Below are 288,358 nucleotides of genomic sequence, written 5' to 3'. Positions count from 1 at the left end.
TAACAGGTGAGTAAATTGGAATTCGTAGTTCGGCTGATTTTAGAGGAATATTTGTACGTTTCAAAAATGGACACTTAGAAACTTTTCTGGTGAAATCCACACAATGGATTCCTATGGAAGGAAATACAAGTTACTGGTAAGTACGATTAGGATTACTTTTCAGGGTCAGTGCTGGGCTAAAAGATGCAGACTTGAGTTCATTCCTGATAACAGGTGAGTAAATCAAATTTCATAGTTCGGCTGATTTTAGAGGAATAGTTGTACGTTTCAAAAATGGACACTTGGAAACTTTTCTGGTGAAAACCACACAATGGATTCCTATGGAAGGAAATACAAGTTACTGGTAAGTACGCTTAGAATTACTTTTCAGGGTCAGTGCTGGGCTAAAAGATGCAGCGCTGGGTTCTCTCCTGATAACAGGTGAGTAAATCGGAATTCGTATTTCGGCTGATTTTAGAGGAATATTTGTACGTTTCAAAAAGTGGACACTTAGAAACTTTTCTGGTGAAAATCACACAATGGATTCCTGTGGAAGGAAGTACAAGTTACTGGTAAGTATGCTGAGAATTACTTTTCATAGTTAGTGCTGGTCTAAAAGATGCAGCACTGGGTTCTCTCCTGATAACAGGTGAATAAATCGGAATTCGTAGTTCGGCTGATTTTAAAGGAATATTTGTAAGTCTAAAAAATGGACACTTGGAAACTCTTCTGGTGAAAACCACACAATGGATTCCTATGGAAGGAAATACAAGTTACTGGTAAATACGCTTAGAATTACTTTTCAGGGTCAGTGCTGCTCTAAAAGATGCAGCACTGGGTTCTCTCCTGATAACAGGTGAGTAAATCGGTATTCGTAGTTCGGCTGATTTTACAGGAATATTTGTACGTTTCATAAATGGACACTTGGAATCTTTTCTGGTGAAAACCACACAATGGATTCCTAAGGAAGGAAATACAAGTTACTGGTAAGTACGCTTAGAATTACTTTTCAGGGTCAGTGCTGGTCTAAAAGATGCAGCACTGGGTTTTCTCCTGATAACAGGTGAGTAAATCAGAATTCGCAGTTCGGGTGATTTTAGAGGAATATTTGTACGCTTCAAAAATGGACACTTGGAAACTTTTCTGGTGCAAACCACACAATGGATTCCTATGGAAGGAAATACAAGTTACTGGTAAATACACTTAGAATTACTTTTCAGGGTCAGTGCTGCTCTAAAAGATGCAGCACTGGGTTCTCTCCTGATAACAGGTGAGTAAATCGGAATTCGTAGTTCAACTGATTTTAGAGGAATATTTGTAAGTCTAAAAAATTGACACTTGGAAACTTTTCTGGTGAAAACCACACAATGGATTCCTATGGAAGGAAATACAAGTTACTGGTAAATACACTTAGAATTACTTTTCATGGTCAGTGCTGGTCTAAAAGATGCAGCACTGGGTTCTCTCCTGATAACAGGTGAGTAAATCGGAATTCGTAGTTCAACTGATTTTAGAGGAATATTTGTAAGTCTAAAAAATTGACACTTGGAAACTTTTCTGGTGAAAACCACACAATGGATTCCTATGGAAGGAAATACAAGTTACTGGTAAATACGCTTAGAATTACTTTTCAGGGTCAGTGCTGCTCTAAAAAAAGCAGCTCTGGGTTCTCTCCTGATAACAGGTGAGTAAATCGGAATTCGTAGTTCGGCTGATTTTAGAGGAATATTTGTATGTTTCATAAATGGACACTTGGAAACTTTTCTGGTGAAAACCACACAATGGATTCCTAAGGAAGGAAATACAAGTTACTGGTAAGTACGCTTAGAATTACTTTTCAGGGTCAGTGCTGCTCTAAAAGATGCAGCACTGGGTTTTCTCCTGATAACAGGTGAGTAAATCAGAATTCGCAGTTCGGGTGATTTTAGTGGAATATTTGTACGCTTCAAAAATGGACACTTGGAAACTTTTCTGGTGAAAACCACACAATGGATTCCTATGGAAGGAAATACAAGTTACTGGTAAATACACTTAGAATTACTTTTCTGGTCAGTGCTGGTCTAAAAGCTGCAGCACTGGGTTCTCTCCTGATAACAGGTGAGTAAATCGGAATTCGTAGTTCAACTGATTTTAGAGGAATATTTGTAAGTCTAAAAAATTGACACTTGGAAACTTTTCTGGTGAAAACCACACAATGGATTCCTATGGAAGGAAATACAAGTTACTGGTAAATACGCTTAGAATTACTTTTCAGGGTCAGTGCTGCTCTAAAAAAAGCAGCTCTGGGTTCTCTCCTAATAACAGGTGAGTAAATCGGAATTCGTAGTTCGGCTGATTTTAGAGGAATATTTGTATGTTTCATAAATGGACACTTGGAAACTTTTCTGGTGAAAACCACACAATGGATTCCTAAGGAAGGAAATACAAGTTACTGGTAAGTACGCTTAGACTTACTTTTCAGGGTCAGTGCTGCTCTAAAAGATGCAGCACTGGGTTCTCTCCTGATAACAGGTGAGTAAATTGGAATTCGTAGTTCGGCTGATTTTAGAGGAATATTTGTACGTTTCAAAAATGGACACTTAGAAACTTTTCTGGTGAAATCCACACAATGGATTCCTATGGAAGGAAATACAAGTTACTGGTAAGTACGATTAGGATTACTTTTCAGGGTCAGTGCTGGGCTAAAAGATGCAGACTTGAGTTCATTCCTGATAACAGGTGAGTAAATCAAATTTCATAGTTCGGCTGATTTTAGAGGAATAGTTGTACGTTTCAAAAATGGACACTTGGAAACTTTTCTGGTGAAAACCACACAATGGATTCCTATGGAAGGAAATACAAGTTACTGGTAAGTACGCTTAGAATTACTTTTCAGGGTCAGTGCTGGGCTAAAAGATGCAGCGCTGGGTTCTCTCCTGATAACAGGTGAGTAAATCAGAATTCGTATTTCGGCTGATTTTAGAGGAATATTTGTACGTTTCAAAAAGTGGACACTTAGAAACTTTTCTGGTGAAAATCACACAATGGATTCCTGTGGAAGGAAGTACAAGTTACTGGTAAGTATGCTGAGAATTACTTTTCATAGTCAGTGCTGGTCTAAAAGATGCAGCACTGGGTCTTCTCCTGATAACAGGTGAGTAAATCAGAATTCGTAGTTCAGCTGATTTTAGAGGAATATTTGTACGCTTCAAAAATGGACACTTGGAAACTTTTCTGGTGAAAACCACACAATGGATTCCTATGGAAGGAAATACAAGTTACTGGTAAATACACTTAGAATTACTTTTCAGGGTCAGTGCTGCTCTAAAAGATGCAGCACTGGGTTCTCTCCTAATAACAGGTGAGTAAATCTGAATTCGTAATTCGGCTGATTTTAAAGGAATATTTGTAAGTCTAAAAAATGGACGCTTGGAAACTCTTCTGGTGAAAACCACACAATGGATTCCTATGGAAGGAAATACAAGTTACTGGTAAATACTCTTAGAATTACTTTTCAGGGTCAGTGCTGCCCTAAAAGATGCAGCACTGGGTTCTCTCCTGATAACAGGTGAGTAAATCGGTATTCGTAGTTCGGCTGATTTTAGAGGAATATTTGTACGTTTCATAAATGGACACTTGGAATCTTTTCTGGTGAAAACCACACAATGGATTCCTAAGGAAGGAAATACAAGTTACTGGTAAGTACGCTTAGAATTACTTTTCAGGGTCAGTGCTGGTCTAAAAGATGCAGCACTGGGTTTTCTCCTGATAACAGGTGAGTAAATCAGAATTCGCAGTTCGGGTGATTTTAGAGGAATATTTGTACGCTTCAAAAATGGACACTTGGAAACTTTTCTGGTGAAAACCACACAATGGACTCCTATGGAAGGAAATACAAGTTACTGGTAAATACACTTAGAATTACTTTTCAGGGTCAGTGCTGCTCTAAAAGATGCAGCACTGGGTTCTCTCCCGATAACAGGTGAGTAAATCGGAATTCGTAGTTCAACTGATTTTAGAGGAATATTTGTAAGTCTAAAAAATTGACACTTGGAAACTTTTCTGGTGAAAACCACACAATGGATTCCTATGGAAGGAAATACAAGTTACTGGTAAATACACTTAGAATTACTTTTCATGGTCAGTGCTGGTCTAAAAGATGCAGCACTGGGTTCTCTCCTGATAACAGGTGAGTAAATCGGAATTTGTAGTTCAACTGATTTTAGAGGAATATTTGTAATTCTAAAAAATTGACACTTGGAAACTTTTCTGGTGAAAACCACACAATGGATTCCTATGGAAGGAAATACAAGTTACTGGTAAATACGCTTAGAATTACTTTTCAGGGTCAGTGCTGCTCTAAAAAAAGCAGCTCTGGGTTCTCTCCTGATAACAGGTGAGTAAATCGGAATTCGTAGTTCGGCTGATTTTAGAGGAATATTTGTATGTTTCATAAATGGACACTTAGAAACTTTTCTGGTGAAATCCACACAATGGATTCCTATGGAAGGAAATACAAGTTACTGGTAAGTACGATTAGGATTACTTTTCAGGGTCAGTGCTGGGCTAAAAGATGCAGCCTTGAGTTCATTCCTGATAACAGGTGAGTAAATCAAAATTCATAGTTCGGCTGATTTTAGAGGAATAGTTGTACGTTTCAAAAATGGACACTTGGAAACTTTTCTGGTGAAAACCACACAATGGATTCCTATGGAAGGAAATACAAGTTACTGGTAAGTACGCTTAGAATTACTTTTCAGGGTCAGTGCTGGGCTAAAAGATGCAGCCCTGGGTTCTCTCCTGATAACAGGTGAGTAAATCGGAATTCGTATTTCGCCTGATTTTAGAGGAATATTTGTACGTTTCAAAAATGGACACTTAGAAACTTTTCTGGTGAAAACCACACAATGGATTCCTATGGAAGGAAATACAAGTTACTGGTAAGTACGCTTAGAATTACTTTTCAGGGTCAGTGCTGGGCTAAAAGATGCAGCCCTGGGTTCTCTCCTGATAACAGGTGAGTAAATCGGAATTCATATTTCGGCTGATTTTAGCGGAATATTTGTACGTTTCATAAATGGACACTTGGAAACTTTTCTGGTGAAAACCACACAATGGATTCCTAAGGAAGGAAATACAAGTTACTGGTAAGTACGCTTAGAATTACTTTTCAGGGTCAGTGCTGCTCTAAAAGATGCAGCATTGGGTTCTCTCCTGATAACAGGTGAGTAAATCGGAATTCGTAGTTCGGCTGATTTTAGAGGAATATTTGTACGTTTCATAAATGGACACTTGGAAACTTTTCTGGTGAAAATCACACAATGGATTCCTATGGAAGGAAATACAAGTTACTGGTAAATACGCTTAGAATTACTTTTCAGGGTCAGTGCTGCTCTAAAAGATGCAGCACTGGGTTCTCTCCTGATAACACGTGAGTAAATCGGAATTCGTAGTTCAACTGATTTTAGAGGAATATTTGTATGTTTCAAAAATGGACAGTTGGAAACTTTTCTGGTGAAAACCACACAATGGATTCCTTTAGAAGGAAATACAAGTTACTGGTAAATACGCTTAGAATAACTTTTCAGGGTCAGTGCTGCTCTAAAAGATGCAGCACTGGGTTCTCTCCTGATAACAGGTGAGAAAATCGGAATTCGTATTTCGGCTGATTTTAGAGGAATATTTGTACGTTTCAAAAATGGACACTTAGAAAGTTTTCTGGTGAAAGTCACACAATGGATTCCTATGGAAGGAAGTACAAGTTACTGGTAAGTACGCTTAGAATTACTTTTCATAGTCAGTGCTGGTCTAAAAGATGCAGCACTGGGTTTTCTCCTGATAACAGGTGAGTAAATCAGAATTCAAAGTTCGGCTGATTTTAGAGGAATATTTGTACGCTTCAAAAATGGACACTTGGAAACTTTTCTGGTGAAAACCACACAATGGATTCCTATGGAAGGAAATACAAGTTACTGGTAAATACGCTTAGAATTACTTTTCAGGGTCAGTGCTGCTCTAAAAGATGCAGCTCTGGGTTCTCTCCTGATAACAGGTGAGTAAATCGGAATTCGTAGTTCGGCTGATTTTAGAGAAATATTTGTACGTTTCATAAATGGACACTTAGAAACTTTTCTGGTGAAATCCACACAATGGATTCCTATGGAAGGAAATACAAGTTACTGGTAAGTACGATTAGGATTACTTTTCAGGGTCAGTGCTGGGCTAAAAGATGCAGCCTTGAGTTTATTCCTGATAACAGGTGAGTAAATCAAATTTCATAGTTCGGCTGATTTTAGAGGAATAGTTGTACGTTTCAAAAATGGACACTTGGAAACTTTTCTGGTGAAAACCACACAATGGATTCCTATGGAAGGAAATACAAGTTACTGGTAAGTACGCTTAGAATTACTTTTCAGGGTCAGTGCTGGGCTAAAAGATGCAGCGCTGGGTTCTCTCCTGATAACAGGTGAGTAAATCGGAATTCGTATTTCGGCTGATTTTAGAGGAATATTTGTACGTTTCAAAAAGTGGACACTTAGAAACTTTTCTGGTGAAAATCACACAATGGATTCCTGTGGATGGAAGTACAAGTTACTGGTAAGTATGCTGAGAATTACTTTTCATAGTCAGTGCTGGTCTAAAAGATGCAGCACTGGGTCTTCTCCTGATAACAGGTGAGTAAATCAGAATTCGTAGTTCAGCTGATTTTAGAGGAATATTTGTACGCTTCAAAAATGGACACTTGGAAACTTTTCTGGTGAAAACCACACAATGGATTCCTATGGAAGGAAATACAAGTTACTGGTAAATACGCTTAGAATTACTTTTCAGGGTCAGTGCTGCTCTAAAAGATGCAGCACTGGGTTCTCTCCTGATAACAGGTGAGTAAATCGGTATTCGTAGTTCGGCTGATTTTACAGGAATATTTGTACGTTTCATAAATGGACACTTGGAATCTTTTCTGGTGAAAACCACACAATGGATTCCTAAGGAAGGAAATACAAGTTACTGGTAAGTACGCTTAGAATTACTTTTCAGGGTCAGTGCTGGTCTAAAAGATGCAGCACTGGGTTTTCTCCTGATAACAGGTGAGTAAATCAGAATTCGCAGTTCGGGTGATTTTAGAGGAATATTTGTACGCTTCAAAAATGGACACTTGGAAACTTTTCTGGTGAAAACCACACAATGGATTCCTATGGAAGGAAATACAAGTTACTGGTAAATACACTTAGAATTACTTTTCAGGGTCAGTGCTGCTCTAAAAGATGCAGCACTGGGTTCTCTCCTGATAACAGGTGAGTAAATCGGAATTCGTAGTTCAACTGATTTTAGAGGAATATTTGTAAGTCTAAAAAATTGACACTTGGAAACTTTTCTGGTGAAAACCACACAATGGATTCCTATGGAAGGAAATACAAGTTACTGGTACATACACTTAGAATTACTTTTCATGGTCAGTGCTGGTCTAAAAGATGCAGCACTAGGTTCTCTCCTGATAACAGGTGAGTAAATCGGAATTCGTAGTTCAACTGATTTTAGAGGAATATTTGTAAGTCTAAAAAATTGACACTTGGAAACTTTTCTGGTGAAAACCACACAATGGATTCCTATGGAAGGAAATACAAGTTACTGGTAAATACGCTTAGAATTACTTTTCAGGGTCTGTGCTGCTCTAAAAAAAGCAGCTCTGGGTTCTCTCCTGATAACAGGTGAGTAAATCGGAATTCGTAGTTCGGCTGATTTTAGAGGAATATTTGTATGTTTCATAAATGGACACTTGGAAACTTTTCTGGTGAAAACCACACAATGGATTCCTAAGGAAGGAAATACAAGTTACTGGTAAGTACGCTTAGAATTACTTTTCAGGGTCAGTGCTGCTCTAAAAGATGCAGCACTGGGTTCTCTCCTGATAACAGGTGAGTAAATTGGAATTCGTAGTTCGGCTGATTTTAGAGGAATATTTGTACGTTTCAAAAATGGACACTTAGAAACTTTTCTGGTGAAATCCACACCATGGATTCCTATGGAAGGAAATACAAGTTACTGGTAAGTACGATTAGGATTACTTTTCAGGGTCAGTGCTGGGCTAAAAGATGCAGCGCTGGGTTCTCTCCTGATAACAGGTGAGTAAATCGGAATTCGTATTTCGGCTGATTTTAGAGGAATATTTGTACGTTTCAAAAAGTGGACACTTAGAAACTTTTCTGGTGAAAATCACACAATGGATTCCTGTGGAAGGAAGTACAAGTTACTGGTAAGTATGCTGAGAATTACTTTTCATAGTCAGTGCTGGTCTAAAAGATGCAGCACTGGGTCTTCTCCTGATAACAGGTGAGTAAATCAGAATTCGTATTTCGGCTGATTTTAGAGGAATATTTGTACGTTTCAAAAAGTGGACACTTAGAAACTTTTCTGGTGAAAATCACACAATGGATTCCTGTGGAAGGAAGTACAAGTTACTGGTAAGTATGCTGAGAATTACTTTTCATAGTCAGTGCTGGTCTAAAAGATGCAGCACTGGGTCTTCTCCTGATAACAGGTGAGTAAATCAGAATTCGTAGTTCGGCTGATTTTAAAGGAATATTTGTAAGTCTAAAAAATGGACACTTGGAAACTTTTCTGGTGAAAACCACACAATGGATTCCTATGGAAGGACATACAAGTTACTGGTAAATACGCTTAGAATTACTTTTCAGGGTCAGTGCTGCTCTAAAAGATGCAGCACTGGGTTCTCTCCTGATAACAGGTGAGTAAATCGGTATTCGTAGTTCGGCTGATTTTAGAGGAATATTTGTAAGTTTAAAAAAGTGGACACTTGGAAACTTTTCTGGTGAAAACCACACAATGGATTCCTATGGAAGGAAATACAAGTTACTGGTAAGTACGCTTAGAATTACTTTTCAGGGTCAGTGCTGGTCTAAAAGATGCAGCACTGGGTTTTCTCCTGATAACAGGTGAGTAAATCAGAATTCGCAGTTCGGGTGATTTTAGAGGAATATTTGTACGCTTCAAAAATGGACACTTGGAAACTTTTCTGGTGAAAACCACACAATGGATTCCTATGGAAGAAAATACAAGTTACTGGTAAAACGCTTAGAATTACTTTTCAGGGTCAGTGCTGCTCTAAAAGATGCAGCACTGGGTTCTCTCCTGATAACAGGTGAGTAAATCGGAATTCGTAGTTCAACTGATTTTAGATGAATATTTGTAAGTCTAAAAAATTGATACTTGGAAACTTTTCTGGTGAAAACCACACAATGGATTCCTATGGAAGGAAATACAAGTTACTGGTAAATACACTTAGAATTACTTTTCAGGGTCAGTGCTGCTCCAAAAGATGCAGCACTGGGTTCTCTCCTGATAACAGGTGAGTAAATCGGAATTCGTAGTTCAACTGATTTTAGAGGAATATTTGTAAGTCTAAAAAATTGACAGTTGGAAACTTTTCTGGTGAAAACCACACAATGGATTCCTATGGAAGGAAATACAAGTTACTGGTAAATACGCTTAGAATTACTTTTCAGGGTCAGTGCTGCTCTAAAAAAAGCAGCTCTGGGTTCTCTCCTGATAACAGGTGAGTAAATCGGAATTCGTAGTTCGGCTGATTTTAGAGGAATATTTGTATGTTTCATAAATGGACAGTTGGAAACTTTTCTGGTGAAAACCACACAATGGATTCCTATGGAAGGAAATACAATTTACTGGTAAGTACGCTTAGAATTACTTTTCAGGGTCAGTGCTGCTCTAAAAGATGCAGCACTGGGTTCTCTCCTGATAACAGGTGAGTAAATTGGAATTCGTAGTTCGGCTGATTTTAGAGGAATATTTGTACGTTTCAAAAATGGACACTTAGAAACTTTTCTGGTCAAATCCACACAATGGATTCCTATGGAAGGAAATACAAGTTACTGGTAAGTACGATTAGGATTACTTTTCAGGGTCAGTGCTGGGCTAAAAGATGCAGCCTTGAGTTCATTCCTGATAACAGGTGAGTAAATCAAAATTCATAGTTCGGCTGATTTTAGAGGAATAGTTGTACGTTTCAAAAATGGACACTTGGAAACTTTTCTGGTAAAACCACACAATGGATTCCTATGGAAGGAAATACAAGTTACTGGTAAGTACGCTTAGAATTACTTTTCAGGGTCAGTGCTGGGCTAAAAGTTGCAGCCCTGGGTTCTCTCCTGATAACAGGTGAGTAAATCGCAATTCGTATTTCGCCTGATTTTAGAGGAATATTTGTACGTTTCAAAAATGGACACTTAGAAACTTTTCTGGTGAAAACCACACAATGGATTCCTATGGAAGGAAATACAAGTTACTGATAAGTACGCTTAGAATTACTTTTCAGGGTCAGTGCTGGGCTAAAAGATGCAGCCCTGGGTTCTCTCCTGATAACAGGTGAGTAAATCGGAATTCATATTTCGGCTGATTTTAGCGGAATATTTGTACGTTTCATAAATGGACACTTGGAAACTTTTCTGGTGAAAACCACACAATGGATTCCTAAGGAAGGAAATACAAGTTACTGGTAAGTACGCTTAGAATTACTTTTCAGGGTCAGTGCTGCTCTAAAAGATGCAGCATTGGGTTCTCTCCTGATAACAGGTGAGTAAATCGGAATTCATAGTTCGGCTGATTTTAGAGGAATATTTGTACGTTTCATAAATGGACACTTGGAAACTTTTCTGGTGAAAATCACACAATGGATTCCTATGGAAGGAAATACAAGTTACTGGTAAATACATTTAGAATTACTTTTCAGGGTCAGTGCTGCTCTAAAAGATGCAGCACTGGGTTCTCTCCTGATAACAGGTGAGTAAATCGGAATTCGTAGTTCGGCTGATTTTAGTAGAATATTTGTAAGTCTAAAAAATGGACACTTGGAAACTTTTCTGGTGAAAAGCAAACAATGGATTCCTAAGGAAGGAAATACAAGTTACTGGTAAATACGCTTAGAATTACTTTTCAGGGTCAGTGCTGCTCTAAAAGATGCAGCACTGGGTTCTCTCCTGATAACAGGTGAGTAAATCGGAATTCGTAGTTCGGCTGATTTTAGAGGAATATTTGTACGTTTCATAAATGGACACTTGGAAACTTTTCTGGTGAAAACCACACAATGGATTCCTAAGGAAGGAAATACAAGTTACTGGTAAGTACGCTTAGAATTACTTTTAAGGGTCAGTGCTGCTCTAAAAGATGCAGCACTGGGTTCTCTCCTGATAACACGTGAGTAAATCGGAATTCGTAGTTCAACTGATTTTAGAGGAATATTTGTACGTTTCAAAAATGGACACTTGGAAACTTTTCTGGTGAAAACCACACAATGGATTCCTTTGGAAGGAAATACAAGTTACTGGTAAATACGCTTAGAATTACTTTTCAGGGTCAGTGCTGCTCTAAAAGATGCAGCACTGGGTTCTCTCCTGATAACAGGTGAGTAAATCGGAATTCGTAGTTCGGCTGATTTCAGAGGAATATTTGTACGTTTCATAAATGGACACTTGGAAACTCTTCTGGTGAAAACCACACAATGGATTCCTAAGGAAGGAAATACATGTTACTGGTAAGTACGCTTAGAATTACTTTTCAGGGTCAGTGCTGCTCTAAAAGATGCAGCACTTGGTTCTCTCCTGATAACAGGTGAGTAAATCGGAATTCGTAGTTCGGCTGATTTTAGAGGAATATTTGTACGTTTCATAAATGGACACTTGGAAACTTTTCTGGTGAAAACCACACAATGGATTCCTAAGGAAGGAAATACAAGTTACTGGTAAGTACGCTTAGAATTACATTTCAGGGTCAGTGCTGCTCTAAAAGATGCACCACTGTGTTCTCTCCTGATAACAGGTGAGTAAATCGGAATTCGTAGTTCGGCTGATTTTAGAGGAATATTTGTACATTTCAAAAATGGACACTTGGAAACTTTTCTGGTGAAAACCACACAATGGATTCCTTTGGAAGGAAATACAAGTTACTGGTAAATACACTTAGAATTACTTTTAAGGGTCAGTGCTGCTCTAAAAGATGCAGCACTGGGTTCTCTCCTGATAACACGTGAGTAAATCGGAATTCGTAGTTCAACTGATTTTAGAGGAATATTTGTACGTTTCAAAAATGGACACTTGGAAACTTTTCTGGTGAAAACCACACAATGGATTCCTTTAGAAGGAAATACAGGTTACTGGTAAATACGCTTAGAATTACTTTTCAGGGTCAGTGCTGCTCTAAAAGATGCAGCACTGGGTTCTCTCCTGATAACAGGTGAGTAAATCGGAATTCGTAGTTCGGCTGATTTTAGAGGAATATTTGTACGTTTCATAAATGGACACTTGAAAACTTTTCTGGTGAAAACCACACAATGGATTCCTAAGGAAGGAAATACAAGTTACTGGTAAGTACGCATAGAATTACTTTTCAGGGTCAGTGCTGCTCTAAAAGATGCAGCGCTGGGTTCTCTCCTGATAACAGGTGAGTAAATTGGAATTCGTAGTTCGGCTGATTTTGGAGGAATATTTGTACGTTTCAAAAATGGACATTTGGAAACTTTTGTGGTGAAAACCACACAATGGATTCCTATGGAAGGAAATACAAGTTACTGGTAAATACGCTTAGAATTACTTTTCAGGGTCAGTGCTGCTCTAAAAGATGCAGCACTGGGTTCTCTCCTGATAACAGGTGAGTAAATCGGAATTCGTAGTTCGGCTGATTTTAGAGGAATATTTGTACGTTTCAAAAATGGACACTTGGAAACTTTTCTGGTGAAAACCACACAATGGATTCCTTTAGAAGGAAATACAAGTTACTGGTAAATACGCTTAGAATTACTTTTCAGGGTCAGTGCTGCTCTAAAAGATGCAGCACTGGGTTCTCTCCTGATAACACGTGAGTAAATCGGAATTCGTAGTTCAACTGATTTTAGAGGAATATTTGTATGTTTCAAAAATGGACACTTGGAAACTTTTCAGGTGAAAACCACACAATGGATTCCTTTAGAAGGAAATACAAGTTACTGGTAAATACGCTTAGAATTACTTTTCATAGTCAGTGCTGGTCTAAAAGATGCAGCACTGGGTTCTCTCCTGATAACAGGTGAGTAAATCAGAATTCAAAGTTCGGCTGATTTTAGAGGAATATTTGTACGCTTCAAAAATGGACACTTGGAAAGTTTTCTGGTGAAAACCACACAATGGATTCCTATGGAAGGAAATACAAGTTACTGGTAAATACGCTTAGAATTACTTTTCAGGGTCAGTGCTGCTCTAAAAGATGCAGCTCTGGGTTCTCTCCTGATAACAGGTGAGTAAATCGGAATTCTTAGTTCGGCTGATTTTAGAGAAATATTTGTACGTTTCATAAATGGACACTTGGAAACTTTTCTGGTGAAAACCACACAATGGATTCCTAAGGAAGGAAATACAAGTTACGGGTAAGTACGATTAGGATTACTTTTCAGGGTCAGTGCTGGGCTAAAAGATGCAGCCTTGAGTTCATTCCTGATAACAGGTGAGTAAATCAAATTTCATAGTTCGGCTGATTTTAGAGGAATAGTTGTACGTTTCAAAAATGGACACTTGGAAACTTTTCTGGTGAAAACCACACAATGGATTCCTATGGAAGGAAATACAAGTTACTGGTAAGTACGCTTAGAATTACTTTTCAGGGTCAGTGCTGGGCTAAAGGATGCAGCGCTGGGTTCTCTCCTGATAACAGGTGAGTAAATCGGAATTCGTATTTCGGCTGATTTTAGAGGAATATTTGTACGTTTCAAAAAGTGGACACTTAGAAACTTTTCTGGTGAAAATCACACAATGGATTCCTGTGGAAGGAAGTACAAGTTACTGGTAAGTATGCTGAGAATTACTTTTCATAGTCAGTGCTGGTCTAAAAGATGCAGCACTGGGTCTTCTCCTGATAACAGGTGAGTAAATCAGAATTCGTAGTTCAGCTGATTTTAGAGGAATATTTGTACGCTTCAAAAATGGACACTTGGAAACTTTTCTGGTGAAAACCACACAATGGATTCCTATGGAAGGAAATACAAGTTACTGGTCAATACACTTAGAATTACTTTTCAGGGTCAGTGCTGCTCTAAAAGATGCAGTGCTGGGTTCTCTCCTGATAACAGGTGAGTAAATTGGAATTCGTAGTTCGGCTGATTTTGGAGGAATATTTGTACGTTTCAAAAATGGACATTTGGAAACTTTTGTGGTGAAAACCACACAATGGATTCCTATGGAAGGAAATACAAGTTACTGGTAAATACGCTTAGAATTACTTTTCAGGGTCAGTGCTGCTCTAAAAGATGCAGCACTGGGTTCTCTCCTGATAACAGGTGAGTAAATCGGAATTCGTAGTTCGGCTGATTTTAGAGGAATATTTGTACGTTTCAAAAATGGATACTTGGAAACTTTTCTGGTGAAAACCACACAATGGATTCCTTTAGAAGGAAATACAAGTTACTGGTAAATACGCTTAGAATTACTTTTCAGGGTCAGTGCTGCTCTAAAAGATGCAGCACTGGGTTCTCTCCTGATAACACGTGAGTAAATCGGAATTCGTAGTTCAACTGATTTTAGAGGAATATTTGTACGTTTTAAAAATGGACACTTGGAAACTTTTCTGGTGAAAACCACACAATGGATTCCTTTAGAAGGAAACACAAGTTACTGGTAAATATGCTTAGAATTACTTTTCAGGGTTAGTGCTGCTCTAAAAGATGCAGCACTGTGCTCTCCTGATAACAGGTGAGTAAATCGGAATTCGTATTTCGGCTGATTTTAGAGGAATATTTGTACGTTTCAAAAAGTGGACACTTAGAAACTTTTCTGGTGAAAATCAAACAATGGATTCCTATGGAAGGAAGTACAAGTTACTGGTAAGTACGCTGAGAATTACTTTTCATAGTCAGTGCTGGTCTAAAAGATGCAGCACTGGGTCTTCTCCTGATAACAGGTGAGTAAATCAGAATTCGTAGTTCAGCTGATTTTAAAGGAATATTTGTACGCTTCAAAAATGGACACTTGGAAACTTTTCTGGTGAAAACCACACAATGGATTCCTATGGAAGGAAATACAAGTTACTGGTAAATACACTTAGAATTACTTTTCAGGGTCAGTGCTGCTCTAAAAGATGCAGCACTGGGTTCTGTCCTGATAACAGGTGAGTAAATCGGTATTCGTAGTTCGGCTGATTTTAGAGGAATATTTGTACGTTTCATAAATGGACAGTTGGAATCTTTTCTGGTGAAAACCACACAATGGATTCCTAAGGAGGAAAATACAAGTTACTGGTAAGTACGCTTAGAATTACTCTTCAGGGTCAGTGCTGGTCTAAAAGATGCAGCACTGGGTTTTCTCCTGATAACAGGTGAGTAAATCAGAATTCGCAGTTCGGGTGATTTTAGAGGAATATTTGTACGCTTCAAAAATGGACACTTGGAAACTTTTCTGGTGAAAACCACACAATGGATTCCTATGGAAGGAAATACAAGTTACTGGTAAATACACTTAGAATTACTTTTCAGGGTCAGTGCTGCTCTAAAAGATGCAGAACTGGGTTCTCTCCTGATAACAGGTGAGTAAATCGTAATTCGTAGTTCAACTGATTTTAGAGGAATATTTGTAAGTCTAAAAAATTGACACTTGGAAACTTTTCTGGTGAAAACCACACAATGGATTCCTATGGAAGGAAATACAAGTTACTGGTAAATACGCTTAGAATTACTTTTCAGGGTCAGTGCTGCTCTTAAAAAAGCAGCTCTGGGTTCTCTCCTGATAACAGGTGAGTAAATCGGAATTCGTAGTTCGGCTGATTTTAGAGGAATATTTGTACGTTTCAAAAATGGACACTTAGAAACTTTTCTGGTGAAATCCACACAATGGATTCCTATGGAAGGAAATACAAGTTACTGGTAAGTACGCTTAGAATTACTTTTCAGGGTCAGTGCTGGGCTAAAAGATGCAGCTCTGGGTTCTCTCCTGATAACAGGTGAGTAAATCGGAATTCGTAGTTCGGCTGATTTTAGAGGAATATTTGTACGTTTCAAAAAGTGGACACTTAGAAACTTTTCTGGTGAAAATCACACAATGGATTCCTGTGGAAGGAAGTACAAGTTACTGGTAAGTATGCTGAGAATTACTTTTCATAGTCAGTGCTGGTCTAAAAGATGCAGCACTGGGTCTTCTCCTGATAACAGGTGAGTAAATCAGAATTCGTAGTTCAGCTGATTTTAGAGGAATATTTGTACGCTTCAAAAATGGACACTTGGAAACTTTTCTGGTGAAAACCACACAATGGATTCCTATGGAAGGAAATACAAGTTACTGGTCAATACACTTAGAATTACTTTTCAGGGTCAGTGCTGCTCTAAAAGATGCAGTGCTGGGTTCTCTCCTGATAACAGGTGAGTAAATTGGAATTCGTAGTTCGGCTGATTTTGGAGGAATATTTGTACGTTTCAAAAATGGACATTTGGAAACTTTTGTGGTGAAAACCACACAATGGATTCCTATGGAAGGAAATACAAGTTACTGGTAAATACGCTTAGAATTACTTTTCAGGGTCAGTGCTGCTCTAAAAGATGCAGCACTGGGTTCTCTCCTGATAACAGGTGAGTAAATCGGAATTCGTAGTTCGGCTGATTTTAGAGGAATATTTGTACGTTTCAAAAATGGATACTTGGAAACTTTTCTGGTGAAAACCACACAATGGATTCCTTTAGAAGGAAATACAAGTTACTGGTAAATACGCTTAGAATTACTTTTCAGGGTCAGTGCTGCTCTAAAAGATGCAGCACTGGGTTCTCTCCTGATAACACGTGAGTAAATCGGAATTCGTAGTTCAACTGATTTTAGAGGAATATTTGTACGTTTTAAAAATGGACACTTGGAAACTTTTCTGGTGAAAACCACACAATGGATTCCTTTAGAAGGAAACACAAGTTACTGGTAAATATGCTTAGAATTACTTTTCAGGGTCAGTGCTGCTCTAAAAGATGCAGCACTGGGCTCTCCTGATAACAGGTGAGTAAATCGGAATTCGTATTTCGGCTGATTTTAGAGGAATATTTGTACGTTTCAAAAATGGACACTTAGAAAGTTTTCTGGTGAAAGTCACACAATGGATTCCTATGGAAGGAAATACAAGTTACTGGTAAATACGCTTAGAATTACTTTTTAGGGTCAGTGCTGCTCTAAAAGATGCAGCACTGGGTTCTCTCCTGATAACAGGTGAGTAAATCGGAATTCGTAGTTTGGCTGATTTTAGAGAAATATTTGTACGTTTCATAAATGGACACTTGGAAACTTTTCTGGTGAAAACCACACAATGGATTCCTATGGAAGGAAGTACACGTTACTGGTAAGTACGCTTAGAATTACTTTTCATAGTCAGTGCTGGTCTAAAAGATGCAGCACTGGGTTTTCTCCTGATAACAGGTGAGTAAATCAGAATTCAAAGTTCGGCTGATTTTAGAGGAATATTTGTACGCTTCAAAAATGGACACTTAGAAACTTTTCGGGTGAAATCCACACAATGGATTCCTATGGAAGGAAATACAAGTTACTGGTAAGTATGCTTAGAATTACTTTTCAGGGTCAGTGCTGCTCTAAAAGATGCAGCCTTGAGTTCATTCCTGATAACAGGTGAGTAAATCAAATTTCATAGTTCGGCTGATTTTAGAGGAATAGTTGTACGTTTCAAAAATGGATACTTGGAAACTTTTCTGGTGAAAACCACACAATGTATTCCTATGGAAGGAAATACAAGTTACTGGTAAGTACGCTTAGAATTACTTTTCAGGGTCAGTGCTGGGCTAAAAGATGCAGCGCTGGGTTCTCTCCTGATAACAGGTGAGTAAATCGGAATTCGTATTTCGGCTGATTTTAGAGGAATATTTGTACGTTTCAAAAAGTGGACACTTAGAAACTTTTCTGGTGAAAATCAAACAATGGATTCCTATGGAAGGAAGTACAAGTTACTGGTAAGTACGCTGAGAATTACTTTTCATAGTCAGTGCTGGTCTAAAAGATGCAGCACTGGGTCTTCTCCTGATAACAGGTGAGTAAATCAGAATTCGTATTTCAGCTGATTTTAAAGGAATATTTGTACGCTTCAAAAATGGACACTTGGAAACTTTTCTGGTGAAAACCACACAATGGATTCCTATGGAAGGAAATACAAGTTACTGGTAAATACACTTCGAATTACTTTTCAGGGTCAGTGCTGCTCTAAAAGATGCAGCACTGGGTTCTCTCCTGATAACAGGTGAGTAAATCGGTATTCGTAGTTCGGCTGATTTTAGAGGAATATTTGTACGTTTCATAAATGGACAGTTGGAATCTTTTCTGGTGAAAACCACACAATGGATTCCTAAGGAGGAAAATACAAGTTACTGGTAAGTACGCTTAGAATTACTCTTCAGGGTCAGTGCTGGTCTAAAAGATGCAGCACTGGGTTTTCTCCTGATAACAGGTGAGTAAATCAGAATTCGCAGTTCGGGTGATTTTAGAGGAATATTTGTACGCTTCAAAAATGGACACTTGGAAACTTTTCTGGTGAAAACCACACAATGGATTCCTATGGAAGGAAATACAAGTTACTGGTAAATACACTTAGAATTACTTTTCAGGGTCAGTGCTGCTCTAAAAGATGCAGCACTGGGTTCTCTCCTGATAACAGGTGAGTAAATCGGAATTCGTAGTTCAACTGATTTTAGAGGAATATTTGTAAGTCTAAAAAATTGACACTTGGAAACTTTTCTGGTGAAAACCACACAATGGATTCCTATGGAAGGAAATACAAGTTACTGGTAAATACACTTAGAATTACTTTTCAGGGTCAGTGCTGCTCTTAAAAAAGCAGCTCTGGGTTCTTTCCTGATAACAGGTGAGTAAATCGGAATTCGTAGTTCGGCTGATTTTAGAGGAATATTTGTACGTTTCAAAAATGGACAGTTGGAATCTTTTCTGGTGAAAACCACACAATGGATTCCTAAGGAGGAAAATACAAGTTACTGGTAAGTACGCTTAGAATTACTCTTCAGGGTCAGTGCTGGTCTAAAAGATGCAGCACTGGGTTTTCTCCTGATAACAGGTGAGTAAATCAGAATTCGCAGTTCGGGTGATTTTAGAGGAATCTTTGTACGCTTCAAAAATGGACACTTGGAAACTTTTCTGGTGAAAACCACACAATGGATTCCTATGGAAGGAAATACAAGTTACTGGTAAGTACGATTAGGATTACTTTTCAGGGTCAGTGCTGGGCTAAAAGATGCAGCCTTGAGTTCATTCCTGATAACAGGTGAGTAAATCAAAATTCATAGTTCGGCTGATTTTAGAGGAATAGTTGTACGTTTCAAAAATGGACACTTGGAAACTTTTCTGGTGAAAACCACACAATGGATTCCTATGGAAGGAAATACAAGTTACTGGTAAGTACGCTTAGAATTACTTTTCAGGGTCAGTGCTGGGCTAAAAGATGCAGCCCTGGGTTCTCTACTGATAACAGGTGAGTAAATCGGAATTCGTATTTCGGCTGATTTTAGAGGAATATTTGTATGTTTCAAAAATTGACACTTGGAAACTTTTCTGGTGAAAACCACACAATGGATTCCTATGGAAGGAAATACAAGTTACTGGTAAATACACTTAGAATTACTTTTCAGGGTCAGTGCTGCTCTTAAAAAAGCAGCTCTGGGTTCTTTCCTGATAACAGGTGAGTAAATCGGAATTCGTAGTTCGGCTGATTTTAGAGGAATATTTGTACGTTTCAAAAATGGACACTTAGAAACTTTTCTGGTGAAATCCACACAATGGATTCCTATGGAAGGAAATACAAGTTACTGGTAAGTACGATTAGGATTACTTTTCAGGGTCAGTGCTGGGCTAAAAGATGCAGCCTTGAGTTCATTCCTGATAACAGGTGAGTAAATCAAAATTCATAGTTCGGCTGATTTTAGAGGAATAGTTGTACGTTTCAAAAATGGACACTTGGAAACTTTTCTGGTGAAAACCACACAATGGATTCCTATGGAAGGAAATACAAGTTACTGGTAAGTACGCTTAGAATTACTTTTCAGGGTCAGTGCTGGGCTAAAAGATGCAGCCCTGGGTTCTCTACTGATAACAGGTGAGTAAATCGGAATTCGTATTTCGGCTGATTTTAGAGGAATATTTGTATGTTTCAAAAATGGACACTTAGAAACTTTTCTGGTGAAAACCACACAATGGATTCCTATGGAAGGAAATACAAGTTACTGGTAAGTACGATTAGGATTACTTTTCAGGGTCAGTGCTTGGCTAAAAGATGCAGCCTTGAGTTCATTCCTGATAACAGGTGAGTAAATCAAAATTCATAGTTCGGCTGATTTTAGAGGAATAGTTCTATGTTTCAAAAATGGACACTTGGAAACTTTTCTGGTGAAAACCACACAATGGATTCCTATGGAAGGAAGTACAAGTTACTGGGAAGTACGCTTAGAATTACTTTTCATAGTCAGTGCTGGTCTAAAAGATGCAGCACTGGGTTTTCTCCTGATAACAGGTGAGTAAATCAGAATTCGTAGTTCGGCTGATTTTAGAGGAATATTTCTACGATTCAAAAATGGACACTTGGAAACTTTTCTGGTGAAAACCACACAATGGATTCCTATGGAAGGAAATACAAGTTACTGGTAAATACGCTTAGAATTACTTTTCAGGGTCAGTGCTGCTCTAAAAGATGCTGCACTGGGTTCTCTCCTGATAACAGGTGAGTAAATGGGAATTCGTAGTTTGGCTGATTTTAGAGGAATATTTGTACCTTTAAAAAATGGACACTTAGTAACTTTTCTGGTGAAAACCACACAATGGATTCCTATGGAAGGAAATACAAGTTACTGGTAAGTACGCTTAGAATTACTTTTCAGGGTCAGTGCTGCTCTAAAAGATGCAGCACTGGGTTCTCTCCTGATAACAGGTGAGTAAATCGGAATTCGTAGTTCGGCTGATTTTAGAGGAATATTTGTAAGTCTAAAAAATGGACACTTGGAAACTTTTCTGGTGAAAACCACACAATGGATTCCTATGGAAGGAAATACAAGTTACTGGTAAATACACTTAGAATTACTTTTCAGGGTCAGTGCTGCTCTAAAAGATGCAGCACTGGGTTCTCTCCTGATAACAGGTGAGTAAATCGGAATTCGTAGTTCGGCTGATTTTAGAGGAATGTTTGTACGTTTCATAAATGGACACTTGGAAACTTTTCTGGTGAAAACCACACAATGGATTCCTAAGGAAGGAAATACAAGTTACTGGTAAATACGCTTAGAATTACTTTTTAGGGTCAGTGCTGCTCTAAAAGATGCAGCACTGGGTTCTCTCCTGATAACAGGTGAGTAAATCGGTATTCGTAGTTCGGCTGATTTTAGAGGAATATTTGTACGTTTCATAAATGGACACTTGGAATCTTTTCTGGTGAAAACCACACAATGGATTCCTAAGGAAGGAAATACAAGTTACTGGTAAGTATGCTTAGAATTACTTTTCAGGGTCAGTGCTGCTCTAAAAGATGCTGCACTGGGTTCTCTCCTGATAACAGGTGAGTAAATCGGAATTTGTAGTTCGGCTGATTTTAGAGTAATATTTGTACGTTTCAAAAATGGACACTTAGAAACTTTTCTGGTGAAAACCACACAATGGATTCCTATGGAAGGAAGTACAAGTTACTGGTAAGTACGCTTAGAATTACACTTCATGGTCAGTGCTGGTCTAAAAGATGCAGCACTGGGTCTTCTCCTGATAACAGGTGACTAAACCAGAATTCGAAGTTCGGGTGATTTTAGAGGAATATTTGTACGCTTCAAAAATGGACACTTGGAAACTTTTCTGGTGAAAACCACACAATGGATTCCTATGGAAGGAAATACAAGTTACTGGTAAATACACTTAGAATTACTTTTCAGGGTCAGTGCTGCTCTAAAAGATGCAGCACTGGGTTCTCTCCTGATAACAGGTGAGTAAATCGGAATTCGTAGTTCGGCTGATTTTAGAGGAATGTTTGTATGTTTCATACATGGACACTTGGAAACTTTTCTGGTGAAAACCACACAATGGATTCCAAAGGAAGGAAATACAAGTTACTGGTAAGTACGCTTAGAATTACTTTTCAGGGTCAGTGCTGCTCTAAAAGATGCAGCACTGGGTTCTCTCCTGATAACAGGTAAGTAAATCGGAATTCGTAGTTCGGCTGAGGTTAGAGGAATATTTGTACATTTCAAAAATGGACACTTAGAAACTTTTCTGGTGAAAACCACACAATGGATTCCTATGGAAGGAAGTACTAGTTACTGGTAAGTACGCTTAGAATTACTTTTCATGGTCAGTGCTGGTCTAAAAGATACAGCACTGGGTTTTCTCCTGATAACAGGTGAGTAAATCAGAATTCGCAGTTCGGGTGATTTTAGAGGAATATTTGTACGCTTCAAAAATGGACACTTGGAAACTTTTCTGGTGAAAACCACACAATGGATTCCTAAGGAAGGAAATACAAGTTACTGGTAAGTACGCTTAGAATTACTTTTCAGGGTCAGTGCTGGGCTAAAAGATGCAGCCCTGGGTTCTCTCCTGATAACAGGTGAGTACATCGGAATTCGTATTTCGGCTGATTTTAGAGGAATATTTGTACGTTTCAAAAATGGACACTTAGAAACTTTTCTGGTGAAAACCACACAATGGATTCCTATGGAAGGAAATACAAGTTACTGGTAAGTACGCTTAGAATTACTTTTCAGGGTCAGTGCTGGGCTAAAAGATGCAGCCTTGAGTTCATTCCTGATAACAGGTGAGTAAATCAAAATTCATAGTTCGGCTGATTTTAGAGGAATAGTTGTACGTTTCAAAAATGGACACTTGGAAACTTTTCTGGTGAAAACCACACAATGGATTCCTATGGAAGGAAATACAAGTTACTGGTAAATATGCTTAGAATTACTTTTCAGGGTCAGTGCTGCTCTAAAAGATGCAGCACTGGGTTCTCTCCTGATAACAGGTGAGTAAATCGGAATTCGTAGTTCGGCTGATTTTAGAGGAATATTTGTACGTTTCAAAAATGGACACTTAGAAACTTTTCTGGTGAATACCACACAATGGATTCCTATGGAAGGAAATACAAGTTACTGGTAAGTACGCTTAGAATTACTTTTCAGGGTCAGTGCTGGGCTAAAAGATGCAGCCCTGGCTTCTCTCCTGATAACAGGTGAGTAAATCGGAATTCGTATTTCGGCTGATTTTAGAGGAATATTTGTACGTTTCAAAAATGGACACTTAGAAACTTTTCTGGTAAAAATCACACAATGGATTCCTATGGAAGGAAGTACAAGTTACTGGTAAGTACGCTTAGAATTACTTTTCAGGGTCAGTGCTGCTCTAAAAGATGCAGCACTGGGTTCTCTCCTGATAACAGGTGAGTAAATCGCAATTCGTAGTTCGGCTGATTTTAGAGGAATGTTTGTACGTTTCATAAATGGACACTTGGAAACTTTTCTGGTGAAAACCACACAATGGATTCCTAAGGAAGGAAATACAAGTTACTGGTAAATACGCTTAGAATTACTTTTTAGGGTCAGTGCTGCTCTAAAAGATGCAGCACTGGGTTCTCTCCTGATAACAGGTGAGTAAATCGGTATTCGTAGTTCGGCTGATTTTAGAGGAATATTTGTACGTTTCATAAATGGACACTTGGAATCTTTTCTGGTGAAAACCACACAATGGATTCCTAAGGAAGGAAATACAAGTTACTGGTAAGTATGCTTAGAATTACTTTTCAGGGTCAGTGCTGCTCTAAAAGATGCTGCACTGGGTTCTCTCCTGATAACAGGTGAGTAAATCGGAATTTGTAGTTCGGCTGATTTTAGAGGAATATTTGTATGTTTCAAAAATGGACACTTAGAAACTTTTCTGGTGAAAACCACACAATGGATTCCTATGGAAGGAAGTACAAGTTACTGGTAAGTACGCTTAGAATTACACTTCATGGTCAGTGCTGGTCTAAAAGATGCAGCACTGGGTCTTCTCCTGATAACAGGTGACTAAACCAGAATTCGAAGTTCGGGTGATTTTAGAGGAATATTTGTACGCTTCAAAAATGGACACTTGGAAACTTTTCTGGTGAAAACCACACAATGGATTCCTATGGAAGGAAATACAAGTTACTGGTAAATACACTTAGAATTACTTTTCAGGGTCAGTGCTGCTCTAAAAGATGCAGCACTGGGTTCTCTCCTGATAACAGGTGAGTAAATCGGAATTCGTAGTTCGGCTGATTTTAGAGGAATGTTTGTATGTTTCATACATGGACACTTGGAAACTTTTCTGGTGAAAACCACACAATGGATTCCTAAGGAAGGAAATACAAGTTACTGGTAAGTACGCTTAGAATTACTTTTCAGGGTCAGTGCTGCTCTAAAAGATGCAGCACTGGGTTCTCTCCTGATAACAGGTAAGTAAATCGGAATTCGTAGTTCGGCTGAGGTTAGAGGAATATTTGTACATTTCAAAAATGGACACTTAGAAACTTTTCTGGTGAAAACCACACAATGGATTCCTATGGAAGGAAGTACTAGTTACTGGTAAGTAAGCTTAGAATTACTTTTCATGGTCAGTGCTGGTCTAAAAGATACAGCACTGGGTTTTCTCCTGATAACAGGTGAGTAAATCAGAATTCGCAGTTCGGGTGATTTTAGAGGAATATTTGTATGCTTCAAAAATGGACACTTGGAAACTTTTCTGGTGAAAACCACACAATGGATTCCTATGGAAGGAAATACAAGTTACTGGTAAGTACGCTTAGAATTACTTTTCAGGGTCAGTGCTGGGCTAAAAGATGCAGCCCTGGGTTCTCTCCTGATAACAGGTGAGTACATCGGAATTCGTATTTCGGCTGATTTTAGAGGAATATTTGTACGTTTCAAAAATGGACACTTAGAAACTTTTCTGGTGAAAACCACACAATGGATTCCTATGGAAGGAAATACAAGTTACTGTTAAGTACGCTTAGAATTACTTTTCAGGGTCAGTGCTGGGCTAAAAGATGCAGCCTTGAGTTCATTCCTGATAACAGGTGAGTAAATCAAAATTCATAGTTCGGCTGATTTTAGAGGAATAGTTGTACGTTTCAAAAATGGACACTTGGAAACTTTTCTGGTGAATACCACACAATGGATTCCTATGGAAGGAAATACAAGTTACTGGTAAGTACGCTTAGAATTACTTTTCAGGGTCAGTGCTGGGCTAAAAGATGCAGCCCTGGCTTCTCTCCTGATAACAGATGAGTAAATTGGAATTCGTATTTCGGCTGATTTTAGAGGAATATTTGTATGTTTCAAAAATGGACAGAAACTTTTCTGGTGAAAATCACACAATGGATTCCTATGGAAGGAAGTACAAGTTACTGGTAAGTACGCTTAGAATTACTTTTCATAGTCAGTGCTGGTCTAAAAGATGCAGCACTGGGTTTTCTCCTGATAACAGGTGAGTAAATCAGAATTCGTAGTTCGGCTGATTTTAGAGGAATATTTGTACGCTTCAAAAATGGACACTTGGAAACTTTTCTGGTGAAAACCACACAATGGATTCCTATGGAAGGAAATACAAGTTACTGGTAAATACGCTTAGAATTACTTTTCAGGGTCAGTGCTGCTCTAAAAGATGCAGCACTGGGTTCTCTCCTGATAACAGGTGAGTAAATCAGAATTCGTAATTCGGCTGATTTTAGAGGAATATTTGTAAGTCTAAAAAATGGACACTTGGAAACTTTTCTGGTGAAAACCACACAATGGATTCCTATGGAAGGAAATACAAGTTACTGGTAAATACACTTAGAATTACTTTTCAGGGTCAGTGCTGCTCTAAAAGATGCAGCACTGGGTTCTCTTCTGATAACAGGTGAGTAAATCGGAATTCGTAGTTCGGCTGATTTTAGGGGAATGTTTGTACGTTTCATACATGGACACTTGGAAACTTTTCTGGGGAAAACCACACAATGGATTCCTAAGGAAGGAAATACAAGTTACTGGTAAGTACGCTTAGAATTACTTTTCAGGGTCAGTGCTGCTCTAAAAGATGCAGCACTGGGTTCTCTCCTGATAACAGGTGAGTAAATCGGAATTCGAAGTTCGGCTGATTTTAGAGGAATGTTTGTTCGTTTCATACATGGACACTTGGAAACTTTTCTGGTGAAAACCACACAATGGATTCCTAAGGAAGGAAATACAAGTTACTGGTAAGTACGCTTAGAATTACTTTTCAGGGTCAGTGCTGCTCTAAAAGATGCAGCACTGGGTTCTCTCCTGATAACAGGTAAGTAAATCGGAATTCGTAGTTCGGCTGAGGTTAGAGGAATATTTGTACATTTCAAAAATGGACACTTAGAAACTTTTCTGGTGAAAACCACACAATGGATTCCTATGGAAGGAAGTACTAGTTACTGGTAAGTACGCTTAGAATTACTTTTCATGGTCAGTGCTGGTCTAAAAGATACAGCACTGGGTTTTCTCCTGAAACAGGTGAGTAAATCAGAATTCGCAGTTCGGGTGATTTTAGAGGAATATTTGTACGCTTCAAAAATGGACACTTGGAAACTTTTCTTGTGAAAACCACACAATGGATTCCTATGGAAGGAAATACAAGTTACTGGTAAGTACGCTTAGAATTACTTTTCAGGGTCAGTGCTGGGCTAAAAGATGCAGCCCTGGGTTCTCTCCTGATAACAGGTGAGTACATCGGAATTCGTATTTCGGCTGATTTTAGAGGAATATTTGTACGTTTCAAAAATGGACACTTAGAAACTTTTCTGGTGAAAACCACACAATGGATTCCTAAGGAAGGAAATACAAGTTACTGGTAAGTACGCTTAGAATTACTTTTCAGGGTCAGTGCTGCTCTAAAAGATGCAGCACTGGGTTCTCTCCTGATAACAGGTAAGTAAATCGGAATTCGTAGTTCGGCTGAGGTTAGAGGAATATTTGTACATTTCAAAAATGGACACTTAGAAACTTTTCTGGTGAAAACCACACAATGGATTCCTATGGAAGGAAATACAAGTTACTGGTAAATACACTTAGAATTACTTTTCAGGGTCAGTGCTGCTCTAAAAGATGCAGCACTGGGTTCTGTCCTGATAACAGGTGAGTAAATCGGTATTCGTAGTTCGGCTGATTTTAGAGGAATATTTGTACGTTTCATAAATGGACAGTTGGAATCTTTTCTGGTGAAAACCACACAATGGATTCCTAAGGAGGAAAATACAAGTTACTGGTAAGTACGCTTAGAATTACTCTTCAGGGTCAGTGCTGGTCTAAAAGATGCAGCACTGGGTTTTCTCCTGATAACAGGTGAGTAAATCAGAATTCGCAGTTCGGGTGATTTTAGAGGAATATTTGTACGCTTCAAAAATGGACACTTGGAAACTTTTCTGGTGAAAACCACACAATGGATTCCTATGGAAGGAAATACAAGTTACTGGTAAATACACTTAGAATTACTTTTCAGGGTCAGTGCTGCTCTAAAAGATGCAGCACTGGGTTCTCTACTGATAACAGGTGAGTAAATCGTAATTCGTAGTTCAACTGATTTTAGAGGAATATTTGTAAGTCTAAAAAATTGACACTTGGAAACTTTTCTGGTGAAAACCACACAATGGATTCCTATGGAAGGAAATACAAGTTACTGGTAAATACGCTTAGAATTACTTTTCAGGGTCAGTGCTGCTCTTAAAAAAGCAGCTCTGGGTTCTCTCCTGATAACAGGTGAGTAAATCGGAATTCGTAGTTCGGCTGATTTTAGAGGAATATTTGTACGTTTCAAAAATGGACACTTAGAAACTTTTCTGGTGAAATCCACACAATGGATTCCTATGGAAGGAAATACAAGTTACTGGTAAGTACGCTTAGAATTACTTTTCAGGGTCTGTGCTGGGCTAAAAGATGCAGCTCTGGGTTCTCTCCTGATAACAGGTGAGTAAATCGGAATTCGTAGTTCGGCTGATTTTAGAGGAATATTTGTACGTTTCAAAAAGTGGACACTTAGAAACTTTTCTGGTGAAAATCACACAATGGATTCCTGTGGAAGGAAGTACAAGTTACTGGTAAGTATGCTGAGAATTACTTTTCATAGTCAGTGCTGGTCTAAAAGATGCAGCACTGGGTCTTCTCCTGATAACAGGTGAGTAAATCAGAATTCGTAGTTCAGCTGATTTTAGAGGAATATTTGTACGCTTCAAAAATGGACACTTGGAAACTTTTCTGGTGAAAACCACACAATGGATTCCTATGGAAGGAAATACAAGTTACTGGTCAATACACTTAGAATTACTTTTCAGGGTCAGTGCTGCTCTAAAAGATGCAGTGCTGGGTTCTCTCCTGATAACAGGTGAGTAAATTGGAATTCGTAGTTCGGCTGATTTTGGAGGAATATTTGTACGTTTCAAAAATGGACATTTGGAAACTTTTGTGGTGAAAACCACACAATGGATTCCTATGGAAGGAAATACAAGTTACTGGTAAATACGCTTAGAATTACTTTTCAGGGTCAGTGCTGCTCTAAAAGATGCAGCACTGGGTTCTCTCCTGATAACAGGTGAGTAAATCGGAATTCGTAGTTCGGCTGATTTTAGAGGAATATTTGTACGTTTCAAAAATGGATACTTGGAAACTTTTCTGGTGAAAACCACACAATGGATTCCTTTAGAAGGAAATACAAGTTACTGGTAAATACGCTTAGAATTACTTTTCAGGGTCAGTGCTGCTCTAAAAGATGCAGCACTGGGTTCTCTCCTGATAACACGTGAGTAAATCGGAATTCGTAGTTCAACTGATTTTAGAGGAATATTTGTACGTTTTAAAAATGGACACTTGGAAACTTTTCTGGTGAAAACCACACAATGGATTCCTTTAGAAGGAAACACAAGTTACTGGTAAATATGCTTAGAATTACTTTTCAGGGTCAGTGCTGCTCTAAAAGATGCAGCACTGGGCTCTCCTGATAACAGGTGAGTAAATCGGAATTCGTATTTCGGCTGATTTTAGAGGAATATTTGTACGTTTCAAAAATGGACACTTAGAAAGTTTTCTGGTGAAAGTCACACAATGGATTCCTATGGAAGGAAGTACAAGTTACTGGTAAATACGCTTAGAATTACTTTTTAGGGTCAGTGCTGCTCTAAAAGATGCAGCACTGGGTTCTCTCCTGATAACAGGTGAGTAAATCGGAATTCGTAGTTTGGCTGATTTTAGAGAAATATTTGTACGTTTCATAAATGGACACTTGGAAACTTTTCTGGTGAAAACCACACAATGGATTCCTATGGAAGGAAGTACACGTTACTGGTAAGTACGCTTAGAATTACTTTTCATAGTCAGTGCTGGTCTAAAAGATGCAGCACTGGGTTTTCTCCTGATAACAGGTGAGTAAATCAGAATTCAAAGTTCGGCTGATTTTAGAGGAATATTTGTACGCTTCAAAAATGGACACTTAGAAACTTTTCGGGTGAAATCCACACAATGGATTCCTATGGAAGGAAATACAAGTTACTGGTAAGTATGCTTAGAATTACTTTTCAGGGTCAGTGCTGCTCTAAAAGATGCAGCCTTGAGTTCATTCCTGATAACAGGTGAGTAAATCAAATTTCATAGTTCGGCTGATTTTAGAGGAATAGTTGTACGTTTCAAAAATGGATACTTGGAAACTTTTCTGGTGAAAACCACACAATGTATTCCTATGGAAGGAAATACAAGTTACTGGTAAGTACGCTTAGAATTACTTTTCAGGGTCAGTGCTGGGCTAAAAGATGCAGCGCTGGGTTCTCTCCTGATAACAGGTGAGTAAATCGGAATTCGTATTTCGGCTGATTTTAGAGGAATATTTGTACGTTTCAAAAAGTGGACACTTAGAAACTTTTCTGGTGAAAATCAAACAATGGATTCCTATGGAAGGAAGTACAAGTTACTGGTAAGTACGCTGAGAATTACTTTTCATAGTCAGTGCTGGTCTAAAAGATGCAGCACTGGGTCTTCTCCTGATAACAGGTGAGTAAATCAGAATTCGTATTTCAGCTGATTTTAAAGGAATATTTGTACGCTTCAAAAATGGACACTTGGAAACTTTTCTGGTGAAAACCACACAATGGATTCCTATGGAAGGAAATACAAGTTACTGGTAAATACACTTAGAATTACTTTTCAGGGTCAGTGCTGCTCTAAAAGATGCAGCACTGGGTTCTCTCCTGATAACAGGTGAGTAAATCGGTATTCGTAGTTCGGCTGATTTTAGAGGAATATTTGTACGTTTCATAAATGGACAGTTGGAATCTTTTCTGGTGAAAACCACACAATGGATTCCTAAGGAGGAAAATACAAGTTACTGGTAAGTACGCTTAGAATTACTCTTCAGGGTCAGTGCTGGTCTAAAAGATGCAGCACTGGGTTTTCTCCTGATAACAGGTGAGTAAATCAGAATTCGCAGTTCGGGTGATTTTAGAGGAATATTTGTACGCTTCAAAAATGGACACTTGGAAACTTTTCTGGTGAAAACCACACAATGGATTCCTATGGAAGGAAATACAAGTTACTGGTAAATACACTTAGAATTACTTTTCAGGGTCAGTGCTGCTCTAAAAGATGCAGCACTGGGTTCTCTCCTGATAACAGGTGAGTAAATCTGAATTCGTAGTTCAACTGATTTTAGAGGAATATTTGTAAGTCTAAAAAATTGACACTTGGAAACTTTTCTGGTGAAAACCACACAATGGATTCCTATGGAAGGAAATACAAGTTACTGGTAAATACACTTAGAATTACTTTTCAGGGTCAGTGCTGCTCTTAAAAAAGCAGCTCTGGGTTCTTTCCTGATAACAGGTGAGTAAATCGGAATTCGTAGTTCGGCTGATTTTAGAGGAATATTTGTACGTTTCAAAAATGGACACTTAGAAACTTTTCTGGTGAAATCCACACAATGGATTCCTATGGAAGGAAATACAAGTTACTGGTAAGTACGATTAGGATTACTTTTCAGGGTCAGTGCTGGGCTAAAAGATGCAGCCTTGAGTTCATTCCTGATAACAGGTGAGTAAATCAAAATTCATAGTTCGGCTGATTTTAGAGGAATAGTTGTACGTTTCAAAAATGGACACTTGGAAACTTTTCTGGTGAAAACCACACAATGGATTCCTATGGAAGGAAATACAAGTTACTGGTAAGTACGCTTAGAATTACTTTTCAGGGTCAGTGCTGGGCTAAAAGATGCAGCCCTGGGTTCTCTACTGATAACAGGTGAGTAAATCGGAATTCGTATTTCGGCTGATTTTAGAGGAATATTTGTATGTTTCAAAAATGGACACTTAGAAACTTTTCTGGTGAAAACCACACAATGGATTCCTATGGAAGGAAATACAAGTTACTGGTAAGTACGATTAGGATTACTTTTCAGGGTCAGTGCTTGGCTAAAAGATGCAGCCTTGAGTTCATTCCTGATAACAGGTGAGTAAATCAAAATTCATAGTTCGGCTGATTTTAGAGGAATAGTTCTATGTTTCAAAAATGGACACTTGGAAACTTTTCTGGTGAAAACCACACAATGGATTCCTATGGAAGGAAGTACAAGTTACTGGGAAGTACGCTTAGAATTACTTTTCATAGTCAGTGCTGGTCTAAAAGATGCAGCACTGGGTTTTCTCCTGATAACAGGTGAGTAAATCAGAATTCGTAGTTCGGCTGATTTTAGAGGAATATTTCTACGATTCAAAAATGGACACTTGGAAACTTTTCTGGTGAAAACCACACAATGGATTCCTATGGAAGGAAATACAAGTTACTGGTAAATACGCTTAGAATTACTTTTCAGGGTCAGTGCTGCTCTAAAAGATGCTGCACTGGGTTCTCTCCTGATAACAGGTGAGTAAATCGGAATTCGTAGTTTGGCTGATTTTAGAGGAATATTTGTACATTTAAAAAATGGACACTTAGAAACTTTTCTGGTGAAAACCACACAATGGATTCCTATGGAAGGAAATACAAGTTACTGGTAAGTACGCTTAGAATTACTTTTCAGGGTCAGTGCTGCTCCAAAAGATGCAGCACTGGGTTCTCTCCTGATAACAGGTGAGTAAATCGGAATTCGTAGTTCGGCTGATTTTAGAGGAATATTTGTAAGTCTAAAAAATGGACACTTGGAAACTTTTCTGGTGAAAACCACACAATGGATTCCTATGGAAGGAAATACAAGTTACTGGTAAATACACTTAGAATTACTTTTCAGGGTCAGTGCTGCTCTAAAAGATGCAGCACTGGGTTCTCTCCTGATAACAGGTGAGTAAATCGGAATTCGTAGTTCGGCTGATTTTAGAGGAATGTTTGTACGTTTCATAAATGGACACTTGGAAACTTTTCTGGTGAAAACCACACAATGGATTCCTAAGGAAGGAAATACAAGTTACTGGTAAATACGCTTAGAATTACTTTTTAGGGTCAGTGCTGCTCTAAAAGATGCAGCACTGGGTTCTCTCCTGATAACAGGTGAGTAAATCGGTATTCGTAGTTCGGCTGATTTTAGAGGAATATTTGTACGTTTCATAAATGGACACTTGGAATCTTTTCTGGTGAAAACCACACAATGGATTCCTAAGGAAGGAAATACAAGTTACTGGTAAGTATGCTTAGAATTACTTTTCAGGGTCAGTGCTGCTCTAAAAGATGCTGCACTGGGTTCTCTCCTGATAACAGGTGAGTAAATCGGAATTTGTAGTTCGGCTGATTTTAGAGTAATATTTGTACGTTTCAAAAATGGACACTTAGAAACTTTTCTGGTGAAAACCACACAATGGATTCCTATGGAAGGAAGTACAAGTTACTGGTAAGTACGCTTAGAATTACACTTCATGGTCAGTGCTGGTCTAAAAGATGCAGCACTGGGTCTTCTCCTGATAACAGGTGACTAAACCAGAATTCGAAGTTCGGGTGATTTTAGAGGAATATTTGTACGCTTCAAAAATGGACACTTGGAAACTTTTCTGGTGAAAACCACACAATGGATTCCTATGGAAGGAAATACAAGTTACTGGTAAATACACTTAGAATTACTTTTCAGGGTCAGTGCTGCTCTAAAAGATGCAGCACTGGGTTGTCTCCTGATAACAGGTGAGTAAATCGGAATTCGTAGTTCGGCTGATTTTAGAGGAATGTTTGTATGTTTCATACATGGACACTTGGAAACTTTTCTGGTGAAAACCACACAATGGATTCCAAAGGAAGGAAATACAAGTTACTGGTAAGTACGCTTAGAATTACTTTTCAGGGTCAGTGCTGCTCTAAAAGATGCAGCCCTGGGTTCTCTCCTGATAACAGGTGAGTAAATCGGAAGTCGTATTTCGGCTGATTTTAGAGGAATACTTGTACGTTTCAAAAATGGACTCTTAGAAACTTTTCTGGTGAAAATCACACAATGGATTCCTATGGAAGGAAGTACAAGTTACTGGTAAGTACGCTTAGAATTACTTTCCATAGTCAGTGCTGGTCAAAAAGATGCAGCACTGGGTTTTCTCCTGATAATAGGTGAGTAAATCGGATGTAGCAGTTCGGGTGATTTTAGAGGAATATTTGTACGCTTCAAAAATGGACACTTGGAAACTTTTCTGGTGAAAACCACACAATGGATTCCTATGGAAGGAAATACAAGTTACTGGTAAATACACTTAGAATTACTTTTCAGGGTCAGTGCTGCTCTAAAAGATGCAGCACTGGGTTCTCTCCTGATAACAGGTGAGTAAATCGGAATTCATAGTTCAACTGATTTTATAGGAATATTTGTATGTTTCAAAAATGGACACTTAGAAACTTTTCTGGTGAAAATCACACAATGGATTCCTATGGAAGAAAATACAAGTTACTGGTAAGTACGCTTAGAATTACTTTTCATAGTCAGTGCTGGTCTAAAAGATGCAGCACTGGGTCTTCTCCTGATAACAGGTGAGTAAATCAGAATTCGTAGTTCGGCTGATTTTAGAGGAGTATTTGTACATTTCATAAATGGACACTTGGAAACTTTTCATGTGAAAACCACACAATGGATTCCTATGGAAGGAAATACAAGTTACTGGTAAATACGCTTAGAATTACTTTTAAGGGTCAGTGCTGCTCTACAGATGCAGCACTGGGTTCTCTCCTGATAACAGGTGAGTAAATCGGAAGTCGTATTTCGGCTGATTTTAGAGGAATACTTGTACGTTTCAAATATGGACTCTTAGAAACTTTTCTGGTGAAAATCACACAATGGATTCCTATGGAAGGAAGTACAAGTTACTGGTAAGTACGCTTAGAATTACTTTTCATAGTCAGTGCTGGTCTAAAAGATGCAGCACTGGGTTCTCTCCTGATAACAGGTGAGTAAATCAGAATTCGTAGTTCGGCTGATTTTAGAGGAATATTTGTAAGTCTAAAAAATGGACACTTGGAAACTTTTCTGGTGAAAACCACACAATGGATTCCTATGGAAGGAAATACAAGTTACTGGTAAATACACTTAGAATTACTTTTCAGGGTCAGTGCTGCTCTAAAAGATGCAGCACTGGGTTCTCTTCTGATAACAGGTGAGTAAATCGGAATTCGTAGTTCGGCTGATTTTAGAGGAATGTTTGTACGTTTCAAAAATGGACACTTAGAAACTTTTCTGGTGAAAACCACACAATGGATTCCTATGGAAGGAAGTACTAGTTACTGGTAAGTACGCTTAGAATTACTTTTCATGGTCAGTGCTGGTCTAAAAGATGCAGCACTGGGTTTTCTCCTGATAACAGGTGAGTAAATTCAGAATTCGCAGTTCGGGTGATTTTAGAGGAATATTTGTACGCTTCAAAAATGGACACTTGGAAACTTTTCTGGTGAAAACCACACAATGGATTCCTATGGAAGGAAATACAAGTTACTGGTAAGTACGCTTAGAATTACTTTTCAGGGTCAGTGCTGGGCTAAAAGATGCAGCCCTGGGTTCTCTCCTGATAACAGGTGAGTACATCGGAATTCGTATTTCGGCTGATTTTAGAGGAATATTTGTACGTTTCAAAAATGGACACTTAGAAACTTTTCTGGTGAAAATCACACAATGGATTCCTATGGAAGGAAGTACAAGTTACTGGTAAGTACGCTTAGAATTACTTTTCATAGTCAGTGCTGGTCTAAAAGATGCAGCACTGGGTTGTCTCCTGATAACAGGTGAGTAAATCAGAAGTCGTAGTTCGGCTGATTTTAGAGGAATATTTGTACGCTTCAAAAATGGACACTAGGAAACTTTTCTGGTGAAAACCACACAATGGATTCCTATGGGAGGAAATACGTTACTGGTAAATACGATTGGAATTACTTTTCAGGGTCAGTGCTGCTCTAAAAGATGCAGCACTGGGTTCTCTCCTGATAACAGGTGAGTAAATCGGAATTCGTAGTTCGGCTGATTTTAAAGGAATATTTGTAAGTCTAAAAAATGGACACTTGGAAACTTTTCTGGTGAAAACCACACAATGGATTCCTATGGAAGGAAATACAAGTTACTGGTAAATACGCTTAGAATTACTTTTCAGGGTCAGTGCTGCTCTAAAAGATGCAGCACTGGGTTCTCTCCTGATAACAGGTGAGTAAATCGGTATTCGTAGTTCGGCTGATTTTAGAGGAATATTTGTACGTTTCATAAATGGACACTTGGAATCTTTTCTGGTGAAAACCACACAATGGATTCCTAAGGAAGGAAATACAAGTTACTGGTAAGTATGCTTAGAATTACTTTTCAGGGTCAGTGCTGGTCTAAAAGATGCAGCACTGGGTTTTCTCCTGATAACAGGTGAGTAAATCAGAATTCGCAGTTCGGGTGATTTTAGAGGAATATTTGTACGCTTCAAAAATGGACACTTGGAAACTTTTCTGGTGAAAACCACACAATGGATTCCTATGGAAGGAAATACAAGTTACTGGTAAATACGCTTAGAATTACTTTTCAGGGTCAGTGCTGCTCTAAAAGATGCAGCACTGGGTTCTCTCCTGATAACAGGTGAGTAAATCAGAATTCGTAATTCGGCTGATTTTAGAGGAATATTTGTATGTTTCATAAATGGACACTTGGAAACTTTTCTGGTGAAAACCACACAATAGATTCCTATGGAAGGAAATACAAGTTACTGGTAAGTACGCTTAGAATTACTTTTCAGGGTCAGTGCTGGGCTAAAAGATGCAGCCCTGGGTTCTCTCCTGATAACAGGTGAGTACATCGGAATTCGTATTTCGGCTGATTTTATAGGAATATTTGTATGTTTCAAAAATGGACACTTAGAAACTTTTCTGGTGAAAATCACACAATGGATTCCTATGGAAGAAAATACAAGTTACTGGTAAGTACGCTTAGAATTACATTTCATAGTCAGTGCTGGTCTAAAAGATGCAGCACTGGGTCTTCTCCTGATAACAGGTGAGTAAATCAGAATTCGTAGTTCGGCTGATTTTAGAGGAATATTTGTACGTTTCATAAATGGACACTTGGAAACTTTTCATGTGAAAACCACACAATGGATTCCTATGGAAGGAAATACAAGTTACTGGTAAATACGCTTAGAATTACTTTTAAGGGTCAGTGCTGCTCTACAGATGCAACACTGGGTTCTCTCCTGATAACAGGTGAGTAAATCAGAATTCATAGTTCGGTTGATTTTAGAGGAATATTTGTACCTTTCAAAAATGGACACTTAGAAACTTTTCTTGTGAAAACCACACAATGGATTCCTATGGAAGGAAATACGTTACTGGTAAATACGCTTAGAATTACTTTTCAGGGTCAGTGCTGCTCTAAAAGATGCAGCACTGGGTTCTCTCCTGATAACAGGTGAGTAAATCGGAATTCGTAGTTCGGCTGATTTTAGAGGAATATTTGTACGTTTCATAAATGGACACTTGGAAACTTTTCTGGTGAAAACCACACAATGGATTCCTATGGAAGGAAATACAAGTTACTGGTAAATACGCTTAGAATTACTTTTCAGGGTCAGTGCTTGGCTAAAAGATGCAGCCCTGGGTTCTCTCCTGATAACAGGTGAGTAAATCGGAAGTCGTATTTCAGCTGATTTTAGAGGAATACTTGTACGTTTCAAAAGTGGACTCTTAGAAACTTTTCTGGTGAAAATCACACAATGGATTCCTATGGAAGGAAGTACAAGTTACTGGTAAGTACGCTTAGAATTACTTTTCATAGTCAGTGCTGGTCTAAAAGATGCAGCACTGGGTTCTCTCCTGATAACAGGTGAGTAAATCAGAATTCGTAGTTCGGCTGATTTTAGAGGAATATTTGTAAGTCTAAAAAATGGACACTTGGAAACTTTTCTGGTGAAAACCACACAATGGATTCCTATGGAAGGAAATACAAGTTACTGGTAAATACACTTAGAATTACTTTTCAGGGTCAGTGCTGCTCTAAAAGATGCAGCACTGGGTTCTCTTCTGAAAACAGGTGAGTAAATCGGAATTCGTAGTTCGGCTGATTTTAGAGGAATGTTTGTACGTTTCAAAAATGGACACTTAGAAACTTTTCTGGTGAAAACCACACAATGGATTCCTATGGAAGGAAGTACTAGTTACTGGTAAGTACGCTTAGAATTACTTTTCATGGTCAGTGCTGGTCTAAAAGATGCAGCACTGGGTTTTCTCCTGATAACAGGTGAGTAAATTCAGAATTCGCAGTTCGGGTGATTTTAGAGGAATATTTGTACGCTTCAAAAATGGACACTTGGAAACTTTTCCGGTGAAAACCACACAATGGATTCCTATGGAAGGAAATACAAGTTACTGGTAAGTACGCTTAGAATTACTTTTCAGGGTCAGTGCTGAACTAAAAGATGCAGCCCTGGGTTCTCTCCTGATAACAGGTGAGTACATCGGAATTCGTATTTCGGCTGATTTTAGAGGAATATTTGTACGTTTCAAAAATGGACACTTAGAAACTTTTCTGGTGAAAATCACACAATGGATTCCTATGGAAGGAAGTACAAGTTACTGGTAAGTATGCTTAGAATTACTTTTCATAGTCAGTGCTGGTCTAAAAGATGCAGCACTGGGTTGTCTCCTGATAACAGGTGAGTAAATCAGAAGTCGTAGTTCGGCTGATTTTAGAGGAATATTTGTACGCTTCAAAAATGGACACTTGGAAACTTTTCTGGTGAAAACCACACAATGGATTCCTATGGAAGGAAATACGTTACTGGAAAGTACGCTTAGAATTACTTTTCAGGGTCAGTGCTGCTCTAAAAGATGCAGCCCTGGGTTCTCTCCTGATAACAGGTGAGTAAATCGGAAGTCGTATTTCGGCTGATTTTAGAGGAATACTTGTACGTTTCAAAAATGGACTCTTAGAAACTTTTCTGGTGAAAATCACACAATGGATTCCTATGGAAGGAAATACAAGTTACTGGTAAATACGCTTAGAATTACTTTTAAGGGTCAGTGCTGCTCTACAGATGCAACACTGGGTTCTCTCCTGATAACAGGTGAGTAAATCAGAATTCATAGTTCGGTTGATTTTAGAGGAATATTTGTACCTTTCAAAAATGGACACTTAGAAACTTTTCTTGTGAAAACCACACAATGGATTCCTATGGAAGGAAATACGTTACTGGTAAATACGCTTAGAATTACTTTTCAGGGTCAGTGCTGCTCTAAAAGATGCAGCACTGGGTTCTCTCCTGATAACAGGTGAGTAAATCGGAATTCGTAGTTCGGCTGATTTTAGAGGAATATTTGTACGTTTCATAAATGGACACTTGGAAACTTTTCTGGTGAAAACCACACAATGGATTCCTATGGAAGGAAATACAAGTTACTGGTAAATACGCTTAGAATTACTTTTCAGGGTCAGTGCTTGGCTAAAAGATGCAGCCCTGGGTTCTCTCCTGATAACAGGTGAGTAAATCGGAAGTCGTATTTCAGCTGATTTTAGAGGAATACTTGTACGTTTCAAAAGTGGACTCTTAGAAACTTTTCTGGTGAAAATCACACAATGGATTCCTATGGAAGGAAGTACAAGTTACTGGTAAGTACGCTTAGAATTACTTTTCATAGTCAGTGCTGGTCTAAAAGATGCAGCACTGGGTTCTCTCCTGATAACAGGTGAGTAAATCAGAATTCGTAGTTCGGCTGATTTTAGAGGAATATTTGTAAGTCTAAAAAATGGACACTTGGAAACTTTTCTGGTGAAAACCACACAATGGATTCCTATGGAAGGAAATACAAGTTACTGGTAAATACACTTAGAATTACTTTTCAGGGTCAGTGCTGCTCTAAAAGATGCAGCACTGGGTTCTCTTCTGAAAACAGGTGAGTAAATCGGAATTCGTAGTTCGGCTGATTTTAGAGGAATGTTTGTACGTTTCAAAAATGGACACTTAGAAACTTTTCTGGTGAAAACCACACAATGGATTCCTATGGAAGGAAGTACTAGTTACTGGTAAGTACGCTTAGAATTACTTTTCATGGTCAGTGCTGGTCTAAAAGATGCAGCACTGGGTTTTCTCCTGATAACAGGTGAGTAAATTCAGAATTCGCAGTTCGGGTGATTTTAGAGGAATATTTGTACGCTTCAAAAATGGACACTTGGAACCTTTTCTGGTGAAAACCACACAATGGATTCCTATGGAAGGAAATACAAGTTACTGGTAAGTACGCTTAGAATTACTTTTCAGGGTCAGTGCTGGGCTAAAAGATGCAGCCCTGGGTTCTCTCCTGATAACAGGTGAGTACATCGGAATTCGTATTTCGGCTGATTTTAGAGGAATATTTGTACGTTTCAAAAATGGACACTTAGAAACTTTTCTGGTGAAAATCACACAATGGATTCCTATGGAAGGAAGTACAAGTTACTGGTAAGTACGCTTAGAATTACTTTTCATAGTCAGTGCTGGTCTAAAAGATGCAGCACTGGGTTTTCTCCTGATAACAGGTGAGTAAATCGGATGTAGCAGTTCGGGTGATTTTAGAGGAATATTTGTACGCTTCAAAAATGGACACTAGGAAACTTTTCTGGTGAAAACCACACAATGGATTCCTATGGGAGGAAATACGTTACTGGTAAATACGGTTGGAATTACTTTTCAGGGTCAGTGCTGCTCTAAAAGATGCAGCACTGGGTTCTCTCCTGATAACAGGTGAGTAAATCAGAATTCGTAGTTCAGCTGATTTTAGAGGAATATTTGTACGTTTCAAAAATGGACACTTAGAAACTTTTCTGGTGAAAACCACACAATGGATTCCTATGGAAGGAAATACGTTACTGGTAAATACGCTTAGAATTACTTTTCAGGGTCAGTGCTGCTCTAAAAGATGCAGCACTGGGTTCTCTCCTGATAACAGGTGAGTAAATCGGAATTCGTAGTTCGGCTGATTTTAGAGGAATATTTGTATGTTTCATAAATGGACACTTGGAAACTTTTCTGGTGAAAACCACACAATGGATTCCTATGGAAGGAAATACAAGTTACTGCTAAATACGCTTAGAATTACTTTTCAGGGTCAGTGCTTGGCTAAAAGATGCAGCCCTGGGTTCTCTCCTGATAACAGGTGAGTAAATCGGAAGTCGTATTTCGGCTGATTTTAGAGGAATACTTGTACGTTTCAAAAGTGGACTCTTAGAAACTTTTCTGGTGAAAATCACACAATGGATTCCTATGGAAGGAAGTACAAGTTACTGGTAAGTACGCTTAGAATTACTTTTCATAGTCAGTGCTGGTCTAAAAGATGCAGCACTGGGTTCTCTCCTGATAACAGGTGAGTAAATCAGAATTCGTAGTTCGGCTGATTTTAGAGGAATATTTGTAAGTCTAAAAAATGGACACTTGGAAACTTTTCTGGTGAAAACCATACAATGGATTCCTATGGAAGGAAATACAAGTTACTGGTAAATACGCTGAGAATTACTTTTCAGGGTCAGTGCTGCTCTAAAAAAAGCAGCTCTGGGTTCTCTCCTGATAACAGGTGAGTAAATCGGAATTCGTAGTTCGGCTGATTTTAGAGGAATATTTGTATGTTTCATAAATGGACACTTGGAAACTTTTCTGGTGAAAACCACACAATGGATTCCTAAGGAAGGAAATACAAGTTACTGGTAAGTACGCTTAGAATTACTTTTCAGGGTCAGTGCTGCTCTAAAAGATGCAGCACTGGGTTCTCTCCTGATAACAGGTGAGTAAATTGGAATTCGTAGTTCGGCTGATTTTAGAGGAATATTTGTACGTTTCAAAAATGGACACTTAGAAACTTTTCTGGTGAAAATCACACAATGGATTCCTGTGGAAGGAAGTACAAGTTACTGGTAAGTATGCGGAGAATTACTTTTCATAGTCAGTGCTGGTCTAAAAGATGCAGCACTGGGTCTTCTCCTGATAACAGGTGAGTAAATCAGAATTCGTAGTTCAGCTGATTTTAGAGGAATATTTGTACGCTTCAAAAATGGACACTTGGAAACTTTTCTGGTGAAAACCACACAATGGATTCCTATGGAAGGAAATACAAGTTACTGGTAATTACACTTAGAATTACTTTTCAGGGTCAGTGCTGCTCTAAAAGATGCAGCACTGGGTTCTCTCCTGATAACAGGTGAGTAAATCGGAATTCGTAGTTCGGCTGATTTTAAAGGAATATTTGTAAGTCTAAAAAATGGACACTTGGAAACTCTTCTGGTGAAAACCACACAATGGATTCCTATGGAAGGAAATACAAGTTACTGGTAAATACGCTTAGAATTACTTTTCAGGGTCAGTGCTGCTCTAAAAGATGCAGCACTGGGTTCTCTCCTGATAACAGGTGAGTAAATCGGTATTCGTAGTTCGGCTGAGTTTAGAGGAATATTTGTACGTTTCATAAATGGACACTTGGAATCTTTTCTGGTGAAAACCACACAATGGATTCCTAAGGAAGGAAATACAAGTTACTGGTAAGTACGCTTAGAATTACTTTTCAGGGTCAGTGCTGGTCTAAAAGATGCAGCACTGGGTTTTCTCCTGATAACAGGTGAGTAAATCAGAATTCGCAGTTCGGGTGATTTTAGAGGAATATTTGTACGCTTCAAAAATGGAAACTTGGAAACTTTTCTGGTGAAAACCACACAATGGATTCCTATGGAAGGAAATACAAGTTACTGGTAAATACACTTAGAATTACTTTTCAGGGTCAGTGCTGCTCTAAAAGATGCAGCACTGGGTTCTCTCCTGATAACAGGTGAGTAAATCGGAATTCGTAGTTCAACTGATTTTAGAGGAATATTTGTAAGTCTAAAAAATTGACACTTGGAAACTTTTCTGGTGAAAACCACACAATGGATTCCTATGGAAGGAAATACAAGTTACTGGTAAATACACTTAGAATTACTTTTCATGGTCAGTGCTGGTCTAAAAGATGCAGCACTGGGTTCTCTCCTGATAACAGGTGAGTAAATCGGAATTCGTAGTTCAACTGATTTTAGAGGAATATTTGTAAGTCTAAAAAATTGACATTTGGAAACTTTTCTGGTGAAAACCACACAATGGATTCCTATGGAAGGAAATGCAAGTTACTGGTAAATACGCTTAGAATTACTTTTCAGGGTCAGTGCTGCTCTAAAAAAAGCAGCTCTGGGTTCTCTCCTGATAACAGGTGAGTAAATCGGAATTCGTAGTTCGGCTGATTTTAGAGGAATATTTGTATGTTTCATAAATGGACACTTGGAAACTTTTCTGGTGAAAACCACACAATGGATTCCTAAGGAAGGAAATACAAGTTACTGGTAAGTACGCTTAGAATTACTTTTCAGGGTCAGTGCTGCTCTAAAAGATGCAGCACTGGGTTCTCTCCTGATAACAGGTGAGTAAATTGGAATTCGTAGTTCGGCTGATTTTAGAGGAATATTTGTACGTTTCAAAAATGGACACTTAGAAACTTTTCTGGTGAAATCCACTCCATGGATTCCTATGGAAGGAAATACAAGTTACTGGTAAGTACGATTAGGATTACTTTTCAGGGTCAGTGCTGGGCTAAAAGATGCAGCCTTGAGTTCATTCCTGATAACAGGTGAGTAAATCAAATTTCATAGTTCCGCTGATTTTAGAGGAATAGTTGTACGTTTCAAAAATGGACACTTGGAAACTTTTCTGGTGAAAACCACACAATGGATTCCTATGGAAGGAAATACAAGTTACTGGTAAATACGCTTAGCATTACTTTTCAGGGTCAGTGCTGCTCTAAAAGATGCAGCTCTGGGTTCTCTCCTGATAACAGGTGAGTAAATCGGAATTCGTAGTTCGGCTGATTTTAGAGAAATATTTGTACGTTTCATAAATGGACACTTGGAAACTTTTCTGGTGAAAACCACACAATGGATTCCTAAGGAAGGAAATACAAGTTACTGGTAAGTACGCTTAGAATTACTTTTCAGGGTCAGTGCTGCTCTAAACGATGCAGCACTGGGTTCTCTCCTGATAACAGGTGAGTAAATTGGAATTCGTAGTTCGGCTGATTTTAGAGGAATATTTGTACGTTTCAAAAATGGACACTTAGAAACTTTTCTGGTGAAATCCACACAATGGATTCCTATGGAAGGAAATACAAGTTACTGGTAAGTACGATTAGGATTACTTTTCAGGGTCAGTGCTGGGCTAAAAGATGCAGCCTTGAGTTTATTCCTGATAACAGGTGAGTAAATCAAATTTCATAGTTCGGCTGATTTTAGAGGAATAGTTGTACGTTTCAAAAATGGACACTTGGAAACTTTTCTGGTGAAAACCACACAATGGATTCCTATGGAAGGAAATACAAGTTACTGGTAAGTATGCGGAGAATTACTTTTCATAGTCAGTGCTGGTCTAAAAGATGCAGCACTGGGTCTTCTCCTGATAACAGGTGAGTAAATCAGAATTCGTAGTTCAGCTGATTTTAGAGGAATATTTGTACGCTTCAAAAATGGACACTTGGAAACTTTTCTGGTGAAAACCACACAATGGATTCCTATGGAAGGAAATACAAGTTACTGGTAATTACACTTAGAATTACTTTTCAGGGTCAGTGCTGCTCTAAAAGATGCAGCACTGGGTTCTCTCCTGATAACAGGTGAGTAAATCGGAATTCGTAGTTCGGCTGATTTTAAAGGAATATTTGTAAGTCTAAAAAATGGACACTTGGAAACTCTTCTGGTGAAAACCACACAATGGATTCCTATGGAAGGAAATACAAGTTACTGGTAAATACGCTTAGAATTACTTTTCAGGGTCAGTGCTGCTCTAAAAGATGCAGCACTGGGTTCTCTCCTGATAACAGGTGAGTAAATCGGTATTCGTAGTTCGGCTGAGTTTAGAGGAATATTTGTACGTTTCATAAATGGACACTTGGAATCTTTTCTGGTGAAAACCACACAATGGATTCCTAAGGAAGGAAATACAAGTTACTGGTAAGTACGCTTAGAATTACTTTTCAGGGTCAGTGCTGGTCTAAAAGATGCAGCACTGGGTTTTCTCCTGATAACAGGTGAGTAAATCAGAATTCGCAGTTCGGGTGATTTTAGAGGAATATTTGTACGCTTCAAAAATGGAAACTTGGAAACTTTTCTGGTGAAAACCACACAATGGATTCCTATGGAAGGAAATACAAGTTACTGGTAAATACACTTAGAATTACTTTTCAGGGTCAGTGCTGCTCTAAAAGATGCAGCACTGGGTTCTCTCCTGATAACAGGTGAGTAAATCGGAATTCGTAGTTCAACTGATTTTAGAGGAATATTTGTAAGTCTAAAAAATTGACACTTGGAAACTTTTCTGGTGAAAACCACACAATGGATTCCTATGGAAGGAAATACAAGTTACTGGTAAATACACTTAGAATTACTTTTCATGGTCAGTGCTGGTCTAAAAGATGCAGCACTGGGTTCTCTCCTGATAACAGGTGAGTAAATCGGAATTCGTAGTTCAACTGATTTTAGAGGAATATTTGTAAGTCTAAAAAATTGACATTTGGAAACTTTTCTGGTGAAAACCACACAATGGATTCCTATGGAAGGAAATGCAAGTTACTGGTAAATACGCTTAGAATTACTTTTCAGGGTCAGTGCTGCTCTAAAAAAAGCAGCTCTGGGTTCTCTCCTGATAACAGGTGAGTAAATCGGAATTCGTAGTTCGGCTGATTTTAGAGGAATATTTGTATGTTTCATAAATGGACACTTGGAAACTTTTCTGGTGAAAACCACACAATGGATTCCTAAGGAAGGAAATACAAGTTACTGGTAAGTACGCTTAGAATTACTTTTCAGGGTCAGTGCTGCTCTAAAAGATGCAGCACTGGGTTCTCTCCTGATAACAGGTGAGTAAATTGGAATTCGTAGTTCGGCTGATTTTAGAGGAATATTTGTACGTTTCAAAAATGGACACTTAGAAACTTTTCTGGTGAAATCCACTCCATGGATTCCTATGGAAGGAAATATAAGTTACTGGTAAGTACGATTAGGATTACTTTTCAGGGTCAGTGCTGGGCTAAAAGATGCAGCCTTGAGTTCATTCCTGATAACAGGTGAGTAAATCAAATTTCATAGTTCCGCTGATTTTAGAGGAATAGTTGTACGTTTCAAAAATGGACACTTGGAAACTTTTCTGGTGAAAACCACACAATGGATTCCTATGGAAGGAAATACAAGTTACTGGTAAATACGCTTAGCATTACTTTTCAGGGTCAGTGCTGCTCTAAAAGATGCAGCTCTGGGTTCTCTCCTGATAACAGGTGAGTAAATCGGAATTCGTAGTTCGGCTGATTTTAGAGAAATATTTGTACGTTTCATAAATGGACACTTGGAAACTTTTCTGGTGAAAACCACACAATGGATTCCTAAGGAAGGAAATACAAGTTACTGGTAAGTACGCTTAGAATTACTTTTCAGGGTCAGTGCTGCTCTAAACGATGCAGCACTGGGTTCTCTCCTGATAACAGGTGAGTAAATTGGAATTCGTAGTTCGGCTGATTTTAGAGGAATATTTGTACGTTTCAAAAATGGACACTTAGAAACTTTTCTGGTGAAATCCACACAATGGATTCCTATGGAAGGAAATACAAGTTACTGGTAAGTACGATTAGGATTACTTTTCAGGGTCAGTGCTGGGCTAAAAGATGCAGCCTTGAGTTTATTCCTGATAACAGGTGAGTAAATCAAATTTCATAGTTCGGCTGATTTTAGAGGAATAGTTGTACGTTTCAAAAATGGACACTTGGAAACTTTTCTGGTGAAAACCACACAATGGATTCCTATGGAAGGAAATACAAGTTACTGGTAAATACGCTTAGAATTACTTTTCAGGGTCAGTGCTGCTCTAAAAGATGCAGCACTGGGTTCTCTCCTGATAACAGGTGAGTAAATCGGTATTCGTAGTTCGGCTGATTTTAGAGGAGTATTTGTACGTTTCATAAATGGACACTTGGAATCTTTTCTGGTGAAAACCACACAATGGATTCCTAAGGAAGGAAATACAAGTTACTGGTAAGTACGCTTAGAATTACTTTTCAGGGTCAGTGCTGGTCTAAAAGATGCAGCACTGGGTTTTCTCCTGATAACAGGTGAGTAAATCAGAATTCGCAGTTCGGGTGATTTTAGAGGAATATTTGTACGCTTCAAAAATGGACACTTGGAAACTTTTCTGGTGAAAACCACACAATGGATTCCTATGGAAGGAAATACAAGTTACTGGTAAATACACTTAGAATTACTTTTCAGGGTCAGTGCTGCTCTAAAAGATGCAGCACTGGGTTCTCTCCTGATAACAGGTGAGTAAATCGGAATTCGTAGTTCAACTGATTTTAGAGGAATATTTGTAAGTCTAAAAAATTGACACTTGGAAACTTTTCTGGTGAAAACCATACAATGGATTCCTATGGAAGGAAATACAAGTTACTGGTAAATACACTTAGAATTACTTTTCATGGTCAGTGCTGGTCTAAAAGATGCAGCACTGGGTTCTCTCCTGATAACAGGTGAGTAAATCGGAATTCGTAGTTCAGCTGATTTTAGAGGAATATTTGTACGCTTCAAAAATGGACACTTGGAAACTTTTCTGGTGAAAACCACACAATGGATTCCTATGGAAGGAAATACAAGTTACTGGTAAATACACTTAGAATTACTTTTCAGGGTCAGTGCTGCTCTAAAAGATGCAGCACTGGGTTCTCTCCTGATAACAGGTGAGTAAATCGGAATTCGTAGTTCGGCTGATTTTAAAGGAATATTTGTAAGTCTAAAAAATGGACACTTGGAAACTTTTCCGGTGAAAACCACACAATGGATTCCTATGGAAGGAAATACAAGTTACTGGTAAATACGCTTAGAATTACTTTTCAGGGTCAGTGCTGCTCTAAAAGATGCAGCACTGGGTTCTCTCCTGATAACAGGTGAGTAAATCGGTATTCGTAGTAGTTCGGCTGATTTTAGAGGAATATTTGTACGTTTCATAAATGGACACTTGGAATCTTTTCTGGTGAAAACCACACAATGGATTCCTAAGGAAGGAAATTCAAGTTACTGGTAAGTACGCTTAGAATTACTTTTCAGGGTCAGTGCTGGTCTAAAAGATGCAGCACTGGGTTTTCTCCTGATAACAGGTGAGCAAAATCAGAATTCGCAGTTCGGGTGATTTTAGAGGAATATTTGTACGCTTCAAAAATGGACACTTGGAAACTTTTCTGGTGAAAACCACACAATGGATTCCTATGGAAGGAAATACAAGTTACTGGTAAATACACTTAGAATTACTTTTCAGGGTCAGTGCTGCTCTAAAAGATGCAGCACTGGGTTCTCTCCTGATAACAGGTGAGTAAATCGGAATTCGTAGTTCAACTGATTTTAGAGGAATATTTGTAAGTCTAAAAAATTGACACTTGGAAACTTTTCTGGTGAAAACCATACAATGGATTCCTATGGAAGGAAATACAAGTTACTGGTAAATACACTTAGAATTACTTTTCATGGTCAGTGCTGGTCTAAAAGATGCAGCACTGGGTTCTCTCCTGATAACAGGTGAGTAAATCGGAATTCGTAGTTCAACTGATTTTAGAGGAATATTTGTAAGTCTAAAAAATTGACACTTGGAAACTTTTCTGGTGAAAACCACACAATGGATTCCTATGGAAGGAAATACAAGTTACTGGTAAATACGCTTAGAATTACTTTTCAGGGTCAGTGCTGCTCTAAAAAAAGCAGCTCTGGGTTCTCTCCTGATAACAGGTGAGTAAATCGGAATTCATAGTTCGGCTGATTTTAGAGGAATATTTGTATGTTTTATAAATGGACACTTGGAAACTTTTCTGGTGAAAACCACACAATGGATTCCTAAGGAAGGAAATACAAGTTACTGGTAAGTACGCTTAGAATTACTTTTCAGGGTCAGTTCTGCTCTAAAAGATGCAACACTGGGTTCTCTCCTGATAACAGGTGAGTAAATTGGAATTCGTAGTTCGGCTGATTTTAGAGGAATACTTGTACGTTTCAAAAATGGACACTTAGAAACTTTTCTGGTGAAATCCACACCATGGATTCCTATGGAAGGAAATACAAGTTACTGGTAAGTACGATTAGGATTACTTTTCAGGGTCAGTGCTGGGCTAAAAGATGCAGCCTTGAGTTCATTCCTGATAACAGGTGAGTAAATCAAATTTCTTAGTTCCGCTGATTTTAGAGGAATAGTTGTACGTTTCAAAAATGGACACTTGGAAACTTTTCTGGTGAAAACCACACAATGGATTCCTATGGAAGAAAATACAAGTTACTGGTAAGTACGCTTAGAATTACTTTTCAGGGTCAGTGCTGGGCTAAAAGATGCAGCGCTGGGTTCTCTCCTGATAACAGGTGAGTAAATCAGAATTCGTATTTCGGCTGATTTTAGAGGAATATTTGTACGTTTCATAAATGGACACTTGGAATCTTTTCTGGTGAAAACCACACAATGGATTCCTAAGGAAGGAAATACAAGTTACTGGTAAGTACGCTTAGAATTACTTTTCAGGGTCAGTGCTGGTCTAAAAGATGCAGCACTGGGTTTTCTCCTGATAACAGGTGAGTAAATCAGAATTCGCAGTTCGGGTGATTTTAGAGGAATATTTGTACGCTTCAAAAATGGACACTTGGAAACTTTTCTGGTGAAAACCACACAATGGATTCCTATGGAAGGAAATACAAGTTACTGGTAAATACACTTAGAATTACTTTTCAGGGTCAGTGCTGCTCTAAAAGATGCAGCACTGGGTTCTCTCCTGATAACAGGTGAGTAAATCGGAATTCGTAGTTCAACTGATTTTAGAGGAATATTTGTAAGTCTAAAAAATTGACACTTGGAAACTTTTCTGGTGAAAACCATACAATGGATTCCTATGGAAGGAAATACAAGTTACTGGTAAATACACTTAGAATTACTTTTCATGGTCAGTGCTGGTCTAAAAGATGCAGCACTGGGTTCTCTCCTGATAACAGGTGAGTAAATCGGAATTCGTAGTTCAACTGATTTTAGAGGAATATTTGTAAGTCTAAAAAATTGACACTTGGAAACTTTTCTGGTGAAAACCACACAATGGATTCCTATGGAAGGAAATACAAGTTACTGGTAAATACGCTTAGAATTACTTTTCAGGGTCAGTGCTGCTCTAAAAAATGCAGCTCTGGGTTCTCTCCTGATAACAGGTGAGTAAATCGGAATTCATAGTTCGGCTGATTTTAGAGGAATATTTGTATGTTTCATAAATGGACACTTGGAAACTTTTCTGGTGAAAACCACACAATGGATTCCTAAGGAAGGAAATACAAGTTACTGGTAAGTACGCTTAGAATTACTTTTCAGGGTCAGTTCTGCTCTAAAAGATGCAGCACTGGGTTCTCTCCTGATAACAGGTGAGTAAATTGGAATTCGTAGTTCGGCTGATTTTAGAGGAATATTTGTACGTTTCAAAAATGGACACTTAGAAACTTTTCTGGTGAAATCCACACCATGGATTCCTATGGAAGGAAATACAAGTTACTGGTAAGTACGATTAGGATTACTTTTCAGGGTCAGTGCTGGGCTAAAAGATGCAGCCTTGAGTTCATTCCTGATAACAGGTGAGTAAATCAAATTTCTTAGTTCCGCTGATTTTAGAGAAATAGTTGTACGTTTCAAAAATGGACAATTGGAAACTTTTCTGGTGAAAACCACACAATGGATTCCTATGGAAGAAAATACAAGTTACTGGTAAGTACGCTTAGAATTACTTTTCAGGGTCAGTGCTGGGCTAAAAGATGCAGCGCTGGGTTCTCTCCTGATAACAGGTGAGTAAATCAGAATTCGTATTTCGGCTGATTTTAGAGGAATATTTGTACGTTTCATAAATGGACACTTGGAATCTTTTCTGGTGAAAACCACACAATGGATTCCTAAGGAAGGAAATACAAGTTACTGGTAAGTACGCTTAGAATTACTTTTCAGGGTCAGTGCTGGTCTAAAAGATGCAGCACTGGGTTTTCTCCTGATAACAGGTGAGTAAATCAGAATTCGCAGTTCGGGTGATTTTAGAGGGATATTTGTACGCTTCAAAAATGGACACTTGGAAACTTTTCTGGTGAAAACCACACAATGGATTCCTATGGAAGGAAATACAAGTTACTGGTAAATACACTTAGAATTACTTTTCAGGGTCAGTGCTGCTCTAAAAGATGCAGCACTGGGTTCTCTCCTGATAACAGGTGAGTAAATCGGAATTCGTAGTTCAACTGATTTTAGAGGAATATTTGTAAGTCTAAAAAATTGACACTTGGAAACTTTTTTGGTGAAAACCACACAATGGATTCCTATGGAAGGAAATACAAGTTACTGGTAAATACGCTTAGAATTACTTTTCAGGGTCAGTGCTGCTCTAAAAAAAGCAGCTCTGGGTTCTCTCCTGATAACAGGTGAGTAAATCGGAATTCGTAGTTCGGCTGATTTTAGAGGAATATTTGTATGTTTCATAAATGGACACTTGGAAACTTTTCTGGTGAAAACCACACAATGGATTCCTAAGGAAGGAAATACAAGTTACTGGTAAGTACGCTTAGAATTACTTTTCAGGGTCAGTTCTGCTCTAAAAGATGCAGCACTGGGTTCTCTCCTGATAACAGGTGAGTAAATTGGAATTCGTAGTTCGGCTGATTTTAGAGGAATATTTGTACGTTTCAAAAATGAACACTTAGAAACTTTTCTGGTGAAATCCACACCATGGATTCCTATGGAAGGAAATACAAGTTACTGGTAAGTACGATTAGGATTACTTTCCAGGGTCAGTGCTGGGCTAAAAGATGCAGCCTTGAGTTCATTCCTGATAACAGGTGAGTAAATCAGAATTCGTATTTCGGCTGATTTTAGAGGAATATTTGTACGTTTCATAAATGGACACTTGGAATCTTTTCTGGTGAAAACCACACAATGGATTCCTAAGGAAGGAAATACAAGTTACTGGTAAGTACGCTTAGAATTACTTTTCAGGGTCAGTGCTGGTCTAAAAGATGCAGCACTGGGTTTTCTCCTGATAACAGGTGAGTAAATCAGAATTCGCAGTTCGGGTGATTTTAGAGGGATATTTGTACGCTTCAAAAATGGACACTTGGAAACTTTTCTGGTGAAAACCACACAATGGATTCCTATGGAAGGAAATACAAGTTACTGGTAAATACACTTAGAATTACTTTTCAGGGTCAGTGCTGCTCTAAAAGATGCAGCACTGGGTTCTCTCCTGATAACAGGTGAGTAAATCGGAATTCGTAGTTCAACTGATTTTAGAGGAATATTTGTAAGTCTAAAAAATTGACACTTGGAAACTTTTTTGGTGAAAACCACACAATGGATTCCTATGGAAGGAAATACAAGTTACTGGTAAATACGCTTAGAATTACTTTTCAGGGTCAGTGCTGCTCTAAAAAAAGCAGCTCTGGGTTCTCTCCTGATAACAGGTGAGTAAATCGGAATTCGTAGTTCGGCTGATTTTAGAGGAATATTTGTATGTTTCATAAATGGACACTTGGAAACTTTTCTGGTGAAAACCACACAATGGATTCCTAAGGAAGGAAATACAAGTTACTGGTAAGTACGCTTAGAATTACTTTTCAGGGTCAGTTCTGCTCTAAAAGATGCAGCACTGGGTTCTCTCCTGATAACAGGTGAGTAAATTGGAATTCGTAGTTCGGCTGATTTTAGAGGAATATTTGTACGTTTCAAAAATGAACACTTAGAAACTTTTCTGGTGAAATCCACACCATGGATTCCTATGGAAGGAAATACAAGTTACTGGTAAGTACGATTAGGATTACTTTCCAGGGTCAGTGCTGGGCTAAAAGATGCAGCCTTGAGTTCATTCCTGATAACAGGTGAGTAAATCAGAATTCGTATTTCGGCTGATTTTAGAGGAATATTTGTACGTTTCATAAATGGACACTTGGAATCTTTTCTGGTGAAAACCACACAATGGATTCCTAAGGAAGGAAATACAAGTTACTGGTAAGTACGCTTAGAATTACTTTTCAGGGTCAGTGCTGGTCTAAAAGATGCAGCACTGGGTTTTCTCCTGATAACAGGTGAGTAAATCAGAATTCGCAGTTCGGGTGATTTTAGAGGAATATTTGTACGCTTCAAAAATGGACACTTGGAAACTTTTCTGGTGAAAACCACACAATGGATTCCTATGGAAGGAAATACAAGTTACTGGTAAATACACTTAGAATTACTTTTCAGGGTCAGTGCTGCTCTAAAAGATGCAGCACTGGGTTCTCTCCTGATAACAGGTGAGTAAATCGGAATTCGTAGTTCAACTGATTTTAGAGGAATATTTGTAAGTCTAAAAAATTGACACTTGGAAACTTTTCTGGTGAAAACCATACAATGGATTCCTATGGAAGGAAATACAAGTTACTGGTAAATACACTTAGAATTACTTTTCATGGTCAGTGCTGGTCTAAAAGATGCAGCACTGGGTTCTCTCCTGATAACAGGTGAGTAAATCGGAATTCGTAGTTCAACTGATTTTAGAGGAATATTTGTAAGTCTAAAAAATTGACACTTGGAAACTTTTCTGGTGAAAACCACACAATGGATTCCTATGGAAGGAAATACAAGTTACTGGTAAATACGCTTAGAATTACTTTTCAGGGTCAGTGCTGCTCTAAAAAAAGCAGCTCTGGGTTCTCTCCTGATAACAGGTGAGTAAATCGGAATTCATAGTTCGGCTGATTTTAGAGGAATATTTGTATGTTTCATAAATGGACACTTGGAAACTTTTCTGGTGAAAACCACACAATGGATTCCTAAGGAAGGAAATACAAGTTACTGGTAAGTACGCTTAGAATTACTTTTCAGGGTCAGTTCTGCTCTAAAAGATGCAGCACTGGGTTCTCTCCTGATAACAGGTGAGTAAATTGGAATTCGTAGTTCGGCTGATTTTAGAGGAATATTTGTACGTTTCAAAAATGAACACTTAGAAACTTTTCTGGTGAAATCCACACCATTGATTCCTATGGAAGGAAATACAAGTTACTGGTAAGTACGATTAGGATTACTTTCCAGGGTCAGTGCTGGGCTAAAAGATGCAGCCTTGAGTTCATTCCTGATAACAGGTGAGTAAATCAAATTTCTTAGTTCCGCTGATTTTAGAGGAATAGTTGTACGTTTCAAAAATGGACACTTGGAAACTTTTCTGGTGAAAACCACACAATGGATTCCTATGGAAGAAAATACAAGTTACTGGTAAGTACGCTTAGAATTACTTTTCAGGGTCAGTGCTGGGCTAAAAGATGCAGCGCTGGGTTCTCTCCTGATAACAGGTGAGTAAATCAGAATTCGTATTTCGGCTGATTTTAGAGGAATATTTGTACGTTTCAAAAAGTGGACACTTAGAAACTTTTCTGGTGAAAATCACACAATGGATTCCTGTGGAAGGAAGTACAAGTTACTGGTAAGTATGCTGAGAATTACTTTTCATAGTCAGTGCTGGTCTAAAAGATGCAGCACTGGGTCTTCTCCTGATAACAGGTGAGTAAATCAGAATTCGTAGTTCAGCTGATTTTAGAGGAATATTTGTACGCTTCAAAAATGGACACTTGGAAACTTTTCTGGTGAAAACCACACAATGGATTCCTATGGAAGGAAATACAAGTTACTGGTAAATACACTTAGAATTACTTTTCAGGGTCAGTGCTGCTCTAAAAGATGCAGCACTGGGTTCTCTCCTGATAACAGGTGAGTAAATCGGAATTCGTAGTTCGGCTGATTTTAAAGGAATATTTGTAAGTCTAAAAAATGGACACTTGGAAACTCTTCTGGTGAAAACCACACAATGGATTCCTATGGAAGGAAATACAAGTTACTGGTAAATACGCTTAGAATTACTTTTCAGGGTCAGTGCTGCTCTAAAAGAGGCAGCACTGGGTTCTCTCCTGATAACAGGTGAGTAAATCGGTATTCGTAGTTCGGCTGATTTTAGAGGAATATTTGCACGTTTCATAAATGGACACTTGGAATCTTTTCTGGTGAAAACCACACAATGGATTCCTAAGGAAGGAAATACAAGTTACTGGTAAGTACGCTTAGAATTACTTTTCAGGGTCAGTGCTGGTCTAAAAGATGCAGCACTGGGTTTTCTCCTGATAACAGGTGAGTAAATCAGAATTCGCAGTTCGGGTGATTTTAGAGGAATATTTGTATGCTTCAAAAATGGACACTTGGAAACTTTTCTGGTGAAAACCACACAATGGATTCCTATGGAAGGAAATACAAGTTACTGGTAAATACACTTAGAATTACTTTTCAGGGTCAGTGCTGCTCTAAAAGATGCAGCACTGGGTTCTCTCCTGATAACAGGTGAGTAATTCGGAATTCGTAGTTCAACTGATTTTAGAGGAATATTTGTACTTTTCAAAAATGGACACTTGGAAACTTTTCTGGTGAAAACCACACAATGGATTCCTATGGAAGGAAATACAAGTTACTGGTAAATACACTTAGAATTACTTTTCATGGTCAGTGCTGGTCTAAAAGATGCAGCACTGGGTTCTCTCCTGATAACAGGTGAGTAAATCGGAATTCGTAGTTCAACTGATTTTAGAGGAATATTTGTATGTCTAAAAAATTGACACTTGGAAACTTTTCTGGTGAAAACCACACAATGGATTCCTATGGAAGGAAATACAAGTTACTGGTAAATACGCTTAGAATTACTTTTCAGGGTCAGTGCTGCTCTAAAAAAAGCAGCTCTGGGTTCTCTCCTGATAACAGGTGAGTAAATCGGAATTCATAGTTCGGCTGATTTTAGAGGAATATTTGTATGTTTCATAAATGGACACTTGGAAACTTTTCTGGTGAAAACCACACAATGGATTTCTAAGGAAGGAAATACAAGTTACTGGTAAGTACGCTTAGAATTACTTTTCAGGGTCAGTGCTGCTCTAAAAGATGCAGCACTGGGTTCTCTCCTGATAACAGGTGAGTAAATTGGAATTCGTAGTTCGGCTGATTTTAGAGGAATATTTGTACGTTTCAAAAATGGACACTTAGAAACTTTTCTGGTGAAATCCACACCATGGATTCCTATGGAAGGAAATACAAGTTACTGGTAAGTACGATTAGGATTACTTTTCAGGGTCAGTGCTGGGCTAAAAGATGCAGCCTTGAGTTCATTCCTGATAACAGGTGAGTAAATCAAATTTCATAGTTCCGCTGATTTTAGAGGAATAGTTGTATGTTTCAAAAATGGACACTTGGAAACTTTTCTGGTGAAAACCACACAATGGATTCCTATGGAAGGAAATACAAGTTACTGGTAAGTACGCTTAGAATTACTTTTCAGGGTCAGTGCTGGGCTAAAAGATGCAGCGCTGGGTTCTCTCCTGATAACAGGTGAGTAAATCAGAATTTGTATTTCGGCTGATTTTAGAGGAATATTTGTACGTTTCAAAAAGTGGACACTTAGAAACTTTTCTGGTGAAAATCACACAATGGATTCCTGTGGAAGGAAGTACAAGTTACTGGTAAGTATGCTGAGAATTACTTTTCATAGTCAGTGCTGGTCTAAAAGATGCAGCACTGGGTCTTCTCCTGATAACATGTGAGTAAATCAGAATTCGTAGTTCAGCTGATTTTAGAGGAATATTTGTACGCTTCAAAAATGGACACTTGGAAACTTTTCTGGTGAAAACCACACAATGGATTCCTATGGAAGGAAATACAAGTTACTGGTAAATACACTTAGAATTACTTTTCAGGGTCAGTGCTGCTCTAAAAGATGCAGCACTGGGTTCTCTCCTGATAACAGGTGAGTAAATTGGAATTCGTAGTTCGGCTGATTTTAAAGGAATATTTGTAAGTCTAAAAAATGGACACTTGGAAACTCTTCTGGTGAAAACCACACAATGGATTCCTATGGAAGGAAATACAAGTTACTGGTAAATACGCTTAGAATTACTTTTCAGGGTCAGTGCTGCTCTAAAAGATGCAGCACTGGGTTCTCTCCTGATAACAGGTGAGTAAATCGGTATTCGTAGTTCGGCTGATTTTAGAGGAATATTTGTACGTTTCATAAATGGACACTTGGAATCTTTTCTGGTGAAAACCACACAATGGATTCCTAAGGAAGGAAATACAAGTTACTGGTAAGTACGCTTAGAATTACTTTTCAGGGTCAGTGCTGGTCTAAAAGATGCAGCACTGGGTTTTCTCCTGATAACAGGTGAGTAAATCAGAATTCGCAGTTCGGGTGATTTTAGAGGAATATTTGTACGCTTCAAAAATGGACACTTGGAAACTTTTCTGGTGAAAACCACACAATGGATTCCTATGGAAGGAAATACAAGTTACTGGTAAATACACTTAGAATTACTTTTCAGGGTCAGTGCTGCTCTAAAAGATGCAGCACTGGGTTCTCTCCTGATAACAGGTGAGTAATTCGGAATTCGTAGTTCAACTGATTTTAGAGGAATATTTGTAAGTCTAAAAAATTGACACTTGGAAACTTTTCTGGTGAAAACCACACAATGGATTCCTATGGAAGGAAATACAAGTTACTGGTAAATACACTTAGAATTACTTTTCATGGTCAGTGCTGGTCTAAAAGATGCAGCACTGGGTTCTCTCCTGATAACAGGTGAGTAAATCGGAATTCGTAGTTCAACTGATTTTAGAGGAATATTTGTAAGTCTAAAAAATTGACATTTGGAAACTTTTCTGGTGAAAACCACACAATGGATTCCTATGGAAGGAAATACAAGTTACTGGTAAATACGCTTAGAATTACTTTTCAGGGTCAGTGCTGCTCTAAAAAAAGCAGCTCTGGGTTCTCTCCTGATAACAGGTGAGTAAATCGGAATTCGTAGTTGGGCTGATTTTAGAGGAATATTTGTATGTTTCATAAATGGACACTTGGAAACTTTTCTGGTGAAAACCACACAATGGATTCCTAAGGAAGGAAATACAAGTTACTGGTAAGTACGCTTAGAATTACTTTTCAGGGTCAGTGCTGCTCTAAAAGATGCAGCACTGGGTTCTCTCCTGATGACAGGTGAGTAAATTGGAATTCGTAGTTCGGCTGATTTTAGAGGAAACTTGTACGTTTCAAAAATGGACTCTTAGAAACTTTTCTGGTGAAAACCACACAATGGATTCCTATGGAAGGAAATACAAGTTACTGGTAAATACACTTAGAATTACTTTTCAGGGTCAGTGCTGCTCTAAAAGATGCAGCACTGGGTTCTCTCCTGATAACAGGTGAGTAAATCGGAATTCGTAGTTCAACTGATTTTAGAGGAATATTTGTAAGTCTAAAAAATGGACACTTGGAAACTTTTCTGGTGAAAACCACACAATGGATTCCTATGGAAGGAAATACAAGTTACTGGTAAATACGCTTAGAATTACTTTTCAGGGTCAGTGCTGCTCTAAAAGATGCAGCACTGGGTTCTCTCCTGATAACAGGTGAGTAAATCGGAATTCGTAGTTCGGCTGATTTTAGAGGAATATTTGTACGTTTCATAAATGGACACTTGGAAACTTTTCTGGTGAAAACCACACAATGGATTCCTATGGAAGGAAATACAAGTTACTGGTAAATACGCTTAGAATTACTTTTCAGGATCAGTGCTGGGCTAAAAGATGCAGCCCTGGGTTCTCTCCTGATAACAGGTGAGTAAATCGGAAGTCGTATTTCGGCTGATTTTAGAGGAATACTTGTACGTTTCAAAAATGGACTCTTAGAAACTTTTCTGGTGAACATCACACAATGGATTCCTATGGAAGGAAATACAAGTTACTGGTAAGTACGCTTAGAATTACTTTTCATAGTCAGTGCTGGTCTAAAAGATGCAGCACTGGGTTCTCTCCTGATAACAGGTGAGTAAATCAGAATTCGTAGTTCGGCTGATTTTAGAGGAATATTTGTAAGTCTAAAAAATGGACACTTGGAAACTTTTCTGGTGAAAACCACACAATGGATTCCTATGGAAGGAAATACAAGTTACTGGTAAATACACTTAGAATTACTTTTCAGGGTCAGTGCTGCTCTAAAAGATGCAGCACTGGGTTCTCTCCTGATAACAGGTGAGTAAATCGGAATTCGTAGTTCAACTGATTTTAGAGGAATATTTGTAAGTCTAAAAAATTGACACTTGGAAACTTTTCTGGTGAAAACCACACAATGGATTCCTATGGAAGGAAATACAAGTTACTGGTAAATACGCTTAGAATTACTTTTCAGGGTCAGTGCTGCTCTAAAAAAAGCAGCTCTGGGTTCTCTCCTGATAACAGGTGAGTAAATCGGAATTCGTAGTTGGGCTGATTTTAGAGGAATATTTGTATGTTTCATAAATGGACACTTGGAAACTTTTCTGGTGAAAACCACACAATGGATTCCTAAGGAAGGAAATACAAGTTACTGGTAAGTACGCTTAGAATTACTTTTCAGGGTCAGTGCTGCTCTAAAAGATGCAGCACTGGGTTCTCTCCTGATAACAGGTGAATAAATTGGAATTCGTAGTTCGGTTGATTTTAGAGGAATACTTGTACGTTTCAAAAATGGACTCTTAGAAACTTTTCTGGTGAAAACCACACAATGGATTCCTATGGAAGGAAATACAAGTTACTGGTAAATACACTTAGAATTACTTTTCAGGGTCAGTGCTGCTCTAAAAGATGCAGCACTGGGTTCTCTCCTGATAACAGGTGAGTAAATCGGAATTCGTAGTTCAACTGATTTTAGAGGAATATTTGTAAGTCTAAAAAATGGACACTTGGAAACTTTTCTGGTGAAAACCACACAATGGATTCCTATGGAAGGAAATACAAGTTACTGGTAAATATGCTTAGAATTACTTTTCAGGGTCAGTGCTGCTCTAAAAGATGCAGCACTGGGTTCTCTCCTGATAACAGGTGAGTAAATCGGAATTCATAGTTCGGCTGATTTTAGAGGAATATTTGTACGTTTCATAAATGGACACTTGGAAACTTTTCTGGTGAAAACCACACAATGGATTCCTATGGAAGGAAATACAAGTTACTGGTAAATACGCTTAGAATTACTTTTCAGGGTCAGTGCTGGGCTAAAAGATGCAGCCCTGGGTTCTCTCCTGATAACAGGTGAGTAAATCGGAAGTCGTATTTCGGCTGATTTTAGAGGAATACTTGTACGTTTCAAAAATGGACTCTTAGAAACTTTTCTGGTGAAAATCACATAATGGATTCCTATGGAAGGAAGTACAAGTTACTGGTAAGTACGCTTAGAATTACTTTTCATAGTCAGTGCTGGTCTAAAAGATGCAGCACTGGGTTCTCTCCTGATAACAGGTGAGTAAATCAGAATTCGTAGTTCGGCTGATTTTAGAGGAATATTTGTAAGTCTAAAAAATGGACACTTGGAAACTTTTCTGGTGAAAACCACACAATGGATTCCTATGGAAGGAAATACAAGTTACTGGTAAATACACTTAGAATTACTTTTCAGGGTCAGTGCTGCTCTAAAAGATGCAGCACTGGGTTCTCTTCTGATAACAGGTGAGTAAATGGGAATTCGTAGTTCGGCTGATTTTAGAGGAATGTTTGTACATTTCATACATGGACACTTGGAAACTTTTCTGGTGAAAACCACACAATGGATTCCTAAGGAAGGAAATACAAGTTACTGGTAAGTACACTTAGAATTACTTTTCAGGGTCAGTGCTGCTCTAAAAGATGCAGCACTGGGTTCTCTCCTGATAACAGGTGAGTAAATCGGAATTCGTAGTTCGGCTGAGGTTAGAGGAATATTTGTACATTTCAAAAATGGACACTTAGAAACTTTTCTGGTGAAAACCACACAATGGATTCCTATGGAAGGAAGTACTAGTTACTGGTAAATACACTTAGAATTACTTTTCAGGGTCAGTGCTGCTCTAAAAGATGCAGCACTGGGTTCTCTCCTGATAACAGGTGAGTAAATCTGAATTCGTAGTTCAACTGATTTTAGAGGAATATTTGTAAGTCTAAAAAATTGACACTTGGAAACTTTTCTGGTGAAAACCACACAATGGATTCCTATGGAAGGAAATACAAGTTACTGGTAAATACGCTTAGAATTACTTTTCAGGGTCAGTGCTGCTCTAAAAAAAGCAGCTCTGGGTTCTCTCCTGATAACAGGTGAGTAAATCGGAATTCGTAGTTCGGCTGATTTTAGAGGAATATTTGTAAGTCTAAAAAATGTACACTTGGAAACTTTTCTGGTGAAAACCACACAATGGATTCCTATGGAAGGAAATACAAGTTACTGGTAAATACACTTAGAATTACTTTTCAGGGTCAGTGCTGCTCTAAAAGATGCAGCACTGGGTTCTCTCCTGATAACAGGTGAGTAAATCGGAATTCGTAGTTCAACTGATTTTAGAGGAATATTTGTAAGTCTAAAAAATTGACAAGTGAAAACTTTTCTGGTGAAAACCACACAATGGATTCCTATGGAAGGAAATACAAGTTACTGGTAAATACGCTTAGAATTACTTTTCAGGGTCAGTGCTGCTCTAAAAAAAGCAGCTCTGGGTTCTCTCCTGATAACAGGTGAGTAAATCGGAATTCGTAGTTGGGCTGATTTTAGAGGAATATTTGTATGTTTCATAAATGGACACTTGGAAACTTTTCTGGTGAAAACCACACAATGGATTCCTATGGAAGGAAATACAAGTTACTGGTAAATACGCTTAGAATTAATTTTCAGGGTCAGTGCTGGGCTAAAAGATGCAGCCCTGGGTTCTCTCCTGATAACAGGTGAGTAAAACGGAAGTCGTATTTCGGCTGATTTTAGAGGAATACTTGTATGTTTCAAAAATGGACTCTTAGAAACTTTTCTGGTGAAAATCACACAATGGATTCCTATGGAAGGAAGTACAAGTTACTGGTAAGTACGCTTAGAATTACTTTTCATAGTCAGTGCTGGTCTAAAAGATGCAGCACTGGGTTCTCTCCTGATAACAGGTGAGTAAATCAGAATTCGTAGTTCGGCTGATTTTAGAGGAATATTTGTAAGTCTAAAAAATGGACACTTGGAAACTTTTCTGGTGAAAACCACACAATGGATTCCTATGGAAGGAAATACAAGTTACTGGTAAATACACTTAGAATTACTTTTCAGGGTCAGTGCTGCTCTAAAAGATGCAGCACTGGGTTCTCTTCTGATAACAGGTGAGTAAATGGGAATTCGTAGTTCGGCTGATTTTAGAGGAATGTTTGTACATTTCATACATGGACACTTGGAAACTTTTCTGGTGAAAACCACACAATGGATTCCTAAGGAAGGAAATACAAGTTACTGGTAAGTACGCTTAGAATTACTTTTCAGGGTCAGTGCTGCTCTAAAAGATGCAGCACTGGGTTCTCTCCTGATAACAGGTGAGTAAATCGGAATTCGTAGTTCGGCTGAGGTTAGAGGAATATTTGTACATTTCAAAAATGGACACTTAGAAACTTTTCTGGTGAAAACCACACAATGGATTCCTATGGAAGGAAGTACTAGTTACTGGTAAGTACGCTTAGAATTACTTTTCATGGTCAGTGCTGGTCTAAAAGATGCAGCACTGGGTTTTCTCCTGATAACAGGTGAGTAAATTCAGAATTCGCAGTTCGGGTGATTTTAGAGGAATATTTGTACGCTTCAAAAATGGACACTTGGAAACTTTTCTGGTGAAAACCACACAATGGATTCCTATGGAAGGAAATACAAGTTACTGGTAAGTACGCTTAGAATTACTTTTCAGGGTCAGTGCTGGGCTAAAAGATGCAGCCCTGGGTTCTCTCCTGATAACAGGTGAGTACATCGGAATTCGTATTTCGGCTGATTTTAGAGGAATATTTGTACGTTTCAAAAATGGACACTTAGAAACTTTTCTGGTGAAAATCACACAATGGATTCCTATGGAAGGAAATACAAGTTACTGGTAAATACGCTTAGAATTACTTTTCAGGGTCAGTGCTGCTCTAAAAGATGCAGCTCTGGGTTCTCTCCTGATAACAGGTGAGTAAATCGGAATTCGTAGTTCGGCTGATTTTAGAGAAATATTTGTACGTTTCATAAATGGACACTTGGAAACTTTTCTGGTGAAAACCACGCAATGGATTCCTAAGGAAGGAAATACAAGTTACTGGTAAGTACGCTTAGAATTACTTTTCAGGGTCAGTGCTGCTCTAAAAGATGCAGCACTGGGTTCTCTCCTGATAACAGGTGAGTAAATTGGAATTCGTATTTCGGCTGATTTTAGAGGAATATTTGTACGTTTCAAAAATGGACACTTAGAAACTTTTCTGGTGAAATCCACACAATGGATTCCTATGGAAGGAAATACAAGTTACTGGTAAGTACGATTAGGATTACTTTTCAGGGTCAGTGCTGGGCTAAAAGATGCAGCCTTGAGTTTATTCCTGATAACAGGTGAGTAAATCAAATTTCATAGTTCGGCTGATTTTAGAGGAATAGTTGTACGTTTCAAAAATGGACACTTGGAAACTTTTCTGGTGAAAACCACACAATGGATTCCTATGGAAGGAAATACAAGTTACTGGTAAGTACGCTTAGAATTACTTTTCAGGGTCAGTGCTGGGCTAAAAGATGCAGTGCTGGGTTCTCTCCTGATAACAGGTGAGTAAATCGGAATTCATATTTCGGCTGATTTTAGAGGAATATTTGTACGTTTCAAAAAGTGGACACTTAGAAACTTTTCTGGTGAAAATCACACAATGGATTCCTGTGGAAGGAAGTACAAGTTACTGGTAAGTATGCTGAGAATTACTTTTCATAGTCAGTGCTGGTCTAAAAGATGCAGCACTGGGTCTTCTCCTGATAACAGGTGAGTAAATCAGAATTCGTAGTTCAGCTGATTTTAGAGGAATATTTGTACGCTTCAAAAATGGACACTTGGAAACTTTTCTGGTGAAAACCACACAATGGATTCCTATGGAAGGAAATACAAGTTACTGGTAAATACACTTAGAATTACTTTTCAGGGTCAGTGCTGCTCTAAAAGATGCAGCACTGGGTTCTCTCCTGATAACAGGTGAGTAAATCGGAATTCGTAGTTCGGCTGATTTTAAAGGAATATTTGTAAGTCTAAAAAATGGACACTTGGAAACTTTTCTGGTGAAAACCACACAATGGATTCCTATGGAAGGAAATACAAGTTACTGGTAAATACGCTTAGAATTACTTTTCAGGGTCAGTGCTGCTCTAAAAGATGCAGCACTGGGTTCTCTCCTGATAACAGGTGAGTAAATCGGTATTCGTAGTTCGGCTGATTTTAGAGGAATATTTGTACGTTTCATAAATGGACACTTGGAATCTTTTCTGGTGAAAACCCACACAATGGATTCTTAAGGAAGGAAATACAAGTTACTGGTAAGTACCCTTAGAATTACTTTTCAGGGTCAGTGCTGGTCTAAAAGATGCAGCACTGGGTTTTCTCCTGATAACAGGTGAGTAAATCAGAATTCGCAGTTCGGGTGATTTTAGAGGAATATTTGTACGCTTCAAAAATGGACACTTGGAAACTTTTCTGGTGAAAACCACACAATGGATTCCTATGGAAGGAAATACAAGTTACTGGTAAATACACTTAGAATTACTTTTCAGGGTCAGTGCTGCTCTAAAAGATGCAGCACTGGGTTCTCTCCTGATAACAGATGAGTAAATCGGAATTCGTAGTTCAACTGATTTTAGAGGAATATTTGTAAGTCTAAAAAATTGACACTTGGAAACTTTTCTGGTGAAAACCACACAATGGATTCCTATGGAAGGAAATACAAGTTACTGGTAAATACACTTAGAATTACTTTTCATGGTCAGTGCTGGTCTAAAAGATGCAGCACTGGGTTCTCTCCTGATAACAGGTGAGTAAATCGGAATTCGTAGTTCAACTGATTTTAGAGGAATATTTGTAAGTCTAAAAAATTGACACTTGGAAACTTTTCTGGTGAAAACCACACAATGGATTCCTATGTAAGGAAATACAAGTTACTGGTAAATACGCTTAGAATTACTTTTCAGGGTCAGTGCTGCTCTAAAAGATGCAGCACTGGGTTCTCTCCTGATAACAGGTGAGTAAATCGGAATTCGTAGTTCGGCTGATTTTAGAGGAATATTTGTATGTTTCATAAATGGACACTTGGAAACTTTTCTGGTGAAAACCACACAATGGATTCCTAAGGAAGGAAATACAAGTTACTGGTAAGTACGCTTAGAATTACTTTTCAGGGTCAGTGCTGCTCTAAAAGATGCAGCACTGGGTTCTCTCCTGATAACAGGTGAGTAAATTGGAATTCGTAGTTCGGCTGATTTTAGAGGAATATTTGTACGTTTCAAAAATGGACACTTAGAAACTTTTCTGGTGAAATCCACACCATGGATTCCTATGGAAGGAAATACAAGTTACTGGTAAGTACGATTAGGATTACTTTTCAGGGTCAGTGCTGGGCTAAAAGATGCAGCCTTGAGTTCATTCCTGATAACAGGTGAGTAAATCAAATTTCATAGTTCCGCTGATTTTAGAGGAATAGTTGTACGTTTCAAAAATGGACACTTGGAAACTTTTCTGGTGAAAACCACACAATGGATTCCTATGGAAGGAAATACAAGTTACTGGTAAGTACGCTTAGAATTACTTTTCAGGGTCAGTGCTGGGCTAAAAGATGCAGCGCTGGGTTCTCTCCTGATAACAGGTGAGTAAATCGGAATTCGTATTTCGGCTGATTTTAGAGGAATATTTGTACGTTTCAAAAAGTGGACACTTAGAAACTTTTCTGGTGAAAATCACACAATGGATTCCTGTGGAAGGAAGTACAAGTTACTGGTAAGTATGCTGAGAATTACTTTTCATAGTCAGTGCTGGTCTAAAAGATGCAGCACTGGGTCTTCTCCTGATAACAGGTGAGTAAATCAGAATTCGTAGTTCAGCTGATTTTAGAGGAATATTTGTACGCTTCAAAAATGGACACTTGGAAACTTTTCTGGTGAAAACCACACAACGGATTCCTATGGAAGGAAATACAAGTTACTGGTAAATACACTTAGAATTACTTTTCAGGGTCAGTGCTGCTCTAAAAGATGCAGCACTGGGTTCTCTCCTGATAACAGGTGAGTAAATCGGAATTCGTAGTTCGGCTGATTTTAAAGGAATATTTGTAAGTCTAAAAAATGGACACTTGGAAACTCTTCTGGTGAAAACCACACAATGGATTCCTATGGAAGGAAATACAAGTTACTGGTAAATACGCTTAGAATTACTTTTCAGGGTCAGTGCTGCTCTAAAAGATGCAGCACTGGGTTCTCTCCTGATAACAGGTGAGTAAATCGGTATTCGTAGTTCGGCTGATTTTAGAGGAATATTTGTACGTTTCATAAATGGACACTTGGAATCTTTTCTGGTGAAAACCACACAATGGATTCCTAAGGAAGGAAATACAAGTTACTGGTAATTACGCTTAGAATTACTTTTCAGGGTCAATGCTGGTCTAAAAGATGCAGCACTGGGTTTTCTCCTGATAACAGGTGAGTAAATCAGAATTCGCAGTTCGGGTGATTTTAGAGGAATATTTGTACGCTTCAAAAATGGACACTTGGAAACTTTTCTGGTGAAAACCACACAATGGATTCCTATGGAAGGAAATACAAGTTACTGGTAAATACACTTAGAATTACTTTTCAGGGTCAGTGCTGCTCTAAAAGATGCAGCACTGGGTTCTCTCCTGATAACAGGTGAGTAAATCGGAATTCGTAGTTCAACTGATTTTAGAGGAATATTTGTAAGTCTAAAAAATTGACACTTGGAAACTTTTCTGGTGAAAACCACACAATGGATTCCTATGGAAGGAAATACAAGTTACTGGTAAATACACTTAGAATTACATTTCATGGTCAGTGCTGGTCTAAAAGATGCAGCACTGGGTTCTCTCCTGATAACAGGTGAGTAAATCGGAATTCGTAGTTCAACTGATTTTAGAGGAATATTTGTAAGTCTAAAAAATTGACACTTGGAAACTTTTTTGGTGAAAACCACACAATGGATTCCTATGGAAGGAAATACAAGTTACTGGTAAATACGCTTAGAATTACTTTTCAGGGTCAGTGCTGCTCTAAAAAAAGCAGCTCTGGGTTCTCTCCTGATAACAGGTGAGTAAATCGGAATTCGTAGTTCGGCTGATTTTAGAGGAATATTTGTATGTTTCATAAATGGACACTTGGAAACTTTTCTGGTGAAAACCACACAATGGATTCCTAAGGAAGGAAATACAAGTTACTGGTAAGTACGCTTAGAATTACTTTTCAGGGTCAGTGCTGCTCTAAAAGATGCAGCACTGGGTTCTCTCCTGATAACAGGTGAGTAAATCGGAATTCGTAGTTCGGCTGATTTTAGAGGAATATTTGTACGTTTCATAAATGGACACTTGGAAACTTTTCTGGTGAAAACCACACAATGGATTCCTAAGGAAGGAAATACAAGTTACTGGTAATTACGGTTAGAATTACTTTTCAGGGTCAGTGCTGCTCTAAAAGATGCAGCACTGGGTTCTCTCCTGATAACAGGTGAGTAAATTGGAATTCGTAGTTTGGCTGATTTTAGAGGAATATATGTACGTTTCAAAAATGGACACTTAGAAACTTTTCTGGTGAAATCCACACAATGGATTCCTATGGAAGGAAATACAAGTTACTGGTAAGTACGATTAGGATTACTTTTCAGGGTCAGTGCTGGGCTAAAAGATGCAGCCTTGAGTTTATTCCTGATAACAGGTGAGTAAATCAAATTTCATAGTTCGGCTGATTTTAGAGGAATAGTTGTACGTTTCAAAAATGGACACTTGGAAACTTTTCTGGTGAAAACCACACAATGGATTCCTATGGAAGGAAATACAAGTTACTGGTAAGTACGCTTAGAATTACTTTTCAGGGTCAGTGCTGGGCTAAAAGATGCAGTGCTGGGTTCTCTCCTGATAACAGGTGAGTAAATCGGAATTCATATTTCGGCTGATTTTAGAGGAATATTTGTACGTTTCAAAAAGTGGACACTTAGAAACTTTTCTGGTGAAAATCACACAATGGATTCCTGTGGAAGGAAGTACAAGTTACTGGTAAGTATGCTGAGAATTACTTTTCATAGTCAGTGCTGGTCTAAAAGATGCAGCACTGGGTCTTCTCCTGATAACAGGTGAGTAAATCAGAATTCGTAGTTCAGCTGATTTTAGAGGAATATTTGTACGCTTCAAAAATGGACACTTGGAAACTTTTCTGGTGAAAACCACACAATGGATTCCTATGGAAGGAAATACAAGTTACTGGTAAATACACTTAGAATTACTTTTCAGGGTCAGTGCTGCTCTAAAAGATGCAGCACTGGGTTCTCTCCTGATAACAGGTGAGTAAATCGGAATTCGTAGTTCGGCTGATTTTAAAGGAATATTTGTAAGTCTAAAAAATGGACACTTGGAAACTTTTCTGGTGAAAACCACACAATGGATTCCTATGGAAGGAAATACAAGTTACTGGTAAATACGCTTAGAATTACTTTTCAGGGTCAGTGCTGCTCTAAAAGATGCAGCACTGGGTTCTCTCCTGATAACAGGTGAGTAAATCGGTATTCGTAGTTCGGCTGATTTTAGAGGAATATTTGTACGTTTCATAAATGGACACTTGGAATCTTTTCTGGTGAAAACCCACACAATGGATTCTTAAGGAAGGAAATACAAGTTACTGGTAAGTACCCTTAGAATTACTTTTCAGGGTCAGTGCTGGTCTAAAAGATGCAGCACTGGGTTTTCTCCTGATAACAGGTGAGTAAATCAGAATTCGCAGTTCGGGTGATTTTAGAGGAATATTTGTACGCTTCAAAAATGGACACTTGGAAACTTTTCTGGTGAAAACCACACAATGGATTCCTATGGAAGGAAATACAAGTTACTGGTAAATACACTTAGAATTACTTTTCAGGGTCAGTGCTGCTCTAAAAGATGCAGCACTGGGTTCTCTCCTGATAACAGATGAGTAAATCGGAATTCGTAGTTCAACTGATTTTAGAGGAATATTTGTAAGTCTAAAAAATTGACACTTGGAAACTTTTCTGGTGAAAACCACACAATGGATTCCTATGGAAGGAAATACAAGTTACTGGTAAATACACTTAGAATTACTTTTCATGGTCAGTGCTGGTCTAAAAGATGCAGCACTGGGTTCTCTCCTGATAACAGGTGAGTAAATCGGAATTCGTAGTTCAACTGATTTTAGAGGAATATTTGTAAGTCTAAAAAATTGACACTTGGAAACTTTTCTGGTGAAAACCACACAATGGATTCCTATGTAAGGAAATACAAGTTACTGGTAAATACGCTTAGAATTACTTTTCAGGGTCAGTGCTGCTCTAAAAGATGCAGCACTGGGTTCTCTCCTGATAACAGGTGAGTAAATCGGAATTCGTAGTTCGGCTGATTTTAGAGGAATATTTGTATGTTTCATAAATGGACACTTGGAAACTTTTCTGGTGAAAACCACACAATGGATTCCTAAGGAAGGAAATACAAGTTACTGGTAAGTACGCTTAGAATTACTTTTCAGGGTCAGTGCTGCTCTAAAAGATGCAGCACTGGGTTCTCTCCTGATAACAGGTGAGTAAATTGGAATTCGTAGTTCGGCTGATTTTAGAGGAATATTTGTACGTTTCAAAAATGGACACTTAGAAACTTTTCTGGTGAAATCCACACCATGGATTCCTATGGAAGGAAATACAAGTTACTGGTAAGTACGATTAGGATTACTTTTCAGGGTCAGTGCTGGGCTAAAAGATGCAGCCTTGAGTTCATTCCTGATAACAGGTGAGTAAATCAAATTTCATAGTTCCGCTGATTTTAGAGGAATAGTTGTACGTTTCAAAAATGGACACTTGGAAACTTTTCTGGTGAAAACCACACAATGGATTCCTATGGAAGGAAATACAAGTTACTGGTAAGTACGCTTAGAATTACTTTTCAGGGTCAGTGCTGGGCTAAAAGATGCAGCGCTGGGTTCTCTCCTGATAACAGGTGAGTAAATCGGAATTCGTATTTCGGCTGATTTTAGAGGAATATTTGTACGTTTCAAAAAGTGGACACTTAGAAACTTTTCTGGTGAAAATCACACAATGGATTCCTGTGGAAGGAAGTACAAGTTACTGGTAAGTATGCTGAGAATTACTTTTCATAGTCAGTGCTGGTCTAAAAGATGCAGCACTGGGTCTTCTCCTGATAACAGGTGAGTAAATCAGAATTCGTAGTTCAGCTGATTTTAGAGGAATATTTGTACGCTTCAAAAATGGACACTTGGAAACTTTTCTGGTGAAAACCACACAACGGATTCCTATGGAAGGAAATACAAGTTACTGGTAAATACACTTAGAATTACTTTTCAGGGTCAGTGCTGCTCTAAAAGATGCAGCACTGGGTTCTCTCCTGATAACAGGTGAGTAAATCGGAATTCGTAGTTCGGCTGATTTTAAAGGAATATTTGTAAGTCTAAAAAATGGACACTTGGAAACTCTTCTGGTGAAAACCACACAATGGATTCCTATGGAAGGAAATACAAGTTACTGGTAAATACGCTTAGAATTACTTTTCAGGGTCAGTGCTGCTCTAAAAGATGCAGCACTGGGTTCTCTCCTGATAACAGGTGAGTAAATCGGTATTCGTAGTTCGGCTGATTTTAGAGGAATATTTGTACGTTTCATAAATGGACACTTGGAATCTTTTCTGGTGAAAACCACACAATGGATTCCTAAGGAAGGAAATACAAGTTACTGGTAATTACGCTTAGAATTACTTTTCAGGGTCAATGCTGGTCTAAAAGATGCAGCACTGGGTTTTCTCCTGATAACAGGTGAGTAAATCAGAATTCGCAGTTCGGGTGATTTTAGAGGAATATTTGTACGCTTCAAAAATGGACACTTGGAAACTTTTCTGGTGAAAACCACACAATGGATTCCTATGGAAGGAAATACAAGTTACTGGTAAATACACTTAGAATTACTTTTCAGGGTCAGTGCTGCTCTAAAAGATGCAGCACTGGGTTCTCTCCTGATAACAGGTGAGTAAATCGGAATTCGTAGTTCAACTGATTTTAGAGGAATATTTGTAAGTCTAAAAAATTGACACTTGGAAACTTTTCTGGTGAAAACCACACAATGGATTCCTATGGAAGGAAATACAAGTTACTGGTAAATACACTTAGAATTACATTTCATGGTCAGTGCTGGTCTAAAAGATGCAGCACTGGGTTCTCTCCTGATAACAGGTGAGTAAATCGGAATTCGTAGTTCAACTGATTTTAGAGGAATATTTGTAAGTCTAAAAAATTGACACTTGGAAACTTTTTTGGTGAAAACCACACAATGGATTCCTATGGAAGGAAATACAAGTTACTGGTAAATACGCTTAGAATTACTTTTCAGGGTCAGTGCTGCTCTAAAAAAAGCAGCTCTGGGTTCTCTCCTGATAACAGGTGAGTAAATCGGAATTCGTAGTTCGGCTGATTTTAGAGGAATATTTGTATGTTTCATAAATGGACACTTGGAAACTTTTCTGGTGAAAACCACACAATGGATTCCTAAGGAAGGAAATACAAGTTACTGGTAAGTACGCTTAGAATTACTTTTCAGGGTCAGTGCTGCTCTAAAAGATGCAGCACTGGGTTCTCTCCTGATAACAGGTGAGTAAATCGGAATTCGTAGTTCGGCTGATTTTAGAGGAATATTTGTACGTTTCATAAATGGACACTTGGAAACTTTTCTGGTGAAAACCACACAATGGATTCCTAAGGAAGGAAATACAAGTTACTGGTAATTACGGTTAGAATTACTTTTCAGGGTCAGTGCTGCTCTAAAAGATGCAGCACTGGGTTCTCTCCTGATAACAGGTGAGTAAATTGGAATTCGTAGTTTGGCTGATTTTAGAGGAATATATGTACGTTTCAAAAATGGACACTTAGAAACTTTTCTGGTGAAATCCACACAATGGATTCCTATGGAAGGAAATACAAGTTACTGGTAAGTACGATTAGGATTACTTTTCAGGGTCAGTGCTGGGCTAAAAGATGCAGCCTTGAGTTCATTCCTGATAACAGGTGAGTAAATCAAATTTCATAGTTCAGCTGATTTTAGAGGAATAGTTGTACGTTTCAAAAATGGACACTTGGAAACTTTTCTGGTGAAAACCACACAATGGATTCCTATGGAAGGAAATACAAGTTACTGGTAAGTACGCTTAGAATTACTTTTCAGGGTCAGTGCTGGGCTAAAAGATGCAGCGCTGGGTTCTCTCCTGATAACAGGTGAGTAAATCGGAATTTGTATTTTGGCTGATTTTAGAGGAATATTTGTACGTTTCAAAAAGTGGACCCTTAGAAACTTTTCTGGTGAAAATCACACAATGGATTCCTGTGGAAGGAAGTACAAGTTACTGGTAAGTATGCTGAGAACTACTTTTCATAGTCAGTGCTGGTCTAAAAGATGCAGCACTGGGTCTTCTCCTGATAACAGGTGAGTAAATCAGAATTCGTAGTTCAGCTGATTTTAGAGGAATATTTGTATGCTTCAAAAATGGACACTTGGAAACTTTTCTGGTGAAAACCACACAATGGATTCCTATGGAAGGAAATACAAGTTACTGGTAAATACACTTAGAATTACTTTTCAGGGTCAGTGCTGCTCTAAAAGATGCAGCACTGGGTTCTCTCCTGATAACAGGTGAGTAAATCGGAATTCGTAGTTCGGCTGATTTTAAAGGAATATTTGTAAGTCTAAAAAATGGACACTTGGAAACTTTTCTGGTGAAAACCACACAATGGATTCCTATGGAAGGAAATACAAGTTACTGGTAAATACGCTTAGAATTACTTTTCAGGGTCAGTGCTGCTCTAAAAGATGCAGCACTGGGTTCTCTCCTGATAACAGGTGAGTAAATCGGTATTCGTAGTTCGGCTGATTTTAGAGGAATATTTGTACGTTTCATAAATGGACACTTGGAATCTTTTCTGGTGAAAACCACACAATGGATTCCTAAGGAAGGAAATACAAGTTACTGGTAAGTACGCTTAGAATTACTTTTCAGGGTCAGTGCTGGTCTAAAAGATGCAGCACTGGGTTTTCTCCTGATAACAGGTGAGTAAATCAGAATTCGCAGTTCGGGTGATTTTAGAGGAATATTTGTACGCTTCAAAAATGGACACTTGGAAACTTTTCTGGTGAAAACCACACAATGGATTCCTATAGAAGGAAATACAAGTTACTGGTAAATACACTTAGAATTACTTTTCAGGGTCAGTGCTGCTCTAAAAGATGCAGCACTGGGTTCTCTCCTGATAACAGGTGAGTAAATCGGAATTCGTAGTTCAACTGATTTTAGAGGAATATTTGTAAGTCTAAAAAATTGACACTTGGAAACTTTTCTGGTGAAAACCACACAATGGATTCCTATGGAAGGAAATACAAGTTACTGGTAAATACACTTAGAATTACATTTCATGGTCAGTGCTGGTCTAAAAGATGCAGCACTGGGTTCTCTCCTGATAACAGGTGAGTAAATTGGAATTCGTAGTTCAACTGATTTTAGAGGAATATTTGTAAGTCTAAAAAATTGACACTTGGAAACTTTTCTGGTGAAAACCACACAATGGATTCCTATGGAAGGAAATACAAGTTACTGGTAAATACGCTTAGAATTACTTTTCAGGGTCAGTGCTGCTCTAAAAAAAGCAGCTCTGGGTTCTCTCCTGATAACAGGTGAGTAAATCGGAATTCGTAGTTCGGCTGATTTTAGAGGAATATTTGTATGTTTCATAAATGGACACTTGGAAACTTTTCTGGTGAAAACCACACAATGGATTCCTAAGGAAGGAAATACAAGTTACTGGTAAGTACGCTTAGAATTACTTTTCAGGGTCAGTGCTGCTCTAAAAGATGCAGCACTGGGTTCTCTCCTGATAACAGGTGAGTAAATCGGAATTCGTAGTTCGGCTGATTTTAGAGGAATATTTGTACGTTTCATAAATGGACACTTGGAAACTTTTCTGGTGAAAACCACACAATGGATTCCTAAGGAAGGAAATACAAGTTACTGGTAATTACGGTTAGAATTACTTTTCAGGGTCAGTGCTGCTCTAAAAGATGCAGCACTGGGTTCTCTCCTGATAACAGGTGAGTAAATTGGAATTCGTAGTTTGGCTGATTTTAGAGGAATATATGTACGTTTCAAAAATGGACACTTAGAAACTTTTCTGGTGAAATCCACACAATGGATTCCTATGGAAGGAAATACAAGTTACTGGTAAGTACGATTAGGATTACTTTTCAGGGTCAGTGCTGGGCTAAAAGATGCAGCCTTGAGTTCATTCCTGATAACAGGTGAGTAAATCAAATTTCATAGTTCGGCTGATTTTAGAGGAATAGTTGTACGTTTCAAAAATGGACACTTGGAAACTTTTCTGGTGAAAACCACACAATGGATTCCTATGGAAGGAAATACAAGTTACTGGTAAGTACGCTTAGAATTACTTTTCAGGGTCAGTGCTGGGCTAAAAGATGCAGCGCTGGGTTCTCTCCTGATAACAGGTGAGTAAATCGGAATTTGTATTTCTGCTGATTTTAGAGGAATATTTGTACGTTTCAAAAAGTGGACCCTTAGAAACTTTTCTGGTGAAAATCACACAATGGATTCCTGTGGAAGGAAGTACAAGTTACTGGTAAGTATGCTGAGAACTACTTTTCATAGTCAGTGCTGGTCTAAAAGATGCAGCACTGGGTCTTCTCCTGATAACAGGTGAGTAAATCAGAATTCGTAGTTCAGCTGATTTTAGAGGAATATTTGTACGCTTCAAAAATGGACACTTGGAAACTTTTCTGGTGAAAACCACACAATGGATTCCTATGGAAGGAAATACAAGTTACTGGTAAATACACTTAGAATTACTTTTCAGGGTCAGTGCTGCTCTAAAAGATGCAGCACTGGGTTCTCTCCTGATAACAGGTGAGTAAATCGGAATTCGTAGTTCGGCTGATTTTAAAGGAATATTTGTAAGTCTAAAAAATGGACACTTGGAAACTTTTCTGGTGAAAACCACACAATGGATTCCTATGGAAGGAAATACAAGTTACTGGTAAATACGCTTAGAATTACTTTTCAGGGTCAGTGCTGCTCTAAAAGATGCAGCACTGGGTTCTCTCCTGATAACAGGTGAGTAAATCGGTATTCGTAGTTCGGCTGATTTTAGAGGAATATTTGTACGTTTCATAAATGGACACTTGGAATCTTTTCTGGTGAAAACCACACAATGGATTCCTAAGTAAGGAAATACAAGTTACTGGTAAGTACGCTTAGAATTACTTTTCAGGGTCAGTGCTGGTCTAAAAGATGCAGCACTGGGTTTTCTCCTGATAACAGGTGAGTAAATCAGAATTCGCAGTTCGGGTGATTTTAGAGGAATATTTGTACGCTTCAAAAATGGACACTTGGAAACTTTTCTGGTGAAAACCACACAATGGATTCCTATGGAAGGAAATACAAGTTACTGGTAAATACGCTTAGAATTACTTTTCAGGGTCAGTGCTGCTCTAAAAGATGCAGCACTGGGTTCTCTCCTGATAACAGGTGAGTAAATCGGTATTCGTAGTTCGGCTGATTTTAGAGGAATATTTGTACGTTTCATAAATGGACACTTGGAATCTTTTCTGGTGAAAACCACACAATGGATTCCTAAGTAAGGAAATACAAGTTACTGGTAAGTACGCTTAGAATTACTTTTCAGGGTCAGTGCTGGTCTAAAAGATGCAGCTCTGGGTTCTCTCCTGATAACAGGTGAGTAAATCGGAATTCGTAGTTCGGCTGATTTTAGAGGAATATTTGTATGTTTCATAAATGGACACTTGGAAACTTTTCTGGTGAAAACCACACAATGGATTCCTAAGGAAGGAAATACAAGTTACTGGTAAGTACGCTTAGAATTACTTTTCAGGGTCAGTGCTGCTCTAAAAGATGCAGCACTGGGTTCTCTCCTGATAACAGGTGAGTAAATTGGAATTCGTAGTTCGGCTGATTTTAGAGGAATATTTGTACGTTTCAAAAATGGACACTTAGAAACTTTTCTGGTGAAATCCACACAATGTATTCCTATGGAAGGAAATACAAGTTACTGGTAAGTACGATTAGGATTACTTTTCAGGGTCAGTGCTGGGCTAAAAGATGCAGCCTTGAGTTCATTCCTGATAACAGGTGAGTAAATCAAAATTCATAGTTCGGCTGATTTTAGAGGAATAGTTGTACGTTTCAAAAATGGACACTTGGAAACTTTTCTGGTGAAAACCACACAATGGATTCCTATGGAAGGAAATACAAGTTACTGGTAAGTACGCTTAGAATTACTTTTCAGGGTCAGTGCTGGGCTAAAAGATGCAGCCCTGGGTTCTCTCCTGATAACAGGTGAGTAAATCGGAATTCATATTTCGGCTGATTTTAGCGGAATATTTGTACGTTTCATAAATGGACACTTGGAAACTTTTCTGGTGAAAACCACACAATGGATTCCTAAGGAAGGAAATACAAGTTACTGGTAAGTACACTTAGAATTACTTTTCAGGGTCAGTGCTGCTCTAAAAGATGCAGCATTGGGTTCTCTCCTGATAACAGGTGAGTAAATCGGAATTCGTAGTTCGGCTGATTTTAGAGGAATATTTGTACGTTTCATAAATGGACACTTGGAAACTTTTCTGGTGAAAATCACACAATGGATTCCTATGGAAGGAAATACAAGTTACTGGTAAATACACTTAGAATTACTTTTCAGGGTCAGTGCTGCTCTAAAAGATGCAGAACTGGGTTCTCTCCTGATAACAGGTGAGTAAATCGGAATTCGTAGTTTGGCTGATTTTAGAGGAATATTTGTAAGTCTAAAAAATGGACACTTGGAAACTTTTCTGGTGAAAAGCAAACAATGGATTCCTAAGGAAGGAAATACAAGTTACTGGTAAATACGCTTAGAATTACTTTTCAGGGTCAGTGCTGCTCTAAAAGATGCAGCACTGGGTTCTCTCCTGATAACAGGTGAGTAAATCGGAATTCGTAGTTCGGCTGATTTTAGAGGAATATTTGTACGTTTAAAAAAGTGGACACTTGGAAACTTTTCGGGTGAAAACCACACAATGGATTCCTATGGAAGGAAATACAAGTTACTGGCAAGTACGCTTAGAATTACTTTTCAGGGTCAGTGCTGGTCTAAAAGATGCAGCACTGGGTTTTCTCCTGATAACAGGTGAGTAAATCAGAATTCGCAGTTCGGGTGATTTTAGAGGAATATTTGTACGCTTCAAAAATGGACACTTGGAAACTTTTCTGGTGAAAACCACACAATGGATTCCTATGGAAGGAAATACAAGTTACTGGTAAATACGCTTAGAATTACTTTTCAGGGTCAGTGCTGCTCTAAAAGATGCAGCACTGGGTTCTCTCCTGATAACAGGTGAGTAAATCGGAATTCGTAGTTCAACTGATTTTAGATGAATATTTGTAAGTCTAAAAAATTGACACTTGGAAACTTTTCTGGTGAAAACCTCACAATGGATTCCTATGGAAGGAAATACAAGTTACTGGTAAATACACTTAGAATTACTTTTCAGGGTCAGTGCTGCTCCAAAAGATGCAGCACTGGGTTCTCTCCTGATAACAGGTGAGTAAATCAGAATTCGTAGTTCAACTGATTTTAGAGGAATATTTGTAAGTCTAAAAAATTGACACTTGGAAACTTTTCTGGTGAAAACCACACAATGGATTCCTATGGAAGGAAATACAAGTTACTGGTAAATACGCTTAGAATTACTTTTCAGGGTCAGTGCTGCTCTAAAAAAAGCAGCTCTGGGTTCTCTCCTGATAACAGGTGAGTAAATCGGAATTCGTAGTTCGGCTGATTTTAGAGGAATATTTGTATGTTTCATAAATGGACACTTGGAAACTTTTCTGGTGAAAACCACACAATGGATTCCTAAGGAAGGAAATACAAGTTACTGGTAAGTACGCTTAGAATTACTTTTCAGGGTCAGTGCTGCTCTAAAAGATGCAGCACTGGGTTCTCTCCTGATAACAGGTGAGTAAATCGGAATTCGTAGTTCGGCTGATTTTAGAGGAATATTTGTAAGTCTAAAAAATGGACACTTGGAAACTTTTCTGGTGAAAAGCAAACAATGGATTCCTAAGGAAGGAAATACAAGTTACTGGTAAATACGCTTAGAATTACTTTTCAGGGTCAGTGCTGCTCTATAAGATGCAGCACTGGGTTCTCTCCTGATAACAGGTGAGTAAATCGGAATTCGTAGTTCGGCTGATTTTAGAGGAATATTTGTACATTTCATAAATGGACACTTGGAAACTTTTCTGGTGAAAACCACACAATGGATTCCTAAGGAAGGAAATACAAGTTACTGGTAAGTACGCTTAGAATTACTTTTAAGGGTCAGTGCTGCTCTAAAAGATGCAGCACTGGGTTCTCTCCTGATAACACGTGAGTAAATCGGAATTCGTAGTTCAACTGATTTTAGAGGAATATTTGTACTTTTCAAAAATGGACACTTGGAAACTTTTCTGGTGAAAACCACACAATGGATTCCTATGGAAGGAAATACAAGTTACTGGTAAATACGCTTAGAATTACTTTTCAGGGTCAGTGCTGCTCTAAAAGATGCAGCACTGGGTTCTCTCCTGATAACAGGTGAGTAAATCGGAATTCGTAGTTCAACTGATTTTAGATGAATATTTGTAAGTCTAAAAAATTGACACTTGGAAACTTTTCTGGTGAAAACCTCACAATGGATTCCTATGGAAGGAAATACAAGTTACTGGTAAATACACTTAGAATTACTTTTCAGGGTCAGTGCTGCTCCAAAAGATGCAGCACTGGGTTCTCTCCTGATAACAGGTGAGTAAATCGGAATTCGTAGTTCAACTGATTTTAGAGGAATATTTGTAAGTCTAAAAAATTGACACTTGGAAACTTTTCTGGTGAAAACCACACAATGGATTCCTAAGGAAGGAAATACAAGTTACTGGTAAATACGCTTAGAATTACTTTTCAGGGTCAGTGCTGCTCTAAAAGATGCAGCACTGGGTTCTCTCCTGATAACAGGTGAGTAAATTGGAATTCGTAGTTCGGCTGATTTTAGAGGAATATTTGCACGTTTCAAAAATGGACACTTAGAAACTTTTCTGGTGAAATCCACACAATGGATTCCTATGGAAGGAAATACAAGTTACTGGTAAGTACGATTAGGATTACTTTTCAGGGTCAGTGCTGGGCTAAAAGATGCAGCCTTGAGTTCATTCCTGATAACAGGTGAGTAAATCAAAATTCATAGTTCGGCTGATTTTAGAGGAATAGTTGTACGTTTCAAAAATGGACACTTGGAAACTTTTCTGGTGAAAACCACACAATGGATTCCTATGGAAGGAAATACAAGTTACTGGTAAGTACGCTTAGAATTACTTTTCAGGGTCAGTGCTGGGCTAAAAGATGCAGCCCTGGGTTCTCTCCTGATAACAGGTGAGTAAATCGGAATTCATATTTTGGCTGATTTTAGCGGAATATTTGTACGTTTCATAAATGGACACTTGGAAACTTTTCTGGTGAAAACCACACAATGGATTCCTAAGGAAGGAAATACAAGTTACTGGTAAGTACGCTTAGAATTACTTTTCAGGGTCAGTGCTGCTCTAAAAGATGCAGCACTGGGTTCTCTCCTGATAACAGGTGAGTAAATCGGAATTCGTAGTTCGGCTGATTTTAGAGGAATATTTGTAAGTCTAAAAAATGGACACTTGGAAACTTTTCTGGTGAAAAGCAAACAATGGATTCCTAAGGAAGGAAATACAAGTTACTGGTAAATACGCTTAGAATTACTTTTCAGGGTCAGTGCTGCTCTAAAAGATGCAGCACTGGGTTCTCTCCTGATAACAGGTGAGTAAATCGGAATTCGTAGTTCGGCTGATTTTAGAGGAATATTTGTACATTTCATAAATGGACACTTGGAAACTTTTCTGGTGAAAACCACACAATGGATTCCTAAGGAAGGAAATACAAGTTACTGGTAAGTACGCTTAGAATTACTTTTAAGGGTCAGTGCTGCTCTAAAAGATGCAGCACTGGGTTCTCTCCTGATAACACGTGAGTAAATCGGAATTCGTAGTTCAACTGATTTTAGAGGAATATTTGTACTTTTCAAAAATGGACACTTGGAAACTTTTCTGGTGAAAACCACACAATGGATTCCTTTGGAAGGAAATACAAGTTACTGGTAAATACGCTTAGAATTACTTTTCAGGGTCAGTGCTGCTCTAAAAGATGCAGCACTGGGTTCTCTCCTGATAACAGGTGAGTAAATCGGAATTCGTAGTTCGGCTGATTTTAGAGGAATATTTGTACGTTTCATAAATGGATACTTGGAAACTCTTCTGGTGAAAACCACACAATGGATTCCTAAGGAAGGAAATACAAGTTACTGGTAAGTACGCTTAGAATTACTTTTCAGGGTCAGTGCTGCTCTAAAAGATGCAGCACTGGGTTCTCTCCTGATAACAGGTGAGTAAATCGGAATTCGTAGTTCGGCTGATTTTAGAGGAATATTTGTACATTTCAAAAATGGACACTTGGAAACTTTTCTGGTGAAAACCACACAATGGATTCCTTTGGAAGGAATTACAAGTTACTGGTAAATACACTTAGAATTACTTTTAAGGGTCAGTGCTGCTCTAAAAGATGCAGCACTGGGTTCTCTCCTGATAACACGTGAGTAAATCGGAATTCGTAGTTCAACTGATTTTAGAGGAATATTTGTACGTTTCAAAAATGGACACTTGGAAACTTTTCTGGTGAAAACCACACAATGGATTCCTTTAGAAGGAAATACAGGTTACTGGTAAATACGCTTAGAATTACTTTTCAGGGTCAGTGCTGCTCTAAAGATGCAGCACTGGGTTCTCTCCTGATAACAGGTGAGTAAATCGGAATTCGTAGTTCGGCTGATTTTAAAGGAATATTTGTACGTTTCAAAAATGGACATTTGGAAACTTTTGTGGTGAAAACCAAACAATGGATTCCTATGGAAGGAAATACAAGTTACTGGTAAATACGCTTAGAATTACTTTTCAGGGTCAGTGCTGCTCAAAAAGATGCAGCACTGGGTTCTCTCCTGATAACAGGTGAGTAAATCGGAATTCGTAGTTCGGCTGATTTTAGAGGAATATTTGTACGTTTCAAAAATGGACACTTGGAAACTTTTCTGGTGAAAACCACACAATGGATTCCTTTAGAAGGAAATACAAGTTACTGGTAAATACGCTTAGAATTACTTTTCAGGGTCAGTGCTGCTCTAAAAGATGCAGCACTGGGTTCTCTCCTGATAACAGGTGAGTAAATCGGAATTCGTATTTCGGCTGATTTTAGAGGAATATTTGTACGTTTCAAAAATGGACACTTAGAAAGTTTTCTGGTGAAAGTCACACAATGGATTCCTATGGAAGGAAGTACAAGTTACTGGTAAGTACGCTTAGAATTACTTTTCATAGTCAGTGCTGGTCTAAAAGATGCAGCACTGGGTTTTCTCCTGATAACAGGTGAGTAAATCAGAATTCAAAGTTCGGCTGATTTTAGAGGAATATTTGTACGCTTCAAAAATGGACACTTGGAAAGTTTTCTGGTGAAAACCACACAATGGATTCCTATGGAAGGAAATACAAGTTACTGGTAAATACGCTTAGAATTACTTTTCAGGGTCAGTGCTGCTCTAAAAGATGCAGCTCTGGGTTCTCTCCTGATAACAGGTGAGTAAATCGGAATTCGTAGTTCGGCTGATTTTAGAGAAATATTTGTACGTTTCATAAATGGACACTTGGAAACTTTTCTGGTGAAAAAAACACAATGGATTCCTAAGGAAGGAAATACAAGTTACTGGTAAGTACGATTAGGATTACTTTTCAGGGTCAGTGCTGGGCTAAAAGATGCAGCCTTGAGTTCATTCCTGATAACAGGTGAGTAAATCAAATTTCATAGTTCGGCTGATTTTAGAGGAATAGTTGTACGTTTCAAAAATGGACACTTGGAAACTTTTCTGGTGAAAACCACACAATGGATTCCTATGGAAGGAAATACCAGTTACTGGTAAGTACGCTTAGAATTACTTTTCAGGGTCAGTGCTGGGCTAAAGGATGCAGCGCTGGGTTCTCTCCTGATAACAGGTGAGTAAATCGGAATTCGTATTTCGGCTGATTTTAGAGGAATATTTGTACGTTTCAAAAAGTGGACACTTAGAAACTTTTCTGGTGAAAATCACACAATGGATTCCTGTGGAAGGAAGTACAAGTTACTGGTAAGTATGCTGAGAATTACTTTTCATAGTCAGTGCTGGTCTAAAAGATGCAGCACTGGGTCTTCTCCTGATAACAGGTGAGTAAATCAGAATTCGTAGTTCAGCTGATTTTAGAGGAATATTTGTACGCTTCAAAAATGGACACTTGGAAACTTTTCTGGTGAAAACCACACAATGGATTCCTATGGAAGGAAATACAAGTTACTGGTCAATACACTTAGAATTACTTTTCAGGGTCAGTGCTGCTCTAAAAGATGCAGCACTGGGTTCTCTCCTGATAACAGGTGAGTAAATCGGAATTCGTAGTTCGGCTGATTTTAAAGGAATATTTGTAAGTCTAAAAAATGGACACTTGGAAACTTTTCTGGTGAAAACTACACAATGGATTCCTATGGAAGGAAATACAAGTTACTGGTAAATACGCTTAGAATTACTTTTCAGGGTCAGTGCTGCTCTAAAAGATGCAGCACTGGGTTCTCTCCTGATAACAGGTGAGTAAATCGGTATTCGTAGTTCGGCTGATTTTAGAGGAATATTTGTACGTTTCATAAATGGACACTTGGAATCTTTTCTGGTGAAAACCACACAATGGATTCCTAAGGAAGCAAATACAAGTTACTGGTAAGTACGCTTAGAATTACTTTTCAGGGTCAGTGCTGGTCTAAAAGATGCAGCACTGGGTTTTCTCCTGATAACAGGTGAGTAAATCAGAATTCGCAGTTCGGGTGATTTTAGAGGAATATTTGTACGCTTCAAAAATGGACACTTGGAAACTTTTCTGGTGAAAACCACACAATGGATTCCTATGGAAGGAAATACAAGTTACTGGTAAATACACTTAGAATTACTTTTCAGGGTCAGTGCTGCTCTAAAAGATGCAGCACTGGGTTCTCTCCTGATAACAGGTGAGTAAATCGGAATTCGTAGTTCAACTGATTTTAGAGGAATATTTGTAAGTCTAAAAAATTGACACTTGGAAACTTTTCTGGTGAAAACCACACAATGGATTCCTATGGAAGGAAATACAAGTTACTGGTAAATACACTTAGAATTACATTTCATGGTCAGTGTGGTCTAAAAGATGCAGCACTGGGTTCTCTCCTGATAACAGGTGAGTAAATCGGAATTCGTAGTTCAACTGATTTTAGAGGAATATTTGTAAGTCTAAAAAATTGACACTTGGAAACTTTTCTGGTGAAAACCACACAATGGATTCCTATGGAAGGAAATACAAGTTACTGGTAAATACGCTTAGAATTACTTTTCAGGGTCAGTGCTGCTCTAAAAAAAGCAGCTCTGGGTTCTCTCCTGATAACAGGTGAGTAAATCGGAATTCGTAGTTCGGCTGATTTTAGAGGAATATTTGTATGTTTCATAAATGGACACTTGGAAACTTTTCTGGTGAAAACCACACAATGGATTCCTAAGGAAGGAAATACAAGTTACTGGTAAGTACGCTTAGAATTACTTTTCAGGGTCAGTGCTGCTCTAAAAGATGCAGCACTGGGTTCTCTCCTGATAACAGGTGAGTAAATTGGAATTCGTAGTTCGGCTGATTTTAGAGGAATATTTGTACGTTTCAAAAATGGACACTTAGAAACTTTTCTGGTGAAATCCACACAATGTATTCCTATGGAAGGAAATACAAGTTACTGGTAAGTACGATTAGGATTACTTTTCAGGGTCAGTGCTGGGCTAAAAGATGCAGCCTTGAGTTCATTCCTGATAACAGGTGAGTAAATCAAAATTCATAGTTCGGCTGATTTTAGAGGAATAGTTGTACGTTTCAAAAATGGACACTTGGAAACTTTTCTGGTGAAAACCACACAATGGATTCCTATGGAAGGAAATACAAGTTACTGGTAAGTACGCTTAGAATTACTTTTCAGGGTCAGTGCTGGGCTAAAAGATGCAGCCCTGGGTTCTCTCCTGATAACAGGTGAGTAAATCGGAATTCATATTTCGGCTGATTTTAGCGGAATATTTGTACGTTTCATAAATGGACACTTGGAAACTTTTATGGTGAAAACCACACAATGGATTCCTAAGGAAGGAAATACAAGTTACTGGTAAGTACGCTTAGAATTACTTTTCAGGGTCAGTGCTGGGCTAAAAGATGCAGCCTTGAGTTCATTCCTGATAACAGGTGAGTAAATCAAAATTCATAGTTCGGCTGATTTTAGAGGAATAGTTGTACGTTTCAAAAATGGACACTTGAAAACTTTTCTGGTGAAAACCACACAATGGATTCCTATGGAAGGAAATACAAGTTACTGGTAAATATGCTTAGAATTACTTTTCAGGGTCAGTGCTGCTCTAAAAGATGCAGCACGGGGTTCTCTCCTGATAACAGGTGAGTAAATCGGATTTCGTAGTTCGGCTGATTTTAGAGGAATATTTGTACGTTTCAAAAATGGACACTTAGAAACTTTTCTGGTGAATACCACACAATGGATTCCTATGGAAGGAAATACAAGTTACTGGTAAGTACGCTTAGAATTACTTTTCAGGGTCAGTGCTGGGCTAAAAGATGCAGCCCTGGGTTCTCTCCTGATAACAGGTGAGTAAATCGGAATTCGTATTTCGGCTGATTTTAGAGGAATATTTGTACATTTCAAAAATGGACACTTAGAAACTTTTCTGGTGAAAATCACACAATGGATTCCTATGGAAGGAAATACAAGTTACTGGTAAATACACTTAGAATTACTTTTCAGGGTCAGTGCTGCTCTAAAAGATGCAGCACTGGGTTCTCTCCTGATAACAGGTGAGTAAATCGGAATTCGTAGTTTGGCTGATTTTAGAGGAATATTTGTAAGTCTAAAAAATGGACACTTGGAAACTTTTCTGGTGAAAAGCAAACAATGGATTCCTAAGGAAGGAAATACAAGTTACTGGTAAATACGCTTAGAATTACTTTTCAGGGTCAGTGCTGCTCTAAAAGATGCAGCACTGGGTTCTCTCCTGATAACAGGTGAGTAAATCGGAATTCGTAGTTCGGCTGATTTTAGAGGAATATTTGTACGTTTAAAAAAGTGGACACTTGGAAACTTTTCTGGTGAAAACCACACAATGGATTCCTATGGAAGGAAATACAAGTTACTGGCAAGTACGCTTAGAATTACTTTTCAGGGTCAGTGCTGGTCTAAAAGATGCAGCACTGGGTTTTCTCCTGATAACAGGTGAGTAAATCAGAATTCGCAGTTCGGGTGATTTTAGAGGAATATTTGTACGCTTCAAAAATGGACACTTGGAAACTTTTCTGGTGAAAACCACACAATGGATTCCTATGGAAGGAAATACAAGTTACTGGTAAATACGCTTAGAATTACTTTTCAGGGTCAGTGCTGCTCTAAAAGATGCAGCACTGGGTTCTCTCCTGATAACAGGTGAGTAAATTGGAATTCGTAGTTCAACTGATTTTAGATGAATATTTGTAAGTCTAAAAAATTGACACTTGGAAACTTTTCTGGTGAAAACCTCACAATGGATTCCTATGGAAGGAAATACAAGTTACTGGTAAATACACTTAGAATTACTTTTCAGGGTCAGTGCTGCTCCAAAAGATGCAGCACTGGGTTCTCTCCTGATAACAGGTGAGTAAATCGGAATTCGTAGTTCAACTGATTTTAGAGGAATATTTGTAAGTCTAAAAAATTGACACTTGGAAACTTTTCTGGTGAAAACCACACAATGGATTCCTATGGAAGGAAATACAAGTTACTGGTAAATACGCTTAGAATTACTTTTCAGGGTCAGTGCTGCTCTAAAAAAAGCAGCTCTGGGTTCTCTCCTGATAACAGGTGAGTAAATCGGAATTCGTAGTTCGGCTGATTTTAGAGGAATATTTGTATGTTTCATAAATGGACACTTGGAAACTTTTCTGGTGAAAACCACACAATGGATTCCTAAGGAAGGAAATACAAGTTACTGGTAAGTACGCTTAGAATTACTTTTCAGGGTCAGTGCTGCTCTAAAAGATGCAGCACTGGGTTCTCTCCTGATAACAGGTGAGTAAATTGGAATTCGTAGTTCGGCTGATTTTAGAGGAATATTTGTATGTTTCATAAATGGACACTTGGAAACTTTTCTGGTGAAAACCACACAATGGATTCCTAAGGAAGGAAATACAAGTTACTGGTAAGTACGCTTAGAATTACTTTTCAGGGTCAGTGCTGCTCTAAAAGATGCAGCACTGGGTTCTCTCCTGATAACAGGTGAGTAAATTGGAATTCGTAGTTCGGCTGATTTTAGAGGAATATTTGTACGTTTCAAAAATGGACACTTAGAAACTTTTCTGGTGAAATCCACACAATGTATTCCTATGGAAGGAAATACAAGTTACTGGTAAGTACGATTAGGATTACTTTTCAGGGTCAGTGCTGGGCTAAAAGATGCAGCCTTGAGTTCATTCCTGATAACAGGTGAGTAAATCAAAATTCATAGTTCGGCTGATTTTAGAGGAATAGTTGTACGTTTCAAAAATGGACACTTGGAAACTTTTCTGGTGAAAACCACACAATGGATTCCTATGGAAGGAAATACAAGTTACTGGTAAGTACGCCTAGAATTACTTTTCAGGGTCAGTGCTGGGCTAAAAGATGCAGCCCTGGGTTCTCTCCTGATAACAGGTGAGTAAATCGGAATTCATATTTCGGCTGATTTTAGCGGAATATTTGTACGTTTCATAAATGGACACTTGGAAACTTTTATGGTGAAAACCACACAATGGATTCCTAAGGAAGGAAATACAAGTTACTGGTAAGTACGCTTAGAATTACTTTTCAGGGTCAGTGCTGGGCTAAAAGATGCAGCCTTGAGTTCATTCCTGATAACAGGTGAGTAAATCAAAATTCATAGTTCGGCTGATTTTAGAGGAATAGTTGTACGTTTCAAAAATGGACACTTGGAAACTTTTCTGGTGAAAACCACACAATGGATTCCTATGGAAGGAAATACAAGTTACTGGTAAATATGCTTAGAATTACTTTTCAGGGTCAGTGCTGCTCTAAAAGATGCAGCACTGGGTTCTCTCCTGATAACAGGTGAGTAAATCGGATTTCGTAGTTCGGCTGATTTTAGAGGAATATTTGTACGTTTCAAAAATGGACACTTAGAAACTTTTCTGGTGAATACCACACAATGGATTCCTATGGAAGGAAATACAAGTTACTGGTAAGTACGCTTAGAATTACTTTTCAGGGTCAGTGCTGGGCTAAAAGATGCAGCCCTGGGTTCTCTCCTGATAACAGGTGAGTAAATCGGAATTCGTATTTCGGCTGATTTTAGAGGAATATTTGTACATTTCAAAAATGGACACTTAGAAACTTTTCTGGTGAAAATCACACAATGGATTCCTATGGAAGGAAATACAAGTTACTGGTAAATACACTTAGAATTACTTTTCAGGGTCAGTGCTGCTCTAAAAGATGCAGCACTGGGTTCTCTCCTGATAACAGGTCAGTAAATCGGAATTCGTAGTTTGGCTGATTTTAGAGGAATATTTGTAAGTCTAAAAAATGGACACTTGGAAACTTTTCTGGTGAAAAGCAAACAATGGATTCCTAAGGAAGGAAATACAAGTTACTGGTAAATACGCTTAGAATTACTTTTCAGGGTCAGTGCTGCTCTAAAAGATGCAGCACTGGGTTCTCTCCTGATAACAGGTGAGTAAATCGGAATTCGTAGTTCGGCTGATTTTAGAGGAATATTTGTACGTTTAAAAAAGTGGACACTTGGAAACTTTTCTGGTGAAAACCACACAATGGATTCCTATGGAAGGAAATACAAGTTACTGGCAAGTACGCTTAGAATTACTTTTCAGGGTCAGTGCTGGTCTAAAAGATGCAGCACTGGGTTTTCTCCTGATAACAGGTGAGTAAATCAGAATTCGCAGTTCGGGTGATTTTAGAGGAATATTTGTAAGTCTAAAAAATTGACACTTGGAAACTTTTCTGGTGAAAACCTCACAATGGATTCCTATGGAAGGAAATACAAGTTACTGGTAAATACACTTAGAATTACTTTTCAGGGTCAGTGCTGCTCCAAAAGATGCAGCACTGGGTTCTCTCCTGATAACAGGTGAGTAAATCGGAATTCGTAGTTCAACTGATTTTAGAGGAATATTTGTAAGTCTAAAAAATTGACACTTGGAAACTTTTCTGGTGAAAACCACACAATGGATTCCTATGGAAGGAAATACAAGTTACTGGTAAATACGCTTAGAATTACTTTTCAGGGTCAGTGCTGCTCTAAAAAAAGCAGCTCTGGGTTCTCTCCTGATAACAGGTGAGTAAATCGGAATTCGTAGTTCGGCTGATTTTAGAGGAATATTTGTATGTTTCATAAATGGACACTTGGAAACTTTTCTGGTGAAAACCACACAATGGATTCCTAAGGAAGGAAATACAAGTTACTGGTAAGTACGCTTAGAATTACTTTTCAGGGTCAGTGCTGCTCTAAAAGATGCAGCACTGGGTTCTCTCCTGATAACAGGTGAGTAAATTGGAATTCGTAGTTCGGCTGATTTTAGAGGAATATTTGTACGTTTCAAAAATGGACACTTAGAAACTTTTCTGGTGAAATCCACACAATGGATTCCTATGGAAGGAAATACAAGTTACTGGTAAGTACGATTAGGATTACTTTTCAGGGTCAGTGCTGGGCTAAAAGATGCAGCCTTGAGTTCATTCCTGATAACAGGTGAGTAAATCAAAATTCATAGTTCGGCTGATTTTAGAGGAATAGTTGTACGTTTCAAAAATGGACACTTGGAAACTTTTCTGGTGAAAACCACACAATGGATTCCTATGGAAGGAAATACAAGTTACTGGTAAGTACGCTTAGAATTACTTTTCAGGGTCAGTGCTGGGCTAAAAGATGCAGCCCTGGGTTCTCTCCTGATAACAGGTGAGTAAATCGGAATTCATATTTTGGCTGATTTTAGCGGAATATTTGTACGTTTCATAAATGGACACTTGGAAACTTTTCTGGTGAAAACCACACAATGGATTCCTAAGGAAGGAAATACAAGTTATTGGTAAGTACGCTTAGAATTACTTTTCAGGGTCAGTGCTGCTCTAAAAGATGCAGCACTGGGTTCTCTCCTGATAACAGGTGAGTAAATCGGAATTCGTAGTTCGGCTGATTTTAGAGGAATATTTGTAAGTCTAAAAAATGGACACTTGGAAACTTTTCTGGTGAAAAGCAAACAATGGATTCCTAAGGAAGGAAATACAAGTTACTGGTAAATACGCTTAGAATTACTTTTCAGGGTCAGTGCTGCTCTAAAAGATGCAGCACTGGGTTCTCTCCTGATAACAGGTGAGTAAATCGGAATTCGTAGTTCGGCTGATTTTAGAGGAATATTTGTACATTTCATAAATGGACACTTGGAAACTTTTCTGGTGAAAACCACACAATGGATTCCTATGGAAGGAAATACAAGTTACTGGTAAATACGCTTAGAATTACTTTTCAGGGTCAGTGCTGCTCTAAAAGATGCAGCACTGGGTTCTCTCCTGATAACAGGTGAGTAAATCGGAATTCGTAGTTCAACTGATTTTAGATGAATATTTGTAAGTCTAAAAAATTGACACTTGGAAACTTTTCTGGTGAAAACCTCACAATGGATTCCTATGGAAGGAAATACAAGTTACTGGTAAATAAACTTAGAATTACTTTTCAGGGTCAGTGCTGCTCCAAAAGATGCAGCACTGGGTTCTCTCCTGATAACAGGTGAGTAAATCGGAATTCGTAGTTCAACTGATTTTAGAGGAATATTTGTAAGTCTAAAAAATTGACACTTGGAAACTTTTTCGGTGAAAACCACACAATGGATTCCTATGGAAGGAAATACAAGTTACTGGTAAATACGCTTAGAATTACTTTTCAGGGTCAGTGCTGCTCTAAAAAAAGCAGCTCTGGGTTCTCTCCTGATAACAGGTGAGTAAATCGGAATTCGTAGTTCGGCTGATTTTAGAGGAATATTTGTATGTTTCATAAATGGACACTTGGAAACTTTTCTGGTGAAAACCACACAATGGATTCCTAAGGAAGGAAATACAAGTTACTGGTAAGTACGCTTAGAATTACTTTTCAGGGTCAGTGCTGCTCTAAAAGATGCAGCACTGGGTTCTCTCCTGATAACAGGTGAGTAAATTGGAATTCGTAGTTCGGCTGATTTTAGAGGAATATTTGTACGTTTCAAAAATGGACACTTAGAAACTTTTCTGGTGAAATCCACACAATGGATTCCTATGGAAGGAAATACAAGTTACTGGTAAGTACGATTAGGATTACTTTTCAGGGTCAGTGCTGGGCTAAAAGATGCAGCCTTGAGTTCATTCCTGATAACAGGTGAGTAAATCAAAATTCATAGTTCGGCTGATTTTAGAGGAATAGTTGTACGTTTCAAAAATGGACACTTGGAAACTTTTCTGGTGAAAACCACACAATGGATTCCTATGGAAGGAAATACAAGTTACTGGTAAGTGCGCTTAGAATTACTTTTCAGGGTCAGTGCTGGGCTAAAAGATGCAGCCCTGGGTTCTCTCCTGATAACAGGTGAGTAAATCGGAATTCGTAGTTCGGCTGATTTTAGAGGAATATTTGTAAGTCTAAAAAATGGACACTTGGAAACTTTTCTGGTGAAAAGCAAACAATGGATTCCTAAGGAAGGAAATACAAGTTACTGGTAAATACGCTTAGAATTACTTTTCAGGGTCAGTGCTGCTCTAAAAGATGCAGCACTGGGTTCTCTCCTGATAACAGGTGAGTAAATCGGAATTCGTAGTTCGGCTGATTTTAGAGGAATATTTGTACATTTCATAAATGGACACTTGGAAACTTTTCTGGTGAAAACCACACAATGGATTCCTAAGGAAGGAAATACAAGTTACTGGTAAGTACGCTTAGAATTACTTTTAAGGGTCAGTGCTGCTCTAAAAGATGCAGCACTGGGTTCTCTCCTGATAACACGTGAGTAAATCGGAATTCGTAGTTCAACTGATTTTAGAGGAATATTTGTACTTTTCAAAAATGGACACTTGGAAACTTTTCTGGTGAAAACCACACAATGGATTCCTTTGGAAGGAAATACAAGTTACTGGTAAATACGCTTAGAATTACTTTTCAGGGTCAGTGCTGCTCTAAAAGATGCAGCACTGGGTTCTCTCCTGATAACAGGTGAGTAAATCGGAATTCGTAGTTCGGCTGATTTTAGAGGAATATTTGTACGTTTCATAAATGGACACTTGGAAACTCTTCTGGTGAAAACCACACAATGGATTCCTAAGGAAGGAAATACAAGTTACTGGTAAGTACGCTTAGAATTACTTTTCAGGGTCAGTGCTGCTCTAAAAGATGCAGCACTGGGTTCTCTCCTGATAACAGGTGAGTAAATCGGAATTCGTAGTTCGGCTGATTTTAGAGGAATATTTGTACATTTCAAAAATGGACACTTGGAAACTTTTCTGGTGAAAACCACACAATGGATTCCTTTAGAAGGAAATACAGGTTACTGGTAAATACGCTTAGAATTACTTTTCAGGGTCAGTGCTGCTCTAAAGATGCAGCACTGGGTTCTCTCCTGATTACAGGTGAGTAAATCGGAATTCGTAGTTCGGCTGATTTTAGAGGAATATTTGTACGTTTCAAAAATGGACATTTGGAAACTTTTGTGGTGAAAACCACACAATGGATTCCTATGGAAGGAAATACAAGTTACTGGTAAATACGCTTAGAATTACTTTTCAGGGTCAGTGCTGCTCTAAAAGATGCAGCGCTGGGTTCTCTCCTGATAACAGGTGAGTAAATTGGAATTCGTAGTTCGGCTGATTTTGGAGGAATATTTGTACGTTTCAAAAATGGACATTTGGAAACTTTTGTGGTGAAAACCACACAATGGATTCCTATGGAAGGAAATACAAGTTACTGGTAAATACGCTTAGAATTACTTTTCAGGGTCAGTGCTGCTCTAAAAGATGCAGCACTGGGTTCTCTCCTGATAACATGTGAGTAAATCGGAATTCGTAGTTCGGCTGATTTTAGAGGAATATTTGTACGTTTCAAAAATGGACACTTGGAAACTTTTCTGGTGAAAACCACACAATGGATTCCTTTAGAAGGAAATACAAGTTACTGGTAAATACGCTTAGAATTACTTTTCAGGGTCAGTGCTGCTCTAAAAGATGCAGCACTGGGTTCTCTCCTGATAACACGTGAGTAAATCGGAATTCGTAGTTCAACTGATTTTAGAGGAATATTTGTATGTTTCAAAAATGGACACTTGGAAACTTTTCTGGTGAAAACCACACAATGGATTCCTTTAGAAGGAAATACAAGTTACTGGTAAATACGCTTAGAATTACTTTTCAGGGTCAGTGCTGCTCTAAAAGATGCAGCACTGGGTTCTCTCCTGATAACAGGTGAGTAAATCGGAATTCGTATTTCGGCTGATTTTAGAGGAATATTTGTACGTTTCAAAAATGGACACTTAGAAAGTTTTCTGGTGAAAGTCACACAATGGATTCCTATGGAAGGAAGTACAAGTTACTGGTAAGTACGCTTAGAATTACTTTTCATAGTCAGTGCTGGTCTAAAAGATGCAGCACTGGGTTTTCTCCTGATAACAGGTGAGTAAATCAGAATTCAAAGTTCGGCTGATTTTAGAGGAATATTTGTACGCTTCAAAAATGGACACTTGGAAAGTTTTCTGGTGAAAACCACACAATGGATTCCTATGGAAGGAAATACAAGTTACTGGTAAATACGCTTAGAATTACTTTTCAGGGTCAGTGCTGCTCTAAAAGATGCAGCTCTGGGTTCTCTCCTGATAACAGGTGAGTAAATCGGAATTCGTAGTTCGGCTGATTTTAGAGAAATATTTGTACGTTTCATAAATGGACACTTGGAAACTTTTCTGGTGAAAAAAACACAATGGATTCCTAAGGAAGGAAATACAAGTTACTGGTAAGTACGATTAGGATTAGTTTTCAGGGTCAGTGCTGGGCTAAAAGATGCAGCCTTGAGTTCATTCCTGATAACAGGTGAGTAAATCAAATTTCATAGTTCGGCTGATTTTAGAGGAATAGTTGTACGTTTCAAAAATGGACACTTGGAAACTTTTCTGGTGAAAACCACACAATGGATTCCTATGGAAGGAAATACAAGTTACTGGTAAGTACGCTTAGAATTACTTTTCAGGGTCAGTGCTGCTCTAAAAGATGCAGCACTGGGTTCTCTCCTGATAACAGGTGAGTAAATCGGAATTCGTAGTTCGGCTGATTTTAGAGGAATATTTGTACGTTTCAAAAATGGACACTTGGAAACTTTTCTGGTGAAAACCACACAATGGATTCCTTTAGAAGGAAATACAAGTTACTGGTAAATACGCTTAGAATTACTTTTCAGGGTCAGTGCTGCTCTAAAAGATGCAGCACTGGGTTCTCTCCTGATAACACGTGAGTAAATCGGAATTCGTAGTTCAACTGATTTTAGAGGAATATTTGTATGTTTCAAAAATGGACACTTGGAAACTTTTCTGGTGAAAACCACACAATGGATTCCTTTAGAAGGAAATACAAGTTACTGGTAAATACGCTTAGAATTACTTTTCAGGGTCAGTGCTGCTCTAAAAGATGCAGCACTGGGTTCTCTCCTGATAACAGGTGAGTAAATCGGAATTCGTATTTCGGCTGATTTTAGAGGAATATTTGTACGTTTCAAAAATGGACACTTAGAAAGTTTTCTGGTGAAAGTCACACAATGGATTCCTATGGAAGGAAGTACAAGTTACTGGTAAGTACGCTTAGAATTACTTTTCATAGTCAGTGCTGGTCTAAAAGATGCAGCACTGGGTTTTCTCCTGATAACAGGTGAGTAAATCAGAATTCAAAGTTCGGCTGATTTTAGAGGAATATTTGTACGCTTCAAAAATGGACACTTGGAAAGTTTTCTGGTGAAAACCACACAATGGATTCCTAAGGAAGGAAATACAAGTTACTGGTAAGTACGCTTAGAATTACTTTTCATAGTCAGTGCTGGTCTAAAAGATGCAGCACTGGGTTTTCTCCTGATAACAGGTGAGTAAATCAGAATTCAAAGTTCGGCTGATTTTAGAGGAATATTTGTACGCTTCAAAAATGGACACTTGGAAAGTTTTCTGGTGAAAACCACACAATGGATTCCTATGGAAGGAAATACAAGTTACTGGTAAATACGCTTAGAATTACTTTTCAGGGTCAGTGCTGCTCTAAAAGATGCAGCTCTGGGTTCTCTCCTGATAACAGGTGAGTAAATCGGAATTCGTAGTTCGGCTGATTTTAGAGAAATATTTGTACGTTTCATAAATGGACACTTGGAAACTTTTCTGGTGAAAAAAACACAATGGATTCCTAAGGAAGGAAATACAAGTTACTGGTAAGTACGATTAGGATTACTTTTCAGGGTCAGTGCTGGGCTAAAAGATGCAGCCTTGAGTTCATTCCTGATAACAGGTGAGTAAATCAAATTTCATAGTTCGGCTGATTTTAGAGGAATAGTTGTACGTTTCAAAAATGGACACTTGGAAACTTTTCTGGTGAAAACCACACAATGGATTCCTATGGAAGGAAATACAAGTTACTGGTAAGTACGCTTAGAATTACTTTTCAGGGTCAGTGCTGGGCTAAAGGATGCAGCGCTGGGTTCTCTCCTGATAACAGGTGAGTAAATCGGAATTCGTATTTCGGCTGATTTTAGAGGAATATTTGTACGTTTCAAAAAGTGGACACTTAGAAACTTTTCTGGTGAAAATCACACAATGGATTCCTGTGGAAGGAAGTACAAGTTACTGGTAAGTATGCTGAGAATTACTTTTCATAGTCAGTGCTGGTCTAAAAGATGCAGCACTGGGTCTTCTCCTGATAACAGGTGAGTAAATCAGAATTCGTAGTTCAGCTGATTTTAGAGGAATATTTGTACGCTTCAAAAATGGACACTTGGAAACTTTTCTGGTGAAAACCACACAATGGATTCCTATGGAAGGAAATACAAGTTACTGGTCAATACACTTAGAATTACTTTTCAGGGTCAGTGCTGCTCTAAAAGATGCAGCACTGGGTTCTCTCCTGATAACAGGTGAGTAAATCGGAATTCGTAGTTCGGCTGATTTTAAAGGAATATTTGTAAGTCTAAAAAATGGACACTTGGAAACTTTTCTGGTGAAAACTACACAATGGATTCCTATGGAAGGAAATACAAGTTACTGGTAAATACGCTTAGAATTACTTTTCAGGGTCAGTGCTGCTCTAAAAGATGCAGCACTGGGTTCTCTCCTGATAACAGGTGAGTAAATCGGTATTCGTAGTTCGGCTGATTTTAGAGGAATATTTGTACGTTTCATAAATGGACACTTGGAATCTTTTCTGGTGAAAACCACACAATGGATTCCTAAGGAAGCAAATACAAGTTACTGGTAAGTACGCTTAGAATTACTTTTCAGGGTCAGTGCTGGTCTAAAAGATGCAGCACTGGGTTTTCTCCTGATAACAGGTGAGTAAATCAGAATTCGCAGTTCAGGTGATTTTAGAGGAATATTTGTACGCTTCAAAAATGGACACTTGGAAACTTTTCTGGTGAAAACCACACAATGGATTCCTATGGAAGGAAATACAAGTTACTGGTAAATACACTTAGAATTACTTTTCAGGGTCAGTGCTGCTCTAAAAGATGCAGCACTGGGTTCTCTCCTGATAACAGGTGAGTAAATTGGAATTCGTAGTTCAACTGATTTTAGAGGAATATTTGTATGTTTCATAAATGGACACTTGGAAACTTTTCTGGTGAAAACCACACAATGGATTCCTAAGGAAGGAAATACAAGTTACTGGTAAGTACGCTTAGAATTACTTTTCAGGGTCAGTGCTGCTCTAAAAGATGCAGCACTGGGTTCTCTCCTGATAACAGGTGAGTAAATTGGAATTCGTAGTTCGGCTGATTTTAGAGGAATATTTGTACGTTTCAAAAATGGACACTTAGAAACTTTTCTGGTGAAATCCACACAATGGATTCCTATGGAAGGAAATACAAGTTACTGGTAAGTACGATTAGGATTACTTTTCAGGGTCAGTGCTGGGCTAAAAGATGCAGCCTTGAGTTCATTCCTGATAACAGGTGAGTAAATCAAAATTGATAGTTCGGCTGATTTTAGAGGAATAGTTGTACGTTTCAAAAATGGACACTTGGAAACTTTTCTGGTGAAAACCACACAATGGATTCCTATGGAAGGAAATACAAGTTACTGGTACGTACGCTTAGAATTACTTTTCAGGGTCAGTGCTGGGCTAAAAGATGCAGCCCTGGGTTCTCTCCTGATAACAGGTGAGTAAATCGGAATTCGTATTTCGGCTGATTTTAGAGGAATATTTGTACGTTTCAAAAATGGACACTTAGAATCTTTTCTGGTGAAAATCACACAATGGATTCCTATGGAAGGAAGTACAAGTTACTGGTAAGTACGCTTAGAATTGCTTTTCATAGTCAGTGCTGCTCTAAAAGATGCAGCACTGGGTTTTCTCCTGATAACAGGTGAGTAAATCAGAATTCGTAGTTTGGCTGATTTTAGAGGAATATTTGTACGCTTCAAAAATGGACACTTGGAAACTTTTCTGGTGAAAACCACACAATGGATTCCTATGGAAGGAAATACAAGTTACTGGTAAATACACTTAGAATTACTTTTCAGGGTCAGTGCTGCTCTAAAAGATGCAGCACTGGGTTCTCTCCTGATAACAGGTGAGTAAATCGGAATTCGTAGTTCGGCTGATTTTAGAGGAATATTTGTACGTTTCATAAATGGACACTTGGAAACTTTTCTGGTGAAAACCACACAATGGATTCCTAAGGAAGGAAATACAAGTTACTGGTAAGTACGCTTAGAATTACTTTTCAGAGTCAGTGCTGCTCTAAAAGATGCAGCACTGGGTTCTCTCCTGATAACAGGTGAGTAAATTGGAATTCGTAGTTTGGCTGATTTTAGAGGAATATTTGTACGTTTCATAAATGGACACTTGGAAACTTTTCTGGTGAAAACCACACAATGGATTCCTAAGGAAGGAAATATAAGTTACTGGTAAGTACGCTTAGAATTACTTTTCAGGGTCAGTGCTGCTCTAAAAGATGCAGCACTGGGTTCTATCCTGATAACACGTTAGTAAATCGGAATTCGTAGTTCAACTGATTTTAGAGGAATATTTGTACGTTTCAAAAATGGACACTTGGAAACTTTTCTGGTGAAAACCACACAATGGATTCCTTTGGAAGGAAATACAAGTTACTGGTAAATACGCTTAGAATTACTTTTCAGGGTCAGTGCTGCTCTAAAAGATGCAGCACTGGGTTCTCTCCTGATAACAGGTGAGTAAATCGGAATTCGTAGTTCGGCTGATTTTAGAGGAATATTTGTACGTTTCATAAATGGACACTTGGAAAGTCTTCTGGTGAAAACCACACAATGGATTCCTAAGGAAGGAAATACAAATTACTGGTAAGTACGCTTAGAATTACTTTTCAGGGTCAGTGCTGCTCTAAAAGATGCAGCACTGGGTTCTCTCCTGATAACAGGTGAGTAAATCGGAATTCGTAGTTCGGCTGATTTTAGAGGAATATTTGTACGTTTCATAAATGGACACTTGGAAACTTTTCTGGTGAAAACCACACAATGGATTCCTAAGGAAGGAAATACAAGTTACTGGTAAGTACGCTTAGAATTACATTTCAGGGTCAGTGCTGCTCTAAAAGATGCACCACTGGGTTCTCTCCTGATAACAGGTGAGTAAATCGGAATTCGTAGTTCGGCTGATTTTAGAGGAATATTTGTACATTTCAAAAATGGACACTTGGAAACTTTTCTGGTGAAAACCACACAATGGATTCCTTTGGAAGGAAATACAAGTTACTGGTAAATACACTTATAATTACTTTTAAGGGTCAGTGCTGCTCTAAAAGATGCAGCACTGGGTTCTCTCCTGATAACACGTGAGTAAATCGGAATTCGTGGTTCAACTGATTTTAGAGGAATATTTGTACGTTTCAAAAATGGACACTTGGAAACTTTTCTGGTGAAAACCACACAATGGATTCCTTTAGAAGGAAATACAAGTTACTGGTAAATACGCTTAGAATTACTTTTCAGGGTCAGTGCTGCTATAAAAGATGCAGCACTGGGTTCTCTCCTGATAACAGGTGAGTAAATCGGAATTCGTAGTTCGGCTGATTTTAGAGGAATATTTGTACGTTTCATAAATGGACACTTGGAAACTTTTCTGGTGAAAACCACACAATGGATTCCTAAGGAAGGAAATACAAGTTACTGGTAAGTACGCTTAGAATTACTTTTCAGGGTCAGTGCTGCTCTAAAAGATGCAGCGCTGGGTTCTCTCCTGATAACAGGTGAGTAAATTGGAATTCGTAGTTCGGCTGATTTTGGAGGAATATTTGTACGTTTCAAAAATGGACATTTGGAAACTTTTGTGGTGAAAACCACACAATGGATTCCTATGGAAGGAAATACAAGTTACTGGTAAATACGCTTAGAATTACTTTTCAGGGTCAGTGCTGCTCTAAAAGATGCAGCACTGGGTTCTCTCCTGATAAGAGGTGAGTAAATCGGAATTCGTAGTTCGGCTGATTTTAGAGGAATATTTGTACGTTTAAAAAATGGACACTTGGAAACTTTTCTGGTGAAAACCACACAATGGATTCCTTTAGAAGGAAATACAAGTTACTGGTAAATACGCTTAGAATTACTTTTCAGGGTCAGTGCTGCTCTAAAAGATGCAGCACTGGGTTCTCTCCTGATAACACGTGAGTAAATCGGAATTCGTAGTTCAACTGATTTTAGAGGAATATTTGTACGTTTTAAAAATGGACACTTGGAAACTTTTCTGGTGAAAACCACACAATGGATTCCTTTAGAAGGAAACACAAGTTACTGGTAAATACGCTTAGGATTACTTTTCAGGGTCAGTGCTGCTCTAAAAGATGCATCACTGGGTTCTCTCCTGATAACAGGTGAGTAAATCGGAATTCGTATTTCGGCTGATTTTAGAGGAATATTTGTACGTTTCAAAAATGGACACTTAGAAAGTTTTCTGGTGAAAGTCACACAATGGATTCCTATGGAAGGAAGTACAAGTTACTGGTAAGTATGCTTAGAATTACTTTTCATAGTCAGTGCTGGTCTAAAAGATGCAGCACTGGGTTTTCTCCTGATAACAGGTGAGTAAATCAGAATTCAAAGTTCGGCTGATTTTAGAGGATTATTTGTACGCTTCAAAAATGGACACTTGGAAAGTTTTCTGGTGAAAACCACACAATGGATTCCTATGGAAGGAAATACAAGTTACTGGTAAATACGCTTAGAATTACTTTTTAGGGTCAGTGCTGCTGTAAAAGATGCAGCTCTGGGTTCTCTCCTGATAACAGGTGAGTAAATCGGAATTCGTAGTTTGACTGATTTTAGAGAAATATTTGTACGTTTCATAAATGGACACTTGGAAACTTTTCTGGTGAAAACCACACAATGGATTCCTATGGAAGGAAGTACAAGTTACTGGTAAGTATGCTTAGAATTACTGTTCATAGTCAGTGCTGGTCTAAAAGATGCAGCACTGGGTTTTCTCCTGATAACAGGTGAGTAAATCAGAATTCAAAGTTCGGCTGATTTTAGAGGAATATTTGTACGCTTCAAAAATGGACACTTAGAAACTTTTCGGGTGAAATCCACACAATGGATTCCTATGGAAGGAAATACAAGTTACTGGTAAGTACGCTTAGAATTACTTTTCAGGGTCAGTGCTGGGCTAAAAGATGCAGCCTTGAGTTCATTCCTGATAACAGGTGAGTAAATCAAAATTCATAGTTCGGCTGATTTTAGAGGAATAGTTCTATGTTTCAAAAATGGACACTTGGAAACTTTTCTGGTGAAAATCACACAATGGATTCCTATGGAAGGAAGTACAAGTTACTGGGAAGTACGCTTAGAATTACTTTTCATAGTCAGTGCTGGTCTAAAAGATGCAGCACTGGGTTTTCTCCTGATAACAGGTGAGTAAATCAGAATTAGTAGTTCGGCTGATTTTAGAGGAATATTTGTACGCTTCAAAAATGGACACTTGGAAACTTTTCTGGTGAAAACCACACAATGGATTCCTATGGAAGGAAATACAAGTTACTGGTAAGTACGCTTAGAATTACTTTTCAGGGTCAGTGCTGCTCTAAAAGATGCAGCACTGGGTTCTCTCCTGATAACAGATGAGTAAATCGGAATTCGTAGTTCGGCTGATTTTAGAGGAATATTTGTAAGTCTAAAAAATGGACACTTGGAAACTTTTCTGGTGAAAACCACACAATGGATTCCTATGGAAGGAAATACAAGTTACTGGTAAATACACTTAGAATTACTTTTCAGGGTCAGTGCTGCTCTAAAAGATGCAGCACTGGGTTCTCTCCTGATAACAGGTGAGTAAATCGGAATTCGTAGTTCGGCTGATTTTAGAGGAATGTTTGTACGTTTCATAAATGGACACTTGGAAACTTTTCTGGTGAAAACCACACAATGGATTCCTAAGGAAGGAAATACAAGTTACTGGTAAATACGCTTAGAATTACTTTTTAGGGTCAGTGCTGCTCTAAAAGATGCAGCACTGGGTTCTCTCCTGATAACAGGTGAGTAAATCGGTATTCGTAGTTCGGCTGATTTTAGAGGAATATTTGTACGTTTCATAAATGGACACTTGGAATCTTTTCTGGTGAAAACCACACAATGGATTCCTAAGGAAGGAAATACAAGTTACTGGTAAGTATGCTTAGAATTACTTTTCAGGGTCAGTGCTGCTCTAAAAGATGCAGCACTGGGTTCTCTCCTGATAACAGGTGAGTAAATCGGAATTTGTAGTTCGGCTGATTTTAGAGGAATATTTGTACGTTTCAAAAATGGACACTTAGAAACTTTTCTGGTGAAAACCACACAATGGATTCCTATGGAAGGAAGTACAAGTTACTGGTAAGTACGCTTAGAATTACTCTTCATGGTCAGTGCTGGTCTAAAAGATGCAGCACTGGGTCTTCTCCTGATAACAGGTGACTAAACCAGAATTCGAAGTTCGGGTGATTTTAGAGGAATATTTGTACGCTTCAAAAATGGACACTTGGAAACTTTTCTGGTGAAAACCACACAATGGATTCCTATGTAAGGAAATACAAGTTACTGGTAAATACACTTAGAATTACTTTTCAGGGTCAGTGCTGCTCGAAAAGATGCAGCACTGGGTTCTCTCCTGATAACAGGTGAGTAAATCGGAATTCGTAGTTCGGCTGATTTTAGAGGAATGTTTGTACGTTTCATACATGGACACTTGGAAACTTTTCTGGTGAAAACCACACAATGGATTCCTAAGGAAGGAAATACAAGTTACTGGTAAGTACGCTTAGAATTACTTTTCAGGGTCAGTGCTGCTCTAAAAGATGCAGCACTGGGTTCTCTCCTGATAACAGGTAAGTAAATCGGAATTCGTAGTTCGGCTGAGGTTAGAGGAATATTTGTACATTTCAAAAATGGACACTTAGAAACTTTTCTGGTGAAAACCACACAATGGATTCCTATGGAAGGAAGTACTAGTTACTGGTAAGTACGCTTAGAATTACTTTTCATGGTCAGTGCTGGTCTAAAAGATACAGCACTGGGTTTTCTCCTGATAACAGGTGAGTAAATCAGAATTCGCAGTTCGGGTGATTTTAGAGGAATATTTGTACGCTTCAAAAATGGACACTTGGAAACTTTTCTGGTGAAAACCACACAATGGATTCGTATGGAAGGAAATACAAGTTACTGGTAAGTACGCTTAGAATTACTTTTCAGGGTCAGTGCTGGGCTAAAAGATGCAGCCCTGGGTTCTCTCCTGATAACAGGTGAGTACATCGGAATTCGTATTTTGGCTGATTTTAGAGGAATATTTGTACGTTTCAAAAATGGACACTTAGAAACTTTTCTGGTGAAAACCACACAATGGATTCCTATGGAAGGAAATACAAGTTACTGGTAAGTACGCTTAGAATTACTTTTCAGGGTCAGTGCTGGGCTAAAAGATGCAGCCTTGAGTTCATTCCTGATAACAGGTGAGTAAATCAAAATTCATAGTTCGGCTGATTTTAGAGGAATAGTTGTACGTTTCAAAAATGGACACTTGGAAACTTTTCTGGTGAAAACCACACAATGGATTCCTATGGAAGGAAATACAAGTTACTGGTAAATATGCTTAGAATTACTTTTCAGGGTCAGTGCTGCTCTAAAAGATGCAGCACTGGGTTCTCTCCTGATAACAGGTGAGTAAATCGGATTTCGTAGTTCGGCTGATTTTAGAGGAATATTTGTACGTTTCAAAAATGGACACTTAGAAACTTTTCTGGTGAATACCACACAATGGATTCCTATGGAAGGAAATACAAGTTACTGGTAAGTACGCTTAGAATTACTTTTCAGGGTCAGTGCTGGGCTAAAAGATGCAGCCCTGGGTTCTCTCCTGATAACAGGTGAGTAAATCAGAATTCGTAGTTCGGCTGATTTTAGAGGAATATTTGTATGCTTCAAAAATGGACACTTGGAAACTTTTCTGGCGAAAACCACACAATGGATTCCTATGGAAGGAAATACAAGTTACTGGTAAATACGCTTAGAATTACTTTTCAGGGTCTTTGCTGCTCTAAAAGATGCAGCACTGGGTTCTCTCCTGATAACAGGTGAGTAAATCGGAATTCGTAGTTCGGCTGATTTTAGAGGAATATTTGTACGTTTCATAAATGGACACTTGGAAAGTCTTCTGGTGAAAACCACACAATGGATTCATAAGGAAGGAAATACAAATTACTGGTAAGTACGCTTAGAATTACTTTTCAGGGTCAGTGCTGCTCTAAAAGATGCAGCACTGGGTTCTCTCCTGATAACAGGTGAGTAAATCGGAATTCGTAGTTCGGCTGATTTTAGAGGAATATTTGTACGTTTCATAAATGGACACTTGGAAACTTTTCTGGTGAAAACCACACAATGGATTCCTAAGGAAGGAAATACAAGTTACTGGTAAGTACGCTTAGAATTACATTTCAGGGTCAGTGCTGCTCTAAAAGATGCACCACTGGGTTCTCTCCTGATAACAGGTGAGTAAATCGGAATTCGTAGTTCGGCTGATTTTAGAGGAATATTTGGACATTTCAAAAATGGACACTTGGAAACTTTTCTGGTGAAAACCACACAATGGATTCCTTTGGAAGGAAATACAAGTTACTGGTAAGTACGCTTAGAATTACTTTTCAGGGTCAGTGCTGCTCTAAAAGATGCAGCGCTGTGTTCTCTCCTGATAACAGGTGAGTAAATTGGAATTCGTAGTTCGGCTGATTTTGGAGGAATATTTGTACGTTTCAAAAATGGACATTTGGAATCTTTTGTGGTGAAAACCACACAATGGATTCCTATGGAAGGAAATACAAGTTACTGGTAAATACGCTTAGAATTACTTTTCAGGGTCAGTGCTGCTCTAAAAGATGCAGCACTGGGTTCTCTCCTGATAACAGGTGAGTAAATCGGAATTCGTAGTTCGGCTGATTTTAGAGGAATATTTGTACGTTTCAAAAATGGACACTTGGAAACTTTTCTGGTGAAAACCACACAATGGATTCCTTTAGAAGGAAATACAAGTTACTGGTAAATACGCTTAGAATTACTTTTCAGGGTCAGTGCTGCTCTAAAAGATGCAGCACTGGGTTCTCTCCTGATAACACGTGAGTAAATCGGAATTCGTAGTTCAACTGATTTTAGAGGAATATTTGTACGTTTTAAAAATGGACACTTGGAAACTTTTCTGGTAAAAACCACACTATGGATTCCTTTAGACGGAAACACAAGTTACTGGTAAATACGCTTAGAATTACTTTTCAGGGTCAGTGCTGCTCTAAAAGATGCAGCACTGGGTTCTCTCCTGATAACAGGTGAGTAAATCGGAATTCGTATTTCGGCTGATTTTAGAGGAATATTTGAACGTTTCAAAAATGGACACTTAGAAAGTTTTCTGGTGAAAGTCACACAATGGATTCCTATGGAAGGAAGTACAAGTTACTGGTAAGTATGCTTAGAATTACTTTTCATAGTCAGTGCTGGTCTAAAAGATGCAGCACTGGGTTTTCTCCTGATAACAGGTGAGTAAGTCAGAATTCAAAGTTCGGCTGATTTTAGAGGAATATTTGTACGCTTCAAAAATGGACACTTGGAAAGTTTTCTGGTGAAAACCACACAATGGATTCCTATGGAAGGAAATACAAGTTACTGGTAAATACGCTTAGAATTACTTTTTAGGGTCAGTGCTGCTCTAAAAGATGCAGCTCTGGGTTCTCTCCTGATAACAGGTGAGTAAATCGGAATTCGTAGTTTGGCTGATTTTAGAGAAATATTTGTACGTTTCATAAATGGACACTTGGAAACTTTTCTGGTGAAAACCACACAATGGATTCCTATTGAAGGAAGTACAAGTTACTGGTAAGTACGCTTAGAATTACTTTTCATAGTCAGTGCTGGTCTAAAAGATGCAGCACTGGGTTTTCTCCTGATAACAGGTGAGTAAATCAGAATTCAAAGTTCGGCTGATTTTAGAGGAATATTTGTACGCTTCAAAAATGGACACTTAGAAACTTTTCGGGTGAAATCCACACAATGGATTCCTATGGAAGGAAATACAAGTTACTGGTAAGTACGCTTAGAATTACTTTTCAGGGTCAGTGCTGCTCTAAAAGATGCAGCCTTGAGTTCATTCCTGATAACAGGTGAGTAAATCAAATTTCATAGTTCAGCTGATTTTAGAGGAATAGTTGCACGTTTCAAAAATGGACACTTGGAAACTTTTCTGGTGAAAACCACACAATGGATTCCTATGGAAGGAAATACAAGTTACTGGTAAGTACGCTTAGAATTACTTTTCAGGGTCAGTGCTGGGCTAAAAGATGCAGCACTGGGTTCTCTCCTGATAACAGGTGAGTAAATCGGAATTCGTATTTCGGCTGATTTTAGAGGAATATTTGTACGTTTCAAAAAGTGGACACTTAGAAACTTTACTGGTGAAAATCAAACAATGGATTCCTATGGAAGGAAGTACAAGTTACTGGTAAGTACGCTGAGAATTACTTTTCATAGTCAGTGCTGCTCTAAAAGATGCAGCGCTGGGTTCTCTCCTGATAACAGGTGAGTAAATCGGAATTCGTAGTTCGGCTGATTTTAAAGGAATATTTGTAAGTCTAAAAAATGGACACTTGGAAACTTTTCTGGTGAAAACCACACAATGGATTCCTATGGAAGGAAATACAAGTTACTGGTAAATACGCTTAGAATTACTTTTCAGGGTCAGTGCTGCTCTAAAAGATGCAGCACTGGGTTCTCTCCTGATAACAGGTGAGTAAATCGGTATTCGTAGTTCGGCTGATTTTAGAGGAATATTTGTACGTTTCAAAAATGGTCACTTGGAATCTTTTCTGGTGAAAACCACACAATGGATTCCTAAGGAAGGAAATACAAGTTACTGGTAAGTACGCTTAGAATTACTTTTCAGGGTCAGTGCTGATCTAAAAGATGCAGCACTGGGTTCTCTCCTGATAACAGGTGAGTAAATTGGAATTCGTAGTTCGGCTGATTTTAGAGGAATATTTGTACGTTTCAAAAATGTAAACTTAGAAACTTTTCTGGTGAAAACCACACAATGGATTCCTATGGAAGGAAATACAAGTTACTGGTAAGTATGCTTAGAATTACTTTTCAGGGTCAGTGCTGGGCTAAAAGATGCAGCACTGGGTCCTCTCCTGACAACAGGTGATTAAATCGGAATTCGTTGTTCGGCTGATTTTAGAGGAATATTTGTACGTTTCAAAAATGGACACTTGGAAACTCTTCTGGTGAAAACCACACAATGGATTCCTATGGAAGGAAATACAAGTTACTGGTAAGTACACTTAGAATTACTTTTCAGGGTCAGTGCTGGGCTAAAAGATGCAGCACTGGGTCCTCTCCTGACAACAGGTGAGTAAATTGGAATTCGTTGTTCGGCTGATTTTAGAGGAATATTTGTACGTTTCAAAAATGGACACTCAGAAACTTTTCTGGTGAAAACCACACAATGATTCCTATTGAAGGAAAAACAAGTTACTGGTAAGTACGATTTGAATTACTTTTCAGGGTCAGTGCAGGGCTTAAAGATGCAGCCCTGGTTTCTCTTCTGAGCACAGGTGAGTAAATCGGAATTCGTAGTTCGGCATATTTTAGAAGAATATTTGTACATTTCAAAAATGGGCACTTGGAAACTTTTCTGGTGAAAACCACACAATGGATTCCTATTAAAGGAAATACAAGTTACTGGTAAGTATGATTAGGATGACATTTCAGGGTCAGTGCTGGGCTAAAAGATGCAGCCTTGAGTTCATTCCTGATAACAGTTGATTAAATCGGAATTCATAGTTCGGCTGATTTTAAAGGAATATTTGTACGTTTCAAAAATGGGCACTTGGAAACTTTTCTGGTGAAAACCACACAATGGATTCCTATGGAAGGAAGTACAAGTTACTGGTAAGTACGCTTAGGATTACTTTTCATGGTCAGTGCTGGTCTAAAAGATGCAGCACTGGGTTTACACCTGATAACAGGTGAGTAAATCGGAATTCGTAGTTTGGCTGATTTTAGAGGAATATTTGTACATTTCAAAAATGGACACTTGGAAACTTTTCTGGTCAAAACCACACAATGGATTCCTAAGAAAGGAAATACAATTTACTGGTAAGTACGCTTAGAATTACTTTTCAGGGTCATTGCTGCTCTAAAAGATGCAGCACTGGGTTCTCTCCTGATAACAGGTGAGTAAATCGGATTTCGTAGTTCAACTGATTTTAGAGGAATATTTGTACGTTTCAAAAATGGACACTTGGAAACTTTTCTGGTGAAAACCACACAATGGATTCCTATGGAAGGAAATACAAGTTACTGGTAAGTACGCTTAGAATTACTTTTCAGGGTCAGTGCTGCTCTAAAAGATGCAGCACTGGGTTCTCTCCTGATAACAGGTGAGTAAATCGGAATTCGTAGTTCGGCTGATTTTAGAGGAATATTTGTACGTTTCAAAAATGAACACTTAGAAACTTTTCTGGTGAAAACCACAAAATGGATTCCTGTGGAAGGAAATACAAGTTACTGGTAAGTACGATTAGGATTATGTTTCAGGGTCAGTGCTGGGCTAAAAGATGCAGCCTTGGGTTCATTCCTGATAACAGGTGAGTAAATCGAAATTCATAGTTCGGCTGATTTTAAAGGAATATTTGTAAGTTTCAAAAATGGACAATCAGAAACTTTTCTGGTGAAAACCACACAATGGATTCCTATGGAAGGAAATACAAGTTACTGGTAAGTATGCTTAGAATTACTTTTCAGGGTCAGTGCTGGGCTAAAAGATGCAGCACTGGGTCCTCTCCTGATAACAGGTGAGTAAATCAGAATTCGTTGTTCGGCTGATTTTAGAGGAATATTTGTACGTTTCAAAAATGGACACTTGGAAACTTTTCTGGTGAAAACCACACAATGGATTCCTATGGAAGGAAATACAAGTTACTGGTAAGTACGATTTGAACTACTTTTCAGGGTCAGTGCAGGGCTTAAAGATGCAGCCCTGGTTTCTCTCCTGATCACAGGTGAGTAAATCGGAATTCGTAGTTCGGCCTATTTTAGAAGATTATTTGTACATTTCAAAAATGGGCACTTGGAAACTTTTCTGGTGAAAACCACACAATGGATTCCTATGGAAGGAAATACAAGTTACTGGTAAGTACGATTAGGATTACATTTCAGGGTCAGTGCTGGGCTAAAAGATGCAGCCTTGAGTTCATTCCTGATGACAGGTGAGTAAATCAGAATTCATAGTTCGGCTGATTTTAGAGAAATATTTGTACGTTTCAAAAATGGACACTTGGAAACTTTTCTGGTGAAAACCACACAATGGATTCCTATGGAAGGAAATACAAGTTACTGGTAAGTACGCTTAGAATTACTTTTCAGGGTCAGTGCTGCTCTAAAAGATGCAGCTCTAAAAGATGCAGCACTGGGTTCTCTCCTGATAACAGGTGAGTAAATTGGAATTCGTAGTTTGGCTGATTTTAGAGGAATATTTGTACGTTTCAAAAATGGACACTTAGAAACTTTTCTGGTGAAAACCACACAATGGATTCCCATGGAAGGAAATACAAGTTACTGATAAGTATGCTTAGAATTACTTTTCAGGGTCAGTGCTGGGTTAAAAGATGCAGCCCTGGGTTCTCTCCTGATAACAGGTGAGTAAATCGGAATTCGTAGTTCAACTGATTTTAGAGGAATATTTGTATGTTTCAAAAATGGACACTTGGAAACTCTTCTGGTGAAAACCACACAATGGATTCCTATGGAAGGAAATACAAGTTACTGGTAAGTACGCTTAGAATGACTTTTCAGGGGCAGTGCTGGGCTATAAGATGGAGCACTGGGTTCTCTCCTGATAACAGGTGAGTAAATTGAAATTCGTAGTTCGGCTGATTTTAGAGGAATATGTGTATGTTTCAAAAATGGACACTTAAAAACTTTTCTGGTGAAAACCACACAATTGATTCCTATGGAAGGAAATACAAGTTACTGGTAAGTATGCTTGGAATTACTTTTAAGGGTCAGTGCTGGGCTAAAAGATGCAGCCCTGGGTTCTCTCCTGATAACTGGTCAGTAAATCGGAATTCGTATTTCGGCTGATTTTAGAGGACTATTTGTACGTTTCAAAATTGGACACTTAGAAACTTTGCTGGTGAAAAACACACAATGGATTCCTATGGAAGGAAGTACAAGTTACAGGTATGTACGCTTAGAATTACTTTTCACGGTCAGTGCTGCTCTAAAAGATGCAGCACTGGGTTCTCTACTGATAACAGGTGAGTAAATCGGAATTCGTAGTTCAACTGATTTTAGAGGAATATGTCTAAGTTTCAAAAATTGACTCATGGAAACTTTTCTGGTGAAAACCATACAATGGATTCCTATGGAAGGAAATACAAGTTACTGGTGAGTACACTTAGAATTACTTTTCAGGGTCAGTGCTGGGCTAAAATTTGCAGCACTGGATTCTCTCCTGATAACAGGTGAGTAAATCGGAATTCAGAGTTCCGCTGATTTTAGAGGAATATTTGTACATTTCAAAAATGGACACTTAGAAACTTTTCTGGTGAAAACCACACAATTGATTACTATGGAAGGAACTACAAGTTACTGGTAAGTACGCTTAGAATTACTTTTCAGGGTCAGCGCTGCTCTAAAAGATGCAGCACTGGGTTCTCTCCTGATAACAGGTGAGTAAATCGGAATTCGTAGTTCGGCTGATTCTAGAGGAATATTTGTACGTTTCAAAAATGGACACTTGGAAACTCTTCTGGTGAAAACCACACAATGGATTCCTATGGAAGGAAATACAAGTTACTGGTAAGTACGCTTAGAATGACTTTTCAGGGGCAGTGCTGGGCTAAAAGATGGAGCACTGGGTTCTCTCCTGATAACAGGTGAGTAAATTGAAATTCGTAGTTCGGCTGATTTTAGAGGAATATGTGTATGTTTCAAAAATGGACACTTAAAAACTTTTCTGGTGAAAACCACACAATTGATTTCTATGGAAGGAAATACAAGTTACTGGTAAGTATGCTTGGAATTACTTTTAAGGGTCAGTGCTGGGCTAAAAGATGCAGCCCTGGGTTCTCTCCTGATAACAGGTCAGTAAATCGGAATTCGTATTTCGGCTGATTTTAGAGGACTATTTGTACGTTTCAAAATTGGACACTTAGAAACTTTGCTGGTGAAAAACACACAATGGATTCCTATGGAAGGAAGTACAAGTTACAGGTATGTACGCTTAGAATTACTTTTCACGGTCAGTGCTGCTCTAAAAGATGCAGCACTGGGTTCTCTACTGATAACAGGTGAGTAAATCGGAATTCGTAGTTCAACTGATTTTAGAGGAATATGTGTAAGTTTCAAAAATTGACTCATGGAAACTTTTCTGGTGAAAACCATACAATGGATTCCTATGGAAGGAAATACAAGTTACTGGTGAGTACACTTAGAATTACTTTTCAGGGTCAGTGCTGGGCTAAAATTTGCAGCACTGGATTCTCTCCTGATAACAGGTGAGTAAATCGGAATTCAGAGTTCCGCTGATTTTAGAGGAATATTTGTACATTTCAAAAATGGACACTTAGAAACTTTTCTGGTGAAAACCACACAATTGATTACTATGGAAGGAACTACAAGTTACTGGTAAGTACGCTTAGAATTACTTTTCAGGGTCAGCGCTGCTCTAAAAGATGCAGCACTGGGTTCTCTCCTGATAACAGGTGAGTAAATTCAGAATTCGCAGTTCGGGTGATTTTAGAGGAATATTTGTACGCTTCAAAAATGGACACTTGGAAACTTTTCTGGTGAAAACCACACAATGGATTCCTATGGAAGGAAATACAAGTTACTGGTAAGTACGCTTAGAATTACTTTTTAGGGTCAGTGCTGGGCTAAAAGATGCAGCCCTGGGTTCTCTCCTGATAACAGGTGAGTACATCGGAATTCGTATTTCGGCTGATTTTAGAGGAATATTTGTACGTTTCAAAAATGGACACTTAGAAACTTTTCTGGTGAAAATTATACAATGGATTCCTATGGAAGGAAGTACAAGTTACTGGTAAGTACGCTTAGAATTACTTTTCATAGTCAGTGCTGGTCTAAAAGATGCAGCACTGGGTTTTTTCCTGATAACAGGTGAGTAAATCAGAAGTCGTAGTTCGGCTGATTTTAGAGGAATATTTGTACGCTTCAAAAATGGACACTTGGAAACTTTTCTGGTGAAAACCACACAATGGATTCCTATGGAAGGAAATACGTTACTGGTAAATACGCTTAGAATTACTTTTCAGGGTCAGTGCTGCTCTAAAAGATGCAGCACTGGGTTCTCTCCTGATAACAGGTGACTAAATCGGAATTCGTAGTTCGGCTGATTTTAGGGGAATATTTGTACGTTTCATAAATGGACACTTGGAAACTTTTCTGGTGAAAACCACACAATGGATTCCTATGGAAGGAAATACAAGTTACTGGTAAATACGCTTAGAATTACTTTTCAGGGTCAGTGCTTGGCTAAAAGATGCAGCCCTGGGTTCTCTCCTGATAACAGGTGAGTAAATCGGAAGTCGTATTTTGGCTGATTTTAGAGGAATACTTGTACGTTTCAAAAATGGACTCTTAGAAACTTTTCTGGTGAAAATCACACAATGGATTCCTATGGAAGGAAGTACAAGTTACTGGTAAGTACGCTTAGAATTACTTTTCATAGTCAGTGCTGGTCTAAAAGATGCAGCACTGGGTTTTCTCCTGATAACAGGTGAGTAAATCGGATGTAGCAGTTCGGGTGATTTTAGAGGAATATTTGTACGCTTCAAAAATTGACACTAGGAAACTTTTCTGGTGAAAACCACACAATGGATTCCTATGGGAGGAAATACGTTACTGGTAAATACGATTGGAATTACTTTTCAGGGTCAGTGCTGGGCTAAAAGATGCAGCCCTGGGTTCTCTCCTGATAACAGGTGAGTAAATCGGAATTCGTATTTCGGCTGATTTTGGAGGAATATTTGTACGTTTCAAAAATGGACACTTAGAAAGTTTTCTGGTGAAAGTCACACAATGGATTCCTATGGAAGGAAGTACAAGTTACTGGTAAGTACGCTTAGAATTACTTTTCATAGTCAGTGCTGGTCTAAAAGATGCAGCACTGGGTTTTCTCCTGATAACAGGTGAGTAAATCAGAATTCGCAGTTCGGGTGATTTTAGAGGAATATTTGTACGCTTCAAAAATGGACACTTGGAAACTTTTCTGGTGAAAACCACACAATGGATTCCTATGGAAGGAAATACAAGTTACTGGTAAATACACTTAGAATTACTTTTCAGGGTCAGTGCTGCTCTAAAAGATGCAGCACTGGGTTCTCTCCTGATAACAGGTGAGTAAATCGGAATTCGAAGTTCAACTGATTTTAGAGGAATATTTGTAAGTCTAAAAAATGGACACTTGGAAACTTTTCTAGTGAAAATCACACAATGGATTCCTATGGAAGGAAGTACAAGTTACTGGTAAGTACGCTTAGAATTACTTTTCATAGTCAGTGCTGGTCTAAAAGATGCAGCACTGGGTTCTCTCCTGATAACAGTTGAGTAAATCGGAATTCGTAGTTCAACTGATTTTAGAGGAATATTTGTAAGTCTAAAAAATGGACACTTGGAAACTTTTCTGGTGAAAACCACACAATGGATTCCTATGGAAGGAAATACAAGTTACTGGTAAATACGCTTAGAATTTTTTTTCAGGGTCAGTGCTGCTCTAAAAGATGCAGCACTGGGTTCTCGCCTGATAACAGGTGAGTAAATCGGAATTCGTAATTCGGCTGATTTTAGAGGAATATTTGTATGTTTCATAAATGGACACTTGGAAACTTTTCTGGTGAAAACCACACAATAGATTCCTATGGAAGGAAATACAAGTTACTGGTAAGTACGCTTAGAATTACTTTTCAGGGTCAGTGCTGGGCTAAAAGATGCAGCCCTGGGTTCTCTCCTGATAACAGGTGAGTACATCGGAATTCGTATTTCGGCTGATTTTATAGGAGTATTTGTATGTTTCAAAAATGGGCACTTAGAAACTTTTCTGGTGAAAACCACACAATGGATTCCTATGGAAGAAAATACAAGTTACTGGTAAGTACGCTTAGAATTACTTTTCATAGTCAGTGCTGGTCTAAAAGATGCAGCACTGGGTCTTCTCCTGATAACAGGTGAGTAAATCAGAATTCGTAGTTCGGCTGATTTTAGAGGAATATTTGTACGTTTCATAAATGGACACTTGGAATCTTTTCTGGTGAAAACCACACAATGGATTCCTATGGAAGGAAATACAAGTTACTGGTAAATACGCTTAGAATTACTTTTCAGGGTCAGTGCTGCTCTACAGATGCAGCACTGGGTTCTCTCCTGATAACAGGTGAGTAAATCAGAATTCGTAGTTCGGCTGATTTTAGAGGAATATTTGTACGTTTCAAAAATGGACACTTAGAAACTTTTCTGGTGAAAACCACACAATGGATTCCTATGGAAGGAAATACGTTACTGGTAAATACGCTTAGAATTACTTTTCAGGGTCAGTGCTGCTCTAAAAGATGCAGCACTGGGTTCTCTCCTGATAACAGGTGAGTAAATCGGAATTCGTAGTTCGGCTGATTTTAGAGGAATATTTGTACATTTCATAAATGGACACTTGGAATCTTTTCTGGTGAAAACCACACAATGGATTCCTATGGAAGGAAATACAAGCTACTGGTAAATACGCTTAGAATTACTTTTCAGGGTCAGTGCTTGGCTAAAAGATGCAGCCCTGGGTTCTCTCCTGATAACAGGTGAGTAAATAGGAAGTCGTATTTCAGCTGATTTTAGAGGAATACTTGTACGTTTCAAAAATGGACTCTTAGAAACTTTTCTGGTGAAAATCACACAATGGATTCCTATGGAAGGAAGTACAAGTTACTGGTAAGTACGCTTAGAATTACTTTTCATAGTCAGTGCTGGTCTAAAAGATGCAGCACTGGGTTTTCTCCTGATAACAGGTGAGTAAATCGGATGTAGCAGTTCGGGTGATTTTAGAGGAATATTTGTACGCTTCAAAAATGGACACTAGGAAACTTTTCTGGTGAAAACCACACAATGGATTCCTATGGAAGGAAATACGTTACTGGTAAACACGATTGGAATTACTTTTCAGGGTCAGTGCTGGGCTAAAAGATGCAGCCCTGGGTTCTCTCCTGATAACAGGTGAGTACATCGGAATTCGTATTTCGGCTGATTTTAGAGGAATATTTGTATGTTTCAAAAATGGACACTTAGAAACTTTTCTGGTGAAAATCACACATTGGATTCCTATGGAAGAAAATACAAGTTACTGGTAAGTACGCTTAGAATTACTTTTCATAGTCAGTGCTGGTCTAAAAGATGCAGCACTGGGTCTTCTCCTGATAACAGGTGAGTAAATCAGCATTCGTAGTTCGGCTGATTTTAGAGGAATATTTGTACGTTTCATAAATGGACACTTGGAAACTTTTCTGGTGAAAATCACACAATGGATTCCTATGGAAGGAAATACAAGTTACTGGTAAATATGCTTAGAATTACTTTTCAGGGTCAGTGCTGCTCTAAAAAGATGCAGCACTGGGTCTTCTCCTGATAACAGGTGAGTAAATCAGAATTCGTAGTTCGGCTGATTTTAGAGGAATATTTGTACGTTTCATAAATGGACACTTGGAAACTTTTCTGGTGAAAACGACACAATGGATTCCTATGGAAGGAAATACAAGTTACTGGTAAATACGCTTAGAATTACTTTTCAGGGTCAGTGCTGCTCTATAAGATGCAGCACTGGGTTCTCTCCTGATAACAGGTGAGTAAATCAGTATTCGTAGTTCAGCTGATTTTAGAGGAATATTTGTACGTTTCAAACATGGACACTTAGAAACTTTTCTGGTGAAAACCACACAATGGATTCCTATGGAAGGAAATACAAGTTACTGGTAAGTACGCTTAGAATTACTTTTCAGGGTCAGTGCTGGGCTAAAAGATGCAGCCCTGGGTTCTCTCCTGATAACAGGTGAGTAAATCGGAATTCGTATTTCGGCTGATTTTGGAGGAATATTTGTACGTTTCAAAAATGGACACTTAGAAACTTTTCTGGTGAAAGTCACACAATGGATTCCTATGGAAGGAAGTACAAGTTACTGGTAAGTACGCTTATAATTACTTTTCATAGTCAGTGCTGGTCTAAAAGATGCAGCACTGGCTTTTCTCCTGATAACAGGTGAGTAAATCAGAATTCATAGTTAGGCTGATTTTAGAGGAATATTTGGACGCTTCAAAAATGGACACTTGGAAACTTTTCTGGTGAAAACCACACAATGGATTCCTATGGAAGGAAATACAAGTTACTGGTAAATACGCTTAGAATTACTTTTCAGGGTCAGTGCTGCTCTAAAAGATGCAGCACTGGGTTTTCTCCTGATAACAGGTGAGTAAATCGGAATTCGTAGTTTGGCTGATTTTAAAGGAATATTTGTACATTTAAAAAATGGACACTTAGAAACTTTTCTGGTGAAAACCACACAATGGATTCCTATGGAAGGAAATACAAGTTACTGGTAAGTACGCTTAAAATTACTTTTCAGGGTCAGTGCTGGGCTAAAAGATGCAACCCTGGGTTCTCTCCTGATGACAGGTGAGTAAATCAGAATTCGCAGTTCGGGTGAATTTAGAGGAATATTTGTACGCTTCAAAAATGGACACTTGGAAACTTTTCTGGTGTAAACCACACAATGGATTCCTATGGAAGGAAATACAAGTTACTGGTAAATACACTTAGAATTACTTTTCAGGGTCAGTGCTGCTCTAAAAGATGCAGCACTGGGTTCTCTCCTGATAACAGGTGAGTAAATCGGAATTCGTAGTTTAACTGATTTTAGAGGAATATTTGTAAGTCTAAAAAATGGACACTTGGAAACTTTTCTGGTGAAAACCACACAATGGATTCCTATGGAAGGAAATACAAGTTACTGGTAAATACGCTTAGAATTACTTTTCAGGGTCAGTGCTGCTCTAAAAGATGCAGCACTGGGTTCTCTCCTGATAACAGGTGAGTAAATCGGAATTCGTAGTTCGGCTGATTTTAGAGGAATATTTGTACGTTTCATAAATGGACACTTGGAAACTTTTCTGGTGAAAACCACACAATGGATTCCTATGGAAGGAAATACAAGCTACTGGTAAATAGGCTTAGAATTACTTTTCAGGGTCAGTGCTTGGCTAAAAGATGCAGCCCTGGGTTCTCTCCTGATAACAGGTGAGTAAATCGGAAGTCGCATTTCAGCTGATTTTAGAGGAATACTTGTACGTTTCAAAAATGGACTCTTAGAAACTTTTCTGGTGAAAATCACACAATGGATTCCTATGGAAGGAAGTACAAGTTACTGGTAAGTACGCTTAGAATTACTTTTCATAGTCAGTGCTGGTCTAAAAGATGCAGCACTGGGTTTTCTCCTGATAACAGGTGAGTAAATCGGATGTAGCAGTTCGGGTGATTTTAGAGGAATATTTGTACGCTTCAAAAATGGAAACTAGGAAACTTTTCTGGTGAAAACCACACAATGGATTCCTATGGAAGGAAATACGTTACTGGTAAATACGATTGGAATTACTTTTCATAGTCAGTGCTGGTCTAAAAGATGCAGCACTGGGTTCTCTCCTGATAACAGGTGAGTAAATCGGAATTCTTAGATCGGCTGATTCTAGAGGAATATTTGTACATTTCAAAAATGGACACTTGGAAACTTTTCTGGTGAAAACCACACAATGGATTCCTATGGAAGGAAATAAAAGTTACTGGTAAGTACGCTTAGAATTACTTTTCAGGGTCAGTGCTGGGCTAAAAGATGCAGCCCTGGGTTCTCTCCTGATAACAGGTGAGTACATCGGAATTCGTATTTCGGCTGATTTTAGAGGAATATTTGTATGTTTCAAAAATGGACACTTAGAAACTTTTCTGGTGAAAATCACACATTGGATTCCTATGGAAGAAAATAAAAGTTACTGGTAAGTACGCTTAGAATTACTTTTCATAGTCAGTGCTGGTCTAAAAGATGCAGCACTGGGTCTTCTCCTGATAACAGGTGAGTAAATCAGAATTCGTAGTTCGGCTGATTTTAGAGGAATATTTGTACGTTTCATAAATGGACACTTGGAAACTTTTCTGGTGAAAATCACACAATGGATTCCTATGGAAGGAAATACAAGTTACTGGTAAATACGCTTAGAATTACTTTTCAGGGTCAGTGCTGCTCTAAAAAGATGCAGCACTGGGTCTTCTCCTGATAACAGGTGAGTAAATCAGAATTCGTAGTTCGGCTGATTTTAGAGGAATATTTGTACGTTTCATAAATGGACACTTGGAAACTTTTCTGGTGAAAACGACACAATGGATTCCTATGGAAGGAAATACAAGTTACTGGTAAATACGCTTAGAATTACTTTTCAGGGTCAGTGCTGCTCTATAAGATGCAGCACTGGGTTCTCTCCTGATAACAGGTGAGTAAATCAGTATTCGTAGTTCAGCTGATTTTAGAGGAATATTTGTACGTTTCAAACATGGACACTTAGAAACTTTTCTGGTGAAAACCACACAATGGATTCCTATGGAAGGAAATACAAGTTACTGGTAAGTACGCTTAGAATTACTTTTCAGGGTCAGTGCTGGGCTAAAAGATGCAGCCCTGGGTTCTCTCCTGATAACAGGTGAGTAAATCGGAATTCGTATTTCGGCTGATTTTGGAGGAATATTTGTACGTTTCAAAAATGGACACTTAGAAACTTTTCTGGTGAAAGTCACACAATGGATTCCTATGGAAGGAAGTACAAGTTACTGGTAAGTACGCTTATAATTACTTTTCATAGTCAGTGCTGGTCTAAAAGATGCAGCACTGGCTTTTCTCCTGATAACAGGTGAGTAAATCAGAATTCATAGTTAGGCTGATTTTAGAGGAATATTTGGACGCTTTAAAAATGGACACTTGGAAACTTTTCTGGTGAAAACCACACAATGGATTCCTATGGAAGGAAATACAAGTTACTGGTAAATACGCTTAGAATTACTTTTCAGGGTCAGTGCTGCTCTAAAAGATGCAGCATTGGGTCTTCTCCTGATAACAGGTGAGTAAATCAGAATTCGTAGTTCGGCTGATTTTAGAGGAGTATTTGTACGTTTCATAAATGGACACTTGGAAACTTTTCTGGTGAAAACGACACAATGGATTCCTTTGGAAGGAAATACAAGTTACTGGTAAATACGCTTAGAATTACTTTTCAGGGTCAGTGCTGCTCTAAAAGATGCAGCACTGGGTTCTCTCCTGATAACAGGTGAGTAAATCAGTATTCGTAGTTCAGCTGATTTTAGAGGAATATTTGTACGTTTCAAAAATGGACACATAAACTTTTCTGGTGAAAACCACACAATGGAATCCTATGGAAGGAAATACAAGTTACTGGTAAGTACGCTTAGAATTACTTTTCAGGGTCAGTGCTGGGCTAAAAGATGCAGCCCTGGGTTCTCTCCTGATAACAGGTGAGTAAATCGGAATTCGTATTTCAGCTGATTTTGGAGGAATATTTGTACGTTTCAAAAATGGACTAGGCCTGGGCGGTAAATTCCGTTCCGTTCGCGGAATTTGCGGAATTTGGGTAATTTCGCGTTCCGCGGAGAACGCAAAATTGCCCAAAAATCTGCGTTCCGCGATTTCGCGAATTTTTTTGCTTGTTCGCGTTCTAAATATGCGCGTTCGCGAGATATTTCACCCCGAGCACGCAAACAGCGATCGCGAACAGGAAAAAAGTATCGCGAACAAGCAATTCCGCGTGTTCGCGGAATTTTTGCGTGTTCGCGGAGATTTTTTACCGTTTCGCGGAGATTTGCGTAACGCGATTACGCAAATTCCGCCCACCCCTAAAATGGACACTTAGAAACTTTTCTGGTGAAAGTCACACAATGGATTCCTATGGAAGGAAGTACAAGTTACTGGTAAGTACACTTAGAATTACTTTTCATAGTCAGTGCTGGTCTAAAAGATGCAGCACTGGCTTTTCTCCTGATAACAGGTGAGTAAATCAGAATTCATAGTTCGGCTGATTTTAGAGGAATATTTGTACGCTTCAAAAATGGACACTTGAAAACTTTTCTGGTGAAAACCACACAATGGATTCCTATGAAAGGAAATACAAGTTACTGGTAAATACGCTTAGAATTACTTTTCAGGGTCAGTGCTGCTCTAAAAGATGCAGCACTGGGTTCTCTCCTGATAACAGGTGAGTAAATCGGAATTCGTAGTTTGGCTGATTTTAAAGGAATATTTGTACATTTAAAAAATGGACACTTGGAAACTTTTCTGGTGAAAACCACACAATGGATTCCTATGGAAGGAAATACAAGTTACTGGTAAGTACGCTTAGAATTACTTTTCAGGGTCAGTGCTGGGCTAAAAGATGCAACCCTGGGTTCTCTCCTGATAACAGGTGAGTAAATCAGAATTCGCAGTTCGGGTGATTTTAGAGGAATATTTGTATGCTTCAAAAATGGACACTTGGAAACTTTTCTGGTGTAAACCACACAATGGATTCCTATGGAAGGAAATACAAGTTACTGGTAAATACACTTAGAATTACTTTTCAGGGTCAGTGCTGCTCTAAAAGATGCAGCACTGGGTTCTCTCCTGATAACAGGTGAGTAAATCGGAATTCGTAGTTCAACTGATTTTAGAGGAATATTTGTAAGTCTAAAAAATGGACACTTGGAAACTTTTCTGGTGAAAACCACACAATGGATTCCTATGGAAGGAAATACAAGTTACTGGTAAATACGCTTAGAATTACTTTTCAGGGTCAGTGCTGCTCTAAAAGATGCAGCACTGGGTTCTCTCCTGATAACAGGTGAGTAAATCGGAATTCGTAATTCGGCTGATTTTAGAGGAATATTTCTACGTTTCATAAATGGACACTTGGAATCTTTTCTGGTGAAAACCACACAATGGATTCCTATGGAAGGAAATACAAGTTACTGGTAAATACGCTTAGAATTACTTTTCAGGGTCAGTGCTGCTCTAAAAGATGCAGCACTGGGTTCTCTCCTGATAACAGGTGAGTAAATCGGAATTCGTAGTTTGGCTGATTTTAAAGGAATATTTGTACATTTAAAAAATGGACACTTGGAAACTTTTCTGGTGAAAACCACACAATGGATTCCTATGGAAGGAAATACAAGTTACTGGTAAGTACGCTTAGAATTACTTTTCAGGGTCAGTGCTGGGCTAAAAGATGCAACCCTGGGTTCTCTCCTGATAACAGGTGAGTAAATCAGAATTCGCAGTTCGGGTGATTTTAGAGGAATATTTGTATGCTTCAAAAATGGACACTTGGAAACTTTTCTGGTGTAAACCACACAATGGATTCCTATGGAAGGAAATACAAGTTACTGGTAAATTCACTTAGAATTACTTTTCAGGGTCAGTGCTGCTCTAAAAGATGCAGCACTGGGTTCTCTCCTGATAACAGGTGAGTAAATCGGAATTCGTAGTTCAACTGATTTTAGAGGAATATTTGTAAGTCTAAAAAATGGACACTTGGAAACTTTTCTGGTGAAAACCACACAATGGATTCCTATGGAAGGAAATACAAGTTACTGGTAAATACGCTTAGAATTACTTTTCAGGGTCAGTGCTGCTCTAAAAGATGCAGCACTGGGTTCTCTCCTGATAACAGGTGAGTAAATCGGAATTCGTAATTCGGCTGATTTTAGAGGAATATTTCTACGTTTCATAAATGGACACTTGGAAACTTTTCTGGTGAAAACCACACAATGGATTCCTATGGAAGGAAATACAAGTTACTGGTAAATACGCTTAGAATTACTTTTCAGGGTCAGTGCTGCTCTAAAAGATGCAGCACTGGGTTCTCTCCTGATAACAGGTGAGTAAATCAGTATTCGTAGTTCAGCTGATTTTAGAGGAATATTTGTACGTTTCAAACATGGACACTTAGAAACTTTTCTGGTGAAAACCACACAATGGATTCCTATGGAAGGAAATACAAGTTACTGGTAAGTACGCTTAGAATTACTTTTCAGGGTCAGTGCTGGGCTAAAAGATGCAGCCCTGGGTTCTCTCCTGATAACAGGTGAGTAAATCGGAATTCGTATTTCGGCTGATTTTGGAGGAATATTTGTACGTTTCAAAAATGGACACTTAGAAACTTTTCTGGTGAAAGTCACACAATGGATTCCTATGGAAGGAAGTACAAGTTACTGGTAAGTACGCTTAGAATTACTTTTCATAGTCAGTGCTGGTCTAAAAGATGCAGCACTGGCTTTTCTCCTGATAACAGGTGAGTAAATCAGAATTCATAGTTCGGCTGATTTTAGAGGAATATTTGGACGCTTCAAAAATGGACACTTGGAAACTTTTCTGGTGAAAACCACACAATGGATTCCTATGGAAGGAAATACAAGTTACTGGTAAATACGCTTAGAATTACTTTTCAGGGTCAGTGCTGCTCTAAAAGATGCAGCACTGGGTTCTCTCCTGATAACAGGTGAGTAAATCGGAATTCGTAGTTTGGCTGATTTTAAAGGAATATTTGTACATTTAAAAAATGGACACTTAGAAACTTTTCTGGTGAAAACCACACAATGGATTCCTATGGAAGGAAATACAAGTTACTGGTAAGTACGCTTAGAATTACTTTTCAGGGTCAGTGCTGGGCTAAAAGATGCAACCCTGGGTTCTCTCCTGATAACAGGTGAGTAAATCAGAATTCGCAGTTCGGGTGATTTTACAGGAATATTTGTACGCTTCAAAAATGGACACTTGGAAACTTTTCTGGTGTAAACCACACAATGGATTCCTATGGAAGGAAATACAAGTTACTGGTAAATACACTTAGAATTACTTCTCAGGGTCAGTGCTGCTCTAAAAGATGCAGCACTGGGTTCTCTCCTGATAACAGGTGAGTAAATCGGAATTCGTAGTTCAACTGATTTTAGAGGAATATTTGTACGTCTAAAAAATGGACACTTGGAAACTTTTCTGGTGAAAACCACACAATGGATTCCTATGGAAGGAAATACAAGTTACTGGTAAATACGCTTAGAATTACTTTTTAGGGTCAGTGCTGCTCTAAAAGATGCAGCACTGGGTTCTCTCCTGATAACAGGTGAGTAAATCGGAATTCGTAATTCGGCTGATTTTAGAGGAATATTTGTACGTTTCATAAATGGACACTTAGAAACTTTTCTGGTGAAAGTCACACAATGGATTCCTATGGAAGGAAGTACAAGTTACTGGTAAGTACGCTTAGAATTACTTTTCATAGTCAGTGCTGGTCTAAAAGATGCAGCACTGGGTTTTCTCCTGATAACAGGTGAGTAAATCAGAATTCATAGTTCGGCTCATTTTAGAGGAATATTTGTACGCTTTAAAAATGGACACTTGGAGACTTTTCTGGTGGAAACCACACAATGGATTCCTATGGAAGGAAATACAAGTTACTGGTAAATACGCTTAGAATTACTTTTCAGGGTCAGTGCTGCTCTAAAAGATGCAGCACTGGGTCTTCTCCTGATAACAGGTGAGTAAATCAGAATTCGTAGTTCGGCTGATTTTAGAGGAATATTTGTACGTTTCATAAATGGACACTTGGAAACTTTTCTGGTGAAAACCACACAATGGATTCCTATGGAAGGAAATACAAGTTACTGGTAAATACGCTTAGAATTACTTTTCAGGGTCAGTGCTGCTCTAAAAGATGCAGCACTGGGTTCTCTCCTGATAACAGGTGAGTAAATCAGTATTCGTAGTTCAGCTGATTTTAGAGGAATATTTGTACGTTTCAAACATGGACACTTAGAAACTTTTCTGGTGAAAACCACACAATGGATTCCTATGGAAGGAAGTACAAGTTACTGGTAAGTACGCTTAGAATTACTTTTCATAGTCAGTGCTGGTCTAAAAGATGCAGCACTGGCTTTTCTCCTGATAACAGGTGAGTAAATCAGAATTCATAGTTCGGCTGATTTTAGAGGAATATTTGGACGCTTCAAAAATGGACACTTGGAAACTTTTCTGGTGAAAACCACACAATGGATTCCTATGGAAGGAAATACAAGTTACTGGTAAATACGCTTAGAATTACTTTTCAGGGTCAGTGCTTCTCTAAAAGATGCAGCACTGGGTTCTCTCCTGATAACAGGTGAGTAAATCGGAATTCGTAGTTTGGCTGATTTTAAAGGAATATTTGTACGCTTCAAAAATGGACACTTGGAAACTTTTCTGGTGTAAACCACACAATGGATTCCTATGGAAGGAAATACAAGTTACTGGTAAATACACTTAGAATTACTTTTCAGGGTCAGTGCTGCTCTAAAAGATGCAGCACTGGGTTCTCTCCTGATAACAGGTGAGTAAATCGGAATTCGTAGTTCAACTGATTTTAGAGGAATATTTGTACGTCTAAAAAATGGACACTTGGAAACTTTTCTGGTGAAAACCACACAATGGATTCCTATGGAAGGAAATACAAGTTACTGGTAAATACGCTTAGAATTACTTTTTAGGGTCAGTGCTGCTCTAAAAGATGCAGCACTGGGTTCTCTCCTGATAACAGGTGAGTAAATCGGAATTCGTAATTCGGCTGATTTTAGAGGAATATTTGTACGTTTCATAAATGGACACTTAGAAACTTTTCTGGTGAAAGTCACACAATGGATTCCTATGGAAGGAAGTACAAGTTACTGGTAAGTACGCTTAGAATTACTTTTCATAGTCAGTGCTGGTCTAAAAGATGCAGCACTGGGTTTTCTCCTGATAACAGGTGAGTAAATCAGAATTCATAGTTCGGCTCATTTTAGAGGAATATTTGTACGCTTTAAAAATGGACACTTGGAAACTTTTCTGGTGAAAACCACACAATGGATTCCTATGGAAGGAAATACAAGTTACTGGTAAATACGCTTAGAATTACTTTTCAGGGTCAGTGCTGCTCTAAAAGATGCAGCACTGGGTCTTCTCCTGATAACAGTTGAGTAAATCAGAATTCGTAGTTCGGCTGATTTTAGAGGAATATTTGTACGTTTCATAAATGGACACTTGGAAACTTTTCTGGTGAAAACCACACAATGGATTCCTATGGAAGGAAATACAAGTTACTGGTAAATACGCTTAGAATTACTTTTCAGGGTCAGTGCTGCTCTAAAAGATGCAGCACTGGGTTCTCTCCTGATAACAGGTGAGTAAATCAGTATTCGTAGTTCAGCTGATTTTAGAGGAATATTTGTACGTTTCAAACATGGACACTTAGAAACTTTTCTGGTGAAAACCACACAATGGATTCCTATGGAAGGAAATACAAGTTACTGGTAAGTACGCTTAGAATTACTTTTCAGGGTCAGTGCTGGGCTAAAAGATGCAGCCCTGGGTTCTCTCCTGATAACAGGTGAGTAAATCGGAATTCGTATTTCGGCTGATTTTGGAGGAATATTTGTACGTTTCAAAAATGGACACTTAGAAACTTTTCTGGTGAAAGTCACACAATGGATTCCTATGGAAGGAAGTACAAGTTACTGGTAAGTATGCTTAGAATTACTTTTCATAGTCAGTGCTGGTCTAAAAGATGCAGCACTGGCTTTTCTCCTGATAACAGGTGAGTAAATCAGAATTCATAGTTTGGCTGATTTTAGAGGAATATTTGGACGCTTCAAAAATGGACACTTGGAAACTTTTCTGGTGAAAACCACACAATGGATTCCTATGGAAGGAAATACAAGTTACTGGTAAATACGCTTAGAATTACTTTTCAGGGTCAGTGCTGCTCTAAAAGATGCAGCACTGGGTTCTCTCCTGATAACAGGTGAGTAAATCGGAATTCGTAGTTTGGCTGATTTTAAAGGAATATTTGTACATTTAAAAAATGGACACTTAGAAACTTTTCTGGTGAAAAACACACAATGGATTCCTATGGAAGGAAATACAAGTTACTGGTAAGTACGCTTAAAATTACTTTTCAGGGTCAGTGCTCGGCTAAAAGATGCAACCCTGGGTTCTCTCCTGATAACAGGTGAGTAAATCAGAATTCGCAGTTCGGGTGATTTTAGAGGAATATTTGTACGCTTCAAAAATGGACACTTGGAAACTTTTCTGGTGTAAACCACACAATGGATTCCTATGGAAGGAAATACAAGTTACTGGTAAATACACTTAGAATTACTTTTCAGGGTCAGTGCTGCTCTAAAAGATGCAGCACTGGGTTCTCTCCTGATAACAGGTGAGTAAATCGGAATTCGTAGTTCAACTGATTTTAGAGGAATATTTGTAAGTCTAAAAAATGGACACTTGGAAACTTTTCTGGTGAAAACCACACAATGGATTCCTATGGAAGGAAATACAAGTTACTGGTAAATACGCTTAGAATTACTTTTCAGGGTCAGTGCTGCTCTAAAAGATGCAGCACTGGGTTCTCTCCTGATAACAGGTGAGTAAATCGGAATTCGTAATTTGGCTGATGTTAGAGGAATATTTGTACGTTTCATAAATGGACACTTAGAAACTTTTCTGGTGAAAACCACACAATGGATTCCTATGGAAGGAAATACAAGTTACTGGTAAGTACGCTTAGAATTACTTTTCAGGGTCAGTGCTGGGCTAAAAGATGCAACCCTGGGTTCTCTCCTGATAACAGGTGAGTAAATCAGAATTCGCAGTTCGGGTGATTTTACAGGAATATTTGTACGCTTCAAAAATGGACACTTGGAAACTTTTCTGGTGTAAACCACACAATGGATTCCTATGAAAGGAAATACAAGTTACTGGTAAATACACTTAGAATTACGTTTCAGGGTCAGTGCTGCTCTAAAAGATGCAGCACTGGGTTCTCTCCTGATAACAGGTGAGTAAATCGGAATTCGTAGTTCAACTGATTTTAGAGGAATATTTGTACGTCTAAAAAATGGACACTTGGAAACTTTTCTGGTGAAAACCACACAATGGATTCCTATGGAAGGAAATACAAGTTACTGGTAAATACGCTTAGAATTTCTTTTTAGGGTCAGTGCTGCTCTAAAAGATGCAGCACTGGGTTCTCTCCTGATAACAGGTGAGTAAATCGGAATTCGTAGTTCAACTGATTTTAGAGGAATATTTGTACGTCTAAAAAATGGACACTTGGAAACTTTTCTGGTGAAAACCACACAATGGATTCCTATGGAAGGAAGTACAAGTTACTGGTAAGTACGCTTAGAATTACTTTTCATAGTCAGTGCTGGTCTAAAAGATGCAGCACTGGGTTTTCTCCTGATAACAGGTGAGTAAATCAGAATTTAGTTCGGCTCATTTTAGAGGAATATTTGTACGCTTTAAAAATGGACACTTGGAAACTTTTCTGGTGAAAACCATACAATGGATTCCTATGGAAGGAAATACAAGTTACTGGTAAATACGCTTAGAATTACTTTTCAGGGTCAGTGCTGCTCTAAAAGATGCAGCACTGGGTTCTCTCCTGATAACAGGTGAGTAAATCGGAATTCGTAGTTTGGCTGATTTTAAAGGAATATTTGTACATTTAAAAAATGGACACTTAGAAACTTTTCTGGTGAAAACCACACAATGGATTCCTATGGAAGGAAATACAAGTTACTGGTAAGTACGCTTAAAATTACTTTTCAGGGTCAGTGCTGGGCTAAAAGATGCAACCCTGGGTTCTCTCCTGATAACAGGTGAGTAAATCGGAATTCGTATTTCAGCTGATTTTGGAGGAATATTTGTACGTTTCAAAAATGGACACTTAGAAACTTTTCTGTTGAAAGTCACACAATGGATTCCTATGGAAGGAAGTACAAGTTACTGGTAAGTACACTTAGAATTACTTTTCATAGTCAGTGCTGGTCTAAAAGATGCAGCACTGGCTTTTCTCCTGATAACAGGTGAGTAAATCAGAATTCGCAGTTCGGGTGATTTTAGAGGAATATTTGTACGCTTCAAAAATGGACACTTGGAAACTTTTCTGGTGTAAACCACACAATGGATTCCTATGGAAGGAAATACAAGTTACTGGTAAATACACTTAGAATTACTTTTCAGGGTCAGTGCTGCTCTAAAAGATGCAGCACTGGGTTCTCTCCTGATAACAGGTGAGTAAATCGGAATTCGTAGTTCAACTGATTTTAGAGGAATATTTGTAAGTCTAAAAAATGGACACTTGGAAACTTTTCTGGTGAAAACCACACAATGGATTCCTATGGAAGGAAATACAAGTTACTGGTAAATACGCTTAGAATTACTTTTCAGGGTCAGTGCTGCTCTAAAAGATGCAGCACTGGGTCTTCTCCTGATAACAGGTGAGTAAATCAGAATTCGTAGTTCGGCTGATTTTAGAGGAATATTTGTACGTTTCATAAATGGACACTTGGAAACTTTTCTGGTGAAAACGACACAATGGATTCCTATGGAAGGAAATACAAGTTACTGGTAAATACCCTTAGAATTACTTTTCAGGGTCAGTGCTGCTCTAAAAGATGCAGCACTGGGTTCTCTCCTGATAAAAGGTGAGTAAATCAGTATTCGTAGTTCAGCTGATTTTAGAGGAATATTTGTACGTTTCAAAAATGGACACTTATAAACTTTTCTGGTGAAAACCACACAATGGATTCCTATGGAAGGAAATACAAGTTACTGGTAAATACGCTTAGAATTACTTTTCAGGGTCAGTGCTGCTCTAAAAGATGCAGCACTGGGTTCTCTCCTGATAACAGGTGAGTAAATCGGAATTCGTAGTTTGGCTGATTTTAAAGGAATATTTGTACATTTAAAAAATGGACACTTAGAAACTTTTCTGGTGAAAAACACACAATGGATTCCTATGGAAGGAAATACAAGTTACTGGTAAGTACGCTTAAAATTACTTTTCAGGGTCAGTGCTGGGCTAAAAGATGCAACCCTGGGTTCTCTCCTGATAACAGGTGAGTAAATCAGAATTCGCAGTTCGGGTGATTTTAGAGGAATATTTGTACGCTTCAAAAATGGACACTTGGAAACTTTTCTGGTGTAAACCACACAATGGATTCCTATGGAAGGAAATACAAGTTACTGGTAAATACACTTAGAATTACTTTTCAGGGTCAGTGCTGCTCTAAAAGATGCAGCACTGGGTTCTCTCCTGATAACAGGTGAGTAAATCGGAATTCGTAGTTCAACTGATTTTAGAGGAATATTTGTAAGTCTAAAAAATGGACACTTGGAAACTTTTCTGGTGAAAACCACACAATGGATTCCTATGGAAGGAAATACAAGTTACTGGTAAATACGCTTAGAATTACTTTTCAGGGTCAGTGCTGCTCTAAAAGATGCAGCACTGGGTTCTCTCCTGATAACAGGTGAGTAAATCGGAATTCGTAATTCGGCTGATGTTAGAGGAATATTTGTACGTTTCATAAATGGACACTTAGAAACTTTTCTGGTGAAAACCACACAATGGATTCCTATGGAAGGAAATACAAGTTACTGGTAAGTACGCTTAGAATTACTTTTCAGGGTCAGTGCTGGGCTAAAAGATGCAACCCTGGGTTCTCTCCTGATAACAGGTGAGTAAATCAGAATTCGCAGTTCGGGTGATTTTACAGGAATATTTGTACGCTTCAAAAATGGACACTTGGAAACTTTTCTGGTGTAAACCACACAATGGATTCCTATGGAAGGAAATACAAGTTACTGGTAAATACACTTAGAATTACTTTTCAGGGTCAGTGCTGCTCTAAAAGATGCAGCACTGGGTTCTCTCCTGATAACAGGTGAGTAAATCGGAATTCGTAGTTCAACTGATTTTAGAGGAATATTTGTACGTCTAAAAAATGGACACTTGGAAACTTTTCTGGTGAAAACCACACAATGGATTCCTATGGAAGGAAATACAAGTTACTGGTAAATACGCTTAGAATTACTTTTTAGGGTCAGTGCTGCTCTAAAAGATGCAGCACTGGGTTCTCTCCTGATAACAGGTGAGTAAATCAGAATTCGTAATTCGGCTGATTTTAGAGGAATATTTGTACGTTTCATAAATGGACACTTAGAAACTTTTCTGGTGAAAGTCACACAATGGATTCCTATGGAAGGAAGTACAAGTTACTGGTAAGTACGCTTAGAATTACTTTTCATAGTCAGTGCTGGTCTAAAAGATGCAGCACTGGGTTTTCTCCTGATAACAGGTGAGTAAATCAGAATTTAGTTCGGCTCATTTTAGAGGAATATTTGTACGCTTTAAAAATGGACACTTGGAAACTTTTCTGGTGAAAACCATACAATGGATTCCTATGGAAGGAAATACAAGTTACTGGTAAATACGCTTAGAATTACTTTTCAGGGTCAGTGCTGCTCTAAAAGATGCAGCACTGGGTTCTCTCCTGATAACAGGTGAGTAAATCGGAATTCGTAGTTTGGCTGATTTTAAAGGAATATTTGTACATTTAAAAAATGGACACTTAGAAACTTTTCTGGTGAAAACCACACAATGGATTCCTATGGAAGGAAATACAAGTTACTGGTAAGTACGCTTAAAATTACTTTTCAGGGTCAGTGCTGGGCTAAAAGATGCAACCCTGGGTTCTCTCCTGATAACAGGTGAGTAAATCGGAATTCGTATTTCAGCTGATTTTGGAGGAATATTTGTACGTTTCAAAAATGGACACTTAGAAACTTTTCTGTTGAAAGTCACACAATGGATTCCTATGGAAGGAAGTACAAGTTACTGGTAAGTACACTTAGAATTACTTTTCATAGTCAGTGCTGGTCTAAAAGATGCAGCACTGGCTTTTCTCCTGATAACAGGTGAGTAAATCAGAATTCGCAGTTCGGGTGATTTTAGAGGAATATTTGTACGCTTCAAAAATGGACACTTGGAAACTTTTCTGGTGTAAACCACACAATGGATTCCTATGGAAGGAAATACAAGTTACTGGTAAATACACTTAGAATTACTTTTCAGGGTCAGTGCTGCTCTAAAAGATGCAGCACTGGGTTCTCTCCTGATAACAGGTGAGTAAATCGGAATTCGTAGTTCAACTGATTTTAGAGGAATATTTGTAAGTCTAAAAAATGGACACTTGGAAACTTTTCTGGTGAAAACCACACAATGGATTCCTATGGAAGGAAATACAAGTTACTGGTAAATACGCTTAGAATTACTTTTCAGGGTCAGTGCTGCTCTAAAAGATGCAGCACTGGGTCTTCTCCTGATAACAGGTGAGTAAATCAGAATTCGTAGTTCGGCTGATTTTAGAGGAATATTTGTACGTTTCATAAATGGACACTTGGAAACTTTTCTGGTGAAAACGACACAATGGATTCCTATGGAAGGAAATACAAGTTACTGGTAAATACCCTTAGAATTACTTTTCAGGGTCAGTGCTGCTCTAAAAGATGCAGCACTGGGTTCTCTCCTGATAAAAGGTGAGTAAATCAGTATTCGTAGTTCAGCTGATTTTAGAGGAATATTTGTACGTTTCAAAAATGGACACTTATAAACTTTTCTGGTGAAAACCACACAATGGAATCCTATGGAAGGAAATACAAGTTACTGGTAAGTACGCTTAGAATTACTTTTCAGGGTCAGTGCTGGGCTAAAAGATGCAGCCCTGGGTTCTCTCCTGATAACAGGTGAGTAAATCGGAATTCGTATTTCAGCTGATTTTGGAGGAATATTTGTACGTTTCAAAAATGGACACTTAGAAACTTTTCTGTTGAAAGTCACACAATGGATTCCTATGGAAGGAAGTACAAGTTACTGGTAAGTACACTTAGAATTACTTTTCATAGTCAGTGCTGGTCTAAAAGATGCAGCACTGGCTTTTCTCCTGATAACAGGTGAGTAAATCAGAATTCGCAGTTCGGGTGATTTTAGAGGAATATTTGTACGCTTCAAAAATGGACAATTGGAAACTTTTCTGGTGTAAACCACACAATGGATTCCTATGGAAGGAAATACAAGTTACTGGTAAATACACTTAGAATTACTTTTCAGGGTCAGTGCTGCTCTAAAAGATGCAGCACTGGGTTCTCTCCTGATAACAGGTGAGTAAATCGGAATTTGTAGTTCAACTGATTTTAGAGGAATATTTGTAAGTCTAAAAAATGGACACTTGGAAACTTTTCTGGTGAAAACCACCCAATGGATTCCTATGGAAGGAAATACAAGTTACTGGTAAATACGCTTAGAATTACTTTTCAGGGTCAGTGCTGCTCTAAAAGATGCAGCACTGGGTTCTCTCCTGATAACAGGTGAGTAAATCGGAATTCATAATTCGGCTGATTTTAGAGGAATATTTGTACGTTTCATAAATGGACACTTGGAAACTTTTCTGGTGAAAACCACACAATGGATTCCTAAGGAAGGAAATACAAGTTACTGGTAAATATGCTTAGAATTACTTTTCAGGGTCAGTGCTGCTCTAAAAGATGCAGCACTGGGTTCTCTCCTGACAACAGGTGAGTAAATTGGAATTCGTAGTTCGGCTGATTTTAGAGGAATATTTGTACATTTCAAAAATGGACACTTAGAAACTTTTCTAGTGAAAACCACACAATGGATTCCTATGGAAGGAAATACCAGTTACTGGTAAGTACGATTAGGATTCCTTTTCAGGGTCAGTGCTGGGCTAAAAGATGCAGCCTTGAGTTCATTCCTGATAACAGGTGAGTAAATCAAAATTCATAGTTTGGCTGATTTTAGAGGAATAGTTGTACGTTTCAAAAATGGACACTTGCAAATATTTCTGGTGAAACCCACACAATGGATTCCTATGGAAGGAAATACAAGTTACTGGTAAATACGCTTAGAATTACTTTTCAGGGTCAGTGCTGCTCTAAAAGATGCAGCACTGGGTTCTCTCCTGATAACAGGTGAGTAAATCGCAATTTGTAGTTCGGCTGATTTTTGAGGAATATTTGTACGTTTCAAAAATGGACATTTGGAAACTTTTCTGGTGAAAACCACACAATGGATTCCTATGGAAGGTAATACAAGTTACTGGTAAGTACGCTTAGAATTACTTTTCAGGGTCAGTGCTGGGCTAAAAGATGCAGCCCTGGGTTCTCTCCTGATAACAGGTGAGTAAATCGGAAGTCGTATTTCGGCTGATTTTAGAGGAATATTTGTACGTTTCAAAAATGGACACTTAGAAACTATTCTGGTGAAAACCACACAATGGATTCCTATGGAAGGAAGTACAAGTTACTGGTAAATACGCTTAGAATTACTTTTCAGGGTCAGTGCTGCTCTAAAAGATGCAGCACTGGGTTCTCTCCTGATAACAGGTGAGTAAATCGGAATTTGTAGTTCGGCTGATTTTTGAGGAATATTTGTACGTTTCAAAAATGGACATTTGGAAACTTTTCTGGTGAAAACCACACAATGGATTCCTATGGAAGGTAATACAAGTTACTGGTAAGTACGCTTAGAATTACTTTTCAGGGTCAGTGCTGGGCTAAAAGATGCAGCCCTGGGTTCTCTCCTGATAACAGGTGAGTAAATCGGAATTCGTATTTCGGCTGATTTTAGAGGAATATTTGTACGTTTCAAAAATGGACACTTAGAAACTATTCTGGTGAAAACCACACAATGGATTCCTATGGAAGGAAGTACAAGTTACTGGTAAATACACTTAGAATTACTTTTCAGGGTCAGTGCTGCTCTAAAAGATGCAGCACTGGGTTCTCTCCTGATAACAGGTGAGTAAATCGGAATTCGTAGTTCAACTGATTTTAGAGGAATATTTGTAAGTCTAAAAAATGGACACTTGGAAACTTTTCTGGTGAAAACCACACAATGGATTCCTATGGAAGGAAATACAAGTTACTGGTAAATACGCTTAGAATTACTTTTCAGGGTCAGTGCTGCTCTAAAAGATGCAGCACTGGGTTCTCTCCTGATAACAGGTGAGTAAATCGGAATTCGTAATTCGGCTGATTTTAGAGGAATATTTGTACGTTTCATAAATGGACACTTGGAAACTTTTCCGGTGAAAACCACACAATGGATTCCTATGGAAGGTAATACAAGTTACTGGTAAGTACGCTTAGAATTACTTTTCAGGGTCAGTGCTGGGCTAAAAGATGCAGCCCTGGGTTCTCTCCTGATAACAGGTGAGTAAATCGGAAGTCGTATTTCGGCTTATTTTAGAGGAATATTTGTACGTTTCAAAAATGGACACTTGGAAACTATTCTGGTGAAAACCACACAATGGATTCCTATGGAAGGAAGTACAAGTTACTGGTAAATACACTTAGAATTACTTTTCAGGGTCAGTGCTGATCAAAAAGATGCAGCACTGCGTTCTCTCCTGATAACAGGTGACTAAATCGGAATTCGTAGTTCAACTGATTTTAGAGGAATATTTGTAAGTCTAAAAAATGGACACTTGGAAAGTTTTCTGGTGAAAACCACACAATGGAATCCTATGGAAGGAAATACAAGTTACTGGTAAGTACGCTTAGAATTACTTTTCAGGGTCAGTGCTGGGCTAAAAGATGCAGCCCTGGGTTCTCTCCTGATAACAGGTGAGTAAATCGGAATTCGTATTTCAGCTGATTTTGGAGGAATATTTGTACGTTTCAAAAATGGACACTTAGAAACTTTTCTGGTGAAAGTCACACAATGGATTCCTATGGAAGGAAGTACAAGTTACTGGTAAGTACACTTAGAATTACTTTTCATAGTCAGTGCTGGTCTAAAAGATGCAGCACTGGCTTTTCTCCTGATAACAGGTGAGTAAATCGGAATTCGTAGTTTGGCTGATTTTAAAGGAATATTTGTACATTTAAAAAATGGACACTTAGAAACTTTTCTGGTGAAAACCACACAATGGATTCCTATGGAAGGAAATACAAGTTACTGGTAAATACGCTTAGAATTACTTTTCAGGGTCAGTGCTGCTCTAAAATATGCAGCACTGGGTTCTCTCCTGATAACAGGTGAGTAAATCGGAATTCGTAGTTTGGCTGATTTTAAAGGAATATTTGTACATTTAAAAAATGGACACTTAGAAACTTTTCTGGTGAAAACCACACAATGGATTCCTATGGAAGGAAATACAAGTTACTGGTAAGTACGCTTAAAATTACTTTTCAGGGTCAGTGCTGGGCTAAAAGATGCAACCCTGGGTTCTCTCCTGATAACAGGTGAGTAAATCAGAATTCGCAGTTCGGGTGATTTTAGAGGAATATTTGTACGCTTCAAAAATGGACACTTGGAAACTTTTCTGGTGTAAACCACACAATGGATTCCTATGGAAGGAAATACAAGTTACTGGTAAATACACTTAGAATTACTTTTCAGGGTCAGTGCTGCTCTAAAAGATGCAGCACTGGGTTCTCTCCTGATAACAGGTGAGTAAATCGGAATTCGTAGTTCAACTGATTTTAGAGGAATATTTGTAAGTCTAAAAAATGGACACTTGGAAACTTTTCTGGTGAAAACCACACAATGGATTCCTATGGAAGGAAATACAAGTTACTGGTAAATACGCTTAGAATTACTTTTCAGGGTCAGTGCTGCTCTAAAAGATGCAGCACTGGGTTCTCTCCTGATAACAGGTGAGTAAATCGGAATTCGTAATTCGGCTGATTTTAGAGGAATATTTGTACGTTTCATAAAAGGACACTTAGAAACTTTTCTGGTGAAAGTCACACAATGGATTCCTATGGAAGGAAGTACAAGTTACTGGTAAGTACGCTTAGAATTACTTTTCATAGTCAGTGCTGGTCTAAAAGATGCAGCACTGGGTTTTCTCCTGATAACAGGTGAGTAAATCAGAATTCATAGTTCGGCTCATTTTAGAGGAATATTTGTACGCTTTAAAAATGGACACTTGGAAACTTTTCTGGTGAAAACCACACAATGGATTCCTATGGAAGGAAATACAAGTCACTGGTAAATACGCTTAGAATTACTTTTCAGGGTCAGTGCTGCTCTAAAAGATGCAGCACTGGGTCTTCTCCTGATAACAGGTGAGTAAATCAGAATTCGTAGTTCGGCTGATTTTAGAGGAATATTTGTACGTTTCATAAATGGACACTTGGAAACTTTTCTGGTGAAAACGACACAATGGATTCCTATGGAAGGAAATACAAGTTACTGGTAAATACGCTTAGAATTACTTTTCAGGGTCAGTGCTGCTCTAAAAGATGCAGCACTGGGTTCTCTCCTGATAACAGGTGAGTAAATCAGTATTCGTAGTTCAGCTGATTTTAGAGGAATATTTGTACGCTTTAAAAATGGACACTTGGAAAGTTTTCTGGTGAAAACCACACAATGGAATCCTATGGAAGGAAATACAAGTTACTGGTAAGTACGCTTAGAATTACTTTTCAGGGTCAGTGCTGGGCTAAAAGATGCAGCCCTGGGTTCTCTCCTGATAACAGGTGAGTAAATCGGAATTCGTATTTCAGCTGATTTTGGAGGAATATTTGTACGTTTCAAAAATGGACACTTAGAAACTTTTCTGGTGAAAGTCACACAATGGATTCCTATGGAAGGAAGTACAAGTTACTGGTAAGTACACTTAGAATTACTTTTCATAGTCAGTGCTGGTCTAAAAGATGCAGCACTGGCTTTTCTCCTGATAACAGGTGAGTAAATCGGAATTCGTAGTTTGGCTGATTTTAAAGGAATATTTGTACATTTAAAAAATGGACACTTAGAAACTTTTCTGGTGAAAACCACACAATGGATTCCTATGGAAGGAAATACAAGTTACTGGTAAATACGCTTAGAATTACTTTTCAGGGTCAGTGCTGCTCTAAAATATGCAGCACTGGGTTCTCTCCTGATAACAGGTGAGTAAATCGGAATTCGTAGTTTGGCTGATTTTAAAGGAATATTTGTACATTTAAAAAATGGACACTTAGAAACTTTTCTGGTGAAAACCACACAATGGATTCCTATGGAAGGAAATACAAGTTACTGGTAAGTACGCTTAAAATTACTTTTCAGGGTCAGTGCTGGGCTAAAAGATGCAACCCTGGGTTCTCTCCTGATAACAGGTGAGTAAATCAGAATTCGCAGTTCGGGTGATTTTAGAGGAATATTTGTACGCTTCAAAAATGGACACTTGGAAACTTTTCTGGTGTAAACCACACAATGGATTCCTATGGAAGGAAATACAAGTTACTGGTAAATACACTTAGAATTACTTTTCAGGGTCAGTGCTGCTCTAAAAGATGCAGCACTGGGTTCTCTCCTGATAACAGGTGAGTAAATCGGAATTCGTAGTTCAACTGATTTTAGAGGAATATTTGTAAGTCTAAAAAATGGACACTTGGAAACTTTTCTGGTGAAAACCACACAATGGATTCCTATGGAAGGAAATACAAGTTACTGGTAAATACGCTTAGAATTACTTTTCAGGGTCAGTGCTGCTCTAAAAGATGCAGCACTGGGTTCTCTCCTGATAACAGGTGAGTAAATCGGAATTCGTAATTCGGCTGATTTTAGAGGAATATTTGTACGTTTCATAAAAGGACACTTAGAAACTTTTCTGGTGAAAGTCACACAATGGATTCCTATGGAAGGAAGTACAAGTTACTGGTAAGTACGCTTAGAATTACTTTTCATAGTCAGTGCTGGTCTAAAAGATGCAGCACTGGGTTTTCTCCTGATAACAGGTGAGTAAATCAGAATTCATAGTTCGGCTCATTTTAGAGGAATATTTGTACGCTTTAAAAATGGACACTTGGAAACTTTTCTGGTGAAAACCACACAATGGATTCCTATGGAAGGAAATACAAGTCACTGGTAAATACGCTTAGAATTACTTTTCAGGGTCAGTGCTGCTCTAAAAGATGCAGCACTGGGTCTTCTCCTGATAACAGGTGAGTAAATCAGAATTCGTAGTTCGGCTGATTTTAGAGGAATATTTGTACGTTTCATAAATGGACACTTGGAAACTTTTCTGGTGAAAACGACACAATGGATTCCTATGGAAGGAAATACAAGTTACTGGTAAATACGCTTAGAATTACTTTTCAGGGTCAGTGCTGCTCTAAAAGATGCAGCACTGGGTTCTCTCCTGATAACAGGTGAGTAAATCAGTATTCGTAGTTCAGCTGATTTTAGAGGAATATTTGTACGTTTCAAAAATGGACACTTATAAACTTTTCTGGTGAAAACCACACAATGGAATCCTATGGAAGGAAATACAAGTTACTGGTAAGTACGCTTAGAATTACTTTTCAGGGTCAGTGCTGGGCTAAAAGATGCAGCCCTGGGTTCTCTCCTGATAACAGGTGAGTAAATCGGAATTCGTATTTCAGCTGATTTTGGAGGAATATTTGTACGTTTCAAAAATGGACTCTTAGAAACTTTTCTGTTGAAAGTCACACAATGGATTCCTATGGAAGGAAGTACAAGTTACTGGTAAGTACACTTAGAATTACTTTTCATAGTCAGTGCTGGTCTAAAAGATGCAGCACTGGCTTTTCTCCTGATAACAGGTGAGTAAATCAGAATTCGCAGTTCAGGTGATTTTAGAGGAATATTTGTACGCTTCAAAAATGGACACTTGGAAACTTTTCTGGTGTAAACCACACAATGGATTCCTATGGAAGGAAATACAAGTTACTGGTAAATACACTTAGAATTACTTTTCAGGGTCAGTGCTGCTCTAAAAGATGCAGCACTGGGTTCTCTCCTGATAACAGGTGAGTAAATCGGAATTCGTAGTTCAACTGATTTTAGAGGAATATTTGCAAGTCTAAAAAATGGACACTTGGAAACTTTTCTGGTGAAAACCACACAATGGATTCCTATGGAAGGAAATACAAGTTACTGGTAAATACGCTTAGAATTACTTTTCAGGGTCAGTGCTGCTCTAAAAGATGCAGCACTGGGTTCTCTCCTGATAACAGGTGAGTAAATCGGAATTTGTAATTCGGCTGATTTTAGAGGAATATTTGTACGTTTCATAAATGGACACTCGGAAACTTTTCTGGTGAAAACCACACAATGGATTCCTAAGGAAGGAAATACAAGTTACTGGTAAATACGCTTAGAATTACTTTTCAGGGTCAGTGCTGCTCTAAAAGATGCAGCACTGGGTTCTCTCCTGACAACAGGTGAGTAAATTGGAATTCGTAGTTTGGCTGATTTTAGAGGAATATTTGTACGTTTCAAAAATAGACACTTAGAAACTTTTCTAGTGAAAACCACACAATGGATTCCTATGGAAGGAAATACCAGTTACTGGTAAGTACGATTAGGATTCCTTTTCAGGGTCAGTGCTGGGCTAAAAGATGCAGCCTTGAGTTCATTCCTGATAACAGGTGAGTAAATCAAAATTCATAGTTTGTCTGATTTTAGAGGAATAGTTGTACGTTTCAAAAATGGACACTTGCAAACTTTTCTGGTGAAACCCACACAATGGATTCCTATGGAAGGAAATACAAGTTACTGGTAAATACGCTTAGAATTACTTTTCAGGGTCAGTGCTGCTCTAAAAGATGCAGCACTAGGTTCTCTCCTGATAACAGGTGAGTAAATCGGAATTCGTATTTCAGCTGATTTTGGAGGAATATTTGTACGTTTCAAAAATGGACACTTAGAAACTTTTCTGTTGAAAGTCACACAATGGATTCCTATGGAAGGAAGTACAAGTTACTGGTAAGTACACTTAGAATTACTTTTCATAGTCAGTGCTGGTCTAAAAGATGCAGCACTGGCTTTTCTCCTGATAACAGGTGAGTAAATCAGAATTCGCAGTTCGGGTGATTTTAGAGGAATATTTGTACGCTTCAAAAATGGACACTTGGAAACTTTTCTTGTGTAAACCACACAACAGATTCCTATGGAAGGAAATACAAGTTACTGGTAAATACACTTAGAATTACTTTTCAGGGTCAGTGCTGCTCTAAAAGATGCAGCACTGGGTTCTCTCCTGATAACAGGTGAGTAAATCGGAATTCGTAGTTCAACTGATTTTAGAGGAATATTTGTAAGTCTAAAAAATGGACACTTGGAAACTTTTCTGGTGAAAACCACACAATGGATTCCTATGGAAGGAAATACAAGTTACTGGTAAATACGCTTAGAATTACTTTTCAGGGTCAGTGCTGCTCTAAAAGATGCAGCACTGGGTTCTCTCCTGATAACAGGTGAGTAAATCGGAATTCATAATTCGGCTGATTTTAGAGGAATATTTGTACGTTTCATAAATGGACACTTGGAAACTTTTCTGGTGAAAACCACACAATGGATTCCTAAGGAAGGAAATACAAGTTACTTGTAAATACGCTTAGAATTACTTTTCAGGGTCAGTGCTGCTCTAAAAGATGCAGCACTGGGTTCTCTCCTGACAACAGGTGAGTAAATTGGAATTCGTAGTTCGGCTGATTTTAGAGGAATATTTGTACATTTCAAAAATGGACACTTAGAAACTTTTCTAGTGAAAACCACACAATGGATTCCTATGGAAGGAAATACCAGTTACTGGTAAGTACGATTAGGATTCCTTTTCAGGGTCAGTGCTGGGCTAAAAGATGCAGCCTTGAGTTCATTCCTGATAACAGGTGAGTAAATCAAAATTCATAGTTTGGCTGATTTTAGAGGAATAGTTGTACGTTTCAAAAATGGACACTTGCAAATATTTCTGGTGAAACCCACACAATGGATTCCTATGGAAGGAAATACAAGTTACTGGTAAATACGCTTAGAATTACTTTTCAGGGTCAGTGCTGCTCTAAAAGATGCAGCACTGGGTTCTCTCCTGATAACAGGTGAGTAAATCGGAATTTGTAGTTCGGCTGATTTTTGAGGAATATTTGTACGTTTCAAAAATGGACACTTGCAAATATTTCTGGTGAAACCCACACAATGGATTCCTATGGAAGGAAATACAAGTTACTGGTAAATACGCTTAGAATTACTTTTCAGGGTCAGTGCTGCTCTAAAAGATGCAGCACTGGGTTCTCTCCTGATAACAGGTGAGTAAATCGGAATTTGTAGTTCGGCTGATTTTTGAGGAATATTTGTACGTTTCAAAAATGGACATTTGGAAACTTTTCTGGTGAAAACCACACAATGGATTCCTATGGAAGGTAATACAAGTTACTGGTAAGTACGCTTAGAATTACTTTTCAGGGTCAGTGCTGGGCTAAAAGATGCAGCCCTGGGTTCTCTCCTGATAACAGGTGAGTAAATCGGAATTCGTAGTTCAACTGATTTTAGAGGAATATTTGTAAGTCTAAAAAATGGACACTTGGAAACTTTTCTGGTGAAAACCACACAATGGATTCCTAAGGAAGGAAATACAAGATACTGGTAAATAAGCTTAGAATTACTTTTCAGGGTCAGTGCTGCTCTAAAAGATGCAGCACTGGGTTCTCTCCTGATAACAGGTGAGTAAATCAGAATTTGTAGTTCGGCTGATTTTTGAGGAATATTTGTACGTTTCAAAAATGGACATTTGGAAACTTTTCTGGTGAAAACCACACAATGGATTCCTATGGAAGGTAATACAAGTTACTGGTAAGTACGCTTAGAATTACTTTTCAGGGTCAGTGCTGGGCTAAAAGATGCAGCCCTGGGTTCTCTCCTGATAACAGGTGAGTAAATCGGAAGTCGTATTTCGGCTGATTTTAGAGGAATATTTTTACGTTTCAAAAAGGGACACTTAGAAACTATTCTGGTGAAAACCACACAATGGATTCCTATGGAAGGAAGTACAAGTTACTGGTAAATACACTTAGAATTACTTTTCATGGTCAGTGCTGCTCTAAAAGATGCAGCACTGGGTTCTCTCCTGATAACAGGTGAGTAAATCGGAATTCGTAGTTCAACTGATTTTAGAGGAATATTTGTAAGTCTAAAAAATGGACACTTGGAAACTTTTCTGGTGAAAACCACACAATGGATTCCTAAGGAAGGAAATACAAGTTACTGGTAAATACGCTTAGAATTACTTTTCAGGGTCAGTGCTGCTCTAAAAGATGCAGCACTGGGTTCTCTCCTGATAACAGGTGAGTAAATCGGAATTCGTAATTCGGCTGATTTTAGAGGAATATTTGTACGTTTCATAAATGGACACTTGGAAACTTTTCTGGTGAAAACCACACAATGGATTCCTATGGAAGGTAATACAAGTTACTGGTAAGTACGCTTAGAATTACTTTTCAGGGTCAGTGCTGGGCTAAAAGATGCAGCCCTGGGTTCTCTCCTGATAACAGGTGAGTAAATCGGAAGTCGTATTTCGGCTGATTTTAGAGGAATATTTGTACGTTTCAAAAATGGACACTTAGAAACTATTCTGGTGAAAACCACACAATGGATTCCTATAGAAGGAAGTACAAGTTACTGGTAAATACACTTAGAATTACTTTTCAGGGTCAGTGCTGCTCAAAAAGATGCAGCACTGCGTTCTCTCCTGATAACAGGTGACTAAATCGGAATTCGTAGTTCAACTGATTTTAGAGGAATATTTGTAAGTCTAAAAAATGGACACTTGGAAACTTTTCTGGTGAAAACCACACAATGGAATCCTATGGAAGGAAATACAAGTTACTGGTAAGTACGCTTAGAATTACTTTTCAGGGTCAGTGCTGGGCTAAAAGATTCAGCCCTGGGTTCTCTCCTGATAACAGGTGAGTAAATCGGAATTCGTATTTCAGCTGATTTTGGAGGAATATTTGTACGTTTCAAAAATGGACACTTAGAAACTTTTCTGGTGAAAGTCACACAATGGATTCCTATGGAAGGAAGTACAAGTTACTGGTAAGTACACTTAGAATTACTTTTCATAGTCAGTGCTGGTCTAAAAGATGCAGCACTGGCTTTTCTCCTGATAACAGGTGAGTAAATCAGAATTCATAGTTCGGCTGATTTTAGAGGAATATTTGTACACTTCAAAAATGGACACTTGGAAACTTTTCTGGTGAAAACCACACAATGGATTCCTATGAAAGGAAATACAAGTTACTGGTAAATACGCTTAGAATTACTTTAAAGGGTCAGTGCTGCTCTAAAAGATGCAGCACTGGGTTCTCTCCTGATAACAGGTGAGTAAATCGGAATTCGTAGTTTGGCTGATTTTAAAGGAATATTTGTACATTTAAAAAATGGACACTTAGAAACTTTTCTGGTGAAAACCACACAATGGATTCCTATGGAAGGAAATACAAGTTACTGGTAAGTACGCTTAGAATTACTTTTCAGGGTCAGTGCTGGGCTAAAAGATGCAACCCTGGGTTCTCTCCTGATAACAGGTGAGTAAATCAGAATTCGCAGTTCGGGGGATTTTAGAGGAATATTTGTATGCTTCAAAAATGGACACTTGGAAACTTTTCTGGTGTAAACCACACAATGGATTCCTATGGAAGGAAATACAAGTTACTGGTAAATACACTTAGAATTACTTTTCAGGGTCAGTGCTGCTCTAAAAGATGCAGCACTGGGTTCTCTCCTGATAACAGGTGAGTAAATCGGAATTCGTAGTTCAACTGATTTTAGAGGAATATTTGTAAGTCTAAAAAATGGACACTTGGAAACTTTTCTGGTGAAAACCACACAATGGATTCCTATGGAAGGAAATATAAGTTACTGGTAAATACGCTTAGAATTACTTTTCAGGGTCAGTGCTGCTCTAAAAGATGCAGCACTGGGTTCTCTCCTGATAACAGGTGAGTAAATCGGAATTCGTAATTCGGCTGATTTTAGAGGAATATTTGTACGTTTCATAAATGGACACTTGGAAACTTTTCTGGTGAAAACCACACAATGGATTCCTATGGAAGGAAACACAAGTTACTGGTAAATACGCTTAGAATTACTTTTCAGGGTCAGTGCTGCTCTAAAAGATGCAGCACTGGGTTCTCTCCTGATAACAGGTGAGTAAATCAGTATTCGTAGTTCAGCTGATTTTAGAGGAATATTTGTACGTTTCAAACATGGACACTTAGAAACTTTTCTGGTGAAAACCACACAATGGATTCCTATAGAAGGAAATACAAGTTACTGGTAAGTACGCTTAGAATTACTTTTCAGGGTCAGTGCTGGGCTAAAAGATGCAGCCCTGGGTTCTCTCCTGATAACAGGTGAGTAAATCGGAATTCGTATTTCGGCTGATTTTGGAGGAATATTTGTACGTTTCAAAAATGGACACTTAGAAACTTTTCTGGTGAAAGTCACACAATGGATTCCTATGGAAGGAAGTACAAGTTACTGGTATGTACGCTTAGAATTACTTTTCATAGTCAGTGCTGGTCTAAAAGATGCAGCACTGGCTTTTCTCCTGATAACAGGTGAGTAAATCAGAATTCATAGTTCGGCTGATTTTAGAGGAATATTTGGACGCTTCAAAAATGGACACTTGGAAACTTTTCTGGTGAAAACCACACAATGGATTCCTATGGAAGGAAATACAAGTTACTGGTAAATACGCTTAGAATTACTTTTCAGGGTCAGTGCTGCTCTAAAAGATGCAGCACTGGGTTCTCTCCTGATAACAGGTGAGTAAATCTGAATTCGTAGTTTGGCTGATTTTAAAGGAATATTTGTACATTTAAAAAATGGACACTTAGAAACTTTTCTGGTGAAAACCACACAATGGATTCCTATGGAAGGAAATACAAGTTACTGGTAAGTACGCTTAAAATTACTTTTCAGGGTCAGTGCTGGGCTAAAAGATGCAACCCTGGGTTCTCTCCTGATAACAGGTGAGTAAATCGGAATTCGTAGTTCAACTGATTTTAGAGGAATATTTGTAAGTCTAAAAAATGGACACTTGGAAACTTTTCTGGTGTAAACCACACAATGGATTCCTATGGAAGGAAATACAAGTTACTGCTAAATACGCTTAGAATTACTTTTCAGGGTCAGTGCTGCTCTAAAAGATGCAGCACTGGGTTCTCTCCTGATAACAGGTGAGTAAATCGGAATTCGTAATTCGGCTGATTTTAGAGGAATATTTGTACGTTTCATAAATGGACACTTAGAAACTTTTCTGGTGAAAGTCACACAATGGATTCCTATGGAAGGAAGTACAAGTTACTGGTAAGTACGCTTAGAATTACTTTTCATAGTCAGTGCTGGTCTAAAAGATGCAGCACTGGGTTTTCTCCTGATAACAGGTGAGTAAATCAGAATTCATAGTTCGGCTCATTTTAGAGGAATATTTGTACGCTTTAAAAATGGACACTTGGAAACTTTTCTGGTGAAAACCACACAATGGATTCCTATGGAAGGAAATACAAGTTACTGGTAAATACGCTTAGAATTACTTTTCAGGGTCAGTACTGCTCTAAAAGATGCAGCACTGGGTCTTCTCCTGATAACAGGTGAGTAAATCAGAATTCGTAGTTCGGGTGATTTTAGAGGAATATTTGTACGTTTCATAAATGGACACTTGGAAACTTTTCTGGTGAAAACGACACAATGGATTCCTATGGAAGGAAATACAAGTTACTGGTAAATACACTTAGAATTACTTTTCAGGGTCAGTGCTGCTCTAAAAGATGCAGCACTGGGTTCTCTCCTGATAACAGGTGAGTAAATCAGTATTCGTAGTTCAGCTGATTTTAGAGGAATATTTGTACGTTTCAAAAATGGACACTTATAAACTTTTCTGGTGAAAACCACACAATGGAATCCTATGGAAGGAAATACAAGTTACTGGTAAGTACGCTTAGAATTACTTTTCAGGGTCAGTACTGCTCTAAAAGATGCAGCACTGGGTCTTCTCCTGATAACAGGTGAGTAAATCAGAATTCGTAGTTCGGGTGATTTTAGAGGAATATTTGTACGTTTCATAAATGGACACTTGGAAACTTTTCTGGTGAAAATGACACAATGGATTCCTATGGAAGGAAATACAAGTTACTGGTAAATACGCTTAGAATTACTTTTCAGGGTCAGTACTGCTCTAAAAGATGCAGCACTGGGTTCTCTCCTGATAACAGGTGAGTAAATCGGAATTCGTAGTTCAACTGATTTTAGAGGAATATTTGTAAGTCTAAAAAATGGACACTTGGAAACTTTTCTGGTGAAAACCACACAATGGATTCCTATGGAAGGAAATACAAGTTACTGGTAAATACGCTTAGAATTACTTTTCAGGGTCAGTGCTGCTCTAAAAGATGCAGCACTGGGTTCTCTCCTGATAACAGGTGAGTAAATCGGAATTCGTAATTCGGCTGATTTTAGAGGAATAATTGTACGTTTCATAAATGGACACTTGGAAACTTTTCTGGTGAAAACCACACAATGGATTCCTAAGGAAGGAAATACAAGTTACTGGTAAATACGCTTAGAATTACTTTTCAGGGTCAGTGCTGCTCTAAAAGATGCAGCACTGGGTTCTCTCCTGACAACAGGTGAGTAAATTGGAATTCGTAGTTCGGCTGATTTTAGAGGAATATTTGTACGTTTCAAAAATGGACACTTAGAAACTTTTCTAGTGAAAACCACACAATGGATTCCTATGGAAGGAAATACCAGTTACTGGTAAGTACGATTAGGATTCCTTTTCAGGGTCAGTGCTGGGCTAAAAGATGCAGCCTTGAGTTCATTCCTGATAACAGGTGAGTAAATCAAAATTCATAGTTTGGCTGATTTTAGAGGAATAGTTGTACGTTTCAAAAATGGACACTTGCAAACTTTTCTGGTGAAACCCACACAATGGATTCCTATGGAAGGAAATACAAGTTACTGGTAAATACGCTTAGAATTACTTTTCAGGGTCAGTGCTGCTCTAAAAGATGCAGCACTGGGTTCTCTCCTGATAACAGGTGAGTAAATCGGAATTTGTAGTTCGGCTGATTTTTGAGGAATATTTGTACGTTTCAAAAATGGACATTTGGAAACTTTTCTGGTGAAAACCACACAATGGATTCCTATGGAAGGTAATACAAGTTACTGGTAAGTACGCTTAGAATTACTTTTCAGGGTCAGTGCTGGGCTAAAAGATGCAGCACTGGGTTCTCTCCTGATAACAGGTGAGTAAATCGGAAGTCGTATTTCGGCTGATTTTAGAGGAATATTTGTACGTTTCAAAAATGGACACTTAGAAATTATTCTGGTGAAAACCACACAATGGATTCCTATGGAAGGAAGTACAAGTTACTGGTAAATACACTTAGAATTACTTTTCAGGGTCAGTGCTGCTCTAAAAGATGCAGCACTGGGTTCTCTCCTGATAACAGGTGAGTAAATCGGAATTCGTAGTTCAACTGATTTTAGAGGAATATTTGTAAGTCTAAAAAATGGACACTTGGAAACTTTTGTGGTGAAAACCACACAATGGATTCCTATGGAAGGAAATACAAGTTACTGGTAAATACGCTTAGAATTACTTTTCAGGGTCAGTGCTGCTCTAAATGATGCAGCACTGGGTTCTCTCCTGATAACAGGTGAGTAAATCGGAATTCGTAATTCGGCTGATTTTAGAGGAATATTTGTACGTTTCATAAATGGACACTTGGAAACTTTTCTGGTGAAAACCACACAATGGATTCCTAAGGAAGGAAATACAAGTTACTGGTAAGTACGCTTAGAATTACTTTTCAGGGTCAGTGCTGCTCTAAAAGATGCAGCACTGGGTTCTCTCCTGACAACAGGTGAGTAAATTGGAATTCGTAGTTCGGCTGATTTTAGAGGAATATTTGTACGTTTCAAAAATGGACACTTAGAAACTTCTCTAGTGAAAACCACACAATGGATTCCTATGGAAGGAAATACAAGTTACTGGTAAGTACGATTAGGATTACTTTTCAGGGTCAGTGCTGGGCTAAAAGATGCAGCCTTGAGTTCATTCCTGATAAAAGGTGAGTAAATCAAAATTCATAGTTCGGCTGATTTTAGAGGAATAGTTGTACGTTTCAAAAATGGACACTTGCAAACTTTTCTGGTGAAACCCACACAATGGATTCCTATGGAAGGAAATACAAGTTACTGGTAAATACGCTTAGAATTACTTTTCAGGGTCAGTGCTGCTCTAAAAGATGCAGCACTGGGTTCTCTCCTGATAACAGGTGAGTAAATCGGAATTCGTAGTTCGGCTGATTTTTGAGGAATATTTGTACGTTTCAAAAATGGACATTTGGAAACTTTTCTGGTGAAAACCACACAATGGATTCCTATGGAAGGTAATACAAGTTACTGGTAAGTACGCTTAGAATTACTTTTCAGGGTCAGTGCTGGGCTAAAAGATGCAGCCCTGGGTTCTCTCCTGATAACAGGTGAGTAAATCGGAAGTCGTATTTCGGCTGATTTTAGAGGAATATTTGTACGTTTCAAAAATGGACACTTAGAAACTATTCTGGTGAAAACCACACAATGGATTCCTATGGAAGGAAGTACAAGTTACTGGTAAATACACTTAGAATTACTTTTCAGGGTCAGTGCTCCTCAAAAAGATGCAGCACTGCGTTCTCTCCTGATAACAGGTGACTAAATCGGAATTCGTAATTCAACTGATTTTAGAGGAATATTTGTAAGTCTAAAAAATGGACACTTGGAAACTTTTCTGGTGAAAACCACACAATGGAATCCTATGAAAGGAAATACAAGTTACTGGTAAGTACGCTTAGAATTACTTTTCAGGGTCAGTGCTGGGCTAAAAGATGCAGCCCTGGGTTCTCTCCTGATAACAGGTGAGTAAATCGGAATTCGTATTTCAGCTGTTTTTCGAGGAATATTTGTACGTTTCAAAAATGGACACTTAGAAACTTTTCTGGTGAAAGTCACACAATGGATTCCTATGGAAGGAAGTACAAGTTACTGGTAAGTACACGTAGAATTACTTTTCATAGTCAGTGCTGGTCTAAAAGATGCAGCACTGGCTTTTCTCCTGATAACAGGTGAGTAAATCAGAATTCATAGTTCGGCTGATTTTAGAGGAATATTTGTACACTTCAAAAATGGACACTTGGAAACTTTTCTGGTGAAAACCACACAATGGATTCCTATGAAAGGAAATACAAGTTACTGGTAAATACGCTTAGAATTACTTTTCAGGGTCAGTGCTGCTCTAAAAGATGCAGCACTGGGTTCTCTCCTGATAACAGGTGAGTAAATCGGAATTCGTAGTTTGGCTGATTTTAAAGGAATATTTGTACATTTAAAAAATGGACACTTAGAAACTTTTCTGGTGAAAACCACACAATGGATTCCTATGGAAGGAAATACAAGTTACTGGTAAGTACGCTTAGAATTACTTTTCAGGGTCAGTGCTGGGCTAAAAGATGCAACCCTGGGTTCTCTCCTGATAACAGGTGAGTAAATCAGAATTCGCAGTTCGGGGGATTTTAGAGGAATATTTGTATGCTTCAAAAATGGACACTTGGAAACTTTTCTGGTGTAAACCACACAATGGATTCCTATGGAAGGAAATACAAGTTACTGGTAAATACACTTAGAATTACTTTTCAGGGTCAGTGCTGCTCTAAAAGATGCAGCACTGGGTTCTCTCCTGATAACAGGTGAGTAAATCGGAATTCGTAGTTCAACTGATTTTAGAGGAATATTTGTAAGTCTAAAAAATGGACACTTGGAAACTTTTCTGGTGAAAACCACACAATGGATTCCTATGGAAGGAAATATAAGTTACTGGTAAATACGCTTAGAATTACTTTTCAGGGTCAGTGCTGCTCTAAAAGATGCAGCACTGGGTTCTCTCCTGATAACAGGTGAGTAAATCGGAATTCGTAATTCGGCTGATTTTAGAGGAATATTTGTACGTTTCATAAATGGACACTTGGAAACTTTTCTGGTGAAAACCACACAATGGATTCCTATGGAAGGAAATACAAGTTACTGGTAAATACGCTTAGAATTACTTTTCAGGGTCAGTGCTGCTCTAAAAGATGCAGCACTGGGTTCTCTCCTGATAACAGGTGAGTAAATCAGTATTCGTAGTTCAGCTGATTTTAGAGGAATATTTGTACGTTTCAAACATGGACACTTAGAAACTTTTCTGGTGAAAACCACACAATGGATTCCTATAGAAGGAAATACAAGTTACTGGTAAGTACGCTTAGAATTACTTTTCAGGGTCAGTGCTGGGCTAAAAGATGCAGCCCTGGGTTCTCTCCTGATAACAGGTGAGTAAATCGGAATTCGTATTTCGGCTGATTTTGGAGGAATATTTGTACGTTTCAAAAATGGACACTTAGAAACTTTTCTGGTGAAAGTCACACAATGGATTCCTATGGAAGGAAGTACAAGTTACTGGTAAGTACGCTTAGAATTACTTTTCATAGTCAGTGCTGGTCTAAAAGATGCAGCACTGGCTTTTCTCCTGATAACAGGTGAGTAAATCAGAATTCATAGTTCGGCTGATTTTAGAGGAATATTTGGACGCTTCAAAAATGGACACTTGGAAACTTTTCTGGTGAAAACCACACAATGGATTCCTATGGAAGGAAATACAAGTTACTGGTAAATACGCTTAGAATTACTTTTCAGGGTCAGTGCTGCTCTAAAAGATGCAGCACTGGGTTCTCTCCTGATAACAGGTGAGTAAATCGGAATTCGTAGTTTGGCTGATTTTAAAGGAATATTTGTACATTTAAAAAATGGACACTTAGAAACTTTTCGGGTGAAAACCACACAATGGATTCCTATGGAAGGAAATACAAGTTACTGGTAAGTACGCTTAGAATTACTTTTCAGGGTCAGTGCTGGGCTAAAAGATGCAACCCTGGGTTCTCTCCTGATAACAGGTGAGTAAATCAGAATTCGCAGTTCGGGTGATTTTAGAGGAATATTTGTACGCTTCAAAAATGGACACTTGGAAACTTTTCTGGTGTAAACCACACAATGGATTCCTATGGAAGGAAATACAAGTTACTGGTAAATACACTTAGAATTACTTTTAAGGGTCAGTGCTGCTCTAAAAGATGCAGCACTGGGTTCTCTCCTGATAACAGGTGAGTAAATCGGAATTCGTAGTTCAACTGATTTTAGAGGAATATTTGTACGTCTAAAAAATGGACACTTGGAAACTTTTCTGGTGAAAACCACACAATGGATTCCTATGGAAGGAAATACAAGTTACTGGTAAATACGCTTAGAATTACTTTTTAGGGTCAGTGCTGCTCTAAAAGATGCAGCACTGGGTTCTCTCCTGATAACAGGTGAGTAAATCGGAATTCGTAATTCGGCTGATTTTAGAGGAATATTTGTACGTTTCATAAATGGACACTTAGAAACTTTTCTGATGAAAGTCACACAATGGATTCCTATGGAAGGAAGTACAAGTTACTGGTAAGTACGCTTAGAATTACTTTTCATAGTCAGTGCTGGTCTAAAAGATGCAGCACTGGGTTTTCTCCTGATAACAGGTGAGTAAATCAGAATTTATAGTTCGGCTGATTTTAGAGGAATATTTGTACGTTTCAAAAATGGACACTTATAAACTTTTCTGGTGAAAACCACACAATGAAATCCTATGGAAGGAAATACAAGTTACTGGTAAGTACGCTTAGAATTACTTTTCAGGGTCAGTACTGCTCTAAAAGATGCAGCACTGGGTCTTCTCCTGATAACAGGTGAGTAAATCAGAATTCGTAGTTCGGGTGATTTTAGAGGAATATTTGTACGTTTCATAAATGGACACTTGGAAACTTTTCTGGTGAAAACGACACAATGGATTCCTATGGAAGGAAATACAAGTTACTGGTAAATACACTTAGAATTACTTTTCAGTGTCAGTGCTGCTCTAAAAGATGCAGCACTGGGTTCTCTCCTGATAACAGGTGAGTAAATCAGTATTCGTAGTTCAGCTGATTTTAGAGGAATATTTGTACGTTTCAAAAATGGACACTTATAAACTTTTCTGGTGAAAACCACACAATGGAATCCTATGGAAGGAAATACAAGTTACTGGTAAGTACGCTTAGAATTACTTTTCAGGGTCAGTACTGCTCTAAAAGATGCAGCACTGGGTCTTCTCCTGATAACAGGTGAGTAAATCAGAATTCGTAGTTCGGGTGATTTTAGAGGAATATTTGTACGTTTCATAAATGGACACTTGGAAACTTTTCTGGTGAAAACGACACAATGGATTCCTATGGAAGGAAATACAAGTTACTGGTAAATACGCTTAGAATTACTTTTCAGGGTCAGTACTGCTCTAAAAGATGCAGCACTGGGTTCTCTCCTGATAACAGGTGAGTAAATCGGAATTCGTAGTTCAACTGATTTTACAAGGAATATTTGTAAGTCTAAAAAATGGACACTTGGAAACTTTTCTGGTGAAAACCACACAATGGATTCCTATGGAAGGAAATACAAGTTACTGGTAAATACGCTTAGAATTACTTTTCAGGGTCAGTGCTGCTCTAAAAGATGCAGCACTGGGTTCTCTCCTGATAACAGGTGAGTAAATCGGAATTCGTAATTCGGCTGATTTTAGAGGAATAATTGTACGTTTCATAAATGGACACTTGGAAACTTTTCTGGTGAAAACCACACAATGGATTCCTAAGGAAGGAAATACAAGTTACTGGTAAATACGCTTAGAATTACTTTTCAGGGTCAGTGCTGCTCTAAAAGATGCAGCACTGGGTTCTCTCCTGACAACAGGTGAGTAAATTGGAATTCGTAGTTCGGCTGATTTTAGAGGAATATTTGTACGTTTCAAAAATGGACACTTAGAAACTTTTCTAGTGAAAACCACACAATGGATTCCTATGGAAGGAAATACCAGTTACTGGTAAGTACGATTAGGATTCCTTTTCAGGGTCAGTGCTGGGCTAAAAGATGCAGCCTTGAGTTCATTCCTGATAACAGGTGAGTAAATCAAAATTCATAGTTTGGCTGATTTTAGAGGAATAGTTGTACGTTTCAAAAATGGACACTTGCAAACTTTTCTGGTGAAACCCACACAATGGATTCCTATGGAAGGAAATACAAGTTACTGGTAAATACGCTTAGAATTACTTTTCAGGGTCAGTGCTGCTCTAAAAGATGCAGCACTGGGTTCTCTCCTGATAACAGGTGAGTAAATCGGAATTTGTAGTTCGGCTGATTTTTGAGGAATATTTGTACGTTTCAAAAATGGACATTTGGAAACTTTTCTGGTGAAAACCACACAATGGATTCCTATGGAAGGTAATACAAGTTACTGGTAAGTACGCTTAGAATTACTTTTCAGGGTCAGTGCTGGGCTAAAAGATGCAGCACTGGGTTCTCTCCTGATAACAGGTGAGTAAATCGGAAGTCGTATTTCGGCTGATTTTAGAGGAATATTTGTACGTTTCAAAAATGGACACTTAGAAATTATTCTGGTGAAAACCACACAATGGATTCCTATGGAAGGAAGTACAAGTTACTGGTAAATACACTTAGAATTACTTTTCAGGGTCAGTGCTGCTCTAAAAGATGCAGCACTGGGTTCTCTCCTGATAACAGGTGAGTAAATCGGAATTCGTAGTTCAACTGATTTTAGAGGAATATTTGTAAGTCTAAAAAATGGACACTTGGAAACTTTTGTGGTGAAAACCACACAATGGATTCCTATGGAAGGAAATACAAGTTACTGGTAAATACGCTTAGAATTACTTTTCAGGGTCAGTGCTGCTCTAAATGATGCAGCACTGGGTTCTCTCCTGATAACAGGTGAGTAAATCGGAATTCGTAATTCGGCTGATTTTAGAGGAATATTTGTACGTTTCATAAATGGACACTTGGAAACTTTTCTGGTGAAAACCACACAATGGATTCCTAAGGAAGGAAATACAAGTTACTGGTAAGTATGCTTAGAATTACTTTTCAGGGTCAGTGCTGCTCTAAAAGATGCAGCACTGGGTTCTCTCCTGACAACAGGTGAGTAAATTGGAATTCGTAGTTCGGCTGATTTTAGAGGAATATTTGTACGTTTCAAAAATGGACACTTAGAAACTTCTCTAGTGAAAACCACACAATGGATTCCTATGGAAGGAAATACAAGTTACTGGTAAGTACGATTAGGATTACTTTTCAGGGTCAGTGCTGGGCTAAAAGATGCAGCCTTGAGTTCATTCCTGATAAAAGGTGAGTAAATCAAAATTCATAGTTCGGCTGATTTTAGAGGAATAGTTGTACGTTTCAAAAATGGACACTTGCAAACTTTTCTGGTGAAACCCACACAATGGATTCCTATGGAAGGAAATACAAGTTACTGGTAAATACGCTTAGAATTACTTTTCAGGGTCAGTGCTGCTCTAAAAGATGCAGCACTGGGTTCTCTCCTGATAACAGGTGAGTAAATCGGAATTCGTAGTTCGGCTGATTTTTGAGGAATATTTGTACGTTTCAAAAATGGACATTTGGAAACTTTTCTGGTGAAAACCACACAATGGATTCCTATGGAAGGTAATACAAGTTACTGGTAAGTACGCTTAGAATTACTTTTCAGGGTCAGTGCTGGGCTAAAAGATGCAGCCCTGGGTTCTCTCCTGATAACAGGTGAGTAAATCGGAAGTCGTATTTCGGCTGATTTTAGAGGAATATTTGTACGTTTCAAAAATGGACACTTAGAAACTATTCTGGTGAAAACCACACAATGGATTCCTATGGAAGGAAGTACAAGTTACTGGTAAATACACTTAGAATTACTTTTCAGGGTCAGTGCTCCTCAAAAAGATGCAGCACTGCGTTCTCTCCTGATAACAGGTGACTAAATCGGAATTCGTAATTCAACTGATTTTAGAGGAATATTTGTAAGTCTAAAAAATGGACACTTGGAAACTTTTCTGGTGAAAACCACACAATGGAATCCTATGGAAGGAAATACAAGTTACTGGTAAGTACGCTTAGAATTACTTTTCAGGGTCAGTGCTGGGCTAAAAGATGCAGCCCTGGGTTCTCTCCTGATAACAGGTGAGTAAATCGGAATTCGTATTTCAGCTGTTTTTCGAGGAATATTTGTACGTTTCAAAAATGGACACTTAGAAACTTTTCTGGTGAAAGTCACACAATGGATTCCTATGGAAGGAAGTACAAGTTACTGGTAAGTACACGTAGAATTACTTTTCATAGTCAGTGCTGGTCTAAAAGATGCAGCACTGGCTTTTCTCCTGATAACAGGTGAGTAAATCAGAATTCATAGTTCGGCTGATTTTAGAGGAATATTTGTACACTTCAAAAATGGACACTTGGAAACTTTTCTGGTGAAAACCACACAATGGATTCCTATGAAAGGAAATACAAGTTACTGGTAAATACGCTTAGAATTACTTTTCAGGGTCAGTGCTGCTCTAAAAGATGCAGCACTGGGTTCTCTCCTGATAACAGGTGAGTAAATCGGAATTCGTAGTTTGGCTGATTTTAAAGGAATATTTGTACATTTAAAAAATGGACACTTAGAAACTTTTCTGGTGAAAACCACACAATGGATTCCTATGGAAGGAAATACAAGTTACTGGTAAGTACGCTTAGAATTACTTTTCAGGGTCAGTGCTGGGCTAAAAGATGCAACCCTGGGTTCTCTCCTGATAACAGGTGAGTAAATCAGAATTCGCAGTTCGGGTGATTTTAGAGGAATATTTGTATGCTTCAAAAATGGACACTTGGAAACTTTTCTGGTGTAAACCACACAATGGATTCCTATGGAAGGAAATACAAGTTACTGGTAAATACACTTAGAATTACTTTTCAGGGTCAGTGCTGCTCTAAAAGATGCAGCACTGGGTTCTCTCCTGATAACAGGTGAGTAAATCGGAATTCGTAGTTCAACTGATTTTAGAGGAATATTTGTAAGTCTAAAAAATGGACACTTGGAAACTTTTCTGGTGAAAACCACACAATGGATTCCTATGAAAGGAAATACAAGTTACTGGTAAATACGCTTAGAATTACTTTTCAGGGTCAGTGCTGCTCTAAAAGATGCAGCACTGGGTTCTCTCCTGATAACAGGTGAGTAAATCGGAATTCGTAATTCGGCTGATTTTAGAGGAATATTTGAAAGTTTCATAAATGGACACTTGGAAACTTTTCTGGTGAAAACCACACAATGGATTCCTATGGAAGGAAATACAAGTTACTGGTAAATACGCTTAGAATTACTTTTCAGGGTCAGTGCTGCTCTAAAAGATGCAGCACTGGGTTCTCTCCTGATAACAGGTGAGTAAATCAGTATTCGTAGTTCAGCTGATTTTAGAGGAATATTTGTACGTTTCAAACATGGACACTTAGAAACTTTTCTGGTGAAAACCACACAATGGATTCCTATGGAAGGAAATACAAGTTACTGGTAAGTACGCTTAGAATTACTTTTCAGGGTCAGTGCTGGGCTAAAAGATGCAGCCCTGGGTTCTCTCCTGATAACAGGTGAGTAAATCGGAATTCGTATTTCGGCTGATTTTGGAGGAATATTTGTACGTTTCAAAAATGGACACTTAGAAACTTTTCTGGTGAAAGTCACACAATGGATTCCTATGGAAGGAAGTACAAGTTACTGGTAAGTACGCTTAGAATTACTTTTCATAGTCAGTGCTGGTCTAAAAGATGCAGCACTGGCTTTTCTCCTGATAACAGGTGAGTAAATCAGAATTCATAGTTCGGCTGATTTTAGAGGAATATTTGGACGCTTCAAAAATGGACACTTGGAAACTTTTCTGGTGAAAACCACACAATGGATTCCTATGGAAGGAAATACAAGTTACTGGTAAATACGCTTAGAATTACTTTTCAGGGTCAGTGCTGCTCTAAAAGATGCAGCACTGGGTTCTCTCCTGATAACAGGTGAGTAAATCGGAATTCGTAATTCGGCTGATTTTAGAGGAATATTTGTACGTTTCATAAATGGACACTTAGAAACTTTTCTGGTGAAAGTCACACAATGGATTCCTATGGAAGGAAGTACAAGTTACTGGTAAGTACGCTTAGAATTACTTTTCATAGTCAGTGCTGGTCTAAAAGATGCAGCACTGGGTTTTCTCCTGATAACAGGTGAGTAAATCAGAATTCATAGTTCGGCTCATTTTAGAGGAATATTTGTACGCGTTAAAAATGGACACTTGGAAACTTTTCTGGTGAAAACCACACAATGGATTCCTATGGAAGGAAATACAAGTTACTGGTAAATACGCTTAGAATTACTTTTCAGGGTCAGTACTGCTCTAAAAGATGCAGCACTGGGTCTTCTCCTGATAACAGGTGAGTAAATCAGAATTCGTAGTTCGGGTGATTTTAGAGGAATATTTGTACGTTTCATAAATGGACACTTGGAAACTTTTCTGGTGAAAACGACACAATGGATTCCTATGGAAGGAAATACAAGTTACTGGTAAATACACTTAGAATTACTTTTCAGGGTCAGTGCTGCTCTAAAAGATGCAGCACTGGGTTCTCTCCTGATAACAGGTGAGTAAATCGGAATTCGTAGTTCAACTGATTTTAGAGGAATATTTGTAAGTCTAAAAAATGGACACTTGGAAACTTTTGTGGTGAAAACCACACAATGGATTCCTATGGAAGGAAATACAAGTTACTGGTAAATACACTTAGAATTACTTTTAAGGGTCAGTGCTGCTCTAAAAGATGCAGCACTGGGTTCTCTCCTGATAACAGGTGAGTAAATCGGAATTCGTAGTTCAACTGATTTTAGAGGAATATTTGTACGTCTAAAAAATGGACACTTGGAAACTTTTCTGGTGAAAACCACACAATGGATTCCTATGGAAGGAAATACAAGTTACTGGTAAATACGCTTAGAATTACTTTTTAGGGTCAGTGCTGCTCTAAAAGATGCAGCACTGGGTTCTCTCCTGATAACAGGTGAGTAAATCGGAATTCGTAATTCGGCTGATTTTAGAGGAATATTTGTACGTTTCATAAATGGACACTTAGAAACTTTTCTGGTGAAAGTCACACAATGGATTCCTATGGAAGGAAGTACAAGTTACTGGTAAGTACGCTTAGAATTACTTTTCATAGTCAGTGCTGGTCTAAAAGATGCAGCACTGGGTTTTCTCCTGATAACAGGTGAGTAAATCAGAATTCATAGTTCGGCTCATTTTAGAGGAATATTTGTACGCTTTAAAAATGGACACTTGGAAACTTTTCTGGTGAAAACCACACAATGGATTCCTATGGAAGGAAATACAAGTTACTGGTAAATACGCTTAGAATTACTTTTCAGGGTCAGTACTGCTCTAAAAGATGCAGCACTGGGTCTTCTCCTGATAACAGGTGAGTAAATCAGAATTCGTAGTTCGGGTGATTTTAGAGGAATATTTGTACGTTTCATAAATGGACACTTGGAAACTTTTCTGGTGAAAACGACACAATGGATTCCTATGGAAGGAAATACAAGTTACTGGTAAATACACTTAGAATTACTTTTCAGGGTCAGTGCTGCTCTAAAAGATGCAGCACTGGGTTCTCTCCTGATAACAGGTGAGTAAATCAGTATTCGTAGTTCAGCTGATTTTAGAGGAATATTTGTACGTTTCAAAAATGGACACTTATAAACTTTTCTGGTGAAAACCACACAATGAAATCCTATGGAAGGAAATACAAGTTACTGGTAAGTACGCTTAGAATTACTTTTCAGGGTCAGTACTGCTCTAAAAGATGCAGCACTGGGTCTTCTCCTGATAACAGGTGAGTAAATCAGAATTCGTAGTTCGGGTGATTTTAGAGGAATATTTGTACGTTTCATAAATGGACACTTGGAAACTTTTCTGGTGAAAACGACACAATGGATTCCTATGGAAGGAAATACAAGTTACTGGTAAATACGCTTAGAATTACTTTTCAGGGTCAGTACTGCTCTAAAAGATGCAGCACTGGGTTCTCTCCTGATAACAGGTGAGTAAATCGGAATTCGTAGTTCAACTGATTTTAGAGGAATATTTGTAAGTCTAAAAAATGGACACTTGGAAACTTTTCTGGTGAAAACCACACAATGGATTCCTATGGAAGGAAATACAAGTTACTGGTAAATACGCTTAGAATTACTTTTCAGGGTCAGTGCTGCTCTAAAAGATGCAGCACTGGGTTCTCTCCTGATAACAGGTGAGTAAATCGGAATTCGTAATTCGGCTGATTTTAGAGGAATAATTGTACGTTTCAAAAATGGACACTTAGAAACTTTTCTAGTGAAAACCACACAATGGATTCCTATGGAAGGAAATACCAGTTACTGGTAAGTACGATTAGGATTCCTTTTCAGGGTCAGTGCTGGGCTAAAAGATGCAGCCTTGAGTTCATTCCTGATAACAGGTGAGTAAATCAAAATTCATAGTTTGGCTGATTTTAGAGGAATAGTTGTACGTTTCAAAAATGGACACTTGCAAACTTTTCTGGTGAAACCCACACAATGGATTCCTATGGAAGGAAATACAAGTTACTGGTAAATACGCTTAGAATTACTTTTCAGGGTCAGTGCTGCTCTAAAAGATGCAGCACTGGGTTCTCTCCTGATAACAGGTGAGTAAATCGGAATTTGTAGTTCGGCTGATTTTTGAGGAATATTTGTACGTTTCAAAAATGGACATTTGGAAACTTTTCTGGTGAAAACCACACAATGGATTCCTATGGAAGGAAATACAAGTTACTGGTAAATACGCTTAGAATTACTTTTTAGGGTCAGTGCTGCTCTAAAAGATGCAGCACTGGGTTCTCTCCTGATAACAGGTGAGTAAATCGGAATTCGTAATTCGGCTGATTTTAGAGGAATATTTGTACGTTTCATAAATGGACACTTAGAAACTTTTCTGGTGAAAGTCACACAATGGATTCCTATGGAAGGAAGTACAAGTTACTGGTAAGTACGCTTAGAATTACTTTTCATAGTCAGTGCTGGTCTAAAAGATGCAGCACTGGGTTTTCTCCTGATAACAGGTGAGTAAATCAGAATTCATAGTTCGGCTCATTTTAGAGGAATATTTGTACGCTTTAAAAATGGACACTTGGAAACTTTTCTGGTGAAAACCACACAATGGATTCCTATGGAAGGAAATACAAGTTACTGGTAAATACGCTTAGAATTACTTTTCAGGGTCAGTACTGCTCTAAAAGATGCAGCACTGGGTCTTCTCCTGATAACAGGTGAGTAAATCAGAATTCGTAGTTCGGGTGATTTTAGAGGAATATTTGTACGTTTCATAAATGGACACTTGGAAACTTTTCTGGTGAAAACGACACAATGGATTCCTATGGAAGGAAATACAAGTTACTGGTAAATACACTTAGAATTACTTTTCAGGGTCAGTGCTGCTCTAAAAGATGCAGCACTGGGTTCTCTCCTGATAACAGGTGAGTAAATCAGTATTCGTAGTTCAGCTGATTTTAGAGGAATATTTGTACGTTTCAAAAATGGACACTTATAAACTTTTCTGGTGAAAACCACACAATGAAATCCTATGGAAGGAAATACAAGTTACTGGTAAGTATGCTTAGAATTACTTTTCAGGGTCAGTACTGCTCTAAAAGATGCAGCACTGGGTCTTCTCCTGATAACAGGTGAGTAAATCAGAATTCGTAGTTCGGGTGATTTTAGAGGAATAGTTGTACGTTTCAAAAATGGACACTTGCAAACTTTTCTGGTGAAACCCACACAATGGATTCCTATGGAAGGAAATACAAGTTACTGGTAAATACGCTTAGAATTACTTTTCAGGGTCAGTGCTGCTCTAAAAGATGCAGCACTGGGTTCTCTCCTGATAACAGGTGAGTAAATCGGAATTTGTAGTTCGGCTGATTTTTGAGGAATATTTGTACGTTTCAAAAATGGACATTTGGAAACTTTTCTGGTGAAAACCACACAATGGATTCCTATGGAAGGAAATACAAGTTACTGGTAAATACGCTTAGAATTACTTTTCAGGGTCAGTACTGCTCTAAAAGATGCAGCACTGGGTCTTCTCCTGATAACAGGTGAGTAAATCAGAATTCGTAGTTCGGGTGATTTTAGAGGAATATTTGTACGTTTCATAAATGGACACTTGGAAACTTTTCTGGTGAAAACGACACAATGGATTCCTATGGAAGGAAATACAAGTTACTGGTAAATACACTTAGAATTACTTTTCAGTGTCAGTGCTGCTCTAAAAGATGCAGCACTGGGTTCTCTCCTGATAACAGGTGAGTAAATCAGTATTCGTAGTTCAGCTGATTTTAGAGGAATATTTGTACGTTTCAAAAATGGACACTTATAAACTTTTCTGGTGAAAACCACACAATGGAATCCTATGGAAGGAAATACAAGTTACTGGTAAGTACGCTTAGAATTACTTTTCAGGGTCAGTACTGCTCTAAAAGATGCAGCACTGGGTCTTCTCCTGATAACAGGTGAGTAAATCAGAATTCGTAGTTCGGGTGATTTTAGAGGAATATTTGTACGTTTCATAAATGGACACTTGGAAACTTTTCTGGTGAAAATGACACAATGGATTCCTATGGAAGGAAATACAAGTTACTGGTAAATACGCTTAGAATTACTTTTCAGGGTCAGTACTGCTCTAAAAGATGCAGCACTGGGTTCTCTCCTGATAACAGGTGAGTAAATCGGAATTCGTAGTTCAACTGATTTTAGAGGAATATTTGTAAGTCTAAAAAATGGACACTTGGAAACTTTTCTGGTGAAAACCACACAATGGATTCCTATGGAAGGAAATACAAGTTACTGGTAAATACGCTTAGAATTACTTTTCAGGGTCAGTGCTGCTCTAAAAGATGCAGCACTGGGTTCTCTCCTGATAACAGGTGAGTAAATCGGAATTCGTAATTCGGCTGATTTTAGAGGAATAATTGTACGTTTCATAAATGGACACTTGGAAACTTTTCTGGTGAAAACCACACAATGGATTCCTAAGGAAGGAAATACAAGTTACTGGTAAATACGCTTAGAATTACTTTTCAGGGTCAGTGCTGCTCTAAAAGATGCAGCACTGGGTTCTCTCCTGACAACAGGTGAGTAAATTGGAATTCGTAGTTCGGCTGATTTTAGAGGAATATTTGTACGTTTCAAAAATGGACACTTAGAAACTTCTCTAGTGAAAACCACACAATGGATTCCTATGGAAGGAAATACAAGTTACTGGTAAGTACGATTAGGATTACTTTTCAGGGTCAGTGCTGGGCTAAAAGATGCAGCCTTGAGTTCATTCCTGATAACAGGTGAGTAAATCAAAATTCATAGTTCGGCTGATTTTAGAGGAATAGTTGTACGTTTCAAAAATGGACACTTGCAAACTTTTCTGGTGAAACCCACACAATGGATTCCTATGGAAGGAAATACAAGTTACTGGTAAATACGCTTAGAATTACTTTTCAGGGTCAGTGCTGCTCTAAAAGATGCAGCACTGGCTTCTCTCCTGATAACAGGTGAGTAAATCGGAATTCGTAGTTCGGCTGATTTTTGAGGAATATTTGTACGTTTCAAAAATGGACATTTGGAAACTTTTCTGGTGAAAACCACACAATGGATTCCTATGGAAGGTAATACAAGTTACTGGTAAGTACGCTTAGAATTACTTTTCAGGGTCAGTGCTGGGCTAAAAGATGCAGCCCTGGGTTCTCTCCTGATAACAGGTGAGTAAATCGGAAGTCGTATTTCGGCTGATTTTAGAGGAATATTTGTACGTTTCAAAAATGGACACTTAGAAACTATTTTGGTGAAAACCACACAATGGATTCCTATGGAAGGAAGTACAAGTTACTGGTAAATACACTTAGAATTACTTTTCAGGGTCAGTGCTCCTCAAAAAGATGCAGCACTGCGTTCTCTCCTGATAACAGGTGACTAAATCGGAATTCGTAGTTCAACTGATTTTAGAGGAATATTTGTAAGTCTAAAAAATGGACACTTGGAAACTTTTCTGGTGAAAACCACACAATGGAATCCTATGGAAGGAAATACAAGTTACTGGTAAGTACGCTTAGAATTACTTTTCAGGGTCAGTGCTGGGCTAAAAGATGCAGCCCTGGGTTCTCTCCTGATAACAGGTGAGTAAATCGGAATTCGTATTTCAGCTGTTTTTCGAGGAATATTTGTACGTTTCAAAAATGGACACTTAGAAACTTTTCTGGTGAAAGTCACACAATGGATTCCTATGGAAGGAAGTACAAGTTACTGGTAAGTACACGTAGAATTACTTTTCATAGTCAGTGCTGGTCTAAAAGATGCAGCACTGGCTTTTCTCCTGATAACAGGTGAGTAAATCAGAATTCATAGTTCGGCTGATTTTAGAGGAATATTTGTACACTTCAAAAATGGACACTTGGAAACTTTTCTGGTGAAAACCACACAATGGATTCCTATGAAAGGAAATACAAGTTACTGGTAAATACGCTTAGAATTACTTTTCAGGGTCAGTGCTGCTCTAAAAGATGCAGCACTGGGTTCTCTCCTGATAACAGGTGAGTAAATCGGAATTCGTAGTTTGGCTGATTTTAAAGGAATATTTGTACATTTAAAAAATGGACACTTAGAAACTTTTCTGGTGAAAACCACACAATGGATTCCTATGGAAGGAAATACAAGTTACTGGTAAGTACGCTTAGAATTACTTTTCAGGGTCAGTGCTGGGCTAAAAGATGCAACCCTGGGTTCTCTCCTGATAACAGGTGAGTAAATCAGAATTCGCAGTTCGGGTGATTTTAGAGGAATATTTGTATGCTTCAAAAATGGACACTTGGAAACTTTTCTGGTGTAAACCACACAATGGATTCCTATGGAAGGAAATACAAGTTACTGGTAAATACACTTAGAATTACTTTTCAGGGTCAGTGCTGCTCTAAAAGATGCAGCACTGGGTTCTCTCCTGATAACAGGTGAGTAAATCGGAATTCGTAGTTCAACTGATTTTAGAGGAATATTTGTAAGTCTCAAAAATGGACACTTGGAAACTTTTCTGGTGAAAACCACACAATGGATTCCTATGAAAGGAAATACAAGTTACTGGTAAATACGCTTAGAATTACTTTTCAGGGTCAGTGCTGCTCTAAAAGATGCAGCACTGGGTTCTCTCCTGATAACAGGTGAGTAAATCGGAATTCGTAATTCGGCTGATTTTAGAGGAATATTTGAAAGTTTCATAAATGGACACTTGGAAACTTTTCTGGTGAAAACCACACAATGGATTCCTATGGAAGGAAATACAAGTTACTGGTAAATACGCTTAGAATTACTTTTCAGGGTCAGTGCTGCTCTAAAAGATGCAGCACTGGGTTCTCTCCTGATAACAGGTGAGTAAATCAGTATTCGTAGTTCAGCTGATTTTAGAGGAATATTTGTACGTTTCAAACATGGACACTTAGAAACTTTTCTGGTGAAAACCACACAATGGATTCCTATGGAAGGAAATACAAGTTACTGGTAAGTACGCTTAGAATTACTTTTCAGGGTCAGTGCTGGGCTAAAAGATGCAGCCCTGGGTTCTCTCCTGATAACAGGTGAGTAAATCGGAATTCGTATTTCGGCTGATTTTGGAGGAATATTTGTACGTTTCAAAAATGGACACTTAGAAACTTTTCTGGTGAAAGTCACACAATGGATTCCTATGGAAGGAAGTACAAGTTACTGGTAAGTACGCTTAGAATTACTTTTCATAGTCAGTGCTGGTCTAAAAGATGCAGCACTGGCTTTTCTCCTGATAACAGGTGAGTAAATCAGAATTCATAGTTCGGCTGATTTTAGAGGAATATTTGGACGCTTCAAAAATGGACACTTGGAAACTTTTCTGGTGAAAACCACACAATGGATTCCTATGGAAGGAAATACAAGTTACTGGTAAATACGCTTAGAATTACTTTTCAGGGTCAGTGCTGCTCTAAAAGATGCAGCACTGGGTTCTCTCCTGATAACAGGTGAGTAAATCGGAATTCGTAATTCGGCTGATTTTAGAGGAATATTTGTACGTTTCATAAATGGACACTTAGAAACTTTTCTGGTGAAAGTCACACAATGGATTCCTATGGAAGGAAGTACAAGTTACTGGTAAGTACGCTTAGAATTACTTTTCATAGTCAGTGCTGGTCTAAAAGATGCAGCACTGGGTTTTCTCCTGATAACAGGTGAGTAAATCAGAATTCATAGTTCGGCTCATTTTAGAGGAATATTTGTACGCTTTAAAAATGGACACTTGGAAACTTTTCTGGTGAAAACCACACAATGGATTCCTATGGAAGGAAATACAAGTTACTGGTAAATACGCTTAGAATTACTTTTCAGGGTCAGTACTGCTCTAAAAGATGCAGCACTGGGTCTTCTCCTGATAACAGGTGAGTAAATCAGAATTCGTAGTTCGGGTGATTTTAGAGGAATATTTGTACGTTTCATAAATGGACACTTGGAAACTTTTCTGGTGAAAACGACACAATGGATTCCTATGGAAGGAAATACAAGTTACTGGTAAATACACTTAGAATTACTTTTCAGGGTCAGTGCTGCTCTAAAAGATGCAGCACTGGGTTCTCTCCTGATAACAGGTGAGTAAATCGGAATTCGTAGTTCAACTGATTTTAGAGGAATATTTGTAAGTCTAAAAAATGGACACTTGGAAACTTTTGTGGTGAAAACCACACAATGGATTCCTATGGAAGGAAATACAAGTTACTGGTAAATACACTTAGAATTACTTTTAAGGGTCAGTGCTGCTCTAAAAGATGCAGCACTGGGTTCTCTCCTGATAACAGGTGAGTAAATCGGAATTCGTAGTTCAACTGATTTTAGAGGAATATTTGTACGTCTAAAAAATGGACACTTGGAAACTTTTCTGGTGAAAACCACACAATGGATTCCTATGGAAGGAAATACAAGTTACTGGTAAATACGCTTAGAATTACTTTTTAGGGTCAGTGCTGCTCTAAAAGATGCAGCACTGGGTTCTCTCCTGATAACAGGTGAGTAAATCGGAATTCGTAATTCGGCTGATTTTAGAGGAATATTTGTACGTTTCATAAATGGACACTTAGAAACTTTTCTGGTGAAAGTCACACAATGGATTCCTATGGAAGGAAGTACAAGTTACTGGTAAGTACGCTTAGAATTACTTTTCATAGTCAGTGCTGGTCTAAAAGATGCAGCACTGGGTTTTCTCCTGATAACAGGTGAGTAAATCAGAATTCATAGTTCGGCTCATTTTAGAGGAATATTTGTACGCTTTAAAAATGGACACTTGGAAACTTTTCTGGTGAAAACCACACAATGGATTCCTATGGAAGGAAATACAAGTTACTGGTAAATACGCTTAGAATTACTTTTCAGGGTCAGTACTGCTCTAAAAGATGCAGCACTGGGTCTTCTCCTGATAACAGGTGAGTAAATCAGAATTCGTAGTTCGGGTGATTTTAGAGGAATATTTGTACGTTTCATAAATGGACACTTGGAAACTTTTCTGGTGAAAACGACACAATGGATTCCTATGGAAGGAAATACAAGTTACTGGTAAATACACTTAGAATTACTTTTCAGGGTCAGTGCTGCTCTAAAAGATGCAGCACTGGGTTCTCTCCTGATAACAGGTGAGTAAATCAGTATTCGTAGTTCAGCTGATTTTAGAGGAATATTTGTACGTTTCAAAAATGGACACTTATAAACTTTTCTGGTGAAAACCACACAATGAAATCCTATGGAAGGAAATACAAGTTACTGGTAAGTACGCTTAGAATTACTTTTCAGGGTCAGTACTGCTCTAAAAGATGCAGCACTGGGTCTTCTCCTGATAACAGGTGAGTAAATCAGAATTCGTAGTTCGGGTGATTTTAGAGGAATATTTGTACGTTTCATAAATGGACACTTGGAAACTTTTCTGGTGAAAACGACACAATGGATTCCTATGGAAGGAAATACAAGTTACTGGTAAATACGCTTAGAATTACTTTTCAGGGTCAGTACTGCTCTAAAAGATGCAGCACTGGGTTCTCTCCTGATAACAGGTGAGTAAATCGGAATTCGTAGTTCAACTGATTTTAGAGGAATATTTGTAAGTCTAAAAAATGGACACTTGGAAACTTTTCTGGTGAAAACCACACAATGGATTCCTATGGAAGGAAATACAAGTTACTGGTAAATACGCTTAGAATTACTTTTCAGGGTCAGTGCTGCTCTAAAAGATGCAGCACTGGGTTCTCTCCTGATAACAGGTGAGTAAATCGGAATTCGTAATTCGGCTGATTTTAGAGGAATAATTGTACGTTTCAAAAATGGACACTTAGAAACTTTTCTAGTGAAAACCACACAATGGATTCCTATGGAAGGAAATACCAGTTACTGGTAAGTACGATTAGGATTCCTTTTCAGGGTCAGTGCTGGGCTAAAAGATGCAGCCTTGAGTTCATTCCTGATAACAGGTGAGTAAATCAAAATTCATAGTTTGGCTGATTTTAGAGGAATAGTTGTACGTTTCAAAAATGGACACTTGCAAACTTTTCTGGTGAAACCCACACAATGGATTCCTATGGAAGGAAATACAAGTTACTGGTAAATACGCTTAGAATTACTTTTCAGGGTCAGTGCTGCTCTAAAAGATGCAGCACTGGGTTCTCTCCTGATAACAGGTGAGTAAATCGGAATTTGTAGTTCGGCTGATTTTTGAGGAATATTTGTACGTTTCAAAAATGGACATTTGGAAACTTTTCTGGTGAAAACCACACAATGGATTCCTATGGAAGGAAATACAAGTTACTGGTAAATACGCTTAGAATTACTTTTTAGGGTCAGTGCTGCTCTAAAAGATGCAGCACTGGGTTCTCTCCTGATAACAGGTGAGTAAATCGGAATTCGTAATTCGGCTGATTTTAGAGGAATATTTGTACGTTTCATAAATGGACACTTAGAAACTTTTCTGGTGAAAGTCACACAATGGATTCCTATGGAAGGAAGTACAAGTTACTGGTAAGTACGCTTAGAATTACTTTTCATAGTCAGTGCTGGTCTAAAAGATGCAGCACTGGGTTTTCTCCTGATAACAGGTGAGTAAATCAGAATTCATAGTTCGGCTCATTTTAGAGGAATATTTGTACGCTTTAAAAATGGACACTTGGAAACTTTTCTGGTGAAAACCACACAATGGATTCCTATGGAAGGAAATACAAGTTACTGGTAAATACGCTTAGAATTACTTTTCAGGGTCAGTACTGCTCTAAAAGATGCAGCACTGGGTCTTCTCCTGATAACAGGTGAGTAAATCAGAATTCGTAGTTCGGGTGATTTTAGAGGAATATTTGTACGTTTCATAAATGGACACTTGGAAACTTTTCTGGTGAAAACGACACAATGGATTCCTATGGAAGGAAATACAAGTTACTGGTAAATACACTTAGAATTACTTTTCAGGGTCAGTGCTGCTCTAAAAGATGCAGCACTGGGTTCTCTCCTGATAACAGGTGAGTAAATCAGTATTCGTAGTTCAGCTGATTTTAGAGGAATATTTGTACGTTTCAAAAATGGACACTTATAAACTTTTCTGGTGAAAACCACACAATGAAATCCTATGGAAGGAAATACAAGTTACTGGTAAGTATGCTTAGAATTACTTTTCAGGGTCAGTACTGCTCTAAAAGATGCAGCACTGGGTCTTCTCCTGATAACAGGTGAGTAAATCAGAATTCGTAGTTCGGGTGATTTTAGAGGAATAGTTGTACGTTTCAAAAATGGACACTTGCAAACTTTTCTGGTGAAACCCACACAATGGATTCCTATGGAAGGAAATACAAGTTACTGGTAAATACGCTTAGAATTACTTTTCAGGGTCAGTGCTGCTCTAAAAGATGCAGCACTGGGTTCTCTCCTGATAACAGGTGAGTAAATCGGAATTTGTAGTTCGGCTGATTTTTGAGGAATATTTGTACGTTTCAAAAATGGACATTTGGAAACTTTTCTGGTGAAAACCACACAATGGATTCCTATGGAAGGAAATACAAGTTACTGGTAAATACGCTTAGAATTACTTTTCAGGGTCAGTACTGCTCTAAAAGATGCAGCACTGGGTCTTCTCCTGATAACAGGTGAGTAAATCAGAATTCGTAGTTCGGGTGATTTTAGAGGAATATTTGTACGTTTCATAAATGGACACTTGGAAACTTTTCTGGTGAAAACGACACAATGGATTCCTATGGAAGGAAATACAAGTTACTGGTAAATACACTTAGAATTACTTTTCAGTGTCAGTGCTGCTCTAAAAGATGCAGCACTGGGTTCTCTCCTGATAACAGGTGAGTAAATCAGTATTCGTAGTTCAGCTGATTTTAGAGGAATATTTGTACGTTTCAAAAATGGACACTTATAAACTTTTCTGGTGAAAACCACACAATGGAATCCTATGGAAGGAAATACAAGTTACTGGTAAGTACGCTTAGAATTACTTTTCAGGGTCAGTACTGCTCTAAAAGATGCAGCACTGGGTCTTCTCCTGATAACAGGTGAGTAAATCAGAATTCGTAGTTCGGGTGATTTTAGAGGAATATTTGTACGTTTCATAAATGGACACTTGGAAACTTTTCTGGTGAAAATGACACAATGGATTCCTATGGAAGGAAATACAAGTTACTGGTAAATACGCTTAGAATTACTTTTCAGGGTCAGTACTGCTCTAAAAGATGCAGCACTGGGTTCTCTCCTGATAACAGGTGAGTAAATCGGAATTCGTAGTTCAACTGATTTTAGAGGAATATTTGTAAGTCTAAAAAATGGACACTTGGAAACTTTTCTGGTGAAAACCACACAATGGATTCCTATGGAAGGAAATACAAGTTACTGGTAAATACGCTTAGAATTACTTTTCAGGGTCAGTGCTGCTCTAAAAGATGCAGCACTGGGTTCTCTCCTGATAACAGGTGAGTAAATCGGAATTCGTAATTCGGCTGATTTTAGAGGAATAATTGTACGTTTCATAAATGGACACTTGGAAACTTTTCTGGTGAAAACCACACAATGGATTCCTAAGGAAGGAAATACAAGTTACTGGTAAATACGCTTAGAATTACTTTTCAGGGTCAGTGCTGCTCTAAAAGATGCAGCACTGGGTTCTCTCCTGACAACAGGTGAGTAAATTGGAATTCGTAGTTCGGCTGATTTTAGAGGAATATTTGTACGTTTCAAAAATGGACACTTAGAAACTTCTCTAGTGAAAACCACACAATGGATTCCTATGGAAGGAAATACAAGTTACTGGTAAGTACGATTAGGATTACTTTTCAGGGTCAGTGCTGGGCTAAAAGATGCAGCCTTGAGTTCATTCCTGATAACAGGTGAGTAAATCAAAATTCATAGTTCGGCTGATTTTAGAGGAATAGTTGTACGTTTCAAAAATGGACACTTGCAAACTTTTCTGGTGAAACCCACACAATGGATTCCTATGGAAGGAAATACAAGTTACTGGTAAATACGCTTAGAATTACTTTTCAGGGTCAGTGCTGCTCTAAAAGATGCAGCACTGGGTTCTCTCCTGATAACAGGTGAGTAAATCGGAATTCGTAGTTCGGCTGATTTTTGAGGAATATTTGTACGTTTCAAAAATGGACATTTGGAAACTTTTCTGGTGAAAACCACACAATGGATTCCTATGGAAGGTAATACAAGTTACTGGTAAGTACGCTTAGAATTACTTTTCAGGGTCAGTGCTGGGCTAAAAGATGCAGCCCTGGGTTCTCTCCTGATAACAGGTGAGTAAATCGGAAGTCGTATTTCGGCTGATTTTAGAGGAATATTTGTACGTTTCAAAAATGGACACTTAGAAACTATTTTGGTGAAAACCACACAATGGATTCCTATGGAAGGAAGTACAAGTTACTGGTAAATACACTTAGAATTACTTTTCAGGGTCAGTGCTCCTCAAAAAGATGCAGCACTGCGTTCTCTCCTGATAACAGGTGACTAAATCGGAATTCGTAGTTCAACTGATTTTAGAGGAATATTTGTAAGTCTAAAAAATGGACACTTGGAAACTTTTCTGGTGAAAACCACACAATGGAATCCTATGGAAGGAAATACAAGTTACTGGTAAGTACGCTTAGAATTACTTTTCAGGGTCAGTGCTGGGCTAAAAGATGCAGCCCTGGGTTCTCTCCTGATAACAGGTGAGTAAATCGGAATTCGTATTTCAGCTGTTTTTCGAGGAATATTTGTACGTTTCAAAAATGGACACTTAGAAACTTTTCTGGTGAAAGTCACACAATGGATTCCTATGGAAGGAAGTACAAGTTACTGGTAAGTACACGTAGAATTACTTTTCATAGTCAGTGCTGGTCTAAAAGATGCAGCACTGGCTTTTCTCCTGATAACAGGTGAGTAAATCAGAATTCATAGTTCGGCTGATTTTAGAGGAATATTTGTACACTTCAAAAATGGACACTTGGAAACTTTTCTGGTGAAAACCACACAATGGATTCCTATGAAAGGAAATACAAGTTACTGGTAAATACGCTTAGAATTACTTTTCAGGGTCAGTGCTGCTCTAAAAGATGCAGCACTGGGTTCTCTCCTGATAACAGGTGAGTAAATCGGAATTCGTAGTTTGGCTGATTTTAAAGGAATATTTGTACATTTAAAAAATGGACACTTAGAAACTTTTCTGGTGAAAACCACACAATGGATTCCTATGGAAGGAAATACAAGTTACTGGTAAGTACGCTTAGAATTACTTTTCAGGGTCAGTGCTGGGCTAAAAGATGCAACCCTGGGTTCTCTCCTGATAACAGGTGAGTAAATCAGAATTCGCAGTTCGGGTGATTTTAGAGGAATATTTGTATGCTTCAAAAATGGACACTTGGAAACTTTTCTGGTGTAAACCACACAATGGATTCCTATGGAAGGAAATACAAGTTACTGGTAAATACACTTAGAATTACTTTTCAGGGTCAGTGCTGCTCTAAAAGATGCAGCACTGGGTTCTCTCCTGATAACAGGTGAGTAAATCGGAATTCGTAGTTCAACTGATTTTAGAGGAATATTTGTAAGTCTCAAAAATGGACACTTGGAAACTTTTCTGGTGAAAACCACACAATGGATTCCTATGGAAGGAAATACAAGTTACTGGTAAATACGCTTAGAATTACTTTTCAGGGTCAGTGCTGCTCTAAAAGATGCAGCACTGGGTTCTCTCCTGATAACAGGTGAGTAAATCGGAATTCGTAATTCGGCTGATTTTAGAGGAATATTTGAAAGTTTCATAAATGGACACTTGGAAACTTTTCTGGTGAAAACCACACAATGGATTCCTATGGAAGGAAATACAAGTTACTGGTAAATACGCTTAGAATTACTTTTCAGGGTCAGTGCTGCTCTAAAAGATGCAGCACTGGGTTCTCTCCTGATAACAGGTGAGTAAATCAGTATTCGTAGTTCAGCTGATTTTAGAGGAATATTTGTACGTTTCAAACATGGACACTTAGAAACTTTTCTGGTGAAAACCACACAATGGATTCCTATGGAAGGAAATACAAGTTACTGGTAAGTACGCTTAGAATTACTTTTCAGGGTCAGTGCTGGGCTAAAAGATGCAGCCCTGGGTTCTCTCCTGATAACAGGTGAGTAAATCGGAATTCGTATTTCGGCTGATTTTGGAGGAATATTTGTACGTTTCAAAAATGGACACTTAGAAACTTTTCTGGTGAAAGTCACACAATGGATTCCTATGGAAGGAAGTACAAGTTACTGGTAAGTACGCTTAGAATTACTTTTCATAGTCAGTGCTGGTCTAAAAGATGCAGCACTGGCTTTTCTCCTGATAACAGGTGAGTAAATCAGAATTCATAGTTCGGCTGATTTTAGAGGAATATTTGGACGCTTCAAAAATGGACACTTGGAAACTTTTCTGGTGAAAACCACACAATGGATTCCTATGGAAGGAAATACAAGTTACTGGTAAATACGCTTAGAATTACTTTTCAGGGTCAGTGCTGCTCTAAAAGATGCAGCACTGGGTTCTCTCCTGATAACAGGTGAGTAAATCGGAATTCGTAGTTTGGCTGATTTTAAAGGAATATTTGTACATTTAAAAAATGGACACTTAGAAACTTTTCGGGTGAAAACCACACAATGGATTCCTATGGAAGGAAATACAAGTTACTGGTAAGTACGCTTAGAATTACTTTTCAGGGTCAGTGCTGGGCTAAAAGATGCAACCCTGGGTTCTCTCCTGATAACAGGTGAGTAAATCAGAATTCGCAGTTCGGGTGATTTTAGAGGAATATTTGTACGCTTCAAAAATGGACACTTGGAAACTTTTCTGGTGTAAACCACACAATGGATTCCTATGGAAGGAAATACAAGTTACTGGTAAATACACTTAGAATTACTTTTAAGGGTCAGTGCTGCTCTAAAAGATGCAGCACTGGGTTCTCTCCTGATAACAGGTGAGTAAATCGGAATTCGTAGTTCAACTGATTTTAGAGGAATATTTGTACGTCTAAAAAATGGACACTTGGAAACTTTTCTGGTGAAAACCACACAATGGATTCCTATGGAAGGAAATACAAGTTACTGGTAAATACGCTTAGAATTACTTTTTAGGGTCAGTGCTGCTCTAAAAGATGCAGCACTGGGTTCTCTCCTGATAACAGGTGAGTAAATCGGAATTCGTAATTCGGCTGATTTTAGAGGAATATTTGTACGTTTCATAAATGGACACTTAGAAACTTTTCTGATGAAAGTCACACAATGGATTCCTATGGAAGGAAGTACAAGTTACTGGTAAGTACGCTTAGAATTACTTTTCATAGTCAGTGCTGGTCTAAAAGATGCAGCACTGGGTTTTCTCCTGATAACAGGTGAGTAAATCAGAATTTATAGTTCGGCTGATTTTAGAGGAATATTTGTACGTTTCAAAAATGGACACTTATAAACTTTTCTGGTGAAAACCACACAATGAAATCCTATGGAAGGAAATACAAGTTACTGGTAAGTACGCTTAGAATTACTTTTCAGGGTCAGTACTGCTCTAAAAGATGCAGCACTGGGTCTTCTCCTGATAACAGGTGAGTAAATCAGAATTCGTAGTTCGGGTGATTTTAGAGGAATATTTGTACGTTTCATAAATGGACACTTGGAAACTTTTCTGGTGAAAACGACACAATGGATTCCTATGGAAGGAAATACAAGTTACTGGTAAATACGCTTAGAATTACTTTTCAGGGTCAGTACTGCTCTAAAAGATGCAGCACTGGGTTCTCTCCTGATAACAGGTGAGTAAATCGGAATTCGTAGTTCAACTGATTTTAGAGGAATATTTGTAAGTCTAAAAAATGGACACTTGGAAACTTTTCTGGTGAAAACCACACAATGGATTCCTATGGAAGGAAATACAAGTTACTGGTAAATACGCTTAGAATTACTTTTCAGGGTCAGTGCTGCTCTAAAAGATGCAGCACTGGGTTCTCTCCTGATAACAGGTGAGTAAATCGGAATTCGTAATTCGGCTGATTTTAGAGGAATAATTGTACGTTTCATAAATGGACACTTGGAAACTTTTCTGGTGAAAACCACACAATGGATTCCTAAGGAAGGAAATACAAGTTACTGGTAAATACGCTTAGAATTACTTTTCAGGGTCAGAGCTGCTCTAAAAGATGCAGCACTGGGTTCTCTCCTGACAACAGGTGAGTAAATTGGAATTCGTAGTTCGGCTGATTTTAGAGGAATATTTGTACGTTTCAAAAATGGACACTTAGAAACTTTTCTAGTGAAAACCACACAATGGATTCCTATGGAAGGAAATACAAGTTACTGGTAAGTACGATTAGGATTCCTTTTCAGGGTCAGTGCTGGGCTAAAAGATGCAGCCTTGAGTTCATTCCTGATAACAGGTGAGTAAATCAAAATTCATAGTTTGGCTGATTTTAGAGGAATAGTTGTACGTTTCAAAAATGGACACTTGCAAACTTTTCTGGTGAAACCCACACAATGGATTCCTATGGAAGGAAATACAAGTTACTGGTAAATACGCTTAGAATTACTTTTCAGGGTCAGTGCTGCTCTAAAAGATGCAGCACTGGGTTCTCTCCTGATAACAGGTGAGTAAATCGGAATTTGTAGTTCGGCTGATTTTTGAGGAATATTTGTACGTTTCAAAAATGGACATTTGGAAACTTTTCTGGTGAAAACCACACAATGGATTCCTATGGAAGGAAGTACAAGTTACTGGTAAGTACGCTTAGAATTACTTTTCATAGTCAGTGCTGGTCTAAAAGATGCAGCACTGGGTTTTCTCCTGATAACAGGTGAGTAAATCAGAATTCATAGTTCGGCTCATTTTAGAGGAATATTTGTACGCTTTAAAAATGGACACTTGGAAACTTTTCTGGTGAAAACCACACAATGGATTCCTATGGAAGGAAATACAAGTTACTGGTAAATACGCTTAGAATTACTTTTCAGGGTCAGTACTGCTCTAAAAGATGCAGCACTGGGTCTTCTCCTGATAACAGGTGAGTAAATCAGAATTCGTAGTTCGGGTGATTTTAGAGGAATATTTGTACGTTTCATAAATGGACACTTGGAAACTTTTCTGGTGAAAACGACACAATGGATTCCTATGGAAGGAAATACAAGTTACTGGTAAATACACTTAGAATTACTTTTCAGGGTCAGTGCTGCTCTAAAAGATGCAGCACTGGGTTCTCTCCTGATAACAGGTGAGTAAATCAGTATTCGTAGTTCAGCTGATTTTAGAGGAATATTTGTACGTTTCAAAAATGGACACTTATAAACTTTTCTGGTGAAAACCACACAATGAAATCCTATGGAAGGAAATACAAGTTACTGGTAAGTACGCTTAGAATTACTTTTCAGGGTCAGTGCTGCTCTAAAAGATGCAGCACTGGGTTCTCTCCTGATAACAGGTGAGTAAATCGGAATTCGTAATTCGGCTGATTTTAGAGGAATAATTGTATGTTTCATAAATGGACACTTGGAATCTTTTCTGGTGAAAACCACACAATGGATTCCTAAGGAAGGAAATACAAGTTACTGGTAAATACGCTTAGAATTACTTTTCAGGGTCAGTGCTGCTCTAAAAGATGCAGCACTGGGTTCTCTCCTGACAACAGGTGAGTAAATTGGAATTCGTAGTTCGGCTGATTTTACAGGAATATTTGTACGTTTCAAAAATGGACACTTAGAAACTTTTCTAGTGAAAACCACACAATGGATTCCTATGGAAGGAAATACCAGTTACTGGTAAGTACGATTAGGATTCCTTTTCAGGGTCAGTGCTGGGCTAAAAGATGCAGCCTTGAGTTCATTCCTGATAACAGGTGAGTAAATCAAAATTCATAGTTTGGCTGATTTTAGAGGAATAGTTGTACGTTTCAAAAATGGACACTTGCAAACTTTTCTGGTGAAACCCACACAATGGATTCCTATGGAAGGAAATACAAGTTACTGGTAAATACGCTTAGAATTACTTTTCAGGGTCAGTGCTGCTCTAAAAGATGCAGCACTGGGTTCTCTCCTGATAACAGGTGAGTAAATCGGAATTTGTAGTTCGGCTGATTTTTGAGGAATATTTGTACGTTTCAAAAATGGACATTTGGAAACTTTTCTGGTGAAAACCACACAATCGATTCCTATGGAAGGTAATACAAGTTACTGGTAAGTACGCTTAGAATTACTTTTCAGGGTCAGTGCTGGGCTAAAAGATGAAGCCCTGGGTTCTCTCCTGATGACAGGTGAGTAAATCGGAAGTCGTATTTCGGCTGATTTTAGAGGAATATTTGTACGTTTCAAAAATGGACACTTAGAAATTATTCTGGTGAAAACCACACAATGGATTCCTATGGAAGGAAGTACAAGTTACTGGTAAATACACTTAGAATTACTTTTCAGGGTCAGTGCTGCTCTAAAAGATGCAGCACTGGGTTCTCTCCTGATAACAGGTGAGTAAATCGGAATTCGTAGTTCAACTGATTTTAGAGGAATATTTGTAAGTCTAAAAAATGGACACTTGGAAACTTTTGTGGTGAAAACCACACAATGGATTCCTATGGAAGGAAATACAAGTTACTGGTAAATATGCTTAGAATTACTTTTCAGGGTCAGTGCTGCTCTAAATGATGCAGCACTGGGTTCTCTCCTGATAACAGGTGAGTAAATCAAAATTCGTAATTCGGCTGATTTTAGAGGAATATTTGTACGTTTCATAAATGGACACTTGGAAACTTTTCTGGTGAAAACCACACAACGGATTCCTAAGGAAGGAAATACAAGTTACTGGTAAGTACGCTTAGAATTACTTTTCAGGGTCAGTGCTGCTCTAAAAGATGCAGCACTGGGTTCTCTCCTGACAACAGGTGAGTAAATTGGAATTCGTAGTTCGGCTGATTTTAGAGGAATATTTGTACGTTTCAAAAATGGACACTTAGAAACTTCTCTAGTGAAAACCACACAATGGATTCCTATGGAAGGAAATACAAGTTACTGGTAAGTACGATTAGGATTACTTTTCAGGGTCAGTGCTGGGCTAAAAGATGCAGCCTTGAGTTCATTCCTGATAACAGGTGAGTAAATCAAAATTCATAGTTCGGCTGATTTTAGAGGAATAGTTGTACGTTTCAAAAATGGACACTTGCAAACTTTTCTGGTGAAACCCACACAATGGATTCCTATGGAAGGAAATACAAGTTACTGGTAAATACGCTTAGAATGACTTTTCAGGGTCAGTGCTGCTCTAAAAGATGCAGCACTGGGTCCTCTCCTGATAACAGGTGAGTAAATCGGAATTCGTAGTTCGGCTGATTTTTGAGGAATATTTGTACGTTTCAAAAATGGACATTTGGAAACTTTTCTGGTGAAAACCACACAATGGATTCCTATGGAAGGTAATACAAGTTACTGGTAAGTACGCTTAGAATTACTTTTCAGGGTCAGTGCTGGGCTAAAAGATGCAGCCCTGGGTTCTCTCCTGATAACAGGTGAGTAAATCGGAAGTCGTATTTCGGCTGATTTTAGAGGAATATTTGTACGTTTCAAAAATGGACACTTAGAAACTATTCTGGTGAAAACCACACAATGGATTCCTATGGAAGGAAGTACAAGTTACTGGTAAATACACTTAGAATTACTTTTCAGGGTCAGTGCTGCTCAAAAAGATGCAGCACTGCGTTCTCTCCTGATAACAGGTGACTAAATCAGAATTCGTAGTTCAACTGATTTTAGAGGAATATTTGTAAGTCTAAAAAATGGACACTTGGAAACTTTTCTGGTGAAAACCACACAATGGAATCCAATGGAAGGAAATACAAGTTACTGGTAAGTACGCTTAGAATTACTTTTCAGGGTCAGTGCTGGGCTAAAAGATGCAGCCCTGGGTTCTCTCCTGATAACAGGTGAGTAAATCGGAATTCGTATTTCAGCTGTTTTTCGAGGAATATTTGTACGTTTCAAAAATGGACACTTAGAAACTTTTCTGGTGAAAGTCACACAATGGATTCCTATGAAAGGAAGTACAAGTTACTGGTAAGTACACGTAGAATTACTTTTCATAGTCAGTGCTGGTCTAAAAGATGCAGCACTGGCTTTTCTCCTGATAACAGGTGAGTAAATCAGAATTCATAGTTCGGCTGATTTTAGAGGAATATTTGTACACTTCAAAAATGGACACTTGGAAACTTTTCTGGTGAAAACCACACAATGGATTCCTATGAAAGGAAATACAAGTTACTGGTAAATACGCTTAGAATTACTTTTCAGGGTCAGTGCTGCTCTAAAAGATGCAGCACTGGGTTCTCTCCTGATAACAGGTGAGTAAATCGGAATTCGTAGTTTGGTTGATTTTAAAGGAATATTTGTACATTTAAAAAATGGACACTTAGAAATTATTCTGGTGAAAACCACACAATGGATTCCTATGGAAGGAAGTACAAGTTACTGGTAAATACACTTAGAATTACTTTTCAGGGTCAGTGCTGCTCTAAAAGATGCAGCACTGGGTTCTCTCCTGATAACAGGTGAGTAAATCGGAATTCGTAGTTCAACTGATTTTAGAGGAATATTTGTAAGTCTAAAAAATGGACACTTGGAAACTTTTGTGGTGAAAACCACACAATGGATTCCTATGGAAGGAAATACAAGTTACTGGTAAATATGCTTAGAATTACTTTTCAGGGTCAGTGCTGCTCTAAATGATGCAGCACTGGGTTCTCTCCTGATAACAGGTGAGTAAATCGGAATTCGTAATTCGGCTGATTTTAGAGGAATATTTGTACGTTTCATAAATGGACACTTGGAAACTTTTCTGGTGAAAACCACACAATGGATTCCTAAGGAAGGAAATACAAGTTACTGGTAAGTACGCTTAGAATTACTTTTCAGGGTCAGTGCTGCTCTAAAAGATGCAGCACTGGGTTCTCTCCTGACAACAGGTGAGTAAATTGGAATTCGTAGTTCGGCTGATTTTAGAGGAATATTTGTACGTTTCAAAAATGGACACTTAGAAACTTCTCTAGTGAAAACCACACAATGGATTCCTATGGAAGGAAATACAAGTTACTGGTAAGTACGATTAGGATTACTTTTCAGGGTCAGTGCTGGGCTAAAAGATGCAGCCTTGAGTTCATTCCTGATAACAGGTGAGTAAATCAAAATTCATAGTTCGGCTGATTTTAGAGGAATAGTTGTACGTTTCAAAAATGGACACTTGCAAACTTTTCTGGTGAAACCCACACAATGGATTCCTATGGAAGGAAATACAAGTTACTGGTAAATACGCTTAGAATTACTTTTCAGGGTCAGTGCTGCTCTAAAAGATGCAGCACTGGGTTCTCTCCTGATAACAGGTGAGTAAATCGGAATTCGTAGTTCGGCTGATTTTTGAGGAATATTTGTACGTTTCAAAAATGGACATTTGGAAACTTTTCTGGTGAAAACCACACAATGGATTCCTATGGAAGGTAATACAAGTTACTGGTAAGTACGCTTAGAATTACTTTTCAGGGTCAGTGCTGGGCTAAAAGATGCAGCCCTGGGTTCTCTCCTGATAACAGGTGAGTAAATCGGAAGTCGTATTTCGGCTGATTTTAGAGGAATATTTGTACGTTTCAAAAATGGACACTTAGAAACTATTCTGGTGAAAACCACACAATGGATTCCTATGGAAGGAAGTACAAGTTACTGGTAAATACACTTAGAATTACTTTTCAGGGTCAGTGCTGCTCAAAAAGATGCAGCACTGCGTTCTCTCCTGATAACAGGTGACTAAATCGGAATTCGTAGTTCAACTGATTTTAGAGGAATATTTGTAAGTCTAAAAAATGGACACTTGGAAACTTTTCTGGTGAAAACCACACAATGGAATCCAATGGAAGGAAATACAAGTTACTGGTAAGTACGCTTAGAATTACTTTTCAGGGTCAGTGCTGGGCTAAAAGATGCAGCCCTGGGTTCTCTCCTGATAACAGGTGAGTAAATCGGAATTCGTATTTCAGCTGTTTTTCGAGGAATATTTGTACGTTTCAAAAATGGACACTTAGAAACTTTTCTGGTGAAAGTCACACAATGGATTCCTATGAAAGGAAGTACAAGTTACTGGTAAGTACACGTAGAATTACTTTTCATAGTCAGTGCTGGTCTAAAAGATGCAGCACTGGCTTTTCTCCTGATAACAGGTGAGTAAATCAGAATTCATAGTTCGGCTGATTTTAGAGGAATATTTGTACACTTCAAAAATGGACACTTGGAAACTTTTCTGGTGAAAACCACACAATGGATTCCTATGAAAGGAAATACAAGTTACTGGTAAATACGCTTAGAATTACTTTTCAGGGTCAGTGCTGCTCTAAAAGATGCAGCACTGGGTTCTCTCCTGATAACAGGTGAGTAAATCGGAATTCGTAGTTTGGCTGATTTTAAAGGAATATTTGTACATTTAAAAAATGGACACTTAGAAACTTTTCTGGTGAAAACCACACAATGGATTCCTATGGAAGGAAATACAAGTTACTGGTAAATACACTTAGAATTACTTTTCAGGGTCAGTGCTGCTCTAAAAGATGCAGCACTGGGTTCTCTCCTGATAACAGGTGAGTAAATCGGAATTCGTAGTTCAACTGATTTTAGAGGAATATTTGTAAGTCTAAAAAATGGACACTTGGAAACTTTTCTGGTGAAAACCACACAATGGATTCCTATGGAAGGAAATACAAGTTACTGGTAAATACGCTTAGAATTACTTTTCAGGGTCAGTGCTGCTCTAAAAGATGCAGCACTGGGTTCTCTCCTGATAACAGGTGAGTAAATCGGAATTCGTAATTCGGCTGATTTTAGAGGAATATTTGAAAGTTTCATAAATGGACACTTGGAAACTTTTCTGGTGAAAACCACACAATGGATTCCTATGGAAGGAAATACAAGTTACTGGTAAATACGCTTAGAATTACTTTTCAGGGTCAGTGCTGCTCTAAAAGATGCAGCACTGGGTTCTCTCCTGATAACAGGTGAGTAAATCAGTATTCGTAGTTCAGCTGATTTTAGAGGAACATTTGTACGTTTCAAACATGGACACTTAGAAACTTTTCTGGTGAAAACCACACAATGGATTCCTATGGAAGGAAATACAAGTTACTGGTAAGTACGCTTAGAATTACTTTTCAGGGTCAGTGCTGGGCTAAAAGATGCAGCCCTGGGTTCTCTCCTGATAACAGGTGAGTAAATCGGAATTCGTATTTCGGCTGATTTTGGAGGAATATTTGTACGTTTCAAAAATGGACACTTAGAAACTTTTCTGGTGAAAGTCACACAATGGATTCCTATGGAAGGAAGTACAAGTTACTGGTAAGTACGCTTTGAATTACTTTTCATAGTCAGTGCTGGTCTAAAAGATGCAGCACTGGCTTTTCTCCTGATAACAGGTGAGTAAATCAGAATTCATAGTTCGGCTGATTTTAGAGGAATATTTGGACGCTTCAAAAATGGACACTTGGAAACTTTTCTGGTGAAAACCACACAATGGATTCCTATGGAAGGAAATACAAGTTACTGGTAAATACGCTTAGAATTACTTTTCAGGGTCAGTGCTGCTCTAAAAGATGCAGCACTGGGTTCTCTCCTGATAACAGGTGAGTAAATCGGAATTCGTAGTTTGGCTGATTTTAAAGGAATATTTGTACATTTAAAAAATGGACACTTAGAAACTTTTCGGGTGAAAACCACACAATGGATTCCTATGGAAGGAAATACAAGTTACTGGTAAGTACGCTTAGAATTACTTTTCAGGGTCAGTGCTGGGCTAAAAGATGCAACCCTGGGTTCTCTCCTGATAACAGGTGAGTAAATCAGAATTCGCAGTTCGGGTGATTTTAGAGGAATATTTGTACGCTTCAAAAATGGACACTTGGAAACTTTTCTGGTGTAAACCACACAATGGATTCCTATGGAAGGAAATACAAGTTACTGGTAAATACACTTAGAATTACTTTTAAGGGTCAGTGCTGCTCTAAAAGATGCAGCACTGGGTTCTCTCCTGATAACAGGTGAGTAAATCGGAATTCGTAGTTCAACTGATTTTAGAGGAATATTTGTACGTCTAAAAAATGGACACTTGGAAACTTTTCTGGTGAAAACCACACAATGGATTCCTATGGAAGGAAATACAAGTTACTGGTAAATACGCTTAGAATCACTTTTTAGGGTCAGTGCTGCTCTAAAAGATGCAGCACTGGGTTCTCTCCTGATAACAGGTGAGTAAATCGGAATTCGTAATTCGGCTGATTTTAGAGGAATATTTGTACGTTTCATAAATGGACACTTAGAAACTTTTCTGGTGAAAGTCACACAATGGATTCCTATGGAAGGAAGTACAAGTTACTGGTAAGTACGCTTAGAATTACTTTTCATAGTCAGTGCTGGTCTAAAAGATGCAGCACTGGGTTTTCTCCTGATAACAGGTGAGTAAATCAGAATTCATAGTTCGGCTCATTTTAGAGGAATATTTGTACGCTTTAAAAATGGACACTTGGAAACTTTTCTGGTGAAAACCACACAATGGATTCCTATGGAAGGAAATACAAGTTACTGGTAAATACGCTTAGAATTACTTTTCAGGGTCAGTACTGCTCTAAAAGATGCAGCACTGGGTCTTCTCCTGATAACAGGTGAGTAAATCAGAATTCGTAGTTCGGGTGATTTTAGAGGAATATTTGTACGTTTCATAAATGGACACTTGGAAACTTTTCTGGTGAAAACGACACAATGGATTCCTATGGAAGGAAATACAAGTTACTGGTAAATACACTTAGAATTACTTTTCAGGGTCAGTGCTGCTCTAAAAGATGCAGCACTGGGTTCTCTCCTGATAACAGGTGAGTAAATCAGTATTCGTAGTTCAGCTGATTTTAGAGGAATATTTGTACGTTTCAAAAATGGACACTTATAAACTTTTCTGGTGAAAACCACACAATGAAATCCTATGGAAGGAAATACAAGTTACTGGTAAGTACGCTTAGAATTACTTTTCAGGGTCAGTACTGCTCTAAAAGATGCAGCACTGGGTCTTCTCCTGATAACAGGTGAGTAAATCAGAATTCGTAGTTCGGGTGATTTTAGAGGAATATTTGTACGTTTCATAAATGGACACTTGGAAACTTTTCTGGTGAAAACGACACAATGGATTCCTATGGAAGGAAATACAAGTTACTGGTAAATACGCTTAGAATTACTTTTCAGGGTCAGTACTGCTCTAAAAGATGCAGCACTGGGTTCTCTCCTGATAACAGGTGAGTAAATCGGAATTCGTAGTTCAACTGATTTTAGAGGAATATTTGTAAGTCTAAAAAATGGACACTTGGAAACTTTTCTGGTGAAAACCACACAATGGATTCCTATGGAAGGAAATACAAGTTACTGGTAAATACGCTTAGAATTACTTTTCAGGGTCAGTGCTGCTCTAAAAGATGCAGCACTGGGTTCTCTCCTGATAACAGGTGAGTAAATCGGAATTCGTAATTCGGCTGATTTTAGAGGAATATTTGTACGTTTCATAAATGGACACTTGGAAACTTTTCTGGTGAAAACCACACAATGGATTCCTAAGGAAGGAAATACAAGTTACTGGTAAATACGCTTAGAATTACTTTTCAGGGTCAGTGCTGCTCTAAAAGATGCAGCACTGGGTTCTCTCCTGACAACAGGTGAGTAAATTGGAATTCGTAGTTCGGCTGATTTTAGAGGAATATTTGTACGTTTCAAAAATGGACACTTAGAAACTTTTCTAGTGAAAACCACACAATGGATTCCTATGGAAGGAAATACCAGTTACTGGTAAGTACGATTAGGATTCCTTTTCAGGGTCAGTGCTGGGCTAAAAGATGCAGCCTTGAGTTCATTCCTGATAACAGGTGAGTAAATCAAAATTCATAGTTTGGCTGATTTTAGAGGAATAGTTGTATGTTTCAAAAATGGACACTTGCAAACTTTTCTGGTGAAACCCACACAATGGATTCCTATGGAAGGAAATACAAGTTACTGGTAAATACGCTTAGAATTACTTTTCAGGGTCAGTGCTGCTCTAAAAGATGCAGCACTGGGTTCTCTCCTGATAACAGGTGAGTAAATCGGAATTTGTAGTTCGGCTGATTTTTGAAGAATATTTGTACGTTTCAAAAATGGACATTTGGAAACTTTTCTGGTGAAAACCACACAATGGATTCCTATGGAAGGTAATACAAGTTACTGGTAAGTACGCTTAGAATTACTTTTCAGGGTCAGTGCTGGGCTAAAAGATGCAGCCCTGGGTTCTCTCCTGATAACAGGTGAGTAAATCGGAAGTCGTATTTCGGCTGATTTTAGAGGAATATTTGTACGTTTCAAAAATGGACACTTAGAAATTATTCTGGTGAAAACCACACAATGGATTCCTATGGAAGGAAGTACAAGTTACTGGTAAATACACTTAGAATTACTTTTCAGGGTCAGTGCTGCTCTAAAAGATGCAGCACTGGGTTCTCTCCTGATAACAGGTGAGTAAATCGGAATTCGTAGTTCAACTGATTTTAGAGGAATATTTGTAAGTCTAAAAAATGGACACTTGGAAACTTTTGTGGTGAAAACCACACAATGGATTCCTATGGAAGGAAATACAAGTTACTGGTAAATACGCTTAGAATTACTTTTCAGGGTCAGTGCTGCTCTAAAAGATGCAGCACTGGGTTCTCTCCTGATAACAGGTGAGTAAATCGGAATTCGTAATTCGGCTGATTTTAGAGGAATATTTGTACGTTTCATAAATGGACACTTGGAAACTTTTCTGGTGAAAACCACACAATGGATTCCTAAGGAAGGAAATACAAGTTACTGGTAAGTACGCTTAGAATTACTTTTCAGGGTCAGTGCTGCTCTAAAAGATGCAGCACTGGGTTCTCTCCTGACAACAGGTGAGTAAATTGGAATTCGTAGTTCGGCTGATTTTAGAGGAATATTTGTACGTTTCAAAAATGGACACTTAGAAACTTCTCTAGTGAAAACCACACAATGGATTCCTATGGAAGGAAATACAAGTTACTGGTAAGTACGATTAGGATTACTTTTCAGGGTCAGTGCTGGGCTAAAAGATGCAGCCTTGAGTTCATTCCTGATAACAGGTGAGTAAATCAAAATTCATAGTTCGGCTGATTTTAGAGGAATAGTTGTACGTTTCAAAAATGGACACTTGCAAACTTTTCTGGTGAAACCCACACAATGGATTCCTATGGAAGGAAATACAAGTTACTGGTAAATACGCTTAGAATTACTTTTCAGGGTCAGTGCTGCTCTAAAAGATGCAGCACTGGGTTCTCTCCTGATAACAGGTGAGTAAATCGGAATTCGTAGTTCGGCTGATTTTTGAGGAATATTTGTACGTTTCAAAAATGGACATTTGGAAACTTTTCTGGTGAAAACCACACAATGGATTCCTATGGAAGGTAATACAAGTTACTGGTAAGTACGCTTAGAATTACTTTTCAGGGTCAGTGCTGGGCTAAAAGATGCAGCCCTGGGTTCTCTCCTGATAACAGGTGAGTAAATCGGAAGTCGTATTTCGGCTGATTTTAGAGGAATATTTGTACGTTTCAAAAATGGACACTTAGAAACTATTCTGGTGAAAACCACACAATGGATTCCTAAGGAAGGAAATACAAGTTACTGGTAAATACACTTAGAATTACTTTTCAGGGTCAGTGCTGCTCTAAAAGATGCAGCACTGGGTTCTCTCCTGACAACAGGTGAGTAAATTGGAATTCGTAGTTCGGCTGATTTTAGAGGAATATTTGTACGTTTCAAAAATGGACACTTAGAAACTTTTCTAGTGAAAACCACACAATGGATTCCTATGGAAGGAAATACCAGTTACTGGTAAGTACGATTAGGATTCCTTTTCAGGGTCAGTGCTGGGCTAAAAGATGCAGCCTTGAGTTCATTCCTGATAACTTGTGAGTAAATCAAAATTCATAGTTTGGCTGATTTTAGAGGAATAGTTGTACGTTTCAAAAATGGACACTTGCAAACTTTTCTGGTGAAACCCACACAATGGATTCCTATGGAAGGAAATACAAGTTACTGGTAAATACGCTTAGAATTACTTTTCAGGGTCAGTGCTGCTCTAAAAGATGCAGCACTGGGTTCTCTCCTGATAACAGGTGAGTAAATCGGAATTTGTAGTTCGGCTGATTTTTGAGGAATATTTGTACGTTTCAAAAATGGACATTTGGAAACTTTTCTGGTGAAAACCACACAATGGATTCCTATGGAAGGTAATACAAGTTACTGGTAAGTACGCTTAGAATTACTTTTCAGGGTCAGTGCTGGGCTAAAAGATGCAGCCCTGGGTTCTCTCCTGATAACAGGTGAGTAAATCGGAAGTCGTATTTCGGCTGATTTTAGAGGAATATTTGTACGTTTCAAAAATGGACACTTAGAAATTATTCTGGTGAAAACCACACAATGGATTCCTATGGAAGGAAGTACAAGTTACTGGTAAATACACTTAGAATTACTTTTCAGGGTCAGTGCTGCTCTAAAAGATGCAGCACTGGGTTCTCTCCTGATAACAGGTGAGTAAATCGGAATTCGTAATTCGGCTGATTTTAGAGGAATATTTGTACGTTTCATAAATGGACACTTGGAAACTTTTCTGGTGAAAACCACACAATGGATTCCTAAGGAAGGAAATACAAGTTACTGGTAAGTACGCTTAGAATTACTTTTCAGGGTCAGTGCTGCTCTAAAAGATGCAGCACTGGGTTCTCTCCTGACAACAGGTGAGTAAATTGGAATTCGTAGTTCGGCTGATTTTAGAGGAATATTTGTACGTTTCAAAAATGGACACTTAGAAACTTCTCTAGTGAAAACCACACAATGGATTCCTATGGAAGGAAATACAAGTTACTGGTAAGTACGATTAGGATTACTTTTCAGGGTCAGTGCTGGGCTAAAAGATGCAGCCTTGAGTTCATTCCTGATAACAGGTGAGTGAATCAAAATTCATAGTTCGGCTGATTTTAGAGGAATAGTTGTACGTTTCAAAAATGGACACTTGCAAACTTTTCTGGTGAAACCCACACAATGGATTCCTATGGAAGGAAATACAAGTTACTGGTAAATACGCTTAGAATTACTTTTCAGGGTCAGTGCTGCTCTAAAAGATGCAGCACTGGGTTCTCTCCTGATAACAGGTGAGTAAATCGGAATTCGTAGTTCGGCTGATTTTTGAGGAATATTTGTACGTTTCAAAAATGGACATTTGGAAACTTTTCTGGTGAAAACCACACAATGGATTCCTATGGAAGGTAATACAAGTTACTGGTAAGTACGCTTAGAATTACTTTTCAGGGTCAGTGCTGGGCTAAAAGATGCAGCCCTGGGTTCTCTCCTGATAACAGGTGAGTAAATCGGAAGTCGTATTTCGGCTGATTTTAGAGGAATATTTGTACGTTTCAAAAATGGACACTTAGAAACTATTCTGGTGAAAACCACACAATGGATTCCTATGGAAGGAAGTACAAGTTACTGGTAAATACACTTAGAATTACTTTTCAGGGTCAGTGCTGCTCAAAAAGATGCAGCACTGCGTTCTCTCCTGATAACAGGTGACTAAATCGGAATTCGTAGTTCAACTGATTTTAGAGGAATATTTGTAAGTCTAAAAAATGGACACTTGGAAACTTTTCTGGTGAAAACCACACAATGGAATCCTATGGAAGTAAATACAAGTTACTGGTAAGTACGCTTAGAATTACTTTTCAGGGTCAGTGCTGGGCTAAAAGATGCAGCCCTGGGTTCTCTCCTGATAACAGGTGAGTAAATCGGAATTCGTATTTCAGCTGTTTTTCGAGGAATATTTGTACGTTTCAAAAATGGACACTTAGAAACTTTTCTGGTGAAAGTCACACAATGGATTCCTATGGAAGGAAGTACAAGTTACTGGTAAGTACACGTAGAATTACTTTTCATAGTCAGTGCTGGTCTAAAAGATGCAGCACTGGCTTTTCTCCTGATAACAGGTGAGTAAATCAGAATTCATAGTTCGGCTGATTTTAGAGGAATATTTGTACACTTCAAAAATGGACACTTGGAAACTTTTCTGGTGAAAACCACACAATGGATTCCTATGAAAGGAAATACAAGTTACTGGTAAATACGCTTAGAATTACTTTTCAGGGTCAGTGCTGCTCTAAAAGATGCAGCACTGGGTTCTCTCCTGATAACAGGTGAGTAAATCGGAATTCGTAGTTTGGCTGATTTTAAAGGAATATTTGTACATTTAAAAAATGGACACTTAGAAACTTTTCTGGTGAAAACCACACAATGGATTCCTATGGAAGGAAATACAAGTTACTGGTAAGTACGCTTAGAATTACTTTTCAGGGTCAGTGCTGGGCTAAAAGATGCAACCCTGGGTTCTCTCCTGATAACAGGTGAGTAAATCAGAATTCGCAGTTCGGGTGATTTTAGAGGAATATTTGTATGCTTCAAAAATGGACACTTGGAAACTTTTCTGGTGTAAACCACACAATGGATTCCTATGGAAGGAAATACAAGTTACTGGTAAATACACTTAGAATTACTTTTCAGGGTCAGTGCTGCTCTAAAAGATGCAGCACTGGGTTCTCTCCTGATAACAGGTGAGTAAATCGGAATTCGTAGTTCAACTGATTTTAGAGGAATATTTGTAAGTCTAAAAAATGGACACTTGGAAACTTTTCTGGTGAAAACCACACAATGGATTCCTATGGAAGGAAATACAAGTTACTGGTAAATACGCTTAGAATTACTTTTCAGGGTCAGTGCTGCTCTAAAAGATGCAGCACTGGGTTCTCTCCTGATAACAGGTGAGTAAATCGGAATTCGTAATTCGGCTGATTTTAGAGGAATATTTGAAAGTTTCATAAATGGACACTTGGAAACTTTTCTGGTGAAAACCACACAATGGATTCCTATGGAAGGAAATACAAGTTACTGGTAAATACGCTTAGAATTACTTTTCAGGGTCAGTGCTGCTCTAAAAGATGCAGCACTGGGTTCTCTCCTGATAACAGGTGAGTAAATCAGTATTCGTAGTTCAGCTGATTTTAGAGGAATATTTGTACATTTCAAACATGGACACTTAGAAACTTTTCTGGTGAAAACCACACAATGGATTCCTATGGAAGGAAATACAAGTTACTGGTAAGTACGCTTAGAATTACTTTTCAGGGTCAGTGCTGGGCTAAAAGATGCAGCCCTGGGTTCTCTCCTGATAACAGGTGAGTAAATCGGAATTCGTATTTCGGCTGATTTTGGAGGAATATTTGTACGTTTCAAAAATGGACACTTAGAAACTTTTCTGGTGAAAGTCACACAATGGATTCCTATGGAAGGAAGTACAAGTTACTGGTAAGTACGCTTAGAATTACTTTTCATAGTCAGTGCTGGTCTAAAAGATGCAGCACTGGCTTTTCTCCTGATAACAGGTGAGTAAATCAGAATTCATAGTTCGGCTGATTTTAGAGGAATATTTGGACACTTCAAAAATGGACACTTGGAAACTTTTCTGGTGAAAACCACACAATGGATTCCTATGGAAGGAAATACAAGTTACTGGTAAATACGCTTAGAATTACTTTTCAGGGTCAGTGCTGCTCTAAAAGATGCAGCACTGGGTTCTCTCCTGATAACAGGTGAGTAAATCGGAATTCGTAGTTTGGCTGATTTTAAAGGAATATTTGTACATTTAAAAAATGGACACTTAGAAACTTTTCGGGTGAAAACCACACAATGGATTCCTATGGAAGGAAATACAAGTTACTGGTAAGTACGCTTAGAATTACTTTTCGGGTCAGTGCTGGGCTAAAAGATGCAACCCTGGGTTCTCTCCTGATAACAGGTGAGTAAATCAGAATTCGCAGTTCGGGTGATTTTAGAGGAATATTTGTACGCTTCAAAAATGGACACTTGGAAACTTTTCTGGTGTAAACCACACAATGGATTCCTATGGAAGGAAATACAAGTTACTGGTAAATACACTTAGAATTACTTTTAAGGGTCAGTGCTGCTCTAAAAGATGCAGCACTGGGTTCTCTCCTGATAACAGGTGAGTAAATCGGAATTCGTAGTTCAACTGATTTTAGAGGAATATTTGTACGTCTAAAAAATGGACACTTGGAAACTTTTCTGGTGAAAACCACACAATGGATTCCTATGGACGGAAATACAAGTTACTGGTAAATACGCTTAGAATTACTTTTTAGGGTCAGTGCTGCTCTAAAAGATGCAGCACTGGGTTCTCTCCTGATAACAGGTGAGTAAATCGGAATTCGTAATTCGGCTGATTTTAGAGGAATATTTGTACGTTTCATAAATGGACACTTAGAAACTTTTCTGGTGAAAGTCACACAATGGATTCCTATGGAAGGAAGTACAAGTTACTGGTAAGTATGCTTAGAATTACTTTTCATAGTCAGTGCTGGTCTAAAAGATGCAGCACTGGGTTTTCTCCTGATATCAGGTGAGTAAATCAGAATTCATAGTTCGGCTCATTTTAGAGGAATATTTGTACGCTTTAAAAATGGACACTTGGAAACTTTTCTGGTGAAAACCACACAATGGATTGCTATGGAAGGAAATACAAGTTACTGGTAAATACGCTTAGAATTACTTTTCAGGGTCAGTGCTGCTCTAAAAGATGCAGCACTGGGTCTTCTCCTGATAACAGGTGAGTAAATCAGAATTCGTAGTTCGGCTGATTTTAGAGGAATATTTGTACGTTTCATAAATGGACACTTGGAAACTTTTCTGGTGAAAACCACACAATGGATTCCTATGGAAGGAAATACAAGTTACTGGTAAATACGCTTAGAATTACTTTTCAGGGTCAGTGCTGCTCTAAAAGATGCAGCACTGGGTTCTCTCCTGATAACAGGTGATTAAATCAGTATTCGTAGTTCAGCTGATTTTAGAGGAATATTTGTACGTTTCAAAAATGGACACTTAGAAACTTTTCTGGTGAAAGTCACACAATGGATTCCTATGGAAGGAAGTACAAGTTACTGGTAAGTACGCTTAGAATTACTTTTCATAGTCAGTGCTGGTCTAAAAGATGCAGCACTGGCTTTTCTCCTGATAACAGGTAAGTAAATCAGAATTCATAGTTCGGCTGATTTTAGAGGAATATTTGGACGCTTCAAAAATGGACACTTGGAAACTTTTCTGGTGAAAACCACACAATGGATTCCTATGGAAGGAAATACAAGTTACTGGTAAATACGCTTAGAATTACTTTTCAGGGTCAGTGCTGCTCTAAAAGATGCAGCACTGGGTTCTCTCCTGATAACAGGTGAGTAAATCGGAATTCGTAGTTTGGCTGATTTTAAAGGAATATTTGTACATTTAAAAAATGGACACTTAGAAACTTTTCTGGTGAAAACCACACAATGGATTCCTATGGAAGGAAATACAAGTTACTGGTAAGTACGCTTAAAATTACTTTTCAGGGTCAGTGCTGGGCTAAAAGATGCAACCCTGGGTTCTCTCCTGATAACAGGTGAGTAAATCAGAATTCGCAGTTCGGGTGATTTTAGAGGAATATTTGTACGTTTCAAAAATGGACACTTAGAAACTATTCTGGTGAAAACCACACAATGGATTCCTATGGAAGGAAGTACAAGTTATTGATAAGTATGCTTAGAATTATTTTTCATGGTCAGTGCTGGTCTAAAATATGCAGCACTGGGTTTTCTCCTGATATCAGGTGAGTAAACCGGAATTCGTAGTTCAACTGATTTTAGAGGAATATTTGTAAGTCTAAAAAATGGACACTTGGAAACTTTTCTGGTGAAAACCACACAATGGATTCCTATGGAAGGAAATACAAGTTACTGGTAAATACGCTTAGAATTACTTTTCAGGGTCAGTGCTGCTCTAAAAGATGCAGCACTGGGTTCTCTCCTGATAACAGGTGAGTAAATCGAAATTCGTAATTCGGCTGATTTTAGAGGAATATTTGTACGTTTCATAAATGGACACTTGGAAACTTTTCTGGTGAAAACCACACAATGGATTCCTAAGGAAGGAAATACAAGTTACTGGTAAGTACGCTTAGAATTACTTTTCAGGGTCAGTGCTGCTCTAAAAGATGCAGCACTGGGTTCTCTCCTGACAACAGGTGAGTAAATTGGAATTCGTAGTTCGGCTGATTTTAGAGGAATATTTGTACGTTTCAAAAATGGACACTTAGAAACTTTTCTAGTGAAAACCACACAATGGATTCCTATGGAAGGAAATACAAGTTACTGGTAAGTACGATTAGAATTACTTTTCAGGGTCAGTGCTGGGCTAAAAGATGCAGCCTTGAGTTCATTCCTGATAACAGGTGAGTAAATCCAAATTCATAGTTCGGCTGATTTTAGAGGAATAGTTGTACGTTTCAAAAATGGACACTTGCAAACTTTTCTGGTGAAACCCACACAATGGATTCCTATGGAAGGAAATACAAGTTACTGGTAAATACGCTTAGAATTACTTTTCAGGGTCAGTGCTGCTCTAAAAGATGCAGCACTGGGTTCTCTCCTGATAACAGGTGAGTAAATCGAAATTCGTAGTTCGGCTGATTTTTTAGGAATATTTGTACGTTTCAAAAATGGACATTTGGAAACTTTTCTGGTGAAAACCACACCATGTATTCCTATGGAAGGTAATACAAGTTACTGGTAAGTACGCTTAGAATTACTTTTCAGGGTCAGTGCTGGGCTAAAAGATGCAGCCCTGGGTTCTCTCCTGATAACAGGTGAGTAAATCAGAATTCGCAGTTCGGGTGATTTTAGAGGAATATTTGTATGCTTCAAAAATGGACACTTGGAAACTTTTCTGGTGAAAACCACACAATGGATTCCTATGGAAGGAAATACAAGTTACTGGTAAATACACTTAGAATTACTTTTCAGGGTCAGTGCTGCTCTAAAAGATGCAGCACTGGGTTCTCTCCTGATAACAGGTGAGTAAATCGGAATTCGTAGTTCAACTGATTTTAGAGGAATATTTGTAAGTCTAAAAAATGGACACTTGGAAACTTTTCTGGTGAAAACCACACAATGGATTCCTATGGAAGGAAATACAAGTTACTGGTAAATACACTTAGAATTACTTTTCAGGGTCAGTGCTGCTCTAAAAGATGCAGCACTGGGTTCTCTCCTGATAACAGGTGAGTAAATCGGAATTCGTAGTTCAACTGATTTTAGAGGAATATTTGTAAGTCTAAAAAATGGACACTTGGAAACTTTTCTGGTGAAAACCACACAATGGATTCCTATGGAAGGAAATACAAGTTACTGGTAAATACGCTTAGAATTACTTTTCAGGGTCAGTGCTGCTCTAAAAGATGCAGCACTGGGTTCTCTCCTGATAACAGGTGAGTATATCGGAATTCGTAATTCGGATGATTTTAGAGGAATATTTGTACGTTTCATAAATGGACACTTGGAAACTTTTCTGGTGAAAACCACACAATGGATTCCTAAGGAAGGAAATACAAGTTACTGGTAAGTACGCTTAGAATTACTTTTCAGGGTCAGTGCTGCTCTAAAAGATGCAGCACTGGGTTCTCTCCTGACAACAGGTGAGTAAATCAAAATTCATAGTTCGGCTGATTTTAGAGGAATAGTTGTACGTTTCAAAAATGGACACTTGGAAACTTTTCTGGTGAAACCCACACAATGGATTCCTATGGAAGGATATACAAGTTACTGGTAAATACGCTTAGAATTACTTTTCAGGGTCACTGCTGCTCTAAAAGATGCAGCACTGGGTTCTCTCCTGATAACAGGTGAGTAAATCGGAATTCGTAGTTCGGCTGATTTTTGAGGAATATTTGTACGTTTCAAAAATGGACATTTGGAAACTTTTCTGGTGAAAACCACACAATGGATTCCTATGGAAGGAAATACAAGTTACTGGTAAGTACGCTTAGAATTACTTTTCAGGGTCAGTGCTGGGCTAAAAGATGCAGCCCTGGGTTCTCTCCTGATAACAGGTGAGTAAATCGGAAGTCGTATTTCGGCTGATTTTAGAGGAATATTTGTACGTTTCAAAAATGGACACTTAGAAACTATTCTGGTGAAAACCACACAATGGATTCCTATGGAAGGAAGTACAAGTTACTGGTAAGTATGCTTAGAATTATTTTTCATGGTCAGTGCTGGTCTAAAAGATGCAGCACTGGGTTTTCTCCTGATATCAGGTGAGTAAACCGGAATTCGTAGTTCAACTGATTTTAGAGGAATATTTGTAAGTCTAAAAAATGGACACTTGGAAACTTTTCTGGTGAAAACCACACAATGGATTCCTATGGAAGGAAATACAAGTTACTGGTAAATACGCTTAGAATTACTTTTCAGGGTCAGTGCTGCTCTAAAAGATGCAGCACTGGGTTCTCTCCTGATAACAGGTGAGTAAATCGAAATTCGTAATTCGGCTGATTTTAGAGGAATATTTGTACGTTTCATAAATGGACACTTGGAAACTTTTCTGGTGAAAACCACACAATGGATTCCTAAGGAAGGAAATACAAGTTACTGGTAAGTACGCTTAGAATTACTTTTCAGGGTCAGTGCTGCTCTAAAAGATGCAGCACTGGGTTCTCTCCTGACAACAGGTGAGTAAATTGGAATTCGTAGTTCGGCTGATTTTAGAGGAATATTTGTACGTTTCAAAAATGGACACTTAGAAACTTTTCTAGTGAAAACCACACAATGGATTCCTATGGAAGGAAATACAAGTTACTGGTAAGTACGATTAGGATTACTTTTCAGGGTCAGTGCTGGGCTAAAAGATGCAGCCTTGAGTTCATTCCTGATAACAGGTGAGTAAATCCAAATTCATAGTTCGGCTGATTTTAGAGGAATAGTTGTACGTTTCAAAAATGGACACTTGCAAACTTTTCTGGTGAAACCCACACAATGGATTCCTATGGAAGGAAATACAAGTCACTGGTAAATACGCTTAGAATTACTTTTCAGGGTCAGTGCTGCTCTAAAAGATGCAGCACTGGGTTCTCTCCTGATAACAGGTGAGTAAATCGGAATTCGTAGTTCGGCTGATTTTTGAGGAATATTTGTACGTTTCAAAAATGGACACTTGCAAACTTTTCTGGTGAAACCCACACAATGGATTCCTATGGAAGGAAATACAAGTTACTGGTAAATACACTTAGGATTACTTTTCAGGGTCAGTGCTGCTCTAAAAGATGCAGCACTGGGTTCTCTCCTGATAACAGGTGAGTAAATCGGAATTCGTAGTTCAACTGATTTTAGAGGAATATTTGTAAGTCTAAAAAATGGACACTTGGAAACTTTTCTGGTGAAAACCACACAATGGATTCCTATGGAAGGAAATACAAGTTACTGTTAAATACACTTAGAATTACTTTTCAGGGTCAGTGCTGCTCTAAAAGATGCAGCACTGGGTTCTCTCCTGATAACAGGTGAGTAAATCAGAATTCGTAGTTCAACTGATTTTAGAGGAATATTTGTAAGTCTAAAAAATGGACACTTGGAAACTTTTCTGGTGAAAACCACTCAATGGATTCCTATGGAAGGAAATACAAGTTACTGGTAAGTACGCTTAGAATTACTTTTCAGGGTCAGTGCTGCTCTAAAAGATGCAGCACTGGGTTCTCTCCTGACAACAGGTGAGTAAATTGGAATTCGTAGTTCGGCTGATTTTAGAGGAATATTTGTATGTTTCAAAAATGGACACTTAGAAACTTTTCTAGTGAAAACCACACAATGGATTCCTATGGAAGGAAATACAAGTTACTGGTAAGTACGATTAGGATTACTTTTCAGGGTCAGTGCTGGGCTAAAAGATGCAGCCTTGAGTTCATTCCTGATAACAGGTGAGTCAATCAAAATTCATAGTTCGGCTGATTTTAGAGGAATAGTTGTACGTTTCAAAAATGGACACTTGCAAACTTTTCTGGTGAAACCCACACAATGGATTCCTATGGAAGGAAATACAAGTTACTGGTAAATACGCTTAGAATTACTTTTCAGGGTCAGTGCTGCTCTAAAAGATGCAGCACTGGGTTCTCTCCTGATAACAGGTGAGTAAATCGGAATTCGTAGTTCGGCTGATTTTTGAGGAATATTTGTACGTTTCAAAAATGGACATTTGGAAACTTTTCTGGTGAAAACCACACAATGGATTCCTATGGAAGGTAATACAAGTTACTGGTAAGTACGCTTAGAATTACTTTTCAGGGTCAGTGCTGGGCTAAAAGATGCAGCCCTGGGTTCTCTCCTGATAACAGGTGAGTAAATCAGAATTCGCAGTTCGGGTGATTTTAGAGGAATATTTGTACGCTTCAAAAATGGACACTTGGAAACTTTTCTGGTGAAAACCACACAATGGATTCCTATGGAAGGAAATACAAGTTACTGGTAAATACACTTAGAATTACTTTTCAGGGTCAGTGCTGCTCTAAAAGATGCAGCACTGGGTTCTCTCCTGATAACAGGTGAGTAAATCGGAATTCGTAGTTCAACTGATTTTAGAGGAATATTTGTAAGTCTAAAAAATGGACACTTGGAAACTTTTCTGGTGAAAACCACACAATGGATTCCTATGGAAGGAAATACAAGTTACTGGTAAATACACTTAGAATTACTTTTCAGGGTCAGTGCTGCTCTAAAAGATGCAGCACTGGGTTCTCTCCTGATAACAGGTGAGTAAATCGGAATTCGTAGTTCAACTGATTTTAGAGGAATATTTGTAAGTCTAAAAAATGGACACTTGGAAACTTTTCTGGTGAAAACCACACAATGGATTCCTATGGAAGGAAATACAAGTTACTGGTAAATACTCTTAGAATTACTTTTCAGGGTCAGTGCTGCTCTAAAAGATGCAGCACTGGGTTCTCTCCTGATAACAGGTGAGTATATCGGAATTCGTAATTCGGATGATTTTAGAGGAATATTTGTACGTTTCATAAATGGACACTTGGAAACTTTTCTGGTGAAAACCACACAATGGATTCCTAAGGAAGGAAATACAAGTTACTGGTAAGTACGCTTAGAATTACTTTTCAGGGTCAGTGCTGCTCTAAAAGATGCAGCACTGGGTTCTCTCCTGACAACAGGTGAGTAAATCAAAATTCATAGTTCGGCTGATTTTAGAGGAATAGTTGTACGTTTCAAAAATGGACACTTGGAAACTTTTCTGGTGAAACCCACACAATGGATTCCTATGGAAGGATATACAAGTTACTGGTAAATACGCTTAGAATTACTTTTCAGGGTCAGTGCTGCTCTAAAAGATGCAGCACTGGGTTCTCTCCTGATAACAGGTGAGTAAATCGGAATTCGTAGTTCGGCTGATTTTTGAGGAATATTTGTACGTTTCAAAAATGGACATTTGGAAACTTTTCTGGTGAAAACCACACAATGGATTCCTATGGAAGGAAATACAAGTTACTGGTAAGTACGCTTAGAATTACTTTTCAGGGTCAGTGCTGGGCTAAAAGATGCAGCCCTGGGTTCTCTCCTGATAACAGGTGAGTAAATCGGAAGTCGTATTTCGGCTGATTTTAGAGGAATATTTGTACGTTTCAAAAATGGACACTTAGAAACTATTCTGGTGAAAACCACACAATGGATTCCTATGGAAGGAAGTACAAGTTACTGGTAAGTATGCTTAGAATTATTTTTCATGGTCAGTGCTGGTCTAAAAGATGCAGCACTGGGTTTTCTCCTGATATCAGGTGAGTAAACCGGAATTCGTAGTTCAACTGATTTTAGAGGAATATTTGTAAGTCTAAAAAATGGACACTTGGAAACTTTTCTGGTGAAAACTACACAATGGATTCCTATGGAAGGAAATACAAGTTACTGGTAAATACGCTTAGAATTACTTTTCAGGGTCAGTGCTGCTCTAAAAGATGCAGCACTGGGTTCTCTCCTGATAACAGGTGAGTAAATTGAAATTCGTAATTCGGCTGATTTTAGAGGAATATTTGTACGTTTCATAAATGGACACTTGGAAACTTTTCTGGTGAAAACCACACAATGGATTCCTAAGGAAGGAAATACAAGTTACTGGTAAGTACGCTTAGAATTACTTTTCAGGGTCAGTGCTGCTCTAAAAGATGCAGCACTGGGTTCTCTCCTGACAACAGGTGAGTAAATTGGAATTCGTAGTTCGGCTGATTTTAGAGGAATATTTGTACGTTTCAAAAATGGACACTTAGAAACTTTTCTAGTGAAAACCACACAATGGATTCCTATGGAAGGAAATACAAGTTACTGGTAAGTACGATTAGGATTACTTTTCAGGGTCAGTGCTGGGCTAAAAGATGCAGCCTTGAGTTCATTCCTGATAACAGGTGAGTAAATCCAAATTCATAGTTCGGCTGATTTTAGAGGAATAGTTGTACGTTTCAAAAATGGACACTTGCAAACTTTTCTGGTGAAACCCACACAATGGATTCCTATGGAAGGAAATACAAGTCACTGGTAAATACGCTTAGAATTACTTTTCAGGGTCAGTGCTGCTCTAAAAGATGCAGCACTGGGTTCTCTCCTGATAACAGGTGAGTAAATCGGAATTCGTAGTTCGGCTGATTTTTGAGGAATATTTGTACGTTTCAAAAATGGACACTTGCAAACTTTTCTGGTGAAACCCACACAATGGATTCCTATGGAAGGAAATACAAGTTACTGGTAAACACACTTAGAATTACTTTTCAGGGTCAGTGCTGCTCTAAAAGATGCAGCACTGGGTTCTCTCCTGATAACAGGTGAGTAAATCGGAATTCGTAATTCGGCTGATTTTAGAGGAATATTTGTACGTTTCATAAATGGACACTTGGAAACTTTTCTGGTGAAAACCACACAATGGATTCCTAAGGAAGTAAATACAAGTTACTGGTAAGTACGCTTAGAATTACTTTTCAGGGTCAGTGCTGCTCTAAAAGATGCAGCACTGGGTTCTCTCCTGACAACAGGTGAGTAAATTGGAATTCGTAGTTCGGCTGATTTTAGAGGAATATTTGTCCGTTTCAAAAATGGACACTTAGAAACTTTTCTAGTGAAAACCACACAATGGATTCCTATGGAAGGAAATACAAGTTACTGGTAAGTACGATTAGGATTACTTTTCAGGGTCAGTGCTGGGCTAAAAGATGCAGCCTTGAGTTCATTCCTGATAACAGGTGAGTAAATCAAAATTCATAGTTCGGCCGATTTTAGAGGAATATTTGTACGTTTCAAAAATGGACACTTGGAAACTTTTCTGGTGAAACCCACACAATGGATTCCTATGGAAGGATATACAAGTTACTGGTAAATACGCTTAGAATTACTTTTCAGGGTCAGTGCTGCTCTAAAAGATGCAGCACTGGGTTATCTCCTGATAACAGGTGAGTAAATCGGAATTCGTAGTTCGGCTGATTTTTGAGGAATATTTGTACGTTTCAAAAATGGACATTTGGAAACTTTTCTGGTGAAAACCACACAATGGATTCCTATGGAAGGAAATACAAGTTACTGGTAAGTACGCTTAGAATTACTTTTCAGGGTCAGTGCTGGGCTAAAAGATGCAGCCCTGGGTTCTCTCCTGATAACAGGTGAGTAAATCGGAAGTCGTATTTCGGCTGATTTTAGAGGAATATTTGTACGTTTCAAAAATGTACACTTAGAAACTATTCTGGTGAAAACCACACAGTGGATTCCTATGGAAGGAAGTACAAGTTACTGGTAAGTATGCTTAGAATTATTTTTCATGGTCAATGCTGGTCTAAAAGATGCAGCACTGGGTTTTCTCCTGATATCAGGTGAGTAAACCGGAATTCGTAGTTCAACTGATTTTAGAGGAATATTTGTAAGTCTAAAAAATGGACACTTGGAAACTTTTCTGGTGAAAACCACACAATGGATTCCTATGGAAGGAAATACAAGTTACTGGTAAATACGCTTAGAATTACTTTTCAGGGTCAGTGCTGCTCTAAAAGATGCAGCACTGGGTTCTCTCCTGATAACAGGTGAGTAAATCGGAAGTCGTATTTCGGCTGATTTTAGAGGAATATTTGTACGTTTCAAAAATGGACACTTAGAAACTATTCTGGTGAAAACCACACAATGGATTCCTAAGGAAGGAAATACAAGTTACTGGTAAGTACGCTTAGAATTACTTTTCAGGGTCAGTGCTGCTCTAAAAGATGCAGCACTGGGTTCTCTCCTGACAACAGGTGAGTAAATTGGAATTCGTAGTTCGGCTGATTTTAGAGGAATATTTGTACGTTTCAAAAATGGACACTTAGAAACTTTTCTAGTGAAAACCACACAATGGATTCCTATGGAAGGAAATACAAGTTACTGGTAAGTACGATTAGGATTACTTTTCAGGGTCAGTGCTGGGCTAAAAGATGCAACCTTGAGTTCATTCCTGATAACAGGTGAGTAAATCCAAATTCATAGTTCGGCTGATTTTAGAGGAATAGTTGTACGTTTCAAAAATGGACACTTGCAAACTTTTCTGGTGAAACCCACACAATGGATTCCTATGGAAGGAAATACAAGTTACTGGTAAATACGCTTAGAATTACTTTTCAGGGTCAGTGCTGCTCTAAAAGATGCAGCACTGGGTTCTCTCCTGATAACAGGTGAGTAAATCGGAATTCGTAGTTCGGCTGATTTTTTAGGAATATTTGTATGTTTCAAAAATGGACATTTGGAAACTTTTCTGGTGAAAACCACACAATGGATTCCTACGGAAGGTAGTACAAGGTACTGGTAAGTACGCTTAGAATTACTTTTCAGGGTCAGTGCTGGGCTAAAAGTTGCAGCCCTGGGTTCTCTCCTGATAACAGGTGAGTAAATCAGAATTCGCAGTTCGGGTGATTTTAGAGGAATATTTGTACGCTTCAAAAATGGACACTTGGAAACTTTTCTGGTGAAAACCACACAATGGATTCCTATGGAAGGAAATACAAGTTACTGGTAAATACACTTAGAATTACTTTTCAGGGTCAGTGGTGCTCTAAAAGATGCAGCACTGGGTTCTCTCCTGATAACAGGTGAGTAAATCGGAATTCGTAGTTCAACTGATTTTAGAGGAATATTTGTAAGTCTAAAAAATGGACACTTGGAAACTTTTCTGGTGAAAACCACACAATGGATTCCTATGGAAGGAAATACAAGTTACTGGTAAATACGCTTAGAATTACTTTTCAGGGTCAGTGCTGCTCTAAAAGATGCAGCACTGGGTTCTCTCCTGATAACAGGTGAGTATATCGGAATTCGTAATTCGGATGATTTTAGAGGAATATTTGTACGTTTCATAAATGGACACTTGGAAACTTTTCTGGTGAAAACCACACAATGGATTCCTAAGGAAGGAAATACAAGTTACTGGTAAGTACGCTTAGAATTACTTTTCAGGGTCAGTGCTGCTCTAAAAGATGCAGCACTGGGTTCTCTCCTGACAACAGGTGAGTAAATTGGAATTCGTAGTTCAGCTGATTTTAGAGGAATATTTGTACGTTTCAAAAATGGACACTTAGAAACTTTTCTAGTGAAAACCACACAATGGATTCCTATGGAAGGAAATACAAGTTACTGGTAAGTACGATTAGGATTACTTTTCAGGGTCAGTGCTGGGCTAAAAGATGCAGCCTTGAGTTCATTCCTGATAACAGGTGAGTAAATCAAAATTCATAGTTCGGCTGATTTTAGAGGAATAGTTGTACGTTTCAAAAATGGACACTTGCAAACTTTTCTGGTGAAACCCACACAATGGATTCCTATGGAAGGAAATACAAGTTACTGGTAAATACGCTTAGAATTACTTTTCAGGGTCAGTGCTGCTCTAAAAGATGCAGCACTGGGTTCTCTCCTGATAACAGGTGAGTAAATTGGAATTCGTAGTTCGGCTGATTTTTGAGGAATATTTGTACGTTTCAAAAATGGACATCTGGAAACTTTTCTGGTGAAAACCACACAATGGATTCCTATGGAAGGTAATACAAGTTACTGGTAAGTACGCTTAGAATTACTTTTCAGGGTCAGTGCTGGGCTAAAAGATGCAGCCCTGGATTCTCTCCTGATAACAGGTGAGTAAATCAGAATTCGCAGTTCGGGTGATTTTAGAGGAATATTTGTACGATTCAAAAATGGACACTTGGAAACTTTTCTGGTGAAAACCACACAATGGATTCCTATGGAAGGAAATACAAGTTACTGGTAAATACACTTAGAATTACTTTTCAGGGTCAGTGCTGCTCTAAAAGATGCAGCACTGGGTTCTCTCCTGATAACAGGTGAGTAAATCGGAATTCGTAGTTCAACTGATTTTAGAGGAATATTTGTAAGTCTAAAAAATAGACACTTGGAAACTTTTCTGGTGAAAACCACACAATGGATTCCTATGGAAGGAAATACAAGTTACTGGTAAATACACTTAGAATTACTTTTCAGGGTCAGTGCTGCTCTAAAAGATGCAGCACTGGGTTCTCTCCTGATAACAGGTGAGTAAATCGGAATTCGTAGTTCAACTGATTTTAGAGGAATATTTGTAAGTCTAAAAAATGGACACTTGGAAACTTTTCTGGTGAAAACCACACAATGGATTCCTATGGAAGGAAATACAAGTTACTGGTAAATACGCTTAGAATTACTTTTCAGGGTCAGTGCTGCTCTAAAAGATGCAGCACTGGGTTCTCTCCTGACAACAGGTGAGTAAATTGGAATTCATAGTTCGGCTGATTTTAGAGGAATATTTGTACGTTTCAAAAATGGACACTTAGAAACTTTTCTAGTGAAAACCACACAATGGATTCCTAGGGAAGGAAAAAAAAAGTTACTGGTAAGTACGATTAGGATTACTTTTCAGGGTCAGTGCTGGGCTAAAAGATGCAGCCTTGAGTTCATTCCTGATAACAGGTGAGTAAATCAAAATTCATAGTTCGGCTGATTTTAGAGGAATAGTTGTACGTTTCAAAAATGGACACTTGCAAACTTTTCTGGTGAAACCCACACAATGGATTCCTATGGAAGGAAATACAAGTTACTGGTAAGTACGCTTAGAATTACTTTTCAGGGTCAGTGCTGGGCTAAAAGATGCAGCCCTGGGTTCTCTCCTGATAACAGGTGAGTAAATCGGAAGTCGTATTTCGGCTGATTTTAGAGGAATATTTGTACGTTTCATAAATGGACACTTGGAAACTTTTCTGGTGAAAACCACACAATGGATTCCTTAGGAAGGAAATACAAGTTACTGGTAAGTACGCTTAGAATTACTTTTCAGGGTCAGTGCTGCTCTAAAAGATGCAGCACTGGGTTCTCTCCTGACAACAGGTGAGTAAATTGGAATTCGTAGTTCGGCTGATTTTAGAGGAATATTTGTACGTTTCAAAAATGGACACTTAGAAACTTTTCTAGTGAAAACCACACAATGGATTCCTATGGAAGGAAATACAAGTTACTGGTAAGTACGATTAGGATTACTTTTCAGGGTCAGTGCTGGGCTAAAAGATGCAGCCTTGAGTTCATTCCTGATAACAGGTGAGTAAATCCAAATTCATAGTTCGGCTGATTTTAGAGGAATAGTTGTACGTTTCAAAAATGGACACTTGCAAACTTTTCTGGTGAAACCCACACAATGGATTCCTATGGAAGGAAATACAAGTCACTGGTAAATACGCTTAGAATTACTTTTCAGGGTCAGTGCTGCTCTAAAAGATGCAGCACTGGGTTCTCTCCTGATAACAGGTGAGTAAATCGGAATTCGTAGTTCGGCTGATTTTTGAGGAATATTTGTACGTTTCAAAAATGGACACTTGCAAACTTTTCTGGTGAAACCCACACAATGGATTCCTATGGAAGGAAATACAAGTTACTGGTAAATACACTTAGAATTACTTTTCAGGGTCAGTGCTGCTCTAAAAGATGCAGCACTGGGTTCTCTCCTGATAACAGGTGAGTAAATCGGAATTCGTAGTTCAACTGATTTTAGAGGAATATTTGTAAGTCTAAAAAATGGACACTTGGAAACTTTTCTGGTGAAAACCACACAATGGATTCCTATGGAAGGAAATACAAGTTACTGGTAAATACACTTAGAATTACTTTTCAGGGTCAGTGCTGCTCTAAAAGATGCAGCACTGGGTTCTCTACTGATAACAGGTGAGTAAATCGGAATTCATAGTTCAACTGATTTTAGAGGAATATTTGTAAGTCTAAAAAATGGACACTTGGAAACTTTTCTGGTGAAAACCACTCAATGGATTCCTATGGAAGGAAATACAAGTTACAAGTAAGTACGCTTAGAATTACTTTTCAGGGTCAGTGCTGCTCTAAAAGATGCAGCACTGGGTTCTCTCCTGACAACAGGTGAGTAAATTGGAATTCGTAGTTCGGCTGATTTTAGAGGAATATTTGTATGTTTCAAAAATGGACACTTAGAAACTTTTCTAGTGAAAACCACACAATGGATTCCTATGGAAGGAAATACAAGTTACTGGTAAGTACGATTAGGATTACTTTTCAGGGTCAGTGCTGGGCTAAAAGATGCAGCCTTGAGTTCATTCCTGATAACAGGTGAGTAAATCAAAATTCATAGTTCGGCTGATTTTAGAGGAATAGTTGTACGTTTCAAAAATGGACACTTGCAAACTTTTCTGGTGAAACCCACACAATGGATTCCTATGGAAGGAAATACAAGTTACTGGTAAATACGCTTAGAATTACTTTTCAGGGTCAGTGCTGCTCTAAAAGATGCAGCACTGGGTTCTCTCCTGATAACAGGTGAGTAAATCGGAATTCGTAGTTCGGCTGATTTTTGAGGAATATTTGTACGTTTCAAAAATGGACATTTGGAAACTTTTCTGGTGAAAACCACACAATGGATTCCTATGGAAGGTAATACAAGTTACTGGTAAGTACACTTAGAATTACTTTTCAGGGTCAGTGCTGGGCTAAAAGATGCAGCCCTGGGTTCTCTCCTGATAACAGGTGAGTAAATCAGAATTCGCAGTTCGGGTGATTTTAGAGGAATATTTGTACGCTTCAAAAATGGACACTTGGAAACTTTTCTGGTGAAAACCACACAATGGATTCCTATGGAAGGAAATACAAGTTACTGGTAAATACACTTAGAATTACTTTTCAGGGTCAGTGCTGCTCTAAAAGATGCAGCACTGGGTTCTCTCCTGATAACAGGTGAGTAAATCGGAATTCGTAGTTCAACTGATTTTAGAGGAATATTTGTAAGTCTAAAAAATGGACACTTGGAAACTTTTCTGGTGAAAACCACACAATGGATTCCTATGGAAGGAAATACAAGTTACTGGTAAATACACTTAGAATTACTTTTCAGGGTCAGTGCTGCTCTAAAAGATGCAGCACTGGGTTCTCTCCTGATAACAGGTGAGTAAATCGGAATTCGTAGTTCAACTGATTTTAGAGGAATATTTGTAAGTCTAAAAAATGGACCCTTGGAAACTTTTCTGGTGAAAACCACACAATGGATTCCTATGGAAGGAAATACAAGTTACTGGTAAATACTCTTAGAATTACTTTTCAGGGTCAGTGCTGCTCTAAAAGATGCAGCACTGGGTTCTCTCCTGATAACAGGTGAGTAAATCGGAATTCGTAGTTCGGCTGATTTTTGAGGAATATTTGTACGTTTCAAAAATGGACACTTGCAAACTTTGCTGGTGAAACCCACACAATGGATTCCTATGGAAGGAAATACAAGTTACTGGTAAATACACTTAGAATTACTTTTCAGGGTCAGTGCTGCTCTAAAAGATGCAGCACTGGGTTCTCTCCTGATAACAGGTGAGTAAATCGGAATTCGTAATTCGGCTGATTTTAGAGGAATATTTGTACGTTTCATAAATGGACACTTGGAAACTTTTCTGGTGAAAACCACACAATGGATTCCTAAGGAAGTAAATACAAGTTACTGGTAAGTACGCTTAGAATTACTTTTCAGGGTCAGTGCTGCTCTAAAAGATGCAGCACTGGGTTCTCTCCTGACAACAGGTGAGTAAATTGGAATTCGTAGTTCGGCTGATTTTAGAGGAATATTTGTACGTTTCAAAAATGGACACTTAGAAACTTTTCTAGTGAAAACCACACAATGGATTCCTATGGAAGGAAATACAAGTTACTGGTAAGTACGATTAGGATTACTTTTCAGGGTCAGTGCTGGGCTAAAAGATGCAGCCTTGAGTTCATTCCTGATAACAGGTGAGTAAATCAAAATTCATAGTTCGGCTGATTTTAGAGGAATAGTTGTACGTTTCAAAAATGGACACTTGGAAACTTTTCTGGTGAAACCCACACAATGGATTCCTATGGAAGGATATACAAGTTACTGGTAAATACGCTTAGAATTACTTTTCAGGGTCAGTGCTGCTCTAAAAGATGCAGCACTGGGTTATCTCCTGATAACAGGTGAGTAAATCGGAATTCGTAGTTCGGCTGATTTTTGAGGAATATTTGTACGTTTCAAAAATGGACATTTGGAAACTTTTCTGGTGAAAACCACACAATGGATTCCTATGGAAGGAAATACAAGTTACTGGTAAGTACGCTTAGAATTACTTTTCAGGGTCAGTGCTGGGCTAAAAGATGCAGCCCTGGGTTCTCTCCTGATAACAGGTGAGTAAATCGGAAGTCGTATTTCGGCTGATTTTAGAGGAATATTTGTACGTTTCAAAAATGTACACTTAGAAACTATTCTGGTGAAAACCACACAGTGGATTCCTATGGAAGGAAGTACAAGTTACTGGTAAGTATGCTTAGAATTATTTTTCATGGTCAATGCTGGTCTAAAAGATGCAGCACTGGGTTTTCTCCTGATATCAGGTGAGTAAACCGGAATTCGTAGTTCAACTGATTTTAGAGGAATATTTGTAAGTCTAAAAAATGGACACTTGGAAACTTTTCTGGTGAAAACCACACAATGGATTCCTATGGAAGGAAATACAAGTTACTGGTAAATACGCTTAGAATTACTTTTCAGGGTCAGTGCTGCTCTAAAAGATGCAGCACTGGGTTCTCTCCTGATAACAGGTGAGTAAATCGGAAGTCGTATTTCGGCTGATTTTAGAGGAATATTTGTACGTTTCAAAAATGGACACTTAGAAACTATTCTGGTGAAAACCACACAATGGATTCCTAAGGAAGGAAATACAAGTTACTGGTAAGTACGCTTAGAATTACTTTTCAGGGTCAGTGCTGCTCTAAAAGATGCAGCACTGGGTTCTCTCCTGACAACAGGTGAGTAAATTGGAATTCGTAGTTCGGCTGATTTTAGAGGAATATTTGTACGTTTCAAAAATGGACACTTAGAAACTTTTCTAGTGAAAACCACACAATGGATTCCTATGGAAGGAAATACAAGTTACTGGTAAGTACGATTAGGATTACTTTTCAGGGTCAGTGCTGGGCTAAAAGATGCAACCTTGAGTTCATTCCTGATAACAGGTGAGTAAATCCAAATTCATAGTTCGGCTGATTTTAGAGGAATAGTTGTACGTTTCAAAAATGGACACTTGCAAACTTTTCTGGTGAAACCCACACAATGGATTCCTATGGAAGGAAATACAAGTTACTGGTAAATACGCTTAGAATTACTTTTCAGGGTCAGTGCTGCTCTAAAAGATGCAGCACTGGGTTCTCTCCTGATAACAGGTGAGTAAATCGGAATTCGTAGTTCGGCTGTTTTTTTAGGAATATTTGTATGTTTCAAAAATGGACATTTGGAAACTTTTCTGGTGAAAACCACACAATGGATTCCTACGGAAGGTAGTACAAGGTACTGGTAAGTACGCTTAGAATTACTTTTCAGGGTCAGTGCTGGGCTAAAAGTTGCAGCCCTGGGTTCTCTCCTGATAACAGGTGAGTAAATCAGAATTCGCAGTTCGGGTGATTTTAGAGGAATATTTGTAAGTCTAAAAAATGGACACTTGGAAACTTTTCTGGTGAAAACCACACAATGGATTCCTATGGAAGGAAATACAAGTTACTGGTAAATACGCTTAGAATTACTTTTCAGGGTCAGTGCTGCTCTAAAAGATGCAGCACTGGGTTCTCTCCTGATAACAGGTGAGTAAATCGAAATTCGTAATTCGGCTGATTTTAGAGGAATATTTGTACGTTTCATAAATGGACACTTGGAAACTTTTCTGGTGAAAACCACACAATGGATTCCTTAGGAAGGAAATACAAGTTACTGGTAAGTACGCTTAGAATTACTTTTCAGGGTCAGTGCTGCTCTAAAAGATGCAGCACTGGGTTCTCTCCTGACAACAGGTGAGTAAATTGGAATTCGTAGTTCGGCTGATTTTAGAGGAATATTTGTACGTTTCAAAAATGGACACTTAGAAACTTTTCTAGTGAAAACCACACAATGGATTCCTATGGAAGGAAATACAAGTTACTGGTAAGTACGATTAGGATTACTTTTCAGGGTCAGTGCTGGGCTAAAAGATGCAGCCTTGAGTTCATTCCTGATAACAGGTGAGTAAATCCAAATTCATAGTTCGGCTGATTTTAGAGGAATAGTTGTACGTTTCAAAAATGGACACTTGCAAACTTTTCTGGTGAAACCCACACAATGGATTCCTATGGAAGGAAATACAAGTCACTGGTAAATACGCTTAGAATTACTTTTCAGGGTCAGTGCTGCTCTAAAAGATGCAGCACTGGGTTCTCTCCTGATAACAGGTGAGTAAATCGGAATTCGTAGTTCGGCTGATTTTTGAGGAATATTTGTACGTTTCAAAAATGGACACTTGCAAACTTTTCTGGTGAAACCCACACAATGGATTCCTATGGAAGGAAATACAAGTTACTGGTAAATACACTTAGAATTACTTTTCAGGGTCAGTGCTGCTCTAAAAGATGCAGCACTGGGTTCTCTCCTGATAACAGGTGAGTAAATCGGAATTCGTAGTTCAACTGATTTTAGAGGAATATTTGTAAGTCTAAAAAATGGACACTTGGAAACTTTTCTGGTGAAAACCACACAATGGATTCCTATGGAAGGAAATACAAGTTACTGGTAAATACACTTAGAATTACTTTTCAGGGTCAGTGCTGCTCTAAAAGATGCAGCACTGGGTTCTCTACTGATAACAGGTGAGTAAATCGGAATTCATAGTTCAACTGATTTTAGAGGAATATTTGTAAGTCTAAAAAATGGACACTTGGAAACTTTTCTGGTGAAAACCACTCAATGGATTCCTATGGAAGGAAATACAAGTTACAAGTAAGTACGCTTAGAATTACTTTTCAGGGTCAGTGCTGCTCTAAAAGATGCAGCACTGGGTTCTCTCCTGACAACAGGTGAGTAAATTGGAATTCGTAGTTCGGCTGATTTTAGAGGAATATTTGTATGTTTCAAAAATGGACACTTAGAAACTTTTCTAGTGAAAACCACACAATGGATTCCTATGGAAGGAAATACAAGTTACTGGTAAGTACGATTAGGATTACTTTTCAGGGTCAGTGCTGGGCTAAAAGATGCAGCCTTGAGTTCATTCCTGATAACAGGTGAGTAAATCAAAATTCATAGTTCGGCTGATTTTAGAGGAATAGTTGTACGTTTCAAAAATGGACACTTGCAAACTTTTCTGGTGAAACCCACACAATGGATTCCTATGGAAGGAAATACAAGTTACTGGTAAATACGCTTAGAATTACTTTTCAGGGTCAGTGCTGCTCTAAAAGATGCAGCACTGGGTTCTCTCCTGATAACAGGTGAGTAAATCGGAATTCGTAGTTCGGCTGATTTTTGAGGAATATTTGTACGTTTCAAAAATGGACATTTGGAAACTTTTCTGGTGAAAACCACACAATGGATTCCTATGGAAGGTAATACAAGTTACTGGTAAGTACACTTAGAATTACTTTTCAGGGTCAGTGCTGGGCTAAAAGATGCAGCCCTGGGTTCTCTCCTGATAACAGGTGAGTAAATCAGAATTCGCAGTTCGGGTGATTTTAGAGGAATATTTGTACGCTTCAAAAATGGACACTTGGAAACTTTTCTGGTGAAAACCACACAATGGATTCCTATGGAAGGAAATACAAGTTACTGGTAAATACACTTAGAATTACTTTTCAGGGTCAGTGCTGCTCTAAAAGATGCAGCACTGGGTTCTCTCCTGATAACAGGTGAGTAAATCGGAATTCGTAGTTCAACTGATTTTAGAGGAATATTTGTAAGTCTAAAAAATGGACACTTGGAAACTTTTCTGGTGAAAACCACACAATGGATTCCTATGGAAGGAAATACAAGTTACTGGTAAATACACTTAGAATTACTTTTCAGGGTCAGTGCTGCTCTAAAAGATGCAGCACTGGGTTCTCTCCTGATAACAGGTGAGTAAATCGGAATTCGTAGTTCAACTGATTTTAGAGGAATATTTGTAAGTCTAAAAAATGGACCCTTGGAAACTTTTCTGGTGAAAACCACACAATGGATTCCTATGGAAGGAAATACAAGTTACTGGTAAATACTCTTAGAATTACTTTTCAGGGTCAGTGCTGCTCTAAAAGATGCAGCACTGGGTTCTCTCCTGATAACAGGTGAGTAAATCGGAATTCGTAGTTCGGCTGATTTTTGAGGAATATTTGTACGTTTCAAAAATGGACACTTGCAAACTTTGCTGGTGAAACCCACACAATGGATTCCTATGGAAGGAAATACAAGTTACTGGTAAATACACTTAGAATTACTTTTCAGGGTCAGTGCTGCTCTAAAAGATGCAGCACTGGGTTCTCTCCTGATAACAGGTGAGTAAATCGGAATTCGTAATTCGGCTGATTTTAGAGGAATATTTGTACGTTTCATAAATGGACACTTGGAAACTTTTCTGGTGAAAACCACACAATGGATTCCTAAGGAAGTAAATACAAGTTACTGGTAAGTACGCTTAGAATTACTTTTCAGGGTCAGTGCTGCTCTAAAAGATGCAGCACTGGGTTCTCTCCTGACAACAGGTGAGTAAATTGGAATTCGTAGTTCGGCTGATTTTAGAGGAATATTTGTACGTTTCAAAAATGGACACTTAGAAACTTTTCTAGTGAAAACCACACAATGGATTCCTATGGAAGGAAATACAAGTTACTGGTAAGTACGATTAGGATTACTTTTCAGGGTCAGTGCTGGGCTAAAAGATGCAGCCTTGAGTTCATTCCTGATAACAGGTGAGTAAATCAAAATTCATAGTTCGGCTGATTTTAGAGGAATAGTTGTACGTTTCAAAAATGGACACTTGGAAACTTTTCTGGTGAAACCCACACAATGGATTCCTATGGAAGGATATACAAGTTACTGGTAAATACGCTTAGAATTACTTTTCAGGGTCAGTGCTGCTCTAAAAGATGCAGCACTGGGTTATCTCCTGATAACAGGTGAGTAAATCGGAATTCGTAGTTCGGCTGATTTTTGAGGAATATTTGTACGTTTCAAAAATGGACATTTGGAAACTTTTCTGGTGAAAACCACACAATGGATTCCTATGGAAGGAAATACAAGTTACTGGTAAGTACGCTTAGAATTACTTTTCAGGGTCAGTGCTGGGCTAAAAGATGCAGCCCTGGGTTCTCTCCTGATAACAGGTGAGTAAATCGGAAGTCGTATTTCGGCTGATTTTAGAGGAATATTTGTACGTTTCAAAAATGTACACTTAGAAACTATTCTGGTGAAAACCACACAGTGGATTCCTATGGAAGGAAGTACAAGTTACTGGTAAGTATGCTTAGAATTATTTTTCATGGTCAATGCTGGTCTAAAAGATGCAGCACTGGGTTTTCTCCTGATATCAGGTGAGTAAACCGGAATTCGTAGTTCAACTGATTTTAGAGGAATATTTGTAAGTCTAAAAAATGGACACTTGGAAACTTTTCTGGTGAAAACCACACAATGGATTCCTATGGAAGGAAATACAAGTTACTGGTAAATACGCTTAGAATTACTTTTCAGGGTCAGTGCTGCTCTAAAAGATGCAGCACTGGGTTCTCTCCTGATAACAGGTGAGTAAATCGGAAGTCGTATTTCGGCTGATTTTAGAGGAATATTTGTACGTTTCAAAAATGGACACTTAGAAACTATTCTGGTGAAAACCACACAATGGATTCCTAAGGAAGGAAATACAAGTTACTGGTAAGTACGCTTAGAATTACTTTTCAGGGTCAGTGCTGCTCTAAAAGATGCAGCACTGGGTTCTCTCCTGACAACAGGTGAGTAAATTGGAATTCGTAGTTCGGCTGATTTTAGAGGAATATTTGTACGTTTCAAAAATGGACACTTAGAAACTTTTCTAGTGAAAACCACACAATGGATTCCTATGGAAGGAAATACAAGTTACTGGTAAGTACGATTAGGATTACTTTTCAGGGTCAGTGCTGGGCTAAAAGATGCAACCTTGAGTTCATTCCTGATAACAGGTGAGTAAATCCAAATTCATAGTTCGGCTGATTTTAGAGGAATAGTTGTACGTTTCAAAAATGGACACTTGCAAACTTTTCTGGTGAAACCCACACAATGGATTCCTATGGAAGGAAATACAAGTTACTGGTAAATACGCTTAGAATTACTTTTCAGGGTCAGTGCTGCTCTAAAAGATGCAGCACTGGGTTCTCTCCTGATAACAGGTGAGTAAATCGGAATTCGTAGTTCGGCTGTTTTTTTAGGAATATTTGTATGTTTCAAAAATGGACATTTGGAAACTTTTCTGGTGAAAACCACACAATGGATTCCTACGGAAGGTAGTACAAGGTACTGGTAAGTACGCTTAGAATTACTTTTCAGGGTCAGTGCTGGGCTAAAAGTTGCAGCCCTGGGTTCTCTCCTGATAACAGGTGAGTAAATCAGAATTCGCAGTTCGGGTGATTTTAGAGGAATATTTGTACGCTTCAAAAATGGACACTTGGAAACTTTTCTGGTGAAAACCACACAATGGATTCCTATGGAAGGAAATACAAGTTACTGGTAAATACACTTAGAATTACTTTTCAGGGTCAGTGGTGCTCTAAAAGATGCAGCACTGGGTTCTCTCCTGATAACAGGTGAGTAAATCGGAATTCGTAGTTCAACTGATTTTAGAGGAATATTTGTAAGTCTAAAAAATGGACACTTGGAAACTTTTCTGGTGAAAACCACACAATGGATTCCTATGGAAGGAAATACAAGTTACTGGTAAATACGCTTAGAATTACTTTTCAGGGTCAGTGCTGCTCTAAAAGATGCAGCACTGGGTTCTCTCCTGATAACAGGTGAGTATATCGGAATTCGTAATTCGGATGATTTTAGAGGAATATTTGTACGTTTCATAAATGGACACTTGGAAACTTTTCTGGTGAAAACCACACAATGGATTCCTAAGGAAGGAAATACAAGTTACTGGTAAGTACGCTTAGAATTACTTTTCAGGGTCAGTGCTGCTCTAAAAGATGCAGCACTGGGTTCTCTCCTGACAACAGGTGAGTAAATTGGAATTCGTAGTTCGGCTGATTTTAGAGGAATATTTGTACGTTTCAAAAATGGACACTTAGAAACTTTTCTAGTGAAAACCACACAATGGATTCCTATGGAAGGAAATACAAGTTACTGGTAAGTACGATTAGGATTACTTTTCAGGGTCAGTGCTGGGCTAAAAGATGCAGCCTTGAGTTCATTCCTGATAACAGGTGAGTAAATCAAAATTCATAGTTCGGCTGATTTTAGAGGAATAGTTGTACGTTTCAAAAATGGACACTTGCAAACTTTTCTGGTGAAACCCACACAATGGATTCCTATGGAAGGAAATACAAGTTACTGGTAAATACGCTTAGAATTACTTTTCAGGGTCAGTGCTGCTCTAAAAGATGCAGCACTGGGTTCTCTCCTGATAACAGGTGAGTAAATCGGAATTCGTAGTTCGGCTGATTTTTGAGGAATATTTGTACGTTTCAAAAATGGACATCTGGAAACTTTTCTGGTGAAAACCACACAATGGATTCCAATGGAAGGTAATACAAGTTACTGGTAAGTACGCTTAGAATTACTTTTCAGGGTCAGTGCTGGGCTAAAAGATGCAGCCCTGGATTCTCTCCTGATAACAGGTGAGTAAATCAGAATTCGCAGTTCGGGTGATTTTAGAGGAATATTTGTACGATTCAAAAATGGACACTTGGAAACTTTTCTGGTGAAAACCACACAATGGATTCCTATGGAAGGAAATACAAGTTACTGGTAAATACACTTAGAATTACTTTTCAGGGTCAGTGCTGCTCTAAAAGATGCAGCACTGGGTTCTCTCCTGATAACAGGTGAGTAAATCGGAATTCGTAGTTCAACTGATTTTAGAGGAATATTTGTAAGTCTAAAAAATAGACACTTGGAAACTTTTCTGGTGAAAACCACACAATGGATTCCTATGGAAGGAAATACAAGTTACTGGTAAATACACTTAGAATTACTTTTCAGGGTCAGTGCTGCTCTAAAAGATGCAGCACTGGGTTCTCTCCTGATAACAGGTGAGTAAATCGGAATTCGTAGTTCAACTGATTTTAGAGGAATATTTGTAAGTCTAAAAAATGGACACTTGGAAACTTTTCTGGTGAAAACCACACAATGGATTCCTATGGAAGGAAATACAAGTTACTGGTAAATACGCTTAGAATTACTTTTCAGGGTCAGTGCTGCTCTAAAAGATGCAGCACTGGGTTCTCTCCTGACAACAGGTGAGTAAATTGGAATTCATAGTTCGGCTGATTTTAGAGGAATATTTGTACGTTTCAAAAATGGACACTTAGAAACTTTTCTAGTGAAAACCACACAATGGATTCCTAGGGAAGGAAAAAAAAAGTTACTGGTAAGTACGCTTAGAATTACTTTTCAGGGTCAGTGCTGGGCTAAAAGATGCAGCCCTGGGTTCTCTCCTGATAACAGGTGAGTAAATCGGAAGTCGTATTTCGGCTGATTTTAGAGGAATATTTGTACGTTTCAAAAATGGACACTTAGAAACTATTCTGGTGAAAACCACACAATGGATTCCTATGGAAGGAAGTACAAGTTACTGGTAAGTATGCTTAGAATTATTTTTCATGGTCAGTGCTGGTCTAAAAGATGCAGCACTGGGTTTTCTCCTGATATCAGGTGAGTAAACCGGAATTCGTAGTTCAACTGATTTTAGAGGAATATTTGTAAGTCTAAAAAATGGACACTTGGAAACTTTTCTGGTGAAAACCACACAATGGATTCCTATGGAAGGAAATACAAGTTACTGGTAAATACGCTTAGAATTACTTTTCAGGGTCAGTGCTGCTCTAAAAGATGCAGCACTGGGTTCTCTCCTGATAACAGGTGAGTAAATCGAAATTCGTAATTCGGCTGATTTTAGAGGAATATTTGTACGTTTCATAAATGGACACTTGGAAACTTTTCTGGTGAAAACCACACAATGGATTCCTTAGGAAGGAAATACAAGTTACTGGTAAGTACGCTTAGAATTACTTTTCAGGGTCAGTGCTGCTCTAAAAGATGCAGCACTGGGTTCTCTCCTGACAACAGGTGAGTAAATTGGAATTCGTAGTTCGGCTGATTTTAGAGGAATATTTGTACGTTTCAAAAATGGACACTTAGAAACTTTTCTAGTGAAAACCACACAATGGATTCCTATGGAAGGAAATACAAGTTACTGGTAAGTACGATTAGGATTACTTTTCAGGGTCAGTGCTGGGCTAAAAGATGCAGCCTTGAGTTTATTCCTGATAACAGGTGAGTAAATCCAAATTCATAGTTCGGCTGATTTTAGAGGAATAGTTGTACGTTTCAAAAATGGACACTTGCAAACTTTTCTGGTGAAACCCACACAATGGATTCCTATGGAAGGAAATACAAGTCACTGGTAAATACGCTTAGAATTACTTTTCAGGGTCAGTGCTGCTCTAAAAGATGCAGCACTGGGTTCTCTCCTGATAACAGGTGAGTAAATCGGAATTCGTAGTTCGGCTGATTTTTGAGGAATATTTGTACGTTTCAAAAATGGACACTTGCAAACTTTTCTGGTGAAACCCACACAATGGATTCCTATGGAAGGAAATACAAGTTACTGGTAAATACACTTAGAATTACTTTTCAGGGTCAGTGCTGCTCTAAAAGATGCAGCACTGGGTTCTCTCCTGATAACAGGTGAGTAAATCAGTATTCGTAGTTCAGCTGATTTTAGAGGAATATTTGTACGTTTCAAAAATGGACACTTATAAACTTTTCTGGTGAAAACCACACAATGAAATCCTATGGAAGGAAATACAAGTTACTGGTAAGTACGCTTAGAATTACTTTTCAGGGTCAGTGCTGCTCTAAAAGATGCAGCACTGGGTTCTCTCCTGATAACAGGTGAGTAAATCGGAATTCGTAATTCGGCTGATTTTAGAGGAATAATTGTATGTTTCATAAATGGACACTTGGAATCTTTTCTGGTGAAAACCACACAATGGATTCCTAAGGAAGGAAATACAAGTTACTGGTAAATACGCTTAGAATTACTTTTCAGGGTCAGTGCTGCTCTAAAAGATGCAGCACTGGGTTCTCTCCTGACAACAGGTGAGTAAATTGGAATTCGTAGTTCGGCTGATTTTAGAGGAATATTTGTACGTTTCAAAAATGGACACTTAGAAACTTTTCTAGTGAAAACCACACAATGGATTCCTATGGAAGGAAATACAAGTTACTGGTAAGTACGATTAGGATTACTTTTCAGGGTCAGTGCTGGGCTAAAAGATGCAGCCTTGAGTTCATTCCTGATAACAGGTGAGTAAATCCAAATTCATAGTTCGGCTGATTTTAGAGGAATAGTTGTACGTTTCAAAAATGGACACTTGCAAACTTTTCTGGTGAAACCCACACAATGGATTCCTATGGAAGGAAATACAAGTCACTGGTAAATACGCTTAGAATTACTTTTCAGGGTCAGTGCTGCTCTAAAAGATGCAGCACTGGGTTCTCTCCTGATAACAGGTGAGTAAATCGGAATTCGTAGTTCGGCTGATTTTTGAGGAATATTTGTACGTTTCAAAAATGGACACTTGCAAACTTTTCTGGTGAAACCCACACAATGGATTCCTATGGAAGGAAATACAAGTTACTGGTAAATACACTTAGAATTACTTTTCAGGGTCAGTGCTGCTCTAAAAGATGCAGCACTGGGTTCTCTCCTGATAACAGGTGAGTAAATCGGAATTCGTAGTTCAACTGATTTTAGAGGAATATTTGTAAGTCTAAAAAATGGACACTTGGAAACTTTTCTGGTGAAAACCACACAATGGATTCCTATGGAAGGAAATACAAGTTACTGGTAAATACACTTAGAATTACTTTTCAGGGTCAGTGCTGCTCTAAAAGATGCAGCACTGGGTTCTCTACTGATAACAGGTGAGTAAATCGGAATTCATAGTTCAACTGATTTTAGAGGAATATTTGTAAGTCTAAAAAATGGACACTTGGAAACTTTTCTGGTGAAAACCACTCAATGGATTCCTATGGAAGGAAATACAAGTTACAAGTAAGTACGCTTAGAATTACTTTTCAGGGTCAGTGCTGCTCTAAAAGATGCAGCACTGGGTTCTCTCCTGACAACAGGTGAGTAAATTGGAATTCGTAGTTCGGCTGATTTTAGAGGAATATTTGTATGTTTCAAAAATGGACACTTAGAAACTTTTCTAGTGAAAACCACACAATGGATTCCTATGGAAGGAAATACAAGTTACTGGTAAGTACGATTAGGATTACTTTTCAGGGTCAGTGCTGGGCTAAAAGATGCAGCCTTGAGTTCATTCCTGATAACAGGTGAGTAAATCAAAATTCATAGTTCGGCTGATTTTAGAGGAATAGTTGTACGTTTCAAAAATGGACACTTGCAAACTTTTCTGGTGAAACCCACACAATGGATTCCTATGGAAGGAAATACAAGTTACTGGTAAATACGCTTAGAATTACTTTTCAGGGTCAGTGCTGCTCTAAAAGATGCAGCACTGGGTTCTCTCCTGATAACAGGTGAGTAAATCGGAATTCGTAGTTCGGCTGATTTTTGAGGAATATTTGTACGTTTCAAAAATGGACATTTGGAAACTTTTCTGGTGAAAACCACACAATGGATTCCTATGGAAGGTAATACAAGTTACTGGTAAGTACACTTAGAATTACTTTTCAGGGTCAGTGCTGGGCTAAAAGATGCAGCCCTGGGTTCTCTCCTGATAACAGGTGAGTAAATCAGAATTCGCAGTTCGGGTGATTTTAGAGGAATATTTGTACGCTTCAAAAATGGACACTTGGAAACTTTTCTGGTGAAAACCACACAATGGATTCCTATGGAAGGAAATACAAGTTACTGGTAAATACACTTAGAATTACTTTTCAGGGTCAGTGCTGCTCTAAAAGATGCAGCACTGGGTTCTCTCCTGATAACAGGTGAGTAAATCGGAATTCGTAGTTCAACTGATTTTAGAGGAATATTTGTAAGTCTAAAAAATGGACACTTGGAAACTTTTCTGGTGAAAACCACACAATGGATTCCTATGGAAGGAAATACAAGTTACTGGTAAATACACTTAGAATTACTTTTCAGGGTCAGTGCTGCTCTAAAAGATGCAGCACTGGGTTCTCTCCTGATAACAGGTGAGTAAATCGGAATTCGTAGTTCAACTGATTTTAGAGGAATATTTGTAAGTCTAAAAAATGGACCCTTGGAAACTTTTCTGGTGAAAACCACACAATGGATTCCTATGGAAGGAAATACAAGTTACTGGTAAATACTCTTAGAATTACTTTTCAGGGTCAGTGCTGCTCTAAAAGATGCAGCACTGGGTTCTCTCCTGATAACAGGTGAGTAAATCGGAATTCGTAGTTCGGCTGATTTTTGAGGAATATTTGTACGTTTCAAAAATGGACACTTGCAAACTTTGCTGGTGAAACCCACACAATGGATTCCTATGGAAGGAAATACAAGTTACTGGTAAATACACTTAGAATTACTTTTCAGGGTCAGTGCTGCTCTAAAAGATGCAGCACTGGGTTCTCTCCTGATAACAGGTGAGTAAATCGGAATTCGTAATTCGGCTGATTTTAGAGGAATATTTGTACGTTTCATAAATGGACACTTGGAAACTTTTCTGGTGAAAACCACACAATGGATTCCTAAGGAAGTAAATACAAGTTACTGGTAAGTACGCTTAGAATTACTTTTCAGGGTCAGTGCTGCTCTAAAAGATGCAGCACTGGGTTCTCTCCTGACAACAGGTGAGTAAATTGGAATTCGTAGTTCGGCTGATTTTAGAGGAATATTTGTACGTTTCAAAAATGGACACTTAGAAACTTTTCTAGTGAAAACCACACAATGGATTCCTATGGAAGGAAATACAAGTTACTGGTAAGTACGATTAGGATTACTTTTCAGGGTCAGTGCTGGGCTAAAAGATGCAGCCTTGAGTTCATTCCTGATAACAGGTGAGTAAATCAAAATTCATAGTTCGGCTGATTTTAGAGGAATAGTTGTACGTTTCAAAAATGGACACTTGGAAACTTTTCTGGTGAAACCCACACAATGGATTCCTATGGAAGGATATACAAGTTACTGGTAAATACGCTTAGAATTACTTTTCAGGGTCAGTGCTGCTCTAAAAGATGCAGCACTGGGTTATCTCCTGATAACAGGTGAGTAAATCGGAATTCGTAGTTCGGCTGATTTTTGAGGAATATTTGTACGTTTCAAAAATGGACATTTGGAAACTTTTCTGGTGAAAACCACACAATGGATTCCTATGGAAGGAAATACAAGTTACTGGTAAGTACGCTTAGAATTACTTTTCAGGGTCAGTGCTGGGCTAAAAGATGCAGCCCTGGGTTCTCTCCTGATAACAGGTGAGTAAATCGGAAGTCGTATTTCGGCTGATTTTAGAGGAATATTTGTACGTTTCAAAAATGTACACTTAGAAACTATTCTGGTGAAAACCACACAGTGGATTCCTATGGAAGGAAGTACAAGTTACTGGTAAGTATGCTTAGAATTATTTTTCATGGTCAATGCTGGTCTAAAAGATGCAGCACTGGGTTTTCTCCTGATATCAGGTGAGTAAACCGGAATTCGTAGTTCAACTGATTTTAGAGGAATATTTGTAAGTCTAAAAAATGGACACTTGGAAACTTTTCTGGTGAAAACCACACAATGGATTCCTATGGAAGGAAATACAAGTTACTGGTAAATACGCTTAGAATTACTTTTCAGGGTCAGTGCTGCTCTAAAAGATGCAGCACTGGGTTCTCTCCTGATAACAGGTGAGTAAATCGGAAGTCGTATTTCGGCTGATTTTAGAGGAATATTTGTACGTTTCAAAAATGGACACTTAGAAACTATTCTGGTGAAAACCACACAATGGATTCCTAAGGAAGGAAATACAAGTTACTGGTAAGTACGCTTAGAATTACTTTTCAGGGTCAGTGCTGCTCTAAAAGATGCAGCACTGGGTTCTCTCCTGACAACAGGTGAGTAAATTGGAATTCGTAGTTCGGCTGATTTTAGAGGAATATTTGTACGTTTCAAAAATGGACACTTAGAAACTTTTCTAGTGAAAACCACACAATGGATTCCTATGGAAGGAAATACAAGTTACTGGTAAGTACGATTAGGATTACTTTTCAGGGTCAGTGCTGGGCTAAAAGATGCAACCTTGAGTTCATTCCTGATAACAGGTGAGTAAATCCAAATTCATAGTTCGGCTGATTTTAGAGGAATAGTTGTACGTTTCAAAAATGGACACTTGCAAACTTTTCTGGTGAAACCCACACAATGGATTCCTATGGAAGGAAATACAAGTTACTGGTAAATACGCTTAGAATTACTTTTCAGGGTCAGTGCTGCTCTAAAAGATGCAGCACTGGGTTCTCTCCTGATAACAGGTGAGTAAATCGGAATTCGTAGTTCGGCTGTTTTTTTAGGAATATTTGTATGTTTCAAAAATGGACATTTGGAAACTTTTCTGGTGAAAACCACACAATGGATTCCTACGGAAGGTAGTACAAGGTACTGGTAAGTACGCTTAGAATTACTTTTCAGGGTCAGTGCTGGGCTAAAAGTTGCAGCCCTGGGTTCTCTCCTGATAACAGGTGAGTAAATCAGAATTCGCAGTTCGGGTGATTTTAGAGGAATATTTGTAAGTCTAAAAAATGGACACTTGGAAACTTTTCTGGTGAAAACCACACAATGGATTCCTATGGAAGGAAATACAAGTTACTGGTAAATACGCTTAGAATTACTTTTCAGGGTCAGTGCTGCTCTAAAAGATGCAGCACTGGGTTCTCTCCTGATAACAGGTGAGTAAATCGAAATTCGTAATTCGGCTGATTTTAGAGGAATATTTGTACGTTTCATAAATGGACACTTGGAAACTTTTCTGGTGAAAACCACACAATGGATTCCTTAGGAAGGAAATACAAGTTACTGGTAAGTACGCTTAGAATTACTTTTCAGGGTCAGTGCTGCTCTAAAAGATGCAGCACTGGGTTCTCTCCTGACAACAGGTGAGTAAATTGGAATTCGTAGTTCGGCTGATTTTAGAGGAATATTTGTACGTTTCAAAAATGGACACTTAGAAACTTTTCTAGTGAAAACCACACAATGGATTCCTATGGAAGGAAATACAAGTTACTGGTAAGTACGATTAGGATTACTTTTCAGGGTCAGTGCTGGGCTAAAAGATGCAGCCTTGAGTTCATTCCTGATAACAGGTGAGTAAATCCAAATTCATAGTTCGGCTGATTTTAGAGGAATAGTTGTACGTTTCAAAAATGGACACTTGCAAACTTTTCTGGTGAAACCCACACAATGGATTCCTATGGAAGGAAATACAAGTCACTGGTAAATACGCTTAGAATTACTTTTCAGGGTCAGTGCTGCTCTAAAAGATGCAGCACTGGGTTCTCTCCTGATAACAGGTGAGTAAATCGGAATTCGTAGTTCGGCTGATTTTTGAGGAATATTTGTACGTTTCAAAAATGGACACTTGCAAACTTTTCTGGTGAAACCCACACAATGGATTCCTATGGAAGGAAATACAAGTTACTGGTAAATACACTTAGAATTACTTTTCAGGGTCAGTGCTGCTCTAAAAGATGCAGCACTGGGTTCTCTCCTGATAACAGGTGAGTAAATCGGAATTCGTAGTTCAACTGATTTTAGAGGAATATTTGTAAGTCTAAAAAATGGACACTTGGAAACTTTTCTGGTGAAAACCACACAATGGATTCCTATGGAAGGAAATACAAGTTACTGGTAAATACACTTAGAATTACTTTTCAGGGTCAGTGCTGCTCTAAAAGATGCAGCACTGGGTTCTCTACTGATAACAGGTGAGTAAATCGGAATTCATAGTTCAACTGATTTTAGAGGAATATTTGTAAGTCTAAAAAATGGACACTTGGAAACTTTTCTGGTGAAAACCACTCAATGGATTCCTATGGAAGGAAATACAAGTTACAAGTAAGTACGCTTAGAATTACTTTTCAGGGTCAGTGCTGCTCTAAAAGATGCAGCACTGGGTTCTCTCCTGACAACAGGTGAGTAAATTGGAATTCGTAGTTCGGCTGATTTTAGAGGAATATTTGTATGTTTCAAAAATGGACACTTAGAAACTTTTCTAGTGAAAACCACACAATGGATTCCTATGGAAGGAAATACAAGTTACTGGTAAGTACGATTAGGATTACTTTTCAGGGTCAGTGCTGGGCTAAAAGATGCAGCCTTGAGTTCATTCCTGATAACAGGTGAGTAAATCAAAATTCATAGTTCGGCTGATTTTAGAGGAATAGTTGTACGTTTCAAAAATGGACACTTGCAAACTTTTCTGGTGAAACCCACACAATGGATTCCTATGGAAGGAAATACAAGTTACTGGTAAATACGCTTAGAATTACTTTTCAGGGTCAGTGCTGCTCTAAAAGATGCAGCACTGGGTTCTCTCCTGATAACAGGTGAGTAAATCGGAATTCGTAGTTCGGCTGATTTTTGAGGAATATTTGTACGTTTCAAAAATGGACATTTGGAAACTTTTCTGGTGAAAACCACACAATGGATTCCTATGGAAGGTAATACAAGTTACTGGTAAGTACACTTAGAATTACTTTTCAGGGTCAGTGCTGGGCTAAAAGATGCAGCCCTGGGTTCTCTCCTGATAACAGGTGAGTAAATCAGAATTCGCAGTTCGGGTGATTTTAGAGGAATATTTGTACGCTTCAAAAATGGACACTTGGAAACTTTTCTGGTGAAAACCACACAATGGATTCCTATGGAAGGAAATACAAGTTACTGGTAAATACACTTAGAATTACTTTTCAGGGTCAGTGCTGCTCTAAAAGATGCAGCACTGGGTTCTCTCCTGATAACAGGTGAGTAAATCGGAATTCGTAGTTCAACTGATTTTAGAGGAATATTTGTAAGTCTAAAAAATGGACACTTGGAAACTTTTCTGGTGAAAACCACACAATGGATTCCTATGGAAGGAAATACAAGTTACTGGTAAATACACTTAGAATTACTTTTCAGGGTCAGTGCTGCTCTAAAAGATGCAGCACTGGGTTCTCTCCTGATAACAGGTGAGTAAATCGGAATTCGTAGTTCAACTGATTTTAGAGGAATATTTGTAAGTCTAAAAAATGGACCCTTGGAAACTTTTCTGGTGAAAACCACACAATGGATTCCTATGGAAGGAAATACAAGTTACTGGTAAATACTCTTAGAATTACTTTTCAGGGTCAGTGCTGCTCTAAAAGATGCAGCACTGGGTTCTCTCCTGATAACAGGTGAGTAAATCGGAATTCGTAGTTCGGCTGATTTTTGAGGAATATTTGTACGTTTCAAAAATGGACACTTGCAAACTTTGCTGGTGAAACCCACACAATGGATTCCTATGGAAGGAAATACAAGTTACTGGTAAATACACTTAGAATTACTTTTCAGGGTCAGTGCTGCTCTAAAAGATGCAGCACTGGGTTCTCTCCTGATAACAGGTGAGTAAATCGGAATTCGTAATTCGGCTGATTTTAGAGGAATATTTGTACGTTTCATAAATGGACACTTGGAAACTTTTCTGGTGAAAACCACACAATGGATTCCTAAGGAAGTAAATACAAGTTACTGGTAAGTACGCTTAGAATTACTTTTCAGGGTCAGTGCTGCTCTAAAAGATGCAGCACTGGGTTCTCTCCTGACAACAGGTGAGTAAATTGGAATTCGTAGTTCGGCTGATTTTAGAGGAATATTTGTACGTTTCAAAAATGGACACTTAGAAACTTTTCTAGTGAAAACCACACAATGGATTCCTATGGAAGGAAATACAAGTTACTGGTAAGTACGATTAGGATTACTTTTCAGGGTCAGTGCTGGGCTAAAAGATGCAGCCTTGAGTTCATTCCTGATAACAGGTGAGTAAATCAAAATTCATAGTTCGGCTGATTTTAGAGGAATAGTTGTACGTTTCAAAAATGGACACTTGGAAACTTTTCTGGTGAAACCCACACAATGGATTCCTATGGAAGGATATACAAGTTACTGGTAAATACGCTTAGAATTACTTTTCAGGGTCAGTGCTGCTCTAAAAGATGCAGCACTGGGTTATCTCCTGATAACAGGTGAGTAAATCGGAATTCGTAGTTCGGCTGATTTTTGAGGAATATTTGTACGTTTCAAAAATGGACATTTGGAAACTTTTCTGGTGAAAACCACACAATGGATTCCTATGGAAGGAAATACAAGTTACTGGTAAGTACGCTTAGAATTACTTTTCAGGGTCAGTGCTGGGCTAAAAGATGCAGCCCTGGGTTCTCTCCTGATAACAGGTGAGTAAATCGGAAGTCGTATTTCGGCTGATTTTAGAGGAATATTTGTACGTTTCAAAAATGTACACTTAGAAACTATTCTGGTGAAAACCACACAGTGGATTCCTATGGAAGGAAGTACAAGTTACTGGTAAGTATGCTTAGAATTATTTTTCATGGTCAATGCTGGTCTAAAAGATGCAGCACTGGGTTTTCTCCTGATATCAGGTGAGTAAACCGGAATTCGTAGTTCAACTGATTTTAGAGGAATATTTGTAAGTCTAAAAAATGGACACTTGGAAACTTTTCTGGTGAAAACCACACAATGGATTCCTATGGAAGGAAATACAAGTTACTGGTAAATACGCTTAGAATTACTTTTCAGGGTCAGTGCTGCTCTAAAAGATGCAGCACTGGGTTCTCTCCTGATAACAGGTGAGTAAATCGGAAGTCGTATTTCGGCTGATTTTAGAGGAATATTTGTACGTTTCAAAAATGGACACTTAGAAACTATTCTGGTGAAAACCACACAATGGATTCCTAAGGAAGGAAATACAAGTTACTGGTAAGTACGCTTAGAATTACTTTTCAGGGTCAGTGCTGCTCTAAAAGATGCAGCACTGGGTTCTCTCCTGACAACAGGTGAGTAAATTGGAATTCGTAGTTCGGCTGATTTTAGAGGAATATTTGTACGTTTCAAAAATGGACACTTAGAAACTTTTCTAGTGAAAACCACACAATGGATTCCTATGGAAGGAAATACAAGTTACTGGTAAGTACGATTAGGATTACTTTTCAGGGTCAGTGCTGGGCTAAAAGATGCAACCTTGAGTTCATTCCTGATAACAGGTGAGTAAATCCAAATTCATAGTTCGGCTGATTTTAGAGGAATAGTTGTACGTTTCAAAAATGGACACTTGCAAACTTTTCTGGTGAAACCCACACAATGGATTCCTATGGAAGGAAATACAAGTTACTGGTAAATACGCTTAGAATTACTTTTCAGGGTCAGTGCTGCTCTAAAAGATGCAGCACTGGGTTCTCTCCTGATAACAGGTGAGTAAATCGGAATTCGTAGTTCGGCTGTTTTTTTAGGAATATTTGTATGTTTCAAAAATGGACATTTGGAAACTTTTCTGGTGAAAACCACACAATGGATTCCTACGGAAGGTAGTACAAGGTACTGGTAAGTACGCTTAGAATTACTTTTCAGGGTCAGTGCTGGGCTAAAAGTTGCAGCCCTGGGTTCTCTCCTGATAACAGGTGAGTAAATCAGAATTCGCAGTTCGGGTGATTTTAGAGGAATATTTGTACGCTTCAAAAATGGACACTTGGAAACTTTTCTGGTGAAAACCACACAATGGATTCCTATGGAAGGAAATACAAGTTACTGGTAAATACACTTAGAATTACTTTTCAGGGTCAGTGGTGCTCTAAAAGATGCAGCACTGGGTTCTCTCCTGATAACAGGTGAGTAAATCGGAATTCGTAGTTCAACTGATTTTAGAGGAATATTTGTAAGTCTAAAAAATGGACACTTGGAAACTTTTCTGGTGAAAACCACACAATGGATTCCTATGGAAGGAAATACAAGTTACTGGTAAATACGCTTAGAATTACTTTTCAGGGTCAGTGCTGCTCTAAACGATGCAGCACTGGGTTCTCTCCTGATAACAGGTGAGTATATCGGAATTCGTAATTCGGATGATTTTAGAGGAATATTTGTACGTTTCATAAATGGACACTTGGAAACTTTTCTGGTGAAAACCACACAATGGATTCCTAAGGAAGGAAATACAAGTTACTGGTAAGTACGCTTAGAATTACTTTTCAGGGTCAGTGCTGCTCTAAAAGATGCAGCACTGGGTTCTCTCCTGACAACAGGTGAGTAAATTGGAATTCGTAGTTCGGCTGATTTTAGAGGAATATTTGTACGTTTCAAAAATGGACACTTAGAAACTTTTCTAGTGAAAACCACACAATGGATTCCTATGGAAGGAAATACAAGTTACTGGTAAGTACGATTAGGATTACTTTTCAGGGTCAGTGCTGGGCTAAAAGATGCAGCCTTGAGTTCATTCCTGATAACAGGTGAGTAAATCAAAATTCATAGTTCGGCTGATTTTAGAGGAATAGTTGTACGTTTCAAAAATGGACACTTGCAAACTTTTCTGGTGAAACCCACACAATGGATTCCTATGGAAGGAAATACAAGTTACTGGTAAATACGCTTAGAATTACTTTTCAGGGTCAGTGCTGCTCTAAAAGATGCAGCACTGGGTTCTCTCCTGATAACAGGTGAGTAAATCGGAATTCGTAGTTCGGCTGATTTTTGAGGAATATTTGTACGTTTCAAAAATGGACATCTGGAAACTTTTCTGGTGAAAACCACACAATGGATTCCAATGGAAGGTAATACAAGTTACTGGTAAGTACGCTTAGAATTACTTTTCAGGGTCAGTGCTGGGCTAAAAGATGCAGCCCTGGATTCTCTCCTGATAACAGGTGAGTAAATCAGAATTCGCAGTTCGGGTGATTTTAGAGGAATATTTGTACGATTCAAAAATGGACACTTGGAAACTTTTCTGGTGAAAACCACACAATGGATTCCTATGGAAGGAAATACAAGTTACTGGTAAATACACTTAGAATTACTTTTCAGGGTCAGTGCTGCTCTAAAAGATGCAGCACTGGGTTCTCTCCTGATAACAGGTGAGTAAATCGGAATTCGTAGTTCAACTGATTTTAGAGGAATATTTGTAAGTCTAAAAAATAGACACTTGGAAACTTTTCTGGTGAAAACCACACAATGGATTCCTATGGAAGGAAATACAAGTTACTGGTAAATACACTTAGAATTACTTTTCAGGGTCAGTGCTGCTCTAAAAGATGCAGCACTGGGTTCTCTCCTGATAACAGGTGAGTAAATCGGAATTCGTAGTTCAACTGATTTTAGAGGAATATTTGTAAGTCTAAAAAATGGACACTTGGAAACTTTTCTGGTGAAAACCACACAATGGATTCCTATGGAAGGAAATACAAGTTACTGGTAAATACGCTTAGAATTACTTTTCAGGGTCAGTGCTGCTCTAAAAGATGCAGCACTGGGTTCTCTCCTGACAACAGGTGAGTAAATTGGAATTCATAGTTCGGCTGATTTTAGAGGAATATTTGTACGTTTCAAAAATGGACACTTAGAAACTTTTCTAGTGAAAACCACACAATGGATTCCTAGGGAAGGAAAAAAAAAGTTACTGGTAAGTACGCTTAGAATTACTTTTCAGGGTCAGTGCTGGGCTAAAAGATGCAGCCCTGGGTTCTCTCCTGATAACAGGTGAGTAAATCGGAAGTCGTATTTCGGCTGATTTTAGAGGAATATTTGTACGTTTCAAAAATGGACACTTAGAAACTATTCTGGTGAAAACCACACAATGGATTCCTATGGAAGGAAGTACAAGTTACTGGTAAGTATGCTTAGAATTATTTTTCATGGTCAGTGCTGGTCTAAAAGATGCAGCACTGGGTTTTCTCCTGATATCAGGTGAGTAAACCGGAATTCGTAGTTCAACTGATTTTAGAGGAATATTTGTAAGTCTAAAAAATGGACACTTGGAAACTTTTCTGGTGAAAACCACACAATGGATTCCTATGGAAGGAAATACAAGTTACTGGTAAATACGCTTAGAATTACTTTTCAGGGTCAGTGCTGCTCTAAAAGATGCAGCACTGGGTTCTCTCCTGATAACAGGTGAGTAAATCGAAATTCGTAATTCGGCTGATTTTAGAGGAATATTTGTACGTTTCATAAATGGACACTTGGAAACTTTTCTGGTGAAAACCACACAATGGATTCCTTAGGAAGGAAATACAAGTTACTGGTAAGTACGCTTAGAATTACTTTTCAGGGTCAGTGCTGCTCTAAAAGATGCAGCACTGGGTTCTCTCCTGACAACAGGTGAGTAAATTGGAATTCGTAGTTCGGCTGATTTTAGAGGAATATTTGTACGTTTCAAAAATGGACACTTAGAAACTTTTCTAGTGAAAACCACACAATGGATTCCTATGGAAGGAAATACAAGTTACTGGTAAGTACGATTAGGATTACTTTTCAGGGTCAGTGCTGGGCTAAAAGATGCAGCCTTGAGTTTATTCCTGATAACAGGTGAGTAAATCCAAATTCATAGTTCGGCTGATTTTAGAGGAATAGTTGTACGTTTCAAAAATGGACACTTGCAAACTTTTCTGGTGAAACCCACACAATGGATTCCTATGGAAGGAAATACAAGTCACTGGTAAATACGCTTAGAATTACTTTTCAGGGTCAGTGCTGCTCTAAAAGATGCAGCACTGGGTTCTCTCCTGATAACAGGTGAGTAAATCGGAATTCGTAGTTCGGCTGATTTTTGAGGAATATTTGTACGTTTCAAAAATGGACACTTGCAAACTTTTCTGGTGAAACCCACACAATGGATTCCTATGGAAGGAAATACAAGTTACTGGTAAATACACTTAGAATTACTTTTCAGGGTCAGTGCTGCTCTAAAAGATGCAGCACTGGGTTCTCTCCTGATAACAGGTGAGTAAATCGGAATTCGTAGTTCAACTGATTTTAGAGGAATATTTGTAAGTCTAAAAAATGGACACTTGGAAACTTTTCTGGTGAAAACCACACAATGGATTCCTATGGAAGGAAATACAAGTTACTGGTAAATACACTTAGAATTACTTTTCAGGGTCAGTGCTGCTCTAAAAGATGCAGCACTGGGTTCTCTCCTGATAACAGGTGAGTAAATCGGAATTCGTAGTTCAACTGATTTTAGAGGAATATTTGTAAGTCTAAAAAATGGACACTTGGAAACTTTTCTGGTGAAAACCACTCAATGGATTCCTATGGAAGGAAATACAAGTTACTGGTAAGTACGCTTAGAATTACTTTTCAGGGTCAGTGCTGCTCTAAAAGATGCAGCACTGGGTTCTCTCCTGATAACAGGTGAGTAAATCGGAATTCGTAGTTCGGCTGATTTTTGAGGAATATTTGTACGTTTCAAAAATGGACATTTGGAAACTTTTCTGGTGAAAACCACACAATGGATTCCTATGGAAGGTAATACAAGTTACTGGTAAGTACGCTTAGAATTACTTTTCAGGGTCAGTGCTGGGCTAAAAGATGCAGCCCTGGGTTCTCTCCTGATAACAGGTGAGTAAATCAGAATTCGCAGTTCGGGTGATTTTAGAGGAATATTTGTACGCTTCAAAAATGGACACTTGGAAACTTTTCTGGTGAAAACCACACAATGGATTCCTATGGAAGGAAATACAAGTTACTGGTAAATACACTTAGAATTACTTTTCAGGGTCAGTGCTGGGCTAAAAGATGCAGCCCTGGGTTCTCTCCTGATAACAGGTGAGTAAATCGGAAGTCGTATTTCGGCTGATTTTAGAGGAATATTTGTACGTTTCAAAAATGGACACTTAGAAACTATTCTGGTGAAAACCACACAATGGATTCCTATGGAAGGAAGTACAAGTTACTGGTAAGTATGCTTAGAATTATTTTTCATGGTCAGTGCTGGTCTAAAAGATGCAGCACTGGGTTTTCTCCTGATATCAGGTGAGTAAACCGGAATTCGTAGTTCAACTGATTTTAGAGGAATATTTGTAAGTCTAAAAAATGGACACTTGGAAACTTTTCTGGTGAAAACCACACAATGGATTCCTATGGAAGGAAATACAAGTTACTGGTAAATACGCTTAGAATTACTTTTCAGGGTCAGTGCTGCTCTAAAAGATGCAGCACTGGGTTCTCTCCTGATAACAGGTGAGTAAATCGAAATTCGTAATTCGGCTGATTTTAGAGGAATATTTGTACGTTTCATAAATGGACACTTGGAAACTTTTCTGGTGAAAACCACACAATGGATTCCTTAGGAAGGAAATACAAGTTACTGGTAAGTACGCTTAGAATTACTTTTCAGGGTCAGTGCTGCTCTAAAAGATGCAGCACTGGGTTCTCTCCTGACAACAGGTGAGTAAATTGGAATTCGTAGTTCGGCTGATTTTAGAGGAATATTTGTACGTTTCAAAAATGGACACTTAGAAACTTTTCTAGTGAAAACCACACAATGGATTCCTATGGAAGGAAATACAAGTTACTGGTAAGTACGATTAGGATTACTTTTCAGGGTCAGTGCTGGGCTAAAAGATGCAGCCTTGAGTTCATTCCTGATAACAGGTGAGTAAATCCAAATTCATAGTTCGGCTGATTTTAGAGGAATAGTTGTACGTTTCAAAAATGGACACTTGCAAACTTTTCTGGTGAAACCCACACAATGGATTCCTATGGAAGGAAATACAAGTCACTGGTAAATACGCTTAGAATTACTTTTCAGGGTCAGTGCTGCTCTAAAAGATGCAGCACTGGGTTCTCTCCTGATAACAGGTGAGTAAATCGGAATTCGTAGTTCGGCTGATTTTTGAGGAATATTTGTACGTTTCAAAAATGGACACTTGCAAACTTTTCTGGTGAAACCCACACAATGGATTCCTATGGAAGGAAATACAAGTTACTGGTAAATACACTTAGAATTACTTTTCAGGGTCAGTGCTGCTCTAAAAGATGCAGCACTGGGTTCTCTCCTGATAACAGGTGAGTAAATCGGAATTCGTAGTTCAACTGATTTTAGAGGAATATTTGTAAGTCTAAAAAATGGACACTTGGAAACTTTTCTGGTGAAAACCACACAATGGATTCCTATGGAAGGAAATACAAGTTACTGGTAAATACACTTAGAATTACTTTTCAGGGTCAGTGCTGCTCTAAAAGATGCAGCACTGGGTTCTCTCCTGATAACAGGTGAGTAAATCGGAATTCGTAGTTCAACTGATTTTAGAGGAATATTTGTAAGTCTAAAAAATGGACACTTGGAAACTTTTCTGGTGAAAACCACTCAATGGATTCCTATGGAAGGAAATACAAGTTACTGGTAAGTACGCTTAGAATTACTTTTCAGGGTCAGTGCTGCTCTAAAAGATGCAGCACTGGGTTCTCTCCTGATAACAGGTGAGTAAATCGGAATTCGTAGTTCGGCTGATTTTTGAGGAATATTTGTACGTTTCAAAAATGGACATTTGGAAACTTTTCTGGTGAAAACCACACAATGGATTCCTATGGAAGGTAATACAAGTTACTGGTAAGTACGCTTAGAATTACTTTTCAGGGTCAGTGCTGGGCTAAAAGATGCAGCCCTGGGTTCTCTCCTGATAACAGGTGAGTAAATCAGAATTCGCAGTTCGGGTGATTTTAGAGGAATATTTGTACGCTTCAAAAATGGACACTTGGAAACTTTTCTGGTGAAAACCACACAATGGATTCCTATGGAAGGAAATACAAGTTACTGGTAAATACACTTAGAATTACTTTTCAGGGTCAGTGCTGCTCTAAAAGATGCAGCACTGGGTTCTCTCCTGATAACAGGTGAGTAAATCGGAATTCGTAGTTCAACTGATTTTAGAGGAATATTTGTAAGTCTAAAAAATGGACACTTGGAAACTTTTCTGGTGAAAACCACACAATGGATTCCTATGGAAGGAAATACAAGTTACTGGTAAATACTCTTAGAATTACTTTTCAGGGTCAGTGCTGCTCTAAAAGATGCAGCACTGGGTTCTCTCCTGATAACAGGTGAGTAAATCGGAATTCGTAGTTCGGCTGATTTTTGAGGAATATTTGTACGTTTCAAAAATGGACACTTGCAAACTTTGCTGGTGAAACCCACACAATGGATTCCTATGGAAGGAAATACAAGTTACTGGTAAATACACTTAGAATTACTTTTCAGGGTCAGTGCTGCTCTAAAAGATGCAGCACTGGGTTCTCTCCTGATAACAGGTGAGTAAATCGGAATTCGTAATTCGGCTGATTTTAGAGGAATATTTGTACGTTTCATAAATGGACACTTGGAAACTTTTCTGGTGAAAACCACACAATGGATTCCTAAGGAAGTAAATACAAGTTACTGGTAAGTACGCTTAGAATTACTTTTCAGGGTCAGTGCTGCTCTAAAAGATGCAGCACTGGGTTCTCTCCTGACAACAGGTGAGTAAATTGGAATTCGTAGTTCGGCTGATTTTAGAGGAATATTTGTACGTTTCAAAAATGGACACTTAGAAACTTTTCTAGTGAAAACCACACAATGGATTCCTATGGAAGGAAATACAAGTTACTGGTAAGTACGATTAGGATTACTTTTCAGGGTCAGTGCTGGGCTAAAAGATGCAGCCTTGAGTTCATTCCTGATAACAGGTGAGTAAATCAAAATTCATAGTTCGGCTGATTTTAGAGGAATAGTTGTACGTTTCAAAAATGGACACTTGGAAACTTTTCTGGTGAAACCCACACAATGGATTCCTATGGAAGGATATACAAGTTACTGGTAAATACGCTTAGAATTACTTTTCAGGGTCAGTGCTGCTCTAAAAGATGCAGCACTGGGTTATCTCCTGATAACAGGTGAGTAAATCGGAATTCGTAGTTCGGCTGATTTTTGAGGAATATTTGTACGTTTCAAAAATGGACATTTGGAAACTTTTCTGGTGAAAACCACACAATGGATTCCTATGGAAGGAAATACAAGTTACTGGTAAGTACGCTTAGAATTACTTTTCAGGGTCAGTGCTGGGCTAAAAGATGCAGCCCTGGGTTCTCTCCTGATAACAGGTGAGTAAATCGGAAGTCGTATTTCGGCTGATTTTAGAGGAATATTTGTACGTTTCAAAAATGTACACTTAGAAACTATTCTGGTGAAAACCACACAGTGGATTCCTATGGAAGGAAGTACAAGTTACTGGTAAGTATGCTTAGAATTATTTTTCATGGTCAATGCTGGTCTAAAAGATGCAGCACTGGGTTTTCTCCTGATATCAGGTGAGTAAACCGGAATTCGTAGTTCAACTGATTTTAGAGGAATATTTGTAAGTCTAAAAAATGGACACTTGGAAACTTTTCTGGTGAAAACCACACAATGGATTCCTATGGAAGGAAATACAAGTTACTGGTAAATACGCTTAGAATTACTTTTCAGGGTCAGTGCTGCTCTAAAAGATGCAGCACTGGGTTCTCTCCTGATAACAGGTGAGTAAATCGGAAGTCGTATTTCGGCTGATTTTAGAGGAATATTTGTACGTTTCAAAAATGGACACTTAGAAACTATTCTGGTGAAAACCACACAATGGATTCCTAAGGAAGGAAATACAAGTTACTGGTAAGTACGCTTAGAATTACTTTTCAGGGTCAGTGCTGCTCTAAAAGATGCAGCACTGGGTTCTCTCCTGACAACAGGTGAGTAAATTGGAATTCGTAGTTCGGCTGATTTTAGAGGAATATTTGTACGTTTCAAAAATGGACACTTAGAAACTTTTCTAGTGAAAACCACACAATGGATTCCTATGGAAGGAAATACAAGTTACTGGTAAGTACGATTAGGATTACTTTTCAGGGTCAGTGCTGGGCTAAAAGATGCAACCTTGAGTTCATTCCTGATAACAGGTGAGTAAATCCAAATTCATAGTTCGGCTGATTTTAGAGGAATAGTTGTACGTTTCAAAAATGGACACTTGCAAACTTTTCTGGTGAAACCCACACAATGGATTCCTACGGAAGGAAATACAAGTTACTGGTAAATACGCTTAGAATTACTTTTCAGGGTCAGTGCTGCTCTAAAAGATGCAGCACTGGGTTCTCTCCTGATAACAGGTGAGTAAATCGGAATTCGTAGTTCGGCTGATTTTTTAGGAATATTTGTACGTTTCAAAAATGGACATTTGGAAACTTTTCTGGTGAAAACCACACAATGGATTCCTACGGAAGGTAGTACAAGGTACTGGTAAGTACGCTTAGAATTACTTTTCAGGGTCAGTGCTGGGCTAAAAGTTGCAGCCCTGGGTTCTCTCCTGATAACAGGTGAGTAAATCAGAATTCGCAGTTCGGGTGATTTTAGAGGAATATTTGTACGCTTCAAAAATGGACACTTGGAAACTTTTCTGGTGAAAACCACACAATGGATTCCTATGGAAGGAAATACAAGTTACTGGTAAATACACTTAGAATTACTTTTCAGGGTCAGTGCTGCTCTAAAAGATGCAGCACTGGGTTCTCTCCTGATAACAGGTGAGTAAATCGGAATTCGTAGTTCAACTGATTTTAGAGGAATATTTGTAAGTCTAAAAAATGGACACTTGGAAACTTTTCTGGTGAAAACCACACAATGGATTCCTATGGAAGGAAATACAAGTTACTGGTAAATACGCTTAGAATTACTTTTCAGGGTCAGTGCTGCTCTAAAAGATGCAGCACTGGGTTCTCTCCTGATAACAGGTGAGTATATCGGAATTCGTAATTCGGATGATTTTAGAGGAATATTTGTACGTTTCATAAATGGACACTTGGAAACTTTTCTGGTGAAAACCACACAATGGATTCCTAAGGAAGGAAATACAAGTTACTGGTAAGTACGCTTAGAATTACTTTTCAGGGTCAGTGCTGGGCTAAAAGATGCAGCCTTGAGTTCATTCCTGATAACAGGTGAGTAAATCAAAATTCATAGTTCGGCTGATTTTAGAGGAATAGTTGTACGTTTCAAAAATGGACACTTGCAAACTTTTCTGGTGAAACCCACACAATGGATTCCTATGGAAGGAAATACAAGTTACTGGTAAATACGCTTAGAATTACTTTTCAGGGTCAGTGCTGCTCTAAAAGATGCAGCACTGGGTTCTCTCCTGATAACAGGTGAGTAAATCGGAATTCGTAGTTCGGCTGATTTTTGAGGAATATTTGTACGTTTCAAAAATGGACATCTGGAAACTTTTCTGGTGAAAACCACACAATGGATTCCTATGGAAGGTAATACAAGTTACTGGTAAGTACGCTTAGAATTACTTTTCAGGGTCAGTGCTGGGCTAAAAGATGCAGCCCTGGGTTCTCTCCTGATAACAGGTGAGTAAATCAGAATTCGCAGTTCGGGTGATTTTAGAGGAATATTTGTACGCTTCAAAAATGGACACTTGGAAACTTTTCTGGTGAAAACCACACAATGGATTCCTATGGAAGGAAATACAAGTTACTGGTAAATACACTTAGAATTACTTTTCAGGGTCAGTGCTGCTCTAAAAGATGCAGCACTGGGTTCTCTCCTGATAACAGGTGAGTAAATCGGAATTCGTAGTTCAACTGATTTTAGAGGAATATTTGTAAGTCTAAAAAATGGACACTTGGAAACTTTTCTGGTGAAAACCACTCAATGGATTCCTATGGAAGGAAATACAAGTTACTGGTAAGTACGCTTAGAATTACTTTTCAGGGTCAGTGCTGCTCTAAAAGATGCAGCACTGGGTTCTCTCCTGACAACAGGTGAGTAAATTGGAATTCGTAGTTCGGCTGATTTTAGAGGAATATTTGTATGTTTCAAAAATGGACACTTAGAAACTTTTCTAGTGAAAACCACACAATGGATTCCTATGGAAGGAAATACAAGTTACTGGTAAGTACGATTAGGATTACTTTTCAGGGTCAGTGCTGGGCTAAAAGATGCAGCCTTGAGTTCATTCCTGATAACAGGTGAGTAAATCAAAATTCATAGTTCGGCTGATTTTAGAGGAATAGTTGTACGTTTCAAAAATGGACACTTGCAAACTTTTCTGGTGAAACCCACACAATGGATTCCTATGGAAGGAAATACAAGTTACTGGTAAATACGCTTAGAATTACTTTTCAGGGTCAGTGCTGCTCTAAAAGATGCAGCACTGGGTTCTCTCCTGATAACAGGTGAGTAAATCGGAATTCGTAGTTCGGCTGATTTTTGAGGAATATTTGTACGTTTCAAAAATGGACATTTGGAAACTTTTCTGGTGAAAACCACACAATGGATTCCTATGGAAGGTAATACAAGTTACTGGTAAGTACGCTTAGAATTACTTTTCAGGGTCAGTGCTGGGCTAAAAGATGCAGCCCTGGGTTCTCTCCTGATAACAGGTGAGTAAATCAGAATTCGCAGTTCGGGTGATTTTAGAGGAATATTTGTACGCTTCAAAAATGGACACTTGGAAACTTTTCTGGTGAAAACCACACAATGGATTCCTATGGAAGGAAATACAAGTTACTGGTAAATACACTTAGAATTACTTTTCAGGGTCAGTGCTGCTCTAAAAGATGCAGCACTGGGTTCTCTCCTGATAACAGGTGAGTAAATCGGAATTCGTAGTTCAACTGATTTTAGAGGAATATTTGTAAGTCTAAAAAATGGACACTTGGAAACTTTTCTGGTGAAAACCACACAATGGATTCCTATGGAAGGAAATACAAGTTACTGGTAAATACACTTAGAATTACTTTTCAGGGTCAGTGCTGCTCTAAAAGATGCAGCACTGGGTTCTCTCCTGATAACAGGTGAGTAAATCGGAATTCGTAGTTCAACTGATTTTAGAGGAATATTTGTAAGTCTAAAAAATGGACACTTGGAAACTTTTCTGGTGAAAACCACACAATGGATTCCTATGGAAGGAAATACAAGTTACTGGTAAATACTCTTAGAATTACTTTTCAGGGTCAGTGCTGCTCTAAAAGATGCAGCACTGGGTTCTCTCCTGATAACAGGTGAGTATATCGGAATTCTTAATTCGGATGATTTTAGAGGAATATTTGTACGTTTCATAAATGGACACTTGGAAACTTTTCTGGTGAAAACCACACAATGGATTCCTAAGGAAGGAAATACAAGTTACTGGTAAGTACGCTTAGAATTACTTTTCAGGGTCAGTGCTGCTCTAAAAGATGCAGCACTGGGTTCTCTCCTGAGAACAGGTGAGTAAATCAAAATTCATAGTTCGGCTGATTTTAGAGGAATAGTTGTACGTTTCAAAAATGGACACTTGGAAACTTTTCTGGTGAAACCCACACAATGGATTCCTATGGAAGGATATACAAGTTACTGGTAAATACGCTTAGAATTACTTTTCAGGGTCAGTGCTGCTCTAAAAGATGCAGCACTGGGTTCTCTCCTGATAACAGGTGAGTAAATCGGAATTCGTAGTTCGGCTGATTTTTGAGGAATATTTGTACGTTTCAAAAATGGACATTTGGAAACTTTTCTGGTGAAAACCACACAATGGATTCCTATGGAAGGAAATACAAGTTACTGGTAAGTACGCTTAGAATTACTTTTCAGGGTCAGTGCTGGGCTAAAAGATGCAGCCCTGGGTTCTCTCCTGATAACAGGTGAGTAAATCGGAAGTCGTATTTCGGCTGATTTTAGAGGAATATTTGTACGTTTCAAAAATGGACACTTAGAAACTATTCTGGTGAAAACCACACAATGGATTCCTATGGAAGGAAGTACAAGTTACTGGTAAGTATGCTTAGAATTATTTTTCATGGTCAGTGCTGGTCTAAAAGATGCAGCACTGGGTTTTCTCCTGATATCAGGTGAGTAAACCGGAATTCGTAGTTCAACTGATTTTAGAGGAATATTTGTAAGTCTAAAAAATGGACACTTGGAAACTTTTCTGGTGAAAACCACACAATGGATTCCTATGGAAGGAAATACAAGTTACTGGTAAATACGCTTAGAATTACTTTTCAGGGTCAGTGCTGCTCTAAAAGATGCAGCACTGGGTTCTCTCCTGATAACAGGTGAGTATATCGGAATTCGTAATTCGGATGATTTTAGAGGAATATTTGTACGTTTCATAAATGGACACTTGGAAACTTTTCTGGTGAAAACCACACAATGGATTCCTAAGGAAGGAAATACAAGTTACTGGTAAGTACGCTTAGAATTACTTTTCAGGGTCAGTGCTGCTCTAAAAGATGCAGCACTGGGTTCTCTCCTGACAACAGGTGAGTAAATTGGAATTCGTAGTTCGGCTGATTTTAGAGGAATATTTGTACGTTTCAAAAATGGACACTTAGAAACTTTTCTAGTGAAAACCACACAATGGATTCCTATGGAAGGAAATACAAGTTACTGGTAAGTACAATTAGGATTACTTTTCAGGGTCAGTGCTGGGCTAAAAGATGCAGCCTTGAGTTCATTCCTGATAACAGGTGAGTAAATCCAAATTCATAGTTCGGCTGATTTTAGAGGAATAGTTGTACGTTTCAAAAATGGACACTTGCAAACTTTTCTGGTGAAACCCACACAATGGATTCCTATGGAAGGAAATACAAGTCACTGGTAAATACGCTTAGAATTACTTTTCAGGGTCAGTGCTGCTCTAAAAGATGCAGCACTGGGTTCTCTCCTGATAACAGGTGAGTAAATCGGAATTCGTAGTTCGGCTGATTTTTGAGGAATATTTGTACGTTTCAAAAATGGACACTTGCAAACTTTGCTGGTGAAACCCACACAATGGATTCCTATGGAAGGAAATACAAGTTACTGGTAAATACACTTAGAATTACTTTTCAGGGTCAGTGCTGCTCTAAAAGATGCAGCACTGGGTTCTTTCCTGATAACAGGTGAGTAAATCGGAATTCGTAATTCGGCTGATTTTAGAGGAATATTTGTACGTTTCATAAATGGACACTTGGAAACTTTTCTGGTGAAAACCACACAATGGATTCCTAAGGAAGTAAATACAAGTTACTGGTAAGTACGCTTAGAATTACTTTTCAGGGTCAGTGCTGCTCTAAAAGATGCAGCACTGGGTTCTCTCCTGACAACAGGTGAGTAAATTGGAATTCGTAGTTCGGCTGATTTTAGAGGAATATTTGTACGTTTCAAAAATGGACACTTAGAAACTTTTCTAGTGAAAACCACACAATGGATTCCTATGGAAGGAAATACAAGTTACTGGTAAGTACGATTAGGATTACTTTTCAGGGTCAGTGCTGGGCTAAAAGATGCAGCCTTGAGTTCATTCCTGATAACAGGTGAGTAAATCAAAATTCATAGTTCGGCTGATTTTAGAGGAATAGTTGTACGTTTCAAAAATGGACACTTGGAAACTTTTCTGGTGAAACCCACACAATGGATTCCTATGGAAGGAAGTACAAGTTACTGGTAAGTACGCTTAGAATTACTTTTCATGGTCAGTGCTGGCCTAAAAGATGCAGCACTGGGTTTTCTCCTGATAACAGGTGAGTAAATCAGAATACGCAGTTCAGGTGATTTTAGAGGAATATTTGTAGGCTTCAAAAATGGACACTTGGAAACTTTTCTGGTGAAAACCACACAATGGATTCCTATGGAAGGATATACAAGTTACTGGTAAATACGCTTAGAATTACTTTTCAGGGTCAGTGCTGCTCTAAAAGATGCAGCACTGGGTTCTCTCCTGATAACAGGTGAGTAAATCGGAATTCGTAGTTCGGCCGATTTTAGAGGAATATTTGTACGTTTCAAAAATGGACACTTAGAAACTTTTCTGGTGAAAACCACACAATGGATTCCTATGGAAGGAAATACAAGTTACTGGTAAGTACGCTTAGAATTACTTTTCAGGGTCAGTGCTGGGCTAAAAGATGCAGCCCTGGGTTCTCTCCTGATAACAGGTGAGTATATCGGAATTCGTATTTCGGCTGATTTTAGAGGAATATTTGTACGTTTCAAAAATGGACACTTAGAAACTTTTCTGGTGAAAACCACTGAATGGATTCCTATAGAAGGAAATACAAGTTACTGGTAAATACGCTTAGAATTACTTTTCAGGGTCAGTGCTGCTCTAAAAGATGCAGCACTGGGTTCTCTCCTGATAACAGGTGAGTAAATTGGAATTCGTAGTTCGGCTGATTTTAGAGGAATATTTGTACGTTTCAAAAATGGACACTTAGAAACTTTTCTGGTGAAAACCACACAATGGATTCCTATGGAAGTAAATACAAGTTACTGGTAAGTACGCTTAGAATTACTTTTCAGGGTCAGTGCTGGGCTATAAGATGCAGCCCTGGGTTCTCTCCTGATAACAGGTGAGTAAATCGGAAGTCGTATTTCGGCTGATTTTTGAGGAATATTTGTACGTTTCAAAAATGGACACTTAGATACTTTTCTGGTGAAAACCACACAATGGATTCCTATGGAAGGAAATACAAGTTACTGGTAAGTACGCTTACAATTACTTTTCAGGGTCAGTGCTGCTCTAAAAGATGCAGCACTGGGTTCTCTAATGATAACAGGTGAGTAAATCGGAATTCGTAGTTCGGCTGATTTTAGAGGAATATTTGTATGTTTCAAAAATGGACACTTAGAAACTTTTCTGGTGAAAACCACACAATGGATTCCTATGAAAGTAAATACAAGTTACTGGTAAGTACGCTTAGAATTACTTTTCAGGGTCAGTGCTGGGCTATAAGATGCAGCCCTGGGTTCTCTCCTGATAACAGGTGAGTAAATCAGAAGTCGTATTTCGGCTGATTTTAGAGGAATATTTGTACGTTTCAAAAATGGACACTTAGAAACTTTTCTGGTGAAAACCACACAATGGATTCCTATGGAATGAAATACAAGTTACTGTTAAATACGCTTAGAATTACTTTTCAGGGTCAGTGCTGCTCTAAAAGATGCAGCACTGGGTTCTCTCCTGATAACAGGTGAGTAAATCGGAATTCGTAGTTTGGCTGATTGTAGAGGAATATTTGCACATTTAAAAAATGGACACTTAGAAACTTTTCTGGTGAAAACCACACAATGGATTCCTATGGAAGGAAATACAAGTTACTGGTAAGTACGCTTAGAATTACTTTTCAGGGTCAGTGCTGGGCTAAAAGATGCAGCCCTGGGTTCTCTCCTGATAACAGGTGAGTAAACAGGAATTTGTATTTTGGCTGATTTTATAGGAATATTTGTACGTTTCAAAAATGGACACTTAGAAACTTTTCTGGTGAAAACCACACAATGGATTCCTATGGAAGGAAGTACAAGTTACTGGTAAGTACGCTTAGAATTACTTTTCATGGTCAGTGCTGGCCTAAAAGATGCAGCACTGGGTTTTCTCCTGATAACAGGTGAGTAAATCAGAATACGCAGTTCAGGTGATTTTAGAGGAATATTTGTAGGCTTCAAAAATGGACACTTGGAAACTTTTCTGGTGAAAACCACACAATGGATTCCTATGGAAGGATATACAAGTTACTGGTAAATACGCTTAGAATTACTTTTCAGGGTCAGTGCTGCTCTAAAAGATGCAGCACTGGGTTCTCTCCTGATAACAGGTGAGTAAATCGGAATTCGTAGTTCGGCCGATTTTAGAGGAATATTTGTACGTTTCAAAAATGGACACTTAGAAACTTTTCTGGTGAAAACCACACAATGGATTCCTATGGAAGGAAATACAAGTTACTGGTAAGTACGCTTAGAATTACTTTTCAGGGTCAGTGCTGGGCTAAAAGATGCAGCCCTGGGTTCTCTCCTGATAACAGGTGAGTATATCGGAATTCGTATTTCGGCTGATTTTAGAGGAATATTTGTACGTTTCAAAAATGGACACTTAGAAACTTTTCTGGTGAAAACCACTGAATGGATTCCTATGGAAGGAAATACAAGTTACTGGTAAATACGCTTAGAATTACTTTTCAGGGTCAGTGCTGCTCTAAAAGATGCAGCACTGGGTTCTCTCCTGATAACAGGTGAGTAAATTGGAATTCGTAGTTCGGCTGATTTTAGAGGAATATTTGTACGTTTCAAAAATGGACACTTAGAAACTTTTCTGGTGAAAACCACACAATGGATTCCTATGGAAGTAAATACAAGTTACTGGTAAGTACGCTTAGAATTACTTTTCAGGGTCAGTGCTGGGCTATAAGATGCAGCCCTGGGTTCTCTCCTGATAACAGGTGAGTAAATCGGAAGTCGTATTTCGGCTGATTTTAGAGGAATATTTGTACGTTTCAAAAATGGACACTTAGAAACTATTCTGGTGAAAACCACACAATGGATTCCTATGGAAGGAAGTACAAGTTACTGGTAAGTACGCTTAGAATTACTTTTCATGGTCAGTGCTGGTCTAAAAGATGCAGCACTGGGTTTTCTCCTGATATCAGGTGAGTAAATCGGAATTTGTAGTTCAACTGATTTTAGATGAATATTTGTAAGTTTAAAAAATGGACATTTGGAAACTTTTCTGGTGAAAACCACACAATGGATTCCTATGGAAGGAAATACAAGTTACTGGTAAATACGCTTAGAATTACTTTTCAGGGTCAGTGCTGCTCTAAAAGATGCAGCACTGGGTTCTCTCCTGATAACAGGTGAGTATATCGGAATTCGTAATTCGGCTGATTTTAGAGGAATATTTGTACGTTTCATAAATGGACACTTGGAAACTTTTCTGGTGAAAACCACACAATAGATTCCTAAGGAAGGAAATACAAGTTACTGGTAAGTACGCTTAGAATTACTTTTCAGGGTCAGTGTTGCTCTAAAAGATGCAGCACTGGGTTCTCTCCTGACAACAGGTGAGTAAATTGGAATTCGTAGTTCGGCTGATTTTAGAGGAATATTTGTACGTTTCAAAAATGGACACTTAGAAACTTTTCTAGTGAAAACCACACAATGGATTCCTATGGAAGGAAATACAAGTTACTGGTAAGTACGATTAGGATTACTTTTCAGGGTCAGTGCTGGGCTAAAAGATGCAGCCTTGAGTTGATTCCTGATAACAGGTGAGTAAATCAAAATTCATAGTTCGGCTGATTTTAGAGGAATAGTTGTACGTTTCAAAAATGGACACTTGCAAACTTTTCTGGTGAAACCCACACAATGGATTCCTATGGAAGGAAATACAAGTTACTGGTAAATACGCTTAGAATTACTTTTCAGGGTCACTGCTGCTCTCAAAGATGCAGCACTGGGTTCTCTCCTGATAACAGGTGAGTAAATCGGAATTCGTAGTTCGGCTGATTTTTGAGGAATATTTGTACGTTTCAAAAATGGACATTTGGAAAGTTTTCTGGTGAAAACCACACAATGGATTCCTATGGAAGGTAATACAAGTTACTGGTAAGTAGGCTTAGAATTACTTTTCAGGGTCAGTGCTGGGCTAAAAGATGCAGCCCTGGGTTCTCTCCTGATAACAGGTGAGTAAATCGGAAGTCGTATTTCGGCTGATTTTAGAGGAATATTTGTACGTTTCAAAAATGGACACTTAGAAACTATTCTGGTGAAAACCACACAATGGATTCCTATGGAAGGAAGTACAAGTTACTGGTAAATACACTTAGAATTACTTTTCAGGGTCAGTGCTGCTCTAAAAGATGCAGCACTGGGTTCTCTCCTGATAACAGGTGAGTAAATCGGAATTCGTAGTTCGGCTGATTTTAGAGGAATATTTGTATGTTTCAAAAATGGACACTTAGAAACTTTTCTGGTGAAAACCACACAATGGATTCCTATGGAAGGAAATACAGGTTACTGGTAAGTACGCTTAGAATTACTTTCCAGGGTCAGTGCTGGGCTAAAAGATGCAGCCCTGGGTTCTCTCCTGATAACAGGTGAGTATATCGGAATTCGCATTTCGGCTGATTTTAGAGGAATATTTGTACGTTTCAAAAATGGACACTTAGAAACTTTTCTGGTGAAAACCACACAATGGATTCCTATGGAAGGAAATACAGGTTACTGGTAAGTACGCTTAGAATTACTTTTCAGGGTCAGTGCTGCTCTAAAAGATGCAGCACTGGGTTCTCTCCTGATAACAGGTGAGTAAATGGGAATTCGTAGTTCAACTGATTTTAGAGGAATATTTGTAAGTCTAAAAAATGGACACTTGGAAACTTTTCTGGTGAAAACCACACAATGGATTCCTATGGAAGATAATACAAGTTACTGGTAAGTACGCTTAGAAATACTTTTTAGGGTCAGTGCTAGGCTAAAAGATGCAGCTCTGGGTTCTCTCCTGATAACAGGTGAGTAAATCGGAATTCGTAGTTCGGCTGATTTTAGAGGAATATTTGTAAGTCTAAAAAATGGACACTTGGAAACTTTTCTGGTGAAAACCACACAATGGATTCCTATGGAAGGAAATACAAGTTACTGGTAAAAACGCTTAGAATTACTTTTCATGGTCAGTGCTGCTCTAAAAGATGCAGCACTGGGTTCTCTCCTGATAACAGGTGAGTAAATCGGAATTCGTAGTTCGGCTGATTTTAGAGGAATATTTGTACGTTTCATAAATGGACACTTGGAAACTTTTCTGGTGAAAACCACACAATGGATTCCTAAGGAAGGAAATACAAGTTACTGGTAAGTATGCTAGGAATTACTTTTCAGGGTCAGTGCTGCTCTAAAAGATGCAGCACTGGGTTCTCTCCTGATAACAGGTGAGTAAACCGGAATTTGTAGTTCAATTGATTTTAGAGGAATATTTGTAAGTCTAAAAAATGGACACTTGGAAACTTTTCTGGTGAAAACCACACAATGGATTCCTATGGAAGGAAATACAAGTTACTGGTAAATACGCTTAGAATTAATTTTCAGGGTCAGTGCTGCTCTAAAAGATGCAGCACTGGGTTGTCTCCTGATAACAGGTGAGTAAATCGGAATTCGTAGTTCGGCTGATTTTAGAGGAATATTTGTACGTTTCATAAATGTACACGTGGAAACTTTTCTGGTGAAAACCACACAATGGATTCCTAAGGATGGAAATACAAGTTACTGGTAAGTACGCTTAGAATTACTTTTCAGGGTCAGTGCTGCTCTAAAAGATGCAGCACTGGGTTCTCTCCTGATAACAGGTGAGTAAATTGGAATTCGTAGTTCGGCTGATTTTAGAGGAATATTTGTACGTTTCAAAAATGGTCACTTAGAAACTTTTCTGGTGAAATCCACACAATGGATTCCTATGGAAGGAAATACAAGTTACTGGTAAGTACGATTAGGATTACTTTTCAGGGTCAGTGCTGGGCTAAAAGATGCAGCCTTGAGTTCATTCCTGATAACAGGTGAGTAAATCAGAATTCATAGTTCGGCTGATTTTAGAGGAATATTTGTACGCATCCAAAATGGACACTTGGAAACTTTTCTGGTGAAAACCACACAATGGATTCCTATGGAAGGAAATACAAGTTACTAATAAGTACGCTTAGAATTACTTTTCAGGGTCAGTGCTGGGCTAAAAGATGCAGCCCTGGGTTCTCTCCTGCTAACAGGTGAGTAAATCGGAATTCGTATTTCGGCTGATTTTAGAGGAATATTTGTACGTTTCAAAAATGGACACTTAGAAACTATTCTGGTGAAAACCACACAAAGGATTCCTATGGAAGGAAGTACAAGTTACTGGTAAGTACGCTTAGAATTACTTTTCATGGTCAGTGCTGGTCTAAAAGATGCAGCACTGGGTTTTCTCCTGATATCAGGTGAGTAAATCGGAATTTGTAGTTCAACTGATTTTAGATGAATATTTGTAAGTTTAAAAAATGGACATTTGGAAACTTTTCTGGTGAAAACCACACAATGGATTCCTATGGAAGGAAATACAAGTTACTGGTAAATACGCTTAGAATTACTTTTCAGGGTCAGTGCTGCTCTAAAAGATGCAGCACTGGGTTCTCTCCTGATAACAGGTGAGTATATCGGAATGCGTAATTCGGCTGATTTTAGAGGAATATTTGTACGTTTCATAAATGGACACTTGGAAACTTTTCTGGTGAAAACCACACAATAGATTCCTAAGGAAGGAAATACAAGTTACTGGTAAGTACGCTTAGAATTACTTTTCAGGGTCAGTGTTGCTCTAAAAGATGCAGCACTGGGTTCTCTCCTGACAACAGGTGAGTAAATTGGAATTCGTAGTTCGGCTGATTTTAGAGGAATATTTGTACGTTTCAAAAATGGACACTTAGAAACTTTTCTAGTGAAAACAACACAATGGATTCCTATGGAAGGAAATACAAGTTACTGGTAAGTACGATTAGGATTACTTTTCAGGGTCAGTGCTGGGCTAAAAGATGCAGCCTTGAGTTGATTCCTGATAACAGGTGAGTAAATCAAAATTCATAGTTCGGCTGATTTTAGAGGAATAGTTGTACGTTTCAAAAATGGACACTTGCAAACTTTTCTGGTGAAACCCACACAATGGATTCCTATGGAAGGAAATACAAGTTACTGGTAAATACGCTTAGAATTACTTTTCAGGGTCACTGCTGCTCTCAAAGATGCAGCACTGGGTTCTCTCCTGATAACAGGTGAGTAAATCGGAATTCGTAGTTCGGCTGATTTTTGAGGAATATTTGTACGTTTCAAAAATGGACATTTGGAAAGTTTTCTGGTGAAAACCACACAATGGATTCCTATGGAAGGTAATACAAGTTACTGGTAAGTACGCTTAGAATTACTTTTCAGGGTCAGTGCTGGGCTAAAAGATGCAGCCCTGGGTTCTCTCCTGATAACAGGTGAGTAAATCAGAAGTCGTATTTCGGCTGATTTTAGAGGAATATTTGTACGTTTCAAAAATGGACACTTAGAAACTATTCTGGTGAAAACCACACAATGGATTCCTATGGAAGGAAGTACAAGTTACTGGTAAATACACTTAGAATTACTTTTCAGGGTCAGTGCTGCTCTAAAAGATGCAGCACTGGGTTCTCTCCTGATAACAGGTGAGTAAATCGGAATTCGTAGTTCGGCTGATTTTAGAGGAATATTTGTATGTTTCAAAAATGGACACTTAGAAACTTTTCTGGTGAAAACCACACAATGGATTCCTATGGAAGGAAATACAGGTTACTGGTAAGTACGCTTAGAATTACTTTTCAGGGTCAGTGCTGGGCTAAAAGATGCAGCCCTGGGTTCTCTCCTGATAACAGGTGAGTATATCGGAATTAGCATTTCGGCTGATTTTAGAGGAATATTTGTACGTTTCAAAAATGGACACTTAGAAACTTTTCTGGTGAAAACCACACAATGGATTCCTATGGAAGGAAATACAGGTTACTGGTAAGTACGCTTAGAATTACTTTTCAGGGTCAGTGCTGCTCTAAAAGATGCAGCACTGGGTTCTCTCCTGATAACAGGTGAGTAAATGGGAATTCGTAGTTCAACTGATTTTAGAGGAATATTTGTAAGTCTAAAAAATGGACACTTGGAAACTTTTCTGGTGAAAACCACACAATGGATTCCTATGGAAGATAATACAAGTTACTGGTAAGTACGCTTAGAAATACTTTTTAGGGTCAGTGCTAGGCTAAAAGATGCAGCTCTGGGTTCTCTCCTGATAACAGGTGAGTAAATCGGAATTCGTAGTTCGGCTGATTTTAGAGGAATATTTGTAAGTCTAAAAAATGGACACTTGGAAACTTTTCTGGTGAAAACCACACAATGGATTCCTATGGAAGGAAATACAAGTTACTGGTAAAAACGCTTAGAATTACTTTTCATGGTCAGTGCTGCTCTAAAAGATGCAGCACTGGGTTCTCTCCTGATAACAAGTGAGTAAATCGGAATTCGTAGTTCGGCTGATTTTAGAGGAATATTTGTACGTTTCATAAATGGACACTTGGAAACTTTTCTGGTGAAAACCACACAATGGATTCCTAAGGAAGGAAATACAAGTTACTGGTAAGTATGCTAGGAATTACTTTTCAGGGTCAGTGCTGCTCTAAAAGATGCAGCACTGGGTTCTCTCCTGATAACAGGTGAGTAAACCGGAATTTGTAGTTCAATTGATTTTAGAGGAATATTTGTAAGTCTAAAAAATGGACACTTGGAAACTTTTCTGGTGAAAACCACACAATGGATTCCTATGGAAGGAAATACAAGTTACTGGTAAATACGCTTAGAATTAATTTTCAGGGTCAGTGCTGCTCTAAAAGATGCAGCACTGGGTTGTCTCCTGATAACAGGTGAGTAAATCGGAATTCGTAGTTCGGCTGATTTTAGAGGAATATTTGTACGTTTCATAAATGTACACGTGGAAACTTTTCTGGTGAAAACCACACAATGGATTCCTAAGGATGGAAATACAAGTTACTGGTAAGTACGATTAGGATTACTTTTCAGGGTCAGTGCTGGGCTAAAAGATGCAGCCTTGAGTTGATTCCTGATAACAGGTGAGTAAATCAAAATTCATAGTTCGGCTGATTTTAGAGGAATAGTTGTACGTTTCAAAAATGGACACTTGCAAACTTTTCTGGTGAAACCCACACAATGGATTCCTATGGAAGGAAATACAAGTTACTGGTAAATACGCTTAGAATTACTTTTCAGGGTCACTGCTGCTCTCAAAGATGCAGCACTGGGTTCTCTCCTGATAACAGGTGAGTAAATCGGAATTCGTAGTTCGGCTGATTTTTGAGGAATATTTGTACGTTTCAAAAATGGACATTTGGAAAGTTTTCTGGTGAAAACCACACAATGGATTCCTATGGAAGGTAATACAAGTTACTGGTAAGTACGCTTAGAATTACTTTTCAGGGTCAGTGCTGGGCTAAAAGATGCAGCCCTGGGTTCTCTCCTGATAACAGGTGAGTAAATCAGAAGTCGTATTTCGGCTGATTTTAGAGGAATATTTGTACGTTTCAAAAATGGACACTTAGAAACTATTCTGGTGAAAACCACACAATGGATTCCTATGGAAGGAAGTACAAGTTACTGGTAAATACACTTAGAATTACTTTTCAGGGTCAGTGCTGCTCTAAAAGATGCAGCACTGGGTTCTCTCCTGATAACAGGTGAGTAAATCGGAATTCGTAGTTCGGCTGATTTTAGAGGAATATTTGTATGTTTCAAAAATGGACACTTAGAAACTTTTCTGGTGAAAACCACACAATGGATTCCTATGGAAGGAAATACAGGTTACTGGTAAGTACGCTTAGAATTACTTTTCAGGGTCAGTGCTGGGCTAAAAGATGCAGCCCTGGGTTCTCTCCTGATAACAGGTGAGTATATCGGAATTAGCATTTCGGCTGATTTTAGAGGAATATTTGTACGTTTCAAAAATGGACACTTAGAAACTTTTCTGGTGAAAACCACACAATGGATTCCTATGGAAGGAAATACAGGTTACTGGTAAGTACGCTTAGAATTACTTTTCAGGGTCAGTGCTGCTCTAAAAGATGCAGCACTGGGTTCTCTCCTGATAACAGGTGAGTAAATGGGAATTCGTAGTTCAACTGATTTTAGAGGAATATTTGTAAGTCTAAAAAATGGACACTTGGAAACTTTTCTGGTGAAAACCACACAATGGATTCCTATGGAAGATAATACAAGTTACTGGTAAGTACGCTTAGAAATACTTTTTAGGGTCAGTGCTAGGCTAAAAGATGCAGCTCTGGGTTCTCTCCTGATAACAGGTGAGTAAATCGGAATTCGTAGTTCGGCTGATTTTAGAGGAATATTTGTAAGTCTAAAAAATGGACACTTGGAAACTTTTCTGGTGAAAACCACACAATGGATTCCTATGGAAGGAAATACAAGTTACTGGTAAAAACGCTTAGAATTACTTTTCATGGTCAGTGCTGCTCTAAAAGATGCAGCACTGGGTTCTCTCCTGATAACAAGTGAGTAAATCGGAATTCGTAGTTCGGCTGATTTTAGAGGAATATTTGTACGTTTCATAAATGGACACTTGGAAACTTTTCTGGTGAAAACCACACAATGGATTCCTAAGGAAGGAAATACAAGTTACTGGTAAGTATGCTAGGAATTACTTTTCAGGGTCAGTGCTGCTCTAAAAGATGCAGCACTGGGTTCTCTCCTGATAACAGGTGAGTAAACCGGAATTTGTAGTTCAATTGATTTTAGAGGAATATTTGTAAGTCTAAAAAATGGACACTTGGAAACTTTTCTGGTGAAAACCACACAATGGATTCCTATGGAAGGAAATACAAGTTACTGGTAAATACGCTTAGAATTAATTTTCAGGGTCAGTGCTGCTCTAAAAGATGCAGCACTGGGTTGTCTCCTGATAACAGGTGAGTAAATCGGAATTCGTAGTTCGGCTGATTTTAGAGGAATATTTGTACGTTTCATAAATGTACACGTGGAAACTTTTCTGGTGAAAACCACACAATGGATTCCTAAGGATGGAAATACAAGTTACTGGTAAGTACGCTTAGAATTACTTTTCAGGGTCAGTGCTGCTCTAAAAGATGCAGCCCTGGGTTCTCTCCTGATAACAGGTGAGTAAATTGGAATTCGTAGTTCGGCTGATTTTAGAGGAATATTTGTACGTTTCAAAAATGGTCACTTAGAAACTTTTCTGGTGAAATCCACACAATGGATTCCTATGGAAGGAAATACAAGTTACTGGTAAGTACGATTAGGATTACTTTTCAGGGTCAGTGCTGGGCTAAAAGATGCAGCCTTGAGTTCATTCCTGATAACAGGTGAGTAAATCAGAATTCATAGTTCGGCTGATTTTAGAGGAATATTTGTACGCATCCAAAATGGACACTTGGAAACTTTTCTGGTGAAAACCACACAATGGATTCCTATGGAAGGAAATACAAGTTACTAATAAGTACGCTTAGAATTACTTTTCAGGGTCAGTGCTGGGCTAAAAGATGCAGCCCTGGGTTCTCTCCTGCTAACAGGTGAGTAAATCGGAATTCGTATTTCGGCTGATTTTAGAGGAATATTTGTACGTTTCAAAAATGGACACTTAGAAACTTTTCTGGTGAAATCCACACAATGGATTCCTATGGAAGGAAATACAAGTTACTGGTAAGTATGATTAGGATTACTTTTCATAGTCAGTGCTGGTCTAAAAGATGCAGCACTGGGTTTTGTCCTGATAACAGGTGAGTAAATCAGAATTCGTAGTTCAGCTGATTTTAGAGGAATATTTGTACGCTTCAAAAATGGACACTTGGAAAATTTTCTGGTGAAAACCAGACTATGGATTCCTATGGAAGGAAATACAAGTTACTCGTAAGTACACTTAGAATTACTTTTCAGGGTCAGTGCTGGGCTAAAAGATGCAGCCCTGGGTTCTCTCCTGATGACAGGTGAGTAAATCAGAAGTCGTATTTCGGCTGATTTTAGAGGAATATTTGTACGTTTCAAAAATGGACACTTAGAAACTTTTCTGGTGAAAACCACACAATGGATTCCTATGGAAGGAAGTACAAGTTACTGGTAAGTACGCTTAGAATTACTTTTCATGGTCAGTGCTGGTCTAAAAGATGCAGCACTGGGTTTTCTCCTGATATCAGGTGAGTAAATCGGAATTCGTAGTTCAACTGATTTTAGAGGAATATTTGTAAGTCTAAAAAATTGACATTTGGAAACTTTTCTGGTGAAAACCACACAATGGATTCCTATGGAAGGAAGTACAAGCTACTGGTAAGTACGCGCATAATTACTTTTCATGGTCAGTGCTGGCCTAAAAGATGCAGCACTGGGTTTTCTCCTGATAACAGGTGAGTAAATCAGAATTCGCAGTTCGGGTGATTTTAGAAGAATATTTGTGTGCTTCAAAAATGGTCACTTGAAACTTTTCTGGTGAAAACCACACAATGGATTCCTATGGAAGGAAATACAAGTTACTGGTAAATACACTTAGAATTACTTTTCAGGGTCAGTGCTGCTCTAAAAGATGCAGCACTGGGTTCTCTCCTGATAACAGGTGAGTAAATTGGAATTTGTAGTTCGGCTGATCTTAGAGGAATATTTGTACGTTTCAAAAATGGACACTTAGAAACTTTTCTGGTGAAAACAACACAATGGATAACTATGGAAGGAAATACAAGTTACTAGTAAGTACGATTAGGATTACTTTTCAGGGTCAGTGCTGGGCTAAAAGATGCAGCCTTGAGTTCATTCCTGATAACAGGTGAGTAAATCAAAATTCATAGTTCGGCTGATTTTAGAGGAATAGTTGTACGTTTCAAAATGGACACTTGGAAACTTTTCTGGTGAAACCCACATAATGGATTCCTATGGAAGGAAATACAAATTACTGGTAAGTAGGCTTAGAATTACTTTTCAGGGTCAGTGCTGGGCTAAAAGATGCAGCTCTGGGTTCTCTCCTGATAACAGGTGAGTAAACAGGAATTCGTATTTCGGCTGATTTTAGAGGAATATTTGTACGTTTCAAAAATGGACACTTGGAAACTTTTCTGGTGAAAACCACACAATGGATTCCTATGGAAAGAAATACAAGTTACTGGTAAGTACGCTTAGAATTACTTTTCAGGGTCAGTGCTGGGCTAAAAGATGCAGCACTGGGTCCTCTCCTGATAACAGGTAAGTAAATCGGAATTTGTAGTTCGGCTGATTTTAGAGGAATATTTGTACATTTCAAAAATGGACACTCAGAAACTTTTCTGGTGAAAACCACACAATGGATTCCTATGGAAGGAAATACAAGTTACTGGTAAATACGCTTAGAATTAATTTTCAGGGTCAGTGCTGCTCTAAAAGATGCAGCACTGGGTTGTCTCCTGATAACAGGTGAGTAAATCGGAATTCGTAGTTCGGCTGATTTTAGAGGAATATTTGTACGTTTCATAAATGTACACGTGGAAACTTTTCTGGTGAAAACCACACAATGGATTCCTAAGGATGGAAATACAAGTTACTGGTAAGTACGCTTAGAATTACTTTTCAGGGTCAGTGCTGCTCTAAAAGATGCAGCACTGGGTTCTCTCCTGATAACAGGTGAGTAAATTGGAATTCGTAGTTCGGCTGATTTTAGAGGAATATTTGTACATTTCAAAAATGGTCACTTAGAAACTTTTCTGGTGAAATCCACACAATGGATTCCTATGGAAGGAAATACAAGTTACTGGTAAGTACGATTAGGATTACTTTTCAGGGTCAGTGCTGGGCTAAAAGATGCAGCCTTGAGTTGATTCCTGATAACAGGTGAGTAAATCAGAATTCATAGTTTGGCTGATTTTAGAGGAATATTTGTACGCATCCAAAATGGACACTTGCAAACTTTTCTGGTGAAACCCACACAATGGATTCCTATGGAAGGAAATACAAGTTACTGGTAAATACGCTTAGAATTACTTTTCAGGGTCACTGCTGCTCTCAAAGATGCAGCACTGGGTTCTCTCCTGATTAGAGGTGAGTAAATCGGAATTCGTAGTTCGGCTGATTTTTGAGGAATATTTGTACGTTTCAAAAATGGACATTTGGAAAGTTTTCTGGTGAAAACCACACAATGGATTCCTATGGAAGGTAATACAAGTTACTGGTAAGTACGCTTAGAATTACTTTTCAGGGTCAGTGCTGGGCTAAAAGATGCAGCCCTGGGTTCTCTCCTGATAACAGGTGAGTAAATCGGAAGTCGTATTTCGGCTGATTTTAGAGGAATATTTGAACGTTTCAAAAATGGACACTTAGAAACTATTCTGGTGAAAACCACACAATGGATTCCTATGGAAGAAAGTACAAGTTACTGGTAAATACACTTAGAATTACTTTTCAGGGTCAGTGCTGCTCTAAAAGATGCAGCACTGGGTTCTCTCCTGATAACAGGTGAGTAAATCGGAATTCGTAGTTCGGCTGATTTTAGAGGAATATTTGTATGTTTCAAAAATGGACACTTAGAAACTTTTCTGGTGAAAACCACACAATGGATTCCTATGGAAGGAAATACAGGTTACTGGTAAGTACGCTTAGAATTACTTTTCAGGGTCAGTGCTGGGCTAAAAGATGCAGCCCTGGGTTCTCTCCTGATAACAGATGAGTATATCGGAATTCGCATTTCGGCTGATTTTAGAGGAATATTTGTACGTTTCAAAAATGGACACTTAGAAACTTTTCTGGTGAAAACCACACAATGGATTCCTATGGAAGGAAATACAGGTTACTGGTAAGTACGCTTAGAATTACTTTTCAGGGTCAGTGCTGCTCTAAAAGATGCAGCACTGGGTTCTCTCCTGATAACAGGTGAGTAAATGGGAATTCGTAGTTCAACTGATTTTAGAGGAATATTTGTAAGTCTAAAAAATGGACACTTGGAAACTTTTCTGGTGAAAACCACACAATGGATTCCTATGGAAGATAATACAAGTTACTGGTAAGTACGCTTAGAAATACTTTTTAGGGTCAGTGCTAGGCTAAAAGATGCAGCTCTGGGTTCTCTCCTGATAACAGGTGAGTAAATCGGAATTCGTAGTTCGGCTGATTTTAGAGGAATATTTGTAAGTCTAAAAAATGGACACTTGGAAACTTTTCTGGTGAAAACCACACAATGGATTCCTATGGAAGGAAATACAAGTTACTGGTAAAAACGCTTAGAATTACTTTTCATGGTCAGTGCTGCTCTAAAAGATGCAGCACTGGGTTCTCTCCTGATAACAGGTGAGTAAATCGGAATTCGTAGTTCGGCTGATTTTAGAGGAATATTTGTACGTTTCATAAATGGACACTTGGAAACTTTTCTGGTGAAAACCACACAATGGATTCTTAAGGAAGGAAATACAAGTTACTGGTAAGTATGCTAGGAATTACTTTTCAGGGTCAGTGCTGCTCTAAAAGATGCAGCACTGGGTTCTCTCCTGATAACAGGTGAGTAAACCGGAATTTGTAGTTCAACTGATTTTAGAGGAATATTTGTAAGTCTAAAAAATGGACACTTGGAAACTTTTCTGGTGAAAACCACACAATGGATTCCTATGGAAGGAAATACAAGTTACTGGTAAATACGCTTAGAATTAATTTTCAGGGTCAGTGCTGCTCTAAAAGATGCAGCACTGGGTTGTCTCCTGATAACAGGTGAGTAAATCGGAATTCGTAGTTCAGCTGATTTTAGAGGAATATTTGTACGTTTCATAAATGTACACGTGGAAACTTTTCTGGTGAAAACCACACAATGGATTCCTAAGGATGGAAATACAAGTTACTGGTAAGTACGCTTAGAATTACTTTTCAGGGTCAGTGCTGCTCTAAAAGATGCAGCACTGGGTTCTCTCCTGATAACAGGTGAGTAAATTGGAATTCGTAGTTCGGCTGATTTTAGAGGAATATTTGTACGTTTCAAAAATGGTCACTTAGAAACTTTTCTGGTGAAATCCACACAATGGATTCCTATGGAAGGAAATACAAGTTACTGGTAAGTACGATTAGGATTACTTTTCAGGGTCAGTGCTGGGCTAAAAGATGCAGCCTTGAGTTCATTCCTGATAACAGGTGAGTAAATCAGAATTCATAGTTCGGCTGATTTTAGAGGAATATTTGTACGCATCCAAAATGGACACTTGGAAACTTTTCTGGTGAAAACCACACAATGGATTCCTATGGAAGGAAATACAAGTTACTAATAAGTACGCTTAGAATTACTTTTCAGGGTCAGTGCTGGGCTAAAAGATGCAGCCCTGGGTTCTCTCCTGCTAACAGGTGAGTAAATCGGAATTCGTATTTCGGCTGATTTTAGAGGAATATTTGTACGTTTCAAAAATGGACACTTAGAAACTTTTCTGGTGAAATCCACACAATGGATTCCTATGGAAGGAAATACAAGTTACTGGTAAGTATGATTAGGATTACTTTTCATAGTCAGTGCTGGTCTAAAAGATGCAGCACTGGGTTTTGTCCTGATAACAGGTGAGTAAATCAGAATTCGTAGTTCAGCTGATTTTAGAGGAATATTTGTACGCTTCAAAAATGGACACTTGGAAAATGTTCTGGTGAAAACCAGACAATGGATTCCTATGGAAGGAAATACAAGGTACTGGTAAATACGCTTAGAATTACTTTTCAGGGTCAGTGCTGCTCTCAAAGATGCAGCACTGGTTTCTCTCCTGATAACAGGTGAGTAAATCAGAATTCGTAGTTCGGCTGATTTTAGAGGAATATTTGTATGTTTCAAAAATGGACACTTAGAAACTTTTCTGGTGAAAACCACACAATGGATTCCTATGGAAGGAAATACAAGTTACTCGTAAGTACACTTAGAATTACTTTTCAGGGTCAGTGCTGGGCTAAAAGATGCAGCCCTGGGTTCTCTCCTGATGACAAGTGAGTAAATCAGAAGTCGTATTTCGGCTGATTTTAGAGGAATATTTGTATGTTTCAAAAATGGACACTTAGAAACTTTTCTGGTGAAAACCACACAATGGATTCCTATGGAAGGAAGTACAAGTTACTGGTAAGTACGCTTAGAATTACTTTTCATGGTCAGTGCTGGTCTAAAAGATGCAGCACTGGGTTTTCTCCTGATATCAGGTGAGTAAATCGGAATTCGTAGTTCAACTGATTTTAGAGGAATATTTGTAAGTCTAAAAAATTGACATTTGGAAACTTTTCTGGTGAAAACCACACAATGGATTCCTATGGAAGGAAGTACAAGCTACTGGTAAGTACGCGTATAATTACTTTTCATGGTCAGTGCTGGCCTAAAAGATGCAGCACTGGGTTTTCTCCTGATAACAGGTGAGTAAATCAGAATTCGCAGTTCGGGTGATTTTAGAAGAATATTTGTATGCTTCAAAAATGGTCACTTGAAACTTTTCTGGTGAAAACCACACAATGGATTCCTATGGAAGGAAATACAAGTTACTGGTAAATACACTTAGAATTACTTTTCAGGGTCAGTGCTGCTCTAAAAGATGCAGCACTGGGTTCTCTCCTGATAACAGGTGAGTAAATTGGAATTTGTAGTTCGGCTGATCTTAGAGGAATATTTGTACGTTTCAAAAATGGACACTTAGAAACTTTTCTGGTGAAAACAACACAATGGATAACTATGGAAGGAAATACAAGTTACTAGTAAGTACGATTAGGATTACTTTTCAGGGTCAGTGCTGGGCTAAAAGATGCAGCCTTGAGTTCATTCCTGATAACAGGTGAGTAAATCAAAATTCATAGTTCGGCTGATTTTAGAGGAATAGTTGTACGTTTCAAAATGGACACTTGGAAACTTTTCTGGTGAAACCCACATAATGGATTCCTATGGAAGGAAATACAAATTACTGGTAAGTACGCTTAGAATTACTTTTCAGGGTCAGTGCTGGGCTAAAAGATGCAGCTCTGGGTTCTCTCCTGATAACAGGTGAGTAAACAGGAATTTGTATTTCGGCTGATTTTAGAGGAATATTTGTACGTTTCAAAAATGGACACTTGGAAACTTTTCTGGTGAAAACCACACAATGGATTCCTATGGAAAGAAATACAAGTTACTGGTAAGTACGCTTAGAATTACTTTTCAGGGTCAGTGCTGGGATAAAAGATGCAGCACTGGGTCCTCTCCTGATAACAGGTAAGTAAATCGGAATTCGTAGTTCGGCTGATTTTAGAGGAATATTTGTACATTTCAAAAATGGACACTCAGAAACTTTTCTGGTGAAAACCACACAATGGATTCCTATGGAAGGAAATACAAGTTACTGGTAAATACGCTTAGAATTAATTTTCAGGGTCAGTGCTGCTCTAAAAGATGCAGCACTGGGTTGTCTCCTGATAACAGGTGAGTAAATCGGAATTCGTAGTTCGGCTGATTTTAGAGGAATATTTGTACGTTTCATAAATGTACACGTGGAAACTTTTCTGGTGAAAACCACACAATGGATTCCTAAGGATGGAAATACAAGTTACTGGTAAGTACGCTTAGAATTACTTTTCGGGGTCAGTGCTGCTCTAAAAGATGCAGCACTGGGTTCTCTCCTGATAACAGGTGAGTAAATTGGAATTCGTAGTTCGGCTGATTTTAGAGGAATATTTGTACGTTTCAAAAATGGTCACTTAGAAACTTTTCTGGTGAAATCCACACAATGGATTCCTATGGAAGGAAATACAAGTTACTGGTAAGTACGATTAGGATTACTTTTCAGGGTCAGTGCTGGGCTAAAAGATGCAGCCTTGAGTTCATTCCTGATAACAGGTGAGTAAATCAGAATTCATAGTTCGGCTGATTTTAGAGGAATATTTGTACGCATCCAAAATAGACACTTGGAAACTTTTCTGGTGAAAACCACACAATGGATTCCTATGGAAGGAAATACAAGTTACTAATAAGTACGCTTAGAATTACTTTTCAGGGTCAGTGCTGGGCTAAAAGATGCAGCCCTGGGTTCTCTCCTGCTAACAGGTGAGTAAATCGGAATTCGTATTTCGGCTGATTTTAGAGGAATATTTGTACGTTTCAAAAATGGACACTTAGAAACTTTTCTGGTGAAATCCACACAATGGATTCCTATGGAAGGAAATACAAGTTACTGGTAAGTATGATTAGGATTACTTTTCATAGTCAGTGCTGCTCTCAAAGATGCAGCACTGGTTTCTCTCCTGATAACAGGTAAGTAAATCAGAATTCGTAGTTCGGCTGATTTTAGAGGAATATTTGTACGTTTCAAAAATGGACACTTAGAAACTTTTCTGGTGAAAACCACACAATGGATTCCTATGGAAGGAAATACAAGTTACTCGTAAGTACACTTAGAATTACTTTTCAGGGTCAGTGCTGGGCTAAAAGATGCAGCCCTGGGTTCTCTCCTGATGACAGGTGAGTAAATCAGAAGTCGTATTTCGGCTGATTTTAGAGGAATATTTGTACGTTTCAAAAATGGACACTTAGAAACTTTTCTGGTGAAAACCACACAATGGATTCCTATGGAAGGAAGTACAAGTTACTGGTAAGTACGCTTAAAATTACTTTTCATGGTCAGTGCTGGTCTAAAAGATGTAGCACTGGGTTTTCTCCTGATAACAGGTGAGTAAATCGGAATTCGTAGTTTGGCTGATTTTAGAGGAATATTTGTACATTTCAAAAATGGGCACTTGGAAACTTTTCTGGTGAAAACCACACAATGGATTCCTATGGAAGGAAATACAAGTTACTGGTAAGTACGATTAGGATGACATTTCAGGGGCAGTGCTGGGCTAAAAGATGCAGCCTTGAGTTCATTCCTGATAACAGGTGAGTAAATCAGAATGCATAGTTCGGCTGATTTTAGAAGAATATTTGTACGTTTCAGAAATGGACACTTGGAAACTTTTCTGGTGAAAACCACACAATGGATTCCTATGGAAGAAAATACAAGTTACTGGTAAGTATGCTTATAATTACTTTTCAGGGTCAGTGCTGGGTTAAAAGACGCAGCCCTGGGTTCTCTCCTGATAACAGGTGAGTAAATCGGAATTCGTATTTCGGCTGATTTTAGAGGAATATTTGTACGTTTCAAAAATGGACACTTAGAAACTTTTCTGGTGAAAACCACACAATGGATTCCTATGGAAGGAAGTACAAGTTACTGGTAAGTACGCTTAGAATTACTTTTCATGGTCAGTGCTGGCCTAAAAGATGCAGCACTGGGTTTTCTCCTGATAACAGGTGAGTAAATCAGAATTCGTAGTTCGGCTGATTTTAGAGGAATATTTGTTCGCTTCAAAAATGGACACATGGAAACTTTTCTGGTGAAAACCACTCAATGATTTCCTATGGAAGGAAATACAAGTTACTGGTAAATACACTTAGAATTACTTTTCAGGGTCAGTGCTGCTCTAAAAGATGCAGCACTGGGTTCTCTCCTGATAATAGGTGAGTAAATCGGAATTCGTAGTTCAACTGATTTTAGAGGAATATTTGTAAGTCTAAAAAATTGACACTTGGAAACTTTTCTGGTGAAAGCCACACAATGGATTCCTATGGAAGGAAATACAAGTTACTGGTAAATACGCTTAGAATTACTTTTCAGGGTCAGAGCTGCTCTAAAAGATGCAGCACTGGGTTCTCTCCTGATAACAGGTGAGTAAATCGGAATTCGTAGTTCGGCTGATTTTAGAGGAATATCTGTGCGTTTCAAAAACTGAACACTTAGAAACTTTTCTGGTGAAAACCACACAATGGATTCCTATAGAAGGAAATACAAGTTACTGGTAAGTACGCTTAGAATTACTTTTCAGGGTCAGTGCTGGGCTAAAAGATGAAGCCCTGTGTTCTCCCCTGATAACAGGTGAGTAAATCGGAATTCGTATTTCGGCTGATTTTAAAGGAATATTTGTACGTTTCAAAAATGGACACTTAGAAACTTTTCTGGTGAAAATCACACAATGGATTCCTATGGAAGGAAATACAAGTTACTGGTAAGTACGCTTAGAATTACTTTTCAGGATCAGTGCTGGTCTAAAAGATGCAGCACTGGGTCTTCTCCTGATAACAGGTGAGTAAATCAGAATTCGTAGTTCGGCTGATTTTAGAGGAATATTTGTACGTTTCAAAAATGGACACTTGTTAACTTTTCTGGTAAAAACCACACAATGGATTCCTATGGAAGGAAATACAAGTTACTGGTAAATACGCTTAGAATTACTTTTCAGAGTCAGTGCTGCTCTAAAAGATGCAGCACTGGATTCTCTCCTGATAACAGGTGAGTAAATCAGAATTCGTAGTTCGGCTGATTGTAGAGGAATATTTGTACGTTTCAAAAATGGACACTTGGAAACTTTTCTGGTGAAAACCACACAATGGATTCCTATGGAAGGAAATACAAGTTACTGGTAAGTACGCTTAGAATTACTTTTCAGGATCAGTGCTGGTCTAAAAGATGCAGCACTGGGTCTTCTCCTGATAACAGGTGAGTAAATCGGAATTCGTAGTTCAACTGATTTTAGAGGAATATTTGTAAGTCTAAAAAATGGACACTTGGAAACTTTTCTGGTGAAAACCACACAATGGGTTCCTATGGAAGGAAATACAAGTTACTGGTAAATACGCTTAGAATTACTTTTCAGGGTCAGTGCTGCTCTAAAAGATGCAGCACTGGGTTCTCTCCTGATAACAGGTGAGTAAATCGGAATTCGTAGTTCGGCTGATTTTAGAGGAATATCTGTGCGTTTCAAAAACTGGACACTTAGAAACTTTTCTGGTGAAAACCACACAATGGATTCCTATAGAAGGAAATACAAGTTACTGGTAAGTACGCTTAGAATTACTTTTCAGGGTCAGTGCTGGGCTAAAAGATGAAGCCCTGTGTTCTCCCCTGATAACAGGTGAGTAAATCGGAATTCGTATTTCGGCTGATTTTAGAGGAATATTTGTACGTTTCAAAAATGGACACTTAGAAACTTTTCTGGTGAAAATCACACAATGGATTCCTATGGAAGGAAATACAAGTTACTGGTAAGTACGCTTAGAATTACTTTTCAGGATCAGTGCTGGTCTAAAAGATGCAGCACTGGGTCTTCTCCTGATAACAGGTGAGTAAATCAGAATTCGTAGTTCGGCTGATTTTAGAGGGATATTTGTACGTTTCAAAAATGGACACTTGTTAACTTTTCTGGTAAAAACCACACAATGGATTCCTATGGAAGGAAATACAAGTTACTGGTAAATACGCTTAGAATTACTTTTCAGAGTCAGTGCTGCTCTAAAAGATGCAGCACTGGATTCTCTCCTGATAACAGGTGAGTAAATCAGAATTCGTAGTTCGGCTGATTGTAGAGGAATATTTGTACGTTTCAAAAATGGACACTTGGAAACTTTTCTGGTGAAAACCACACAATGGATTCCTATGGAAGGAAATACAAGTTACTGGTAAGTACGCTTAGAATTACTTTTCAGGGTCAGTTCTGCTCTAAAAGATGCAGCACTGGGTTCTCTCCTGATAACAGGTGAGTAAATCGGAATTCGTAGTTCGGCTGATTTTAGAGGAATATTTGTAAGTCTAAAAAATGGACACTTGGAAACTTTTCTGGTGAAAACCACACAATGGATTCCTATGGAATGAAGTACAAGTTACTGGTAAGTACGCTTAGAATTACTTTTCATGGTCATTGCTGGTCTAAAAGATGCAGCACTGGGTTTTCTCCCGATAACAGGTGAGTAAATCAGAATTCGCAGTTCGGGTGATTTTAGAGGAATATTTGTACGCTTCAAAAATGGACACTTTTAAACTTTTCTGGTGAAAACCACACAATGGATTCCTATGGAAGGAAATACAAGTTACTGGTAAATACACTTAGAATTACTTTTCAGGTTCAGTGCTGCTCTAAAAGATGCAGCACTGGGTTCTCTCCTGATAACAGGTGAGTAAATCGGAATTCGTAGTTCAACTGATTTTAGAGGAATATTTGTAAGTCTAAAAAATGGACACTTGGAAACTTTTCTGGTGAAAACCACACAATGGATTCCTAAGAAGGAAATAAAGTTACTGGTAAATACGCTTAGAATTACTTTTAAGGGTCAGTGCTGCTCTAAAAGATTCAGCACTGGGTTCTCTCCTGATAACAGGTGAGTAAATCGGAATTCGTAGTTCGGCTGATTTTAGAGGAATATTTGTACGTTTCATAAATGGACACTTGGAAACTTTTCTGGTGAAAACCACACAAGGGATTCCTAAGGAAGGAAATACAAGTTACTGGTAAGTACACTTAGAATTACTTTTCAGGGTCAGTGCTGCTCTAAAAGATGCAGCACTGGGTTCTCTCCTGATAACAGGTGAGTAAATTAGAATTCGTAGTTCGGCTGATTTTATAGGAATATTTGTACGTTTCAAAAATCGACACTTAGAAACTTTTCTGGTGAAATCCACACAATGGATTCCTATGGAAGGAAATACAAGTTACTGGTAAGTACGATTAGGATTACTTTTTAGGGTCAGTGCTGGGCTAAAAGATGCAGCCTTGAGTTCATTCCTGATAACAGGTGAGTAAATCAAAATTCATAGTTCGGCTGATTTTAGAGGAATAGTTGTACATTTCAAAAATGGACACTTAGAAACTTTTCAGGTGAAAATCACACAATGGATTCCTATGGAAGGAAGTACAAGTTACTGGTAAGTACGCTTAGAATTACTTTTCATAGTCAGTGCTGGTCTAAAAGATGCAGCACTGGGTCTTCTCCTGATAACAGTTGAGTAAATCAGAATTCGTAGTTCGGCTGATTTTAGAGGAATAATTGTACGTTTCAAAAATGGACACTTAGAAACTTTTCTGGTGAAAACCACACAATGGATTCCTATGGAAGGAAATATAAGTTACTGGTAAGTACGCTTAGAATTACTTTTCAGGGTCAGTGCTGGGCTAAAAGATGCAGCCCTGGGTTCTCTCCTGATAACAGGTGAGTAAATCGGAATTCGTATTTCGGCTGATTTTAGAGGAATATTTGTACGTTTCAAAAATGGACACTTAGAAACTTTTCTGGTGAAAACCACACAATGGATTCCTATGGAAGGAAATACAAGTTACTGGTAAATACGCTTAGAATTACTTTTCAGGGTCAGTGCTGCTCTACAAGATGCAGCACTGGGTTCTCTCCTGATAACAGGTGAGTAAATCGGAATTCGTAGTTCGGCTGATTTTAGAGGAATATTTGTACGTTTCAAAAATGGACACTTAGAAACTTTTCTGGTGAAAACCACACAATGGATTCCTATGGAAGGAAGTACAAGTTACTGGTAAGTACGCTTAGAATTAATTTTCATGGTCAGTGCTGGTCTAAAAGATGCAGCACTGGGTTTTCTCCTGATATCAGGTGAGTAAATCGGAATTCGTAGTTCAACTGATTTTAGAGGAATATTTGTATGTCTAAAAAATGGACATTTGGAAACTTTTCTGGTGAAAACCTCACAATGGATTCCTATGGAAGGAAATAAAAGTTACTAGTAAATACGCTTAGAATTACTTTTCAGGGTCAGTGCTGCTCTAAAAGATGCAGCACTGGGTTCTCTCCTGATAACAGGTGAGTAAATCGGAATTCGTAGTTCGGCTGATTTTAGAGGAATATTTGTACATTTAAAAAATGGACACTTAGAAACTTTTCCGGTGAAAACCACACAATGGATTCCTATGGAAGGAAATACAAGTTACTGGTAAGTACGCTTAGAATTACTTTTCATAGTCAGTGCTGGGCTAAAAGATGCAGCCCTGGGTTCTCTCCTGATAACAGGTGAGTAAACAGCAATTCGTATTTCGGCTGATTTTAGAGGAATATTTGTACGTTTCAAAAATGGACACTTGGAAACTTTTCTGGTGAAAACCACACAATGGATTCCTATGGAAGGAAATACAAGTTACTGGTAAGTATGCTTAGAATTACTTTTCAGGGTCAGTTCTGCTCTAAAAGATGCAGCACTGGGTTCTCTCCTGATAATAGGTGAGTAAATCGGAATTCGTAGTTCAACTGATTTTAGAGGAATATTTGTAAGTCTAAAAAATGGACACTTGGAAACTTTTCTGGTGAAAACCACACAATGGGTTCCTATGGAAGGAAATACAAGTTACTGGTAAATACGCTTAGAATTACTTTTCAGGGTCAGTGCTGCTCTAAAAGATGCAGCACTGGGTTCTCTCCTGATAACAGGTGAGTAAATCGGAATTCGTAGTTCGGCTGATTTTAGAGGAATATCTGTGCGTTTCAAAAACTGGACACTTAGAAACTTTTCTGGTGAAAACCACACAATGGATTCCTATAGAAGGAAATACAAGTTACTGGTAAGTACGCTTAGAATTACTTTTCAGGGTCAGTGCTGGGCTAAAAGATGAAGCCCTGTGTTCTCCCCTGATAACAGGTGAGTAAATCGGAATTCGTATTTCGGCTGATTTTAGAGGAATATTTGTACGTTTCAAAAATGGACACTTAGAAACTTTTCTGGTGAAATCCACACAATGGATTCCTATGGAAGGAAATACAAGTTACTGGTAAGTATGATTAGGATTACTTTTCATAGTCAGTGCTGCTCTCAAAGATGCAGCACTGGTTTCTCTCCTGATAACAGGTAAGTAAATCAGAATTCGTAGTTCGGCTGATTTTAGAGGAATATTTGTACGTTTCAAAAATGGACACTTAGAAACTTTTCTGGTGAAAACCACACAATGGATTCCTATGGAAGGAAATACAAGTTACTCGTAAGTACACTTAGAATTACTTTTCAGGGTCAGTGCTGGGCTAAAAGATGCAGCCCTGGGTTCTCTCCTGATGACAGGTGAGTAAATCAGAAGTCGTATTTCGGCTGATTTTAGAGGAATATTTGTACGTTTCAAAAATGGACACTTAGAAACTTTTCTGGTGAAAACCACACAATGGATTCCTATGGAAGGAAGTACAAGTTACTGGTAAGTACGCTTAGAATTACTTTTCATGGTCAGTGCTGGTCTAAAAGATGCAGCACTGGGTTTTCTCCTGATATCAGGTGAGTAAATCGGAATTCGTAGTTCAACTGATTTTAGAGGAATATTTGTAAGTCTAAAAAATTGACATTTGGAAACTTTTCTGGTGAAAACCACACAATGGATTCCTATGGAAGGAAGAACAAGCTACTGGTAAGTACGCGTATAATTACTTTTCATGGTCAGTGCTGGCCTAAAAGATGCAGCACTGGGTTTTCTCCTGATAACAGGTGAGTAAATCAGAATTCGCAGTTCGGGTGATTTTAGAAGAATATTTGTATGCTTCACAAATGGTCACTTGAAACTTTTCTGGTGAAAACCACACAATGGATTCCTATGGAAGGAAATACAAGTTACTGGTAAATACACTTAGAATTACTTTTCAGGGTCAGTGCTGCTCTAAAAGATGCAGCACTGGGTTCTCTCCTGATAACAGGTGAGTAAATTGGAATTTGTAGTTCGGCTGATCTTAGAGGAATATTTGTACGTTTCAAAAATGGACACTTAGAAACTTTTCTGGTGAAAACAACACAATGGATAACTATGGAAGGAAATACAAGTTACTAGTAAGTACGATTAGGATTACTTTTCAGGGTCAGTGCTGGGCTAAAAGATGCAGCCTTGAGTTCATTCCTGATAACAGGTGAGTAAATCAAAATTCATAGTTCGGCTGATTTTAGAGGAATAGTTGTACGTTTCAAAATGGACACTTGGAAACTTTTCTGGTGAAACCCACATAATGGATTCCTATGGAAGGAAATACAAATTACTGGTAAGTACGCTTAGAATTACTTTTCAGGGTCAGTGCTGGGCTAAAAGATGCAGCTCTGGGTTCTCTCCTGATAACAGGTGAGTAAACAGGAATTCGTATTTCGGCTGATTTTAGAGGAATATTTGTACGTTTCAAAAATGGACACTTGGAAACTTTTCTGGTGAAAACCACACAATGGATTCCTATGGAAAGAAATACAAGTTACTGGTAAGTACGCTTAGAATTACTTTTCAGGGTCAGTGCTGGGCTAAAAGATGCAGCACTGGGTCCTCTCCTGATAACAGGTAAGTAAATCGGAATTCGTAGTTCGGCTGATTTTAGAGGAATATTTGTACATTTCAAAAATGGACACTCAGAAACTTTTCTGGTGAAAACCACACAATGGATTCCTATGGAAGGAAATACAAGTTACTGGTAAATACGCTTAGAATTAATTTTCAGGGTCAGTGCTGCTCTAAAAGATGCAGCACTGGGTTGTCTCCTGATAACAGGTGAGTAAATCAGAATTCGTAGTTCGGCTGATTTTAGAGGAATATTTGTACGTTTCAAAAATGGACACTTAGAAACTTTTCTGGTGAAAACCACACAATGGATTCCTATGGAAGGAAATACAAGTTACTGGTAAGTACGCTTAGAATTACTTTCCAGGGTCAGTGCTGGGCTATAAGATGCAGCCCTGGGTTCTCTCCTGATAACAGGTGAGTATATCAGAAGTCGTATTTTGGCTGATTTTAGAGGAATATTTGTACGTCTCAAAAATGGACACTTAGAAACTTTTCTGGTGAAAACCACGCAATGGATTCCTATGGAAGGAAATACAAGTTACTGGTAAGTACGCTTAGAATTACTTTTCAGGGTCAGTGCTGGGCTATAAGATGCAGCCCTGGGTTCTCTCCTGATAACAGGTGAGTAAATCAGAAGTCGTATTTCGGCTGATTTTAGAGGAATATTTGTACGTTTCGAAAATGGACACTTAGGAACTTTTCTGGTGAAAACCACACAATGGATTCCTATGGAAGGAAATACAAGTTACTGGTAAGTACGCTTAGAATTACTTTTCAGGGTCAGTGCTGCTCCAAAAGATGCAGCACTGGGTTCTCTCCTGATAACAGGTGAGTAAATCGGAATTCGTAGTTCGGCTGATTTTAGAGGAATATTTGTACGTTTCAAAAATGGACACTTAGAAACTTTTCTGGTGAAAACCACACAATGGATTCCTATGAAAGTAAATACAAGTTACTGGTAAGTACGCTTAGAATTACTTTTCAGGGTCAGTGCTGGGCTATAAGATGCAGCCCTGGGTTCTCTCCTGATGACAGGTGAGTAAATCAGAAGTCGTATTTCGGCTGATTTTAGAGGAAAATTTGTACGTTTCAAAAATGGACACTTAGAAACTTTTCTGGTGAAAACCACACAATGGATTCCTATGGAAGGAAGTACAAGTTACTGGTAAGTACGCTTAGAATTACTTTTCATGGTCAGTGCTGGTCTAAAAGATGCAGCACTGGGTTTTCTCCTGATATCAGGTGAGTAAATCGGAATTCGTAGTTCAACTGATTTTAGAGGAATATTTGTAAGTCTAAAAAATTGACATTTGGAAACTTTTCTGGTGAAAACCACACAATGGATTCCTATGGAAGGAAGTACAAGCTACTGGTAAGTACGCGTATAATTACTTTTCATGGTCAGTGCTGGCCTAAAAGATGCAGCACTGGGTTTTCTCCTGATAACAGGTGAGTAAATCAGAATTCGCAGTTCGGGTGATTTTAGAAGAATATTTGTATGCTTCAAAAATGGTCACTTGAAACTTTTCTGGTGAAAACCACACAATGGATTCCTATGGAAGGAAATACAAGTTACTGGTAAATACACTTAGAATTACTTTTCAGGGTCAGTGCTGCTCTAAAAGATACAGCACTGGGTTCTCTCCTGATAACAGGTGAGTAAATCGGAATTCGTAGTTCAACTGATTTTAGAGGAATATTTGTAAGTCTAAAAAATGGACACTTGGAAACTTTTCTGGTGAAAACCACACAATGGATTCCTATGGAAGGAAATACAAGTTACTGGTAAATACGCTTAGAATTACTTTTCAGGGTCAGTGCTGCTCTAAAAGATGCAGCACTGGGTTCTCTCCTGATAACAGGTGAGTAAATCGGAATTCGTAGTTCGGCTGATTTTAGAGGAATATTTGTACGTTTCATAAATGGACACTTGGACCTTTTCTGGTGAAAACCACACAATGGATTCCTAAGGAAGGAAATACAAGTTACTGGTAAGTACGCTTAGAATTACTTTTCAGGGTCAGTGCTTCTCTAATAGATGCAGCACTGGGTTCTCTCCTGATAACAGGTGAGTAAATTGGAATTTGTAGTTCGGCTGATCTTAGAGGAATATTTGTACGTTTCAAAAATGGACACTTAGAAACTTTTCTGGTGAAAACAACACAATGGATAACTATGGAAGGAAATACAAGTTACTAGTAAGTACGATTAGGATTACTTTTCAGGGTCAGTGCTGGGCTAAAAGATGCAGCCTTGAGTTCATTCCTGATAACAGGTGAGTAAATCAAAATTCATAGTTCGGCTGATTTTAGAGGAATAGTTGTACGTTTCAAAATGGACACTTGGAAACTTTTCTGGTGAAACCCACATAATGGATTCCTATGGAAGGAAATACAAATTACTGGTAAGTACGCTTAGAATTACTTTTCAGGGTCAGTGCTGGGCTAAAAGATGCAGCTCTGGGTTCTCTCCTGATAACAGGTGAGTAAACAGGAATTCGTATTTCGGCTGATTTTAGAGGAATATTTGTACGTTTCAAAAATGGACACTTGGAAACTTTTCTGGTGAAAACCACACAATGGATTCCTATGGAAAGAAATACAAGTTACTGGTAAGTACGCTTACAATTACTTTTCAGGGTCAGTGCTGGGCTAAAAGATGCAGCACTGGGTCCTCTCCTGATAACAGGTAAGTAAATCGGAATTCGTAGTTCGGCTGATTTTAGAGGAATATTTGTACATTTCAAAAATGGACACTCAGAAACTTTTCTGGTGAAAACCACACAATGGATTCCTATGGAAGGAAATACAAGTTACTGGTAAATACGCTTAGAATTAATTTTCAGGGTCAGTGCTGCTCTAAAAGATGCAGCACTGGGTTGTCTCCTGATAACAGGTGAGTAAATAAGAATTCGTAGTTCGGCTGATTTTAGAGGAATATTTGTACGCTTCAAAAATGGACACTTGGAAACTTTTCTGGTGAAAACCACACAATGATTTCCTATTGAAGGAAATACAAGTTACTGGTAAATACACTTAGAATTACTTTTCAGGGTCAGTGCTGCTCTAAAAGATGCAGCACTGGGTTCTCTCCTGATAATAGGTGAGTAAATCGGAATTCATAGTTCAACTGATTTTAGAGGAATATTTGTAAGTCTAAAAAATGGACACTTGGAAACTTTTCTGGTGAAAACCACACAATGGATTCCTATGGAAGGAAATACAAGTTACTGGTAAATACGCTTAGAATTACTTTTCATAGTCAGTGCTGGGCTAAAAGATGCAGACCTGGGTTCTCTCCTGATAACAGGTGAATAAACAGGAATTCGTATTTCGGCTGATTTTAGAGGAATATTTGTACGTTTCATAAATGGACACTTGGAAACTTTTCTGGTGAAACCCACACAATGGATTCCTATGGAAGGAAATACAAGTTACTGGTAAATACACTTAGAATTACTTTTCAGGGTCAGTGCTGCTCTAAAAGATGCAGCACTGGGTTCTCTCCTGATAACAGGTGAGTAAATCGGAATTTGTAGTTCGGCTGATTTTAGAGGAATATTTGTACATTTCAAAAATGGACACTTAGAAACTTTTCTGGTGAAAACCACACAATGGATTCCTATGGAAGGAAATACAGGTTACTGGTAAGTACGCTTAGAATTACTTTTCAGGATCATTGCTGGGCTAAAAGATGCAGCCCTGGGTTCTCTCCTGATAACAGGTGAGTATATCGGAATTCGCATTTCGGCTGATTTTAGAGGAATATTTGTACGTTTCAAAAATGGACACTTAGAAACTTTTCTGGTGAAAACCACACAATGGATTCCTATGGAAGATAATACAAGTTACTGGTAAGTACGCTTAGAAATACTTTTCAGGGTCAGTGCTAGGCTAAAAGATGCAGCACTGGGTTCTCTCCTGATAACAGGTGAGTAAATCGGAATTCGTAGTTTGGCTTATTTTAGAGGAATATTTGTACGTTTCATAAATGGACACTTGGAATCTTTTCTGGTGAAAACCACACAATGGATTCCTATGGAAGGAAGTACAAGTTACTGGTAAGTATGCTTAGAATTATTTTTCATAGTCAGTGCTGGTTTAAAAGATGCAGCACTGGGTTTTCTCCTGATATCAGGTGAGTAAATCGGAATTCGTAGTTCAACTGATTTTAGAGGAATATTTGTAAGTCTAAAAAATGGACATTTTGAAACTTTTCTGGTGAAAACCACACAATGGATTCCTATGGAAGGAAATAAAAGTTACTAGTAAATACGCTTAGAATTACTTTTCAGGGTCAGTGCTGCTCTAAAAGATGCAGCACTGGGTTCTCTCCTGATAACAGGTGAGTAAATCAGAATTCGTAGTTCGGCTGATTTTAGAGGAATATGTGTACATTTAAAAAATGGACACTTAGAAACTTTTCCGGTGAAAACCACAAAATGGATTCCTATGGAAGGAAATACAAGTTACTGGTAAGTACGTTTAGAATTACTTTTCATAGTCAGTGCTGGGCTAAAAGATGTAGCCCTGGGTTCTCTCCTGATAACAGGTGAGTAAACAGGAATTCGTATTTCGGCTGATTTTAGAGGAGTATTTGTACGTTTCAAAAATGGACACTTAGAAACTTTTCTGGTGAAAACCACACAATGGATTCCTATGGAAGGAAGTACAAGTTACTGGTAAGTATGCTTAGAATTAATTTTCATAGTCAGTGCTGGTCTAAAAGATGCAGCACTGGGTTTTCTCCTGATATCAGGTGAGTAAATCGGAATTCGTATTTCAACTGATTTTAGAGGAATATTTGTAGGTCTTAAAAATGGACACTTGGAAATTTTTCTGGTGAAAACCACACAATGGATTCCTATGGAAGGAAATACAAGTTACTAGTAAATACGCTTAGAATTACTTTTCAGGGTCAGTGCTGCTCTAAAAGATGCAGCACTGGGTTCTCTCCTGATAACAGGTGAGTAAATCGGAATTCGTAGTTCGGCTGATTTTAGAGGAATATTTGTACATTTAAAAAATGGACACTTAGAAACTTTTCCGGTGAAAACCACACAATGGATTCCTATGGAAGGAAATACAAGTTACTGGTAAGTACGCTTAGAATTACTTTTCATAGTCAGTGCTGGGCTAAAAGATGCAGCCCTGGGTTCTCTCCTGATAACAGGTGAATAAACAGGAATTCGTATTTCGGCTGATTTTAGAGGAATATTTGTGCATTTCAAAAATGGACACTTAGAAACTTTTCTGGTGAAAATCACACAATGGATTCCTATGGAAGGAAGTACAAGTTACTGGTAAGTACGCTTAGAATTACTTTTCATAGTCAGTGCTGGTCTAAAAGATGCAGCACTGGGTTTTCTCCTGATAACAGGTGAGTAAATCAGAATTCGTAGTTCGGCTGATTTTAGAGGAATATTTGTACGCTTCAAAAATGGACACTTGGAACATTTTCTGGTGAAAACCACACAATGGATTCCTATGGAAGGAAATACAAGTTACTGGTAAATACGCTTAGAATTACTTTTCAGGGTCAGTGCTGCTCTAAAAGATGCAGCACTGGGTTCTCTCCTGATAACAGGCGAGTAAATCGGAATTCGTAGTTCGGCTGATTTTAGAGGAATATTTGTACGTTTCAAAAATGGACACTTGGAATCTTTTCTGGTGAAAACCACACAATGGATTCCTATGGAAGGAAGTACAAGTTACTGGTAAGTACGCTTAGAATTACTTTTCAGGGTCAGTGCTGGGCTAAAAGATGCAGCTCTGGGTTCTCTCCTGATAACAGGTGAGTAAATCGGAATTCGTAGTTTGGCTGATTTTAGTGGAATATTTGTACATTTAAAAAAGTAGACACTTAGAAACTTTTCTGGTGAAAACCACACAATGGATTCCTATTGAAGGAAATACAAGTTACTGGTAAGTACGCTTAGAATTACTTTTCAGGGTCAGTGCTGGGCTAAAAGATGCAGCCCTGGGTTCTCTCCTGATAACAGGTGAGTACACAGGAATTTGTATTTCGGCTGATTTTAGAGGAATATTTGTATGTTTCAAAAATGGACACTTAGAAACTTTTCTGGTGAAAACCACACAATGGATTCCTATGGAAGGAAGTACAAGTTACTGGTAAGTACGCTTAGAATTACTTTTCATGGTCAGTGCTGGCCTAAAAGATGCAGCACTGGGTTTTCTCCTGATAACAGGTGAGTAAATCAGAATTCGCAGTTCAGGTGATTTTAGAGGAATATTTGTACGCTTCAAAAATGGACACTTTGAAACTTTTCTGGTGAAAACCACACAATGGATTCCTATGGAAGGAAATACAAGTTACTGGTAAATACACTTAGAATTACTTTTCAGGGTCAGTGCTGCTCTAAAAGATGCAGCACTGGGTTCTCTCCTGATAACAGGTGAGTAAATCGGAATTCGTAATTCAACTGATTTTAGAGGAATATTTGTAAGTCTAAAAAATGGACACTTGGAAACTTTTCTGGTGAAAACCACACAATGTATTCCTATGGAAGGAAATACAAGTTACTGGTAAGTACGATTAGGATTACTTTTCAGGGTCAGTGCTGGGCTAAAAGATGCAGCCTTGAGTTCATTCCTGATACCAGGTGAGTAAATCAAAATTCATAGTTCGGCTGATTTTAGAGGAATAGTTGTAGGTTTCAAAAATGGACACTTGGAAACTTTTCTGGTGAAACCCACACAATGGATTCCTATGAAAGGAAATACAAGTTACTGGTAAATACGCTTAGAATTACTTTTCAGGGTCAGTGCTGCTCTAAAAGATGCAGCACTGGGTTCTCTCCTGATAACAGTTGAGTAAATCGGAATTTGTAGTTCGGCTGATTTTAGAGGAATATTTGTACGTTTCAAAAATGGACACTTAGAAACTTTTCTGGTGAAAACCACACAATGGATTCCTATGGAAGGAAATACAGGTTACTGGTAAGTACGCTTAGAATTACTTTTCAGGGTCATTGCTGGGCTAAAAGATGCAGCCCTGGGTTCTCTCCTGATAACAGGTGAGTATATCGGAATTCGCATTTCGGCTGATTTTAGAGGAATATTTGTACGTTTCAAAAATGGACACTTAGAAACTTTTCTGGTGAAAACCACACAATGGATTCCTATGGAAGATAATACAAGTTACTGGTAAGTACGCTTAGAAATACTTTTCAGGGTCAGTGCTAGGCTAAAAGATGCAGCACTGGGTTCTCTCCTGATAACAGGTGAGTAAATCGGAATTCGTAGTTTGGCTGATTTTGGAGGAATATTTGTACGTTTCATAAATGGACACTTGGAAACTTTTCTGGTGAAAACCACACAATGGATTCCTAAGGAAGGAAATACAAGTTACTGGTAAGTACGCTTAGAATTACTTTTCAGGGTCAGTGCTTCTCTAATAGATGCAGCACTGGGTTCTCTCCTGATAACAGGTGAGTAAATTGGAATTTGTAGTTCGGCTGATCTTAGAGGAATATTTGTACGTTTCAAAAATGGACACTTAGAAACTTTTCTGGTGAAAACAACACAATGGATAACTATGGAAGGAAATACAAGTTACTAGTAAGTACGATTAGGATTACTTTTCAGGGTCAGTGCTGGGCTAAAAGATGCAGCCTTCAGTTCATTCCTGATAACAGGTGAGTAAATCAAAATTCATAGTTCGGCTGATTTTAGAGGAATAGTTGTACGTTTCAAAATGGACACTTGGAAACTTTTCTGGTGAAACCCACATAATGGATTCTTATGGAAGGAAATACAAATTACTGGTAAGTACGCTTAGAATTACTTTTCAGGGTCAGTGCTGGGCTAAAAGATGCAGCTCTGGGTTCTCTCCTGATAACAGGTGAGTAAACAGGAATTCGTATTTCGGCTGATTTTAGAGGAATATTTGTACGTTTTAAAAATGGACACTTAGAAACTTTTCTGGTGAAAACCACACAATGGATTCCTATGGAAGGAAGTACAAGTTACTGGTAAGTACGCCTAGAATTACTTTTCATGGTCAGTGCTGCTCTAAAAGATGCAGCACTGGGTTCTCTCCTGATAACAGGTGAGTAAATCGGAATTCGTAGTTCGGCTGATTTTAGAGGAATATTTGTACGTTTCATAAATGGACACTTGGACTTTTTCTGGTGAAAACCACACAATGGATTCCTAAGGAAGGAAATACAAGTTACTGGTAAGTACGCTTAGAATTACTTTTCAGGGTCAGTGCTTCTCTAATAGATGCAGCACTGGGTTCTCTCCTGATAACAGGTGAGTAAATTGGAATTTGTAGTTCGGCTGATCTTAGAGGAATATTTGTACGTTTCAAAAATGAACACTTAGAAACTTTTCTGGTGAAAACAACACAATGGATAACTATGGAAGGAAATACAAGTTACTAGTAAGTACGATTAGGATTACTTTTCAGGGTCAGTGCTGGGCTAAAAGATGCAGCCTTCAGTTCATTCCTGATAACAGGTGAGTAAATCAAAATTCATAGTTCGGCTGATTTTAGAGGAATAGTTGTACGTTTCAAAATGGACACTTGGAAACTTTTCTGGTGAAACCCACATAATGGATTCTTATGGAAGGAAATACAAATTACTGGTAAGTACGCTTAGAATTACTTTTCAGGGTCAGTGCTGGGCTAAAAGATGCAGCTCTGGGTTCTCTCCTGATAACAGGTGAGTAAACAGGAATTCGTATTTCGGCTGATTTTAGAGGAATATTTGTACGTTTCAAAAATGGACACTTAGAAACTTTTCTGGTGAAAACCACACAATGGATTCCTATGGAAGGAAGTACAAGTTACTGGTAAGTACGCCTAGAATTACTTTTCATGGTCAGTGCTGGCCTAAAAGATGCAGCACTGGGTTTTCTCCTGATAACAGGTGAGTAAATCAGAATTCGTAGTTCGGCTGATTTTAGAGGAATATTTGTACGCTTCAAAAATGGACACTTGGAAACTTTTCTGGTGAAAACCACTCAATGATTTCCTATGGAAGGAAATACAAGTTACTGGTAAATACACCTAGAATTACTTTTCAGGGTCAGTGCTGCTCTAAAAGATGCAGCACTGGGTTCTCTCCTGATAATAGGTGAGTAAATCGGAATTCGTAGTTCAACTGATTTTAGAGGAATATTTGTAAGTCTAAAAAATTGACACTTGGAAACTTTTCTGGTGAAAGCCACACAATGGATTCCTATGGAAGGAAATACAAGTTACTGGTAAATATGCTTAGAATTACTTTTCAGGGTCAGTGCTGCTCTAAAAGATGCAGCACTGGGTTCTCTCCTGATAAGAGGTGAGTAAATCGGAATTCGTAGTTCGGCTGATTTTAGAGGAATATCTGTGCGTTTCAAAAACTGGACACTTAGAAACTTTTCTGGTGAAAACCACACAATAGATTCCTATAGAAGGAAATACAAGTTACTGGTAAGTACGCTTAGAATTACTTTTCAGGGTCAGTGCTGGGCTAAAAGATGAAGCCCTGTGTTCTCCCCTGATAACAGGTGAGTAAATCGGAATTCGTATTTCGGCTGATTTTAGAGGAATATTTGTACGTTTCAAAAACTGGACACTTAGAAACTTTTCTGGTGAAAATCACACAATGGATTCCTATAGAAGGAAATACAAGTTACTGGTAAGTACGCTTAGAATTACTTTTCAGGATCAGTGCTGGTCTAAAAGATGCAGCACTGGGTCTTCTCCTGATAACAGGTGAGTAAATCAGAATTCGTAGTTCGGCTGATTTTAGAGGAATATTTGTACGTTTCAAAAATGGACACTTGTTAACTTTTCTGGTAAAAACCACACAATGGATTCCTATGGAAGGAAATACAAGTTACTGGTAAATACGCTTAGAATTACTTTTCAGAGTCAGTGCTGCTCTAAAAGATGCAGCACTGGATTATCTCCTGATAACAGGTGAGTAAATCAGAATTCGTAGTTTGGCTGATTGTAGAGGAATATTTGTAAGTTTCAAAAATGGACACTTGGAAACTTTTCTGGTGAAAACCACACAATGGATTCCTATGGAAGGAAATACAAGTTACTGGTAAGTACGCTTAGAATTACTTTTCAGGGTCAGTTCTGCTCTAAAAGATGCAGCACTGGGTTCTCTCCTGATAATAGGTGAGTATATCGGAATTCGCATTTCGGCTGATTTTAGAGGAATATTTGTACGTTTCAAAAATGGACACTTAGAAACTTTTCTGGTGAAAACCACACAATGGATTCCTATGGAAGATAATACAAGTTGCTGGTAAGTACGCTTAGAAATACTTTTCAGGGTCAGTGCTAGGCTAAAAGATGCAGCACTGGGTTCTCTCCTGATAACAGGTGAGTAAATCGGAATTCGTAGTTTGGCTTATTTTAGAGGAATATTTGTACGTTTCATAAATGGATACTTGGAATCTTTTCTGGTGAAAACCACACAATGGATTCCTATGAAAGGAAGTACAAGTTACTGGTAAGTATGCTTAGAATTATTTTTCATAGTCAGTGCTGGTTTAAAAGATGCAGCACTGGGTTTTCTCCTGATATCAGGTGAGTAAATCGGAATTCGTAGTTCAACTGATTTTAGAGGAATATTTGTAAGTCTAAAAAATGGACATTTTGAAACTTTTCTGGTGAAAACCACACAATGGATTCCTATGGAAGGAAATAAAAGTTACTAGTAAATACGCTTAGAATTACTTTTCAGGGTCAGTGCTGCTCTAAAAGATGCAGCACTGGGTTCTCTCCTGATAACAGGTGAGTAAATCAGAATTCGTAGTTCGGCTGATTTTAGAGGAATATGTGTACATTTAAAAAATGGACACTTAGAAACTTTTCCGGTGAAAACCACAAAATGGATTCCTATGGAAGGAAATACAAGTTACTGGTAAGTACGTTTAGAATTACTTTTCATAGTCAGTGCTGGGCTAAAAGATGTAGCCCTGGGTTCTCTCCTGATAACAGGTGAGTAAACAGGAATTCGTATTTCGGCTGATTTTAGAGGAGTATTTGTACGTTTCAAAAATGGACACTTAGAAACTTTTCTGGTGAAAACCACAAAATGGATTCCTATGGAAGGAAGTACAAGTTACTGGTAAGTATGCTTAGAATTAATTTTCATAGTCAGTGCTGGTCTAAAAGATGCAGCACTGGGTTTTCTCCTGATATCAGGTGAGTAAATCGGAATTTGTATTTCAACTGATTTTAGAGGAATATTTGTAGGTCTTAAAAATGGACACTTGGAAACTTTTCTGGTGAAAACCACACAATGGATTCCTATGGAAGGAAATACAAGTTACTAGTAAATACGCTTAGAATTACTTTTCAGGGTCAGTGCTGCTCTAAAAGATGCAGCACTGGGTTCTCTCCTGATAACAGGTGAGTAAATCGGAATTCGTAGTTCGGCTGATTTTAGAGGAATATTTGTACATTTAAAAAATGGACACTTAGAAACTTTTCCGGTGAAAACCACACAATGGATTCCTATGGAAGGAAATACAAGTTACTGGTAAGTACGCTTAGAATTACTTTTCATAGTCAGTGCTGGGCTAAAAGATGCAGCCCTGGGTTCTCTCCTGATAACAGGTGAATAAACAGGAATTCGTATTTCGGCTGATTTTAGAGGAATATTTGTGCATTTCAAAAATGGACACTTAGAAACTTGTCTGGTGAAAATCACACAATGGATTCCTATGGAAGGAAGTACAAGTTACTGGTAAGTACGCTTAGAATTACTTTTCATAGTCAGTGCTGGTCTAAAAGATGCAGCACTGGGTTTTCTCCTGATAACAGGTGAGTAAATCAGAATTCGTAGTTCGGCTGATTTTAGAGGAATATTTGTACGCCTCAAAAATGGACACTTGGAACATTTTCTGGTGAAAACCACACAATGGATTCCTATGGAAGGAAATACAAGTTACTGGTAAATACGCTTAGAATTACTTTTCAGGGTCAGTGCTGCTCTAAAAGATGCAGCACTGGGTTCTCTCCTGATAACAGGCGAGTAAATCGGAATTCGTAGTTCGGCTGATTTTAGAGGAATATTTGTACGTTTCAAAAATGGACACTTGGAATCTTTTCTGGTGAAAACCACACAATGGATTCCTATGGAAGGAAGTACAAGTTACTGGTAAGTACGCTTAGAATTACTTTTCAGGGTCAGTGCTGGGCTAAAAGATGCAGCTCTGGGTTCTCTCCTGATAACAGGTGAGTAAATCGGAATTCGTAGTTTGGCTGATTTTAGTGGAATATTTGTACATTTAAAAAAGTAGACACTTAGAAACTTTTCTGGTGAAAACCACACGATGGATTCCTATTGAAGGAAATACAAGTTACTGGTAAGTACGCTTAGAATTACTTTTCAGGGTCAGTGCTGGGCTAAAAGATGCAGCCCTGGGTTCTCTCCTGATAACAGGTGAGTACACAGGAATTTGTATTTCGGCTGATTTTAGAGGAATATTTGTATGTTTCAAAAATGGACACTTAGAAACTTTTCTGGTGAAAACCACACAATGGATTCCTATGGAAGGAAGTACAAGTTACTGGTAAGTACGCTTAGAATTACTTTTCATGGTCAGTGCTGGCCTAAAAGATGCAGCACTGGGTTTTCTCCTGATAACAGGTGAGTAAATCAGAATTCGCAGTTCAGGTGATTTTAGAGGAATATTTGTACGCTTCAAAAATGGACACTTTGAAACTTTTCTGGTGAAAACCACACAATGGATTCCTATGGAAGGAAATACAAGTTACTGGTAAATACACTTAGAATTACTTTTCAGGGTCAGTGCTGGCCTAAAAGATGCAGCACTGGGTTCTCTCCTGATAACAGGTGAGTAAATCGGAATTCGTAATTCAACTGATTTTAGAGGAATATTTGTAAGTCTAAAAAATGGACACTTGGAAACTTTTCTGGTGAAAACCACACAATGTATTCCTATGGAAGGAAATACAAGTTACTGGTAAGTACGATTAGGATTACTTTTCAGGGTCAGTGCTGGGCTAAAAGATGCAGCCTTGAGTTCATTCCTGATACCAGGTGAGTAAATCAAAATTCATAGTTCGGCTGATTTTAGAGGAATAGTTGTACGTTTCAAAAATGGACACTTGGAAACTTTTCTGGTGAAACCCACACAATGGATTCCTATGAAAGGAAATACAAGTTACTGGTAAATACGCTTAGAATTACTTTTCAGGGTCAGTGCTGCTCTAAAAGATGCAGCACTGGGTTCTCTCCTGATAACAGTTGAGTAAATCGGAATTTGTAGTTCGGCTGATTTTAGAGGAATATTTGTACGTTTCAAAAATGGACACTTAGAAACTTTTCTGGTGAAAACCACACAATGGATTCCTATGGAAGGAAATACAGGTTACTGGTAAGTACGCTTAGAATTACTTTTCAGGGTCATTGCTGGGCTAAAAGATGCAGCCCTGGGTTCTCTCCTGATAACAGGTGAGTATATCGGAATTCGCATTTCGGCTGATTTTAGAGGAATATTTGTACGTTTCAAAAATGGACACTTAGAAACTTTTCTGGTGAAAACCACACAATGGATTCCTATGGAAGGAAATACAAGTTACTGGTAAGTACGCTTAGAATTACTTTTCAGGGTCAGTGCTTCTCTAATAGATGCAGCACTGGGTTCTCTCCTGATAACAGGTGAGTAAATTGGAATTTGTAGTTCGGCTGATCTTAGAGGAATATTTGTACGTTTCAAAAATGGACACTTAGAAACTTTTTTGGTGAAAACAACACAATGGATAACTATGGAAGGAAATACAAGTTACTAGTAAGTACGATTAGGATTACTTTTCAGGGTCAGTGCTGGGCTAAAAGATGCAGCCTTCAGTTCATTCCTGATAACAGGTGAGTAAATCAAAATTCATAGTTCGGCTGATTTTAGAGGAATAGTTGTACGTTTCAAAATGGACACTTGGAAACTTTTCTGGTGAAACCCACATAATGGATTCTTATGGAAGGAAATACAAATTACTGGTAAGTACGCTTAGAATTTCTTTTCAGGGTCAGTGCTGGGCTAAAAGATGCAGCCCTGGGTTCTCTCCTGATAACAGGTGAGTATATAGGAATTCCTATTTCGGCTGATTTTAGAGGAATATTTGTACGTTTCAAAAATGGACACTTAGAAACTTTTCTGGTGAAAACCACACAATGGATTCCTATGGAAGGAAGTACAAGTTACTGGTAAGTACGCTTAAAATTACTTTTCATGGTCAGTGCTGGTCTAAAAGATGTAGCACTGGGTTTTCTCCTGATAACAGGTGAGTAAATCGGAATTCGTAGTTTGGCTGATTTTAGAGGAATATTTGTACATTTCAAAAATGGGCACTTGGAAACTTTTCTGGTGAAAACCACACAATGGATTCCTATGGAAGGAAATACAAGTTACTGGTAAGTACGATTAGGATGACATTTCAGGGGCAGTGCTGGGCTAAAAGATGCAGCCTTGAGTTCATTCCTGATAACAGGTGAGTAAATCAGAATGCATAGTTCGGCTGATTTTAGAAGAATATTTGTACGTTTCAGAAATGGACACTTGGAAACTTTTCTGGTGAAAACCACACAATGGATTCCTATGGAAGAAAATACAAGTTACTGGTAAGTATGCTTATAATTACTTTTCAGGGTCAGTGCTGGGTTAAAAGACGCAGCCCTGGGTTCTCTCCTGATAACAGGTGAGTAAATCGGAATTCGTATTTCGGCTGATTTTAGAGGAATATTTGTACGTTTCAAAAATGGACACTTAGAAACTTTTCTGGTGAAAACCACACAATGGATTCCTATGGAAGGAAGTACAAGTTACTGGTAAGTACGCTTAGAATTACTTTTCATGGTCAGTGCTGGCCTAAAAGATGCAGCACTGGGTTTTCTCCTGATAACAGGTGAGTAAATCAGAATTCGTAGTTCGGCTGATTTTAGAGGAATATTTGTTCGCTTCAAAAATGGACACTTGGAAACTTTTCTGGTGAAAACCACTCAATGATTTCCTATGGAAGGAAATACAAGTTACTGGTAAATACACTTAGAATTACTTTTCAGGGTCAGTGCTGCTCTAAAAGATGCAGCACTGGGTTCTCTCCTGATAATAGGTGAGTAAATCGGAATTCGTAGTTCAACTGATTTTAGAGGAATATTTGTAAGTCTAAAAAATTGACACTTGGAAACTTTTCTGGTGAAAGCCACACAATGGATTCCTATGGAAGGAAATACAAGTTACTGGTAAATACGCTTAGAATTACTTTTCAGGGTCAGAGCTGCTCTAAAAGATGCAGCACTGGGTTCTCTCCTGATAACAGGTGAGTAAATCGGAATTCGTAGTTCGGCTGATTTTAGAGGAATATCTGTGCGTTTCAAAAACTGAACACTTAGAAACTTTTCTGGTGAAAACCACACAATGGATTCCTATAGAAGGAAATACAAGTTACTGGTAAGTACGCTTAGAATTACTTTTCAGGGTCAGTGCTGGGCTAAAAGATGAAGCCCTGTGTTCTCCCCTGATAACAGGTGAGTAAATCGGAATTCGTATTTCGGCTGATTTTAAAGGAATATTTGTACGTTTCAAAAATGGACACTTAGAAACTTTTCTGGTGAAAATCACACAATGGATTCCTATGGAAGGAAATACAAGTTACTGGTAAGTACGCTTAGAATTACTTTTCAGGATCAGTGCTGGTCTAAAAGATGCAGCACTGGGTCTTCTCCTGATAACAGGTGAGTAAATCAGAATTCGTAGTTCGGCTGATTTTAGAGGAATATTTGTACGTTTCAAAAATGGACACTTGTTAACTTTTCTGGTAAAAACCACACAATGGATTCCTATGGAAGGAAATACAAGTTACTGGTAAATACGCTTAGAATTACTTTTCAGAGTCAGTGCTGCTCTAAAAGATGCAGCACTGGATTCTCTCCTGATAACAGGTGAGTAAATCAGAATTCGTAGTTCGGCTGATTGTAGAGGAATATTTGTACGTTTCAAAAATGGACACTTGGAAACTTTTCTGGTAAAAACCACACAATGGATTCCTATGGAAGGAAATACAAGTTACTGGTAAGTACGCTTAGAATTACTTTTCAGGATCAGTGCTGGTCTAAAAGATGCAGCACTGGGTCTTCTCCTGATAACAGGTGAGTAAATCGGAATTCGTAGTTCAACTGATTTTAGAGGAATATTTGTAAGTCTAAAAAATGGACACTTGGAAACTTTTCTGGTGAAAACCACACAATGGGTTCCTATGGAAGGAAATACAAGTTACTGGTAAATACGCTTAGAATTACTTTTCAGGGTCAGTGCTGCTCTAAAAGATGCAGCACTGGGTTCTCTCCTGATAACAGGTGAGTAAATCGGAATTCGTAGTTCGGCTGATTTTAGAGGAATATCTGTGCGTTTCAAAAACTGGACACTTAGAAACTTTTCTGGTGAAAACCACACAATGGATTCCTATAGAAGGAAATACAAGTTACTGGTAAGTACGCTTAGAATTACTTTTCAGGGTCAGTGCTGGGCTAAAAGATGAAGCCCTGTGTTCTCCCCTGATAACAGGTGAGTAAATCGGAATTCGTATTTCGGCTGATTTTAGAGGAATATTTGTACGTTTCAAAAATGGACACTTAGAAACTTTTCTGGTGAAAATCACACAATGGATTCCTATGGAAGGAAATACAAGTTACTGGTAAGTACGCTTAGAATTACTTTTCAGGATCAGTGCTGGTCTAAAAGATGCAGCACTGGGTCTTCTCCTGATAACAGGTGAGTAAATCAGAATTCGTAGTTCGGCTGATTTTAGAGGGATATTTGTACGTTTCAAAAATGGACACTTGTTAACTTTTCTGGTAAAAACCACACAATGGATTCCTATGGAAGGAAATACAAGTTACTGGTAAATACGCTTAGAATTACTTTTCAGAGTCAGTGCTGCTCTAAAAGATGCAGCACTGGATTCTCTCCTGATAACAGGTGAGTAAATCAGAATTCGTAGTTCGGCTGATTGTAGAGGAATATTTGTACGTTTCAAAAATGGACACTTGGAAACTTTTCTGGTGAAAACCACACAATGGATTCCTATGGAAGGAAATACAAGTTACTGGTAAGTACGCTTAGAATTACTTTTCAGGGTCAGTTCTGCTCTAAAAGATGCAGCACTGGGTTCTCTCCTGATAACAGGTGAGTAAATCGGAATTCGTAGTTCGGCTGATTTTAGAGGAATATTTGTAAGTCTAAAAAATGGACACTTGGAAACTTTTCTGGTGAAAACCACACAATGGATTCCTATGGAATGAAGTACAAGTTACTGGTAAGTACGCTTAGAATTACTTTTCATGGTCATTGCTGGTCTAAAAGATGCAGCACTGGGTTTTCTCCCGATAACAGGTGAGTAAATCAGAATTCGCAGTTCGGGTGATTTTAGAGGAATATTTGTACGCTTCAAAAATGGACACTTTTAAACTTTTCTGGTGAAAACCACACAATGGATTCCTATGGAAGGAAATACAAGTTACTGGTAAATACACTTAGAATTACTTTTCAGGTTCAGTGCTGCTCTAAAAGATGCAGCACTGGGTTCTCTCCTGATAACAGGTGAGTAAATCGGAATTCGTAGTTCAACTGATTTTAGAGGAATATTTGTAAGTCTAAAAAATGGACACTTGGAAACTTTTCTGGTGAAAACCACACAATGGATTCCTAAGAAGGAAATAAAGTTACTGGTAAATACGCTTAGAATTACTTTTAAGGGTCAGTGCTGCTCTAAAAGATTCAGCACTGGGTTCTCTCCTGATAACAGGTGAGTAAATCGGAATTCGTAGTTCGGCTGATTTTAGAGGAATATTTGTACGTTTCATAAATGGACACTTGGAAACTTTTCTGGTGAAAACCACACAAGGGATTCCTAAGGAAGGAAATACAAGTTACTGGTAAGTACACTTAGAATTACTTTTCAGGGTCAGTGCTGCTCTAAAAGATGCAGCACTGGGTTCTCTCCTGATAACAGGTGAGTAAATTAGAATTCGTAGTTCGGCTGATTTTATAGGAATATTTGTACGTTTCAAAAATCGACACTTAGAAACTTTTCTGGTGAAATCCACACAATGGATTCCTATGGAAGGAAATACAAGTTACTGGTAAGTACGATTAGGATTACTTTTTAGGGTCAGTGCTGGGCTAAAAGATGCAGCCTTGAGTTCATTCCTGATAACAGGTGAGTAAATCAAAATTCATAGTTCGGCTGATTTTAGAGGAATAGTTGTACATTTCAAAAATGGACACTTAGAAACTTTTCAGGTGAAAATCACACAATGGATTCCTATGGAAGGAAGTACAAGTTACTGGTAAGTACGCTTAGAATTACTTTTCATAGTCAGTGCTGGTCTAAAAGATGCAGCACTGGGTCTTCTCCTGATAACAGTTGAGTAAATCAGAATTCGTAGTTCGGCTGATTTTAGAGGAATAATTGTACGTTTCAAAAATGGACACTTAGAAACTTTTCTGGTGAAAACCACACAATGGATTCCTATGGAAGGAAATATAAGTTACTGGTAAGTACGCTTAGAATTACTTTTCAGGGTCAGTGCTGGGCTAAAAGATGCAGCCCTGGGTTCTCTCCTGATAACAGGTGAGTAAATCGGAATTCGTATTTCGGCTGATTTTAGAGGAATATTTGTACGTTTCAAAAATGGACACTTAGAAACTTTTCTGGTGAAAACCACACAATGGATTCCTATGGAAGGAAATACAAGTTACTGGTAAATACGCTTAGAATTACTTTTCAGGGTCAGTGCTGCTCTACAAGATGCAGCACTGGGTTCTCTCCTGATAACAGGTGAGTAAATCGGAATTCGTAGTTCGGCTGATTTTAGAGGAATATTTGTACGTTTCAAAAATGGACACTTAGAAACTTTTCTGGTGAAAACCACACAATGGATTCCTATGGAAGGAAGTACAAGTTACTGGTAAGTACGCTTAGAATTAATTTTCATGGTCAGTGCTGGTCTAAAAGATGCAGCACTGGGTTTTCTCCTGATATCAGGTGAGTAAATCGGAATTCGTAGTTCAACTGATTTTAGAGGAATATTTGTATGTCTAAAAAATGGACATTTGGAAACTTTTCTGGTGAAAACCTCACAATGGATTCCTATGGAAGGAAATAAAAGTTACTAGTAAATACGCTTAGAATTACTTTTCAGGGTCAATGCTGCTCTAAAAGATGCAGCACTGGGTTCTCTCCTGATAACAGGTGAGTAAATCGGAATTCGTAGTTCGGCTGATTTTAGAGGAATATTTGTACATTTAAAAAATGGACACTTAGAAACTTTTCCGGTGAAAACCACACAATGGATTCCTATGGAAGGAAATACAAGTTACTGGTAAGTACGCTTAGAATTACTTTTCATAGTCAGTGCTGGGCTAAAAGATGCAGCCCTGGGTTCTCTCCTGATAACAGGTGAGTAAACAGCAATTCGTATTTCGGCTGATTTTAGAGGAATATTTGTACGTTTCAAAAATGGACACTTGGAAACTTTTCTGGTGAAAACCACACAATGGATTCCTATGGAAGGAAATACAAGTTACTGGTAAGTACGCTTAGAATTACTTTTCAGGGTCAGTTCTGCTCTAAAAGATGCAGCACTGGGTTCTCTCCTGATAATAGGTGAGTAAATCGGAATTCGTAGTTCAACTGATTTTAGAGGAATATTTGTAAGTCTAAAAAATGGACACTTGGAAACTTTTCTGGTGAAAACCACACAATGGGTTCCTATGGAAGGAAATACAAGTTACTGGTAAATACGCTTAGAATTACTTTTCAGGGTCAGTGCTGCTCTAAAAGATGCAGCACTGGGTTCTCTCCTGATAACAGGTGAGTAAATCGGAATTCGTAGTTCGGCTGATTTTAGAGGAATATCTGTGCGTTTCAAAAACTGGACACTTAGAAACTTTTCTGGTGAAAACCACACAATGGATTCCTATAGAAGGAAATACAAGTTACTGGTAAGTACGCTTAGAATTACTTTTCAGGGTCAGTGCTGGGCTAAAAGATGAAGCCCTGTGTTCTCCCCTGATAACAGGTGAGTAAATCGGAATTCGTATTTCGGCTGATTTTAGAGGAATATTTGTACGTTTCTAAAATGGACACTTAGAAACTTTTCTGGTGAAAATCACACAATGGATTCCTATGGAAGGAAATACAAGTTACTGGTAAGTACGCTTAGAATTACTTTTCAGGATCAGTGCTGGTCTAAAAGATGCAGCACTGGGTCTTCTCCTGATAACAGGTGAGTAAATCAGAATTCGTAGTTCGGCTGATTTTAGAGGGATATTTGTACGTTTCAAAAATGGACACTTGTTAACTTTTCTGGTAAAAACCACACAATGGATTCCTATGGAAGGAAATACAAGTTATTGGTAAATACGCTTAGAATTACTTTTCAGAGTCAGTGCTGCTCTAAAAGATGCAGCACTGGATTCTCTCCTGATAACAGGTGAGTAAATCAGAATTCGTAGTTCGGCTGATTGTAGAGGAATATTTGTACGTTTCAAAAATGGACACTTGGAAACTTTTCTGGTGAAAACCACACAATGGATTCCTATGGAAGGAAATACAAGTTACTGGTAAGTATGCTTAGAATTACTTTTCAGGGTCAGTTCTGCTCTAAAAGATGCAGCACTGGGTTCTCTCCTGATAACAGGTGAGTAAATCGGAATATCGTAGTTCGGCTGATTTTAGAGGAATATTTGTAAGTCTAAAAACTGGACACTTGGAAACTTTTCTGGTGAAAACCACACAATGGATTCCTATGGAATGAAGTACAAGTTACTGGTAAGTACGCTTAGAATTACTTTTCATGGTCATTGCTGGTCTAAAAGATGCAGCACTGGGTTTTCTCCTGATAACAGGTGAGTAAATCAGAATTCGCAGTTCGGGTGATTTTAGAGGAATATTTGTACGCTTAAAAAATGGACACTTTTAAACTTTTCTGGTGAAAACCACACAATGGATTCCTATAGAAGGAAATACAAGTTACTGGTAAATACACTTAGAATTACTTTTCAGGTTCAGTGCTGCTCTAAAAGATGCAGCACTGGGTTCTCTCCTGATAACAGGTGAGTAAATCGGAATTTGTAGTTCAACTGATTTTAGAGGAATATTTGTAAGTCTAAAAAATGGACACTTGGAAACTTTTCTGGTGAAAACCACACAATGGATTCCTAAGAAGGAAATAAAGTTACTGGTAAATACGCTTTGAATTACTTTTAAGGGTCAGTGCTGCTCTAAAAGATTCAGCACTGGGTTCTCTCCTGATAACAGGTGAGTAAATCGGAATTCGTAGTTCGGCTGATTTTAGAGGAATATTTGTACGTTTCATAAATGGACACTTGGAAACTTTTCTGGTGAAAACCACACAATGGATTCCTAAGGAAGGAAATACAAGTTACTGGTAAGTACACTTAGAATTACTTTTCAGAGTCAGTGCTGCTCTAAAAGATGCAGCACTGGGTTCTCTCCTGATAACAGGTGAGTAAATTAGAATTCGTAGTTCAGCTGATTTTATAGGAATATTTGTACGTTTCAAAAATCGACACTTAGAAACTTTTCTGGTGAAATCCACACAATGGATTCCTATGGAAGGAAATACAAGTTACTGGTAAGTACGATTAGGATTACTTTTCAGGGTCAGTGCTGGGCTAAAAGATGCAGCCTTGAGTTCATTCCTGATAACAGGTGAGTAAATCAAAATTCATAGTTCGGCTGATTTTAGAGGAATAGTTGTACATTTCAAAAATGGACACTTAGAAACTTTTCAGGTGAAAATCACACAATGGATTCCTATGGAAGGAAGTACAAGTTACTGGTAAGTACGCTTAGAATTACTTTTCATAGTCAGTGCTGGTCTAAAAGATGCAGCACTGGGTCTTCTCCTGATAACAGTTGACGAAAATTAGAATTCGTAGTTCGGCTGATTTTAGAGGAATAATTGTACGTTTCAAAAATGGACACTTGGAAACTTTTCTGGTGAAAACCACACAATCGATTCCTAAGGATGGAAATACAAGTTACTGGTAAGTACGCTTAGAATTACTTTTCTGGGTCAGTGCTGCTCTAAAAGATGCAGCACTGGGTTCTCTCCTGATAACAGGTGAGTAAATTGGAATTCGTAGTTCGGCTGATTTTAGAGGAATATTTGTACGTTTCAAAAATGGACACTTAGAAACTTTTCTGGTGAAAACCACACAATGGATTCCTATGGAAGGAAATACAAGTGACTGGTAAGTACGATTAGGATTACTTTTCAGGGTCAGTGCTGGGCTAAAAGATGTAGCCTTGAGTTCATTCCTGATAACAGGTGAGTAAATCAAAATTCATAGTTCGGCTGATTTTAGAGGAATAGTTGTACGTTTCAAAAATGGACACTTGGAAACTTTTCTGGTGAAACCCA

The sequence above is a fragment of the Triturus cristatus genome, chromosome 1_1 (genome assembly GCF_964204655.1).
Source record: "Triturus cristatus chromosome 1_1, aTriCri1.1, whole genome shotgun sequence".
Lineage (NCBI taxonomy): Eukaryota > Metazoa > Chordata > Amphibia > Caudata > Salamandridae > Triturus > Triturus cristatus.
Note: the sequence above shows the minus strand (reverse complement) of the source record.